General features: G+C 43.9%; 10 protein-coding genes, 3 long non-coding RNA genes and 1 pseudogene across 27 annotated transcripts in view; 10 read left to right on the top strand and 4 right to left on the bottom strand.

The window, feature by feature from the left end:
* LOC118363836 (uncharacterized) overlaps positions 1 to 3,534 on the top strand; it is a 5,087-nt gene extending 1,553 nt beyond the window's left edge. The window contains exon 3 of the long non-coding RNA XR_004821477.2: positions 2,651 to 3,534. This is a non-coding gene — a long non-coding RNA (uncharacterized LOC118363836). The remainder of the gene's footprint in view (positions 1 to 2,650) is intronic.
* An 18,945-nt stretch (positions 3,535 to 22,479) lies between these two features.
* Positions 22,480 to 25,459, top strand: LOC118363834 (helix-loop-helix protein 2-like). The gene is made up of 2 exons (XM_035745101.2): positions 22,480 to 23,086; positions 23,838 to 25,459. Exon 2 carries the CDS (start codon positions 23,866 to 23,868, stop codon positions 24,247 to 24,249), a length of 384 nt encoding a protein of 127 aa, XP_035600994.1. The 5' UTR covers positions 22,480 to 23,086; positions 23,838 to 23,865; the 3' UTR covers positions 24,250 to 25,459.
* Positions 25,460 to 34,138: 8,679 nt separating this feature from the next.
* Positions 34,139 to 76,882, top strand: LOC118363833 (vang-like protein 1). Of its 3 annotated transcripts, XM_052488676.1 has the most exons (9): positions 34,139 to 34,455; positions 44,168 to 44,442; positions 51,453 to 51,561; positions 60,862 to 61,332; positions 61,689 to 61,864; positions 68,896 to 69,029; positions 71,127 to 71,274; positions 73,311 to 73,545; positions 73,784 to 76,882. In XM_052488676.1, exons 2-9 carry the CDS (start codon positions 44,372 to 44,374, stop codon positions 74,042 to 74,044), a joined length of 1,605 nt encoding a protein of 534 aa, XP_052344636.1. In that variant the 5' UTR covers positions 34,139 to 34,455; positions 44,168 to 44,371; the 3' UTR covers positions 74,045 to 76,882. The 3 variants fall into 3 exon arrangements, with proteins under 3 accessions (XP_052344636.1, XP_052344634.1, XP_052344635.1); XM_052488674.1 differs by lacking the exons at positions 34,139 to 34,455; positions 44,168 to 44,442; positions 51,453 to 51,561 and adding an exon at positions 69,163 to 69,201 and having other exon boundaries at positions 60,398 to 61,332; positions 68,896 to 69,056; XM_052488675.1 differs by lacking the exons at positions 34,139 to 34,455; positions 44,168 to 44,442; positions 51,453 to 51,561 and having other exon boundaries at positions 60,820 to 61,332; positions 68,896 to 69,056.
* A 5,561-nt stretch (positions 76,883 to 82,443) lies between these two features.
* LOC118363832 (calsequestrin-2-like) lies at positions 82,444 to 90,790 on the bottom strand. Its single transcript, XM_035745091.2, has 11 exons — positions 90,150 to 90,790; positions 86,957 to 87,041; positions 86,617 to 86,717; positions 85,452 to 85,560; positions 84,747 to 84,820; positions 84,499 to 84,629; positions 84,117 to 84,162; positions 83,961 to 84,015; positions 83,527 to 83,627; positions 83,333 to 83,407; positions 82,444 to 83,166 (listed from the first exon to the last, which is right to left on the bottom strand). The coding sequence occupies exons 1-11, from the start codon at positions 90,384 to 90,386 to the stop codon at positions 82,945 to 82,947; spliced, it is 1,236 nt and encodes a 411-aa protein (XP_035600984.2). The 5' UTR covers positions 90,387 to 90,790; the 3' UTR covers positions 82,444 to 82,944.
* A 1,700-nt stretch (positions 90,791 to 92,490) lies between these two features.
* Positions 92,491 to 97,961, top strand: poglut1 (protein O-glucosyltransferase 1). The gene is made up of 10 exons (XM_035745089.2): positions 92,491 to 92,649; positions 93,615 to 93,711; positions 93,856 to 93,999; positions 94,228 to 94,363; positions 94,543 to 94,664; positions 94,763 to 94,922; positions 95,050 to 95,108; positions 95,574 to 95,741; positions 95,886 to 95,942; positions 96,090 to 97,961. Exons 1-10 carry the CDS (start codon positions 92,574 to 92,576, stop codon positions 96,244 to 96,246), a joined length of 1,176 nt encoding a protein of 391 aa, XP_035600982.1. The 5' UTR covers positions 92,491 to 92,573; the 3' UTR covers positions 96,247 to 97,961.
* A 33-nt stretch (positions 97,962 to 97,994) lies between these two features.
* On the top strand, positions 97,995 to 105,347 carry LOC118363829 (complex I assembly factor TIMMDC1, mitochondrial-like). 3 transcript variants are annotated; one of them, XM_035745086.1, is made up of 8 exons: positions 97,995 to 98,084; positions 98,743 to 99,040; positions 99,303 to 99,468; positions 100,779 to 100,867; positions 100,997 to 101,064; positions 103,472 to 103,550; positions 104,724 to 104,834; positions 104,919 to 105,347. In XM_035745086.1, the coding sequence occupies exons 2-8, from the start codon at positions 98,772 to 98,774 to the stop codon at positions 105,067 to 105,069; spliced, it is 933 nt and encodes a 310-aa protein (XP_035600979.1). In that variant the 5' UTR covers positions 97,995 to 98,084; positions 98,743 to 98,771; the 3' UTR covers positions 105,070 to 105,347. The 3 variants fall into 3 exon arrangements, with proteins under 3 accessions (XP_035600979.1, XP_035600981.1, XP_035600978.1); XM_035745088.2 differs by having other exon boundaries at positions 98,014 to 98,124; positions 100,779 to 100,816; XM_035745085.2 differs by having other exon boundaries at positions 98,014 to 98,124.
* Positions 105,348 to 114,980: 9,633 nt separating this feature from the next.
* On the top strand, positions 114,981 to 181,764 carry LOC118363828 (ATP-binding cassette sub-family C member 4-like). Of its 5 annotated transcripts, none has more exons than XM_035745080.2 (29): positions 114,981 to 115,222; positions 144,512 to 144,622; positions 145,349 to 145,469; positions 145,638 to 145,862; positions 145,950 to 146,039; positions 146,535 to 146,698; positions 147,177 to 147,302; positions 159,624 to 159,873; positions 159,987 to 160,094; positions 162,601 to 162,690; positions 165,006 to 165,197; positions 165,318 to 165,412; positions 165,521 to 165,607; positions 167,556 to 167,652; positions 167,868 to 168,068; positions 168,207 to 168,344; positions 168,537 to 168,574; positions 168,667 to 168,773; positions 168,940 to 169,086; positions 171,467 to 171,546; positions 171,671 to 171,821; positions 171,923 to 172,189; positions 173,919 to 174,019; positions 174,394 to 174,741; positions 177,916 to 178,005; positions 178,131 to 178,303; positions 178,505 to 178,610; positions 179,111 to 179,245; positions 179,498 to 181,764. In XM_035745080.2, the coding sequence occupies exons 1-29, from the start codon at positions 115,125 to 115,127 to the stop codon at positions 179,549 to 179,551; spliced, it is 3,990 nt and encodes a 1,329-aa protein (XP_035600973.2). In that variant the 5' UTR covers positions 114,981 to 115,124; the 3' UTR covers positions 179,552 to 181,764. The 5 variants fall into 5 exon arrangements, with proteins under 5 accessions (XP_035600973.2, XP_035600975.2, XP_035600977.2 ...); XM_035745082.2 differs by having other exon boundaries at positions 114,982 to 115,222; positions 171,959 to 172,189; XM_035745084.2 differs by lacking the exon at positions 114,981 to 115,222 and adding an exon at positions 138,656 to 138,756.
* Positions 125,649 to 134,810, bottom strand: LOC118363910 (ATP-binding cassette sub-family C member 4-like; annotated as a pseudogene).
* Positions 181,765 to 182,214: 450 nt separating the features above from the next.
* LOC118363827 (ATP-binding cassette sub-family C member 4-like) lies at positions 182,215 to 214,567 on the bottom strand. The gene is made up of 30 exons (XM_035745079.2): positions 214,321 to 214,567; positions 212,459 to 212,569; positions 210,736 to 210,856; positions 210,363 to 210,587; positions 209,659 to 209,748; positions 207,230 to 207,393; positions 200,774 to 200,899; positions 198,358 to 198,607; positions 197,479 to 197,586; positions 196,726 to 196,815; positions 196,143 to 196,334; positions 194,016 to 194,110; positions 193,821 to 193,907; positions 191,525 to 191,621; positions 191,076 to 191,285; positions 190,255 to 190,392; positions 190,093 to 190,130; positions 189,882 to 189,988; positions 189,591 to 189,737; positions 189,338 to 189,417; positions 189,074 to 189,224; positions 188,881 to 189,000; positions 188,622 to 188,732; positions 188,369 to 188,469; positions 187,098 to 187,445; positions 186,869 to 186,958; positions 186,571 to 186,743; positions 185,889 to 185,994; positions 184,103 to 184,237; positions 182,215 to 183,913 (listed from the first exon to the last, which is right to left on the bottom strand). Exons 1-30 carry the CDS (start codon positions 214,392 to 214,394, stop codon positions 183,827 to 183,829), a joined length of 3,972 nt encoding a protein of 1,323 aa, XP_035600972.2. The 5' UTR covers positions 214,395 to 214,567; the 3' UTR covers positions 182,215 to 183,826.
* Positions 214,568 to 246,686: 32,119 nt separating this feature from the next.
* LOC127913754 (uncharacterized) lies at positions 246,687 to 247,197 on the top strand. The gene is made up of 3 exons (XR_008086644.1): positions 246,687 to 246,729; positions 246,956 to 247,029; positions 247,142 to 247,197. It is a non-coding gene; the product is annotated as an uncharacterized LOC127913754 (long non-coding RNA).
* A 1,329-nt stretch (positions 247,198 to 248,526) lies between these two features.
* LOC118363181 (claudin-10-like) lies at positions 248,527 to 250,641 on the top strand. The gene is made up of 5 exons (XM_052487024.1): positions 248,527 to 248,820; positions 249,357 to 249,518; positions 249,602 to 249,683; positions 249,815 to 249,913; positions 250,485 to 250,641. Exons 1-5 carry the CDS (start codon positions 248,601 to 248,603, stop codon positions 250,639 to 250,641), a joined length of 720 nt encoding a protein of 239 aa, XP_052342984.1. The 5' UTR covers positions 248,527 to 248,600.
* Positions 250,642 to 253,460: 2,819 nt separating this feature from the next.
* LOC127906036 (claudin-10-like) lies at positions 253,461 to 255,869 on the top strand. Its single transcript, XM_052488673.1, has 5 exons — positions 253,461 to 253,959; positions 254,264 to 254,425; positions 254,532 to 254,613; positions 254,754 to 254,864; positions 254,970 to 255,869. The coding sequence occupies exons 1-5, from the start codon at positions 253,728 to 253,730 to the stop codon at positions 255,367 to 255,369; spliced, it is 987 nt and encodes a 328-aa protein (XP_052344633.1). The 5' UTR covers positions 253,461 to 253,727; the 3' UTR covers positions 255,370 to 255,869.
* Positions 255,870 to 258,196: 2,327 nt separating this feature from the next.
* LOC118363826 (uncharacterized) lies at positions 258,197 to 260,345 on the top strand. Its single transcript, XR_004821476.2, has 3 exons — positions 258,197 to 258,624; positions 259,759 to 259,798; positions 259,908 to 260,345. It is a non-coding gene; the product is annotated as an uncharacterized LOC118363826 (long non-coding RNA).
* Positions 260,346 to 260,487: 142 nt separating this feature from the next.
* Positions 260,488 to 278,579, bottom strand: LOC118363825 (cilium assembly protein DZIP1-like). 7 transcript variants are annotated; one of them, XM_035745073.2, is made up of 19 exons: positions 278,209 to 278,579; positions 277,352 to 277,510; positions 276,427 to 277,029; positions 274,516 to 274,600; positions 274,032 to 274,168; positions 273,783 to 273,929; positions 273,525 to 273,650; positions 273,376 to 273,438; positions 273,101 to 273,229; positions 272,776 to 272,824; positions 272,556 to 272,606; positions 272,270 to 272,329; positions 271,720 to 271,877; positions 271,292 to 271,496; positions 263,727 to 263,880; positions 263,150 to 263,547; positions 261,420 to 261,547; positions 261,113 to 261,275; positions 260,488 to 261,021 (listed from the first exon to the last, which is right to left on the bottom strand). In XM_035745073.2, the coding sequence occupies exons 2-19, from the start codon at positions 277,364 to 277,366 to the stop codon at positions 260,942 to 260,944; spliced, it is 2,751 nt and encodes a 916-aa protein (XP_035600966.1). In that variant the 5' UTR covers positions 277,367 to 277,510; positions 278,209 to 278,579; the 3' UTR covers positions 260,488 to 260,941. The 7 variants fall into 7 exon arrangements, with proteins under 7 accessions (XP_035600966.1, XP_052344629.1, XP_052344628.1 ...); XM_052488669.1 differs by having other exon boundaries at positions 274,516 to 274,555; XM_052488668.1 differs by having other exon boundaries at positions 276,427 to 276,996.
* Between the last annotated feature and the right edge of the window lie 9,779 nt (positions 278,580 to 288,358).

Here is a 288,358-nt window from a genome sequence, read left to right as displayed (position 1 = left end):
GGACAGCTGATTAATCTGTGGGTTTGCACATCTGAAGAATTTCTGCACAAACTGTCAGCTCATCTGCGTACTCGTCGTCCTCATCAGGGTCTTGACCTGACTGCAGTTCGATGTCTTAACTGACTTCAGTGGGCACATGCTCACCTTCGATGGCCACTGGCTCGCTGGATAATTGTGCTCTTTACGGATGAATACTGGTTTCAACCGGGCAGATGGCAGACAGCGTGTATGGTGTCGTATGGGCGAGGGGTTTGCTGACGTCAACGTTGTAAACAGAGTAGTGGTGGTGGGGTTAGGGTATGGGCAGGTATAGGCTACGGACAACGAACACAATTGCATTTTATCGACGGCAATTTGAATAAACAGAGATATCGTGACGAAATTCGGTGGCCCATTGCCAGGCCATTCATCCACCGCCATCACCTCATGTTTCAGCATAACAATGCACGGCCCCATGTTATATGAATCTGTACACAATTCCTGGAAGCTGAAAATGTCCCAGTTCTTCCATGGCCTGCATACTCACCAGACATGTCACCCATTGAGCATGCTTGGGGATGCTCTGGATTAACGTGTACAACAGCGTCGATCCACAGATTTCCCTCTTGGAAATTGTTGCATGTTACATTTATATTTTTGTTCAGTGGAGGTGTTTCAGGGTGCTGCTGGATTCATGCAGTCTCTGGGCCTGCTGTGGTGGCTAACACTGGTCCTAACACTGGGTCGGCTGTGGTGGCTAACACTGGTCCTAACACTGGGTCGGCTGTGGTGGCTAACACTGGTCCTAACACTGGGTCTGCTGTGGTGGCTAACTTCTGTTCCTAACACTGGTCCTAACATCGGGTCGGCTGTGGTGGCTAACACTGGTCCTAACACTGGTTTGGCTGTGGTGGCTAACACTGGTCCTAACACTGGGTCTGCTGTGCTTCTACACCTGCATTGCTTGCTGTTTGGGGTTTTAGGCTGGGTTTCTGTACAGCACTTTGAGATATCAGCTGATGTACGAAGGGCTATATAAATAAATTTGATTTTGATTTGATTTGCTGTGGTGGCTAACTGCTGTTCCTAACACTGGGCCTGCTGTGGTGGCTAACTGCTGTTCCTAACACTGGGCCTGCTGTGGTGGCTAACTGCTGTTCCTAAAACTGGCCTGCTGTGGTGGCTAACTGCTGTTCCTAACACTGGGACTGCTGTGGTGGCTAACTACTGTTCCTAACACTGGGCCTGCTGTGGTGGCTAACTACTGGTCCTAACACTGGGCCGGCTGTGGTGGCTAACTGCTGGTCCTAACACTGGGCCTGCTGTGGTGGCTAACTGCTGTTCCTAAAACTGGGCCTGCTGTGGTTTTAACTGCTGTTCCTAACACTGGGCCTGCTGTGGTGGCTAACTACTCTAACACTGGGCCTGTTATGGTGGCTAACTACTGTTGCTAACACTGGGCCTGCTGTGGTGGCTAACTACTGTTCCTAACACTGGACCTGCTGTGGTGGCTACCTATGGTTCCTAACACTGGGCCTGCTGTGGTGGCTAACTACTCTAACACTAGGCCTGCTGTGGTAGCTACCTAAGGTTCCTAACACTGGGCCTGCTGTGGTGGCTACCTATGGTTCCTAACACTGGGCCTGCTGTGGTGGCTAACTACTCTAACACTGGGTCTGCTGTGGTGGCTAACTACTGTTCCTAACACTGGGCCGGCTGTGGTGGCTAACTACTGTTCCTAACACTGGGCCGGCTGTGGTGGCTAACTACTGTTCCTAACACTGTGCCTGCTGTGGTGGCTAACTACTCTAACACTGGGCCTGCTGTGGTGGCTACCTACTCTAACACTGGGCCTGCTGTGGTGGCTACCTACTCTAACACTGGGCCTGCTGTGGTGGCTAACTACTCTAACACTGGGCCTGCTGTGGTGGCTAACTACTCTAACACTGGGCCGGCTGTGGTGGTTAAATACGGTTCCTAACACTGGGCCTGCTGTGGTGGCTAACTACTCTAACACTGGGCCTGCTGTGGTGGCTAACTACTGTTCCTAACACTGGGCCTGCTGTGGTGGCTAACTACTGTAACACTGGGCCTGCTGTGGAGGTTAACTACTCTAACACTGGGCCGGCTGTGGTGGCGAACTACTGTCCCTAACACTGGGCCAGCTGTGGTGGCGAACTACTGTTCCTAACACTGGGCCAGCTGTGGTGGCTAACTACTGTTCCTAACACTGGGCCAGCTGTGGTGGCGAACTACTGTTCCTAACACTGGGCCAGCTGTGGTGGCTAACTACTGTTCCTAACACTGGGCCAGCTGTGGTGGCTAACTACTGTTCCTAACACTGGGCCAGCTGTGGTGGCTAACTACTGTTCCTAACACTGGGCCTGCTGTGGTGGCTAACTACTGTAACACTGGGCCTGCTGTGGAGGTTAACTACTCTAACACTGGGCCGGCTGTGGTGGCGAACTACTGTCCCTAACACTGGGCCAGCTGTGGTGGCTAACTACTGTTCCTAACACTGGGTCTACTGGTTTGGGTCCATGGTCCGCTAAGGTTCTAGCTGGCCTGATGCTGAGGCAGGTCTCCCAGTCATGCATCACAGTATCTATCCTTCTCATCCTCTTTATTATGATCAGCGTTTAATCCTGTCTTGTGTTTGTTCTGTTGCTAGGCTCCCTCCTGGGGGACCCAAGAATATGACTCATCATGAAGAAGATAACCAGCACTTGTTTGAACTGTGAAACACTGAGGTGTAGTTTATGCACCGATGCGTCTGGGAGTAAACATATTACCTATCAACTTGGATATGATACGTTTTCTTATGCATGCTCTCTGACATAAAGGCTGTCAGGAAGATATGACACCCATGTTATATTATAAACTCAGATTAAATAGGTAGGCCTACCATCACATCTTAACACTATGTACTGTAACTAACTATCTTTGTCCATCTGCGACAGTACCAGTTGATCTTTGTGTCCTCTGCTAGCTGAGTGCCCTCCACACCAAACCACTGTTGAGACCATTCATTCCTCTGCTTCCTCTTTAGCCTCAGATGCTAACAGCTATTTCCTCTCTGAGATCCAGCATTCTCTGTCCGACACTCCTTTACGGAGCGACGCACACGTGGTGAATCGTCTCCCTAGACACAGATGGGTCCTCAGACGTCCGTGTTTTTGAATGTCACACCGAGTCCTGGAGGCTCCCTGCCTGGCCCGCCTGGGCCCGTCTGACTGATTATTACTATCGTTGGTCTGTCAGCATCAATGGGAAATGATATTGGCCCACAGTCGTATCAGACCTCGCATGTTATTGATACGACTGTTAAACTCCACAGCCCAGCTGCCCGCCCGCCTCCTACCAGGGTGCAATTAAATCTACATGCCTCTCGCTTCTGTTTGTGTGACAGAGAGTAATGGGACCAATAGTTAACGGTAACTAAAAATAATGTGATGCATCATGCCTTATATTACAAACACACACCACAGCGTCACATATGGGTTATTACCAAATGTGATCTATTTAATTCTAGTCTTGTCAGGTTTTCCCAGCATACAGGGCGACTGAATCGTAGCTAAATAATTAAGGAAATAACATTATTCGTTGAGTACCAGAGATGGACAAAAAGAAAGTCATATTCCACATTATATCTTATTATTTTGCATCTCTCGATATCAGTTCATGAATATGGTAATAGTCTTGTTCTCTCCAGTGGGACTATCGTCTTTCAAAGGTGCGGATCCGGTTCTGTCACTAGATTCGATTAATTCCTCCATTACCACTCCTCATTTTGTGTACCCCCCTCTTTTAACACTTTCAGGGGTATGATATTAGGGGAACAATCGCAGGAACAAAACGAGCTGGAACCACCAAGAAGGGAACAGATGGCACATAATTGCCTCGTGGAGGAAGCCAGGGAGTCAATTTTTACTGGTCTCAGGGGAGTTGCAGTTGCAAAAAGTGCAGGTGCATTTGTTTTGATCAGATATGGCCTAGAGGAATCATCTGAGAAATATTCATCACACGCACATTAGAGGGAGAATTTAACAAAGCGCGTCATTGGTGAGACCAGGATGCGACCGTGTGCTTTCATTAGGCCAACGAGGTAAACACAGGGAAAGGGAGGGAGCCTATGCCTGCCTGCTTGGCACATTCAACTACAACAGATGCAGCAGGAATTAATGCAGCACCAAAGTGTTGGAACATCAAGATTAAATAATGGAAATATAACACAGTTCATTTTTTGCTTCTTGTCAATATAATTGTAGAAAATGTATGAAACTGAAAAAGGCAACTTGTTTCCACAATAACTGCCTCATTACCAATACATATTGGTAACATTCATCTCACAAAGCAAATATGAAATTATAGAAACATTGAAACAAGTTTACACCGAAACTAGTTAGCTACTTTTTCAAGGTCAGAAGGTCAGACAACATTTGCTCTATGACCAAATCTATAAAAAGGCAATTACCATGTGTTTTGTATCCGTTAATACTTGATCATTTACTTGGTAAAAAAGCTTGTGAATCTACAATTTTATGATGGTCTGAGTGGAATGCTGTCAAGTGGGACCCAGCAAGGATTCAGAACGAGCTTTCTGATGAGCAATAGGCCCGCTCCTTTATAATCCCAAACTCTGCTCTGCCTTGCGATATCAAACTAATAAATTACAGCCTGTCTCCCACATAACTCACTGATAAATAAAAAAGGGTCCGCTTTAGTGTGCAGCTGTGACCCAGGGTTACCTAGCAACAGGTCATGCCCAGACGAAATGCACAAGGTGGAGATACACCTCTGAGGATCCGGGGGGGAGGGAGGGAGCGGTGGAGAGATGGATGGAAAGGAGGCCTCATCCTCACTCTCTATGACCCTTGACAGATAGAAAACGCACTCAGAGGAAACGGGTTTTGATTGACAGGGATATTTAGAGACACTGGAGCTCTGGTTTTCCATTCCATGTGTTCTTCAAACCGCCGGCATATGAAACCTGCATGTCGCGTGGACTAGTGTATATTTCAGCTGAGGTATGAATAAATTAGGATTTTCACAAACAGATCTTAGCAGCAGAACTCGATGGAATGCAATGACATCAACCTGACAGTGTCGGCTACAGCATACAGCTGATGGTAACTCTATCTGACCGAGTCAGAGATTGAGCAGTAGCGCCAGGCCTGCGTATGCCAGAACACTGTTGTACGGAAACGAAAGGCACTGTGTGCAGTCAGTGTTTTCTCAACAGTCTCCTGTGTCACACTCCCTCAAGGGGGCTATGCAGCTGTGTGAGGTTAGCACACGGTCCAGTTAGGCCCACACTCACTGGGGGAAGACAAACACACATTGTTTTGTCTCTAAATGAACTGTGTGGATATATGTTTACGTGGCATGTTGTGTGTTCTACTGAGAGTATACAGCAGCAGTGTGTATCATGTCATCATTAGACAGAGGGTTGAACATATGAAAGGTCGTAAGACATGTGGGTTTCATCATACATGAAACAACCCTTATACAATGGCCAGGGTTTAGTATCTTGCCTCAAAGGCCACATTGGTAATTGGCTGAATCTGCAGTAGCCTACAGTACAGTAGATCAGGGTAGTTTGTAGGTAAGGCATGGGGGCCAGAGGAGCATATATTCATATAAATGTGGCTCTAGTGGGGGTTTGTCGAAAGAGGCTCACCTCGCAGTAATGCACAGGACAGCCATGTTAATGCACAGCTAGTGAACATGACAGACGTCATCCGAGGTTAGAGTTGAATAAATGGGCATCCATCAAGGATGCTAACAACTCTGATTAAAAATACATAATCTGGAACTGGCCCCCTGATGGTGGAGAACGGTTCCGGGCGTAATTACGGCGGGGAGCGCTTACGATCAAAGGCAGAGTCACACCTGCTTGCCTTTCAAATTCTGTTTCCCTGATTACATTTTCATATTTCATTAACGTCAAATTGATAAATGGGAGCTGATGGGGGGGATACCTGTTTACCCACAATCACAATCACTATCATGATCGCATGACCCCATGACCCTCCCCCGCCACACCTCTCTCTCTCTCTCTCTTTCTCTCTCTCTCATCATCCTATCCCCTCCAGGGGTGTAAGTGTGTGGCACAAAGCAGCGAGAGAAACTTCCCCAGCTTCCACTAACGGCTTTGCATCCAGCACTCACTCAATTTACACCTCTCTCCCTACCCTGTCGGCGCCACCCACCCAGGTTCCCCTGGCGACAGCACCGTGCCAACAGCCACCTCCCCTCAGAAGGGGCGAGGTGGGAGGGGGTTGAGGCTCCACAGGAAGCTGCAGAAACACACTGGGTCTTGTGAAGCTTGTGTCACGTCAGTGGAGCTAGAACTGAGGCTCGCAGCACATGTCTACGAGGTAAAAACCTGCAAACTCACATGGGCCAATACAGTACCACTGCTCCACCTAAGAGGGAGAGAAATCTGACAGGGCTTTGAAATGATGTCCTCCTACTGTATGTAACACTCTGCCTGTTTAAACATCTTGACAGGATTAAAGCGGAGTTCAACTGCTTTGCAGGGCCAGTTAATTGAAGCGGATTAGCTTTTTAATAAAGCGAGCAGTGTTAGCAGCTGACAAATGGATGGGGTTGACACACAGGGGAAAATGCATTTAATGGCATCAGGTATGTGCTGCTTTGCTGCTACTGGCTCTCATCGCATTACAGCTTTTTTCTTTCCGCCTTTTCATTTACGCTTACCTGAGTCAGTTAAGGTGTTTCCCCCTCCTGGGTTTTAATTATGGGTCACGTGGTGCCTAACAGGGGGGAGGAGGAGGAGGGGTAGAGTGGAGCAAGTCTGCTTGTCAGGTGATCTCATGCACTCTGAAAAATGTGGAAAATACACTGGATATTTTTTTTTTAAGTCACATTCATTTTCCATCCGTAGACTGTAGCTGCATATCCGTATTGATTCTGAATTGGGGATGTAACAACAATGGGTGCATGGCAGACAACTACAAACCAAAAAGTCACAGACCGTCAGAGAACAACAATGCAATGTGAATTATTTTGAGTGATGTGTCGTCAGCGGACCATCACATAGACGCCCTATGGGAATTGTCTATTTGAAATCTCGCCCAACGGCAGACCGTCCGGTTCTATAGGACATTCCTCATATCAGGAGACAATTAGAGACTTTCATTTTCCCCTAATATCAATCACACAGCTCATGAATAAAAACAATTAACTCTTCATAATTCATAGAATTGCAATCGCCCTTTGCTCGCCCCGTTTTGTAACCGCTGATGCCTCTTGGGTATATCCTCTCATCACTGTGGCAGGGGCCACCACCACCACCCCACCACCATAGTCAATGGGCCAAAATGGGGGAGGCAGGGGCAGGGCCTTGTTTCAGAGTTAGAATCAGTCCTCTGGACACGTGTCACTCTTCATTAGAGAGGCGGAGGAGAGTGACGCCCTTGGGTAAGGATGGACCGTAGCGATGGAGAAGGGCCAAGGGGTGGATGGGATGGAGGAAGGACAGGGAGGGATGAGGAAGGGGGAGGTGGGAAGAGTGGCAGCTGTGGAACAATGACAGAATCTGTGTCCGAGGCCCCCCCAGGCCAAACACCAGCTCCCCACTGCTGCGAACTGATCTCTCGCCTCTAGAACAAGACGAGAGAGAGAGAGAGAGAGAGAGAGAGAGAGAGAGAGAGAGAGAGAGAGAGAGACAAATAGAGTGGTCTCGCCCACTGAATATGCCCTGGTTTAAAAAGACCCACACACTGCCATGCTCAATGCAAACTATGAAATGGAACTACTTACTCAATGGCATAAACCATATAATCTCTGTCTGGTTTGACTTGAACCTAGAGTCATTCAGCTACAGCACAGGCACAGCAACTTGGAGAATGTCAAGCATTAATCTTTCATGACAGCCATTCATTTCACCACTTTGATTGACTTATTATTAATTCATTCAGATTTACAATGTTGATTTACATGGCAGTGAAATTATATTTGCTCATAGATTACTGAGTTGGGGACTGGCATGTTTCTACAGTATGATCATTTACTGTTAACAGCAGTGTTTGACTTGGACAGGAGCTCACCGGAGATTAGCACCGGCACCTGAAACGTTCTACTGCTTGAGCTCCTGTTCCTCTTATAGAATATTAGCTCAACAGTATTGTGGAGCTCCTGCACCTAAATATAAACAGTACCTTCAATCAGTATTGGCACCTGTTTCAGACCAAGCCAAGCACCGGTAAACAGTTCCCATCCATTCTTCAAATTATCATTTTATGTCATTCTTATCCATCATAAACAATCACATCATACACATACTCATCAGTATAGATCAATTATATTCTAGATAAATCATATTCTAGATCAATCATGAACTTATCAAGATTCATTTGAGAAAGTCCCGAATGTCACCAAGAGCACATGGAATTGCCTCGTCTCAGCACAGATAACAGTGGATGTGACAAGTGGATCCAACAGAAACCACTGGCTCATGCCACACGTACGGGACCCACCCTCGCCTTATTAGCCAGGTCAGACATAATCACTGATAGGCAAGGCAAGGCCAGTTAATTATGGGTGGCAGATGGCAGTGAGGCCTTCCTTTAGGGGTAATGTCCATGTGTGAACCTCCAATGAAGAATAAACTGAACCCTTTTGTTTGGGGTGCAGCATGTGGCGGCCCCCTAATGTTAAAAGAGAGTGGAAATGTGGACAGAACTCAAGATTAATAAGGGGGAATGGGGCATTAAATTAGTGTAATGTAACTGTGTGTGTCTATGTGCGTGTGTGTGTCTGTGTGTGTGTGCGTGATGTGTGTGTGCTCACTTGTGAATGAGTGTATGGGTCTCTCATCTAGAATCACCAGAATTATTATTTAGTTTTTAAAAAAATAAACACACAGTGCTCCATAGTTACCCCCTACATCATATAGCGGTTGCTGTTTCTGAACATCAACACACAGCAGCTACAACCCACCATTCACCAGCATGGCAATAGGATTAGATGTAATCGAAATTGGATCGCGGCGCAGGAACGTTTTTTTGGTGGCACAGTAGGATACAGTAGATTGCATCTTTCCTTTTGGGGCAAATGAAGAAAGCAGATCTGAACAAAGTGTGCTGATATTGTATCCTGAACAGCTTGTAAATCTCCTGTCCCAAATGAGTGCAATATAGTGGTGCCAACCTGGGACTGACGTGTCGCTGGAGAAGAGACAGGCTGGTGAAGTTAGTTGATGGAGAGAGAGGCAGGAGGCGATGGGGACTGAACGAGATGTTTGTGATATACTACGTTATTATTTTGTCTGCACATCCAGATGGTGTGGAGTTATGAATAGGTGGGATGCACATTAGTTATATATTCGGCTTTGTGTGTGTTCGGGGGGGGGGGTGTGTGTGTGTTGTGTGTGTGTGTGTGTGTGTGTGTGTGTGTGTGTGTGTGTGTGTGTGTGTGTGTGTGTGTGTGTGTGTGTGTGTGTGTGTGTGTGTACACCCCCAAGCAGTGTACGCACACAAGTCTCCTACGGCCATCACCAGTATAGCCAGTGCCTGACATATGCACGGTCTTCCCAGCTCAGCACGGCCCATCTGATACACCCCTCTGGTTTATTGATCCTCTTCATTGCGGGAGAACGAGAGGCAGACAGCATCCTCCCGGCTGAGCCAGACCAGCCATAATCATGATCTAATGTCCTGCTTCTCTGCTCAATAGCTGATCTCTGTATGATGGTATAAATCTGATGCTAACCTCATGATTGTCTTTATTGTGTGACTGTTTTCATATCATGTTGTATTGACGCTGTCCACAGCCCGCGGATATTCAATACATAAATGCTTTATGTCCTTTTTGGCACATTTACGCTGGTGATGTGGAATAGAAGGAATGGTCAGTAGTCATTGTTCTCAATATGTTATGTGTTACACTGACACACACACATTCTTATTACGGGATCGCTCATTCTGTTCTTTACCATACAGCAATGTTCCCTGTACTTCAGAACCAGGACCTTGGACAGCACCCTGCCTGTTCTCATTCAACAGCCCCCTCAGTCAGCGATGACTTTGACTGCCCACATTGTCCCTGCCTCAGTGTGTGTGTGTGTGTGTGTGTGTGTGTGTGTGTGTGTGTGTGTGTGTGTGTGTGTGTGTGTGTGTGTGTGTGTGTGTGTGTGTGTGTGTGTGTGTGTGTGTGTGCATGCACATTCATGTGTGTGTGTGTGTTTTGGAGTGTTTGTGTGGGCTCCTTGCACATTCCCTCTCTCTCCCCACCCATAACCCTCGTAGCCATGGCAACTATAACGATCGATTCAACGCCATTTGATGCCAAACCTTTCAAATTTAAAAGATAAATAATTGTAGATGTTGATGACTGATGTGCAATGTCTCCCTATAAATATAAATAGCAGATAAATAAGAGATAGTGGTCGCTGAAAGAAGTGCTGTTAGTTGAGTAGAATTTTGTTCATTTAGTCACTGGGAGTGACTTGATTTCCATTGTTGACAATGGAGAAAATAACCAGGAGACAAACATGGCATGGATAACATCAACTGGAGAAAATAACCAACAGCATGCCTGTGAAACATATTATTGGAGAGAGACACACTCTGGCTCCTTCAGACACACACACACACACACACACACACACACACACACACACACACACACACACACACACACACACACACACACACACACACACACACACACACACACACACACACACACACACACACACACAGATTCTCAGTCACAGGGCCTGTGGGGATTGGGCCTGAGAGAGGGGATATGTCACTTCTATTTTAGTCAAGCAGACAAGAACTTGCATATATCTTCCTAGTCTGTGTTCAAGATTCAGGCTGTGACATTTTACCATGTTTCTGTATTTCAACTAAGAATGTTTGGTTCTCTTGTTATTTGCAATGAGTTACAATAACAACGTTTGTATATTTGTTTGTGCGGGACTTGACGACACACAAACACACACCACAGAAGACGTAAAGTGGAAAAGGAGTGGACAGAAAGAGGAAGGAGAGAAAGAAAGGATGAATGGAGAGAAAGATTATTAGAGGAAAACAGATGGCTCCCAATCACTGTGGTCCTTAGGGACATAGAGGAACAACTCTCCACACCTCAGGCTTACGAGCTGGGTGGGGTACTTAAACATATGTGTATGTGTGTGTATGTGTGTGTGTGTAACGGGATTGAACTCCAAATCCTTCATTTCCACTCGCTGCCTGTCATCTGTGTGTGTGTGTGTGTGTGTGTGTGTGTGTGTGTGTGTGTGTGTGTGTGTGTGTGTGTGTGTGTGTGTGTGTGTGTGTGTGTGTGTGTGTGTGTGTGTGTGTGTGTGTGTGTGTAAGACTACTGCTTCAAAGCAATACTGTAAGGGGTTTGTAAGATCTACAATGGTTGTCATATACTCACAGAGGTTTGTCATTTGACGTTATTCGACGTCAAATGACGTCAAATACTGTAGTTCAATGTCTCTTAACAAAAACTCACACATTTGTAAAAATGCTGCCTTTGACATCATGACATCATGGCTGGTTGTGCTAAGGGGGTAACAGCTATAAAATTAGCTTTCAAGATACACTCAGACACATCACACTTTCACACACAGATAATGTGTGCATGTGCAGCCATATGAACACGCACACACACACAGGTCGCACACCCACACACACACACACAGAAACACACACACACACTCACACACAGATGACAGGCAGCGAGTGGAAATGAAGGATTTGGAGTTCAATCCCGTTACATTATGCAGCAGATGGCGTCCAGGCCGAGCCCGGCCAGGCCTCTCCCAGGGATACACCCAGGAGAGAAGGGAGGATATGGGGAGGAGAGGTGGGTGGGGGTTATGTGAAGAGGGGTGAGGGACAAAGCTGCTCTCTCTCTCTTTAATGCACACATCTATTTATTTTCCTCTCTCTGTGCTTCTCTCTGTTCTCTGGGTTAGTGTATGGGACAGTGCACCCAGGCATTTGTCCCTGGCTCCATGCTCAGGCATACACACCACTGCAACGACCACCACAGCCCTCTCCTCTGCTATGTTCTGTCCTCCACCTCGCTCTGCCTCTGCACTCCACCCCCCGTCTTCCAGCCCAGCTGGGTCTGCACCTGAGCTCAGCCACAAAGGGCTCCGACCCTGACTGACCTGGCTTTGAGAGGAGGAACGAAGAAAGGTGAGAACTGGAAAAGGAGAGAGAGGAGAAAGAGAGAGAGAGGAGAGGGAAGGAGAGGCAGAGTGCAAGAGAAAGGAAGAGAGAAAGGAAAGAGAAAGAGGAGAGGGAGAGGGGGAAAGAGGGAGAGAGAGAGCAGGATAGAAGGAGTGAGGCCATTGTAATCATGACACTGTAATGGCTAATGGTTTTCACACTACGTTGTTATATTTATGGTCATTCCCGCTTGGCGGTTGATTAGCTCAGTGTCGCTTATTATTGGGCTCGCCATTCAACACACACACACACACACACACACACACACACACACACACATACACACACACAGTGGCCTGTAATGCCCCCGGATTTTGCCCAAGGCACTTTTTGTTTTGTATTTTTGAATTAATTGAGCTGGCACTCAAGTGTTGGGCCAGATGTCACTGTGACCTGTGGGGATTATTAGAAATCTGTTTCCCAGATCATTTATGTGGACCAGTTCAAGGAACGCTCAGATCTGGACACATCTTTGACTGTGACACTCAAGAAGTTTCAGCAAAAACAGAGAAAACTGATTGCTAATGTAGAGAATCATGGTCTTCTTCCCAAAATGAACTTCATCTACACACCCCGAATATCACCATGTGGTACATTCTGTCTGGTCTCCAATGACCATCATGGATGCCCAGGGGTCACTTGGGGCCCTGCAATCTTCCTGGTTGTGCCAAAAGCACTGTGCACCTTGGCAGGACTCAGAGCCTAATGAACTCATCAGCCAGCTGGAGGGGCTTGGATGGGCTTGGAGGGGCTTGGAGGGGGAAGGTTTAGAGAGGAGCAGAGGAGGGACTTGGAAGGGGACGGTTTAGAGAGTAGCACAGGAGGGACATGGAAGGGGAAGGTTTAGAGAGGAGCACAGGAGGGACTTGGAAGGGGAAGGTTTAGAGAGGAGCACAGGAGGGACTTGGAAGGGGAAGGTTTAGAGAGGAGCACAGGAGGGACTTGGAAGGGGAAGGTTTAGAGAGGAGCACAGGAGGGACTTGGAAGGGGAAGGTTTAGAGAGGAGCACATGGGAAGGCCTGGGTGCTGTGTGCCACAACCACAAGAGATGACAGGCCAAGAATGAGGTATGGAGATGGAAGGATGGAATGGAAAAGAAGAAGGCACATTGGAGAAGTGAAAGTTGGGAGGAAAGGATGGACGTAGATGGAGGAAGTACATATTGGTCTACTGCAGATGTAGAGGAGAGAGGTGGAAAAAGGAGAGAGGAATTATACAAAGAGAACCAGAGACAGAGTTAAAGAGCGAGAGAGAGAGAGAGAGAGAGAGAGAGAGAGAGAGAGAGAGAGAGAGAGAGAGAGAGAGAGAGAGAGAGAGAGGGGGCAAAATTGAGAATGACGAGACTAGATAAGAGGAAGAGAGGAGAAGAAGATGTTAACACGGGCTACGGCTTTCTGAGAAATCTGACAAGAAGTATTGAAAATTGTAAGTGGGGAACCATGCTGGGCCATTTGGTGACTAATGGGGCTTTTTCAAGTCTCTACTCTTATGTCACCCTGCCTAGTTACGAAAGCTGAAAATAACTCATCTCTTCTCTTTAGTTTATCCAACAGGTTATATACACATATTCAACATAAAAACACTCTTTTCCTTGTCGGTCTTTAATTCTCTAATAAAACTTCAATCTCCATATTTCCCCTGTGTACGTATCTGTGTATACAGTGCCTTCAGAAAGTATTCAGACCCCTTGACTTATTCCACATTTTGTTGTGTTACAGCCTGAATTCAAAATGGATTCAATCTATTTTTTTCTCACCCATCTACACACAATACGCCACAATGACAAAGTGAAAAAATGTTTTAAGAAATCTTGTATAGATAATGAAATGCAGAAATATCTCATTTACCAAAGTATCCACACCCCTGAGTCAACACCTTGTAGAAGCGCCTTTGGCGGCTATTACAGTTGGGTGTCTTTCTGGGTAAGTATTTAAGAGCTTTGTACACCTGGATGTACAGTATTAGCTCATGATAAAAAAGTCAAACTATGACAATATGATTGTTGGTCATTGCTAGACAGCCATTTTTAGGTCTTGCCATAGATTTTCAAGACGATTTAAGTCTAAACTGTAACTTGGCCACTCAGGAGCATTCAATGTAATCCTGATAAGCAACTCCAGTGTATATTTGGCCTTGTGTTTTAGGTTATTGTCCTGCTGAAAGGTTATTTTGTCTCCCAGTGTCTGTTGGAAAGCAGACTGAAAAAGGTTTTCCTCTAGGATTTAGCCTGTGCTTACAGGTGTATTCTGTTTATTTCAAAATAATTAAAGACCTCGTCCCTGCCCATGACAAGCATAACCGTAACATGATGCAGCCACCACCGTGCTTGAAAATATGAAGAGTTTTTGCAAAAAGTGAATTGCTTTGCCAATTATTTTTGCAGTATTACTGGTGCCTTGTTGTAAAGGATGCATGCCTTGGAATATTTTTGATTCTGTACAGGTTTCCTTCTTTTCACTCTGTCATGTAGGTTAGTATTGTGGAGTAACTACAATGTTGTTGATCCATCCTCAGTTTTCCCATATCACAACCATCTAACTCTGTAACTATTTTAAAATCCCCATTGGCCTGATGGTGAAATCCCTGAGCAGTTTCCTTCCTCTTCGGCAACTGAGTTAGTAAGGACGCCTGTATCTTTGCAGTGACTGGGTGTATTGATACACCATCCATAGCCTAATTAATAACTTCACCATGCTCAAAGAGCTATTCAGTGTCTGCTTTTTTTATTTTACACATCTACCAATCAGTGCTCTTCTTTGCAAGGCATTGAAAAAGCCTCCCTGGTCTTTAAGGTTGAATATGTGCTAGAAGTTCACTACTCGATTGAGGGACCTTACAGATAATTGTATGTGTGGGATAAAGAGGTGAGGTAGTCATTCAGAAATCATGTCATTGAACATGGAATAAGTCCATGCAACTTATTATGCGATTTGTAAAGCCAATGATTAACTCCTGAACATAACTAAGCTTGCCATAACAAAGGAGTTGAATGCTTATTGACTCAAAACATTTCAGCTTTAAATGTTTTATTCATTTAAAAAATGTTCCACAAAAATACCACTTTGATATTATGGGGTGTTGTGTGTAGATCAGTGGCACAAAATCTCATCCTATTTTAAATTCAGGCTGTAACACAACAAAATGTGGGAAAATGTAAAGGGGTGTGAATACTTTCTGAAGACACTGTATGTGTGTATATGTGTGTATATGTGTGTATATGTGTGTATCCATGAGAAGACCTTTGTGTCCATATGTGTCTCCATGCCTCTGTACGGCGTGCCGGCGTCCTGCTGGGAACACCAGATGGTGCAGAGGTCTGCCATGGCGATGGCCACATTCTCACATGGGAGCCCTGGCTCCGGCTCCCACACCTCCTGTTCAACACAGTTCGCCCCCCTCCAACAGACTTCCCCACAGCCAGAGTCCACCCTGCTGACGCTACACAGCTACGCTACACAGCACCAAGAGCATGACACACAGCAACACAAGGACAGCTCCTTAATGGGCTCACTGTGCCAACGGTTCCCTCCGTTCCCATCTGACATGTGTGCTTTGGTGTTTGTGTGGGTAGATGCAAACACAGTGCCATTGAGTTATTCCCCTGGAAATGATGGCGACTATACCTTTTCTTTTCAATCCACCTTGGAGGTCCTTGTTGGGAGCAACACAAATATTTTGTGATTAGAGGATAGTTTTGCCGACTTGCATTAAAGGGAAAATCCACTCAAAAATGATATTTTGGTATTGTTTTGCATTTTGCATCACCGTGACGGTGGCCGGCGACGCTTTGATTCTTGAAAGTCCAATATCTTGATAACTTGACTGCTGACATGCAAAACATTTAGGGACTGTATCAACAGTGGACTACTGAAAAAACAAACATAAGATTTGACCTTTGACATGTGACAATCAACAAAATAACAGAAAGTTGACATCAATCTAAACACAAAACAGCTTCTGTCTAGACAGGTCTTGAAGTTGAGTGACACACTGACTGATGGCCAACTGGCCCAGACAGACTGGACTGAGCTGAGGGTTGGTCACAATGTCCTCTGTCTCTATCTGCAGAGAGTGTCCTCCCAAACAGCCCCCTGTGGCACCACATCTCCTGAGACAACACAACCCCATAAACCTCCTGACAAAGTGACTAATCCCTCCCATTTCCCCGCTTGCTCCGTCTCACTGGGCCCAGGAACATCGCCGGGAAGGGTCTGTGCGCGCGCGCGTGTGTGTGTGTGTGTGTGTGTGTGTGTGTGTGTGTGTGTGTGTGTGTGTGTGTGTGTGTGTGTGTGTGTGTGAGTGCGTGCGTGCGTGCGTGCGTGCGTGCGTGCGTGCGTGCGTGCGTGTGTGTGTGTGTGTGTGTGTGTGTGTGTGTGTGTGTGTGTGTGTGTGTGTGTGTAAAACTACTGCTTCAAAGCAATACTGTAAGAGGTTTGTGTGTCTTCCGACAGGTTTGGACAGGAGAATGGGTGTCAGAAGAGATTGAGAGAGGGCTGAGAATGGGACTTATTCAAGAGGGTAAATTTCTATCGGTCACAGGACGTTCCGATGGTAATGTACAGTATTGTGTACAACAGACATCACCTTTCTACATTACAGTATATTACCTTTCTTTCTGTAATGTTCTAATAGATGAAGAATACATCACTGAAGATTATTTTGAGGATAAACCAGTCATCTTCCCAAGTCAGTACATCATCTGTGCATTAATTGCCACATCCTTGGGGCAGCCTGTATCTGTGGCTTGGACAGGGGCCTAGGTGGTCCAAGGGGTCCGGGGACCACAGACCGCCACGCTGGTCTTTGGAGCAATTACAGCGGCTCACTGCACTGTCAGACTGTCAGACTGCCTCTGTCCCCTACCCCCTGACATGTCTCCTATAGCCCCCCGACCCCTCGCCATACATATCCCCCGCTGCAACTCTCTCTGTGTCACATCTCCTGTCTATCATCCCCTCCACACACACACACACACACACACACACACACACACACACACACACACACACACACACACACACACACACACACACACACACGTGTGCAGACACACACACTATACTGGCCCTGTTAACATAGATCTGTTCCTCCTGGCACTGTAGCCAATGCCCGTGTGTGTGTGTGTGTGTGTGTGTGTGTGTGTGTGTGTGTGTGTGTGTGTGTGTGTGTGTGTGTGTGTGTGTGTGTGTGTGTGTGTGTGTGTGTGTGTGTGTGTGTGTGTGTGTGTGTGTGTGTGTGTGTGTGTGTGTGTGTGCGTGTGTGTGTGTGTGTGTGGCTCCGGGCCACAGCGAGTCAGCCGTGGTCCCCTCATCCTTTTAATCACCTCGTTAGGCGCAGTCAGTCACAACACTCTCTGGTCACCGGCTCTCTTCAGGACCCCTGGCCTCCTGACCCAGTCCTGGTGGTACCACTGGAGGAGAGGAGGAGATGAGAGCAGCAGAGGAGAGGAGAGGAGGAGAGGAGGAGAGTAGGAGAGGGGAGGAGGAGATGAGAGGAGCAGAGGTGAGGAGAGGAGGAGAGGGGAGGAGAGTAGGAGAGGGGAGGAGGAGAAGAGAAGAAAAGAGAAGATGAGGAGGAGTGTGAGACAGGATCTATTATCTTCAACCAGCAACACAGAGAGAGTCTGGTCAGACTGGCACTGCCTGGTAATGCCCACAGGCCCCCTTAAACCAATAACTGGGACCCTGCCTGGCCTTGCAGCTCTAGGCATGACTGTTCTGTACGATGTCCACTCACTGATAACTGTTATCTGTTGTATCAGCCCCTCCATCCTGTATGATGTCCACTCACTGATAACTGTTATCTGTTGTATCAGCTCCTCCATCCTGTATGATGTCCACTCACTGATAACTGTTATCTGTTGTATCAGCCCCTCCATCCTGTATGATGTCCACTCACTGATAACTGTTATCTGTTGTATCAGCTCCTCCATCCTGTATGACGTCCACTCACTGATAACTGTTATCTGTTGTATCAGCCCCTCCATCCTGTATGATGTCCACTCACTGATAACTGTTATCTGTTGTATCAGCCCCTCCATCCTGTATGACGTCCACTCACTGATAACTGTTATCTGTTGTATCAGCCCCTCCATCCTGTATGATGTCCACTCACTGATAACTGTTATCTGTTGTATCAGCCCCTCCATCCTGTATGATGTCCACTCACTGATAACTGTTATCTGTTGTATCAGCCCCTCCATCCTGTATGATGTCCACTCACTGATAACTGTTATCTGTTGTATCAGCCCCTCCATCCTGTATGATGTCCACTCACTGATAACTGTTATCTGTTGTATCAGCCCCTCCATCCTGTATGATGTCCACTCACTGATAACTGTTATCTGTTGTATCAGCCCCTCCATCCTGTATGACGTCCACTCACTGATAACTGTTATCTGTTGTATCAGCCCCTCCATCCTGTATGATGTCCACTCACTGATAACTGTTATCTGTTGTATCAGCCCCTCCATCCTGTATGACGTCCACTCACTGATAACTGTTATCTGTTGTATCAGCCCCTCCATCCTGTATGATGTCCACTCACTGATAACTGTTATCTGTTGTATCAGCCCCTCCATCCTGTATGATGTCCACTCACTGATAACTGTTATCTGTTGTATCAGCCCCTCCATCCTGTATGACGTCCACTCACTGATAACTGTTATCTGTTGTATCAGCCCCTCCATCCTGTATGATGTCCACTCACTGATAACTGTTATCTGTTGTATCAGCCCCTCCATCCTGTATGATGTCCACTCACTGATAACTGTTATCTGTTGTATCAGCCCCTCCATCCTGTATGACGTCCACTCACTGATAACTGTTATCTGTTGTATCAGCCCCTCCATCCTGTATGACGTCCACTCACTGATAACTGTTATCTGTTGTATCAGCCCCTCCATCCTGTATGATGTCCACTCACTGATAACTGTTATCTGTTGTATCAGCCCCTCCATCCTGTATGATGTCCACTCACTGATAACTGTTATCTGTTGTATCAGCTCCTCCATCCTGTATGATGTCCACTCACTGATAACTGTTATCTGTTGTATCAGCCCCTCCATCCTGTATGATGTCCACTCACTGATAACTGTTATCTGTTGTATCAGCCCCTCCATCCTGTATGATGTCCACTCACTGATAACTGTTATCTGTTGTATCAGCTCCTCCATCCTGTATGATGTCCACTCACTGATAACTGTTATCTGTTGTATCAGCTCCTCCACCCTGTATGATGTCCACTCACTGATAACTGTTATCTGTTGTATCAGCTCCTCCATCCTGTATGATGTCCACTCACTGATAACTGTTATCTGTTGTATCAGCCCCTCCACCCTGTATGATGTCCACTCACTGATAACTGTTATCTGTTGTATCAGCTCCTCCATCCTGTATGACGTCCACTCACTGATAACTTTTATCTGTTGTATCAGCCCCTCCATCCTGTATGATGTCCACTCACTGATAACTGTTATCTGTTGTATCAGCCCCTCCATCCTGTATGATGTCCACTCACTGATAACTGTTATCTGTTGTATCAGCTCCTCCATCCTGTATGACGTCCACTCACTGATAACTGTTATCTGTTGTATCAACCCCTCCATCCTGTATGACGTCCACTCACTGATAACTGTTATCTGTTGTATCAGCTCCTCCATCCTGTATGATGTCCACTCACTGATAACTGTTATCTGTTGTATCAGCTCCTCCATCCTGTATGACGTCCACTCACTGATAACTGTTATCTGTTGTATCAGCCCCTCCATCCTGTATGATGTCCACTCACTGATAACTGTTATCTGTTGTATCAGCTCCTCCATCCTGTATGATGTCCACTCACTGATAACTGTTATCTGTTGTATCAGCCCCTCCATCCTGTATGCGTCCACTCACTGATAACTGTTATCTGTTGTATCAGCCCCTCCATCCTGTATGACGTCCACTCACTGATAACTGTTATCTGTTGTATCAGCTCCTCCATCCTGTATGATGTCCACTCACTGATAACTGTTATCTGTTGTATCAGCCCCTCCATCCTGTATGATGTCCACTCACTGATAACTGTTATCTGTTGTATCAGCCCCTCCATCCTGTATGACGTCCACTCACTGATAACTGTTATCTGTTGTATCAGCCCCTCCATCCTGTATGATGTCCACTCACTGATAACTGTTATCTGTTGTATCAGCCCCTCCATCCTGTATGATGTCCACTCACTGATAACTGTTATCTGTTGTATCAGCCCCTCCATCCTGTATGATGTCCACTCACTGATAACTGTTATCTGTTGTATCAGCCCCTCCATCCTGTATGATGTCCACTCACTGATAACTGTTATCTGTTGTATCAGCCCCTCCATCCTGTATGACGTCCACTCACTGATAACTGTTATCTGTTGTATCAGCCCCTCCATCCTGTATGACGTCCACTCACTGATAACTGTTATCTGTTGTATCAGCCCCTCCATCCTGTATGATGTCCACTCACTGATAACTGTTATCTGTTGTATCAGCCCCTCCATCCTGTATGACGTCCACTCACTGATAACTGTTATCTGTTGTATCAGCCCCTCCATCCTGTATGATGTCCACTCACTGATAACTGTTATCTGTTGTATCAGCTCCTCCATCCTGTATGACGTCCACTCACTGATAACTGTTATCTGTTGTATCAGCCCCTCCATCCTGTATGATGTCCACTCACTGATAACTGTTATCTGTTGTATCAGCTCCTCCATCCTGTATGACGTCCACTCACTGATAACTGTTATCTGTTGTATCAGCCCCTCCATCCTGTATGATGTCCACTCACTGATAACTGTTATCTGTTGTATCAGCCCCTCCATCCTGTATGCGTCCACTCACTGATAACTGTTATCTGTTGTATCAGCCCCTCCATCCTGTATGACGTCCACTCACTGATAACTGTTATCTGTTGTATCAGCTCCTCCATCCTGTATGATGTCCACTCACTGATAACTGTTATCTGTTGTATCAGCCCCTCCATCCTGTATGACGTCCACTCACTGATAACTGTTATCTGTTGTATCAGCCCCTCCATCCTGTATGATGTCCACTCACTGATAACTGTTATCTGTTGTATCAGCCCCTCCATCCTGTATGATGTCCACTCACTGATAACTGTTATCTGTTGTATCAGCCCCTCCATCCTGTATGATGTCCACTCACTGATAACTGTTATCTGTTGTATCAGCCCCTCCATCCTGTATGATGTCCACTCACTGATAACTGTTATCTGTTGTATCAGCCCCTCCATCCTGTATGATGTCCACTCACTGATAACTGTTATCTGTTGTATCAGCCCCTCCATCCTCTGATCCTATTGACACAAGAGATGATGTGAGGTAATCTTCACTGTGACAGTGTATTGATCCCTTCTATAGTGTGACTTCACTTGTGTTGATTTTGTAGGTGGTCATCAGTGGGTTTTATTCTGGCAGGCAGTCATCCTCTTATAACTGATTGTTTGACAACTGTGTTTGACTATTGATCATTTTCTTTTCTATAATAATCATGTCAAAATACATTTAACCAAAACCAAAAACGAAAAGAACAAGAGCAGGATACGCTGTAGATCTAGTATGTCCATATGCCTCGGTCTGATGTGGAAGGGAAACTGTAGACCATTCCATCTGCCGACACCAGGGGGGCGATGTTAGAATCTGGGTTCTATGTCTATGATTGGAATAGAGGTGGCCCTGTCTTTCATAGTAGAACAGTCTAATGGTCAGAAATCGGACTTGAGTTGTCGAAATAAAAACCGAGTTGGAAATATGGACCAAATAGCAAAAATTTGATTTTATGAATTCATGTTAGACTTCTAATGAAGAATCTCTTGCTCTGAACGTCACGTTTTTTTTGGCATGTTTCAACCTCAATGTATTATAATGATTTAAGGCCTTATAGTAGTTTCAGTCTCGAAGTGAACTAACTGGCCTAATACATCACATTTTATAATGTGAACCAACCTAACTGGTTGTTTCAATAAAATAGTTATTTTTTCGTTGATTTGCTTATATATTAATTTAATTAAAAATAGGCCGATTTTTCTTTTTTATTAATCTGGAGGGGAAAAAAATCTAAATGTTTAAAGTCCTTATTATCCATTATCGTACTCATCTCTGGTTCCTCTTTGCCCACTATCCCCAGAGGGACTACTGGAGGGCTGAGGGGCGTGAGTAGAGAGAGGGAGGTGAGAGGGAGTGGGCGGTGTTAGACAATACCATTCCTCAAATATATTCCATCCCTCCGTTTCTCAAGTAAGCCTTTATTAGTTGGGATCGTTTGGATCTTATCTCTCATATAAGCCGCGTGCTGGACCCGATAACGTTCGGAACACACAGAAGTGGAAAGGAAGGGATTATCTTTCGGCTTTTCAATGCACTGACTGTTGGCACACCGTGCACAAGGGCCTTTCTTATCACGGTCATCTCCATCAAGAAGAACGGACAAATATCTGCACTTTCAGCGAGATCTTATCGACACAATAATCTATTGTTTCCAGCTGGGTGTTCACAAGGCACAAGATTTTTTATCTTCAGAAATATTTACCACATAAATCGTTACCTATACTATCAACTATACTATCATCTTCCCAACGAAGTGATATACCACAACTTGAAATTAGATGGTTCTGAGATAAACAACATTTTATGTTTGATTCGACTGTTCAAAATCTCAAAAAGTAAAAAGCTATTCATTGCATAAGGCTGTCAACAGTAGGCTATAATTCCTGTAATGAATTGGACTAAATAAGATGGTTTGTGAAAAATCCCAAAGGGAAGCACAGAGTTAATTTGGAGTTGGAGTTTACTCCAACAGCTATCAAGAATCATCAGACAGTTGTGTCTCTCAACTGTTTGTCAAGGTAAGTGTCCAATTAACGAGTGGGCCTAAGAAAAAAGAAAATATATATATGAGGTACTGCCCGTTTCTTTATTAGACCTGTATTACAGATTTACAACAAAATACACAGCTCGTATTTATCCATTGCATTGTTGATACAACAACATTTTGTGTGGCCCAATTCAATGTACAGCAGATGTCAACAATTGTATCCTTCTTTCGTTGTTGGTCCATCCTGTCAAGTCATACTGCTCGAAGCCAAGCAGATGTGTTCATCTCACTGTGACAGATGGACGACTTGGAATATGGAATATGTTCATTTGAATAGCATGGTTTCTCTCAATATTTACCACAATTTGCTTTAATATTCTGAAAAATGCTATGTTTGCTGCAAAACAAATCATAAGAACTGACACATAAGTGAAAAGAAAATGGCCTATATTTAATATTTAATGCTCTATAACAAAAATCATTGTATAATAAATTATGCATTGGAAAAAAATAGAAGTACAAAAACCTATTACAATTTACAGTGTTCCCATCACTGTCTGTTGCTTTTGCAATTTCCATTAAGACTATCACATTTCTAAGTCTTTGGCACTTGATCTCAAATTATCTATTTTATGATTATGGTCTGCCTATCATCTACCCCCTGTGACAGGTCATAACAAGACATCTATGCAAAAACTACTCCCAATCATAATATTGAACGAAAAAGTATTATTGCGTTCACAACATTATACTTAATAAATCAATAATATCTCTCTCTCCAGCTCTTTTTGGATACGAACTGAAAAACATATGAAAAGACTGAAAATGATGCTGAGTCCAGACCAAGCTGATTCCGACCTCGGATGGGGACAATCCGACGCAGAGTCGGTGCTCAACGACCTCAAGGTCGGGTGCCTGTCCGACGAACCGATAGAGGGGGAGGGGAAGACGAGGTCGCTGGCACAACCGACCCTCAGCAGGGAGGAGAAGAGACGGAGGAGACGTGCTACGGCCAAGTACCGCTCGGCCCACGCCACGCGCGAGAGGATCCGCGTGGAAGCGTTCAATGTGGCCTTCGCTGAACTGAGAAAGTTGCTGCCAACCCTTCCCCCTGACAAGAAACTCTCCAAGATCGAGATCCTCAGACTTGCAATATGCTATATCTCCTATCTCAATCACGTTCTGGATGTCTAGTTGAAATTAGTGAGTTACATTTTCAAATGGGAGAATTGGACAAGGAGAATGGAGGGACCAGAAAGAAATATGGGTGACATGTCACTTATGAAATCGGGGATACATGAAAGTTGCCAGAAAGTACAAAAAAGAAAGGGGAGGAAGGGGGGGGGGGAGTCTGCAGCCTACAGCCTACTTATCCATGATTTTGAAGAAAATGCCTGTTTGGTATTGCGTTTTGGTAAAGCTGGGTAACCCAGATGAACGAAAGAATGGATGTAAACGGAATGATATAGCTGCTTTATAGACATAGCATAGTTGATGTTTCCATAAAGGAGAACAAGTTCAAATGCATTAATGCATTAGTGCCACTTATGACGCGTACAAATGTGACCTTCTTCATTGTTATTTAAGTTTATGGAATTATTTATTTAAATGTGTTAATATTGAAGGTTCTCTTATTTATTTATGTTTATAATAGACTAACGTATTTTATATAAATGTCCATTATTTGTATCATTGTATACATGTATATTTGAAGCTGTGATGATGAACTTCGAAAATGATGTTGTTGCTCTTCAAATGGCACTTTCTGTTTTTGTATTATACGTTTTTTTTTTATTGAATTAGTACGTTAAGTGTAATATACTTTTATTCATGTAATGTCTATTGTCTATCAGGCAACGATAAGCACTTAATCATGTTGGGTTAAGTAAACTCATAAAACGTCAAAAACTTCGTTTAGTTCCCTTAAGTGTAAAGGGGAAGGAAGTTAATCAAAACTGAACAATACACTGAAAACGAATTAGCCCACTAAAGAAAAACATCCACGAAATTTGAATTCGACTAACCGGATATAAAAAGCAAAAATCTAATCGAATGACATCGTTTGTGTTGATATCACTTTACAATTCAGAGGCAAACCTCTTTTGCTGTGACCAAAAATCATTTCAAAATATTCTGATTTCTATTAAATGTTTTTATTTCCTTAAAAGCTCGAGGTGTTTATTTATCTATCTGTCTCTGCTTTGTATCTCAAAAAACATAATAAGTAATTTTATAGCGAAGAAAAACATATCTTCTATCCAAAGATTTTTTGTCTCTTCAGGGTTGTGTACTTGTTGCTTTATGCAGATATTTTGTAGTAGAGTTATTGTGACAGCTGATTTTTAATGAACGCATTTTTTATATTTTCCGGTGGTGTTTTTTGATTAAAAAAGGGAAAGAAATACATGGTATTGAGGCTTTTCTGTTTTAATTGACATTTTATTGAGACTAAAACTGAGAATAATTACTTGGGAGTCTCCTTTCCAAAAATAGTCACACAATGTTGAAAATTAGTCGGCCAGTTGCTCAGGGGGGAAAATCCCTTGCATAATGATTGGAGTAATATGAATGAAATGCAGTGGCCTTGATAAAAAAAAATGATTTCAATATTTAAACAGCAGCTGTCATCCTGGAGGAAAAGCTCGATGGTAGCCGAGCCTATTACACTTCCGAAATTATCTTGATTGACAGGCCTCTATATCCCCCAATGATAGGCATATACAGTATTAATAAATGACGTCGGTGTGAGCCTATATCCCGCTGCTTTGAAACTGTTTACACACACACGATGTAGGTAGTGGTCAAGCAAGCAAAGAGAGCATATAGCCTATATGTGATTTTTTTCTCTCCTGTGCATGTATTCTGTGCTGCTCTGTGCTCCTCGCTAGCTCCTGGCTGAAAGGCGCTCTCCCCAGAGAGGGGGCAGGTGTTACTCCAGACGAGCCAAGACAACCAAATTACTGGCCGTCTGGCACCTCCCGTGGGAAAGAGAGAGGGAGAGGGGATGGAGGAGAGATGGAAATTTATGAGCGAGCAAGCACATTCATGTAATATTGCCAAATATGAGCAAAGATTTGTATTTATTTCTGATGTATTGCCATCAATTCTGCTAAGGATTGTGGTCTAATAATGTAGGCCAATGCATTAGCTTAAGGTAGTGCAATTGCATTATTTAGGTTAGGTCAGGCGCAACATTTGCACATGGTGTTTTTGCGCTTAAATCGGATAATATGCACTAAACAAACGAATAAAGGAATATACAAAAGTAAATAAATATCTGTGATATGAACATTAAATATGTATGTCGACAAACCCTAGGCGATTTGTACGAGAATAATTCGTTGAGGTGAGCGGGGGTATCTCTTTGGTCAATATTATTAACAGTGATCGGGTGAAAACGAATGGAGAATTTTGTGCAAGTCACTGGGCACCTTACATCATTTTGATGCTATATGATTTACTTGCATTATGAACACCTTTAAGATTAGAGATGTTTTCTGCCTTCAGAAGATGATTAATTCACAATAAACTAAAGCAGAGAAATTACATGTAGGCCTAGCCCTTATTCATTACCTCAATTCTATTACATAACATTTAACCACCCACTGGACCGACGTCCACTTCAGCCTTGTGAGGAACATGTCCAGACGCTCAAGCGCTTCCTAAATGCTCTGCCTAAACGCGAATACCACTAGCACGCTGAACAGTTTCGGAAACATTTTAAACAAAACTTTTATGTAAGCGAGAAATAATTTTCAATTACAAAATATACACTTCCTGTATGCAGTTTAGGAAAGTTGCACCCGACCGCACTTCCAGCCCTCCAATTTCTGCTTCAAATGTCTGCAAAGGAGCATAAATGGGGAGGAAGTTTCCTACCTTGGCTGGGGGCTGTGCAAACTTTCTAAACTGCTTATTTGAAATATTCTTTCTCCCTGATGTGAAAGTTATGTATTGCAAGCGAGAATTATTACTGTTTCTTAACGTTAAAACAGAGCGTTGGGATTGAAGTTCATTGATCCAGCTGTGGTCCATACGTTCAATTGAGAACTCATAGGTATACCCCCTCTGATTGTGTCATGTTCTGATTTATTGTTCACATTTATTGCATATTTTACAGAGTTCCAATACATATGAAGTGTATTCCATAAGCATTTTCCTCTGATGGTAAGAACATTATCCTTTCTCCTCTCACTTGTGTTAACACTTCCTGGTTACCTTTGCACCATGTGACCAGTGACCCCATAACCCCAATGTGAGAATGCCCCTAGTGTACAAAACAAGTTAAAAAAACAACAACATCCCTGTACAGAAAACATTTACACATCACATGAAATGAGCACATAAGAAGGACAAAATGGCTCCTACAACACCATGGCAGACTCATTAATAACCTGCATAGGCTCATTCATGAATGGTTGGAGGCATCTCCATATTGGTTTAGAGCAGGTGTGTCACGTGTACTGATGACCCATAAACCCTATGATCTCTCTCTCAGGGCATCTATGGAACCAAGGGAAATGTCAAAGGGAAGATCTCAATTCCATACCTCCTAACGTCCTCTCTCATCTCCTTCTGGAAGACCTTCTCCTCCAATGGCTTTTGAGAAGGAGACGAGGAAAGAGGAGAAAGGATGCCAGGAGTAAATCTTCCCAAAGGCCCTTTACATGGGCAACTTGACGTAAAGCACCACACTGTATACTGGGATCGTGGACCTTTGAGACAGAGAAATAAAACAGCTTGGTCCCTTCCCATCATGCCTCACTTCCTCCTCCAACATCTCCTCTTCTTCCTCCTCTTCTTCTTCTTCCTCCCCCTCATCCACGTCCTTGTCACTATCCTCAGGTGGCTGCTGTAATAAGGGGTGGTGGGGCCTTGCTTCGTATCTCTTTATCTGGGGAGAAGTGAGGGAAATGGGTTTTTGTCATGTCCAAGGTCTCTCCTAGTCTTGTAATCAGAAAGGCTCTATACTTGCAGAAAGATGTCCTTGGAATACAGTATGTCTGTCTGTCAGTCAGTCAAAGCTTCTTATGCACTGGCCCTTTATCATTTCTCTAATTGCTTTCTCCTACATTTGACCTCACATAAACCAGCCTTCCTTGGATTACTAATTCAATTGCTGGTAGACTATTAAACAGTTCCTTGAATGAATCCCTCTTGTTGTTTCTTTAGCAACATTAACATTCTCTAAATGGTATTTAATTCAACATACCGTGTTCAATTTGGATTGGCTGGCCCTTGTACAATGGAGAGTATTTCATACTATACATGCTTTAGATTGCCTGCCATAGTCTCCCAACAGAGATATTTCACATGGTGAATATATTCTCTTCAACCCCAGATAGTAAACCAACCAGCTTCATTCTGGCCAACCTTCGCCTTAAGACTCCTGCTCAAGCATATTAAGTAGACAGTCCATCTGTACTTGCATTAACTGTAAGACCGATTGTGTTCCCTTCCCCATCCCAAAAGGTTCTGTTGCACCGCCATCGGTCCCCTTCAATTTATTCTTTACAAACTCATGAGAGGGGAGAACCCAACAGGCAGGCAGACAGACAGCCACGGCCCAAACCGCTGTGGGCAGTGAACAGACTGCGAGTGTGACCGGTGCATATGTGTTTGTGTGTGAGAAAGAGCCCTATTGCTTCCCCCTTTTCACCGTGGATTATGTCATGGCGGAGGCCAACAAGTGACCATATGTCAGGAAGTGTGCAGACGGCCTGGGATGACTATGACCATTATCAACATTTGGCCGTCCTCTCCCGTTCATCATTCAGGTAGACTCCTTTAAAGCCTGGAGTAGGAGACACACACATTCTTTCCTTCTAAGGGCCTTGATAGCTTTGTGTGAATTTGCTAGGGACAAAACAAATATGACAACAAACAGCCAGCCATATGTTCCCTGTGTGAGGAATAGAGGAACAGCATTTGAGGGTTTTGTACCTCTGTTTTGAATCCTTTACCTTTTTTCTCTCCACTCTGGATATTGTAACAATTATCAATGTTCAAGGCACCCCCCCCCCTCCACTCCTGCTTCCTCCTCTCCTCTTCTCGACCATCCCCATCGGCGGTGTGTGTTGTGAAGTGTGTGTGGGTCCTTTTAAGCAGCGAGCAGCACACAGCAGGACAAAGGCAGGTCCATGTGTTGAAATGCGACCCACGGGATGGGACGCATTATCCCTGCGCACTTCACCAGCAGGGTCCCAGGGCTCGAGCTGGCTCGTGGCCCTTTGTCTCCAAACAGATGGAAACGGGCAGAGAGGCGAAGAGGAGAGGAGGAGGAGAGACACGGGAAGAGATGAATGGAAACGGGGAGGGTGAAAAAAAAGCGAGTCAGTCTGTTCTCATTAACTCTGGGTATTGAAGGCGTCGCGGACCTCACAATGCGTCAGCAGCCCTGGATAGTCCCGCTGTCATTCAGACTCACGCTCCTACCATCTGTACAGTGGACATGTCATAAGGTGTGTGTGCAATGCATACATTATCCAATACTACACGTCCCAATCTGGCACGTTAATATGCCACATTCATGAGCTTTGAATTTGTTTACGATTTGTTTTCCAATTGTTGTGTATTTGATGTTTCCAGCTTTAAAAGGAGAAACAATACTTTGATTATTTCTGACCACTAATAAAGCTTTTTCAGTCCTGGTAGTGCATCTGAGGCATTTGAAATAGAAATGTGAAATGTTCAATCTAAAATGACATGGAGGATCGAAAAACGAGAAAAAAAACGAGAAAAGCATAGATGTATCTCATTATACTTTTTCTTGCTCTTGCCCGCACACATGCCCAGACCAATAAAAAAGGAGCACAACCATTTTTCACATTTTGATGGTTCAGCAGGCAAACTAAATTCAAAATACGCAAATACAAAATAATTTGTCAAAAACACACTGAATGAAATTGCAGTGAGAATATCTCATTTAGGTAAAAGACGATTTGTAGAATCCAAGTCAGCCCAAATAACATCCTTGTTGATGTGTGTTCGTGTGTGTGTGTGTGTGTGTGTGTGTGTGTGGTCTCATAAACTGCATCTCTTTTCACTTCGTCTTCCTTTTACATGCTTTAATTTCTCTTTTTTCTTTTTAACAAAATCCCTAAACTCATAAACTGTGTGTCTTCGGGGAGGGATCCATCCATCTTCTGGACACTAAATTTAATGATCTCATGGGCCCACCTTGCATGCTCAATAGAGACCATCTGCACGCGACGCTTACCTTCATGAATAAAAGCAAAATCTGATATTGGGTGCTGTGACTCACACCACACGCGTGCCTAGTTAAATGCGAGAGCTTGCCTCGCACACCCATAGAACTGTCTAATCAGATTCACTGCTTTCACTCAAAATGATTGATTGGTGAGGGGACGGGTCTCTTTTGTCAACTTGTGCTGTCCTATTTAATGAAGTAATGCTTACTTGAGAACATCAAGAAAATGTTGTTTGCAAACTTGCAATGATAATAAATAGCCAATATAGCTTGGTTGTACTGTTAGCCAGTGTTTCGAATTAGCTGAAGATGGTCTGTAGGATTATGTTTTTAAATTCAAAAACATTGCAAAATATGACACAAAAATATGTTCATTATCAGTGTAAAACTACATGTTATTTATCCATTCTTGTCAGCATAAAACGAAAACATTATCTCAAACCCCAATATATTTGAAAAACAACAACATAACGTGGTCTCGGTATCCCAATGGCAATTCACAAAAGCACAACAGCTTGTGCAGCGCTGCACGTTATACTGTAATGAAACTGTACTACTCTTATATGGCCAGAGCGGGGCGCACTAACCTTAAAATCAGAGAAAACCCCATGCTCAATTTAATGTTCTGTTATAATGAGGTGTCCAGGCTATTGACCAAACATGTCATATAGTCTCAGGGATTGACCTTAAACTAATATGCGGCAGGTAGCCTAGTGGTTACGATCTTTGGTCCAATAACTGAAAGGTCGCTGGTTTAAATCCCAGAACCAACTAGGTGAAAAATCTGTCTGTATTCTTGAGCAGGGCACTTAACCATGATTTCTCCTGTAAATTGCTCTGGATAAGACTGTCTGCTAAATGATGTAACTGTGTGATGAGTGAGTTTTAGGAGCATCCTGGTAGTCTTATGCCGCCTTGTTGTCACCTCATGTTTCTGTCAACATACAGGTAAATAACCCTGATGATCCACTTTTATCAACCTCACCATTCATTGAACCTTAGAATGAGATTATGTACTTGTTAGTTCAACCTCCTTTCCCCAGCCTCTGTGTTTGCATGGCCCTCAGTGGGGAGGGACAGAAATGAAGGGTCAGGGGGTCATGTCCTGGTCATGACCTTTATTCTCTGCTGAGGGGAGGAGGTATTTTTGGAGGTGGGGGGCTGAAGAGGCCAAAATACACATGCTGTCATCACATGATGTCATCTCCCTGCTCAGCAGCTTTGTTGTGTTAGATTTTTTAAAAATATTTGTAGTATAAATGAATAATACACTAAACCCGTTTGGAACAGTTCCTAGTATTTCCTGTTCCACGCATCTGGGTGGGGGAGAGGTGAAATAATTGAGAATCGATTGGTCTTCAGAGCAGACTCCTTGCCAATGAGGTGCTCTGAGGGTATTTTGCAGACTGACACATCATTGACATCATCTGACCTCGACTGGCATAGAGGCTCTGGAGGTCTGAGGGGGAAAAAAACAACACATTATTTACATTCCACCTTTAAGAGCCAGCGCTAAGGCGTCACTGAGCTCTTTGTTGTCTTTGACTGACTGCACCATGTGTCAAGGTTCTGTATTTATTTTCTTAGTCAACCTTGTGTTCTGTTTTGTTGTGTTCTTGAACGTAGCTCTGTCTTTCATTTTTGTTCATTGATTTCACCTGTGTTAGTTACTCACCTGGTCTCATCAGCTCCTTATTTAGTTCAGTTCATTCTGTTTGTACCTTTGTGAGGTATTGTTCATTTTGACTCTACTAAGCCTTTTCCTAGCTTGTTTGTGAGAACCAGTTATAGCCTTCAGTCCTAGTTTTGATTCACCTGCCTGTTTGCCTACCTGTGTATGACCATTGCCTGCCTGTGACCACGATTCCTGCCTTCTGCGAAGGCGAAATAAACATGTTGCGCACTGCTCGTGAATCTACAACTTGAGTATTCATTACACCCTACAATATCTCTCTAAGGTCCGATGGACTGCACTGATAAAACATGATGCTAATCTCTCATCTGCTTTGTTCATGTTGCAATGAGATAAACCATGATGGTACTCAAGCAAGAGGATGGCACTTTATATTAGAGGATACATTTCATTATTCTAGAATCTATATAATGGGATAAGCCTGGTGAATGCACCGCCCACAACCACAGGGCTCTCCAGAGGGTAGCGCTGTCTGCACAACGCATCCCCGGGGGCAAACTACCTGCCCTCCAGGACACCTACAGCATCCTATGTCCCAGGAAGGCCAAAAAGATAATTGAGGACAACATCCACCCGAGCCACTGCCTGTTCACCCCACTACCATCCAGAAGGCGAGGTCATTACAGGTGCATCAAAGCAGGGACTGAGAGACTGAAAAACAGTTTCTAATCTCAAGGCCATCAGACTGTGAAACAGCCATCACTAGCACAGAGAGGCTGCTGCCTACTTACAGACTTGAAATCATTGGCCACTTTAATAAATGGAACACTAGTCACTTTAATAATGCCACTTTAATGTTTACATATCTTGCATTACTCATCTCATATTTATATACTGTCTTCTATACTATCTACAAACTAAATTGCACAACTATGCCGCTCTGTCATTGCTCATCCATATATTTATATATTCTTATTCCATTCATTTACTTACATTTGTGAGTATTAGCTATCTGTTGTGGAATTGTTAGATGTCACTTTTTAGATATTGCTGCACTGTCGGAACTAGACAGCACAAGCATTTCGCTACACTGGCAATTAATATCTGCTAACCATGTGAATGTGACCAATAAAATTTGATTTGAATGTTCATATTCAGATTAATAAATTAGAGTTAGGCTAAGTGCATATATGAGTTAAAAGCAGTGGCGGTTCTAGTTTGCATGAATCTCTGGGCCAACCCCCCCCTTCAGCGCCCCCCATAAAAATAAGCACCATTCTGCACTAACTGTCATTTTTATTCAGACATTTGGAACAACACAAATGAATAATCAAAACATTTTAAACTATATAAATATATATACAAAAATAAGACTCATAAATATAAAAAAAGTAAACAAAGACAAATAGAAACATATTGCGGTATATAAATACAAGTAAAAAATATAATTTAATTATTAAACTATTACCCATTTGCGAACAAAAAAACACAAATAAAACTAAATTGCACAAATCCTATATCACACAAATAAAATAACACACTTATAAAGAAGAGAACCTGATTATTACACTATTGCACTTTAAACAAGAAACACACAAACTAAATTGCACAACTAATTGCAGTACTGTACAAAGTTAGAGGTGGGCTATCTGATAGATCCCCCCGCTCCCCCTACTTCGGGCTTCCAGTGGGGAGACCTGAGGTCAACATACCACCGCCACCACACCAGCTCATACTTCTGAGTGGGAGACCTTCCCATGCAGTAGCCTGCCAAGCTCACAAACTAGAATCAAGACGCCCACTCCGACAAGGATAATTGACCCACAGTCCCAGGCCGTGACATGAAATCATTGACCGGACGTGCAAATGTGCGATATAAAACCGATCGCGCAAATGTCACCATTCGGAATATTTATTTATTATTATTTTTGTGCGGGCGCCCCAAGCCCGGAAAGATGCCGTCAATGCCTAAATCCACTACTTCTTATAAGAATAGATTGCATTTAATGTGCACCTCACTGAAAACATCCACCAAACCAAACCCTAAGCTATTTGCACTCTCCTGTCACTTTTCCCACTTCAGCCACTTGTGACAAATCCACCTAACACTGTCACTTTTCCCACTTCAGCCACTTGTGACAAATCCACCTAACAGAGCCGAGCTGCGGGTGTTCCTGACACTCACTGAAGGTTTGAAATGTGGATGTGAACTGGACTCTGACTCAGAAATTAATTGCAAACACCTGTAGCCTACTTGTCAGACAAGTAAATACGATTTTGCTAAGTCATTTGGTGCTGCGGTTTTATCCTATTTGACTATATTTGCATTGTACAGCCTACTGTAATCACTTGACAGTTCACAGCCATCACCATTCCCCCCTAGCGCACCATTGTCGCACTACACATTTTCCTTTCTCTCATCATGTAAGTGCTGCCCCCTTGTACAACGGCGTGAACCCGGGCTGGTTCCCGACTGTACCGTGTGCTTGAAGGGAGAAATATGCAATTTACATTTCTGGATGAAATCTCTTCTTGGAATGGTTTACCTCCAGTGAAGGTGAGTAGCCCTGCGCGAAACAGTCACAATTCCAACGTCTGCATCCTACGTTGAGGAGTTGTTCGTGTATTTTAGGAGTGCGATTGAGCCCGATGTAAATTGGGAGTTTGGTTGGCTTGTTCCTGCTTGATGTAAGCTACACTACTAATTATTTTTATTCGGTGGAAATGTGTTATTATTTTTTTTACAGGTAGGCAGGCCTACATTGTATTACAACAGTACAACCTACGAGTAACCGTTTGTCTTTTCTAATACGCTACATGAGCTGTAGGCTACATGTGGAGAGAAAATGTGATTTAGAATTCCCTCAATCTAAAGGACTGCAGTCAGCCAACGTAGGGTGTAAAGTTAACCCTTGAAAGTCATGTAAAGCAGGAGTTAATGTTTTCTAAAGCGTTACGCCTAGAATGACAACAATCGCTTGTTTTTCAATTCAATTGATTCAATAATAACATAACTCAAAAGTCTCAAACACACTTTCAGACTTAACTTTGAACCACTTTCTGCACACGGTTGACCGAATTCGTTTGTAGTTCAGTCTGGCCACCTTGTTACCATCAGCGACAGCGTTGCGCCTCCAAAAACAATGTTGCACAATGGCTCATTGATATCATTCACGCTCGTGCAGACAGTTTCATATCATAGACAGTTCTCCTTAAACATTAGCTTGCTCCTTAGTGTTTGTGAATATGTTGGTTGTTGAACCAACTGTCTGGGAAGGGCTCGGGAGGCCTTGCAGAGACCAGGGAGTTTCCTACGGAAGTCTGCCATTTGGGTTTACAGGTAGGATCGGGTAGAGAAACAGCTGTATAGCTCTACTACAGTCTGAATATGCTGTTGTATGAAAATGACAGTCCAATCCGAAAACGAGCACTTTGCATTTTGTTAAGAGTACGAAATAAATTGGTAGAATTCCCATGATTTGCCTTCACCACATGCTTGGTGTTAGCCAGGCTGTAGTGAAGGTGTAACAACAATGTAATGTAAAGTGCTACCTGAACCTTCTGGACTGTCTGTGTTTTGTATTCTGAATGTAGTCTGGCCATTTTAAGAACTTCTCGCCAATGAGGTAGGATTTTGTTGAAACATTGTTCAAGACAGTGTTGTATAAATGGATTCATAATAATCCAACATTTCATTTGGGCCTTCTAAAACTATGTGGGCCTTCTAAAACTATGTGGGCCTTCTAAAACTATGTGGGCCTTCTAAAACTATGTGGGCCTTCTAAAACTATGTGGGCCTTCTAAAACTATGTGGGCCTTCTAAAACTATGCGGGCCTTCTAAAACTATGCGGGCCTTCTAAAACTATGCGGGCCTTCTAAAACTATGCGGGCCTTCTAAAACTATGCGGGCCTTCTAAAACTATGCGGGCCTTCTAAAACTATGCGGGCCTTCTAAAACTATGCGGGCCTTCTAAAACTATGCGGGCCTTCTAAAACTATGCGGGCCTTCTAAAACTATGCGGGCCTTCTAAAACTATGCGGGCCTTCTAAAACTATGCGGGCCTTCTAAAACTATGCGGGCCTTCTAAAACTATGCGGGCCTTCTAAACTATGCGGGCCTTCTAAACTATGTTACATAGTAGTGCCATTGAGTGTCACCCAGACCTGAAAATCCCAAAACATACAATAGACCGGTATGGTAATTCAGCTGAACAGACCATGACAAACCACAGTAGATGGTATATCTGTGTTGAATAAACAAACCCAAACATTTTCTCAGTGTTTAATCATTTGCAGACTGTGCGAATAAGATGTAGCTAACCTACCTAAATTCTCTAGATGTTCAGATGGAGTTGACTCCAATATACAGCTCTATTGAGACTCCACGGCTGTAAGCATTGTACAGACTAGCAGTCTCGACTCCCCCACCCCTAGTTGCAGTAAGAACCAGGATGGTTGGTTGGTGGTAGTGCTTAGGAAACGCTGAACAATGAAACTCCCTTTGTGTTGTGAAACATGACTGACTTGTCTCAGACAAGAGAAACACACTCACTTGTGAAGACTGATATATCTTCGTGTCTGACCATGAATTCCATGAATATCTTTTATCTGTACACCGAGCCTAACATCAGAGGAGTGTGATTTATTGGTCGTTTCCTTGTGGGATTTGAACAAGTCATTCTCCTGCAGCGCTCTCTATTCTGGTAGGCTAAATGGTTTCTGTTTGTGCGTCTCTTCACGTCAGCAAAGAGAATATTTGAAAGCCGATGACATGATAACTGTCAGAAGCTCCTCGTGTGAGTGACAGCGGGTGAGTGATCGTCAACATGGATGGGGAGGGATGCTGCCCCTGTGAGAGCTTTAGGTGTAGCATTGTGGTCTTTGTGTCGGCGATCAAGAGAGATGTGATGGCAAACCAGGTGGAAGGAGTCGTCACCAATCAAGTGCCTCAGCTCAGCTACAGAAGTACAGAGAGACAGAGCTGCATCCTGGAAAAAGTCCAAGAGGACATCTTTTGCCGTAATCTTAGATAATGTGCAACATTCAAAGTACACAGAACAGCAAGAAGGGGGTTCTTCATCTTATCTTATTTTAATCCATTAATCCAGTATGTTTGGAAGCCAAAGTGCTGCAACACGGACTGTAACACTGCCGCAACATTACAGTAACAGGCTACATCTTGGAAACTAGGTATTTATTACACAGTGCCTCCTCCTGTTTTTGAGTTTATCATTTTGAATAGAGAAATCACAGCTTAATTATTATGCTCCTCATGTACTATGAGAGCTGTCTCTCTTGGCTCTAAGGCTGTGTTTAGACAGGCAGCCCAATTAGGATATTTTTTTACCAGACTAATTGGTATTTTGACCAATCGCATCAGTTCGTTTCACATGAGATCTTTTTCAGAGCTGGTCTGATTGGTCGAAAGACCAATTAGTGAAAAAAAAAGATCAGAATAGAGCAGCCTGTCTAAACTCCGCCTTAATAACCTGTGGTGTCTGCCTCTCTTGTGGTGTCTGCCTCTCTTGTGGTGTCTGCCTCTCTTGTGGTGTCTGCCTCTCTTGTGGTGTCTGCCTCTCTTGTGGTGTCTGCCTCTCTTGTGGGTCCCAAATGGCACCCTCTTCCCTTTATAGTGCAATACTTTTGACCAGGGCACATATGATGCTGTATTCCCTATATAGCCCACTACGTTTGACCAGAGCCGTATGTGTCCTTGTCAAAGGTAGTGCACTATAAAGGGAATAGGGTTTAATTTTTTGCGATTTGTTTCTCTGCATCTCTGACACTAATGAATGGCCGGGGGAGAGGGGGACATTCTGGAATGTTGATGCAATTAATGGGTTCATATGCTCCATAGACAGCATCTCGATGACCATGTGATTCCAAAGAACACATTTAGTCGCTGACTCGTGTTTCTTCCCTCGGTCGACTCCCCTCCTCCGGCGTCTCAGATGAATCACGTTGTTACCTTTTTTTAACTGAATAAGTCTCTCCCGTGTTCAGCTCGTCTTTCGTTACGCTTGTGTTCGCTTGTAGTTAATAGAGTCCAAGTAGATTTTTACAGTGAGAAGTATGAGGGGGATGTGTGTGTACCGGTATGCATATGTACATGCATACTCAATGAATATTGTTTCATGTGGGAAAAACACAAACAGGACAGGAAGGGCGTGGCCTCGTTGGGAGCTGCTTGGACAAATGTCAGTGTTGTTTCCTCTCTGTGTCTCAGCTAAAAGGTCTTAGTTCCTCACATTCGCACCACCACAACAGAGCTGTTTGCCTCTGATACGTATGGCCTAGCTGGAATACCAGGCCAGTGCAACGACTGTCCTATTCACTCTGTCAGAGGAGATGGGTTAGAGACTATCTTTGGCTAATGAAGGTCGGACATATCATTGGCTGGTAATGATGATGAGCTTTTAATAGGCCCTTTGCTTATGTTGTGGTGAGGTGTGGGAGGGGCTCTGTCAGGCACACCGCACAGCTGTACTTCCTGGTCACAGGCTAGCAGGAGACGGCTTCAGTCAGGGCTCCCCTTTGTTCCTGAATACCTTCCCCGGTTGGCAGAGCTTTGTGCTTAGACTCGGTCACTAGAGAGAATTAAGCTGTCTTTTTGGGAAAGTACAGTAGTCTAGTTTCTCTTCCTCAGTTTGGGAGAGAGTCCCATCTCCTATTAAAGGCTGTGAGTAGTGAAGGATCTGTAAATTAGGCTGTCATATACAGTGGGATTAGATTACTGTCTTTGGCGCCGGAAGCTTGGTTGGAATTACAAGACCAATCTGTGGACTCGCTGTCGCTGTGGAAACCATGAATGAACAAACTACCTTTTACCGTAAGGATGAAAAAGGCAATAAAAATGTTAGTTTTTTTTCTCACAAAGAATGTCACCGTTCCTGCGTTGTTCTGTTGTCGTTTTGTTTGCTCTGTTATCACCAGACCGTTACGACAGCCTGCTCTGGAGGAGGAAGGTTGTGTCGGGGGGGGGGGCGGCCTTGAGGGTCTGTCTGGGTTTGGATTTGGTTAGCAGGCACTTGATGCGGCTTTGTTAGTGAGCTGACTGGTTAGATGGTCGTTTTCTTGTTTCTTTGCTCTGATGGTGTGCTGCCACATGTTTGTCATCTTGTGCGTTTCACTCGTGGGTATTTACACTCCCGCAGTTCCTCAAGCATGAATCCCAGAGTCACACCTGTGTGTGTGTGTGTGTGTTTCTCTACCTTGCAGATCAGTCCTCATGCCTCTGTCTCCCGGCTCTCTGAGGGTGTGGTCCTTCATAGTGAGAGGATGTTTATCCAGTGTAAACAGGAAGAGAGCGGCTGAATGGAGGAAGATTAACAAGGAGGCTCTCATTGGCAGGCAAACGCCAGCTAGTCCCGCCGTAGACCAAATCAGAGGCAGGAAAACGCTGCTGGCTTCGGCTGCCGCGGATAACCTGACTTCCCTAAGTAGTGTGTGTGTGTGGGGGGTGGCACAGCGTCTTCAGCTTTAGTGCTGCACGGCCACTGGCACCACTCTAAGTAAAGACCAGGGACCAGATGAGTGTTTCCCCTTATAGATCTGTTGAAGACAGCCCTTAAAGCTGCCTTCAGTCACCAACATCTTCAATTGAAACCCAGTTTGGCCAAATTTGTTGACAAAGCAGCTTAGCTGGGCTGTTGAGCAGGTGGTGACTGGCAAGGTGATTGTGGTATTCTCTCTCTGACCCCCATCCTGGCAGGGACCTCAACCCCATCTTTTTCACCCTGTTAATCCCTTTCATCCCTCATTCTTAAAAGGATTAGCACAGGAGATGGAAATGCCTCTGTGATGCTCTCTGCAGAACCAGCCTTATTTGCTCTGTCTGGGCTCTGTCTGGGCTCTGTCTGGGCTCTGTCTGGGCTCTGTCTGGGCTCTGTCTGGGCTCTGTCTGGGCTCTGTCTGGGCTCCTGTAGCAGTACCTTTACCCTGGTTGGAGTGTCTATAGTCTGTTTGTAGTCCTCAACCCAGGCCCTCTGCCTTACTGTCTGCAGCCCTGCCTCACTCTGGCCAGAGTGTCTGTAGCCCTGCCTCACTCTGGCCAGAGTGTCTGTAGCCCTGCCTCACTCTGGCCAGAGTGTCTGTAGCCCTGCCTCACTCTGGCCAGAGTGTCTGTAGCCCTGCCTCACTCTGGCCAGAGTGTCTGTAGCCCTGCCTCACTCTGGCCAGAGTGTCTGTAGCCCTGCCTCACTCTGGCCAGAGTGTCTGTAGCCCTGCCTCACTCTGGCCTTAGCCCTGTCTGTAGCCCTGCCTCACTCTGGCCAGAGTGTCTGGCCCTGCCTCACTCTGGCCAGAGTGTCTGTAGCCCTGCCTCACCTGGCCTCACTGTCTGGCCAGAGTGTCTGTAGCCCTGCCTCACTCTGGCCAGAGTGTCTGGCCTCACTCTGGCCAGAGTGTCTGTAGCCCTGCCTCACTCTGGCCAGAGTGTCTGTAGCCCTGCCTCACTCTGGCCTTACTGTCTGTAGCCCTGCCTCACTCTGGCCAGAGTGTCTGTAGCCCTGCCTCACTCTGGCCAGAGTGTCTGTAGCCCTGCCTCACTCTGGCCAGAGTGTCTGTAGCCCTGCCTCACTCTGGCCAGAGTGTCTGTAGCCCTGCCTCACTCTGGCCAGAGTGTCTGTAGCCCTGCCTCACTCTGGCCAGAGTGTCTGTAGCCCTGCCTCACTCTGGCCAGAGTGTCTGTAGCCCTGCCTCACTCTGGCCAGAGTGTCTGTAGCCCTGCCTCACTCTGGCCAGAGTGTCTGTAGCCCTGCCTCACTCTGGCCAGAGTGTCTGTAGCCCTGCCTCACTCTGGCCAGAGTGTCTAGCCCTGCCTCACCAATCACATCAAATATTTCAGTGCTGATCTGATTGGTCAATTAGTGAACAAAAGATCAGAATTGTGCTACCTGTCTAAAAGCAGCACCAAAACTATTTTGATTGCTGGACTGGCACATGGACTGAGCTGGCAGCTGGCTCTTCTGTAGAATAAAACAGCCTTAGAGAGGTTTGTCATCATGTTGTTCAGTATTCCCTCCGATGATTCAGACGTATAAAAGCGTGTCAACAAGAGTGCTGTCAAAATATCCAGACTTTGTTTGATAGAACTAGCTTTCTCAATCCCCATGTGCAAACACACACACACTATATGGGTCACTGTTTACATTCACCCCAAGTTTTCCTTTCTAAGTGGCAGATAAGATGGCACGGGGCAGTATCTTGGATGAGCAGTTCTTTTCAGTGAAACGACTGGAACAAATGTGGTTATGAAAACAGAGAGAGTGCCCCAAGGGAGAGTTCGAGCCCCGCTCTACTTCCCAAGGCTTCAGTTGTGACTGCTGCGGTAGTTAATCAACATGTTTAATGTGTGCAGAAGTGAGCTTTGCTTGTGTAACCGGCTAGCTAGTTAGCGGGGTGTGTGCTAATAGCGTTTCAATCGGTGACGTCACTAGCTCTGAGACCTTGAAGTAGTTGTTTCCTTTGCTCTTCAAGGGCCGTGGCCATAGGTAACGGAGCCATAGGTAACGATGCTTTGTGGGAGGCAGTTGTCGGTGTGTGCAGAGCGTCCCTGGTTCGGGCCCAGGTAGGGGCGAGGAGAGGAACGGAAGCAAAACTGTTACACTTGTGATAGTCCAAAAGTGTTTGAATGAGCACGCATACTGCTAACTCCAAACACGTCAGGACAGCAGGATGTGACTGTGGAGGCGACGGGAGAGTGGTGACTGTGGAGGCGACGGGAGAGTGGTGACTGTGGAGGCGACGGGAGAGTGGTGACTGTGGAGGAGACGGAGAGTGGTGACTGTGGAGGCGACGGGAGAGTGGTGACTGTGGAGGAGACGGGAGAGTGGTGACTGTGGAGGAGACGGGAGAGTGGTGACTGTGGAGGAGACGGGAGAGTGGTGACTGTGGAGGAGACGGGAGAGTGGTGACTGTGGAGGAGACGGGAGAGTGGTGACTGTGGAGCGACGGGAGTGGTGACTGTGGGGAGAGTGGTGACTGTGGAGGAGACGGAGAGTGGTGACTGTGGAGGAGACGGGAGAGTGGTGACTGTGGAGGAGACGGGAGAGTGGTGACTGTGGAGGAGACGGGAGAGTGGTGACTGTGGAGGGGACGGGAGAGTGGTGACTGGAGGAGACGGGAGAGTGGTGACTGTGGAGGAGACGGGAGAGTGGTGACTGTGGAGGAGACGGGAGAGTGGTGACTGTGGAGGAGACGGGAGAGTGGTGACTGGAGCACTCTAGTTAATTTTCACAACAGATATGGGTCAGTTAGAGTGGATTTCCTCTGCTGCAAGGGGTCATGGGAGTTGGCATGCTTTAAGTGTACACTCCAGTGAGTGTGCTCGTTTCTGGGATACGCTTGTAAATTCAACAATGTTCACTTTAACCTCTCTCCTTCAGCTCCTTGTTTACATTGAAGGTTTCACTAGGGATTTTGGCCCAATACAAGCCAGCTGTATACAAGAGGAGGGCAGCTCATTATAATGTCCGGAATGGAACAAATGGAATGGAATCAAACACCTGGAAACCATGTTTTTGATACGATTCCACTGATTCCGCTCCAATCGCTAGCACCAGCCTGTCCGCCCCAATTAATGTGCCACCAGCCTCCTGTGCTGTATACATTATTTATCACCTGTGTTACAATACAACATCTGTTATCACTTTGTCAACGGTCCTTTCTGAAATGCTACATTTTCATTGAATTAGTCTTTAAATGTGATTGGATGGTTCTAGGTCAAAAATGGAATCCTTAGTGTTGTACGATGAATGATGCTGGCGCTGTTGAGAAGTGTACGTTGCAAGCTTGGCTTATCAGCTCTTCTGCCATATTATTGCATTGATGCGTGTGACTTTATGTAGCGTGCTCCGTTCCCCTTCCTGTCCCGTTACCTCCAGCTGTTAAGAGGCTCTCTGTCTACCTCCTTGATGGTTTACCTGTCGTGTGTGTGTGTGTGTGCGTGCGTACGCCTGTCCCCAGCTCTCCCTGCTCACATGGCTCTCTCTGTTTCCCCAGGCGTTGTTACTCAGCCATGTGCCTAATCGTAATCCCTGTTGTTTCACTACGTCTGTTTCTGCCCTTTTCACTTCTGTTCCCTCTTCCCTTCGGTCATTTAAGAACAACTGTTACATCATATCCTCCTGTACATGTAGTCAAATCAAGGGCACCCAATAAACGCTCTTATCAGACCTGCGTCTCCTAGTGGATGCTGTAAAGTCTTCAGCCGGGTCTAGGAGTAGAACTAATGGTATGGAATTAGTGGGGAGTTTAAAAAAAAAAAAAGAAGAAAATTCTCCCTTTGATATTGAAATCCGCTTGATGTTTAAGTTACGGCTCTCCTCTGCATCCACACAGCCTTTAGCATTTTTCTGGGAGATTGATCCTCTTGGGAAAGAATGTTTCCAAGATTAGAGACCAAAACACAGAATATAGGCCTAAAGCTAAATTGGATATTTTACGGTATCTGTTTGTGTGTTGTTGGCTGGTTGTCTCAATTCCCCTCTGAAAGCTTCTTGGTTTAATAATGTAATAACCAAACACTGTTTTACCTGGAGCACTTTGTCTGTGTGATGATGTCACGCTAGTGGAAGGCTGGGAGAGAGGGGTGAGACCGGGGTCGGCGAGGGAAATGGGTTTGTTGCTCTGCATCCGACCATTGTTTTGTTGAAGCTCCAGACGTAGACCTGCATGCTCTGCACAACATTCCAATTCAATCTCTCTTCTCATAGGCCAGTCTGTCTGTGGAAAGGTCTATTTGTTGAGGGAGGGATTCATAGCTAGGTCTGCTGCTGTTCTGTTGTTTGTGGGTGTGCTTAGTGCTTACACTCTCTGTGAACTACTGTAGGTTTGGGTTGTCAAGGAGGTTAGAAGTAAGAAGAGCCTTTCACAATGTACCTTTTATATTAGAATCAACAGAAACTAGTCCAATGGTTTCAAATCTGTCCTGTGTCAAGCTTCGATTGGTGTGTGTGTGTGTGTGTGTGTGCGATCCCTCCCACACAACCTTCATTAAAATAATGATTTCCCCATCCTGCCTAATGGGAATGTCAAATGCTGCTTTAGTGAAGCGGTTGTGTTTTTCTCATATTTATCTCCTGGAATGTTAATTCCAGAGAAAAAGGCGAAGTGGAAGCTATGTGCAGAGATCCCAGCTGTCCAGATCCATCTGCAACACACATTCTTGTCTTTCAGTATCAACTGGGCTATAGCAGACCACCACTTCTGTCCTCTGTCCATCTGTCCGTCCTCTGACCAGACCTGGCTGTCTCTGTCTCCTCCCCAGGTTGATGTTTCCTAGTCGGGAATCCCCAGGGTTGCTTTCAAGATTGACACCCGACAGCTTGCGGCCTCTGCCAATCTCCTGAGCGAGCTCCGCCTGCCACCGGACAAGACTGCCCACAAGCTCCCGCTGCGTCTGCCTGCGGCAAAGCCCAGCAACCTCCGCGAGGCCCTTGGCCAGTCGCCCGGGAGGAAGGACCTCGTCGCCATGGACACGGAGTCCACCTACTCAGGGTACTCGTACTACTCTGGTCGCTCCCGGGGATCCCACAGACATGGGTAAGAGGACGTTATGCACGTTCATACCATCTCTAGTTTGAAGGATAGACGGTGACGAAACCTCTAATAAATTGCTCTCTCTTCCTCGCCTCCTTTTCTACCCTGTTCTCTCTTTCCTCTCTTTCTCTCCTTCATTCCACTTGGTCTCTATCCCCTCTTTCCCCTCCCTCCATCTGTCCACCACAGGGCAGTGTGGGGTTATTTGTCTGTCATTAGTGGAATAGCAGTGTCTGACAGGCTCAGGAAGGGAGAGGGGGACAGGTGCTGAAGAGGCCTGACTGATGGCTCAGCTGATACAGAGGGCCACAAGCAAGGGGCTCCTGTTCCACACAGCCCCTCCTTTATCCAGCCAGCACATCCCTCTCTCTTTCTCCCTCTTCCTTCCCTCTCTCTCTCTCTCTCTGGGACCAGTTATCCAGGGTGAAAGGATCCCTCTACGACTGAATCTGGTGGGACCCCCTGAAACATCTGGTGTGCTTTCTATCTCTCTCTCTCTCTCTTTTTCTATCTGTCTATGCTCTATTCTCTCCTGCGTCAGACCCCACTCAGCTTCAGTCAGTCGCCGATCCCTCGCTCGCAAGCCCCAGACGTGTTGAAAAGCCAGCAGCTGCCCTCGTTAATCTCCACTTGACCTCCTCCCTCGCTCCCTCTCCAGTGATGTCACCACCACTCCCATGGGATAGATTTGGGCAGGCGTATCACTGGATGGAGAGGCCTCTCCGCTCTCCTGCTCCAGCTCTCCTCTCACGTTCTCCCGGGGGGAAATTTGACCGTGTCGTCTGAAGCTAGGCAACGAAAACTGGGGACACTTGTAAATTAAAGTGGGTTTGGAGGTGGGTGAGTGGAACTCACTTTCCCACCCACTCTTCCTGTATCTGTAACTCTGAAGAGAGTGACTGTGTCCTGAAGGTCACCCTATTCCCTCTCTTCCTGTATCTGTAACTCTGAAGAGAGTGACTGTGTCCTAAAGATCACCCTATTCCCTATATAGTGCACTGTGTTTCTGGCCAGGACCCCCAGGGCCCACAGGGCTTTGGTCAAAAGTAGAGCAGTAGTTAAGGTTTAGTGTGCCGTTTGGGATGCAGGAAGTGAGTGGTGGCAAATTGGAGAGGCTGTACAGGGCCTCCTTGCCAAACTCCTTTCCACTCGCTCCTCTCTCTCCTCTCCCACTATGCTAAGGCCACTGGCTGGCCTCTAATTCAATAGACAAAAGAGACACGCTTGGCTTTGAAAACCCCCTGTCTCATCTGAAGTATAATCCTTTTACTCTGACGGGTGCCATGCATGAAGAGGCTTTGGATTGCCATTGCCTAATTACATCTGTGCCAGACTTGGATGGACACACACACATACACACATACACACATACACACATACACACATACACACATACATACATACATGTAAACAGCTGTGTGCCTCTCTGAGATCCCATGTCTGGCCTTGGTACACAACGAGTGCTAAAAAGATACCAGAGAATGAACTTCCAAGATATTGGCTCAAGCTGCGTGATCCTGTACCGTGTCAAACGTCTCTCCCACTGACTCTGGATCGCTGCCTCGCGCTGCTGTTTTTGTGGTGTCGTCTCTCTAGCGCGATTTATACACAGGGAACCCAGTCAGTCCCCATTGTAAGCCACTGAGCCTCTGTAGACAGTGGCGCTTGGTCTTTTTAAGGACACCAGAGTAGTTTGCTACCTACTGACGATTCTCCCAGACCAAGATCGCCTGCCTTTCTGCATCCGCCGCAACGGTGGCGTTGAGTGACGTCAGTAACTTCTGAGGCTTCTTTCTCTTCTCCAGAGAGGGGCTCTTCTTCTGTGTCTGTGGAGCGTGCCAATGATCATTGACTAGTGAGTCTCACATTGGTAGGCAGTCATGTGGAAAATTGGCTCTTTTTGATTGGTAGGACTCCAATTATATGGCGGCACACTCGATTAACACGTTGTAATTTATTCAATTCACTATCTCATGCCAAAATTTTAATCCCTTTGCTGCTTGGGGTGTTATGGTTCCCCGAACTGTTCCCCTTTCTGAGGCAGGCCACATTTTAGGGAGACACCCTATTTCTGGAACTTTCTTATTAGAGTTGATGCTAATGGGAAAATCCAAGTGGAGTGAAAATACCCCCTTACCCACATGTTGCTTTTGAACATTCCAACTGAAACGTCTACAGAGCAGATCAAGGAGAGGCACCCACCTTGCCTGATTAATGCTATAGTGGAGACACTGGTACATGTCATACATTGTGTACCCTGTCACCTGATAGTGGAGCTAATCCTAGCCAACAGTCTGGCCTCACCACGGCCCCTATCACACACTGCTCCCTGGGCCCCTCTCTCTCTGGCTCAACACTGTGTGGAGAAATGTCATTGAGCAATGCTGCCGCCATGGATTCTCCCCGTCACTATGAGGGATGGGCAAATGAATGCGCTATGTCCAGGCTTGAAGCTATAGAGACCTTGGCTGTGTTGATTTAGGGTTGAGTAAATGACCTTTGTTAGTTTAATGTTGTCTATCCGCCACAGCCACACCTTTGCCTGTTCACCCCCCTTCCTTGTTACAGTTACACAGAGTGAGCAGAGCTGCCAGTGTCATTGAGTACAGCCACTCTCTCAAGGTGAAGTGAAAACGGCCTCTCTCTCTCCCTGTAATATGATTATTCTGAGAGTGTGGTTATGTATTTGGCTCCTCGTCATCCTCCCGTTAGCTGACACTGGCAGTGAGTACCGAGCTTCTTGGGCTCTGAGCTCCGCCTTGACACGGTGCCTGTTTTACACAGGTGTGTGTGTGTGTGTGTGTGTGTGTGTGTGTGTTGTGTGTGTGTGTGTGTGTGGTTTGACTGGCCAGCCATGCGGAAAGCGAGCAAATTCATCCACAGACAGACTCTTGGCGGAGGAGGTGCAAATCGGCTTTGTTTCCCACAGCCCTCTGTGTCAGTGAGAGGGGGTGCACAGACAGTGTCAGACTTAGCTGTGGGTGTTGCGGTGGAAATCGCTCCCAGGTTTGGCGCTGCCATAGGTTGCCAGGCTTCCATCCTCCATCTAAAAGCCACATCTGCTTTAGGAAGCCATGCTGGAAGTCAAATTCCTTTTTTAATCAAATGATACCAGAGGAGGGCTGTAGAATAGCAATGAGGCTGGCTGGCGTTGTGTGCTAATGATGCAGGAGGAGGATGAGAGGAGGAAGAGTTGCACATTGATTTGCCCACAAGCTACTTTCTGCTTTCCTGAAGTCTGTTTCTGAAAGGCAGGCTGGGATATAAAAAGGGTGCTTGAGACTCTCTCCTTCATCATCCGTCCTCCCATTGATTTTAAACAATCACACCAGTCATAAGCAGCTGCCTCCAGACGTACCCGTGTATGAGTCATCCAATCTTTACATCGACTCCCGGATAAACGGCTTAACTGAGCCTAACCCGATGTGACTTACAACCCCTATTGGATGGAGGGGTACACCACAAATGAGTATCAATGAGTAAGCCAGCTAACTTTGATAAACAACCAGAAATAGCTAGTTATTTTCTTGTTCATGGAGCTAAACTTAGATATGAGTTTTTGGTTGTCGAGTTAAGTAGACCACGCCCATTTCAAGCTTATCTTTCCCTAAAAATGTATTTCCATCATATTTAAGCAAGTTAGCAGGCTAACTCCTTGATCCTGCTTTGTAGTACAACCCTCTACCCAACCCTGGCCTGTGCAGCAGTACAGTACCCTCTCTCCTCACCAGCTATCTCCCAATAGGGCTCCAGCTATCTCCCAATAGGGCTCCAGCTATCTCCCAATAGGGCTCCTCCAGTTACTAATCACCATCACTGTCAGTGTGAATGATGATCATGCTGCTCGCTGGACTAATTGTAGCACTAGTAATGATATCCATAATTTATTTAAGGATTACTTCGATCTCCGCCTCCTTCTAGATTCAATGTATTAGTTCTGAATGTCTCTTCGTGCCTCTCCTGTTATTTCTGGAGTACCATGCAGTGCTTGAAGTAATGTAATGTCAATGTCCTCTCTGGGAGTCCCCAGTGAAAATGAATGGTGGAGAATGCCAATCCACTATGACTGACTCTTCAGATTTCCCAGCCCCAGGGAAGAAATATGTTTATTAAGAATTCTAATCCTGTTCCAATTTATCTTTGCATGTTGCATTATTCTATTTTTATGATATTGTTCATCTGAGTTTGTGGAAGCTGGCTGCGGTCATTTTCAATAGGAAACCGTGTCCTGGTCAAAAAGGGAAAAACCCAGAATAGAGGCAGGAAACCGATGTGTTCACCTCTCTATCACAACACATTGGCTTCTATAGAGGTCCATTACTTCCATAGCAGCCAATCACACCGATTCCCCCGATGAGCCTAACGTCAGGATATCCTGATGGGCCGTCCGATCAGCGTTGATCCTTCAACCACTTTTACCTATGCTGTGAATGCTTCAGGGGCTCTCTGAAGTGTGACTTATCTATTTAGTTGAACCTGATTGCTGTTTTGATTGCTTTAGGTCCATCAATAATGGATCTATGAGATCAATAGTGTCTATGTCATTGAATATCCACATTGCAAGCTTAAGAAAAGTGCATAGTGCTCTTTCATGTCCTGGCATCCAGCTCTCACAACCAAATCCATGCCTATGTTCCGTAACAGATGGGTAAAATGTGCCAGTAACACCCATTGAACCATTTTGTTGGTGGCATTTATCCTAATGCATAAGGAATGCATATCTACAGTGCTACGCACCAAAAAAGTGAATCTGATATGACCACGTGAGGTATTCTAAAGGATTTGAACCTCCCTAAACAAGGCATACTGGGACACGCCAGGGTCCTATGCCAGCACTCTGAGACTGAGGTGGCCACGTTACTGCCTGCAGTGAAAGAAAGATCCAGGAAAAGCCACCCCATTTAGAGGAAATGTCATTTGTTACACTCGATACATCCATTTTATGGTCTTCACAAAAGACTCCTTACACGGAGATGCGCTCAGAGGACAAGAAATGAACATTTAGGGTCAAAAGAAAAATGGCAGCAATATCTTGGAACTGTGCTTGGTCTTCATCATAGCTAGAGGTTTGCCTGTGTTTTAAATCATGATTTCCCATAAGTTGTTTATGGATGTCCCTGGATGGCACTCCGGTTGTAATTCAGCCCATGTTGTCTAGCATTTGCAATTTCTGGATTATTTAATAAAGACGTACAACACGTTTTCATTCTGCAACTTGTTTGTTTCCCCCATAATAAATTAAAATAAATAAATTAGATCAGACCGAGCCTGTCCTGTTATCTCATCACTAGCCTGTTTCTCTCTCTCGCTCCTCATCTCTCTTCTATTCTCACGCTGTCCCTCTGTAACAGACCGGAAAGTACTGTATCTAGCTACTGTACAGTACCATGGCTATCCCTCCTAACAGACCAGACCATGAGTATCTAGCTACAGTACAGTACCATGGCTGAGGGCAATTGGAAATAGAATGGGATTGACGAGATCAGATTAGTGGAGGCTGGGAGAGTGATGAGCCTCCTCAGTGTCCGGGGTAGTAGAGCCATGATGGAGCTGCAGTGGGCATAGTGCCATGTGTTGTACTGTATATGGCTGGATGGAGAAACCCTGTCTGTCACTCACTCCCACACAGGATCTGGGGAGGTGAAGAGGGTCAGTGCCGGGGTCGGATCCACTAATGGCCCTCGCGGGGCAGAGGAAGTGAGGCGAGTAGAGGCGAGTTCACAGCGGTTTGGTTGGTAGTTGGGTCATGAGGGAGGCAAGGAATGGAATAAAGAATGCTTTGCCACCTTTAGACTCATCAGCAGGTAAAGGCCTGGTCCCCTAGTCCTCTACTTCCCTTGTCCCCTAGTCTCCCACTGCTGGCTGCCTCAGCAGGGTTGGTCCTGGTCGATCCCTGTCTGGGAGACCAGATGCTGCTGGAAGTGGTGTTGGAGGGCCAGTAGGAGGTACTCTTTTCTCTGGTCAAAAAATGTTTTATCCCAATAACACAGGGCAGTGATTGTGGACATTGCCCTGTGTAGGGTGCTGTCTTTCGGATGGGACGTTAAACGGGTGTCCTGACTCTCTGCGGTTACTAAATATCCCATGGCTCTTATTGTAAGAGTAGGGGTGTTAACCCCAGTGTCCTGGCTAAATTCCCAATCTGGCCCTCAAACCATCATGGCTACCTAATCATTGCCAATTTCCTATTTGCTCCTTCATCACCCCGTCCTCTAACTATTCCCCAGGTCGTTGCTGTAAATGAGAATGTGTTCTCAGTCAATTTACCTGGTAAAATAAGGGTTACATTTAAATTAATGGTCCTCTATTCCCCTGGTCCTCTATTCTCCTGGTCCCCTAGTCCTCTATTCTCCTGGTCCCCTAGTCCTCTATTCCCCTGGTCCCCAAGTCCTCTATTCCCCTGGTCCCCAAGTCCTCTATTCCCCTGGTCCCCAAGTCATCTATTCCCCTGGTCCCCAAGTCCTCTATTCCCCTGGTCCCCAAGTCCTCTATTCCCCTGGTCCCCAAGTCCTCTATTCCCCTGGTCCTCTATTCCCCTTGTCCCCTGGTCCTCTATTCCCCTTGTCCCCTGGTCCTCTATTCCCCTTGTCCCCTGGTCCTCTATTCCCCTTGTCCCCTGGTCCTCTATTCCCCTTGTCCCCTGGTCCTCTATTCCCCTTGTCCCCTGGTCCCCTAGTCCTCTTCTCTGACTCAAAAAGCGTCTTGAGTTTTCAGCTAAGCCCCTGCATACGTTCACTGTGAGAGAATACTAATTAAAGACATTCTAAGTAAAAGCCAGCAGGATTATGTAGACTCCTATAACCCTGTTGTTGCTGATGCTATGGAAGAAAGAGGGAGAGAATGAGAATCAGAGGGAAATAACATGAGGCTCGTACTGGAAATCCCGCCTGTGGCAGTCCGTTGCTATTCGCCACGCCGACATGCACTCTTCCTATCCTCTCCTCTGGTCTGCTGGTTGTCATGGTAACCACGTACCCGTCGACTCACCCGGTGTACCTGTCGTTGTTTCTCAGGGAGCGCAGCCGCGACCACCACAAGTCACGCAGCAAGGATGGCAGCCGCTCGGAGAAGTCTGTCACCATCAACGCACCGCCAGCAGAACCGCTGCTGGGAGACTCGTCTGTACTGGGGAGGAGGAGGAGGTGCCCACCAGCCCACACAGCCCACACAGCCCACACAGCCCACACAGCCCACACAGCCCAGACAGCCCACACAGCCCACACAGCCCACACAGCCCACACAGCCCGGACAGCCCACACAGCCCAGACAGGCAACAAACCACATTGCTAGAAACCCTCCAAATATGATTTTTTTTCCCTCACATGACAACTCCTTAACTTTTAAATTTCTATATTCCTATGTTTTATTGATTTGTATTTATTGTGCAATGCCTCATTATGATGGTAATTTAATCAGAAAGGCAGGGGGGGGGGGGAAGAAGCAGAAGAAGAGCAGTAGCCAATACTAGCTAACCTGTAGCAACCATCCCATATCTATCTTGACTTGAGTAGCCTAGAGAAGCTAGCTAAGCTAATTGAGGCCACATGATGCACTTTCCCCCCCCAACCCCATTCAGATAAAACAACAGGCTACCTGTTGGTAGTTCGTTGTAGCCGACTACTTCACATTTGGCTAGCTTTTACTTACCTTAATTTTATTCCGTCTTGCATTGCATTAGTGAAAGGCATAAACAAACAAGCTACATACGTGAAGGCTACCGGTCTTTTTATGGGTCGCACCATAAACCACATTGAAAAGTTTGTTTTATGAAATAGTCATTAGACAACAACAATGTCACATCACATGGATATTTTAATTTAGAAAGCTTTTTTTCAGTGTAAAATAGGCCTATAATCATTTGTTGCCTGCTGAAATGAATACCCATATTCAAGTGTTTGATTACTAACATCCGTTCGGGTATTTTCGTATATAGTAACCGTGCACATCCCAAGTACAGACATTCACATGTGGCCGGCTGCACAACGTCTTAACGATGCGTTGGACCGTCATTTTGACTTTGGAGGCATATTTCCTGACATACTCACATGCTTTTCATCTTGTGGAATTGATTAGTGTGTGTGTCTGGGGTTTGGCTGTAGCGCTGTGTATGTGTGAGTATTTTCTGTGTTTTGACACTGTGTGTGTGTGTGTGTGTGTGTGTGTGTGTGTGTGTGGTGTCTTTGACACGGTGTGTGAGCCCAGATGCAGGGGCTTGTGTTTGTCAGGAGGATGCCAGCCCTCAGCAAGCTGTGGCCCTCTCTTACTCTGCTATAACCAGCCCTCCAGAATTAATTGTTTTTGTCAGGGTGCTTGTGTGTGTGTGCGTTTCGGGTTGTTTGCTGTTGAGCTTGTCAGGGAAAACTTGTTGTGTGACACTGAGTAAATACATCATACTGTAAGCTATACTTTGTTTGTCACTGTGCGTTTGGGTACAGCATTTGAATTGGCAAATCAGGTCGTTGGTCTCAGTATGCTCATTCTTTTTCTCATTTTGTCTTGCCAGTTTTATGATGGTGCAGTTCTTGGTGATTCTGCAGTGATGTTTGAACAGAGCTGTCTGCTACTATATTGAACGGCTACCATTGAGGGAACCAGTCCAAAGCTCCAGCCTCCAGGCTATGCTAGTGCGCTAATGCTCAACACTCTCCAGTCAAGAGAACAGTAGCGGTCCCTATTCGTCTCGACTACTCATGTGTATGTATGATACATTATATCAATGTTGTAACGGTAGACCGTAGATGTGGAATGGGGACTCCTGAAGTACTCGTCTCTGGCATAACAGAGTTGTGCAGCTGTGAGTTGTGCAGCTGAGGAATGCACTCTAGGTCCTCACTGCTCTACCATTATGTGAAGTGGCACCCAGGAGAAACATTATATATTTATATATGTAAATAAAAGCCAGGAAGCATTCTTTGAGAATGAACAACCCTCCACCTCCCACCTCTCCTGCTGACACAGACAGCTGTTTGAAAAGAGAAAGTGGAGCTAACTTTATTTATAGTTCACGGGATGTCAATGAAATCAGAGGCCTTATAGAACCCAACAATTAGACATTGTGTTTGTGTGCGCCTCTGTGTGTGACTCATTCCAGGCCTCCAGCTCAAAGCTTGTTTGTGTCATGTAGGCTAATTCTGGTTTGTAAAGGCATATTACACAGGTTGCTGCACATGTTCACGTCTGTGTGATGATCGTGTACTACCTAACCTCGGCATTGAAGTGAATAAGAATCTGGCTTAAAGAAGTGGGACATTTTTTTTTTCCCGGCTGCCAAATGGTCAGCGTGTCATTTACTGCAGGCGAAATCCAAAAGGGGGGCAGATGTAGTCCCTGCCAGTCCCTCAGAATGGAGGCAGTGCCAACGGGACATCAAACCAAACCCTGCCAGGCTCTGATCCCCCAGCCCCATAACAAGCACCTCACTACTGTACCTCCCCACCCCTGTCTACCCCCCCTCCTCTCCCTCCAGCTTAATTCTGCCCAATTACAGCAGCGCCTGTCCTCTCAGATGGTTAGGTAAAGAGGTACCAACACGACTACACTGTATTTCTAGGCGGAGTGCAGTTACTTCTGTGTTGGGGAAGTATGTGGCACAGTAGTAGCGATGTCGGGACCTTGGATGTGGCGCAGGGCTTGTTCTCATGTCTTCCCCCACCCCCATGTTGAGCCTCTGCTTCTCCACTAGTTGAGGTCTCTCTAACAAAATGAGTCCATGTTTCTGTGTTTTTGCTGTTCTTGCAAGTTCCTTGCTCTGCCACGGTTGTCCTGGGGTTGAGGCGAGTTCTAGGTCTATGCAGGAGACAAGTGGTCGAAGAAGGCGCTTCTTCACACAGGAAGTGAGTTACTGTGTCCACTCCAGTCCTTTCTCGAGATCTGCGTTTTACTTGAATCTGTAGAGTATCTATGAATCTTTTTTTTTTTTTTAATTATGACATCTCCATCTTTTAGTAACAAGGCATCTTCTAGCGGTGGTGTGACTGGTTGTTTTGTCATCCTCCATAGAGGCTGCTATAAGCCTGCAATCCAATGTCTATGAACAGTTAATCCGTACAAAGACTGTCGTCGTCACCGTGTGTTCATTGGCTGGCCCGGGCCGCCCAGGTCCCTCGTCAGGCCCTTCGCCATTGGCCGCAAGTCGTGACGCTGTCACCGTAATGCTCAGTGGCTCAGAAGGAATGGACGGAGAGTGGTTTTCACTGGAGCAGGCAAGGATGAGCGGAGAGAGACAGAGCGGGAGAGAATGAGAGAAGTTGCCCCAGGGAAGTGAAGGAATAGAAAAATAGCGTTTAAAGATGGGATGGGGGGGCAGGCAGGAGCCCTCTGAGCCTAATTGGTTTGTTATTTTGTTTGCTGTCTCTATGAGGGACACAGCTGCTTGTTTAATGTACCCCCCCCTTCATCTTCCACTGGCCCTTTCACCCCCACCCACCCATATCTTGCTGCTAGTAGGACATCCCATGTGATGTCTCTCTGTGTGTGTGTGTGTGTGTGTTGCTTTTCATAGCCTGTACATTAAACCCAGAGACACACAGCCCATACAGTAGAATCTCTCTCGGGGCGTGATGGGGTGATAGAGATCTAGTGGTGAGGCTGCAGCAGGGTAGCGGTGGAGGCAGAGAGGTTGTCTCAGTGTGGAGAGATGCACTAGCTGGATCTTCATGGCCAAGCTTCTCCCTGTCCTGGCCGGGCGACGCTGTTACAGGTAAATGTTTGCCGTTTCGACATGAGCTCTCGGCTCTCTGCTTTGATGGAGACTATGGAGGTGATGATGGGGATGGAGGAGATGGCGGTGGAGACCTCCAAGGAAGAGGACGACTCCAGCGCTCCACCTGGGGACACTCCTGCTCTCAGCCCAGGGCCATGCACAGAGTCAGGCCAGGTAAGACACAGTAACAACGGACTGTGTGTTGGATGGCCAATGGCTGTAACATTTCCTTCGATCCAAGTGGATGTTAAAGGTCTGGATACAAGGAGTTGACATGAATGCAACTGGCAAGCCATTCGTGTTCAAGTAGCGTGCGTGCATTTGTTAAATACACTGAGAGACAGTGGTTTTGGTGTAGCTGTTGTGGTCTGTGAGACCACTGTTTTTAGAAGTGATTTCAAAATGGCCGGGGGGGTTTTTTTGGAGGGAGGAATCTGCTCTGTGATGACGACACTGGAATCTTATGGTCCTTTTATATGACGTTCAAAATGAGCTGCATCTCACGATGTGATAGGAGGGTTAGAGGACAAGTGTTTCGTTTAAATAGAACTCCTATTTAACCCTACTGACTCTTTCTGGCAGTCTGAACTCCAACGTTGTTCCTGGCTGTTCCACCTATTTCCTCCATGTTAGTGCTTCTGCCCACCTTCCCTGCCTCTCTGTCTTGACATGTAATCGGCAGCTTTGTTTGCTTTGCGTTGCTTGTCATGGCTGCGGTTGGAGCTGGATGTGAACGTCTTCCAGGAATGCCCCCTGTGCGCTGCTATATTTACACACAGAGACACCGCTCGTCTCCCAGGAGTCTGTGCTTATGCTCAGTCTCTGAGCAAAAGGTGTTGTATTTCACTTAATTTATACGTGGAGAAAGATTCTCACCGATGACATGTTAGACACACACACACACACACACACACACACACACACACACACACACACTGAATGGTTGGCGACATTAATATTTCTACACTTTGGTTTGACAATCGATCGCTTCCAGATTTGTCTCTATCCCTTCTTTGATAATAGAACGAACGGCGTCCTGAGTGGCAACGTTTGAAAGGGAAGTGGGGACACCTACTCAGTTGCACAACTGAATGCAATCAACCTGAAATGTCTTCCACATTTAACCCAACCCCTCTGAATCAGAGAGGCTTACTTAACCTCTTGCTCCTACCTGACACGCAGGCGTCCCATCTAGACATCTGGAAATGCAAATGCGCTACGCTAAATGCTAATAGTACTAGTTAAAACTCAAACGTTCATTAAAATACACATGCAGGGTATTGAATTAAAGCTACACTCGTTGTGAATCCAGGCAACAAGTCCGATTTTTAAAATGCTTTTCGGCGAAAGCATGAGAAGCTATTATCTGATAGCATGTAACACCCCAAAAGACCCGCAGGGGACGTAAACAAAATAATTAGCATAGTCGTCGCTACACAAACCGCACAAATAAAATATAAAACATTCATTACCTTTGACCATCTTCTTTGTTGGCACTCCTAGATGTCCCATAATCACTATTGGGTCTTTTTTTCGATTAAATCGGTCCATATATAGCCTAGATATCGATCTATGAAGACTGTGTGATAAACTGAAAGAAATAGCGTCTTGTAACGTCATTTTTTTAAATTAAAAAAGTAGACGATAAACTTTCACAAAACACTTTGAAATACTTTTGTAATGCAACTTTAGGTATTAGTACACGTTAATAAGAGATCAAATTGATCACGAGGCGATGTATATTCTATATGGGGTACGTCTGGAAATAATGTCCGGGTAAATCTCAACCAAAATATCCGGTCGGAGACCTGAACAAATGGCTTGTCTCTTCTTCGTTTGACCAAGAAACAAAGCCTAGGCAAATGACAAGACTGGTGACATCGTGTGGAAGCTGTAGGTATTGCAACCTCAGCCCCATTTAATGTGGTTCGCCTTTAACAATTGGTTGATGTGGCGGATGGATATATTTTTCCATTTTCAGTGATTAGATTTTCATGCGCTTTTCGATGAAACGCACGTTCTGTTATAGTCACAGCCGTGATTTAACCAGTTTTATAAACGTCCGAGTGTTTTCTATCCACACATACTAATCATATGCATATACTATATTCCTGGCATGAGCAGCAGGGTGCTGAAATGTTGCGCGATTTTTAACAGAATGTTCGAAAAAGTAGGGGGTAGGAGTAACAGGTTAATCGACGTCCATGTCATCGGCGCCCGGGGAGCAGGTGTTGTTAGGGGGGGGTTTAACTGCCTTGCTCAAGGTGAGAACGGCAGATTTATTTCACCTTGCCCGATCGGGGATTCGAACCAGCGACGTTTAGGTTATTGGCCCGTCACTCTTAACTGCTAGGCTGCCTAGCGTGTGTTAGATTGTGTAGATGTCTTATTGCTGAATATGTTTGGCCAGTTCTACCCAGTTTCTCAGCACTCAGAATATTAGTGTTTTTATGCACCTCTCTCTCTTTGTTTCTCTCTCTGTCTGTCTGTTTCTGTCGGTCCCTCCCTCCGAATCCCTCGGTCTGTTCAGATTTCACAGTTCTCGTTGCCATTGGGATGTCAGTTTTGCTCACGCCCCTCTATCCTGTGTCCTCTCCTTTCAATGGCTACCCTGTCCCCTCCCATCTCCTCTCCCCTCTCTTTCTGAATGCGTATCAGCGTGTGGGAGAGAACATGTCAAATTGGATGTTTCAATGGCTATTCAGCTGACTTTTCACTGTATAACCCCTCCCCCACCACCATATAGGTGTTGGTGAATCACCACAGGTTTCTGATTAGGGTGGATGTTGTGGATAGGCCTGACAGGTGTGTGTGTGTGTGTGTGTGTGTGTGTGTGTGTGTGTGTGTAAGGGGGGGAGGGGGTGGCACAGGGAAACCCCAGGCTGGCAAGGGCCCAAACTTCCCCATCTAAAATCTCCAAACTCTCTATCTTAAACCAGCGCTGGTTGGTACGGGCCAACCAATGGAAAACCCTTAATGGATTGTTTCTCTAGATCACTTCATCAAAATGAGATTTAAAATGGGGTTTTCATTCTCTATTTGGAATCATTCCATTCATGGAAGTCCTCTCTCTCTCTCTCTCTCTCTCTCTCTCTCTCTCTCTCTCTCTCTCTGTTTTGAGGAATCCATTGCCACTCCATGGTGAGAGCATGAAACAAAGGATTTCTTCAACATCCTTTAGTGTTAATGAGGGCTCTCTTACACTCACACACACACTCTCTCCCCCCTCTTTCCTCTCCTCTCTCCCTTTCCCCTACTCTCACACACTCACACATAGTTGAGAGCTGCATCAATTCCCTTGCCTCTCCTCCTCCTCCACCCGCTCCCTCACTCATTACTGTGGCAGGTTTGGGTTTTGTAGGTCAGGTACTGAACCTGTTGTGTTCTCTGTGGACACACTGCTCTTCCTGGTTCAGTGGGCAGGTGGAGACTAGAGGATCTCAGTGCTCTGGCTATGGGCTGTGGTGGTAGAGTCAAGGTGCTGATGCTCAACACCACCTGGAAACTACACAATGGGGTCAGCTGACTCCTATAACAGAAGCACAGCATGGAACTGTTGAAATGGCACTGAAATATGTTCCAGTGTTGAATGGTGCAGTTCAAGCCAGCCACGTGACCTGAACATTCAATCAGATGTGGATGTTTGTTTTCCACCTAAATGTGCAGTTGCATAACAACTGCCAATGTCTTGACCCTGTGTCCTCTTCACCCCAAAGGTCATACAGCAGCGCCACACTGTGATTTACAGCCCCCCCATTGGTCCATTATAAGGATTATTCTCTGGAGGCCAGGCTGACTAGACTAATGGCTATTTACGACCGTTAGGTTGTGTTATCGGCCAGGATTGTATCAGGAATGTTATCCGTTAGGTGGGTCAGTTTTACTGTTTCAGATAAGAACCTGGACATTTTGACTGTGTGTCGTCAAACCCTCCCTTGGACTGCTTGAATTGGCAGAAAGTAATGATATGGGAGGATTCATTACTAAAAAGATGGATGCACAGCTTGGAATTCAGCCTGTAGGAACGGAGGAGCGACAGAGGTGTAGTTTCTATTGTGTACACATCACCAACAAACGAACATGGTCCAAGCACACCAAGACAGTCGTGAGGAGGGCACGACAAAACCTTCTCCCCTCAGGAGACAGAAAAGATTTGGCATGGATCCTCAGATACTCAAAAGTTTCCACAGCTGCACCATCGAGAGCATCCTGACAGGTTGCATCACTGCCTGGTATGGCAACTGCCCGGCCTCTGACCGCAAGGCACTACAGAGGGTAGTGCGTACGGCCCAGTACATTACTGGGGCCAAGCTTCCTGACATCCAGGACCTCTATACCAGAAAAGGCCAAAGAATTGCCAGATTCCAGCCACCCCAGTCATAGACTGTTCTCTCTGCTACTGCACGGCAAGCGGTACAGGAGCACCAAGTCTAGATCCAAGAGGCTTCTACCCCCAAGCCATAAGACTCCTGAACATCTAATCAAATGGCTAACCAGACTATTTGCATTGTCACCCCCCCTATTTCATGCTGCTGCTACTCTGTTATTATTTATGCATAGTCACTTTAATAACTCTACCTACATGTACATATTACCTCGACTAACCGGTGCCCCGGGACATTGATTCTGTACCGGTACCCCCTGTATATAGCCTCGTTATTGTTATTTTATTGCTGCTATTTAATTTGTTGTTACTTTTTATTTGATTTTTTTGTTGGTATTTTTCTTAACTGCATTGTTGATTTAAGTAAGCATAATTGTTGATTTATTTATATTTATTTTATATGCCTCACTTGGTTCTCTCTGACTTCATTCAAATCTGAGCTCCTTTGAAGTTGAACACAGTGTGATAACCATGGTGGGTTGTCTGTAAGTGGCTTGGGATTGGGACATCAAATACAATTCTAATGTATTGAACCCACAACAGCAACATTCAACTAAATGTAGTTTGTCTCTGGACACTGCAGTAGGAGCTGGCCTGATTACAGTGGGATATTAACTGTGGATGCTGCATCTTTCTGACTGGGATAAAGCTTGGCCTTCTATTGTTCTGCCTGACCATGTGACAGAGACACCCCCCCCCCACTGTGCAGTCCCCTATCTCAGATGGATGGTAAATGCATCCTATATGAATTCCCTTTTTCTCCCTTCCGTGCTATTTTTAGCTGCCTGCTGATTTCAAATTGGAGTCCTCTGCTGAGGAAATCAAATCGGGCTCCATCTGTTGTCGTTGGGGAATGAGGGAAAGAGCATTTAGACAGACCAGAGACTGTCTGTCCAGTCTCCCCGTTGGTTTCTATTGGGCAGCCCTCCCTGGCAGCTCAGTTAGCAGGCTACACTGTGGGCATGTGTTGGTACAGTGTTATAAAGGCTCTTATCTGTGTTGTTTTTAGTAGCTCTCGCCAGTCACAAATGACCTTTATTATCTGTGGTTGCCAGAAAACACAGATGTCAGCGCCTCGCCTCGCGTACCCCAGTTTGCAGTCACTCCATTCGCTGTTTTCTTTTTCCATTTCCTGTCTTTCTCTCTCTCGTTCTGTAACTCTTTGTTTGCTCTTCCTCCCCTCCCTGGTTGACTTTTGAACGGAAATGAGCACCGCTTTTAAGCTCTCTATAGAAATGAGCCTAGAGTAGAAAATTCCGTCCTGACTTGCCAGATTCATAACTTTTCCTGACACTAATAAATTTGACTCTAGTAGCAACATGCTCATATGCTACAGTATTTAACACTGACTCCTCTCTCTCCCCCCCAATCCCAGGATGACAACTGGGGTGAGACCACCACGGCCGTCACGGGGACGTCGGAACACAGCCTGTCCCAAGAGGACATTGTCCGGATCACCAAGGACCTGGAGGACAGCGTGGGCCTGGACTGCCGGCGCTACTTTAGCCTGACCCTGGCTGTGGTTCTGGGCCTGCTGGTCTTCCTCACTCCCCTGGCCTTCCTGGCTCTCCCCCACCTCCTCTGGCCTGACAAGCTCCTGGTGTGCGGCACGGCCTGCGAGGGCCTCTTTATTTCCGTGGCGTTTAAATTGTTGATACTGCTGTTGGCCGTTTGGGCGCTGTTCTTCCGGGCTCCGCGCGCCGGCCTGCCCCGGGTGTTTGTGTTCAGAGCGCTGCTGGCCGTGCTGGTGCTGCTGTTCGTCGTGTCCTACTGGCTGTTCTACGGCGTGAGGATACTGGACTCACAGGTACAGCAGGCAGAGAGCGAGACTCACAATCAGTGTTTGTAACGCGTCTAATTACTGGCCACCACATCTGCCTCTTCAAGTGTTCCGTTTGTACGTCATTGCTTTCATCTGTGTCAATCTCTTGTCATGACTGTGTGTACCACAGGAGGTTGGTGGCACCTTAATTGGGGAGGACGGGCTCGTGGAAATGGCTGGAGCGGAATAAGTGTATTGTTATATAACACGTGGTTTCTATGTGTTTGCCATTCGCTCCGTTTGCCATTATTATGAGCCGTCCTCTCTCAGCGGCCTCCACTGGTGTGTACCTATGTAGTGTGTTGACACTAGCACATGCTGGGTTGTCTTGTTGTTCCCAGGATGAGAACTACCAGGGCATCGTGCAGTACGCTGTGTCTCTAGTGGACGCTCTGCTCTTCATCCACTACCTGGCCATCGTTCTGCTGGAGCTCAGGCAGCTGCAGCCCGCCTTCTCTGTCTGCGTCACGCGCTCCACCGACGGAGAGACACGCCACTACAACCTGGGCCAGCTCAGGTGAGACGCGGAGGGAGATTGAGAGGGGGCAGGGGAAGGGAGAAACGGAAAGGGGGAGGATGCGAGAGGAGAAAAGTCCTTGAAAGTAAGACGGGACAATTCAGTGGGTAGAGCAGGCGTGAGGAGAAAGAAAGAGAGCAGAGAAAAGCCAGCAAGTAAGAAGTGTGAGTAAGAATCTCGTGTGTGTGTGTGTGTGTGTGAGAGTAATAAAAGTAATAAGCCAGAGAGAACAGCTCAGGCTAGGAGAACCTGGTCTGTAATGACTTTGTCCTTTTGATGTGCCGTCTGACTGTACCAGGAAGAGGTTTTACCTCATGACGAGTTGCTGAAAGATCTAGTAAGACTGTCGAAAGGCATCATAATTGTATACATGGTCATTTCACAGTCCATGGCGTGCTCTCTCTCTCTCTCGCTCTCTCATATCCCCTTTTGTGAGGGCCTCAAACATATGCTGGTATTATGCTGGGGCCCTCTGGTTCACCTTTGTCTACCTCAGTACAGTGGCAGATGATGGACATGTAAAGTGCTTTAGCCTCTGCTTCACTAGTGTTGTTAGAGGCTGCCCTGGGGCTGTTGTCGCTCATAAAGCGCCTTCCTATTTTCCTCAGCTGGCCGACGCAGCAGCACTCTCCCTGTCTGTATGCGCTTGTAAACAAGCAGCTAATTAGTGCTCCCTACAGGCCACACTGAGCATCTGGTCAGAGAAGATTCATACCATACACACTCATAATACACACACACACACACACATATTCTCAGGTTCAAGGGGAGACTGGGTGTGTTTCCAGACATTTTCCCAGGCCTGTTCTCCATTCCCAGGCAACCGGGGAGGACATTCCTCTGTGCAGGCAGGCTGTCTGTGTATGTGTCTGGCAGGCAGACTGTCTGGTCTGGAGGCTTGTTCTTCTGTCTGGCTCTGACCTGGCCATTCTTTGATGCCAATCTCAGGCCTGAGGAAGTGCTCAAGATCCTAACACCAACATTACCAGAGATTCACCTCTGCAAGAATCCTTCTATTCTCCTCATTCTGTCCCTTATCTCCAGTGTGGCCTAACATAACAAGTCGCTACTTATGGTAGAGAAGAGCCACAGGCAACCGAGGCACAGTGAGGCTCATATCTAGGCCAGTGTTTGGGCTTTATTTGTTTGTCTCCTCTCTCTACTGTAGTTTAATAATTGATCAAAGTACTGAGCACCGGAGAGCCTGACTGCTCAAAGTGCTGACTTCATCACAATGGGTGAATGTAGTTTTGTTAAAACTTTAGGAGGTTGGTTTAGTAGTTTGTACTTGTTTTGTGCAAATGCACAATTGTGTGTGTCTGACGAAACGTCTTCATACAGTATGTATAGATTAATGTGGCGTACAAAGTGGTTTGGGTTTTCCTGTGTGTCAACCCAGGAGTATTATAGCTTTAAGTGTATTTAAAACTTGACAAAGTTGTTTTTCAGTGTGCCTTTGTTTTGGAGATGTCAGAATGTGTCTGTCTGTGTACCATACCAGTGGTGTGTCTGTGTACCATACCAGCGGTGTGTCTGTGTACCATACCAGCGGTGTGTCTGTGTACCATACCAGCGGTGTGTCTGTGTACCATACCAGCGGTGTGTCTGTGTACCATACCAGCGGTGTGTCTGTGTACCATACCAGCGGTGTGTCTGTGTACCATACCAGCGGTGTGTGTCTGTGTACCATACCAGCGGTGTGTGTCTGTGTACCATACCAGCGGTGTGTCTCTGTCTGTCTGTGTACCATACCAGCGGTCTGTCTGTGTACCATACCAGTGGTGTCTGTCTGTCTGTGTACCATACCAGCGGTGTGTCTGTGTACCATACCAGCGGTGTGTCTGTGTACCATACCAGCGGTGTGTCTGTGTACCATACCAGCGGTGTGTCTGTGTACCATACCAGCGGTGTGTCTGTCTGTGTACCATACCAGCGGTGTGTCTGTCTGTGTACCATACCAGCGGTGTGTCTGTCTGTGTACCATACCAGCGGTGTGTCTGTGTACCATACCAGCGGTGTGTCTGTGTACCATACCAGCGGTGTGTCTGTGTACCATACCAGCGGTGTGTCTGTGTACCATACCAGTGGTGTGTCTGTGTACCATACCAGTGGTGTGTCTGTGTACCATACCAGTGGTGTGTCTGTGTACCATACCAGTGGTGTGTCTGTGTACCATACCAGTGGTGTGTCTGTGTACCATACCAGTGGTGTGTCTGTGTACCATACCAGTGGTGTGTCTGTGTACCATACCAGTGGTGTGTCTGTGTACCATACCAGTGGTCTGTCTGTGTACCATACCAGTGGTCTGTCTGTGTACCATACCAGTGGTCTGTCTGTGTACCATACCAGTGGTCTGTCTGTGTACCATACCAGTGGTCTGTCTGTGTACCATACCAGTGGTCTGTCTGTGTACCATACCAGCGGTGTGTCTGTGTACCATACCAGCGGTGTGTCTGTGTACCATACCAGCGGTGTCTGTGTACCATACCAGCGGTGTGTCTGTGTACCATACCAGCGGTGTGTCTGTGTACCATACCAGCGGTGTGTCTGTGTACCATACCAGTGGTGTGTCTGTGTACCATACCAGCGGTGTGTCTGTGTACCATACCAGCGGTGTGTCTGTGTACCATACCAGCGGTGTGTCTGTGTACCATACCAGCGGTGTGTCTGTGTACCATACCAGCGGTGTGTCTGTGTACCATACCAGCGGTGTGTCTGTGTACCATACCAGCGGTGTGTCTGTGTACCATACCAGTGTGTGTCTGTGTACCATACCAGCGGTGTGTCTGTGTACCATACCAGCGGTGTGTCTGTGTACCATACCAGCGGTGTGTCTGTGTACCATACCAGCGGTGTGTCTGTGTACCATACCAGCGGTGTGTCTGTGTACCATACCAGCGGTGTGTCTGTGTACCATACCAGCGGTGTGTCTGTGTACCATACCAGCGGTGTCTCTGTCTGTCTGTGTACCATACCAGTGGTGTCTGTGTACCCTACCAGTGGTGTCTGTCTGTGTACCCTACCAGTGGTGTCTGTCTGTCTGTCTGTCTGTGTACCATACCAGTGGTGTCTGTGTACCCTACCAGTGGTGTCTGTCTGTGTACCCTACCAGTGGTGTCTGTCTGTCTGTCTGTCTGTGTACCATACCAGTGGTGTCTGTGTACCCTACCAGTGGTGTCTGTCTGTGTACCCTACCAGTGGTGTCTGTCTGTCTGTCTGTCTGTGTACCATACCAGCGGTGTGTCTCTGTCTGTCTGTGTACCATACCAGCGGTCTGTCTGTGTACCATACCAGTGGTGTCTGTCTGTCTGTGTACCATACCAGCAATATGTTTTTACATCCATGTATTTGACATCGTATTTGTGGGTTTGTGAACCCATCTGCCTCCTCCATATGTTCACATTCACTAACACTCTTCATCCTGCTGTGGTTGTTTTCTCTGTATCAGTCTTATGGGATATCCAGCACCGCTCTGAGATGAATCCCAGGCTGTAATCCCTCTATACGGGACACATAGCTGCTGCTAACCTCTACAATACACCCTGTAGTGGTAAAGCTGATTTATAACATACAGTGGGGCAAAAAAGTATTTAGTCAGCCACCAATTGTGCAAGTTCTCCCACTTAAAAAGATGAGAGAGGCCTGTAATTTTCATCATAGGTACACTTCAACTATGACAGACAAAATGAGGAAAAAAATCCAGAAAATCACATTGTAGGATTTTATATGAATCTATTTGCAAATAATGGTGGAAAATAAGTATTCTGTAGCTCAGTTGGTAGAGCATGACAACAAATTCAAGGTATTGGAGTGGCCATCACAAAGCCCTGACCTTAATCCTTTAGAAAATGTGTGGGCAGAACTGAAAAAGTGTGTGTGAGCACGGAGGCCTACAAACCTGACTCAGTTACACAAGCTCTGTCAGGAGGAATGGGCCAAAATTCACCCAACTTATTGTGGGAAGCTTGTGGAAGGCTACCCGAAACGTTTGACCCAAGGTAAACAATTGAAAGGCAATGCTACCAAATACCAATCGAGTGTATGTAAACTTCTGACCCAAATATATATATATATATGAGGGAGAGTGTATATATCCATAATGTCCTGTCACTTAACCTGACATTTCCCCTGCGTCAGCACTAGGTGTGTAAAGTTGCATACCTCCCCCTCCATGTCACTGCTGTTAGGACGTCCCATGTGATGACTATTTCTTTCTCTGTCTCCTCACTCTCTCTCTCCTACTTACTCTTCCATGTGGAACGGTACACAGCAGTAGACCTTTCTCATGGTGTAGTATCAATAGGGGAATAAGGAGGAGGAGAGGTTAGTAGAGAGGACTGTGTCTGTCTACAGAGGGGGACAGTAGCCTCAGTGTGCTTCCTGGTTTCCCCGGGGGGAAATAGGAAGCACGTGGTACTCACTCCCTCCCGGACTCAGTCTGCAAAAGTTAAGTTAGCACCCTGCTCTTCTTAACAAATGACACGAGACACGGGGAGGAGGAGAGGGGAAGGGAGGAGAAGGGGTGGAGAGAAAGATGTAAAGGGAGAGAGAGCCCTTTGAATTGAATAGCTTTGAGACAGGATGCAGTGTTAAATAAGAGGAGGCGGGTGATAGTGTTTCTAGAGCGAGGGAACTGTAGACTAGTCAGTTGAGCTGTGAGGAATGACCCTGTACTGCTGTAGGCCTGTGAAAAGCTGCTTGCATCTGCTGCTGCTCTCAGTAGGCCGAATGCAGTTACAACGCAGAGGAACTGGGGTCTGACTGTGTCTCAGCAGCGTACTAACAGGGCTTGATTGGATCAGAAGGCTCCAATAAGCTACAGCAGAAAATTATCCCTGGCATTTCTAGATCAAAACCCTAACGGTCAACCTGGACCTGTGTAAAGGCACGTAAACAAAATGGATATTGTGTAGCTGGCGAATCAGCACTGGTACATTGATCACTTGACGACATGTCTGCATTGCCAATGGCTTAGAGATGGGTTCAGGCCATACTCAGTTGTTACGTAATGAATTGCTGAAGCACAAGAATAGAACGCATATAAAAAGTCTCAACTGGTGAAATATTGCTGTCTTTGAGAGGTAAGAAGTGGCATGTTGTGCCGGGACATGGCGTCGATGCTGCAGCAGCAATAGGAAGTCGTCTCTCTCTCTACCGCAGCAGCGCTGTGAGGTTCTGTTCTGTTCTGTGTTTATTTGCAGAGCCTAGGCAGCAGGGATATGGCCCTGTGTTCAGGGGGGCGGGTAATGATAATATAATGGTTCAAAGTAAGTCTCTCTCACACACACACACACACACGCACACACACATTTTTTCAGGACCCTGTCTTTCAAAGATAATTTGTAAAAATCCAAGTAACTTCACAGATCTTCATTTGTAAAGGGTTTAAACACGGTGTCCCATGCTTGTTCGATGAACCATAAACAATTAATGAACATGCACCTGTGGAATGGTCATTAAGACACTAACAGCTTACAGACAATTAAGTTATGAATCACAGTTAGGACACTAAAGAGGCTTTTCTACTGACTGAAAAACACCAAAAGAAAGATGCCCAGGTTCCCTGCTCATCTGCGTGAACGTGCCTCAGGCATGCAGCAAGGAGGCATGAGGACTGCAGATATGGCTAGGGCAATAAATTGCTATGTCCGTACTGTGAGACGCCTAAGACGGCGCTACAGGGAGACAGGACGGACAGCTGATCGTCCTCACAGTGGCAGACCATGTGTAACAACACCTGCACAGGATCTGTACATCCGACCATCACACCTGCGGGACAGGTACAGGATGGCAACAACAACTGCCCGAGTTACACCAGGAACGCACAATCCCTCCATCAGAGTTCAAACTGTCCACCATCGGCTGAGAGAGGCTGGACTGAGGGCTTGTAGGCCTGTTGTAAAGGCAGGTCCTCACCAGACATCACCGGCAGCAACATCACCTATGGGCACAAACCCACTGTCGCTGGACAAGACAGGACTGGCAAAACGTGCTCTTCACTGACTAGGCACGGTTTTGTATCACCAGGGGTGGTGGTTGGATTTGCGTTTATCGTCTAAGGAATGAGCGTTACACCGAGACCTGTACTCTGGAGCGGGATCGATTTGGAGGTGGAGGGTCCGTCATGGTCTGGGGCGTTGTGTCACAGCATCATCAGACTGAGCTTGTTGTCATTGCAGGCAATCTCAACGCTGTGCGTTTACAGGGAAGACATCCTCCTCCCTCATGTGGTACCCTTCCTGCAGGCTCATCCTGACATGACCCTCCAGCATGACAATGCCACCAGCCATACTGCTCGTTCTGTGTGTGATTTCCTGCAAGACAGGAATGTCCGTGTTCTGCCATGGCCGTCGAGGAGCCTGGATCTCAATCCAATTGCGCACATCTGGGACCTGTTGGATCGGAGGGTGAGGGCTAGGGCCATTCCCCACCAGAAATGTCTGGGAACTTGCAGGTGCCTTGGTGGAAGAGTGGGGTAACATCTAACAGCAAATCTGGCGCGGTTCATTAGGAGGAGATGCACTGCAGTACTTAATGCAGCTGCTGGCAACACCAAATACTGACTGTTACTTTTGATTTTGATCCCCCCTTTGTTCAGGGACACATTATTCCATTTCTGTTAGTCACATGTGTGTGGAACTTGTTCAGTTTATGTCTCAGTTGTTGAATCTTGTTATATTTATACACATTTTTACACATGTTACGTTTGCTGAAAATAAACGCAGTTGACAGTGAGAGGACGTTTATTTTTTGCTGAGTTTATATAGATGTGTTTGTGTCACCCCCATCTTCTCCCCTCAGTGTCAGACCTTGCAGCGTCTGGTTTTCCTGTTTTTATCGATTGTGTATATTTTTTTCACGGTTTATTTAACTGAGATATGCATTATTAATTTTATGTTATTGATATTTGTTTTTATAGTTGTGGAATTTATTAGCTGATTATTAGCTTAATTATTAAAAAAACAACTTCTATGTCCAGGTTCCAAGTAAATCTCAAATTCTCCTTATTCTTTGTCTGTGTGTGTGCGCAGTATTCAGCGGGCAGCATTGGCCATCATAGAGAACTACTACAGAGACTTCTCTGTCCACAACCCGGCCCTGCTCACCGCCTCGAAGTCCCGGGCCGCTAAGCACCTGGCCGGCCTCAAGGTGTATAATGTGGATGGTGAGTTCCCCACAACCCCTGCTACCGGTAAGTGCGTGGAGACTCCTTGGGTTTATCTATACATGTTCTCTTATCTGTCCTTTGGGCTTGATGTTTGACTCTCTCCTCTCCTCGGTTTCTCTCTAACACCCAGAGGCCTTTAAAGCCAAACTGAAAGCTTATCTTTTGGACAGTAAGTTCAGTAGTTCTATAGAATAACTCTCTCACTAAAACCCTGCATCTCTGAGCACTGGCTGGACTCACTGACGAACCCGCCTCTCTCTCACTGGAGCTGCACACCAAACCAATCCCCTTGTACACCACTTTAATCGGCATGCCTCATTGGTTTAGAGACACCGCTGTGAAATGATTTAACTCACTTGTGTAGGCCACACCCAAAGCATGTGATGTCACTTTCGACGTTGACCTAGTGGCTACTTATCGCTGCATCTATTTACTAATGTTATACATTTTCACTTTGAGCTGAACATCTGCTTTGACTGTTTCTGATATGGAATAATAATTTTTTGAATTTGTAAAGTCAGCTCTGGGCAAGAGTGAAATCTAGTAGGATATCTGGAGAGAGGGAAACTAAATAAATGTGTTTGTTTGAACATGTTTAGTTTTGAAGTGAAGATGCATCATGACTACTTCATGAGTACTCACAGGAAATCTTCTGTGTTTCCCAAAAGTGTACCCCACCTCCACCCCCCCCACCCCCTTGTTCTCTCGCTCATTTTTTTTTTTCTCTCTCTCTGGCTCTCTTCCTCCCTCTGGCTCTTTCTCTCTTCCTCCCTCTGGCTCTTTCTCTCTTCCTCCCTCTGGCTCTTGCTCTCTTCCTCCCTCTATTCTATCTCTGCCTTCCTCCTCTCCATAATCCCTCCCTCTACCCTCCAGTAGCGCTCAGAGATGAGACAGCCAGCAGTGTTAAATCAATAGCTATACTGCCCACTCTGTCACTCTCCTCTCGTTCTCCTCATTGAGGAGCTGGTCCCTGGGGAGTGTCATCACAGTAACTGCAGCAGGGACAGTAACATGGGGAAGTCTGGGAGAGAGACTGTCCTCCCTCCATTATCCATGACCAAGGTCCATCACCTAACCACTAAGCATGGTAGAGGCTGTTAGAACACACACTTCAGATGAGTTGGCAGGAGACATGGCTTTGCTGAAATGAGTCATGATACTCATAGACAGCCACCCTTAATTCCCAATGTTTAGCTTTTCAGTACTATATGTTATACTGAAATGCACATGTACAGACCCCTAGGGCTCTCTCCTTTATATCAAGTACTATATGTTATACTGAAATGCACATCTACAGACCCCCAGAGCTCTCTCCTTTATATCAAGTACTATATGTTATACTGAAATGCACATGTACAGACCCCCAGGGCTCTCTCCTTTATATCAAGCAAGAGGTGTTCTTTTGATCACCAGGTAATTCTTCTTCATGGTATTAACCCCCCAACAAAAACTCTCTCTTTCGGGTTGGTAAATTGACAGGTTCATGACCTGACTGGCTGTGCAAACATGGCTGCCGTTTCTCAGACTGGAGAAATAGGGCCTGGATATATAATGTAATTCTCCCGTCCCGAACTCCCAGCCTACCCTACATTAATACTGCAGCAGCCCCCTCTCTTAGCCCCTATTAAACATGAGCCGTCGCTCTCTTGCATATTAACACTCTCATAATGACATGCGCCTGACATTCAACTTTTGAAGTTGTCCTGGGAAGTCTATTAAGACGGACACTCAGCACCGCCCAAAGACACAGAGAGGCAGAGTAGCAGAGAACCCGGAATAACTGAATGTTAAACAGTGGATGCGTGGGTGTGGTGGTTGAACTTGGAACATGCTTTTTCAACTATACAGATTTTTGTTGATGACTACAGTGTTCCATCCTTTATGATTTTAGGTTTTTACTACTGTTCAAAGATGCAAAGAAGTGTTTTTTAAATATTTTTTTTGTAGAAGTGTCTATATGTCTTACGCTGAGTATAGGGTATGTTTGTTAGTGTGTGAGATATCTTGACACTCTGACTTTGCAAGATTCTATATCAATGAAAATAATGAACACCTGTATTAAGTTTAACATCCCTCTGTTGTCTGCCTCCCTAGGCCCTGGGAACAACGCAGCGACCGGATTGGCCCACTCCCAGTCTCGGGCTATGATTGCCGCTGCCGCCCGCCGCCGAGACACCAATCACAACGAGCTGTACTACGAGGAGGCGGAGCACGAGAGACACGTCCGTAAACGCAAGGCCCGGTGAGAGACAGGTTTGGGGGCTTTTTTCGGCTGTTTGACAAATGAATGGAAGGACATATGGGGATTGTTTTTGTACTTATTGTGTAGGAAAGGAGCCATTTGGATACGGATACTAAAGTACGTCTCCTCTCTTTGGTTTGATATTAGATTACATTTACATTTGAATCACTAAACAGACTCTCTTATCCAGAGCAACTTGTAATTCGTGCATTCATCTTAAGATAGCTGGTGGAGAGACAGTTGTAGTAAGAAGGTTTACCCTAAATAAAGTACCAGTAAAAAGGTTGGACACACCTACTCATTCAATGGGTTTTTCCTTTATTTGTACTATTTTCTACATTGTATAATAGTAGTGAAGACATCTAAACTATGAAATAACACACATGGAATAAACAAAAACAAATAAATAAACAAATAAACATTTATTCTAGGTTCTTCAAAGTAGCAACCTATGCCTTGATGACAGCTTTGCACACTCTTGGCATTCTCTCAACCATCTTCAGCGGGAATGCTTTTCGAACAGTCTTGAAGGAGTTCCCACATATGCTGAGCACTTGTTGATTTTCCTTCACTCTGCGGTCCAACTCATCCCAAACCATCTCAATTAGGTTGAGGTCAGGTGATTGTGGAGTCCAGGTCATCTGATGCAGCACTCTATCACTCTCCTTCTTGATCAAATAGTCCTTACACAGCCTGGAGGTGTGTTGGGTCATTGTCCTGTTGAAAACAAATTATAGTCCCACTAAGCGCAAACCAGATGGGATTGCATATCGCTGCAGAATGCTGTGGTAGCCATGCTGGTTAAGTGTGCCTTGAATTCTAAATAAATCACAGACAGTGTCACCAGCAAAGCACCATCACAACACCACCTCCATGCTTTATGGTCGGAACCACACATGCGGAGTTCACCTACACTGCGTTTCACAAAGACACAGCGGTTTGAACCAAAAATCTCAAATTTGGACTCATCAGACCAAAGGACAGATTTCCACCGGTCTAATATCTATTGCTCGTGTTTCTTGACCCAAGCAAGTCTCATCTTCTTATTGGTGTCCTTTAGTAGTGGTTTCTTTGCAGCAATTTGACCACGAAGGCCTGTTCACGCAGTCTCCTCTGAACAGTGGATGTTGAGAAGCATCTGTTACTTGAACTCTGTGAAGCATTTATTTGGGCTACAATTTCTGAGGCTTGTAACTTTATAATGAACTTATCTTCTGCAGCAGAGGTAACTCTGGGTCTTCCTTTCCTGTGGCGGTCCTCATGAGAGCCAGTTTTATTGTAGCGCTTGATGGTTTTTGCGACTGCATGTGATGAAACTTTCAAAGTTCTTGACATTTTCCAGATTGACTGACCTTCATGTCTGCAAGTAATGATGGACTGCCGTTTCTCTTTGCTTATTGGAGTCGTTCTTGTCATAATATGGACTCGGCCTTTTACCAAATAGGGCTTTCTTCTATATACCACCCCTACCATGTCACAACACAACTGATTGGATCTAACACATTAAGAAGGAAAGAAATTCCACAAATGAACTTCCAACAAGAAACACCTGTTAATTGAAATGCATTCCAGGTACCTCATGAAGCTGGTTGAGAGAATGCCAAGAGTGTGCAAAGCTGTCAATAAGGCGACGGGTTGCTACTTTGAAGAATCTAAAATATATTTTGATTTGTTTAACACTTTTTTTGGTTACTACATGATTCCATGTGTTATTTCATAGTTTTGATGTCTTTACTATTATTCTACAATGTTGAAAATAGTCTAAATAAATAAAAACCCTTGAATGAGTAGGTGTGTCCAAACTTTAGACTGGTACTGTAGTTATCAGCTAATTCGGTGCTGGTAGGAAAAGACATGTGCAGGTATTTTTTTAATTTCTATATTATTTTTTATTTATTACTCCTATGCCATGTAAAGCCTTTTTAGATGTTTCCAAAGCCACGGTAGTAGAAGTAAACACTCCATCATATGTGCTGAACAACCACATTGTGCTGAACAACCACATTGTGATGAACAACCACATTGTGCCCTCCTAGACTGGTGGTGGCGGTAGAGGAGGCCTTCACACACATCAAGCGCATGCAGGAGGAGGAGCAGAAGAAAGCCCCCGGGGACGTGATGGACCCCCGCGAGGCCGCCCAGGCCATCTTCCCCTCCATGGCCCGCTCCCTGCAGAAGTACCTTCGCACCACCAGGCAGCAGCACTGCCACAGCATGGAAAGCATCCAGCAGCACCTGGCCTTCTGCATCACCAACAACATGACTCCCAAGGTGACCAAGTGTTCTCATCAGTGGAGGCTGGTAGGAGGAGAAATCGGAGGACGAGCGGATTGTAGTGGCTGGAATGGAATAGTTTGGTATTCCATTCCAGCCATTACAATGAGCCCATCCACCAACTTAAGGTGACATCACCCACTGGTTTTGACCAACTCCTTTGAGTGGCACCTTACTTGTATAGTAGTAACAAATAATGATGTTATCAGGAAAGTGCTAACTCCTCTCCTCATAGGCCTTCCTGGAGAGTTACCTGAACCCCGGGCCCACCCTGCAGTACGGCCGCGAACGCTGGCTGGCCCGGCAGTGGACTCTGGTCAGCGAGGCGTCGGTCACCAGCGGCCTCAAGGAGGGCGCCATCTTCCTCCTCAAGTGCATAGACTTCAGCCTGGTGGTGACTACCAAAAGGATCCCCTACATCCAGCTTTCAGAGGAGTTCATCGACCCCAAGTCGCACAAGTTCGTCCTGCGGCTACAGTCAGAGACCTCTGTGTAGAACTGGATAACTGTTTTTACCACCACACACCTTTTTTTTTGTTTTCAAAATGGTTTTATTTTAGGTTTGCGGTTTTATTTGAGGATTTTTTTTTTATATATTATATATGAATATATATTACACACACGTTGGAAAATATTGTCCTTTTTATCTATGGTTTACCTGGTTTGAGTTAATATAAAAAAAGATATATACACCGGTGATGAATTTGACTTGTCTTGCATGCACACACACACAGAAGATTGAACTGAACTCTGTGGAGATGGATCTATAGATGAACAATGTGTGCAGCACACAACTGCAGATGTGTCAATGTCTATGAACACCGTTGTTCCACCTCTGAAAGACTGATGCAGAGCTCAAGACGAGGAATTGTTTTGATTCCATGGCTCAAGACGGGGACATCTCACCGAGGAGTCAAATGACACTACTGTTGCTATGGACATTGCTTCATTCCCTCTCAGCTAAACCACTACAGATGGTGAACTGACACTATTTAACTTCTGGACAAAATGTATCTTTTAACACAAACCGTCTCAGGCCTGTCTGCTGTTCTGAAACTATAGCTACTTAATTTACTTTTCTTTTGCGTTACATGCACATGTTCTCTACATCTGTATATTGATTATGTATAAACACATTGTGATATAATGTTGTTTAAGTCTGTGTACTGGGTCAATCTCCATCCCATTTCCTTATATCCCGATCTGTGGATGTACAGAGTAAGACATGAATATCAGTAGCCTTCGTTGTTAATCAAAACCCTTGTTTTAGCTGTTTATAGGTGATTTGTTAAATATATATTCAAATTCAATGCCAATTTATATGATTAACCCCAAGGCTGAAGACCTTAAATCTCCAAGGGATCTTGCTAAAATATTTTTAGGCCTCCAAGTGTGTACTGTAGTACGGCTTATGCGTACAGCAGCACGTTCCCAGGTGCAATGTCGCAATACAACAGCATGTTATACTGCAGTACATCTCGTCCACAAGCCAGCTCTCTCCCTCTCTGTAAGGAAAGGTTATCCTGTACTATGTTATGTTATAAGTACTGCTGTCAACATGGGGGCTCAGAATGGTCCATCCATATCCCAAATGAACAGATACCAATATACACTCATGGCTGGTTTGTAAAGCAGAGCTCTTCAAATGTTTAAAACCCATAGTCACCCATATTAGGAATCCGCTAGGATCCTGATTGCTGATGAAACTCAATAATTCCAGCTTCTGTAATGGATTTTGGAGATGTGCTGCTGTCTCGTTCCACTTTTCAATTTTAAATGGGACGTTCACACCTCCCAGCTTAGTCATATTTTGATAATGAGTCCATTTAGGACTTTATATTTTCTGAAACTTGACAGCTACTTTTTTTTATAAAGAAACACATTCATGCCCCGCATATCTCTTCTCAGGGTTCAGGCTTTCACATCTATCACACTTACTTTGCATGATAGAGCACTCCGTGAGAGAAAATGCACAGATACAACTAATGTATGACACTGATTTGGACCACAGCCTCAATCTGCCTGTGTACCTTGTACACGGTACGCAGAACTCTATTGTGCAGCTATTACCATTTAAGGTCTAAGCGGTTAATTAAGCTAATCGCCTCTTGAGATGGTGAGTACGGTACTAGGGGGTGAAGAGGAGCCTCCCTTGTAACTCACCCGTCTGGTTAGTCTTCTATTACAATGTCATCAAGCGAGATATCATGTTGAGCTGTGAATCTGGGGACCTGATAGCTTTGAGGATGAACATAAAAATCCCTAATGACATCAGAATCCTATATTCTCCCCGAATGAATATGGGTAGCAGATTGAGATCCATCCAGGATGAGTTGTTTCAGAGGTGATCAGGATCCTATCTACGTAAAACCTCATAAATCCCCATGTAGAATGGACTTCTGGCTTGTTGAGGTCCTCCACGGTATTACAGCTCTGCGTGTCATTCCTATTTTTAAAAAACTGCCCGTCAGCGCCACCTGGCAGACAAACCAGAAGATGTCAGACTTTGGTCTGGCAAGAGGTTACTGTTGATGGGTGCCGACACATTTTCACACATTCACAAACAAACGCATGATACCCGTGTCCAGTTATAGACAACCCATTTTGAACGATTAGCATGTGGCTCATAAAAGCCACTTGGAAATGCAACTCTCTTTGTTTTCTCGTCATGAAAACAAACATATTTTTATACTTATAGCACGGAGTCTTTTGTACCCATAATTGATGGACTTTGTATGAACCCCAACTCCTGTGACTGTGCCTCTTGTCATTACACTGTATGTATTTATGTAGCTAAGCGTGTGCATATGCCCTTATCACATGCTCAGCCTTCCCTGTATTGACTGCAGGTTGACGTTTATTGGGATTAGTCTTGCCTTGGAGGCAGAACTGAGCGATTTCCACTAGATGTGCCAGCGGAAAAGTCCAAATTTGCAGTATGGCAAAAATTCATGAAAACAAAAATGTGCTTTTTGCTCTTAATTAAAGGTTAGTGTTCGCGGTGTGGTTACGAGCAGGACTTTGTGGCTGTGCCAGGTTGTGACCACTCTGTAGAGCTGCCTCCAGTACACGAGTCTTCCCAATAAATGCTAACCTGCGTATTGACCTCTGTCATGTTTTGCTGGCCTGGTCACAGATCTGTTTGTGCTGTTACTGCCAGGTTCTGCTAACCTGGCAGTAACTGATCTGCGACCAGGCTAAAGGTTAGCCAGGTTGCACCCATACTGTAGAACTCTGCTTGTTACTGACCTGACATCGCATTGTAACCAATGTGTCAATTTCACTATACAACAGGCATTTGTGTAAAATAAACATTTGTATGAACATTCGGTAACTGGCTCTAAGAAAGACATTTTCAAGCATTCCATTGAAATTATATTTTTTGAGGACCATACAACTGTATCCTAAGCATATCTGTGGTCCTGTGGTGGTTATAAGTAACACATTGAGTGCCATTGGTACTAAGAAATCACTTGCATTGACTGTCACCCAGGCATAGAAAGTGAAATGACCATGACTTGTTGCCTCTTCTGTGAAGGCTCAATGAGGAGCTGTCAGTGTGTGTAATTGTCTAGACTCGAGTTCCACTACTTTATAAATGAATACAGTGCAGCCAGACTAACCACAAGTACCACAGCGTGTTGTTATGACCTATTAACATGTCAAAACCCAATTTTAAACATTCTGCTCTGTCATCGCCTATTAACAGTTTGATCCTGCTATATGAGCCAAATGTCAGCTTTTTGGCTTATTTTGGGGCTGGCTGGTTGTTGTCATGGTGCCCATAGTAATTGGCTTGCTGTCAGGCTCTCAGTGGGGCGCCACACAGCCTTGTGGGTAAATGAATGTGTGCAGCGGCGACGCACGCAAACCTCATCCCCCGAAAACTAGCTGCGGGCCCACCTGTCACTACTCATCTATCACCGGTTTAATCCTCGTTTCTCCTTCGCTCTCCAGAAGAGCCACAGAAATACATTGTTAGAGTGTGGAGAGGAAATGAGAAGCATTTGCATCTAAATGGAATGTTTTTTTTTCTCATACTTTCCCTCGTTTGGTTTTGTAATGACTTGGTGATGTGTGCTGGCCTGGCTGTGTGCAGACCGACTGAAGCAGAGGGGAGAGATCAGTGGTGTTTTGTTCTCACAGCCTGCTCTGAGTCGGGCCTTTTGGGCTTTGGGCTCTGCTGAACGAGATCAGTTCTGGGTATGGCAGATCTATAGTACTACCCTGTGCTCACAGAGTCTGACAAAGCTCTCCTGACCAAGGAGCTTGACTCTGAAACACATCAGGAATACGTACCGAAAGGTCCAATGCATCTGTTATTATCACAATATCAAATCATTTCTGGGTAACAATTAAGTACCTTACTTTGATTGTTTTCAATTTAAATGGTCTGAAAGAAACAAAAATAGCTTCTTAGCAAAGGGCAATTTCTCAAGCAAGAATTTAGCTGGGACTGTCTGGGAGTAGTCTGAGAGGGGAGGGGAAAACGGAAAATGAGCTGTTATTGGCAGAGGTTGGAAACTCTTTCTTATTGGTCTCTTAAATAAGAATTTAGCTTTTTCACAACCAAATCTGTTTTTTTTTAATGTAAATTCCATGTTATCGAAGGGTCCAGACACTCTTTTGCGATTTCACTTGTTTTTGAGAAACGTACACCAAGCAGCGATTCACTTCCTCATTGCGCTATGGGGCTCTGAAAAAACATGAACAAATATTTGGGTGTTTTTGGAGCATTTGTTGCAGGGTTTTTTAGAGGCCCCACACTGCACAACGAAGATGAGGAAGTGAATCGTTGCTTGGGGTAAGTTTCTGAAAAAAACTAGTGAAATCACCCAAAACAATCTGAAACATTACAATGACATGAATTGAGATTTGGTTGTTAAAAGGCCAACCTCTTCTTTAACTATATAATTTACCGCATCCCACCAAAACAGGCTGAAATTTCAATTTGTCTTTTCAAGTAGCGCTTACACTAAAATAGCATCATTTTCACAATTTCATGGTATTATTCCAACCTCAACGTGTGGAAATATATAATAAAGACAGGAAATCACATTTTTTAATGCACTGGGCTTTTAAATGTGCACTAATAGTGGCAGGTGCATATACAGTGCCTTTGGAAAGTATTCAGACCCCTTGACTTTTTCCACATCTTGTTACATTACAGCCTTATTCTAAAATTGATTAAATTGTGAGAAAGCAAGAACAGGTTAAGACATTTTTGCTAATTTCTTAAAAATAAAAAAAACTTGTCAGATTTACATAAGTATTCAAACCTTTTACTCAGTACTTGGCTTAAGCACCTTTGGCAGCAATTACAGCCTCAAGTCTTTTTGGGTATGACGCTACAAGCTTGGCACGCCTGTATTTGTGGAGTTTTTCCCATTCTCTGCAGATCCTCTCAAGCTCTGTCAGGTTGGATGGGGAGCGTTGCTGCACAGCTATTTTCAGGTCTCTCTAGAGATGTTTGATCGGGTTCAAGTCTGGGCTCTGACTAGGCCACTCAAGGACATTCAGAGACTTGTCCCGAAGCCACTCCTGCGTTGCCTTGGCTGTGTGCTTAGGGTCACTGTCCTGTTGGAAGGTGAACCTTTTCCCCAAATCTGAGGTCCTGAGCGCTCTGGAGCAGGTTTTCATCAAGGATCTCTGCACTTTGCTCCGTTCATCTTTGCCTCGATCCTGACTAGTCTCCCTGTCCCTGCCGCTGAAAAACATCCCCACAGCATGATGCTACGTTCCTCCAGACGTGACGCTTGGCGTTCTCCCATCTCCACAGAGGAACTCTAGAGCTCTGTCAAAGTGACCATCAGGTTCTTGGTTACCTCCCTGACCAAGGCCCTTCTCCCATGTTTGCTCAGTTTGGCTGAGTGGCCAGCTCTAGGAAGATTCTTGGCGGTTCCAAACATCTTCCATTTAAAAATGATGGAGGCCACTGTGTTCTTGGGGACCTTCAATGCTGCATAAATGTGTTGGTACCCTTTCCCAGAACTGTGCCTTGACACAATCCTGTCTCAGAGCTCTGCGGACAATTTCTTCGACCTCATGGCTTGGTTTTTGCTCTGACATGCACTGTCAACAGGGGTGTGCTTTTCCAAATCATGTCCAATCAATTGAATTTGCCCCAGGTGGACTCCAATCAAGTTGTAGAAACATCTCAAGGATGATCAATAGAAATAGGATGCACCTGAGCTCAATTTCGAATCTCATAGCAAATGGGCTGAATACTAATGTAAATAAGCTATTTCTTATGCAGGTGCTTCTACACCTGCAGGTGCTTTCTGTTTGGGGTTTTAGGCTGAGTTTCTGTACCGCACTTTGTGACATCAGCTGATTTAAGAAGGGCTTTATAAATACATTTGAATGAAATTTGCTAAAATATCTAAAAACCTGTTTTCGCTTTGTCATTATGGGGTATTTTGTGTAGTTTGTTGAGGAATTGGTTTTATTTAATCCATTTTAGAATAAGGCTGTAACGTAACTGAATCTGAGTATTTTCCGAAGGCACTGTAACTCATGAGTGGCGCAGCGGTCTATGGCACTGCATCTAAGGCACTGCATCTAAGGCACTGTAACTCCTGAGTGACGCAGCGGTCTAAGGCACTGCATCTAAGGCACTGTAACTCCTGAGTGGTGCAGCGGTCTAAGGCACTGCATCTAAGGCACTGTAACTCCTGAGTGGTGCAGCGGTCTAAGGCACTGCATCTAAGGCACTGTAACTCCTGAGTGGTGCAGCGGTCTAAGGCACTGCATCTAAGGCACTGCATCTAAGGCACTGCATCAGTGCAAGAGGCATCACTATAGTCCCTGGTACAAATCCAGGCTGTGTCACATCTGGTTGTGATTTGGAGTCCCATAGGGCGGTGCACAATTGGCCCAGTGTCGTCCGGGTTTGACTGGGGTAGGTCGTCATGTAAATAAGAAATTGTTTTTAACTGACTTGCCTGGTTAAATAAATGTTTTTAAAATAAATAAATACTAAGGTCAGATCTCACACTGCCAGCCAGAGTCCTGACCAGCATCCTCTCTGGCTATACACTTCTCTCTATAAATTATTCAAACCGTTCTGAATAATGCAACATCGTTAGTCCTTCAAATGCAGGGTGGGAAGCACAGGCAGCACACCCTGCAACCGCACGCAATTTTAACATCACACACACACACACACACACACACACACACACACACACACACACACACACACACACACACACACACACACACACACACACACACACACACACACACACACACACACACACACACACACACACTCTGGGTGAATCGGTGTTACTGGGTATAAATGAATAATGAGAGATTCACTTAAAATCACCTCCCTCCAGCTACTCATATGCTGTGGTATGCAGACGGTATGTTTGGATTATGGCAAAATACATAAACATGCCATGCTATGGCTGAAGGGATGTGGTGGAGGAGCTAAGAGGCTGTATCCTTAGGCGATAGGACAGATCACTGCATGTTCTCACTGCCCCATGGGAACCGGGGAGTGAAAACACTTAAGACCAGAATGAGTGTGTGAATTATGGTTGTGGCCCCCAGTGAGGGTCTCCAGGGCCTTCAGTTTTATTGATACCCGTGTCATGACAAAACGTGATGATGTTCAACATGAATAATGGCTGAAGTAAACGCAAAGAGCGGCTGGCATGTAGTTCATTGGTTGGGTTATTCAGTGTCCGGCACAAGCTCCATGGAAGACTGGGACTAAGGAAGGATTTGGTCGAGAAGGGATACAGCTTTTATTAAAATTGACTTTTTGTAGCTGGTATAGGAGAACTTACACAGCAGGTTAGGAGAATTAATGTAGCAGGTTAGAAGAATAAGGTTAATGTTAGGAAAGTTATTATTATTTTTTTTACATTTTAATGTTAGCTATAATCCCTTCTAGACATGACCCTAAGAAAGAGGATAAGAGTAGGTAATGAATGAGGCCCAGGATAGAGATTACCTCTATCAGCTCAACAATGTGGCCATAAGAGCGAGGTTATTGCAGGTGCAAATCAAAGAAAAAGAGACGATTGATTGAGGGGGAGAGTTAAGGAGCCTCTGTAATGATAGAGGTCTGAAGCTCTCTCTCTCTCTCTCTCTCTCACACACACACACACACACACACACACACACACACACACACACACACACACACACACACACACACACACACACACACACACACACACACACACACACACTACCCAGTTGTCAAAATTGAGTAAAAGTAAAGATACCTTAATAGAAAATGACTCAAGTAAAAGTGAAAATCGCCCAGTAAAAGTCTAAAAGTATTTGTTTTTAAATATAATAATAATAATAATAATTTTTAATTCCTTATATTAAGCAAACCAAACGGCACCATTTTCTTATTTTTTGAATTTACGGATAGCCAGGGGCACATTCCAACACTCAGACATCCTTTACAAATGAAACATGTGTGTTTTGTGAGTCCGCCAGATCAGAGACAGTAGGGATGACCAGGGATGTTGTCTTTTGATAAGTGCCTGAATTGGACCATTTTCTTCTCCTGCTAATCATTCAAAATGTTATGAGTACTTTTGGGTGTCATGGAAAACGTAAAAACTACATTATTCTGTTTAGGAATGAAGTGAAGTAAAAGTTGTCAAAAATATAAATAGTGAAGTAAAGTACATATACCTCAAAAAACAACTTAAGTAGTACTTTAAAGTATTTTTACTTAAGCATTTTGGGAGGAGCTATAAGAGGACGGACTCATTTTTATGGCTGGAATGGAATAAATGGAACGGAGTCAAACGTGGTTTCTGTATGTTTGATACCATTTCATTAATTCCATTCCAGCAATTACAATGAGTCCGTCCTCTTATAGCTCCTCCCACCAGCCTCCACCGGTACACACACATCACACGCATACACACACCCAAAACCTTTAGGTTACATTACATTTATTCATACAGTATCACATAGTTATACAATCAAGTATTTATGGAATCAAGACAACACAACCTGGTCTCATAAGAACCTTTACCTTTACAATCCTCCGCCATAAAGAAGCTTTAGCTTTTATTTAGAAAATGTAAAAAGTAATTATATGATGTACTGATGTTGCAGGTTATTTCACAGTCTAATTAAGTATTTACTTGCTATGGTCTGAGAAATTGCATGGTAACAATTTGTTATTTTAGTGCTTCTAGTACAAAGAACTGAACACTACAGATAACTACCTGGTATCAAGCAGTAAAGGCTATTCGTGCACTTATTTAAATACATCCCAAAGAAACCAAGCGTTTACTATTAGATCATTCTCATGCAACTATCATTTCACCCTACAATTTCCATGAAAATACAAGATAAAATACCAGACTGTTCAATAAAACATAACCCATGAAATCTCTGCTGGACTGCAGGTTAGCCACTGTCATCATGGTCATCATAGTCTCCATGGTCCTCGTGATCGCCACCATGGTGCCTATCCTCCCGGTCAACTCCGTCATAATCATAATCATCCTTCACATCATCGTCATCCTCAGTGTTGACCTTCCCAGACAGCACGTCTTCTATCCAGTCCTCCAGTTCCTCAGCTGTGGGCAGGTCTTCATCGTTGGACATGTCCAACCAGACACTGTCCGCCTGCCACAGTGGGGGTCAAAGTTCAACCACAATCATCCAATTGAATTTAGTCTTCGGCTCAAGATGTCATACAGATTCTATTGTAACGAGATGTCCAGAGGTGTTATCTTATTACGTTGAACCAACAGGTGGAACACAACTTAAGTTAAAGGAGAGTTCAACTTACGTCTGTCACGTTCACAACTCCAATCTGAGGCTTAAACAGGTTCACCTTGAAGGTCTTCTCCCAGTATGTGGTCAGCTGGATCGGGGAGACAGACACAAACCATTGGTGCAGTTTATGAAGCTGAACAATCACACCAGATGAAATAAGTCATCATATACAGTATGATGGTGTGTGTGTGGGGTCAGAGGTCATACCAGTGGGAAGTCATCAGGGTCAATCCACACTATACTGAGCTCAGGGTTGTTGGTGTTGTCTCTGGCCACGTCTTTCAGGATCTCCAGGAACTCATAACCATCTGGAGAAATCACAGATGGACAGCTTAGAGATATTTGTACGCACCCATTTGTGTGTCTATCTATGTACTGTGTTAAATATGGGATCCGCATTAGGGGAAACAGCGCCACTGTCCCGCCCCCAGCACCTTTGTTATCGCTTTTGTTTCGTGGACAAAATGGAGGAGAGGTGTGTCGTGAACATTGGACTACATGTTCTTCTGTTCTGTTTCGTGGGGGGGACGTGTCTGTTGTTTTCAGGAACTTCTTTGTTGTTGTCACATCCCAAACGGACGTTGCAGTTTCACCATTTAAGGATTCCAGCTTTAAAAATGAGAAAATAAAGATCAACAAACCAGGGTCTTCCTCCTCAGCAAAGGCTACGATGTGGATCCCATCCAAGTCATCCTCCTGGGAAAGAGACGTTGAATTTGTAAAGGGAACACATATAACACCACCAGTATAATTCCCTTTTCTCAGGGAGAGGTACAGTAACACTGTAGGTAACTCACCCACGTCTCAAACATGTCCTCTGCACGCAACTTTCTCAGAGTCGCCCTGCGGAAGACAGACCGCAGCCACACAACTTTTCAAGAATATCCAACAGTAAACTGGGTCATCCATATGAGATCAGGACTAATAACAGGGACGATATGAAAAATGACTGGATTCTAATGATCTGCACCAACGGGAGAAGTTAGAACCACAGAACTCAAGGGTCGCACACACCACATTGAATGATCTCCTGTTCATCCATCGATCGTTCAGTGAAGTCTGACTGACAACGTTTTCACGTGTTTCTACATGTAAAATCGGTTTGCACAGGGTTCATTCTCGGCATGCAAACGCTATTGGTGTGTTCGAGCCTTGAAATGAAATATTTTTTCGGGTTACCTTTTGTGTTGGTGGACAAACTCCACTATCTCCATCTCTGAGAGTTGCCTGCCAGGGAGGATGGCTGGTTCCTCCATGAAGGGCTCATAGAAGTTCACCTCGTTCATCTTCAGAGAAAGGTGCTTCGCCGTCTGCATCACAACACACATACTTAGCCATCACTGATGTTGTGGCGAAACTGACCTCGATACTGTCTACACGCACACAGGTTTGACTTGATTCAGGTTTGTGGACTGTACTGTACTTACAGCTTTGTCGAATGTGGCGAAGAACTTGATGTAGGGCTGAAACCGCTCTGAGGCCTCCTGGAACGCCTTGTAGTCTGATAGAATGGAAGAAGAGGAAGAGAGAGAGAAATAAACAGATTACAGTTTGGCAGGATTGCATTCAAAACTCATCTTCCTTCAGAAAACTATGTGATCAGGAAAACAAGGGTTGACATTCAATTTCAATTTCCCAGCGTAATCTCTCTCCCTCCTCCTCCTCCTCAGTAACAGAACCATTTTACATCCAGCTTCTGAGGCGCCAGGTTATCCTCTCAATAAGCCCCAAGGTCACGGCCGTAGGACCTACAATCTTCTCTCCGAAATAGGATTTTTCCTAATAGAAGCTGCATCATGCCTCTGTCAAATATGAGATTTTATCTTCCCTTCTCTCGTGTCTGGGTTTCTTCTTTGGAGCAGCACTGTCTATAATTGCTCTCGACCTAGTAGACAGAGAACTAGAAACTATTAAAAGCCTCTCAGGAGGCAAGAAGGAGTGTAGATCAGCCCAGAGCAAAGTGTCTTTTTTAGCATCTGGCTTAACGGCTATTTGCCTCGATTAGGTCCTATGTGGAGTAGTGAGCTTCTGGGGAGTAAAGGGCAGGAACAACAGTTGTTCACACAATTCACTTGTTTGACTCGTGTGTACAGGCCATCCCATAATGCATGCTTAGGCATACACAGACTCACATGAGTCCTCTCCCTTGAAGTAACCAATGAGGCGTATGTCTTCCTCCATCCTCTCAAAGGCTCTCAGTTCCATCGGGTTACTGATGAGCTCCACTGGGTCCTCCAACACCTAGGGGGCAGAGGAGCACAACAGCATGGCCATTCATTAACACAGTGGGAGAGAGTGGGCTGTGATGAGTGAGTTGCCTTTAATAACAGAAAAGTTGCCACTTATATTTGGCAAAAAGCATTGTTTGTACCATACACGAGCAATACAAGTTTATTCCTTGCATTCATCTTTTATTAATTCATCATGTTTGCTCTCTACTCCCTTCAAACTCTACACCAACAGCTATATTTACCAGTTACAACATTCCTTCAAACACTAACTCTGTTTTTCCCCCCAGGAAAGACAAGGGGGAGAGGACTTACAGTCTTCTCCCGCTGAGCCTTGCATTACATTGCAGCATTTACATATCATCTAACAAGGCAGAGGCTGTTCATTTTGTATAACATGATGAGCTAAGAAGTCTTCTCCCACTGTGGTTATATCCCTCTTACAGTGGAGGAAGAGACACGTCCCTCTTCCCTCTCTCTTCCGCCTTCCTCTTACCTCTCTCTCCCATGTCCCAGCTCCCTCTTCCCTCTCTTCCCTCTCTCCTACCTCCCTCTTCCCTCTCTCTCCTCCCTCCCTCTTCCCTCTCTCCCACCTCCCTCTTCCCTCTCTCTCCTCCCTCTTCCTTCTCTCTCCTACCTCCCTCCCTCTTCCCTCTCTCCCCTACCTCCCTCTTCCCTCTCTATCCTACCTCCCTCTTCCCTCTCTCTCCTACCTCCCTCTTCCCTCTCTCTCCTCCCTCCCTCTTCCCTCTCTCCTCCCTCCCTCTTCCCTCTCTCCTACCTCCCTCTTCCCTCTCTCTCCTACCTCCATCTTCCCTCTCTATCCTCCCTCCCTCTTCCTTCTCTCTCCTACCTCCCTCTTCCTTCTCTCTCCTACCTCCCTCTTCCCTCTCTCTCCTCCCTCCCTCTTCCCTCTCTCTCCTACCTCCCTCTTTCCTCTCTCTCCTCCCTCCCTCTTCCCTCTCTCTCCTACCTCCCTCTTCCCTCTCTCCTCCCTCCCTCTTCCCTCTCTCTCCTCCCTCTTCCCTCTCTCCTACCTCCCTCTTTCCTCCCCTTTGATCCTACTCACATCCAGCAGGAATTCCACCAGGGTGTCTGCTGAGAATTCCCCGTCAAACTCGATCACACGGTCGTCCTTGAAGATGTACAGACTGCCCTCCTCCTCCAAACCTGAGGGTCCAGAGGAAAGGAGGATTCAGGAAGCATTGGTGACTGAGTGCCAACTGGAAAACAGGCCTTGACAAATACTTATTTTGTAGAGCTTATGGCATTTGGATATTTTTGATGTAAAGGAATAGTTCAGAAGCCTTGTTTCCATATTCGTGTTTTGTGACCAGGTTTGTCTGACCATGTGACCTGACCAGGAAACACACTGGGACCTACAGTATATATGACAAATTACAACGTACCCAGTTTCTTGGAAACTTTGGCGTCCTTCTGGGAGTCGACCATCCCAAAGCCAATGTCCTTGTCCTCCAGGACCTGTGCAGTCAGCTGCGGATTTACCAAAACACAACATTTGTCATCAGCCAACTTGGTATTTCAACAATGTAGCAACAATGTGTTGTTTGGGGTGTTGTAGGCACTTATTTCCTTAGTATCCACCTCAATTATTAGAAAAATGCAGCATTGTATTAGTCCAGTGTGGGAAATAGAAATATATAACCTGCTTTCAAACTCAACTTCCTCTCTCCCTGATGCTTGGAATTTGGGCTAGCAACAGCAGCCAGTGCTGTCTTTGTCTACACAGCTTTGATCACCAGGGTTCTAGAGGAGAGCACCCTGTGGACTGACTGTGGGAGAAACTCCTTTGTAAGTGTCAGCACTGTTTACTGTTCAGAGAACACTTCCTCAGAGAGGAACAAAGGCCTCCAAACTCCCACTGCACTGCAGAGGGCTAAAGTGGAGTTTGACTGAGGTTTTGTTGTGACTGGGGTGGGTACTTCTAACTTTCTGAAAAACAGATGTTTGCAAATAGTTAGGCTAGTGTTTAGTATGCATCTATACTGTCACAAGAAGCAATGGAGCCTCTTTCATTAGCTAGTTCATGTATTCTGAGCCAATGAAGTAGTTACAGTGCATTCGGAAAGTATTCAGACCCCTTGTCTTTGTCCACATTTTGTTAGGTTACTGCTTTATTCTAAAACGGATTAAATCGTTTTTTCCCCTCAACAATCTACACACAATGCCCCATAATGGCAAAGCAAAAACAGGTTTAGACATTTTTGCAAATGTATAAAAAAAACAACTGAATTATCACATTTACATAAGTATTCAGACCCTTTACTCAGTACTTTGTTGAAGCACCTTCAGCCTTGAGTCTTCTTGGGTATGAAGCAAAAGCTTGGCACACCTGTATTTGGGGAGTTTTTCCCATTCTTCTCTGCAGATCCTCTCAAGCTTTGTCAGGTTGGATGAGGAGTGTCGCTGCACAACTATTTTCAAGTATCTCCAGAGATGTTAGATTAGGTTCAAGATCGGGCTCTGGCTGGGCCACTTAAGGACATTCAGAGACCAAGCCATTCCTGTGTTGTCTTGGCTGTGTGCTTAGGATCGTTGTTCTGTTGGAAGGTGAACCTTCGCCCCCAGTCTGAGGTCCTGAGCGCTCTGGAGCAGGTTTTCATCAAGGATCTCTGTATTTTGCTCCGTTCATCTTTCCCTCGATCCTGACTAGTCTCCCAGTCTCTGCCTCTGAAAAACACCCCCACAGCATGATGCTGCCACCACCACGCTTCACCGTACGGATGGTGACAGATTTCCTCCAGATGTTACGCTTGGCATTCAGACCAAAGAATTCAATCTTGGTTTCATCAGACCAGAGAATCTCTCTCCGCTGTGTTCTTGAGGACCTTCAATGCTGCTGTTTTTGGTACCCTTCCCAAGATCTGTGCCTCGAAAATAATACTGTCTTGGTTTTTGCTCTGACATGCACTGTCAACTGTGGGACCAAATATGGGACCTTGTGTGCCTTTCCAAATCATGTCCAATCAATTGAATTTTCCACAGATGGACTCCAACCAAGTTGTAGAAACATCTCAAGGACGACCAATTGAAACAGGATGCACCTGAGCTCAAGTTCGAGTCTCATAGCAAAGGGTCTGAAAACGTATGTAAATAAGGTGTTTCTGTTTTATATTTTTCATAAATAAGCAAAAATTTCTAAAAACCTGTTTTCACATTGTCATTATGGGGTATTGTGTGTAGATTGAATTTTTTTTCATTTAATCCATTTCAGAATAAGGCTGTAATGTAACGAAAGTGGAAAAACTCCAGGGGTCTGAATAATTTCCGAATGCACTGTATAAATTATAATCATAAGCTGACCTAGAAACAGTCCTGGGAATATACATAATCATCACGTTCTGATGGTATGATATTGCTCTGTTCTACAAGAGAAACCAGGTAATGCTCTCTCTGAAACTACCCATCAACCTTTGACAAATGACAGCAATATAACCTGTAGAGTTCACTCTTTAGGTCAGGGGTGTCAAACTCATTCCACGGAGGGCCGAGTGTCTAAGGGTTTTCGTTTTTTCCTTTCAATTAAGACCTAGACAACCAGGTGAGGGGAGTTCCTTACTAATTAGTGACCTTAATTCATCAATCGGGTACAAGGGTGGAGCGAAAACTCGCAGACACTCGGCCCTCCGTGGAATGACTTTGACACGTTTATCAAGTATGGAAAAGGGAAATAAGATATTATTCTAGTTTTAGTCTGTTCTTTCTCATGACATGTTGTAACAGATAAGCTTCAGTGTCAGAGACAGAAAGGTATGTGTGGTTGAGGTGCTATTTGGCTTAAACATTTGGCTTTGACTGATCTCTGACATCAAATCTTTGTGTTACGAAGGCTTCTCAAATGGTCATATATCTGCTGTCCAGGCACAGAACTTATTTCTCTTGTCCACACCGTGTCCAGAAATCCTCATTTAAAATGTCCTGGTGGCGCATAAAGATGTCAACTCTATTTATGATGTCACCGGAGTTGAAGTGACAGACGGTTAACTTCAGCGAGGGAAGCCATGTAAATCAACCAGCTTGAATGTGATGGAAAGACGATGCTGACCTTGGGAACAAACAGGTGCTTTTACAAAGACGTATCTAAGGAACTAGGATGTGTAATATATCTGCCGTGTCAATTATCAAATTAAATGTATAAATTCACTGTGGTTACCATTAAGCTCTACATGTCGCCATCCTCATCTGTTAAAATGACCTTTTGTCTGTGCTCTACACATTTTGTCTTGGGGTCGAATAATAATCCCATAATTCTATTCACAACCTTATTGACCTTGCTTACCAGGAAACATCTACTATCCGGGATCCTTGGAATGTCTGTACCCTAAACCCTAACCTTAACCATTACCATAACCATAACCCTTACCCTTACCTAACCCGAACCCTAATCTTAACCCTTACCTTAACCATTTTAAATGTCAACTTCAATGGGGGGGTAGGGACATCCCAAGGATCCCTGATAACACTGACCCTCAGACAAGGAATGTTGGCACCTGTTGGCTGACCTATAGCATCTGAACATCCCTGCACTACCTTCCCCCCTCTCTCCTCCACTCTCACCTCATCTCCTCTTCCCCCTCTTACCTCCAGCACAAGCTCAGTCATCTGAAGCTGCTTCTGCCTGCCTTTGTGAGCCGGCTGCGGTTCATGGTAGAGTAGGCACAGCATGTCAAACCTCTTCAGAGCCTTCTTGTAGTTGCGTTCGTTGATGTGCAGAACGCGGTCCTTCCCGTCAAAGCTGGGGAACTCCAGTCCCTGCTCTGCAGTGCACAGAGAGGTCAGGTACAGACAGGGCAACAGAGACAACCAGAAGAGCTGCATCTTTCTTAGAGGGAAATGTCCACTAATGGACAATGAGTAGGAACTGGAAGAAGCAGCAGAAACTATACAGAACTATAACCCTTGAGACTTCAATGGATAGTAGCCAGTACTAGCCACCAATTTGCACCAGTAAAAGAAACAGAAAAATAAAGTTTTGAAAATAACAAGCAAGAGTAGAATTGTTGTTCGCCCTAAAGTCTCCAGCTCTGGTTGTATTATTTCACTCTCTCTTTCTCTCTCCCTTCCTCACTCTCTCTAGTTCTCTTTCTGGATCTCTCTCTCTTTTCCTTCTTCGTTCTCTCTCTTTCCTTCTCTCTCTCTCTCTTTCTCTTTCTTGACTGCCTCACACTGTAGTTAAAAAAATAAGTCCCCAAAAGTGAATCCAGGGAGCTTTGGCAGAGTGGAAAGCTCACAATAAAATAGCAAGTGACCCCCTCTCTATTGCACTTTTGGGGCCTTTTTATGAGGCCAGTTGTTTCTGGGATTAAAATAACTGTTGGGCTGCGGAAAATAGGACGGATAGATAGATAGGAGAACCCCATGGGGGTTTCCACTGTCTCTCTATCAGCGCCTGACATGATGAAACATCTCTCTAGCTGTCGGGGGAATGGCCAAGGAGTAGGGATGTGGGGCAGAGGAGAGAAGTGGATCTGGAGTGAGAGGGTTCACCATTATTTTTGGAAGGAGTGTGTTTTCAGTAATGTGAAGTGCTGTTACAGCATGCATGTTATCCTTATACAGTAGGGTGTTTATAGAATAATAGGTATAAAGCCTGATCTACAATGTGAAGGAAATGTAATCATTGCCCTCACACAAGCCACTGTTTGTGCTAAGGAAGCCACAGTGTGTTTAGCTAACATTACGATCCTTGTACTTCGTGTCATATGCCAAATGGAAAGGAGTGGAATGATATCTTAACAGACTGGTACCCAGACTAACAGTGTGTTTCCATGGTGCAGATGAGCATAATGAATACTGATTTGTTCATTGTGTAATGTAGCTCCAAGGCTGGGTAGAGAGGGACAAAATAACACTTACAATGCCATTGAAGACACGAGAGAAAAGTTTACAAATGTAATATGTCTGTGTCCTATATTTGTCAGGGGGACTAACAGCATTGAACGAGGGTGTGTGCATAACTGTGATTGAATGCGTTTTGTGTTTGATCAAATTCAAATCTAATGAGCAGCAGATTGAGGCCTCTTTCCATTGAAACAAAAAGAAGCAATGTACAGAACCAACCTGGACTAAGTTAGCTTGCAAGTAGAACCAACTGGTTGCATGTAACATAGGAAAAATAAATCTGTTTTTCCGCCATGTAGTATGATATGTTAAATTTCTTATGGTATGTATTCATTTGTGGATGTCCATCATCCATTTCATATGATATGTTCCGAATTGCAATTCATACAATATGTTACGAATGTGCAAAACGTATGACATGTTACGAATCCCAATTTGTTGTAAGCTATGTGGCTAATGCTAATGTTAGCTATGTGGCTAACGTTAGCTAGGCTAGGGGTTAGGGTTAGGAGTTAGGTTAAAGGGTTATAGTTAGGGTTAGCTAACATGATAAGTTGTTGCAAAGTAGCTAAAAAGTAGTAAGTATTTGCAAAGTTGCTAATTAGCTAAAATGCAAAGTTATCCATGATGAGATTAGACAAATAATTTAACAACCAGGAAATGGAGGAGCGATTTCTGCATAGTGCTTCTTTAAAGATGCACTATACAGAAATCGCTCTGCCATTACTTGGTTGCTAAAATTATAATTGTTTGCCTAATTTCAGTTTATGTAACATAGTCATTGTTTAGAGAATCATTGTACCATCTACATCGCTGTGAAATATATGTTCCATAACCAAAAATATTGTATTTACAGCTGTTTGAAACTGGTGTACAAAACCGAAAGTAAAAGATGGAAAAACTAAACTAAAGATTTGGTCAGGTCTCCCAAGAAATTACATATTGTAGCTTTAAGTAACCTGTTTAATGTAACTATACCAAACATAACATATTATACTAATTTGGGGGTCTCGGATTTACGTTTACTATGTTACACACAAAATGCGCAAACGGTCCCAATATTACGGTAAAGGTACGTCCATACCTGTAATTACGGTAAGGGTTTTCAGACCAAACTCGAGGCTGACCAAGCATCATTCGTCGCTAACTGTCTAAGCGAAGAAAATGAAGCTGCCGTGGCTCTTGATCCCTCTTCTAACTTTACAGTTTTGTGGAGTTGATTTCGGCGTGGCCGAATCAGGTAACAATAAAGATATGGAATATGTACATTTTTGCAGGTCTGTGCTGGACAAATTGCATGACCGAATTATTCTCAGGAGTTCCCATTCATTTTAGCTAGCTAGCCCAGTTAACGTTAGCTAACAAACTAAGTTAGCTTGCAAGTAGAACCAACTGGTTGCATGCGAAATATATTTTTTGGGGCAGAAATCTTAATACAATATTGGATACAGAGTTTTCCCAAGGCACCCCTTTTAAAGAAGGAATTTTATTTAACTGTGGCTCAAGTTGTTACTTTGGTTAAGGTTAGTTAATGTAATGCAACAGGTCTGTCAGAGTTGTAGTAACGTTAGGGTCTGATTATCTGACATTTAACCTTTCCAAGCCTGGTCTCATAGATTAGATGTAACATAGTAAATGTAAATCTGACATACTAAATTAGTAAAATACAGTATGTTACGTTTGGTATGGTTACATAAGACCGAAGGTCACTTAAAGTAAAAAGGAAAGGAGTGTGGTAGTTGCGTGTTCTAATCTATTCATGGTCAATTTTAGCTAATTAATTAGCAACTTTGCAACTACTTTTTTAGCTACTTTGTAACTACTTAAAATGTTAGTTGACGCTAACTCTTAACCGTAACTCTAACCTCTAGTTGAAGTTAACCACCTAGCTAATGTTAGCTACCTAGGTAATGTTAGCAACAACTAATTGGAATACGTAACATATCATATGAATTGCAATTCGTAATCTGAGTGTCTCATATTTATGTACAGAAGAATAGTAAATGCTGAGACCAGGTTTCCTTTCCTGACCTCAGTCTCTTCTAAATACTAGTGTGCAGCTTGCTTATCCCATATGTACAACCCAATGCAGTGTAAGTATCCTTTGCCACGGGCTTTCAGTGTGTAAGCAATCATGCACACTGATCTGTATTTCAGTAGTCCAGGAAGTGCATGCTCTTTGCCTAACAAGCTCTGTTTTATTAGGTAATGGTGGCAGGTGGCAGATATACCTTGAAAAGATCACCAAAGCCACGCAACTTTACAAGCCTTGCAGCCCATACAACTGCAGTTGCCATCTCAGGTAATACATGCAGGAGAACCGATGTTGCTCCCTATGAGAACAGTATTGCTATACAAAAGGGTTTCAGCTTTTTAACAAAAAGCCGTTGGTTGCCTTTTAAGAGCAGATCCTTCATTCTCTCTCCATTGTCCTCAATCCATCCAGTGTCTTGAATGATGACCTACGACCCTTCAGAGAGGGAGTGTCTGAGGAGCTCATGGCGGACACGCTTCGTCGTGGTGTGGGCACCCATTACCAAATCATTAATGGTAAACTGTATCGGGAACAGAACTGTATGTTCCCAGCCAGGTGAGGAAACAAAACATTACAATTAGTCTGTGAAACACATTTGAGTTTGTGTGCAAGTGTTTCTCATCAAGCTTAGAAATCAGACCCTGGTTTTGTATGATAAATGTGGTCCATTAATTAGTGGTCGATCATTTAGTAACATTTATTATCTTTAGGCCTACATCAGTAGCGAGCTAGTTAATATGATAGTCATCATGTCTCAGCTGTCTGTCTCTCTGATTGGTTTAGGTGTAGTGGGGTGGAGCACTTCATCCTGCAGGTGATTGACAAGTTGCCAGACGTGGAGATGGTGGTGAACGTGCGGGACTACCCTCAGGTGCCAGGCTGGGTGCAGCCTATCCTGCCTGTCCTGTCTTTCAGTAAGGTCAGCTCTGCAACCATGCATGTCCTCATCACACGCACACAAAAGTGTTGCTTGTTTATGTTATTTTAGACATGTTTTTACTTTTGTAAATGTATATATATTTGTTGGAAGTAGTGAAAGAGAGTTGTCCAATGTGATGGCATTTGTGTGTGTAAAATGAAAGTGTTGTGTGCATTTAGACTGCTGACTACCAGGACATCATGTATCCTGCCTGGACGTTTTGGGAGGGGGGCCCGGCGGTATGGCCCATATATCCCACTGGACTAGGACGATGGGACCTTATGAGGGATGACCTTAAAAAGTAGGTTTGACCTCCTTGTGGTGAAAGGAAACATTTGTATTTTATTTATACTACATGATCATTTTCCATGTTATTCACAATCACTCTGTTTGTGTTAGATCGGCAGCACAGTGGCCTTGGAAGAGGAAAGAGTCCAGAGGATTCTTCAGAGGATCCAGGACGAGTCCTGAGAGGGACCCCCTTGTCCTTCTGTCCAGAGAGGCTCCAGACCTGGTGGATGCCGAGTACACAAAGAACCAGGCCTGGAAGTCTGAGAAGGTCCGTCTGGAACTACCAATGCAAATGTCTGTGTGACAGTGGCTTGAATGCCTTGAGAGCAGTGCTATGTTTTTCAACCGCAATATCAACAACTGTTCAATAGCCTCTTCTTTTTTTAATTTATTAGGACACACTAGGGAGACCACCAGCTCAGGAGATTCCCCTGGTGGAGCACTGTCAATACAAGTAAGAACAAGATATTATGGTGGAATTGCATTGCTCTTGGTTTTGTTTACAATGTTTTACATCAAGTGCATAGATGTGGCTTCACTCTGACACTTTCCAGGTCAGCCTCGATAAAATTAGACTAATTTAAAAAAATAAAAATGTTTTTAGCTTCAGAGATTTTTAGATTGACTGAGAGAACATGGACCTTGTTTTCATGAGTTGAGAGGGAAACTTCCATTACCTGTTTCAAAGGTCTGTTAATGAACCCTGGTTATTTATTCTTAAACATTCAGCTATGGAATAAAACACTACAGGTGTGCATTGTCAGCATCAGTTACGTTTGCAGGGCTCCAAATCATAAACTCACCATTGTGGCCACACCTGTTGCAGACTACCAAGGATAGGGTAACTCTTTCCTTACCCTGTACACAGTGTGATTTCCACCACAATTCCTACCTCATCATCTGACCTCTAACCCCTCAGGTACCTGTTCAACTTCCGGGGAGTGGCGGCCAGCTTCCGCCTCAAGCACCTGTTCCTGTGTGGCTCTCTGGTCTTCCATGTAGGGGAGGAGTGGCTGGAGTTCTTCTATCCCCAGCTGCTGCCCTGGGTACACTACATCCCTGTCAAACAGGACCTCTCTGACCTCAGGTGACCTGTCTGGCTTGGCTGTGTATCATAACTGTTCAACTGTTAACCTGCTCCATGGTTAGTAAAGTGGAATATGTGGTTTGTCTAATGTCTGAATGTTCTCTGTTATATCTATAGTGATGTCCCCCTTTTCTGTCTTTCCAGGGAACTGCTACAGTTTGTGAAAGAAAACGATGACATCGCTCAAGAGATTGCCGTTAGGTAACAAGCTGGGTTGTGAACTAGAAAAAATGGCTTTAGACTGGTTACATTACCTGTCTGATTTCTCACAGCTTGTACAGTATCATGCTAAATAATCAGACTATTGATATTGTTGACTTATGTTAGTTGACCAACCTCTGCCTCCAGGGGTCAGCGGTTCATCCTGGACCACCTGAGGATGGAGGACGTGTCGTGTTACTGGGAGAGACTCCTCACTGAGTTCGGTGGGCTGCTCAAGTACAAACTCCAGAGGAAGACTAACTACAATCAGGTCATCCACAAGCATGGGAGGACAGAACTGTGACCGAGCCATGGGGGGGGTCACTATATGGACTATATGAAGGCAGCTCCAGTCAATAGATAGTGGCAGATCACACTGCTAATTAATGTCCCTAATGCTGGTCTTAGAATTAGGAATTGCTGTTCTTCACATTTATGCTGTGGTCTCCCCATAGATTCTTCATAGGGTTAGATGTAATGGAGTACCCTTTTAAAGTATCGTGTTATAGAAGATTTAGGAGATGAAGAAAGCAGCTATTTGGGATTTAAATTACCATTGGGATTAGCACACAGAAAGAGTAGGATACTGTATATATTGGTTCTCACACAGTTTACGGTTTGTATTTAGCAGACCTGGGTTCAAATACTGTTTAGGGTATTATAATTACTTTCAAATATATTTGGAAGTAATTATTTAGATATTTTTTATTTGAAAAGACAAGTATTTGGAAATACACTTGGAAATTATTTGAAAACACTCAAATACAATCTCATGCATTTAGCCCAGGCATTCAATTTTTTGATGTTGAAATTAGTATTTGAAAGGGAAAGGGGATTATATAGTCAGTTGTACAACTGAATGCATTCAACTGAAATGTGTTTAATGCATTTAACCCAAACTCTCTGAAAATACAGTACTTTCAAATAATTCCAATAAAAGCAGTTGATTCGGGCCACATTTTTGTAAAATACTTTATTTTCTCTGTATTTCCGTAACAAATGATCAAATACACATGTATTTGAACCCAGGCCTGGTATTTAGTCTTTCTATGCTCAAAATATCGGCGACTTTATCCTCGAAAGGAACTTAGGGTAGAGGATTTATAAAGAGCTTGATAGCGTTTGCTATTAGGCAACATCATTTCTCTCACTTCATGCTGAAATTGTGTGAAAAATCAATGAAATTGGTGGATTCTGGGAAATTACACCTAAAAGGCCATTTTCCATCTGCTTTCCCTTACTGCCCTCTAGTGTGTGACCGAAGCCCTGTATGCTGCTCAGGAGTTGATACTTACATCTTCCATTTTATTTCCAGTGGTCCATTCAACTACAAACACAACCAAAACACTCCTCACCTCAGTGTTGCCTCTGTTTAAGAATAACAATACACTACCATTGCCATATACTGTAGAGATACAATGAAGCTTGAAACACTACATATTAAGCATTAAATAACTACACTCAACACCAAGTGCCAATAGAATGTGATTCATTAATGTAGAATGACATGTCAAACCCACTGTCACTACACTACTTTACTTGGACCTGCCTTGGAAATGATGAGTATGAGCCACAATGGTACTGAAATTTTGAATATGTTCAAGTATTCCCATTGTAGAATGTATGTGTTAGTTCTCTGATTCTACAGCTGTGGCATACATGTATGTATGGTACTTTGCACTGTGTATTGTCTTGACCAAAGAGTACGAGGTGCAGTGCCAAACTATGTTCAGCTTGTGTTCAAAACATATGATGTGATCTTCATGCTTAGTCAGAGTATTGTATGCACAGAGATTGTACTGTCATGGGCAGGTTGATTCACCTGCAGAATTGGTGGAATAGTTTTGGTTTATCTGTTGGGCTTTAATTATTAGTAATTGATGCTAATTTTTTGGATTGAAACACAATGACTATGATATGATGCAATAACAGCCTTTTGTCAATGTTTTGTTTCCTTACATTTTTATATCGAATGTATCATTTTTAACTCCGTAATAAACCATTCAAATCTCAAGTAAATTCACAATGGTCTCCAATGAATGTGTATGTTTGGTCCTCCACCTGAAGGGGGTGCTCTCCAACCAAATAGGTTTAATTTACTAGCTAGCAGTTCAGGGGTGTACCGGTGGAAATCAGAAGCAGGTAGGAAAGACAAACTACAAGGACATTTCAGAATAAATTGGTAAATACTCAGTAAACAACTTAACCGTTCAAACGTAGTCTGCGATATAACTATGCTTAGCTACGTTAGACAAAATAAGTCTGTGCTTCACAAAGCACGGAACTGCTGAATAAATTCGCGTTCACAGCTAACGTTAGCTAGCATGATGAATCCCCTTAGCTCTTTGCGTCTTCGCATGGAACAAGATGCTTTGAGTACGTGAAGTTATGGTAAAGACATGTACCGTCTTTGGTAACCGTGTCACCTCACCTGCTCCACTTGAATGCAAACGTAACATATCTATTGTCGTTCATACGATAGCTACATAAGTGGTCATCTTTACCTTGGGTGTTGTTGACCTATATGTCATAACAGCTGATTGTAGCTAGCCTGATAATTTCCAGCCGGTGTAGACCGTATTTATCAATGTTCCAGCAATGTTAAAGTTAATGTACAGTAGGTATTCTATTGTACACACTAATGACTATGTAATGTCAGATGCGGTATTAAAACAGCTGTTGCACTGTTTGTGTTTTGTCCATTTTCTCTCGATTCCTCTGCCCAAGGGGCATTTTATTTAGCAGAAGGATTAGCTGTCACATAAGTGTAACATCCTAGCTCCTGGCCATGTGTTCTCAGATCCAGCTCCCATTGCTGGTGAAGCGTTCATGATGCATCCTCCTGAACGGCCTGGTGCGTCCCCAGCCCCATGTCAGCAGGCAGCCTCTGCCCCCCAGGGCACCCTCTGCACCAGACCACTGGGAGGTCTCCTCCAGCTAGCCATGCCCTCCCTGGGCCGCCTCCTCCCCAGGGTCCATGCAGCTGACAGTGTGGCGCCTGCCCCGGTACAGATCCCCTCCCCCCTGCCCAGCCTCGTGGGCAAGCCAGAGTTCCCAGACACTGGATGGGACCGCATCAAGGATCTCTTCGACAGGGAGTAAGTTATGACCATGACACCTCTCTTCTATTGTCTGTGGCTTAGCTGAGTAAACCCATCACCATCAGGGAGCACTCCCCATTGCCTACCTGTGCAGCAGATGAGTTTTCTAGCCTGCACTTAGTTTAGAAGGTTCCAGTTAGTTTAGAAGGTTCCAGACTTCTAGTGTAGCATTGCCATCACTTGCCTTACAGGGCTTCATACATTGGCTGCTCTGTTTGATTTTAAAGCTTGTTTATACACCCCTTCCCTGTGCTCCCAGTGAAATGCAGAAGTATCCTGAGGAGCTCTCCAGCGTGGTGAAGAGTACCTTAGCTGCCGCCTTGGCCGGCATGATCTACGGAGGGCTGCCCGCCGCCCGGCACGCCAGGGAGAGGTACATCCAGCTCCACCAGGCTGAGATATACCACAGCCGGGTGGAAGCTGTGGTGAGTGTCTGCGGTTGTGAATTAACAGCAGGCCATTAGATACAGTGGGGAGAACAAGTATTTGATAAACTGGCTGTGTGTTTCGGGTTGTTGTCATGCTAGAAGACCCAGCCACGACCCATCTTCAATGCCCTTACTGAGGGAAGGAGGTTGTTGGCCAAGATCTTACGATACATGGCTCCATCCATCCTCCCCTCAATACGGTGCAGTCGTCCTGTCCCCTTTGCAGAGAATGTTTCCACCTCCATGCTTCACGGTTGGGATGGTGTTATTGGGGTTGTACTCATCCTTCTTCTTCCTCCTAACACGGCGAGTGGAGTTTAGACCAAAAAGCTCTATTTTTGTCTCATCAGACCACATGATCTTCTCCCATTCCTCCTCTGGATCATCCAGATGGTCATTGGCAAACTTCAGTCGAGCCTGGACATGCGTCGTCTTGAGCAGGGGGACCTTGCGTGCGCTGCAGGATTTTAATCCATGAAGGCGTAGTGTGTTACTAATGGTTTTCTTTGAGACTGTGGTCTCAGCTCTCTTCAGGTCATTGACCTGGTCCTGCCGTGTAGTTCTGGGCAGATCCCTCACCTTCCTCATGATCATTGAGGCCCCACGAGGTGAGATCTTGCATGGAGCCCCAGACCGAGGGTGATTGACCGTCATCTTGAACTTCTTCCATTTTCTAATAATTGTGCCAACAGCTGTTGCCTTCTCATCAAGCTGCTTGCCTATTGTCCTGTAGCCCATCCCAGCCTTGTGCAGGTCTACAATTTTATTCCCGATGTCCTTACACATCTCTCTGGTCTTGGCCATTGTGGAGAGGTTGGAGTCTGTTTGATTGAGTATGTGGACAGGTGTCTTTTATACAGGTAACGAGTTCAAACAGGTGCAGTTAATACAGGTAATGAGTGGAGAACAGGAGGGATTCTTAAAGAAAAACTAACAGGTCTGTGAGAGCTGGAATTCTTACTGGTTGGTAGGTGATCAAATACTTATTTCATGCAATAAAATGCAAATTAATTACTTAAAAATCAAACAATGTGATTTTCTGGATTTTTGTTTTAGATTCCGTCTCTCACAGTTGAAGTGAACCTATAATAAAAAATTACAGACCTCTATATGCTTTGTAAGTAGGAAAACCTGCATAATCGGCAGTGTATCAAATACTTGTTCTCCCCACTGTACATGCAATACGATGTCAGTGCTTTTGTATACATTTTCCCAAGTGCAGCAAAAGCACATTGTCTGTCTGTCAATAAAAAAAAATGTTTGTCTTGTGTTGATGGAGGCTTTGTGTTGTCGTTGTTCTCCCCCAGCGTTCTGCCCATAACGCAGCCATTCGGGGCTTTGTGAGGTATGGCTGGAGGTGGAGCTGGAGAGTGGCAGCCTTTGTCACATTATTCAAGTAAACAATGTCTACATGACTATTCAGTATGGGACTCTTTCCTTTGTGGCCACTATATTAGTTTGTTCTCCTGTGTTGAGTGATATTAGTTGATTATCTCGCTCTCTCTCTCTGTGTGTGTTCTGTCAGCACTGTGAGCACAGGCCTGTCTGTGTACAGAGATAAGTATACCCTCAGCCACTACGCAGCAGCAGGAGGTGAGTTACTTCAACACCCAAATGGAGAGGATACCTCAATGTATTATACACACCCACACTTATTCAACTACTTCACAGTAATAATTTGTAAGACATACAGTGCCTAAGGAAAGTATTCAGACCCCTTGACTTTTTCCACATTTTAAGTTACAGCCTTATTCTAAAGAGTATTACTTTTTTTCCTACACACAATAACCTATAATGACAAAGCGAAAACAGAAATATCACATTTACATAAGTATTCAGACCCTTTACTCAGTACTTTGTTGAAGCACTTTTGGCAGCAATTACAGCCTTGAGTCTTCTTGGGTATGATGCTACAAACTTGGCACACCTGTATTTGGGGAGTTTCTCCCATTTTTCTCTGCAGATCCTCTCAAGCTCTGTCAGGTTGGATGGGGAGCGTCACTGCACAGCTATTTTCAGGTCTCTCCAGAGATGTTTGATCGGGTTCAAGTCCAGGCCACTCAAGGACATTCAGAGACTTGTCCCAAAGCCACTCCTGCGTTGTCTTGGCTGTGTGTTTAGGGTTGTTGTCCTGTTGGAAGTTGAACCTTTGCCCCAGTCCGAGGTCCTGAGCGTTCTGGAGCAGGTTTTCATCAAGGATCTCTCTGTACTTTGCTCCATTCATCTTTGCCTCGATCCTGACTTGTCTCCAGTCCCTGCCGCTGAAAAACATCCCCACAGCATGATGCTCGCAAACTCCAAATGGGCTGTCATGTGCCTTTAACTGAGGAGTGGCTTCCATCTGGCCACTCTACCATAAAGGCCTGAATGCTGCAGAGATGGTTGTCCTTCTGGAAGGTTCTCCCATCTCCACAGAGGAACTATGGAGCTCTGTCAAAGTGACCATTGGGTTCTTGATCACCTCCCTGACTAAGGCGCTTCTCCCCCGATTGCTCAGTTTGGCCAGGAGGCCAGCTCTCGGAAGAGTCTTGGTGGTTCCAAACTTCTTCCATTTAAGAATGATGGAGGCCAATGCTGAAGAAATGTTTTGGTACCCTTCCCCAGATCTGTGCCTCGACACAATCCTGTCTTGGGGCTCTACGGACATTTTATTTTGACCTCATGGCTGGGTTTTTGCACGGTCAACTGTGGGACCTTATATAGACAGGCGTGTGCCTTTCCAAATCACAATCCTGTCTCTGAGCTCTACGGAATTAAAATTGATTGAATAGATTTTTTTTGTCCCCCATTTTAGAAATTTCAGCTAATTTGTTGAAAATGAAAAACATCTAATTTACATACATATTCACACCCCGTTGCTATGACACTTCAAATTGAGCTCAGGTGCATCCCATTTCCTTTGATCATCCTTGAGATGTTATTACAACTTGATTGGAGTCCACCTGTGGCCAATTCAATTGTTTGGACATGATTTAGAAAGAAACACACCTGTCTATATAAGGTCCCACAGTTGACCGTGCTTGTCAGAGCAGAATCTATACCATGAAGTCCAAGGAACTGTCTGTAGATCTCCGAGAGATAATTGTGATCAGGCCTATATCTGGTGGAAGGGTATAAAACCATTTCTAGAGTGTTGAAAATGTCCAAGAGCACAGTGGTCTCCATTGGGAAATCTGGGTTTTATGGGAGAGTGGCCAGACAGAAGGCACTCCTGAGAAAAAGTCAGATGAAAGCATGCTTGGAGTTGGCAGAAGGCCATGTGAAAGACTGAGCATAAGGCAAAAGATTATGTGGTCTGATGAGACAGAAAATTAACTCTTTGACCTGAATGCAATACGTTATATCTGGAGCTCATCACCCATCTAGGGACTTGGGAGACTGGTAAGGCTAGAGGGAACAATGAATGGAGACATACCTGCAAATCCTGCTTCAATGCAAACAACCTTAGACTGGGGCAAAGATTTATGTTCCAACAGGACAATGACCCCACGCATACAGCCAAAGCAACGCTAGAATGGCTTCAGAACAAGACTGAAAGTCCTTGAGTGGCCCAGACTTGAATCCCATTGAAAATCTGTGGAAATACACCGCCGCTCCCCATCTCACTTAGCTTGAAAACATCTGCAAGGAAGAATGGGAGAAAATTCCCAAATTCAGATGTACAAAGCTTATACAGACATACCCAACGCGACTCATAGCTGTAATCGCCACCAATGGTGCTTCTACAAAGTATTGGCTCAAGGGTGTAAATACTTATGTAAATGAGTCATTTCAGTATTTCATTTAATACATTTGCTAATTTCTAAAAACATATTTTCACTTTGTCATTATGGGGCATTGTGTGTAGATGGGTGAGAGATTTTATTTTATTTGGAATTCAGGCTGTAACACAACAAAATGTTGAATAAGTCAAGGGGTATGAATACTTTCTGAGGGCACAGTAAGTGTGATTATTGTAAATGTGTGTGTATGACATTCCTGCCTGTGTGGGTTTGAGCAGCTGTGACAGGAGGCCTATTCAGGCTGAACCTGGGTCTCGGGGGACTGGTGGCAGGCACGGCCATAGGAGCAACCATGGGGTGAGATATGAGGGTTTTAAGTGGCAAAATAACGGGCTAGTTTTGAACAAATTGGTTAGTGTTGACAGTGGGGAAGAGGTATGAGGAGTAGTTTGAGGGAGCCAGATAGTCTGGGCTTGCCCTGCAGTATGGTACAATGTGAACTATGAAGCCTGAAGGATGTCAGAAGTATGTCTCTGGCTGCCAGCTGCGCCCCCTCCCTGCAACCCCTCTGCTTCCCAGCTGCACCCTTTCCTCCTCTCCCAACCCTCCAGCCCCCCTCCCTCCCCCTAGCCATGCGTTGGGTGCCAGAGGGACTCATGTGCGTTGCAGAGGGCTGTGTTTTGGGCAGAAGAGCAGGGACAGAGGCCAAGGCAGCAGCTGCCCATCTATTTTTACCACCCCATTGTTACGCCAGCTTTTCATCTCCATCCAGCTCCCTCTATCGCTGCTGCACTAGTCCCTTCTGTCCTCTCCTCTTCACCTGTCTTCTCCCTCCTTTTCCTCTCCTGTCTGTCTTCCCCCTTCCATGTCTGTCACATAGTCTTTGATTTGTATGTATATCTAATGTGTCAGTGAAGGTTTTTAGAGTAGTAATGGACTGGGTGTATGTGATCCAACATTCAAGCCATGTTGCTGTGTCTCCAGAGCGAAGCAGAGCGCTGTCCATGTCTGCATCATTGCCCAGCCACCTGGACCGTGTGTTTGATGTGTGCAAACAGCCCCGGGTGCACCCACAGCCGCAGCCAGGTGCAGGGGAGTGGGGAGGGAGAAATGAAAGCAGGCAGCTAATCAGATAACACATCACGCTCCAAATGTCTGCCCCTACCTCCCTCATAGTCCTGACACATGGACGAGGTGATAGGGGCGGGCCGGGTTACTAAGTGAGTGACAGCCACCACAGCTCTTCATGCTAAGCTATGTTTAGGGGGGTTGGAATGAGAGCTGTAGTCGATAACGGGAACCTGGATAGATGAAACCCTGATTGATACTCAGGAGTGAAACAATTAAATGCTCAGAGAGGCAGCAACATGGCGTCCAGCTCTGAAGTTGGCCAAACTCTCTGTATTGTATAACAGTCTGAGGGTTATTGAGAGTACGTGACGGCCACAGTGACATAATTTAATGTGACGCAGAACATTGACATGTTGGAATGAAGGTGATGTCAGCTCGGCTCATGTCATCTCTTGTCAGGGTGCCGGCAGGAGCTCTGATCATCGCCATGCAGGGATTGGCGGGAGAAACGGTCCGGGAGAGGAGGAGGAGGGAGCGCAGAGAGCTTTATGAACTAAAACTGGCAGAATGGTACATTCCATGGGCATCAAAACACACACACACACTTTTGATTTTTACTCCTAGTATTCACTCACTTTTTCCTACACCCTCAAGGAGTGCCCGTTTGCAGTTGACGGATGACCTGATTGGTGATTTGAGCAGCAGTGGGCGGATCCAGGATGTAGACCAGGACATACAGAAGATCCAGGAGCTGCTCAGTTTACCACGGAACGAGGGCGTGGCCCAGGACTCTGACAGCCATTGACAGCAGCTGAAATACTCTAACTGATACCAATCATAGCCATCCTCACAGACAGACAATGGTGGGTGAGACTTTCCTCACCTCTGAGGACATACTGTTTTCTTTTGATGTCGACTACTCTATTCTATGTTCTGTTGAATACAAAAGAGGACCTACTTATTTGCTCAACAAAATATGTATTGATGCTGAATTATGATTTATACTGTAAATGTGATTACTTTGTCTGGAACTTTTAAATGATTTCCAACATATTTAATATAAATGGCAATAATGACACAGTATCTTCAAGTCTGAAATTCACTGAATTAGTCATGATGTGTGCAAAGTACACGAGGCTGAGAGCCAGTGGGTTTGAAGAACTCTGAGGAAAAGCACTACATTTTAGTCATTTAGCAGACGCTCTTACCCAGAGCAACTTACAGGAGCAATTAGGGTTGTGTCTTGCTCAAGCGCACATCAGATTTTTCACTTCGTCAACTCGGGATTCAAACTAGTGACCTTTCGGTTACTGTCCCAATGCTCTGAACCGCTAGGCTGCCTGCTGCCCAGTGTGTAGGTTAAGACACAGTCACATTGCCATTATGTTCAGATAATTGATCAAGCAACCGACTGCTAGGCAATTCCATGGTAATGATGCTGAGACTTTGATTTTTCACTTTAAAATGTATGCCAAACAAAAACCAATGATTGTAAAGTGAAACCATAAAACTCTATGCACAAGGACGACTTTTAACAATTTCCATTGAACATTTTACAAAAACATTTATTTGAAGAACAGTGCAAATGCAAAGTTTGGTAACAGAAGGACGGTTTGTGCTGTTTGTGCCATCATTCTGTTACCAAACTTTGCATCTACACTGTTCAAGTAAATGCGTTTTTGTAAAAAAATATATAAACATTTAGAATTGAAAAATCGGAGTCTCAGCATTCTGTTACCATGGAATTGACCTGCTTTGTTCTTTCTTAATGACAGTGGGGCGTGTCTAGAAACATGAACATGTAATTACAATCTGTGTGTGTTTCCATGTCTGTTTGTAGGCCTGTAAATGTTGGCCCCTGGGCTTGTCAGCAGCAACTAGGTCAAACAGCCTCTGCCCCTGCTGTAAACAAGATGTGGCACACTAACAGCTGGGGCTCGGAACTCGACTCAGATTGACAACAAATAGCCAGGAGATTGGAAAGAGAGACAAGTTGTTAGTTAACAACACAGCTAACATTCTAATTCTACTTTAAAGGTTTGGTCAGTGATGATCGGTTACAGCCATGTGGTTTAGTGTGTCATTAAGTTATGATTGTGTAATTCAATTCAGTAATCATCTGAATGAATTACATTTCATGTCCTATCAGAGGGAGTCTGCTCAGATCAACAAGTGACGTAAGTGTTATTATGCAAATTAGTATTTGTTCAAATGTAATGCAATAGTGTCTCCTTTTGTTCCAGGGAGCTATTACTAAAGAAATTCATTCCTCTTCACCTCCCAGCTGAAGGCTAGCCTACAGTTAAAATGTAAATAATTTGATTAGAATGGCATTAGGAATGTATGGAATTTATTTTTAGGGCACTGGGCGGCATGTTTTAGACTAAACAATGACACGCTTTTAAAACATACAGTTGAAGTCGGAAGTTTACATACACTTAGGTTGGAGTCATTAAAACTGTTTTTTCAACCACTCCACAAATTTCTTGTCAACATACTATAGTTTTGGCAAGTCGGTTAGGACATCTACTTTGTGCATGACACAAGTAATTTTTCCAATAATTGTTTACAGAGAGATTATTTCACTTACAATTCACTGTATCACAATTCCAGTGGGTCAAAAGTTTACATACACTAAGTTGACTGTGCCTTTAAACAGCTTCGAAAATTCATGAAAATTATGTCATGGCTTTAGAAGCTTCTGATAGGATCATTTACATAATTTGAGTCAATTGGAGGTGTACCTGTGGATGAATTTCAAGGCATACCTTCAAACTCAGTGCCTCTTTGCTTGACATCATGGGAAAATGAAAAGAAATCAGCCAAGACCGCAGAAAAACAATTGTAGACCTCCACAAGTCTGGTTCATCCTTGGGAGAAATTTCCAAACGCCTGAAGGTACCATGTTCATCTGTACAAACAATAGTACTCAAGTTTAAACACCATGGGACCACGCAGCCATCATACCGCTCGGGAAGGAGACGTGTTCTGTTTCCTAGAAATGAATGTACTTTGGTGCGAAAAGTGCAAATCAATCCCAGAACAACAGCAAAGGACCTTGTAAAGATGCTGGGGGAAACGGGTACAAAAGGATCTATATCCACAGTAAAACGAGACCTACTTACTTTTTGGAGAAATGTCCTCTGGTCTGATGAAACAAAAATAGACCATAATGACCATCGTTATGTTTGGAGGAAAAAGGGGGAGGCTTGCAAGCCAAAGAACACCATCCCAACCGTGAAGCGTGGGGGTGCTTTGCTGCAGGAGGGACTGGTGCACTTCACAAGATGGCATCATGAGATAGGAAAATTGTAGATATATTGAAGCAACATCTCAAGACATCAGTTAAGAAGTTAAAGCTTGGTCGCAAATGGGTCTTCCAAATGGACAATGACACCAAGCATACTTCAAAAGTTGTGGCAAAATGGCTTCAGAACACCAACGTCAAGATATTAGAGTGGCCATCACAAAGCCCTGACTTCAATCCTATAGAAAATTTGTGGGCGGAACTGAAAAAGCATGTGGAGAAAGGAGCCCTACAAACCTGACTCAGTTACACCAGCTCTGTCAGGAGGAATGGGACAAAATTCACCCAACTTATTGTGGGAAGCTTGTGAAATATCAGAAACTGAGTTTAAATGTATTTGGCTAAGATGTATGTAAACTTCCGACTTCAACTGTCTTTTACTGCTGCAAAATATTTTGATGCTGTACATTGCATAGATAGTATAACATTTCTACGCCTACAGTGTGTGTGTATGTAAAGCTGTCAAAGCTAATGGGATTTCCGTATAGAGCAGGCCCACTGCACCCGAAATAACATTAGAAAGGTAGGTGTCTTTTGAAAAGCAACCTCAAGAGGTTACGTGAGAAATGCAAATGAAAACCGACCAATTTGGTGCAGTTGACAACCTCACCACCACTGTCAGTTACTTGTCTCACTGCATCAGTGTTGACCTCACCATGTGTCCGCTAACAACGTTGGGTTACGGATGTAGCCAAGCGATTTATGGGAACTTCTTCTCGCGATGTGATTGAGATGCTTAATATCAAAGATGTTTAAGTGATAATGCCGGCTAAGGGGACATTCTCACTTGTATACTAACATATTCAAATAATGATAAACATTTTCATTAAAAGCGTCCAATTTATTCGTACTATTTCATCCTTCCACAAGATATAGTCCCAACACAAATCTAGGGTTGCTAGAGACACCCAGTCGTTCGTTCTTTTTGTTCTGTATGTATAGACGCAACCCAGTCGTTTGTTCTAAATGTTCAATTGCAATACTGACTGGCAACGTTATTATCCCTTGCTGTCGGAGAAGAATGTTAAACTTTTCCTTCGTGACAGTTTTGAAGTCAACAACGTTCTTCTTTCCCCGTTGAGGCTTTTCTCTAGTCTAGGTCATTCAATGCAGTATCCTCCAAATCTGCATGCGTTAGTATTATTGCTATCTCTTTTTCCCATTCATCCATAGTAGTGCCGTCGAAAAGATCAAAATACATGTTCCACTCATCCGTTTTAGTTTTCGCAACAAAGTTCGATTTAGCCAGTCAACTGAAAAAAAGGTTTGTATGTTGCTATGACAACCAACTAAATTTGCTGTCAGTGTTCTGACATTCATTTTATATGGGACAGTAGAGATCGCAATTAAATATTTAAACAATATTGAAAAGGTCGGAGAGCAAATATACAAATCTCTGCTGTTGAAAACCAAATGCTAATATAAAATAAATTAGGAGATAATGTCTAGATGTTTATTTTTTTTTATAGTGGAGATCAAATGTATACATTTCCTGGCAGGGTTGATGAGCCAGTGGATTGAGCAGTGAGATGGGACAGTGGATTGAGCAGTGAGATGGGACAGAGTAAATAGGCATTTCAACGTCATGGATTTTGCGAAATAGACACAGGCTGGAAAGCAGTTTTAACCAATCAGCATTCAGGATTAGAACCACCCGTTATATAATTACATTCACTCCACACCCTTACTGTACCCACTTAACCTGTCATTATAAAATGCGGTATGACGTGACATACTGTCTATTACTTAACCCCACAAAGGTGGAGGAACGACATGAAAGTTTAGCGACCCATTACTCTAATCTGAGAACCAAGGTTACATCCAAAACGTTCTCTTTCATAACATGTCACCAAACAACCCATGGGAGAGGCCCACCATTTTACTTAGTCTAGAGGAGTCCCTGGGACATCCTCCTATCCACCACAGGATGCAGCAAAAATATAATTACCCAACAGGGTAACACAGAATTTCAACTGTGATATACAACCGTATACACAAGCAAGCTGAAAGCTAGAACTTAAAACATGAGGCTTTTCAACTGGGTGCAATAGCACCAAGAGTGGAAGGTCACTGTTTAGGACATCCATCTCACTGATGGTTGATAAGTATGTATGTACGTACAAGGTTCACGGTACGCTTACTTTTCTGGGTTGAGCGAGTGTGCCGTGTCCAGATTTACAGCCCTCACGGATGGTGTGGACATAACATTGAGTGTGATGTACCTTATGAAAGTCATGGGTGTTGCCCTACATGTAAAAGCACAGATAGAGTCCAGAGAGAACCCTCTGAAAAGGATGGGTAGAAAGTGGATATAATTCTCCAACACGCTTGGCTTAAACAATAGCCAATAGAAAGGCAGTCTTGACTGAGAGCTTACATACACTATATATACAAAAGTATGTGGACATCCCTTCAGATTAGTGGTTTCGGCTATTTCAGCCACACCCGTTGCTGACGGGTGTATAAAATCAAGCACAAAGCCATGCGATCTCCATAGACAAACATTGGCATTAGAATGGTCTTTACTGAAGCGCTCAGTGACTTTCAACGTGGCATCATCATAAGATGCCACCTTTCCAACAAGTCAGTTCACACATTTCTACCCTGCTAGAGCTGCCCCTGTCAACTGTAAGTGCTGTTATTGTGAAGTGGAAATGTCTAGAAGCAACAATGGCTCAGCTGCAAAATGGTAGGCCACACAAGCTGACAGAACAGGACCGCCGAGTGCTGAAGTGCGTAAAAATCAGTTTCATGAAATGGGTTTCCATGGCCGAGCAGCCGCACACAAGCCTAAGATCACCACGCCCGATGCCAAACTTCGGCTGGAGTGGTGTAAAGCTTGCCACTATTGGACACTGGAGCAGTGGAAACGCGGTCTCTGGAGTGATGAATCACGCTTCACGATCTGCATTTACATTACATTTAAGTCATTTAGCAGACGCTCTTATCCAGAGCGACTTACAAATTGGTGCATTCACCTTATGACATCCAGTGGAACAGCCACTTTACAATAGTGCATCTAAATCTTTTAAGGGGGGGGGTGAGAAGGATTACTTTATCCTATCCTAGGTATTCCTTAAAGAGAAGGGGTTTCAGGTCTGACGGGTACATCTAGGCTTGGCGGATCCAAGGAGAACGCTACCTGCCCCAATACATAGTGCCAACTGTAAAGTTTGGTGTTGGCGGAATAATGATCTGGGGCTGTTTTTCATGGTTGGGGCAAGGCCCCTTAGTTCCAGTGAAGGGAAATCCTAACGTTACAGCATACAATGACATTCTAAGCGATCCCGTGCATCCATCTTTGTGGCAACAGTTGGGGAAGGCCCTTTCCTGTTTCTGCTTGACAATCCCCCCGTGCACAAAGCGAGATCCATACAGAAATTGTTTGTCAAGATCGGTTTGGAAGAACTTCACTGCCCTGTACAAAACCCTGACCTTAACTCCATTGAACACCTTTGGGATCAATTGGAACACTGACTGTGAGCCAGGCCTAATCGTCCAACATCAGTGCCTGACCTCACTAATGCTCTTGTGGCTGAATGGAAGCAAGTCCCTGCAGTAATGTTCCAGCATCTAGTGGAAAGTCTTCCCAGATCAGTATTATATATTATAGCAGCAAAGGGGGAAGCAACTCCATATTAATGCCCATGATTTTGGAATGAGATGTTCAACCAGCAGGTGTCCACATACTTTTGGTCATGTAGTGTAGCTCAAGTGAAGACAGGTGCTCAAATTGTGGGCTCATTTGTGATCGTAGGACAACATCTAATGCCCATGAGGGTATTGAAGGAGCATCGGAGAGCCGTAGCCCGTGGGCACCTTATAATGAATTGTAATTCTAGACTGCCCATGATGCACCCGCAATCTGGCCATGACCCATACAGATGGCTGCAATATACACTTTTAATGTATACTGAACAAAAATTTAAACACAACATGCAACAATTTCAACGATTTTACTGAGTTCATATGAGGAAATCAGTCAAGTAAAATACATCAATTAGGCCCTAATCTATGGATTTCACATGACTGGCCAGGGGTGCAGCCATGGGTGGGCCTGGGAGGGCAAAGGCCTACCCACAGGGAAGCCAGGCCCAGCCAATCAGAATGAGTTTTTCCCCACAAAAGGGATTTATTACAGACATAAATACTCCTCAGTTTCAACAAGCTGGATGTAGAGTTCCTGGCTGGCATGGTTGCATGTGGTCTGCGGTTGTAAGGACGATTCGACAAACTGCAAAGTTCTCTAAAACAACGTTGGAGGTGGTTTATGGTAGATAAATTAAAATAAAGCTCTGGTGGACATTCCTACAGTCAGCATGCCAGTTGCATGCTCCCTCAACATTTGAGACATCTGTGGCATTGTGTTGTGTGACAAAACTGCACATTTAAAAGTGAAATGTTATTGTCCCCAGTACATGGTACACCTGTGCAATGATCATGCTGTTTTTTTTAACCTTTATTTAACTAGGCAAGTCAGTTAAGAACAAATTCTTATTTTCAATGACGGCCTAGGAACAGTGGGTTAACTGCCTGTTCAGGGGGAGAACGACAGATTTGTACCTTGTCAGCTCGGGGATTTGAACTTGCAACCTTCCGGTTGCCCAACGCTCTAACCATTAGGCTACCCTGCCACCCCCGTCAGGTGGGTGGATTATCTTGGCAAAGGAGAAATGCTCAATAACAGGGATGCAAAAGAATTTGTGCACAAAATGTGAGATAAATAAGCTTTTTGTGCGTATGGAACATTTCTGGCACCTTTTATTTCTGCTCATGAAACATGGGATCAACGCTTCAGTATAGATGGGGACTTCCCTACAGACATAAGCTACTGGAGAAAGTCAAATTACAGAAAAGATTCCACTTGTAGGTATACAGCGTAGAGGATGCCCTGGCTGCCTGAATTGTATCAATTACCAAGGAGGGCAACTCTGCAGCTACAAGGCAGTCACTTCCAGGGGCCACACCCACAACTTCAGTATGCTGGGTTAGAGTGCCAAAGCTTGCCGTTCGCTTGTGACAGGAGGTCCTTTCGAAGAGGGAAATCTCATGGTTGGGAGGTTGTCAGCTGTGCAAGGTCTGAAAACCAGGGATGCTGTGGCCAATGTGGATCAACTAGTAGAACTGACGTGTTCTCGAGGCTGCTTCCTCAGGTCTTGAGGAAGATCAAAGGAATTGGTGGCAACAAATACAGCATCCCACCATATCCTCCAGTCATAAGGATAAGGGCCTCCACTAGAGAGAAGGTATGCTGCCTGATTCTCCACCACCGGCAGGTGTATTGCTCTGAGGGATGTAAGGTGTCTGTTTGCCCAAAGCAGTAGCTCCCTTGCTATCTGCAGCAGTGCCATAGACCTCAGTCCACCTTGGTGGTTGATGTGTGCAACCACTGTTAAGTCCGTATCAGTACATGTTGTCCTGTAGTACTGGGAGGAAGTGCCGGAGTACAAGGTGAACCGCATTGAGCTCCAGTACGTAGATGTGAGCTGTTGTCCATGGTACTGACCATACACCCAGGACTAGTTCAAGGCTGCTCCTCATCCCTGTGTTCAAAGTCACCCGGTTGTAAACTGCCTAGGTGTGACGACCCTCCCACTCTGTCTGCCGTATTCTCTCTTTGTTCTTGTTTCCTTATTAGGATGCCGGTGGGCGGAGTTGGGAGGGTCGTCAGCTACATGGGAAACACCTGGGCCAGGTGTCTCCCAGGATAAATAGACCTCTTCCACATTCATGGAGGAGACTCTCTCCATGCAGACACCTTTTGTAGATTGTGTTGTGGTTCTTGGTGGCCTTTTGTTTGTTTGCTTTGGCACCTTTCATCACCCTGCATTATCACATTCATGCATGCAAAACACTTACACTACTGATTACTGATTACACACACCATTGTATATTATACTTAGTTGCTTTAGTTAATAAATACATATTTTGCTACTCCTTATCTTCACGTTGTCTCCCTTTGTTACGGGCTTTGAGCCGGTTCGTGACACTAGGAGAACTCCACTGGGAGTTTGAAGTGCTAGGCGCCACCATTGCATTGCTCTTCAGCAACTCATTGAAATGGTCAGCTTTTTGTGTTTTGTCTCTTCTGAGACATAGATAGTGTCTGTTGTACCAGCGCTGTATTGGTCACATGTGGAGCAAGCCCAACTGTACAACATGGACTGCAGCCGCCAGGAGGCCTAGGAGCCTCTGGCTCTCTAGTGCTGTCACCTGTTTTCGCAGTTTGAATGTTGAAAGGCAATTTGGCAACGACACCACTCTTTCTGGAAAGAGTGTTGCTCACATGATTTGAGTGTACAGTGTCAAGCCCAGGAAGTGCACACACTGAGTGGGGACCAGATAACTCTTTTCCAAGTTAATTGTTCGTTCCAACTCAGAGGTGATGTGAGACCATGGATGTGTGTGCCAAAGCTTGGCTTTGTGACCCTGCACATATTATCCAATCGTCTAAGTACTTCAGGACCCTGACTCCTGCTTGGCGAAAAGGGGCTAGCACTGCGCTTATGCACTTTGTGAGAATGCGAGGCGCGAGTGAAGGGCCAAAGGGTAGAATGAAAACTGAAAACACATTTCGAAGGCAAATCTCAGGTATTTTCTGTGTGCAGGTAGAATGGGGATATGAAAGTATGTGTCTTTCAGGTCCACTTTGGTGAACCAATCACCTGGTTTTACTGACTGAAGGATGGTTTTGATTGGCAGCATTTTGAAGGGAAATGCTGAAAGATGATGACTCAGACACCGTAGGTCCAGGATCTGCCCTTTTTTGCCACCAGAAAATAGATTTGAGTAGAACCTGCAGTTTTGTTGCTCTGATTTTACCTCTTCGATTGCATGCTACTCCAGGAGGAAATGCATTTCTGAGCAGTGTTTGCTTTTCAGCAGGGTTGCGAGCTGTTGTTTTCAAGACACTCCTGAAGTGTAGGGTCACTGACAAAATTGTAGTGCATAACACCAATTTGTTGGGTGTTGACTCTTTTCAGCTGGAAAAGTGGTGCTCAAGGAAATGGTGTTGTGCTAGGAAATCTGTCCCACCAAGGGCGAGGCTCAGTGTGCTGCTTCTTGGGCGATGCTGCGCTCCACCTCGTCTGTAGGGCTGAGAGTGTCTTCCTCCCCTCCTGAGCAGGTACAGCATGAGTCTGAGCCTGGTTTCTTGGCATCCCAGTTGGAGCATTCTAGGCTTTGGAATTGAGGCGCTGAAGCTCCATTTTGCTTCCTTGTCTTCTTCAGACACTTGGGGGTGGGCCGCTGCTGGGCATGTAACAAAAAGTCACATCAGTGGAGGCTGCTGAGGGGAAGATAATAATGGCTGGAACGGAGCAAATGGAATGGCATCAAACCATATGTTTGATGTATTTGAAACATTACCCTTTTCCGCTCCAACCATTACCACGAACACGTCCTCCCCAATTCAGGTGGCGCCAACCTTCTGTGAGTTACATGACCTACAGCATGGTCAAGGAAGTTAACGTTTCCGTCATTTAACTATAACTAAACAAATTAATGGTGAATTCGACTGGATACGGTAGACTCCTCCTACTTTTTATTTACACATGTTGGCGTGGTGTCATTGCACAATGGAACAACTGAAGAAAGAAGTTAAATGTAATCCATCAACAACAGCCAATTTCTTTTCATGGATGTTTTTCTGGTAAGTATACAACTTTGTTTACAGTTAACACTCTGTAGCTCGATCTTTTGAAAGTAGCCTGGCTATTACGGGTGCGTTCGTAATTTCGCTCTGGCTGTCGTTTGAGTGTACCAGAGCTCAAAATAACGAACGCCCGACACCGGTTAACTATGGCAGGTGTCATTAAACGCCAAAAAAAGCGTGATTAAATTGTTGCCATCAGCACAGTTAGTCACCAATGACCTGGGTAACATAAAAACAGCCTAACTAGCTCTGCTAGGGCGAGTAAAATGGCCAGACGTCTCCGCTCATTTGAAGTAGCTGTAATGTAGTGAACGTTATGCCACATTCCAGTCCGTGTATGCTCCATGTTTTACAGTTGCCAGACAGTAGTGATATGTCATGTGAACTATGTAATGCCAGCATACTTCGGAGTAAAGTTAAACTGAAGTATACGAACGCCCCGACATATAAACAACTGTGGATGTTACAATTGGCGACGAGTGAAACGCACAAGAGACGAATGAAATTTACAAGGCGAACTACGTGCCTATGTGAGTAAACGAAGATCGCAAAAACAGACTAGCCAACGTTGGAATCAGCTAGCTAACATCGTACATGGTTACAATACAATACCATGATGTACACACGGAACCCAGCTCAATCGGCTCGAGGTGGAAACTATTTTCTAGTGGCATTAGACGGCGCGGATGGCACACAGAAAAGGGCATTTACTGTTACGCTATGCAGGGTCGGATGTGTACGATATATTTGACACACTGCAAGATACCGGAGCAGCTGATGACTATAATACAGCTGTAGCCAAGCTCAGTGCATATCTCTGTCCAAAAATCAACACAGAATATGAAACCTACGTTTTCAGACAAGCAAGACCAAATTAAAACGCTATGCACTACTCCCTTCACAGAACAGTGCAAACTGTCTCTAACCAGAATAGAAAGAGTGGGAAGCCACGATGTACAACTGATCAAGAGGACAAGTACATTAGAGTGTCTAGTTTGAGAAACAGACGCCTCACAAGTCCTCCACTGGCAGAGTCGCCTCTTCACTGTTGAATTAGAGACGGGTGTTTTGCCGGTACTATTTAATGAAGCTGACGTACAATAATCCCTTTCAGAGTTTTGGCAGTTTCATCTCAACAACAAAAATAACGTACACCAAATGGCCTTTGAGGAGTGCTACCCGAACAAACATAACACCGTTTTTTAAATATACTAATTCAGGGAAAACGGAAAGAGGTATTCTGCTCGTTTTTCAAGTTAAATCTCAATTACTCCTCAATTGAATTTACGTCACATTTGATAGCTAATGTAATGGGTTATTTAGCCAGCGCAAGTCTAGACATCAATAGCTGTATTATGTCTACAACGGTTAATACGTTTCAGTCAGCCAGGTGTATCTCTATAGCATGGGCATATCTCTGGGTTTGATGTGGACATTGCCCATGCATGCACCTTATCAAAATATGACTTATTCAATATTGCACCATACCGTTCTCTGGGCTTTGTCTGCAATCATAACCAGGTGTGTGTATGTGTGTGTGTGTGTGTATATCTCACACACACAGTGCCCTACATTAATATTGGCTTTGCCATTTATGCTCTTAGTCTTTCATTCAAAATATCACAAAAACCTAACCTTTTAATTAAAGTTAATAAATTAATTATGTTTTTCTCACGTTTGACAATTATTGGCAGCCCTACATTCAATACTTTGTGCAACCTCCTTTGCCAAGATAACAGCCGAGTCTTCTCCTATAATGTGTAATGAAGTTGAAGAACACATGGCAAGGGATCTGAGACCATTCCTCCATACAGAATCTCTTCAGATTCTGAGGTCCACCCTTGTGGGCTCTTCTCTTCAGCTCATCCCACAGGTGTTCTATTGGGTTTAGGTCAGGGGACTGGGATGGCCATGGCAGAACCTTGATTCTGTGGTCAGTGAACCATTGTTGTGTTGATTTTGAGATGTGCTTTGGATCGTTGTCCTGCTGGAAGATTCGACCACGGCCCAGTTTAAGCTTTCTAGCTGAGGCAGTCAGGTACTTAATGGAGTCCATGATACTATGTATTAGAGGTCAACCGATTAATCGGCATGGCCAATTAATTAGGGCCAATTTCAAGTTTTCATAACAATCGGTAATTGACGTTTTTGGAGGCCGATTATGGCCGATTACGTTGCATTCCACGAGGAAGCTGCGTGGCAGGCTGACCACTTGTTATGCGAGTGCAGCAAGGAGCCAAGGTAAGTTGCTAGCTAACGTTAAACTTATCTTATAAAAACAATCAATCTTTACTAGCGGTCGACCGATTAATCGGGATGGCCGATTTCAAATTTTCATAACGCTCGGAAATCGGTATTTTTGGACACCGACAATCATAATCACTAGTTAACTACACATGGTTGATGATATTACTAGTTTATTTTGCGTGTCCTGTGTTGCATATAATCTGACTGAGAATACAAGTATCTAACGGAGCAGTGGTAGGCAGCCTCAGGCTCATAAGCATTAATTCAAACAGCACTTTCGTGGGTTTTGCCAGCAGCTCTTCGTTGTGTCAAGCATTGCTCTGTTTATGACTTCAAGCCTATCAACTCCCGAGATGAGGCTGGTGTAACCGAAGTGAAATGGCTAGCTAGTTAGCGCACACTAATAGCGTTTCAAACGTCACTCGCTCTGAGACTTGGAGTGGTTGTTCCCCTTTCTCTGCATGGTTAACGCTGCTTCGAGGGTGGCTGTTGTTGTTGTGTTCCTGGTTCGAGTCCAGAGAGGAGTGAGGAGAGGGACGGAAGCTATACTGTTACACTGGCAATACTAAAGTCCCTATAAGAACATCCAATAGCAAAAGGTTAATGAAATACAAATGGTATAGAGGGAAATAGTCATAATTCCTATAATAACTACAACCTAAAACTTCTTACCTGGGAATATTGAAGACTCATGTTAAAAGGAACAACCAGCTTTCATATGTTCTCATGTTCTGAGTAAGGAACTTAAACGTTAGCTTGCTTACATGGCACATATTGCACTTTTACTTCTCCAACACACTTTGTTTTTGCATTATTTAAACCAAATTGAACATTATTTACTTGAGGCTAAATTGATTTTATTGATGTATTATATTAAGTTAAAATAAGTTCATTCAGTATTGTTGTAATTGTCATTAAAAAAATGTATATATATTTTTTAAAATCGTCCGATTAATCGATATCGGTATCGGCGTTGAAAAATCAGTCGGTCGACCTCTAATCTTCACATAATCACTAGTTAGCTACACATGGTTGATGATATTACTAGGTTAATTAGCTTGTCCTGCGATGCATATAATCAGTGCGGTGCCTGTTCATTTATCATCGAATCACAGCCTACTTTGCCAAACGGGAGATGATGTAACAAAAGCGCATTCGCGAAAAAAGAACAATTGTGATTTTTCAACACTGATACCGATCTTTCTTTTTAAAATTTTTTTGTTGTTGAATTTTTACCCCTTTTTTCTCCCCAATTTCGTGGTATCCAATTGTTGTAGTAGCTACTATCTTGTCTCATCGCTACAACTCCCGTAGGGCTCGGGAGAGACGAAGGTTGAAAGTCATGCGTCCTCCGATCCACAACCCAACCAGCCGTACTGCTTCTTAACACAGCGCTCATCCAACCCGGAAGCCAGCCACACCAATGTGTCGGAGGGTACACCGTGCACCTGGCAACCTTGGTTAGCGCGCACTGCGCCCGGCCCGCCACAGGAGTCGCTGGTGCGCGATGAGACAAGGACATCCCTACCGACCAAGCCCTCCCTAACCCGGACGACGTTAGGCCAATTGTGCGTCGCCCCACGGACCTCCCGGTCGCGGCCGGTTACGACAGAGCCTGGGCGCGAACCCAGGGGATAACGATCTTTCTGTCTACGCCAATCCCACCTCTGGTGATTGTTTCCTACTTTTTTTCTTTTTTCTCATCTAACCATTGAAAGTTCCAGTAACATTTGGCAATTTGTAGGCGCTTGAGTTTGTTTGATGACTTCAAAGGCTTTTTTATTGCAACCCTCCCAAACAACTCTACTTTCTGACCTCAAGACCCAACTAACGTCTGCAATTCTCCAGCTGTGATCCGTGGAGATTTTTTTTGGCCTCAAACCATCTTCCTCACTGTGCGTGGGGTCAATATAGACACATGTCCTCTTCCAGGCTGATTGTTTAACATCTCCAGTTGATTTAAACTTCATAATTATTGCCCTGATAGTGGAAATTGGCATTTTCAACCGTTGAGCTATTTTTCTTATAGCCATTTCCTGATTTGTGCAGCTCAAAAGCCTTTTGTTGCCCATCATTACTGTATTCTCGGGTCTTTCCCATAGTGATGGAGGACTATGGGAACTTGGCCTAATCACTCAGGTGAACTTAAAAACGTAAAATATGAATGGGAATTTTCTTCAGTTAGAACTGAAGAACTTCTAGGGGTGCCAATAATTGTGGCACATGTTCCGGAGAAAAATGTTTATTTACTTCAACATTTTTTTTCAAATACTTTACTTAAATTGAAGGTTTGATTTTTGTGAATATTTTGAATGAAAGACCAAGAGGATAAATAGCAAAGCCATTTTTTTTCCATTGCCCGTTTTGCTCATATTTACCAAGGATGCCAATATTAGTGGAGGGCATTGTACCAGGAGTAATGAAACACAGAATAATAATAATAGATGTTTGGTGAATGAATTATGACCACGAGTCTGCCACTAAACATGAGAAATGTAAATATTATATATATTATTTTTTATCAGTCAATCTTGCCAAAACATGTTCTGCAGGAGGGGTTAATAGGAATTTAAAGTAATTTGACGTGATTTAAATGAATCGGGTCATTAACCTTTTATTTAACTAGGCAGGTCAGTTAAGAACAAATTCTTATTTAACAATGACGTCCTACCCTCCCCTAACCCGGGTAATGAACATATATATGGCCTTTGAAATGAACACGGGAGAAGTTAAACGTAGGCCAAGTCTGGCATAAACTTATTCCCATACTTTACAATAACTCTGTTGCAGTGGTCTCCATATAGGCTATTCCCTCCATCGCCACACTTCCGGCCGGTTTAAGCTCTCGTGATCTCCATGCCTCTTCGGGAAGAGCACCCCTCAGCCTCAGAAGATGACCTTCTGGAGGTATGCAGTCAGTCATTATACCCTAATGTAGCTCTATTTGCCTACTAACCAAATAAAGTGCAGAGATGCGTGCAACTCGTCATTCCAACATATTGGAACATTTACTTCAGTCAGTCATTATGTCGTCCATTTAGTAATTTGCCATTCATTCGGTGATCTGTCCTTTGCAATAGGAACGAAATCAAAGAGAATAGAACAGTCTTATCCATATGTTTATAGAAATCCATGTGTATTCAAATTATCCAAAGTTCTTTAGCCTATCTAATAAGTAAATGTTTAATTTAGGCCTATCCAAATAAAAAAAATAGGTGTTCAACTTGTAGGCATTGCAATTCAGGCTATAATTTTGGGTACTGGTATCTTACGGAATAATTTGAGTACTCTTTGTGTTTTGTAACAGTTTTTATTATAGGGCTCCTTTTAAAAAGGTGCCACATTACTGACAAAAGTTTGTACGCATAAAAAAGATCTGTAACCAAGTAAAGGGAGATGTAAAAATGGAATGTTAATTCATAGTTGTAACATAGGGATTGTAACATAGGGATTGTACGTTTACAGATCTATTTTAACGTTTGTGTTTCCCGCATGGCTTTTTTTACGATCCTAACAATTAACATATGGATTTTCTTACCATCCTAACGATAGTAAGAACGTTAAACCTTTTGTTAAAAACGTTAAACGTACGTTAAACCTTTTGGCAGGTATCTGACTTCATAGGTGTGTTCCACAATGAGTGCAAGAGGAGTGGGACTCACCTTCCACCGAGTTGCATTATTTTCCAGAGAATGAATAGAGCCCCGAGTTGAATGCTCTGCACCAGAGTTTACTCAGGCAAAAAGCAAGTTTAGAATGTAAATGAAGGTATCACAGCGCCTGTTCTGTATATATGTTTATATTAATAATATGTTTGTTGTCGCTTGGTGTCTTTCTTATATAACTTATTTAGTTTATATATTTAATATCTTATGGTGTTCTTGTCTATTACTGTTCTGTACTTTGTCATGTATTTGTACATTTTATGTGGATCCCAGGAAGAGTAGCTGTGGCATGTGCAGTAGCTAAACTTCTATACCATTGCTATAATTTAACACATTTGCCGCTAGAAATATGTTCAACATCCACTTAAGTAGATAGCTATAGTAGTTGCCTTGGAAGTAGATAGCTATAGTAGTTGCCTTGGTAACCAAACAGACCTGCTAGTTCAGTTAACCCAAACCATCATATATACAAAAGTATGTGGACACCCCTTCAAATGAGTGGATTTGGCTATTTCAGTCACACCCGTTGCTGACAGGTATATAAAATCAAGCACACAGCCATGCTGTCTCCATAGACAAACATTGGAGAGCTCAGTGACTTTCAACGTGGCACTGTCATAGGATGCCACCTTTCCAACAAGTCAGTTCGTCAATGTGGTAGGCCACACAAGCTCTCAGAACGGAACCACCGAGTGCTGAAGTGCGTAACGTCCAAACTGGAAGCAAGGTCAGCACAAGTCAATGATTACCATGCGAAAGGCCAAGTTGTGTATTTGACTATCATTAAATGTGACGACTGTATATTATCAAATCAATTCTCTGTAATTTAATTACGTGATGCCACTTTAATTAACTAGGAATTTGGGGCACCACGGACAAATGTTTATAGTGTATTAATTTCCCTACTATAACTCTTCAGATTTTTTCACATCTTATCAAAAGTCTCTTATTAAGGAATTTTACTTCATCAGTCTCATTACTGAATGTCGCAACCCTTGGATATCTGCACGAATCCTAGCATAGAATCATGAATCAGCGATATACAAATTGGCTTAATTATTTATTTACTAACTTAATTAATCACAGAATTACATAAACACACACACAATAGGTAATATATTGGTTACTACATGATACAAAGAAAGTCCCTAGCGGACAACCGATATGACGGCTTGGTAGACAAAGGGGTGGGGCAGTTCAAGAGCGGGAAACAGAGTGGGTTCACGACATACCTAGAAATTGCTAATACTTTGAACATGAACACCTGCTCATTGGAAAATAAATAGCAATTTACATATTTACGAGTGTCTACCTTTGTTGTCCCTCTCTGCGATTTTCTGGTCCATCTGCTGGATAGTCGGTCGACATGGCGCCTCTGGTTTGTCCTCCTGAGATCAAAGTCATAGGTTGTTAGAATGGATACTTCAGAGTACCATTCAGAAATGATCTTAGAACGAATGCGTTTACCAGACTAAAGTATTTAAACAGCTACAGTCTGAATAATTGTTCTTTCATTTGTAGATGTCTTTCAAGGTGGGGATGATATCCATGTTTCCTGTCTTGTCCTTTGGTAGAGTTGTAGTTCTTAACCGTTTCAGCATGAGGCGTCAGCTCCATGTTTTCTAGTCTTCTTAACTGTTCGAGATGTCCGGCTTACCGTGGGTCTCTTTGGCACAGTTGCCAATCATTTCAACATGTAGCTACCGCTTCATGTTTTCCTGATCTAATGTACATTTTGTCAAGTGGTTTTATACTCACTGAAGAAGGGGGCGTTCCATGACGCCGAAATAAATGGCTGTACTCACGGGGACGTGTCCACTGACTAGTTAAACTTTATTTTAAAAACCCACACTCTCATTTAGAGGGCTGAAACATCACATTTCATCTTTTCACAAATAGTTTCATATGTAATCATATACGTTTCACAACATTTAGATGTAAACCCCATAATGGAGAAGTGTACACAACCAAAGACACAGTAATGTGTGTTTCCTGTCCTTCATGAGATCACCACATGAAACACACCCCACATAACTGTCCCTTAAGTGTCCACGGACCACTCCCTTTTGACAAGGAGAATGTCTTTGTTCTCCATAGGCTCTCTCCCACCATACTGAGAGTTTCTACCAGGAATTTGTGACTGTTGTAAAACCTTGTGTGAGAAGGGGGAGCCACGATGTACAGCCAAAAGGGCCACGTCCTGACACATTGTTTTTAAGAGTGTTTAATCATGATTTCTGCTGACAGACACAATAGGCTACATTGATTAATGTGTAGAATTGCAGGAAATTACATTTTCAAACCTAAATTTCTCTCTCTACAGTCAAGAAGTGGGCAACTAAAAAGTTTTGCTGCAAGGTGTGGGGTTGGAGGGGGGGAACCAAATCTAGCTTAGGGCCCCCAGAAAGCTAGAGCTGGCCCTGACCATGTCAAATTGTCTAGCAAACTAATAAAATATGTCAATATGTCTAGTTAGCCATCTAGTTCATACCCTGAAAGTTAGCTTGTGTCCAAATTCTGTTTGATTTACTTGCCATCTATAGTGGTGATGACAGAAGTCTGACTGACAACTTTACCATTACGAGGACTTACCGATGTCAAGCGTATTCCAAAAGCCTAACCTCTGTTGAAGCAAGCAAGCTGAAGTGCCTTCAGAAAGTATTCACAATCCAGGACTTTTTCCACATTTTGTTGTGTTACAGCCTGAATACAAAATGTATTAAATGGAGACTTTGTGTCACTGGCCTGCACACAATACTCCATAATATCGAAGTGGGATGTATGGTTTCAGAATGTTTACAAATTAATTAAAAAATGTCTTGAGTAAATAAGTATTCAACCCCTTTGTTATGCCACGCCTAAACAGGTTAAGAAGAAAAAATGTCACCTAATACTTATTGGACTTACTCTGTGTGCAGTAATGTTTTACATGATTATTGAATGACTGCCTCATCTCGGTACCCCACACTTACAATAATCTTGAGGTCCCTCAATCAAGTAGTGAATTTCAAGCACAGATTCAACCGCAAAGACCAGGGAGGTTTTCCAATGCGTCGCAAAGAAGGGTACCTATTGGTAGATAGGTTAAGAAAAAGCAGACATTGAATATCCCTTTGAGCATGGTAAAGTTATTCATTTCACTTTGGATCGTGTATCAATAGACCCAGTCACTACAAAGATACAGGCGTCCTTCCTAACTCAGTTGCCGGAGAGGAAGGAAACCCCTCAGGGATTTCACCATGAGGCAATGGTGATTTTAAAACCATTAGAGTTCATGGCTGTGGTATGAGAACTGAGGATGGATCAACATTGTATTTACTCCACAATACTAACCCAAATGACAGAGTGAAAAGGAAGTCTGTACAGAATAAAATATTCCAAATCATGTATTTTGTTTTCAACAAGGCACTAAAGTAACACTTTCTAAAATGTAGCAAAGAAATTAACTTTATGTCCTGAATACAATTACGTTTTGGGCAAATCCAACAACACATCACTGAGTACCACTATTCATATGTTCAAGCATGGTGGTGACTGCATCATGTTATGGGTATACTTGTTATCGGCAAGGAACAGAGCTAAGCACAGGAAAAATCGTATAGGAAAACCTGGTTCAGTCTCCTTGCCAACTGACATTGGGGAAACAAATTCACCTTTCAGCAGGTCAATAACTTAAAACACAAGGCAAAACATACACTGGAGTTGCTTACCAAGACGACATTGAATGTTCGAGTGGCTTAGTTACAGTTTTGACTTAAATTGGCTTGGAAATATATGGGATGTCTTGAAAATGGCTGTCTAACAATGATCAACAACCATCTTCACAGAGCTTGAAGAATCTGAAACAGAATAATGTGCAAATATTGTGGAAAAAGTCAAGTGGTCTGAATACTTTCCGAATGCACTGTACTGGGCGCTATAATGAAATAGAATGCCTTTCAAACCAATCAGAAACTAGTATTCAACAATGCCATGGTGTAATTGTAAACAAAACACCAAATACCTTACTGAATCAGCCTTATTAAATGTTTTAATTATTCTTCAGGAAGATGAAGTTCCTGTGATATTTCCCCTAAATGCTAAAATATTGATGTCATTTTCAGGAGAGTAACTAAGCTATTTACTGTGTGTTCTGTAATCATTACAGAACATACTGAGCAATCGGGGGAGAAGGGCCTTGGTCAGGGAGGTAACCAAGAACCTGATGGTCACTCTGCCAGAACTCTAGAGTTCCTCTGTGGAAATGGGAGAACCTTCCAGAAGGACAACAATCTCTGGTGGAGTTCTGCAATCAGGCCTCTATGGTAGTGGCCAGACGGAAGCCACTCCTCAGTAAAAGCCACATGACAGCCCTCTTGGAGTTTGCCAAAAGGCACCTAAAAACTCTCAGACCATGAGAAACAAGGTTCTCTGGTCTGATGAAACCAAGATTGAACTCTTTGGCCTGAATGCCAAGCGTCACGCCTGGAGAACCTGGCACCATCCCTACGGTGAAGCATTGTGGTAGCAGCATCATGCTGTGGGGGTGTTTTTCAGTGGCAGGGATTGGGAGACTAGTCAGGATTCTTGATGAAAACCTGTTCCAGAGCTCTCAGGACCTCAGACTGGAGGCGAACGTTCACCTTCCAACAGGACAACGACCCTGAGCACACAGCCAAGACAACGGCAGGAGTGGCTTTGGGACAAGTCACTGAATGTCCTTGAGTGGCCCAGACTTGAACCCCATCGAACATCACTGAAGAGAGCTGAAAATAGCTGTGCAGCAACGCTCCCCATTCAACCTGACAGAGCTTGAGAGGATCTACAGAGAAGAATGGGAAAAACTCTCCAAAGGCAGGTGTGCCACTCTTGTAGCGTCATACCCAAGACTCAAGGCTGTGATTGCTGCCAAAGGTGCTTCAAGAAAGTATTGCATACAGGGTACTTGTGTAAATGTGATAATTCTGGTTTATATACATTTTCAAAAAATTCAAAAAACCTGTTTTTGCTCTGTGATTGTGTGTAGATTGAGGAGATGGAGATTCATCAATTTTAGAATAATGCGTAACAAAATATGGAAAAAGTCAAGTGGTCTGAATACTTTCCGAAGGGGATACATTTTTATAAGTTGAACTTAAAGGGTAGTGTAGCACTAAAAGCACTCCCTCTATGCAGAATGTAAATGTCTATGGTTCAACTCTCTTCAGATAGGCTTTAGAAAGACCAGTTCAACTAATTAACAAGAATAGCAAATATCTTTTTATATTTATTTAACTTGGCAAGTCAGTTAAGAACAAATTCTTATTTTCAATGATGGCCTGGATAACTGCCTTGTTCAAGGGCAGAATAACAGATTTTTACCTGGTCAGCTCGGGGATTCGATCTTGCAACCTTTCGGTTACTATTCCAATGCTCTAACCACTAGGTTACCTGCTGCCCCAAATGTGAATCAGCTTTCAGATAATTACTTGAAGGTGGTGTGTGTGTTATAGTCTTTGCATGGTAGGATTTTGTTTTATCCAAACAAAATCACACCTGATTCAACTAATCAAGTCTTGATTGAAGTCTTTGAGTTCAATCAGGGTTTTGTTCTAACCATTGGTTAGAACAAAAGCCTAAGTGTACATTATCTGTGGATACAATTGGACATCCCCCTGTTATGAGTGCTACTTTCATTTGTTAAGTTGATTTAACTAGGCAAGTCAGTTATGAACAAATTGTTATTTACATTGACGGCCTAGGAACAGTGGGTTAACTGCCTTGTTCAGGGGCAGAACAACAGATTTTTACGCTGTCAGCTTGGGGATTCGATTGTGCAACCTTTCGGTTACTAGTCCAACGCTCTGACCACTACGCTACCTGCCTAGTCCTGTGACTTTCCTCACAAAAACATATCACCATGCCAACGTGGAAATTAGATGATTTTACAATTGTATAACCATGTTCGATGAGGGGCTTTATTCAATCCGTATGGCCGAAGTTCCACGCTATAGCGCGATTGAAATTGAAAGGCCATGTTCCCGCGTTCGTGTATTCCAGGTAAACGCCACATCAGCTTAATCAGAAATGACCTTTACATTTCAATCATACTATACTGGGGATCTTCTGCGCTACAGATTGAATCTAGCCTTTAAATCACTCAGAAATAGAAGCGATATTCATTCATGTAAACTCATCTGACAAGACCTGACGATGAGGATCAATGTGAATATAAAAAGGCACATAGTCAATTACAAGCTAGAAAAGTATTTGCAACATTGTTGCCTGAGAAATTGCCCTTTTGACTAAATATTTAGTGGGATTCATATTCAAACTACCTGAGTATTGAGTTTCAGAAGACATTCGCAAACCCTATTTGGTACATTGATGCAGTGGCTACAGCAGATACAGTAAATATATTTGAAGCTGCTAGTGCAAATAAGTTGTAAAAAAAAGTTACATTTGACATGAGATTGATTTGGTATGGCTAAATAACTTTGAAGTTCACACTTTGAATACACATTACTACATTTAAGATATGAATTATGCAAAAACAGATTAATCATAATCTAGAACTGCTGCAAAAAAAAATGAAAAACGTATCAGCTCAACTACATGACGTAGTTCACACTTTCAATCAGAGAATAGGCCACGCAAGTGAATCTAAGGAAAGAGTCCTCAAATTTTAGTCCTTGTAAATTGTATACACAAGTCGTCTGGCAAAAAAATACTTGTCAGTCAAGTCACAATTATACAATCAATTGCCATGGGTCTCAATGGTTATTTCTTTCAATTTATTGATTGGTTATTGAATGTTCGTTTAAATGATAAATAAAAACTAAATAAGGGACAGTTAGCGTTTCCCAACTTTTTTAGCTTGGGGAAAAATCCCTACAACTGCGTCAGTGGACTTAACTCAACTCATCCTGTGGCACACTGGACCAAGCCGTTCCACCGCTTTGCAGATTCCTGTCCAAATGGAGTTTCCAACATGTAGTTTTTGCTGGGTGATAAGGATTGGACATTATAAATGAAAACCAGTGTATTTAAGGAAAAAACTACATTGGAATACTGAAGAGTAGTTGGACGTATCCAGTTGGACGTGTTGGGTGATCATTGTGACTGGAGCGCTCTCACCAGAATGCGATCGCTGTCTATGATGGTGTTGAGGCAGTGGGCGATGGTGAGCACGGTGCATTCCCTGAAATTGTCTCGTATCGTCTTCTGGATCAGCTCGTCTGTACTACAGAGCCAAGACAGACAGGTGAGGACACGCAAAGCTGGGAGGAAGAAACACTCACACATTTGTCTACTAGTAGATGCCTCCCAGTCTTATGTTGCATTCATAACCAAGTGGGAAGTTGGTCATTACCAGCTGGATGCATTCACAGGCTTTCTTATTGAGAAAAGACAAGTGGCTTATTGACAACAGGCTGCATCAAACTAAAATTACAGCTATCATGCCTGTAAACAAATTAGTGTTCGAAAACCATATTACTAAATTGCTTTTTATATAAAAAAAAATGTTTTTACTGTTTCATTTAACTGCCAAAATGCTGTTATTGAGAATTTCCTTAGTAGGTGACGTCAGAGGTCAGCATGTGAGAGAAGTCGGAGCTCAGGGATGATGGACAAATTTCCCCACTAGTAATTACCAGTTGGAGGGGCCTTCAAGTGGATTTTTCCCAGTCATAAGTGGTAAATACCACCTTCCCACGTGGCTATGAACGCAGCATTAAAGCATGTCAGCTGCTCAGCTCTAAAGGACAGACGGGAGGGTCCTCCTTGGCAACGTGTGTGAGAGAGGAAGCTCTTTACCTGGGGTCCACGTTGGCCGTGGCCTCGTCGATGATGAGGATGCGGTTCTTCCTCAGGACGGCTCGGGCCAGACAGACCAGCTGCCTCTGACCCACACTGAAGTTGGAGCCCGACTCATCCAGAACCGTCTCCATCTTATTGGGCAGCTCCTCCACCACAGACTTCAGCTGGACCTGGAGAGAAAACAGTTACTGGAGTAAGACCCTGATGCCACCAAAAGCCCATTAACCTGTATGTAAATGTGTGCGAGTATATCTCATTACTGTATCAATAGGAGTCTGAGGCGCAGTACCTCTTGGAGAGCGTTCCACAGGTCCTCGTCTGTGTGCTGGCTGAAAGGGTCTAGGTTCTTCCTCATGGTGCCTGTGAAAAGCACTGGGTCTTGCAGAACAGAGGGGCCACAAGCAGAAACATGTATTAAACTCTAACAGAGCCATATCTGAACTAGAAGCCTTTCCTTTACTACATTCAGAAGGACTAAGGGACAGAGCAGCCACAGAAGACCCACCAACAGTAGCTACCTGAGGTATGATGGACATCTTCTGGCGCAGGTCATGAAGGCCGGTCTCGGAGGTCAGAACTCCATCGATGTAGATCCTGCCCTCTGCCTCTGCCAGGCGGAAGAGCGGCGATAGCAGGGAGCTTATCCCCGCACCCGTCCTGCCCACGATGCCAACCTTCTCTTTGGGCCTGAACATGGCCTTCATGTCCTTCAGGACCACAGGTCCGTCTGAGCTGTAGGAGAAGCTGACCCGGTCAAAGGTGTTGAGGCCTTGGCTTGGCCACTCAGGAGGAGGACACTTCTGGGTTTCCCAGGGTGCTTCACTCTCCAGCTCTGTGTACTCCACCACCCTCTCCACTGACGTCATCTGAGGACAGTGAATAAAGCACCATGTCAAACAGCCCTGGCTTTTGTACTAGCATGGCTTCTCTAAGCAGCCCAGTACAGCATTGGGGGTGAGCTCACTACCATCCAGGAAGGGAAGGCCAAGAAAATCATTAAAGATTCCAGCCACCCAAGCAATAGACTGTTCTGTCTGCTTCTGCACAGTAAGCGGTACCAGTGCATCAAGTCTGGACAGCAACAGGCTCCTGAACAGCTTCTATCCACAAGCCATAATAGTTCTAAATAGCTAAAGAAAATGGCTACACGGACTATTCGAGGTACCCTTGTATTTAATTTAGTCTCTATGCTCACTTACAGGACCCTAGACACTACATTTGCACACACACAAATACATATCATCATATTAGCTAATGCTACTCTGTTTTTCATACATCCTAATGCCTAGTCACCTTACCCCTATACATATCACCTCTACCACTCCAGTATCCCTGCACATTGTAAATATGGTGCTGGAACCAACTGACCCTGTATATAGCATGCATACTTAATTTCTAGTGTTCTTATTTCTCATGTTTTTGTTCTGTTATTTTTAGTACTACATTAATTACTGCATTGTTGGGTTTAGAGCTTGCAAGAAAGGCATTCCACTGTACTTGTGCAATACGTTAACTGTGGAACTAAAAGCACAATAGAGAGCGGCATTAAGAAGCTTCAGAAAACCCTCAGGCTGGATTCTTGAAAGAGCTGTTATGGACGAACATTCTATCCTGGCATGAATACCAGCATGAAAGGCCAAATAGACCAGGAGGCAGTTTCAGAGTCACCACTAATAGTTCTGAGAACTGGGTTACACATCTCAATCAACATATTTACAGACTAAGTTCTCTGGTGAGTTTGTAAAACACCTTGTGAAGATGCAGGGCCAACATGTGTCGTGGCTCACCTGAATGAAGTCCACAAAGGTCCAAGGTAAGGCCGTGTCCAGTTGGCCGATGTCCTTAGAGAAGCGGTTGAGGACTCTTCCTGGGACACAGAGGAGACAACACCAGGAATTTAAAGACTTTTCTTTCTTTGTCTACAGATATATTATGTCTGACCTCAAGTAAACACAAATACAGCATCCCTCAACACAAAACTGTGGCAACAGAAAAACTCTTTCCCTATATGTTCCAGTTTGTGCATGGCTTATGGCTCACCAATTGGGTTAATGTCAAAGAAGCGTACAGGCGTCCGGAGGATAGAGTTGAACATGCGGTTGTGCAGAGACTGAGCAGCTTTCACCAGCACATTGAACATCAACAGACTCCTGGCAAAGCCAAAGATGAGAGTTGCTCCAGTCAAACATGAAAACACAGATTTCCCATTTTAGGATGTTACATTTTGTAACACAGACAGACACAAAGGTTATGGAGGAAGAAAGAGCCTGCATGACTGTTAAAGGAATTGGATTCCTATATGTGTATTAACCAATTCAATTAATACACTCAGCCCATTTCTAAGAATTTGTAAGATACGTATTTGCATAAAATGGACAGAGACCCGTCTCAAAGTCAATCAACAGCATTTATTATCGAGAGTACTGATCATGGTACAATTTACAACCGGTTATAAACTAAAAATGACGTCATAGGTTTTAAACGGTCCCTCCTCCACTCCGATATAATGGCAGTATATAGTTCACAAGCCTTCCCACATCGTCCACCACCTGTTAGATCATTTACTACCAGCCCAAGGTCTCCCTGTGTAGAGATAAGATGTCCCGTAAGGAACACAGCTTTTTAGCCAGTCTGACCAGAACTTAATTTGTTTCTACCAAGGAACAGACAGTCTTTGTTCTAATTCTTGATTATAATTACACACATTATATTCAGTACTATGATTATAAGATTCATACATCCATACAGTAACATAATAGTATTCTGTTTAGTCATAGTTCTGATTGAAATGTATACATAATTTAGTCATTATTGATAAAAATCCCTTAATAATGACACTATTCTAGGAGAAGCAAAACCATTTCCAGAGTAGGGTTTCCACGGTGTCTCACCTGCGTAAATGCCGAGGTAGAAATCCAGGTTCAGCTCTTCAGTGACGTTGACACCATTTCGGACGGTCACCGTGCCTTTAAGGTTGAGCTTCTCCTGCTCTCCTGCTCTGTCTCACAGAGGAGACAATGAACAGCATGAAAGGGTAACATGACAGTTGCATGACTGGAAATGAACAGTGAAATTAAAACGTCTTACCAATATGCCAGCCACCAGTCCTGTAGAATGTATGCTGCCTGCACACAACAACATATGTTAGTAGACCTATATCATTTAATGAAGTCGTCATCACATTGAGTTTCTTCCACACGCACTACTACTTCTGTTTTTGACCATGTAGTGGGGTTATGATGTCATTACCTGAGCTAGGAACTGGAGTAATACAACTCCTATCAACACCAGGATGTTGGCGCCTGCCTTCAGGTACTTGACATAGAGGCCGACGCCGATGGTCCCCTCCGAGCGGCTCTCCTCGACTACTGTCTGGACAGGCTCTGCCTGCATTACACAAACATCATAGGATTTAATGGGGGCTATTCATTAAAGCCACTGCAAATAAAATGATGCATGATAACTGTGCAAAGTGAGTCATTCTGTGCACTCTGTGTAGGAGAAACTCTGCAGAGGTTCAAGCACGAGGGACGTTGAGAATTTACACAACCCCTGTGTTGGTGAATCTGAGCATGTCAACAAGATACAAATGAACTTTTTTTAAGGGAAGTATGACTTTGCTGTGGCAAAAAAATATATTATGTGTTACTAAAGAATTTCAGTTAATTATTATAGCTACTGCCTTGGGCCAAATCAGTGTAATTGTGTAAATGCTGAATCTCTATGGCAAGACATCATTCACCCAAGTGTTGTCAGAATCTTGTCAGTGCTGTCTGAGATATTGCTTGTGACAGAATTTGCTGTGTCTGGCAAACTTCTACTAAAAGTTTGTACGCACTGCCTTCTTGTGGACAAAAAGAGCAAACACAGGTAACTTTCTTCACTCACTGCTTTGCTACAAAGTATAATCAGGGACACAGGGTGAAAATGCTCCTAGCGACTGTATCTAAGGGATGAACCGGAAGTGGGGGGGGGCACAGGAAACTGTTCAGTTCCATCTTTAACAGAGCGTATGGAGGAGGTGTGAGAGACCACTGAATTCTGCGAGAGGGTGCAGTGAGCGGCTTTCAGTCTCTGCTCCTGGGGCTCGTGGCCCCTCTTCCCTCTTCAGCAGGGAGGTGATGTCGACCCCAGAGTGCTGGAGTTCAATGTACGACCCCCATTTCACCATGTGACCCTGAAACTGACACACTAAAGTCACACCTCACCAAACATCTGGAGTTTGCATGTAATGTATACAGTTGAAGTCGGAAGTTTACATACACTTTAGCCAAATACATTTAAACTCACTTTTTCACAATTCCTGACATTTAATCCTAGTAAAAATGCCCCGTTTTAGTTCAGTTAGGATCACCACCTAATTTTAAGAATATGAAATGTCAGAATAATAGTAGAGACAGTGATTTATTTGAGCTTTTATTTATTTCATCACATTGCCAGTGGGTCAGAAGTTTACATACACTCAATTAGTATTTGGTAGCATTGCCTTTAAATTGTTTAACTTGGGTCAAACGTTTCGGGTAGCCTTCTACAAGCTTCCCACAATAAGTTGGGTGAATTTTGTCCCATTCCTCCTGACAGAGCTGGTGTAACTGAGTCAGGTTTGTAGGCCCGCTTGCTCGCACACGCTTTTTCAGTTCTGCCCACACAATTTCTATAGGATTACGGTCAGGGTTTTGTGATGGCCACTCCAATACCTTGACTTTGTTGTCCTTAAGCCATTTTGCCACAACTTTGGAAGTGTGCTTGGGGTCATTGTCCAATTGAAAGACCCACCTACGACCAAGCTTTAACTTCCTGACTGATGTCTTGAGATGTTGCTTCAATATATCCACATAATTTTCCTACCTCATGATGCCATCTATTTTGTGATAAGCACCAGTCCCTCCTGCAGCAAAGCGCACCCACAACATGATGCTCCCACCCTCATGCTTCGCGGTTGGGATGGTATTCTTCAGCTTGAAAGCCTCCCACTTTTTCCTCCAAACATAACGGTGGTCATACAGTACTATTTTTGTTTCATCAGACCAGAGGACATTTCTCCAAAAAGTATGAAATTTGTCCCCATTTGCAGTTGCAAACCGTAGTCTTACTTTTTTATAGTGGTTTTGGAGCAGTGGCTTCTTCCTTGCTGAACGGCCTTTCAGCTTATGTTGATATAGGACTCATTTTACTGTGGATATAGATACTTTTGTACCTGTTTCCTCCAGCATCTTCACAAGGTCCTTTGCTGTTTTTCTGGGATTGATTTACACTTTTCGCACCAAAATATGTTAATCTCTAGGAGACAGAACGCGTCTGCTTCCTGAGCGGTATTACAGCTGCGTGGTCCCATGGTGTTTATACTTGCGTACTATTGTTTGTACAGATGAACGTGGTACCTTCAGGTGTTTGGAAATTGCTCCCAAGGATGAACCAGAGTTGTGGAGGTTGTTTTTTGGAGGTGCGGTCTTGGCTGATTTTCTTTTGATTTTCCCATAATGTCAAGCAAAGAGGCACTGTAAATTTCACAGTCAACTTATTGCATGTAAACTTCTGACACACTGGAATTGTGATACAATGAATTATAAGTGAAATCATTTGTCTGTAAACAAATGTTGGAAAAATGACTTGTGTCATGCACACAGTAGATGTCCTAACCAACCTGCCAAAACTATAGTTTTTTAACAAGAAATTTGTGGAGTGGTTGAAAAACAAGTTTTAATGACTCCAACCTAAGTGTATGTAATCTTCCGACTTCAAATGTAAGTCTGTCTTTGTCTGTGTGCATTTATACAGGTGTTCCCATGTGTGTTTACATCAACTTTGTTTACACTAAAACCTCAGTGTAATACATGGTAACACATACCTCCCCCTGCTTGCAGTGCGGGTCCTGCATTAACGTAAGCGCACATGGTAGTGCATGTGTGCTCCTATGTAGTCTTAAAGTGTGTATGTGGTATTTGGGTTCTTGGTCACCTCCCTGACCAAGGCCCTTCTCCCCAGATCTGTGCCTTGACACAATCTTGTCTCGGCGCTCTACGGACAATTCCTTCGACCTCATGCCTTGGTTTTTGCTCTGACGGTGCATCTGTGGAACCTTATATAGACCGGTGTGTGCCTTTCCAAATCATGTCCAATCAATTGAATTTACCACAGCTGCACTCCAATCGAGTTGTAGAAACATCTCAAGGATGATCAATGGAAAGAGGATGCACCTGAGCTCAATTTCGAGTCTCATAGCAAAGGGTCTGAATACTTATGTAAATAAGGTATTTCTGTTTTTTATTTGTTTGACATTTTAAACAATTTCTAAAAAAACTGTCTTCGCTTTGTCATTATGGGGTATTATGTGTATATTGCTGAGGGAAACAAATGATTTAATACATTTTAGAATAAGTCTGTTATTTAACAAAATGTGGAAAAAGTCAAGAGGTCTGAATACTTTCTGAAGTCACTGTATAGGCATAAGGCTGAGACAATAAGACACAGTGGCAGAATAAATTCCATCACACCTTTTGTTTCGTCACAAAACCGGAGAGCAACATCTGTCCGGTGAAGTCCATAAAGCATATTGCATGTAACAAACAGTTACATGACCTACACAGCATGGTCAAGCAAGTTTAATGTTTCTGAAATTTTAGGACTACTAAACAACTATTGATTTAGAACCACAAAGAGTTACCGCTAGTTGAAAAGAAAATAGGAGCTGCCTCCACTATTCCAGCACCATTTCAACTTCAACATTTCAGCATCATCAAATCACCTATGCTTTGTTGAATACAATGTAAGCTAAGTATGATGTTGCTGTCAATAGTACTGGTTTGTTTGTGTGTGTGTGTGTGTGTGTGTGTGTGTGTGTGTGTGTGTGTGTGTGTGTGTGTGTGTGTGTGCGTGCGCGCATGCGCGCAAGTACAAAAAAACATGTTGACTCACCCTACTTGTAGAGAAACGGCAATGCCATCTCTTTCATTTGGCCGAAATGGTCTATGACTAGGCTACCTGGCTAAAATGCTTGCTGGAGTATGAAAAACCAGCCACGTCGTGGAAACCGATGTCTCGCTTCCGGACAGGCTGAACACCTTCTCCCGTTGCTTTAAGGATAATACAGTACAGTTTTTTTTTTTTATTATCTTTTACCAGATCTAATGTGTTATATTCTCCTATATTCATTTCACATCTCCACAAACTTCAAAGCAATTTCCTTCCAAGTGGTATCAAGAAAATGCATATCCTTGCTTCAGGTCCTGAGCTAGAGGCAGTTAGATTTGGGTATGTCATTTTAGGCTAGTCAAGGATCATATCACCTCCACTTTACCTGCAACCCTAGACCCACTTCATTTTGCTTACCGCCCCAATAGATCCACAGACGATGCAATCGCCACCAAATCACACTGCCCTGCCCCATCTGGACAAGAGGCATACATACCTATGTAAGAATGCTGTTCATTGACTATAGCTCAGTATTCGAGACCATATTACCCTCCAAGCTCATTATCAAGCTCGAGGCCCTGGGTCTCAACCCCACTTTGTGCAACTGGGTCCTGGACCTCCTGACGGGTCTCCCCCAGGTGGTGAAGGTAGGAAACAACACCACCTCTTCACTGATTCTCAACACTGGGGCCCAACAAGGGTGCATGCTCAGCCCCCTCCTATTCACCCATGACTATGTGGCCAAGCACGCCTCCAACTCAATCATCAAGTTTGCAGACGACACAACAGTAGTAGGCTTAATTACTAACATCGATGAGACAGCCTACAGGGAGGAGGTGAGGGTTCTGGGATTGTGGTGCCAGGAAAATAACCTCTCACTCATCATCAACAAAACTAAGGAGATGATCGTGGATGTCAGAAAACAGCAGAGTGAGCACCCCCCTATCCACATCGATGGGACCACAATGGAGAAGGTGGAAAGCTTCAAGTTCCTCGGCGTACACATCACTGACAAACTGAAATGGTCCACCCAGACAGTGTAGTGAAGAAGGAGTGTCTCTTGAAGTGTCTCTTCAACCCCAGGAGGCTAAAGAAATGTGTCTTAACACCTAAGACGCTCACAAACTTTTACAGATGCACAATTGAGAGCATCCTGTCGGGCTGTATCACCGCCCACAACCGCAAAGCTCTCCAGAGGGTGGTGAGGTCTGCCCAACGCATTTACCGGGGGCAAACTTCCTGGACACCTACATCACCCGATGCCATAGGAAGGCCAAAAAGTTCATCAAGGACATCAATCACCTGAGCCACTGCCTGTTCACCCCGCTATCATCCAGAAGGCGAGGTCAGTACAGGTACATCAAAGCTGGGACCGAGAGACTGCAAAACAGCTTCTATCTCAAGGCCATCAGACTGCTAAACAGCCATCACTAGCACATCAGAGGCTGCTGCCTATAGACATAGATTAGGAATCACTGGCCACTGTAAGGATATGAAACACTAGCCATTTTAATAATGTCTCCATGTCTTTCATTACTCATCTCATATGTTTGAACTGTACTCTATACTATTCTACGGTATCTTAGTCACTTTAATTGTGTGTAAATATTGCATCGCCCATCTCATATGTATATACTGTACTCTATACTATGCCACCCATCTCATATGTATATACTGTACTCTATACTATGCCACCCATCTCATATGTATATACTGTACTCTATACTATGCCACCCATCTCATATGTATATACTGTACTCTATACTATGCCACCCATCTCATATGTATATACTGTACTCTATACTATGCCACCCATTTCATATGTATATACTGTACTCTATACTATGCCACCCATCTCATATGTATATACTGTACTCTATACTATGCCACCCATCTCATATGTATATACTGTACTCTATACTATGCCACCCATCTCATATGTATATACTGTACTCTATACTATGCCACTGTATCTTAGTCCAATGCCACTCTGACATACACTACCATTCAACATTTTGGGGTCACTTAGAAATGTCATTGTTTTTGAGAGAAAATCTTTTTTTTTTTGTCCATTAAAATAACACCAAATTGCTCAGAAATAGAGTAAAAACATTGTTAATGTTGTAAACGACTATTATAGCTGGAAATGGCTGATTTTGAAATGGATTCAGTTTTTAGCTGTGCTGACATACTTGCAAAAGGGTTTCATAATGATCAATTAGTCTTTTAAAATGATCAACTTGTATTAGCTTATTCAACGGACCATTGGGACACAGAAGTGATGGTTGCTGATAATGGGCCTCTATACGCCTATGTTTATGGGATATCTACAATCAGCCATTTCCAGCTACAACAGTCATTTACAACATTAACAATGTCTACACTGTATTTCTGATCAATTTGATGTTATTTTAATGGACAAAAATTATTGTTTTCTTTCATAAACTTTTGAATGGTAGTGTATATGTATATATATTCTTAATCCATTCCTTACTTAAATGTATGTGTATTTTGGGTATATGTTGTCGGAGCTAGAAGCACAAGAATTTCGCTACACCCGCAACAACATCGGCTAAACACGTGCATGTGACCAATACATTTGATTTAGATGTTTTATTATACCTCAGTGGGATAACGAGCACACAGGGTTGCCATGTCTGCTGTTTTTGAACACATTGGGGTACTTTAAAAAAATATGTCGCGGGTGAAAATGTATTGGCATTTGGGCTGCTTCTAAATTGCACGCGGCCGCCACGGCAATTTCATACAAATATATATTTCACCGTGACCTGCTGCTGCTGACTATCAGGCAGTGAGGCAGCCTGTTTTTGAGTGAGTGAGAGTGGTGGGGAATGACGGAGGAGTGTCTGTGTGTGTGTTGAGACAGCTGAGTGAGAGGTGTGAAAGGAGACAGAGCAGTACGTGCAGGTAGGCTGTTTAGATTGTCATTATTATTTCCAACCCATTTCCAATTTCCAAAACATATTAACACGCTAGAACTGATGCGCATCAAGAAATAACGGTGACAAGGCACGATCAATTCCCTCAGAGGTGGTTTAAACTGCATTCTAATGTCAACTTTACTTATGGTAAACCAGATAAGCCAAGTGTCGCAGCGGTCTAAGGGCACTGCATCTCAGTGCAAGAGGCTTCACTACAGTCCCTGGTTCGAATCCAGGCTGTATCACACCCGGCCCGGATTGGAAGTCCCATTAAGGAGGTGCACAATTAGCCCAGCGCCGACAAGGTGTGGCTGGGGTAGGCCATCATTGTAAATAAGAATTGGTTCTTAACTGACTTGCCTAGTTAAATAAAGGTTACATGTAAAAAATAAAATAAAAATGATCAAGGGAAGGGTTTTACACGTGCTCAGTTCTTGGATCTCAAGCGCTGCGCCAGTTGCAATTTGAAATGGAAGTTAAGGAACTACCTCGTGTTTTTCTGTTATGAGGAAAAGTCCAGAATGAAACTGACATTAAATGAGGAGAATTATACATTTGCATCTGTTGGCCATCAATTAGGCTATTTATTTATATGCATATTTAGGCTAGTCTACCATTTTATACAATACATATGTGGAAAGTATTATATCTGAAGTCGTTGCAAATTTGTGCCACTTGTATAGCCTACCTGGAGCTGGCAAACGGTTTACTAAATAGCCTATAACTTCAGTTTGTTGTTGTAACCTTGTGTTGTTATGCAAATAGTAATGGCCATGTTTAGTTCAGGAAATGGGAAGTGATCAATTATGATTATGGTCACAGCTCTATTGCAATTGCTGACATACACTTTATTTTGGGACAATCTCTTGTTTCATGTAGTGAATCTGCCATTCAATGCCGTTTGTATGAGCTAACAGCCCAAAATGATTTTGTGTCATATAATTTTGTAAGGCGATGCCTGCATCGAACTAACCAAACCATGACGAAGTTGGATTACAACAATAAACCCAGATTTTAGTCAGTAGGCCTAGACTATGCCTATTGAAATGATCTTGCAGATAGGCCATTTATAATGGTTTGCAGTCTTAACATCTGGCACATAATAAAGGCACATTCGTATTTTAAAGTTTAATAATGGCAAATTATATTTTATCTTGTGACATATTAAAATTAATTTATTAGTCACATTTTCTCGCAATAATTAGTCATGGAAAACCGAATTTTGCTTAGGTCATTAAAGTTAAATCGAGATTCCTTCTTAATTGGCTCAATAACGTTATGGAAAAATTGTTTATTGGTTAGATGTGGCAACTCTCTTGCTGCGAAAAAATAAATGTGGGCTAGTTTTCAGGCCTTGTGTGTGGGTTTTAAGTAATCATTATGCTGTAAATTCAGGAACACCTGGCAACCCTGGGCGCATATGCGCTCTCGATTTATCTGGTCAGGCAGACCGGTTGTAGTTTTTATGCCCGATATAACGAGCTGGTGGCGAAAACTTTGATTAAACTATTCAGGGACTGAAATAAGTAAATCAGATTACATAATTATATGTAAGGATAGGAAATCGAAATACAATTACAAAATCATCTGTAATTGTCAATGGTAAAACAAAGCTTAAGACGATGTTTGACAACCTTGAAAACAGAAAATTAATGTGAATTCGTCTGGACACGGTAGACTCCTCCTCACCGGTCTATTTATTTACACATTTTTGCATGGTGTCATAACACAACAATGGAACAACTGAAGAGAGATGTGCAATTTAATCCATTAACAACGGCCAATTTATTTTCACGGGTGTTTTTCTGGTAAGTATACAACGCTGTTTACAGTTAACACTGTAGCTCGATATTTTGAAAGTAGCCGATTAGTAAGGGATAATCAACAAGGGGCTGGCTATGCGTTCTATGGAAAAATAACGAGTGGAGTGGAACTGACCTTTCACGGAGTTGCATTATTTTCCAGAGAACACATAGAGCCCCGAGTTGAATGCTCTGCACCATTGGTTACTGCTTTACTCAGGCAAAAAGCAAGTTTAACTTAAAAAAAAAAACAGATACAAAAACGCAATGTATCACAGCGCCTCTCCTCTGTCTAAATATCTAATTTAACTACTGTATATATAAATATGTATATATGAATAGTGTGTAAATAGTGTTTTTGTTGTCCCTTGGTGTCTTTCCTATATATCACTTTTATTTAATTTTGGCGGGAATTTTTACATTGAACTTAATGTCATATCTTATGTTGTTGGTCTTGTTCTGTACTTTGTAACGTGTCTGTGCGTTTTATGTGAATCCCAGGAATAGTAGCTGCTGCATGTGCACTGAAGTAGCTAGCAAGTTTACCAGAAGCTAGTTCCAGTAGTTGCCTTGATAAGCAAAAAAACAGACTTGATAGTTTAGCTAACCAAACCATCAGTCCTAGCTTGCTGTTATGAAAATCAATAAAAGTTCACAATAAGTTACAGAGCATTTGATTTGCCTGCTAAAACCATTAACAACAGTCAAGGGATTGTTAAGTAAATGTTGATATTAACTATTTGATTGTAATACAGTATCATTAACCTCTTGAAGCAACCTGGTCTCAGAGCATCTTGTATGATTATGTATGTAAATCCTACAGTATACACTCCATTTAGTATGATATGTAACATTTCGTATGGATGTATTCATTTGTGGATGTGCATCGTCCTTTTCGTATGATATGTTATGAATTTGCAAACGTACAATATATTAGGAATTTGAAAAATGTATGATATGCTACGAATAGTTAGAACTACACATTTACAATTATTCCATGCCAAACAATTGTGCATGTTCAGCTCTATCATCAGAGTTATACAGCAAATAACTGCATGATGAGCAAACATAAATTGATCATGTAATTACAGATAAGTGAGGGTAGCCTCAAGATATCTCTCTATTGGCCACCATTAATTGTATTAATTGTATATTTGAGTGACATATACCATATACATAAAAGTGAACTATACCTGACAAGTGTTTTAGGTGAATTTCCGAATCATTTATGGGCTCTGCCTGTCGAGCAGTAGATGGTCCATTTGTGACCTAGCGGCTCGATTCGGTCTTATGTAGCAAAATTTGAAATTGTGTTTTTTAAATTGGATAGAAGTAAAGACTCAGAGCTAGAAAATTGTATATCACACACTACAGAGGATCAATGGAAAAGTAATTATGCTTTGAAAGTTGATTAACTTGTAACCCCACTTTTGAGAAGATGGTCCTTGAATGTTTTGGTACACCTACTGGAGAGCTCTTTAAAGGTTAAACATTTTGTTGATATTGATTCTTGACTTGAAGTTGGTAATTCGGTTTGATCATTTATTTACTTCTTCTTTCACTTCCAACTCTTTTTCTCCCAATTTCTCTCTGCAAACTCTTTATTGCACACAATCAATCCCAATATTTTGATTTCTTCCCTTACCTCTATATCCCAAGTAGTTTTCTTTTCAGGTTTTCCTGTCTATACTGCCTCTGATTTGGCCTGATTTAGCCTAGCGGCAGATACTTTCTCATAATGCCAAAAGTACTCTGACAATGTCAAATACCTTTTTGTGTGTGAACAAGAACAGTCACGTCGTCGGCGTATCCTAGACTCGACACTTTATCTTGATCTAATGATACACCCTTTTATCTTCTTTGATGTTTGTCAATAAGGGACTTATAGCCATACTGTATAGGGCTGAGCAAGGGCAACCTTGTTTAACTCCGCTCTTTATGATCACATCCTCTGTCAGATGGCCATTTACTGTTCACCTGGCATACAGTCTTGGCATACAGAGATTTCGCCTTGTTTATAAACCTTGTTGGGAATCCATAGGCTGCCATAGCGTTCCATAAGTCAAAAGTCTTCTTTTGATCAAGAGCCACTATGTCAAAACCGTGTTCACCTTCATTTGTTTTGCTCAGGATCTCTCGTAGGGTACATAAATTGTCCTACATTAGTCTACCCTTTTGTAAACAATCAATGTAAAGCTTCAAAATATCCCATGGATTGTCACTCCATGCATAGACCCACATCTATTACATTTGAGAGCGGTTACACTTCTCCAGCCCAATCCTTCAGTTTTTAAGTGGTGCGGCTGGCCGCAGACCCCAGATTATCCATTCAATGCTGCCTGATTATCCATTCAGTGTTTTCCGGGTCAGAAAACACCACAAAATCAGCAGAGCAAAGCAAGCAAACTGATCAGTCAAAAAGTTAACCTTCTATCCCATGAGCCATACTAGAATTCAGAGAATTTTGCACAGTGTTGTTGCACATTATGATGAACTGGTTGTTTTGAGTAAGATGAAGATTTGTGATTTGACACATCCAGATCTAAATGTGCCATTCCACACTGCTCAATGCTTCAGTCTAGAAGGAGGCAACCAGTTGCAATGCTCTTTCAAGCTGAAAAACAAGGTAACAGTTGTTAGGTTTCCATCCAATTCGCGATAGATTTCCATGTGAATATTCAAAAATCTTTATAAAACTATTTGCGCATTTTAGACCTGAGATGTTCCATCAAACAGACTTTTTGCGGATAAAAGGCTGTGTGTGAGGACAGTGCACATAACAATAACTTTTTCCTTTAAATTTCCATGTACTGAATGAAAAATACAAGTTAATTGGGTTTCCATCACATTTATCAACACTACTGATGGTTTTGTCACAACTGTTGTCATATGACAAATGTGCCCACTCTAGTCTTGGCACATGCGCTTTAACCAACAGCTTGCTGATGCAGTATGGATAGTCTACCTACATTATGAGATTATTCTGAATAACCAATATTATTTGTAGTTGTCCATCGGCAGCCAAGCATCGATCATCATGTCACCAGAATAAGACCCTCGATATTTATTGGAAAGGAGAATCACCTTGCACATTCACCACCCAGTTAAGTTCCTCATCATTTATTTAATCTGTAGTTGAATAAACTGCATGCTTTCCCGACTCGTAGTGGGAGGAACACACAACACATCATCGCATGACTCTACGTTTACTTCCATATGATGGTTATTATATCAATATTTGCCCATAAATACATTTTTTACCAACAAATGGATCCCACCATGCTCGAACTAAACGTGTTCTGTCGACATTTATACAATTGTGCCGGCGTGGTTTGTGGTACTGAGAAAGGGGTAAAGTTCACAGTGCTCCTTGCATTTAGATGTAAAAACATTGTTCTTGCATGCATATTGATCACGCAACAGTTACCACCTGTAATAGAATATTCTTTGTTCCATGCTAATTCCTATATCAGTGACACTGCTGAGGGAGAGTGGCTGAGGTCACGTAAAGTTTGCTTACACACTAAAACAAATGGGCTATTGGTTAACACTTGAACCCTGAAGCAGTCATTCGTAAAAAGATAAAGCTACTTATTTAAGGTACATTTAATTTGTTACTCTTCAACCAAGTTGTCGTAGGGCAGTGCCAACAAACAAGGCCAGTTGAATTCTTCCAAAAACCAGCCCCTTCTACTACATGTATATCCTAATAAATAAATAAAAACATAAAGCAGAACATTTAGTACAGTGCATTTTGACGTTGGGGTTCATGGATGAAATGTTGCTCATACACATCCACTTCCTATTTTGTGTTTTCTCTTTCCTCAATCTGTATTGGTTAATTATTGAGTTAGTTAATTGGCTATTGCATTGGTTAATTAATGCATTGGTTAATTAACCTGCTCTGTCTCTCTCTCCCTCCTTTTTCTTCTCTATCAGTTGGGTAACCCCTTTATTCAGTATTGGAAATAAGCGGAGGCTAGAGGAAGATGACATGTACCAAGTGCTTCCCGATGATGCTTCTCAGGGCCTGGGAGAGGAACTACAGAGGTATGACATACTGTGGCCCAGCTCTATTTTTCTCCCTAGGACCTAGCCCTACCCCTGGGCCTATCCCCTAACCTAGCCCTATCCCCTAGCCTAGCCCTATCCCCTAGCCTAGCCCTATCCCCTAGCCTTATCCACCAGCCCTATCCCCTTATCTTCTAGCCTAGCCCTATCCCCATCTCCCAGACCTATCCCCTAGCCTAGCCCTATCCCATAGGCCTATCCTTTAGCCATATCCCCTAGCCTAGCCCTATCCCCTAGCCTAGCCCTATCCCCTAGCCTTATCCACCAGCCCTATCCCCTTATCTTCTAGCCTAGCCCTATCCCCATCTCCCAGACCTATCCCCTAGCCTAGCCCTATCCCATAGGCCTATCCTTTAGCCATATCCCCTAGCCTAGCCCTATCCCCTAGCCTAGCCCTATAGCCTAGCCCTATCCCCTAGCCTAGCCCTATAGCTTAGCCCTATAGCCTAGCCCTATCCCCTAGCCTAGCCCTTTCCCTCTTCATTGTTTACATCCCTTCTTGTATTGTCAGACTTTTTTTGTTTTGTTTTCTGAGCGTTGATTGATGACTTTCCCTGGCTCCATTTGGAGTTTCATGCTAAACCACTGAACTTAGCACCATTGTGTATTTAGGCTCCAAATAGTCCCAGGTAGAGATGACAAAAATATGAATGGCCTGTGTTCTGTTTTCTGATCATAGTCTTAACAATGTGCTAATCTTTACAGACATTGGGATAAGGAGGTTCGAATGGCTGCCAAGGAACTGCGTATGCCCAAACTCACCAAAGCCATCGTGAAGTGCTATGGGAAACCCTACGCAGTGCTGGGGATCTTTAGTTTCACTGTAGTATGTAGAAATATAAGTTTGCCTGTTTTTTAAAATAACATTTGATCTATGTACCTACAGTACATGGTGAGTGGGTTATCTATCCATATATGTCAGCTTTTATAGTGTAAATAAGTGGATTTGAGTTCAGGTTGAAATCGCTCTACCTCTCTTTTGTTCCCCCAATAGGAGGTGGTTAAGGTGATCCAGCCAGTGTTCTTGGGAAAGCTGATCCAATACTTTGAGAAGTACGATCCTGATAATATGGATGCACTGTATGAGGCCTTTGGCTACGCTGCTGGTGTCTCTCTGTCCACCGTTGCGCTGACCGTCCTCCAAAGTCTCTACTTCTACCACGTCCTGAGGACAGGCATGAAGATACGAGTGGCCATGTGTCACATGATCTACAAGAAGGTCATTCTACGCTGCATACTTGCATACAGCATTAAACAAATTGAAATCGTTAAGAACAATTTACTAGTAAATTGAATTCCCCCATAGGCCCTGTGTCTCAGCAGTGCAGCGATGGGAAAAACAACCACAGGCCAAATAGTGAACCTGCTATCCAACGATGTCAACAGGTTTGATGAGGTAAAAGCAGGAAGTGCATGAAGACATGCGGTTACTTTGGATGAAATGGTTGAGCACATCATCACCCTTCATTCCATAGGTTTCTGAAGAGTATGGCTCTAGCTTATATAACAATTGACCCTTCGGCAAATGTACAGGAATGGAATGCACCAATATTTGAGCCGTCTTGTCATCCTGTCCTGGCAAATAAAGCACATAAGTTAAATCCACAGAGAGAACAAAGTCATGGATGAATGGAAAATGCAGATGGTTGCTTAGCACCAATGTTTACAATAGTCCGACGCTAAACTCAAACCAGACTGAACAAATATATATATATAACATGGGGAGCCCATGCAGCTTCTTCAGTGGTATGATGACAAGCGTGGCCTGTTGGCCACTGTATTAGGTCATGAATCCAGCTCGAAGGATCATATCATCTATGTTGTGCTAAATGCAACTACTTTGAAACAGTATGTAACAGCTACATTAACCAAGGATCACTGGTCTTTGTAGGTGACCACCAATCTGCACTACCTCTGGATAGCACCTCTGCAGGCTGTGGTGGTTATCATACTCCTGTGGTATGAGATTGGCCCGTCGTGCCTGGCAGGCGTGGCTGTCCTTTTGTTCCTTATGCCACTACAGACCATGTTTGGAAAGCTCTTCGGCTCCCTCAGGTGAATTACATATGTTCCATGACATGACTTGAATTTACAGTCAGAGTGGGGTCTTAGTAGAAGTTCACCTTATCTGTAGGGGGCAACATGTTTCAGTGAGTGTTTCCTATGCTTCAATGATTAGGTCATAAAGGTACCTTAGGTCAACCTATATTAATGATGTCCATGTTTTAGACCCCTTTTCAGTTTTGACTGTAAAGATTACCTCTTGGAACACTTCAAGCACATGTGAAGAAAAGTTAGCTTCGTGAACACTTGCTTGGGAAGTTGTTCACATGATCAACGACACAAGTGCTGGACGTAATAGTTTTGATTTGGCGCTATGAAACCCTAAAGCAATGCAGACTTCTCTGATTCTACGAAAGAGCGATCTTAATTGTAAACATTGCCATTGGTTCATTAATCTCAGGAAATATCAGACGTTTTAGTTCACAAGGAGATATGTCTGAACTGACTGAGGGAACTCCTTTCATTGCAGGAGTAAAACTGCTGTCCTCACAGACAGTAGAATACGCACCATGAATGAAGTGGTGTCAGGAATCAGGATCATCAAAATGTATGCCTGGGAAAAGCCCTTCTCAGCACTCGTCAATGAAGTCCGAAGGTAAAAACTACAGTAGTAACACGAAATGGTATATGTTTATTTCTATTAGCTAGATACACAAATGGTATGATAAACCAAGGTCCGTCCCCCAGCTAGATGGGATTGGTCCCTTTAACATTCACATTCCTTGTACAGTCCATTTTGTCTTGATGGTGGAGCCATGGTGCTTGAACCCCGCCATGGCTGTTTGCAGCTATATTTTTACATGAATTTCCCCAATGGGAGAATAAATATGTATTGATTTAAGTTGAAAATAACTTTTTGCATGTTTGCACCTGTAGTTTTCAAAAGGGAATATCGAAGACCAGAAAGTAAATGGGTCGTTCCACCAAATGAATACATTCTGTGTAGTGTAAGTTATTTCACCTAATTTTAACATTCTGTTATAAAGAGCATATGTTCAACTTAAAGGAGAAATCCACCCAAAACCCCTTGTTCCATTAATTTACAGTGTTAAATAACACTAATATGTGAGAACAATATTGTTTGTAAACTAATGTTATAACTTGACTTGTTCCAGCTCAAGTCAACTACAAAATCCACAATGCAATGCTCTCTCTATGGGCTGGCTAGCTAGCTAGCTAGATAGCACATGTTGCTATACACAGTAATATAAAGACAATATCAGCATGTAAAGTAGCTAATTAGCTGTAAAATCACCTAAACAAACTGCACTATCAATTTAGAAGTCTACAATATCACCATGTTCAACCTTTTTTTTAATTTTTTTATTTTTTTTTATTTCACCTTTATTTAACCAGGTAGGCTAGTTGAGAACAAGTTCTCATTTGCAACTGCGACCTGGCCAAGATAAAGCATAGCAGTGTGAACAGACAACACAGAGTTACACATGGAGTAAACAATTTAGCAAGTCAATAACACAGTAGAAAAAAATGGGCAGTCTATATACAATGTGTGCAAAAGGCATGAGGAGGTAGGCGAATAATACAATTTTGCAGATTAACACTGGTGATAAATGATCAGATGGGCATGTACAGGTAGAGATATTGGTGTGCAAAAGAGCAGAAAAGTAAATAAATAAAAACAGTATAAAAACAGTATGGGAATGAGGTAGGTGAAAAGGGTGAGCTATTTACCAATAGACTATGTACAGCTGCAAGCTGCTCGGATAGCTGATGTTTGAAGTTGGTGAGGGAGATAAAAGTCTCCAACTTCAGCGATTTTTGCAATTCGTTCCAGTCACAGGCAGCAGAGTACTGGAACGAAAGGCGGCCAAATGAGGTGTTGGCTTTAGGGATGATCAGTGAGATACACCTGCTGGAGCGCGTGCTACGGATGGGTGTTGCCATCGTGACCAGTGAACTGAGATAAGGCGGAGCTTTACCTAGCATGGACTTGTAGATGACCTGGAGCCAGTGGGTCTGGCGACGAATATGTAGTGAGGGCCAGCCGACTAGAGCATACAAGTCGCAGTGGTGGGTGGTATAAGGTGCTTTAGTGACAAAACGGATGGCACTGTGATAGACTGCATCCAGTTTGCTGAGTAGAGTGTTGGAAGCCATTTTGTAGATGACATCGCCGAAGTCGAGGATCGGTAGGATAGTCAGTTTTACTAGGGTAAGCTTGGCAGCGTGAGTGAAGGAGGCTTTGTTGCGGAATAGAAAGCCGACTCTGGATTTGATTTTTGATTGGAGATGTTTGATGTGAGTCTGGAAGGAGAGTTTGCAGTCTAGCCAGACACCTAGGTACTTATAGATGTCCACATATTCAAGGTTGGAACCATCCAGGGTGGTGATGCTAGTCGGGCATGCGGGTGCAGGCAGCGATCGGTTGAAAAGCATGCATTTGGTTTTACTCGCGTTTAGGAGCAGTTGGAGGCCACGGAAGGAGTGCTGTATGGCATTGAAGCTCGTTTGGAGGTTGGATAGCACAGTGTCCAATGACGGGCCGAAAGTATATAGAATGGTGTAGATTGATATAGAAACCTGTAGATTGATGTGCCTCACAGAATGGTCTTAACATTCGCAACGGCAGATACCTTTGAGGATATGGAAAATGTTGCCCATGCTACATCAAGGAGCGCTTATGGAGCCAGATACCTGCCAATAGGTTGAACATGCGTATCATTAGGATCGTAAGAAAATCCATACGTAAATTGTTAGGATCATAACACGGAAACCAAACCGGCTGCGCACGTGCGCCATCGTGCATAAATGTATTTTGTCCCCCTACACCAAACGCGATCACGACACGCAGGTTAAAATATCAAAACAAACTCTGAACCAATGACATTAATTTGGGGACAGGTCAAAAAGCATTAAACATGTATGGCAATTTAGCTAGTTATCTTGCACTTGCTAGCTAATTTGTTCTATTTAGCTAGCTTGCTGTTGCTGGCTAATTTGTCCTGGGATATAAACATTGAGTTGTTATTTTATGAAATGCACAAGGTCCTCTACTCCGACAATTAATCCACACATAAAACGGCCAACCAAATCGTTTCCAGTCATCTCTCCTCCTTCCAGGCTTTTTAATCTTTGAACTTATATGGTGATTGGTATCTACACTTTCATAGTATTACCACGACAACCGGCAAAACATTTCATCTTTCAATCACCCACGTGGGTATAGCCAATAAGGAGATGGCACGTGGGTACCTGCTTCTATAAACCAATGCGGAGATGGGAGAGGCAGGACTTGCAGCGCGATCTGCATCAGAAATAGGAATGACTTCTATTTTAGCCTTGGCAACGCAGACGCGAGCAGTGTGGGTGCAATTTCTACATTTATTTTGCGATGCTCGCGCACACGACGTGTCCGGTCTGGTCAGCATGTAAGAAAGGCCATGCGTGAAACATGAACGTAAACGTGAGATTTCATCTGTGAACATACAAACACCATGTTATGATTACGGACCAACATTTTAGACTTGAACAAATCTTGTTGCAAGTCAGACGCACAATAATACCTTTCAGAGGTTTGGCAGTTTCATCTCACCAACAGAAAAAACGTACACTAAACTGCCTGTGAGGAGAGCAACCCGAACAAGCAAAACACAGTATAAAAAAAACATACGTCGGGGAACCAGGAAGAGGTATCCTCCACATTTTCAAGTTAAGTCTCCATTCCCTATTACTCAGTTGAGTTTACTTCACATTTGATAGCTAATGTAATGCATTTGTTTGAAGGAAATAAGTACAAAAGTATCTATATCCACAGTAAAACGAGTCCTATATCGACATAACCTGAAAGGCCGCTCAGCAAGGAAGAAGCCACTGCTCCAAAACCACCATATTTTTTATTTTATCTTTATTTAACCAGGCAAGTCAGTTAAGAACACATTCTTATTTTCAATGACGGCCTGGGAACAGTGGGTTAACTGCCTGAACGACAGATTTGTACCTTGTCAGCTCGGGGGTTTGAACTCACAACCTTCCGGTTACTAGTCCAACACTCTAACCACTAGGCTACGCTGCCGCCGCCCCATAAAAGCCAGACTACGCTTTACAACTACACATGGGGACAAAGATTGTACTTTTTGGAGAAATGTCTGATGAAACAAAAATAGAACTGTTTGGCCATAGTGACCATCGTTATGTTTGGAGGAAAAGCCGAAGAACACCATCCCAGCCGTGAAGCACGGGGGTGGAAGCATCACGTTGTGGGGGTGCTTTGGTGCAGGAGGGACTGATGCACTTCACAAAATAGATGGCATCATGAGGTAGGAAAATGATGTGGATATATTAAAGCAACATCTCAAGACATCAGTCAGGAAGTTAAAGCTTGGTCGCAAATAGGTCTTCCAATTGGACAATGACCCCAAGCATACTTCCAAAGTGGAGGCAAAAGGGCTGAAGGACAACAAAGTCAAGGTATTGAAGTGGCCATCACAAAGCCCTGACCTTAATCCTATAGAAAATGTGTGGGCAGAACTGAAAAAGCGTTCTGCCCACACACCCCTTATTTTTGGCACTAAACAGTCTCCATATATACTTCCATTCATTTTTTTCTACTGGCCCCAACATGTACGTGTTTGTGAGATTCTCATCTTCTCAGGAGTCATATTCATTTGTATGCCAAACCGTTCAGATGCTTCAGACGATTTTGTGAGAAGACAGATTTTCGGGATGTCTCATGGCCCGACATACACCGCTTTATCTCTGTCACCTTTTACCGCAGATGCGGAAGTGCGTCATAGGCAGATTGAGACACATCCAATGATATGTCTTGCTTAAATTGACCGATTTGTATGGGTATTTTTGTGCTGATTAGATTCCAGCAGGGGCGCAGACATCGACCTTCGGGGTTTTAAAGAGCATTTCAATCGGGAAAGGGGGATACCTAATCAGAGGGTTGCGGGGGGCTGCCTTAATCGACATCCACGTCTTCAGCACCCAGGGAACAGTGAGTTAACTGCCTTGCTCAGGGGCAAAATGACAGAATTTTACCTTGGCAACTCGGGGATTCGATCCAGCAACCTTCTGGTTACTGGCCCAATGCTCTAACCACTAGGCTACCTGCAATCGAGTACAGACGTAACATGACAACAGAGACAGAATGTCATAAGGAATTTTATTGAATAGTTTGCGGCCGGTAATTATGCTGTATTGGAAAGTATCATATGGAATGTTTCTGGATGAAATGAGACATCTGTGTGTATGTCTACCCAGCCACACATTCCATAAGCGATATGGATGGTTAATATGAAAAGGATTTCTGCATAAATTAGTCATATAATTTGATCTGAATCTTAGTCACACCAATAGACAAACATAGTGTGCTTAAACTAATAACACACATTATTGTATTTTTCTTGTCTATATTGAATACATCATTTAAACATACTTTTTCCAACCTAAACTGTGTATGTTAACCCCTAGGCTAATGACCTTTCCAAAAGCTAATTGGAGTCAGGAGTCCAGGAGAACTGATTGCTGGGGCTGATATCAAGCAAACGGAAGACATTTTGTTTATGATGAGATTATATAAAAATGGCAAGAGTTAAAGGCAGCAGTAGGTCTATTGAGCTCATAAAGCATTGATGACATATTTGAGTCGCTGATGAATGAATTGATCAAATGACCAATGTTGCAAAGCTTCACTTGAGCAAGGTTACTTAAAATCACATATGAATGACTAGCTTACAGACCACGATTGCTGAGATGGATTGTCGATGAGGCCATTCAACAAGTTAGTTATCTTGAGTTCAGCGTAGTAAAGTCCACTCCTATGCAGCCAAGTAGCTCTGAACAGTACTCAGGCTATGTAGATCAGTGGATGGGAATTCTCATACCCGGCAGGCTACGATCATGGATGACACACCCGTGTTATTTAGTGTTCCATACATTGAGCCACTACCAACAGCATAGAAGCACCATTTTCCCTGTAGAGGATAGCTCAATTGCATGTTGTTTAGAAAACGTTGTTGTTTGATATTTCCTACCTTGACAGCAGAGGGGGCACTTGATAATTGTAATGGCCGTTACTGCAGCACCTTAGTTCCAAGTCCACTCCTATCCAAATCATATAGCTGTGAACAGCACGGCAGCAATCAGCCTGTGTAGACCAGTTTACGGGAGTGCTCACGGCCGCCCGGGCACAACCATGAAAGACGTGCCGATGTTATGGCGTTCCATACAGTCTAATAGACTTAATAGAGAGGAGAGAGCAATAGCAAGGGAAGAGGAAACAGCACAACATGTTAAGGGGAAAGAGTAGGCCCGTGGTCTATACACCAGAAACCATACATAATGCCTACACTGCGCTAGATCAACATGACATGATCAGATTGGCATAGCCCTATGATGAGTGAACAAGATTGCCACCCGTATGCATGTCATTGAGTGTCTATCCTGTATATATGACAATAACATTTGATTTGATTGATTTGTACAGGCATGATATCTGCTACAAGGAAGACTACGCTATAATGACTCTGCATTGCGTGCAGAACTTAAGAATGAAGTGACAATGAGTAACAATGAATATCGTCAGATAATAGGCTAAGCATGGATTATACTTGCGAGCCACTACCAGCAGCATATAGCCAATGTGACCTTGTCCACGCGGTGGATATATCTCTGTGTACTTCCTGAAAAAGAAAGTTTGACACAAGACAACATATTAGGCACGTTCATATTGCACCTTAGCCCTGGGCTAAGGGAGATTTTAGTAAACGTGCATTTACAATGATCCATCCAGATCTTATAGCCAGTCATAGCTGTGGGAACTAGGGGTGCTGAGGGTGTAAAGTAGGCTACAGTGATACTTTAGTGACAAGCGTCGGCTGGGCAAGTAGCCTGTAGGTATCCCTGCAAATTGAAATACAGTGGACAATGATGACCCGTCCGAGTATTCGGGGTCCACCCCTTGCATCGATTTCCACAAATAATTACACTTGTTGAATAGCCTACAGTTACCAGCTCAGAAACCAGGAATTCAAAAATATGCCATGGATAGTGAAATGATTTGATTGAAATGAGCAACAATTCCCACACAGAAATACCTGAGGTAGCCTACACGATTGCCATGAAGGCAAAGCATGACGGTGAAAATTACAGAGACGATGTGGATGAGTTGTCGAAGACTGTTGCTGTAAATCTAATACAACACGTTACTGAGTACCACTCTGTATTTTCAAGCATAGTGGTGGCTGCATCATGTTATGGTTATGCTTCTAATCATTAAGGACTGGGAAGTTTTTCAGGATAAAAAAGAAATGGAATGGAGCTGAGCACAAGCAAAATCCTAGAAGAAAACCGTGTTCAGTCTGCTTTCCACCAGACACTGGGACATGAATTACCTTTCAGCAAGACAGTAACCTAAAACACCAAAACACCAAAGGCCAAATCTACACTGGAGTTGCTTACCAATAAGACAGTGACCGAGCTACTGTTTCAAATTAAATCTACCTACAAATGGTTGTCTTGCAGTGATCAACAACAAATTTGAAAGATTTTGAAAAAAAAGTAAGAATAATAGGAAAAGTTGCAAAATCCAGGTGGGGAATGCTCTTAGAGACTTACTCAGAAAGACTCACAGCTGTAATTGCTGCCAACGGTGCTTCTACAAAGTATTTACCTATGTAAATGAGATATTTCTGTATTTGATTTTCAATAAATTAGCAAAAAATTCTAAAAACATGTTTTCACTTTGTCATTGTGGGCTATTGGCTATATTATGGCTGAGAAATAAAATCACTGTAATCCATTTTGTATTCAGGCTGTAACGCAACAGAATGTGGAGTCAAGTCAAGTGGTATGAATACTTTCTGAAGGCACATATGCGTGTGTGGTTTATAGCATTTGGCTGAGGGCCAGGCACCCCTAGCAGGGCCTCACAGAGGGAGCAAAGTCACATTAACTTCACCAGCTGCCAACAAACAGCTTTCAGTTACATCACAGGTCTGGTCCCCTGATCCCTCTCACCATGAACAGCCAACACTATCCAGCCACGAGACCTGGCTGTAGTCTTCTTTCTGCTTCTCTTTGGCCTTAACATGAGGAGAAGTTGCATGTTTTTGTCTCTGAATGTTACATTCTATGGTAGCTTTTAGTGGAAGGTCTGGGGCGTTTGTGGAATTCCCATTCCCAAAACATTCTACCTCCCATATTCCTGGCTGCAGCAAAGTGCACAAAAGCTGTAATAGTCATTCTGTAGTTCTTCTTCCATTTTTCTTTATCTGTGAAAAACCTTTGTTAAAATCTATTGATGCCTCCATGGGTCAGTCTAATGAACATTTAAAAAATCCCCATTAAAAGCTACCAGTTTAAGCTATAGATAACTGTTTTTTTACATGGGGAAATGGACAAACACGATTAGAAAAAATGAACAGCAATTTTAAAGGAAACGGTTGACTTGGTCTTTTAGCTAGTTAGGTATTTTTTGCAAAAGGGCCTATTTCACCCTTCTGGGGTGGAAAGTGGCAGAGGTACAGCGCTGTTTGTCAGACCATTAGACATCCCGAAAATCTGTCTTCTCATGAAAATGTCTGAAGCGTCTGAACGGTTGGGCCTGCTAACTAATATGTCCACTATATGGAAAGATGAGACTATTTTGCACTACAACCCCTATAAGCCCCACTGGAAGGAATGATGCCGGAGGAGATGGCTGCCGTTTTACGGGCTCCTAGCCAACTGTGCTATTTTTTTTTTTTTTTCGCATTATTTATTTTGGAACTTATTTTAAACATAATGTTGCTGCTTGTGGTGGTTATTTATGTATTATTAAGTGAGGAGAGGCATACTTATCACACAAGTCAAAGCTATACTTAATCAAAATCTGAATTCACTTATTAATAAGGGAGCAAGGTCACTACATGCACACAGAGTGAATGGAGTGAGAGCTCGAGTAATACAGAGAGGAAATGTTTTTTTTATAGAAACACAAAACTGTTTAGTCATGGTTGGTTCCACCCCTCCCTGGCGGATCAGGACATCATAAGTTACCTTGTTCTCTTATTGTGGCCAGGTGTATTGGGTCATGGTGGTCAAACAAGTGATAACGGCAGTTCCGTTTACTCACTTCTGGCACCACCTGGCCGGGTGGTGCCAGAATAACAACCTATCCCTCAACGTAACCAAGACCTAAGGAGATGAATGTGGACTACAGGAAAAGATGGACCCAGTTCGCCCTCATTCTCCTCGACCGGGCTGTAGTGGAGCAGGTTGAGAGCTTCAAGTTCACCGGTGTCCACATCACCAACAAACTAAAATGGTCCAAACACACCAAGACAGTCATGAAGAGGGCACAACAAAGCCTATTCCCCCTCAGGAAACTAAAAAGATTAGGCATGGGTCCTGAGATCTTCAAAAGGTTCTACATCAGCTGCAACATCGAGAGCATCCTGACTGGTTGCATTACTGCCTGGAACGGCAATTGCTCAGCTTCCGACCGCAAGGCACTACAGAGGGTAGTGCGTACGGTTCAGTACATCACTGCGGCTAAGCTGCTTGCCATCCAGGACCTCTACACCAGGCGGTGTCAGAGGAAGGCCCTAAAAATGGTCAATCTGACACAGCGGTTTCACTGTTCTCTCTACTACCACATGGCAAGCGGTATCGGAGTGCTAAGTCTAGGACAAAAAGATTTCTCAACAGTTTTTACCCCCAAGCCCTAAGACTCCAGAACAGGTAATCAAATGGCTGCCCAGACTTTTTGCATTGTGGTCCCCCCCAACCCCTCTTTTACGCTGCTGCTACTCTCTGTTTATCATATATGCACAGTCATTTTAACTATACATTCATGTACATATGTACATACTACCTCAATTGGCCCGACCAACCAGATGTCCCCCACATTGGCTAACTGGGCTATCTGCATTGTGTCCCGCCACCCGCCAACCCCTCTTTACGCTACTGCTACTCTCTGTTCATCATATATGCATAGTCACTTTAACCATATCTACATTACATACTACCTCAATCAGCCTGACTAACCGCTGCCTGTATGTAGCCTCACTACTGTTTTCACTGTCTTTTTACTGTTGTTTTTATTTCTTTACTTACCGTTCACCTAATACATTTTTTGCACTATTGATTAGAGCCTGTAAGTAAGCATTTGGCTGTAAGGTCTACACCGGTTGTATTTGGCGCACGTGACAAATAAACTTTGATTTGATTTGAAACCACTACTAAAGGACACCAATAATAAGAAGAGACATGCTTGTGCCAAGAAACACGATCAATGGACATTTAGACCGGTGGAAATTTGTCCTTTGGTCTGGAGTCCAAATTGGAGATTTTTGGTTCCAACCGTTTCAACTGTCTTAAAACTTCTTATGGCTGGGGGCAGTATTGAGTAGCTTGGATGAATAAGGTGCCCAGATAAACTGCCTGCTACTCAGTCCTATTTGGATAGAAAACACTCTGAAGCTTCTAAAACTGTTTGAATGATGTCTGTGAGTATAACAGAACTCATATGGCAGGCAAAAACCTGAGAAAAAATCCAACCAGGAAGTGGGAAATCTGAGGTTGGTCGTTTTTCAACTCATTCCCTATTGAAGATAGTGGGATATTGGTCATGTTGCACCTCCTAAGGCTTCCACTAGTCTTTAGAACCTTGTTTGATGCTTCTACTGTGAAGTGGGGCTGAATGAGAGGGGATTGAGTCAGGGGTCTGCCAGAATGCCTTGAGCTCGTGACGCTCGTTCACGTTAGAGCGAGCTCTGTTCCATCGCAATTCTACAGACAAAGGAATTCTCCGGTTGGAACATTATTGAAGATTTATGTTAAAAACATCCTAAAGATTGATTCTATACATTGTTTGACATGTTTCTACAGACTGTAACGGAACTTTTTGACATTTCGTCTGCTCCTAGTGAACGCGCTTCGTGAGTTTGGATTTGTTTACAAAACGCACTAACAAAGGTAGCTATTTGGACATAAATTATGGACAAATAGCGAACAAAACAAAAATGTATTGTGGAACTGGGATTCCTGGGAGTGCATGCTGATGAAGATCATCAAAGGTAAGTGAATATTTATAATGTTATTTCTGACTTCTGTTGACTGCACAATATGGCGAATATCTTTTTGGCTTGTTTGGTCTCTCAGCGCCGTACTCAGATTATTGCATGGTTTGCTTTTTCCGTAAAGCTTTTTTGAAATCTAACACAGTGGTTTCATTAAGGAGAAGTGTATCTAAAGTTCCATGTATAACACTTGTATTTTCGTCAACATTTATTATGAGTATTTCTGTAAATTGATGTGGCTCTCTGCAAAATCACTAGATGTTTTTGGAACTACTCAACAACGTGCCAATGTATATTGAGATTTTTTGATATAAATATGAACTTTATCGAACAAAACATACATGTATTGTGTAGCATGAAGTCCTATGAGTGTCATCTGATGAAGATCATCAAAGGTTAGTGATTAATTCTATCTCTATTTCAGATTTTTGTGACTCCTCTCTTTGGCTGGAAAAATGGCTGTGTTTTTCTGTGACTTGGCTCTGACCTAACATAATCGTTTGTGGTGCTTTTGCCGTAAAGCCTATTTGAAATTGGATATTGTGGTGGGATTAACAAGAAGTGTATCTTTAAAATGGTGTGAAATACTTCTATGTTTAAGGAATTCTAATTATGGGATTTCTGTTGTTTTGAATTTGGTGCCCTGCACTTACACTGGCTGTTGTCATATCGATCCTGTTTGCGGGATCTCAGCCCTAAGAAGTTTTTAATGAAAGCCTCCACTCCACTCTAGCTAGCTGGCTTGCTAAGTAACGTTACATCATGCGTTGGGATTCATTGTTTACTTAGCTAGCTATCTAGCTACATTTCTTAACAAAAGACTCATCTTAGTGTGCCAGAGCGCAGAATAACGCTCAACACCCGTTGAATATGTCCAGTGTCAGTAAACAATTGTTGCCAGCAGCACAGTTACCAATGCTCTAGATACCATGAAAAAAGCCTAACCAGCTCTGCTAGGGCGAGTAAAATGATCAGAGTGGGGTGTTCTTTCATTATGTGTCAGGAAGTAGCTAGAAAATGTTAGCCAGTTAGCTTGGGTGCTTGACTGTAGTTGTGAGGTCAGAGCTTTCGGAACAGTCCGACTTATTGGCCAGAGCGTCCAGTGTGCGATAGGGCGAGCAATATTCAGTGAGCTGTTCTCTCTCTCTTAGATGTCTGGAAGTAGCTGGCAATTTAGTACAGAATGGTTAGATCAACCTTTAAAGAGATGGGTGGGGCTAAGGCTTAAGAGGGTGTGAACAATGCTGAATGGGTGTAGATAAAGAAGGGCTCCCCAATAGTAGTACCAAAACATTGAAAGACGGTTTTCTCAAGTGAGTTTACAAGTTGATCAACTTTCAAAGCAGAATTACTTTCCCATTGTTTCCTCAAATGCAGTGTATCATATACCATTTTGTAGCTCTGAGTCTACTTTTATCTAATGTAAAAAAATAAAATACAAATTAAATGTTGCTACATAAGACCGAATCCAAGTGTTGAGTCACAAATCTCAAATATATTTTGATTTGTTTAACACTTTTTTGGTTACCATATGATTCCATATGTGTTATTTCATCGTTTTGATGTCTTCACTATTATTCTACAATGTAGAAAATAGTAAAAATAAAGAAAAACCCTTCAATGAGTAGGTGTTCTAAAACTTTTGACCGGTACTGTATATACCTAAAGGGGTACTAAAATTCAAAATCAAATAGCTAAATGATCCTTATGGTATGACCATCTTAAAACAATTCCATGTGTTAACTTAGTAGAACCTCCCCCAACGACTTAGGATTTTATAGGTTAAAGGAAAGATTTATAAAGACTCCATTGAATTTAACAGATGTGTAACAGAATGTTTTGTTTTATTGCATTATTATTGAAAGACTTCACTTTCATTCTTCCCTCAGGAAAGAGATCTCCAAGATCATGTCTAGCTCCGTCCTGCGAGGCCTAAACATGGCCTCCTTCTTTGCGGCCAGTAAGATCATTGTTTTCATCACCTTCGCCGTCTATGTCCTCCTGGGGAACACCATCTCAGCCAGCCGGGTGTTTGTGGCAGTGTCTCTATATGGTGCCATCAAGCTCACGGTGACCCTCTTCTTCCCACTGGCCATCGAGAAGGTGTTCGAGACCATCATCAGTATCCGCAGGATCAAGGTACTCTATAGATCATCTGGCACAAAATGGCTGCTGTGCCTCACCGAGGTGCAATGAGTTATTGTAGTTTAGTAAGGTTTGTTAGGCTGAATCATCTCTCTGTTGACCCACAGAATTTCCTTCTGTTGGATGAGATTGAGAGACCCAACATGAGATTCACCCTGGAGGAAAAGAAAGACACCTCTGTTGAGATCAAGGACTTAATTTGCTACTGGGACAAGGTGAATATTCTGGCAGGGTCAAATGTTTAATGTCCACATGTTTTATAAAATGTTTATTATTACATTGTTTTGGAATTTTACAATCTTCCTCCTCAATTTCGATCTTTGCCTCATCGCTGCAACCCCCCAACGGGCTCGGGAGGTGAAGTTTGAGTCGTGCGTCCTCCGAAACGTGACCCGCCTAACCGTACTTCTTAACACCCGCCCACTTAACCAGGAAGCCAGCAACACCAATGTGTCGGAGGAAACACCATTCAACTGACGACCAGGGTCAGCCTGCAGGCACCCGGGCCCACCACAAGAGTTGCTAGAGTGAGATGAGCCAAGTAAAGCCCCCAATCCTCCCCTAACCCAGACCACGCTGGGTTAATTGTGCGCCGCCCTATGGGACTACCGATCACGGCCGATTGTGATACAGCCCGGGCCTTAGACCACTGCGACACTCGGGAGGCCCAAATGTCCACATTTTGATATACAGTGCCTTCAGAAAGTATTCAGACCCCTTGACTTTGTTCACATTTTTTACGTTACAGCCTTATTCTTATTCTTTTTTTTTATCCTCAGCAATCTACCCACAATATCCCATAATGACAAAGTGAAAACAGGTTTTTAGAAATGTTTGCAAATGTATAAAAAAAATGAAAACAGGAAAACCTTATTTACATAATTATTCAGACCCTTTGCTATGAGACTTGAAATTGAGCTCAGGTCCATCCTGTTTCCATTGATCATCCTTGAGATGTTTTTACAACTTGATTGGTTCAATTGATTGGACATGATTTGTAAAGGCACACACCTGTCTATGTAAGGTCCCACAGTTGACAGTGCATGTCAGAGCAAAAACCAAGCCACGAGGTTGAAGGAATTGTGTGTTTAGTGCCAAGACAAGATTGTGTCGAGGCACAGATCTGGGGAAGGGTACCAAAAAATGTCTGCAGCATTGAAGGTCCCCAAGAATACAGTGGCCTCCATCATTCTTAAATGGAAGAAGTTTTGAACAACCAAGCCTCTTTGTAAAGCTGGCCACCTGGCCAAACTGAGCAATCAGGGGAGAAGGGCCTTGGTCAGGGAGCTGATCAAGAAACCGATGGTCACTCTGACAGAGCTCTAGAGTGCCTCTCTGGAGATGGGAGAACCTTCCAGAAGGACAACCATCTCTGCAGCACTCCACCATCCAGGCCATTATGGTAGAGTAGCCAGACAAAATTCACTCCTCAGTAAAAGGCACATGACATCCCACTTGGAATTTGCCAAAAAGCACCTAAGACTCAGACCATGAGGAACAAGATTCTTTGGTCTGATGAAACCAAGATTGAACACTTTGGCATGAATGCCAAGCATCACATCTGGAGGAAACCTGGCACCATCCTTACGGTGAACCTTCCAACAGGACAATGATCCTAAGCACACAGCCAAGACAATGCAGGATTGGCTTCGGGACAAGTCTTTGAATGTCTTTGAGTGGCCGAGCCAGAGCCCGAACTTCAACCTGATTTGAACACCCCTGGAGAGACCTGAAAATAGCTCCCAACACTCCAACAGCAACACTCCCCATCCAACCTGACAAAGTTAGTGAGGATCTGTAGAGAAGAATGTGAGAAACTCCCTAAATACAGGTGTGCCAAGCTTGTAGCCCAGGGGTGCAGCGGTCTAGTGGTTAGAGCGTTGGACTAGTAACCGGAAGGTTGTGAGTTCAAACCCCCGAGCTGACAAGGTACAAATCTGTCGTTCTGCCCCTGAACAGGCAGTTAACCCACTGTTCCCAGGCCGTCATTGAAAATAAGAATATGTTCTTAACTGACTTGCCTGGTTAAATAAAGGTAAAATTAAAAGGCACTGCATCTCAGTGCAAGAGTTGTCACTACTGTCCCTGGTTCGAATCCAGGCTGTATCACTTCTGGCTGTGATTGGGAATCCCATAGTCTGTCATTGTAAATAGTAATTTGTAATATCAGTTTTTAATTTTTTTTAATAAACTAGCAAACATTTCCAAAAAACGGTTTTTGCTTTGTCATTAAAGGGTATTGTGTGTAGATTGATGAGGGGGAAAAAACGATTTAAACAATGTTAAAATAAGGCAGAAAACTGTTATGTTTTAATTCTCAGAGTAAAAACTCCATGGACAATATTAAAGCTCAAACCAAGTTGATTCTTTCGAGTGTCAATACAGCTGCATTAGACAAAGACATTCACACAAGCACTGATATTTAACCTGTTCTCCTATGCTGAATCTCCTCCTACACATCTGAACAAACATTGCATCTTTATTGCTAGGCAGGAAACTAAGTGATACAGGCCATAAACTGGCACCCCTCAGGTCTCTATTACAACTAATGACTAATAACATTTAAAGTTCAGAATTCCAATCCTATCAAAACTAACAAAATGTGGGGGAAAGTCAAGGGTTCTGATTACTTTCCAAAGGCACTGTACAAAACAAGAAGACGCCTGTTCTGTGTGGTAACTTCATGTGTTGCTATGAAATGTCCCTCCCTTCTATCACCAGTGTCTGGATGCCCCGTCTCTCCAGAACCTGTCACTCACAGTGAAATCGGAGCAACTCGTTGTTGTCATTGGACCTGTGGGAGCTGGAAAGGTCAGAGGTCATGCATAGTTAGGACTGTTACTGTGACCATATTACCGCCACTCCGGCGGTCACGAGTCATGAAGGCAGTCAATATCCACGTTACCATTTAGTCACAGGAATTAGGCTTCTCCAAGCTCTGATGGTCATTAGTAGCCTACCAAACTTACTAACTGCCTGGTACTCAGCACTCTATTGTCCCTCTAATCACTCTGACATCAATGCAAATGTATTGAAAATGTAATCAAACACTTCATGAGAGCCCATGAGCTCAACATTTGTATAGGCTATGCAATTGCACATGAAAACAGAGTGGTGGCCTCTATTAAAAAGAGGAGGACCCCATCAGCTTTCTATAGGTAGGCTATATTTATTTCTCAACTTTCCTAATATTAAGCACATTGCTTCTCTTTACAACAGGAGTATAGTCTACCTGGCTGGCCAACAAAATGAACCACGGGAAAAGCGTCCTCCATTCACTATTTAAGTGCATAGATTACATTAATTTGTTTCCCCTGCCCCTGTTTTGAGATAGGTGCATGATAATGGTCCATTTTAAATCAAAACAAAATTTCACACATACATTACCAGTCAAAAGTTTGGACATACCTACTCATTCCAGGGTTTTTCTTTATTTTACATTGTAGAATAATAGTGAAGACATCAAAACTACGAAATAAAACATATGGAATCATGTAGTGACCAAAAAAGTGTTAAACAAATAAACAAATTTGAGATTCTTCAAAGTAGCTACCCTTTGCCTTGATGATAGTTTTAGTATATGTAAAGCCAGTGTTAAATAAAGAATAGTCTGATATGGGTGACAATATTACCCTATCACTTATATATTATCACTTTTTCTAATCATAGTTGCACACCTTATGTACACCGTATGTAGCCTTGCCCATAGGCCTATGAGTTTTGATAAGGTTTGTATCACAACTAAAGTGGACAAATAAAATTAAAATTAAACACATTAATTTGCTTTATAAGGGCTGTAGAGCCTAACTGGTATACATAAGCATCGCATGAGTTTCGAGTTTGGGTAAGAATTTTCACCATAAAAATGCACCTTAATAATAAAAGCACTTCTTTTGATAATGGTGTTTTCCCGCTAATGGAACATTCACGCTTCTAGCCTACTGCCGTGTGCGCATTGCTGCGCACATAATGTGAAGAAATAGCCAAAGAGTTCATCAACATTTTAAGCTAAACGTTCTGATCTGTTGCTTCAGCCTCATTGCGTAAAACAGGTTGATTGATTCTGGTGGTTGTAGAAGGGAATTATAATTATTATATTCAGCCCAATGGCACTGTGTCCACTGGCTGCAAAAGGCATGGATTTTTTTAGGGGACATTACGGCAACACGGGATGTAAGGGAATGCTGCCGGGAAATTCGAGGCATTATCAAGTGCTTGTCAAGTTGTGAATGAGAGTGATGAAGTGTGTACGGCCTGTGTAAAAAAACAAAACAAAGCAGGGCTCATGCCTTTCATGCAATGTTTTTCAAATCATCAGAGTCACATCATGCAGCCTTACAATGTATTCAAAATCAAAACATATAGTCCAACATTTGTAGAACAACTAAAGTGACATTAATAATTCTATATTAAGCATATAGGAGTACCTATCTTTGTTAACCACTCAACACGGAATAGCCGCATGTGCGCACTCCTTCAAATCGTTTGGAGAAAATATCCTTTCTATTTTATTCAGCTTTGTTCAATTGGATTCTTCATACTATAAAATAATGCCACAGAATTGTAATCAAATCTTGTCTGCTAAATGAACTAGTGTAGCCCACAGCCATATGGCATAACATAAGGATAACTCAGTGTGCCATTCTGAAATAGACTACATTTCTTCATATCATGTTTCTTTAGACCTGTCTAACATCTAATATCTAATATATGCCATTTAGCAGACGCTTTTATCCAAAGCGACTTACAGTCAGTCATGTGTGCATACATTCTATGTATGGGTGGTCCCGGGAATATTGAATCTATTGTGAGGGTGTAGACTATATTACATGGATTTATTGTGAGGGTGTAGACTATATTACATGGATTTATTAGACTTTTTAAAGTGTAGATGTTCCAAAGGTCTGCATCAGTGGCTTATACTGTAGGCTATGTGTTGAAGCCAGGAGATGCTAAATGTGTTTGCTAATTAACAGTCAATTCCCGTGAGACCGGCAGTTATTTGCTTGACCATCACCGGCTGATGACATTTTGTGACCGCCTCGGCCTAATGCACAGTACATGTAGTAAAATATGTAGTAAGCCATATCAGCCAGCTCACTTGTTTACCCTCCCATCTCCCACAGTCCTCCCTGCTCAGCGCTATCCTGGGGGAGCTGCCTCATGACAAGGGGGTGTTGAGGGTCAAAGGTCAGCTGACCTACGCCTCCCAGCAGCCCTGGGTGTTCCCTGGAACCATCCGCAGCAACATCTTGTTTGGCAAAGAGCTCCATCCTCAGAAGTATGAGAAGGTCCTGAGAGCCTGCGCCCTCAAGAGGGTAAGACACACTGAATGGAGCTCTCATGGTATTTATTCTAGGAGCGTTGCAGTGGTTGTAATGGCTTTGTGTTCAATGACTGTTAACCCCTGTTGTCGCTGTTATCACTTCTGTGTTTAGGACATGGAGCTGCTGCCAGACGGGGACCTGACATTGATAGGGGACAGAGGAGCAACCCTCAGTGGGGGACAGAAAGCTAGAGTGAACCTGGCCCGGTAAGACCACAGCTCCACTCCATACCAGAGTAGAAATGAGTTGAGGTACATTATATAGATGTGATAAATATCCTTCAGTCTCTATCTGAAAGCCTTGTTGTGTCTCAGGGCTGTGTACCAGGATGCTGATATCTACCTGCTGGACGACCCTCTAAGTGCTGTGGATGCTGAGGTCGGGAGACACCTGTTTGAACAGTGAGTGAACCACAGTTTCAGCTGAACAGGTTGTAATTTTTTAACCTTTATTTTACTGGACTTGTCCCATTGAGATAAATAATTACTTTACAAGAGACAAAATAACAGCTCAAAGTTTGACCCATTTACAACATAAAACAACCCACTACAGTTTAAAAATATACATTTACACATTGAGCAGCAAGATGATTTGGGGAGGTGTGGTGCAACTATGAAATGATGACCTCTTCCTAAAACTCAGCAAAAAAAGAAGTGTCCCTTTGAGGACCCTGTGTTTCAAAAGAGAATTCTTAAAAATCTAAATAACTTCACAGATCTTCATTGTAAAGGGTTTAAACACTGTTTCCCATGCTTGTTCAGTGAACCATAAACAATTAATGAACATGCACCTGTGGAACGGTCGTTAAGACACTAACAGCTTACAGACGGTAGGCAATTAAGGTCACAGTTATGACAAGTTAGGACACTAAAGAGGCCTTTCTACTGACTCTGAAAACACCAAAAGAAAGATGCCCAGGGTCCCTGCTCATCTGCGTGAACGTGCCTTAGGCATGCTGCAAGGAGGCATGAGGACTGTAGATGTGGCCAGAGCAATAAATAGCAACGTCCGTACTGTGAGACGCCTAAGACAGCGCTACAGGGAGACAGGACGGACAGCTGATCATCTTCGCAGTGGCAGACTACGTGTAACAACACCTGCACCTCAAACATCACACCTGCGGGACAGGTACAGGATGGCAACAACTGCCCGAGTTACACCAGGAATGCACAATCCCTCCATCAGTGCTCAGACTGTCCTCAATAGGCTGAGAGACGCTGGACTGAGGGCTTGTAGGCCTGTTGTAAGGCAGGTCCTCACCAGCAACAACATCGCCTAAAGGCACAAATCCACCGTCGCTGGATCAAACAGGACTGGAAAACAGTGCTCTTCACTGACAAGTCGCAGTTGTCTCACCAGGTGTGATGGTCGGATTTGCATTTATCGTTGAAGGAATGAGCGTTACACCGAGGCCTGTACTCTGGAGCGGGATAGACTTGGAGGTGGAGGGTCCGTCATTTTCTGGGGCGGTGTGGCACAGCATCATCGGACTGAGCTTGTTGTCATTGCAGGCAATCTCAAACGCTGTGCGTTACAGGGAAGACATTCTCCTCCCTCATGTGGTACCATTCCTGCAGGCTCATCCTGACATGACCCTCCAGCATGACAATGCCACCAGTTAGTTCTGGGAGTGATTTCCTCCAAGAAAGGAATGTCAGTGTTCTGCCATGGCCAGCGAAGAGCCTGGATCTCAATCCTATTGAGCACATCTGGGACCTGTTAGATCGGAGGACCATTCCTCCCAGAAATGTCTGGGAACTTGCAGGTGCCTTGGTGGAAGAGTGTGTTAACATCTTACCACAAGAACTGGAATATCTGGTGCAGTCCATGAGGAGGAGATGCACTGCAGTACTTAATGAAGCTGGTGGCCACACTAGATACTGACTGTTACTTTTGATTCTCCCTTTGTTCAGGGACACATTACTCCAGTTCTGTTGGTCACATGTCTGTGGAACTTGTTCAGGTTATGTCTGTTGTTCAATCTTGTTATGTTCATACAAATATTTAAACATGTTAAGTTTGCTGAAAATAAACGCAGTTGACAGTGAGGACGTTTCTTTTGGTCACATGATTCATTTTGCATATGGTTTTCTAGAAATAAAGGGTGGCTCAACTTACCCCACTATCCTTTAGTACAACTGAACTACATTCTTCCCAGACTCAGATTAGGTCTACTTACTGGCTGCTTCTTTAGGGCAGGAATGTTTTTTTGTATGGCATTTACAAGTAAAAGGATGTTCAGGGTCATGTGCATTCTCGGCAGTTAGAACAGGCCTTAGGCCTTCACCAGCAGGGTGAAACTGCTCTTAAAGTGTCCGTCTGTCTCTCTCCATGTGTCTGTGTGTCCAGGTGTATCTGTGGTATTCTGAAGAATAAGCCCCGCATCCTGGTCACCCACCAGTTGCAGTACCTCCAAGCAGCCAACCAGATCCTCGTCCTCAAGGAGGTGTGTTCCTGGCAGGGTTTAACATTCTACTCATGCTTTGTAACCTACATATGACCACCGGTGCATTTCTGCTTACCTTTAACTTGGTTGAGCACATGTCTGTCAATCTTTAGGAAATGAATAGTTCACCCAAAGGCATATGCATTTACATATGAATACAGACTCCAGAAGTCAGGCAGGGCGTTGACGTGTGTGTGTGTGTGTGTGTGTGTCAGGGTCACGTGGTAGCGAGGGGGACATACTCCGAGCTGCAGCACTCTGGGGTTGACTTCACCTCCCTGCTGAAGAGGGATGAGGAGGAGGAGCCACAAACCAACAACAATCACTCAGTGGTCAAACACGCCTTTTCCCAGAACTCAATATCCTCCCACACCTCCTCCATGCACTCTGTTAAAGATGGAGCTGACCAGCTTCCGGTGGGTCCAAACCCCACTCACTTCCTTTTCAAGCCCTTAGATACAGTCACTAGGAGGATTTTCATTCTGAAGACTCCCTGATTGTTCGTCCCTTAGTTAACAGGGTATTATCTATTATCTGTCCATGTCTCCTCCCAGGAGGAGCTTGTCCAGACAGTAGCAGAGGAGAGCCGATCGGAGGGCAACATCGGCGCCAGCCTATACTTCAAGTACTTAAACGCAGGAGCCAGCATCCTGGTTATGCTGGGCACAGTCCTCCTCAGTCTCATCGCGGAGGTATTAACGCGTCCAAAATGTCAGGCAATGAATAGCCATATGTCACCATTCTACCTCATAGCATCTACAGTAAATACAAGCATTTTGACTTCTGATAGATGTGTGCAAAATCGAACTCTGAACACATCAGTGCATTGGAACCAATGACATTGCAATGGTCGAACCAACTATAATGTAATTTGTCACCCACAGGTAGCGTATGTTCTTCAGGATTGGTGGCTGGCTTATTGGTAAGAAGCATCTATCGTTACGGTAGTTATTTGTTTCACAGTTCAGTTGGACTATAGTGAACATTCAAATAACAATGCTGTTTGATTGACAGGGCAGGAGAGCAGGAGAAACTCAATATTAACAGCACTATGATTGTCCAAAATGGCCTCAACATCACTCAAGAATTGGACCTCCGTTTCTACGTGGGTATTTATGCAGGTATACAGAGGAAGAGCATTCCTAAATATACTGTATATAAATATACTGTACATTTCCTTCTCCCTTTAAGGAATATTTTGCAAGTAAGTATGAGGTTGTCCCCTTCCCTGGGATGAAGCTTGGGAAAAGCGTGTAATGACTGACAAGTCACCTTCTCTGTGTTCAGGTTTGACTCTGGCCTCAGTCATCTTTGGCTTTGCCAGGAGTCTGGTGATGTTCAATGTGCTGGTGAAAGCTGCTCAGTCTCTGCACAACCGCATGTTCAACTCTATCCTCCGGACACCTGTACGCTTCTTTGACATTAACCCAATTGGTGAGAAACCCCCCTGTGAAATAGAAACGGTTTGTGTTGTCTTGTTCTTGTTGAGTACAATACAATTACTTGGAATTGATTCCTGACCTCAAAATGCTTTGAAACCGGTTAGGGTGAGATGGGTTGAAGGGTTAAATGTTCTCTTCCCACTGGGAACAGATATAATTTCAACATCTAGTTGAGATTTACATTTGGTGTAAAGTGTATATACAGTTGAAGTCTGAAGTTTACATACACCTTAGCCAAATACATTTAAACTCACTTTTTCACAATTCCTGACATTTAATCCAAGTAAAAATGTTCCTGTCTTACGTCAGTTAGGATCACCAATTTATTTTAAGAATGTGACATTTTAGAATAATAGGAGAGAGAAAGATTTATTTATTTCATCACATTCCCAGTGGGTCAGAAGTATACATACACTCCATTAGTATTTGGTAGCATTGCCTTTAAATTGTTTAACTTTGGTCAAATGTTTCGGATAGCCTTCCACAAGCTTCCCACAACAAGTTCGGTGAATTTTGGCCCGTTCCTCCTGAGCTGGTGTAACTGAGTCAGGTTTGTAGGTTCGCACACACTTTTTCAGTTCTGCCCACACATTTTCTATGGGATTGAGGTCAGGGCGTTGTCATGGCCACTCCAATACCTCGACTTTGTTGTCCTGAAGCTGTTTTGCAACAACTTTGTAAGTATGCTTGGGGTCATTGTCCATTTGGAGAACCCATTTGCGACCAAGCTTTAACTTCCTGACTGATGTCTTGAGATGTTGCTTCAATAGATCCACAATTTTCCTACCTCATGATTCCATCTATTTTGTGAAGTGTACCAGTCCCTCCTGCAGCAAAGCACCCCCACAACATGCTCCCACCCCCGTGCTTCACGGTTGGGATTGTGTTCTTTGGCTTGCACGCCTCACCCTTTTTCCTCCAAACACGATGGTCATTAATGGCCAAACAGTTTTGTGTTTCATCAGACCAGAGGACATTTCTCCAAAAAGTACAATCTTTGTCCCCATGTGCCGTTGCAAACCATATCCTTTTTTATGGCTTCTTCATTGCTGAGCAGCCTTTCATGTTATGTCGATATAGGACATGTTTTACTGTGGATGTAGATACTTTTGTACCGGTTTTCTCCAGCATCTTATCAAGTTCCTTTGCTGTTGTTCTGGGACTGATTTGCACTTTTCGCACCACAGTACGTTCATCTCTAGGAGACAGAAGGCATCTCCTTCCTGAGCGGTATGACGACTGCGTGGTCCCATGGTGTTTATACTTGCGTACTATTGTTTGTACAGATGAACATGGTACCTTCAGGCGTTTGGAAATTGCTCCCTAGGATGAACCAGACTTGGAGGTCTACAATTCTTTTTCTGAGGTCTTTGCTAATTTCTTTTAATTTTCCCATGATGTCAAGCAAAGAGGCACTGAGTTTGAAGGTAAACCTTGAAATATATCCACAGGTAACCTCCAATTGAGTCAATTAGCCTATCAGAAGCTTCTAAAGCCATGACATCATTCTGGAATATTCCAAGCTGTTTAAAGGCACAGTCAATTTGGTGTATGTAAACTTCGGACCCACTGGAATTGTGATACATAAGTGAAATAGTTTGTCTGTAAACAATTGTGAAAATTACTTGTGTCATGCACAAAGTAGATGTCCTAACCAACTTGCCAAAACTATAGTTTGTTAACAAGAAACTTGTGGAGTGGTTGAAAAACTAGTTTTAATGACTCCAACCTCATTGTCTGTACATAAATATATATTTCAGTCATTGGATTTAGGTTAAAAGTTGGATGAAAAAAATACCAAATTCCCTTACGTTTGTTAGGAATTGAAAACTGGTCAAGTTGTAGACAAATGCTTGATGCAAAATACAAGGCGAACAACTTCTTTATTTAAAGGTTTAATAGACAAACATATGCACATGGAAAGACCGAAACATTCCTTTAAGTTTGCAGCAAAGCTCTCCCCCTCCAGAGGAGAGGGAGGAACTAAATACTCTTGCCTTACCTGTTCGCTGTTTCATCCTTCCGTGTGTGGTGCCAAAGCATTAAATCAAGGCTAAGACCTTGGGGTTGAATAGCCTATACAATTTAAAACGTCTTAATGGCTTAATCAACCAGTACACCCATGGTCGATTTTATGGCTCAGGGTCCCAGATACCAGTAACTAAGACCTGATTTATGGTGACCTCTGGCCTTACATAGAGATTCAATAGGGAATAGTCATCCAAATATAGCATTCTTAGCACGTTGATGACTTTTTAAAAATCCAATCAGTTTTCCACGTTGATCAATCATCACCACATTGAATTTGTTTTGTTGAAATGACATGGGAAACGGCATTGATTCAACCAGTTTTTCATCCTGTTCTACCACAGGAAGAATTCTCAACAGGTTCTCTAAGGACATTGGCCAGCTGGACTCCATGCTACCTATTACCTTTGTTGACTTCAGTCAGGTAAGTGAGTTTATAGCCCTAGAGGGGAACACCTATGTATTTTGGCAGGCGGAAAGATTTCCCAATCCAGTGTCTATAAATCTTTTCTTCTCATGTCTCCTGGGGCGTATCCGATTTTCCACAGTTGATCCTGCAGAATATTGGCGTGCTGGCAGTGGCAGCGGCAGTCATGCCCTGGATCCTCATTCCTGTCGTTCCTCTACTTATCATATTCCTGTTTCTGAGGCGCTACTTCCTGCAGACGTCACGGGACGTCAAACGCCTGGAGTCCACCAGTGAGTGACAGGACTGACTGGGACAGTGAGGGGAGGCAAGGGACAAATGATAATTGTACATTTGCTCTATTAATGTGTATGATTTCTTTTTGTGTCTGCAGGCGTGTGTGAGTTTATGTATTTCCTGTGTTCTGCAGCTCGGAGTCCCGTCTTCTCCCACCTGTCCTCGTCCCTCCAAGGTCTGTGGACGATCCGAGCTTTCAGAGCCGAGGAGAGATTCCAGAACACCTTTGACACTTATCAGGATCTGCACTCAGAGTCCTGGTTCCTGTTCCTGGTCACTTCTCGCTGGTTCGCTCTCCGACTGGATGGAATCTGCGCGGCCTTTGTCACTGTCACCGCCTTTGGCTGCCTATTCCTCAGAGATGGTAAGAGGTTGAATTATTATTGCTTAAATGTCACACCGTATGTAGTGCACTTTTGACCAGTGCCTTAACCTCTCTAGGATAGGGGACGCTTGCGTCCCACTTGGCCAAAAGCCAGGGAAAATGCAGCGCGGCAAAATCAAATAAAATGATATAAAAATCGAACTTTCATTAAATCAAACATGTAAGATACTAAATTAAAGCTACACGCGATGTGAATCCAGCCAACATGTCAGATTTTAAAAACGCTTTTCGGCGAAAGCATAAGAAGCTATTATCTGATGATAGCACAACGGTAAACAAAGAGTAGCATATTTCAACCCTGCTAGGCGCTACACAAAACGCAGAAATAAAATATAAAACATGCCTTACCTTTGACGAGCTTCTCTTGTTGGCACTCCAATATGTCCCATAAACATCACAATTGGTCCTTTTGTTCAATTAATTCCGTCCATATTTCCAACATGTCCATTTATTTGACGTGTTTGATCCAGAAAAAAAACAGCTTCCAATTTGCGCAACGTCACCACAAAATATCTCAGAAGTTAACTGTAAACTTTGCCAAAACATTTCAAACTATTTTTGTAATACAACTTTAGGTATTTTTAAACGTCAATAATCGATAAAATTGAAGACGGGATGATCTGTGTTCAATACAGGAAGAAAACAAACTGAAGCTAGCTTTCAGGTCACGCGTCTCTAACTAACAGTACACTTAAAGTGACCCTCGTTCAAGATGGCCGTACTTCTTCATTACACAAAGGAATAACCTCAACCAATTTCTAAACACTGTTGACATCCAGTGGAAGCGATAGGAACTGCAAGAAGGTCCCTCGGAAATCTGGATTCCCAATGAAAACACATTGAAAAGAGAGTGACCTCAAAAAAAAAATCTGAATGGTTTGTCCTCGGGGTTTCACCTGCTAAATAAGTTCTGTTATACACAGACATGATTCAAACAGTTTTAGAAACTTCAGAGTGTTTTCTATCCAAATCTACTAATAATGTATATATTATCGGGATGAGTAGCAGGCAGTTGAATTTGGGCATGCATTTCATCCGGACGTGAAAATATTGCCCCCTGTCACCAAGAAGTTAAGGCTACAGAGCAATAGTCAGTCATTCAGACAGGTTACCATGGCATTCTTTGGCACAGGGACTATGGTGGTCTGATTGAAATGTAGGTATAACAGACTAGGTCAGGGAGAGGTTGAAAATATAATTGAAGACACTTGCCAGCTGGTCAGCATAAGCTCTTGAGTACACATGGTAATCCATCTGGTCCTGCGACCTTGTGAATATTAACCTGATTAAAGTTCTTACTCACGTCAGCTACGGAGGACGTGATCATACAGTCGTCTGGAACAGCTAGTGCTCTCATGCATGATTGTGTTGCTAGTCTCAAAGCGAGCATTTAGCTCATCTGGTAGGCTTACGTCTCTGGGCAGCTCGGTTTCCCTTTGTAATCCGTGATCGTTTGCAAGCCCTGCCACATCCGACGGGTGCCAGAGGATTCGATCTTAGTGCTGTATTGACGCTTTGCCTGTTTTATGGCTCGTCTGAGCTCGTAGTGGGATTTCTTATTAGCGTCCGGATTTGTGTCCGTCTCCTTGAAAGCGGCAGCTCTAGCCTTTAACTCATTGCGGATGTTGCCTGTAATCCATGGCTTCTGGTTAATGACATGCTATGTAGCCAATTAATTGAGTAAATGTTCTTATCTGTCCTAAATCAGGGCTGGAGGCAGGAGCTGTGGGTTTGGTGTTGTCCTACGCTGTCACCCTTCTTGGGAGCTTCCAATGGACCATTCGTCAGAGTGCAGAGATGGAGAACATGGTAAGATCACATTAAAGTCCTAACTCTGGTATTGTCCATCCCTCAGCTCCCCAGGGCCTTTTACAATATATGAAGGATTTTACCTGGGAATGAATATCCACAGAGAAATTAATCAAACCCAGAGATCTGCAGAAATAAGATTAATTGGAATCAAAGTATTTTAATTGCATCCTGTAATTCAGGAATGTTTAGCTGAAACAGCTCACTTAAGAAAACAGGGTGAGGATTATTGAAGTTCTGTAAAGTTTTATAATTTAAAAGCCATACTATCATAAGACCAAGGTTAACCAAGCTCCCAGTCTCAGAGTGGGCCGGTCGACGAGATTAGAACCAGGTTTGTTTAATTAGTATGGTAATTTATTCACCGTCCTCAGATGACATCAGTAGAGAGGGTGGTGGAGTACACAGAGCTGGAGAGTGAAGCACCCTGGGAAACCCAGAAACATCCTCCTCCCGAGTGGCCAAGCCAAGGCCTCATCACCTTTGACCGGGTCAGCTTCTCCTACAGCTCAGACGGACCTGTGGTCCTGAAGGACATGAAGGCCATGTTCAGGCCCAAAGAGAAGGTTGGCATCGTGGGCAGGACAGGTGCGGGGAAAAGCTCCCTGGTATCGGTGCTCTTCCGCCTGGCAGAGCCAGAGGGCAGGATCTACATTGATGGAGTTCTGACCTCCGAGATCGGCCTTCATGACCTGCGCCAGAAGATGTCCATCATACCTCAGGTACGGTGCGCATTCGGGAAAGTATTCCGACCCCTTTACTTTTTCCCCATTTTGTTACGTTACAGCCTTATTCTAAAATGGATTAACCTCTTGATTCTAGCCATCCCGGATCCGGGATCGTGAATACAGCCTCAAGCTCATTACCATAACGCAACGTTAACTATTCATGAAAATTGCAAATGAAATGAAATAAATATGCTAGCTCTCAAGCTTAGCCTTTTGTTAACAACACTGTCCTCAGATTTTCAAAATATGCTTTTCAACCATAGCAAAACAAGCATTTGTGTAACAGTATTGATAGCTAGCGTAGCATTTAGCGTTAGCATTCAACGGGCAACATTTTCACAAAAACAAGAAAACCATTCAAATAAAATCATTTACCTTTGAAGAACTTCAGATGTTTTCAATGATGAGACTCTCAGTTAGATAGCAAATGTTCAGTTTTTCCAAAAAGATTATTTGTTTAGGACAAATCGCTCCGTTTTGTTCATCATGTTTAGCTACGAAAAAAACCTGTATCCAGGAGTGTAATTATCCCGCAAGCTCATTAGCATAACACAACGTTAACTATTCATGAAAATCGCAAATGAAAATAAATATATTAGCTCTCAAGCTTAGCCTTTTGTTAACAACACTGTCATCTCAGATTTTCAAAATATGCTTTTCAACCATACCAAAACAAGCATTTGTGTAACAGTATTGATAGCTAGCGTAGCATTTAACGTTAGCATTCAGCAGGCAACATTTTCACAAAAACAAGAAAAGCATTCAAATAAAATCATTTACCTTTGAAGAACTTCGGATGTTTTCAATGAGGAGACTCTCAGTTAGATAGCAAATGTTCCGTTTTTCCTGAAAGATTATTTGTGTAGGAGAAATCGCTCCGTTTTGTTCGTCACGTTTTGGCTACCAAAAAAAAAAAAAAAAATTCAGTCATCAAAACGCCAAACTTTTTTCCAAATTAACTCCATAATATCGACTGAAACATGGTAAACGTTGTTTAGAATCAATCCTCAAGGTGTTTTTCACATATCTCTTCGATGATATATCGTTCGTGGAAGTCTCCTCTCTCCTCTGAATCACATGGCTGAATGCATGCAGTTGAAGATTACGCACCAATTTCGACAAAGGACACCGGGCGGACACCTGGTAAATGTAGTCTCTTATGGCCAATCTTCCAATGATATGCCTACAAACACGTCACAATGCTGCAGACACCTTGGGGAAACGGCAGAACGTGTAGGCTCGTTTAGGGCGCATTCACAGCCATATAAGGAGACAATGGAAAACGTCGCCTCAAAAATGTTGCTCATTTCCTGTTTGAAGTTTCATCTTGGTTTCGCCTGTAGCATCAGTTCTGTGGCACTCACAGATAATATATTTGCAGTTTTGGAAACGTCAGTGTTTTCTTTCCAAAGCTGTCAATTATATGCATAGTCGAGCATCTTTTCGTGACAAAATATCTTGTTTAAAATGGGAACATTTTTTTTATCCATAAATTAAAAGAGCGCCCCCTATATCCAAGAAGTTAAATCGTTTTTTCCCCTCAATCTACACACAATACCCTATAATGAAGCAAAAACAGTTTGACATTTTTGCAAATGTATTAAAAATAAAAAACTGAAATATGACATATGCATAAGTATTCAGACCCTTTACTCAGTACTTTGAAGCACCTTTGGCAGCGATTACAGCCGCAAGTCTTATTGGGTATGATGCTACAAGCTTGGCACAACTGTATTTTGGGAGTTTCTCCTATTCTTCTCTGCAGATGCTCTCAAGCTCTGTCAGGTTGGATGGGGAGCGTTGCTGCACAGCTATTTCCAGGTCTCTCCAGAGATGTTAGATCTGGTTCATGTCCGGGGTCTGGCTGGGCCACTCAAGGACATTGAGACTTGTCCTGAAAACACTCCTGCACTGTCTTGGCTGTGTGCTAAGGGTCATTGTCCTGTTGGAAGGTGAACCTTTGCCCTGGTCTGCGGTCCTGAGCGCTCTGGAACAGGTTTTCATCAAGGATCGCTCTGTGCTTTGCTCCATTCATCTTTCCCTTGATCCTGACTAGTCTCCCAGTCCCTTTTAGGTGTCTCTTGGCAAACTTCAAGTCGGCGTTCATGTGTCTTTAACTGAGGAGTGGCTTCCGTCTTGCCACTCTACCATAAAGGCCTGATTGGTGGAGTGCTGCAAGGATTGGCCTTATGTAAGGTTCTCCCATCTCCACAGAGGAACTCTGGAGCTCTGTCAAAATGACCATCTGGTTCTTGGTCACCTCCCTGACCAAAGTCCCGACTGCTCAATTTGGCCAGGCGGCCAGTTCTAGGAAGAGTCTTGGTGGTTCCAAACTCCTTAATTTCAGAATGGATGCCACTGTATTCTTGGGGACCTTCATTGCTGCATAAATGTTTTGGTACCCTTCCCCAGATCTGTGCCTCAACATAATCCTAATGGACAATTCCTTCTTCCTCATAGCTTGGTTTTAGCTCTGACTTGCACCGTCAACTGTAGGACCTCAGGTGTTTGCCGTTCCAAATAATTTCCAATCATTTGAATTTACCACATTTGGACTCCAATTAAGTTGTAGGTACATGTCAAGGATGGTAAATGGAAACAGGATGCACCAGAGCTCAATTTCGAGTCTGATAGCAAAGGGTCTGAATAATATACAGTACCAGTCAAAAGTTTGGACAGACCGACTCATTCCAGTGTTTTTATTTATTTGTAGTATTTTCTACATCGAAGAGAAACTTTGAAATAACACATTTGGATTCATGTAGTAACCAAAGAAGTTGATAAACAAATCAAAATGTTATATTTTATATTCTTCTAAGAAGCCACCCTTTGCCTTGATGACAATGTACAATGTAGAAAATGTGGTGTCTGAACTTGACTGGTACTGTATATCACTTTTGTTTACAAAACTAAACTCGTTTTCGCTTTGTCATTATGGGTATTGTGTGCAGATGGATGACGAAAACAATTTATTTAATCAATTTTAGATTAAGACTGTAACGCAACAAAATGTGGAAAAATTCAAGGGGTCTGAATACTTTCCAAATGCACTATAGCTACTGTGGGAGGATATTCTGTGGTTGCTCTGTCCCTTAGTCCTTCTCTTTTCAGATATGGCTCTGTTAGAGCTTATTACATTTTTCTGTTTGTGGCCCCTCTGTTCTGCAGGACCCAGTGCTTTTCACCGGCACCATGAGGAAGAACCTGGACCCTTTCCACCAGCACACAGACGAAGACCTGTGGAACGCTCTCCAAGAGGTACTGCTCCTCAGTCTCCCATTGATGCAGATACAGTAACGGGATATACTCACACACATTTACATACAGGTTAATGGGCTTTTGGTGGCATCTGGGTCTTATTCCAGTAACTGTTTCCTCTCCAGGTCCAGCTGAAGTCTGTTGTGGAGGAGCTGCCCAATAAGATGGAGACGGTTCTGGCCGAGTCGGGCTCCAACTTCAGTGTGGGTCAGAGGCAGCTGGTCTGTCTGGCCCGAGCCGTCCTGAGGAAGAACCGCATCATCATCATTGACGAGGCCACGGCCAACGTGGACCCCAGGTACAGAGCTGCCTCTCTCTCACTCACTCACACACACACACACACACACACACACACGACTGTCTGTCCTTTAGAGCTAATCAGCAGAGGCAGCTGATGTGCTTTACGACTGAGAGGCATCTACTAGTCAAGCAAAGCGTGATGGTGTTTCTATATCTTGGTTGAGTCTCTTTCCTGATTAACTGTGTCCTGGATCTGTAGAACAGACGAGCTGATCCAGAAGACAATACGAGACAAATTCAGGGAATGCACCGTGCTCACAATCGCCCACCGCCTCAACACCATCATCGACAGCGACCGCATTCTGGTGAGAGCTCTTACCTTCAAGTAGACCAATCTGTCTCAAACACAAGATAAAAAAACGGGGGGGGGGGGGCATCCCCCTGAAGAAAAAAAAAGTGTGTTGGGGAACTCAGTCTGGCTTTAAACTTACTCATGAAGGTTGTAATAGTAGAATGCAATTTTGAAATTGGGTAATGCATCAGAAGTTTTCCTCGTTGTGTCAGTCATTGCAGACCTTACAGAGCTATTTATAACTTGCCAGAAATGTCCAGATCAACTAGGCCATGTCAGCTAACATTTTTGTTTGAGTTTTAAAATGGCAAAATGTATAGAATTGCAGGAAATAAGCTTTAAACCTGCTAAATGTTCTCTCCGGCAACAAGAGAGGTGTGAACAGAACAGAAAAAGACAGGGGGCACGGGATGTTTCCCAATGCTGGAAAGGGGCCTGAGTGAAACTGCTTGGGAACCCCATAGAATTTCAGTCCAGCCAGGTTGACTTACTGACCGTTGACCCTGCCTTCAGGTGCTAGGCGCTGGTATGATCCAGGAGTTTGACGAGCCGTACGTCCTGCTTCAGAACCAGGAAAGTGCCCTCTACAGGACAGTCCAGCAGATGGGCAAGGCTGAGGCAGCTTCCTTGCTGGAATCAGCCAAACAGGTGAACACTGACACTGCATCCCAACCCAGCACACACATTCTCTCAACCTAACTTGATGTCTTTAGTTTAATCAATACACTAACAATTTATTCAAAAGAGTTTGGCCAGAAAATCTGTATAATTTGTTACATTTTATTCCATCATTGCCATGGCTAATGACTTGACTGGTATATTACACTTTTGGTGAATTCTGATGGCCCAACTGAAAATGTCTACCAAGTCACTGACACAGTTCACAATATTTTCATTCAGGCGTATATGAACAACGGCAACAGCCATGGTCCAAAAATGGCCAATGGCCTTTGAGACGGTTGCGTGACGGTGCAGGGCTTGACGAGCAGAAAGAGATATCACATATCTGCCCAATTTATATATTTGTTCCACTAATTGATATTTTAACCAATCACATCACCCTGGCTGTGTAAACACTGCCAGAGTCATTTTAAAATGGTAAGTTGTTGTTGGTAATTACTTGTTTGCTTGCAAAATCAGGAAAGATTTATGGAACTGACTATTTAATACGCAGTGCTTTATCAGCTTTTTTTTATTTAAGTAAGGAAACAAAATGTGTTTCCTTAGACACTTTGATGTGTGTTCCATCTTTAATACTACTTTCATTGACAAATCATAAGAATAGTGTTACAACAATGGAAGTAGCATTGCATTTTCATACTTTGTGCCTCAATCTTTTACTATTTGAACTGCTGCTACTCCTATTGATTTATTCTACTGCACAGTATCCTGACATGCTGCACTGTTTATGCAATCACTTTACTGGGCAATGGAACTAATTGGCGTGTGTATTCATATACTATACGTGCAATAGAAAATTACATTTCACCATTGTACGCACATGAAAAGTCATGCTGTCATTATGCTATAAGGGATTCAGGGATTTTCATGAGGATTAACTTGACCAAAGTGAGTAACCCATATATGTCTCACGTTGTTTGCATGAGTGAAAGCTGTGTGATGGTTGTAAGGACAATCTAGATCATTTACGGGCAGGAATACCTACCCGTCAATGTGAAAATGCATTGAACTTTAAACTTATCTGGAACTTTGACTTATTCCCTAATGGGGCAGTATAGAGAGACCTTGACCTTGGAATCTAAAGTATACATTTTTTTAAAGCTATTGGTTTTGCAGTGGATGTAAAATTAAATTGTTTTCCCAAAGGTGTTCTTATGTTTATATGTACCTATAGCAACAGTACCTCTTTTTCAAGTTTCAGATATGGATGTTCTTTCCACAGTGAAGTTTGTATTAAAATTAAGGTTACATTTCAAACAAACGTATTTAAAAGTCTTCTCTCTTATGTCAGGTCTTCAAATCAAACATGTAGTTGCTTTTCTTTGAGTTAGTTAATACTAATTAGTATTGACTAAAGAAAAGGGACCAAAATGATAACTCCTCAATTTTACACCATCGTTTCACAAGCTGGTTTTGTAAGCCTCTTCCCACAATTATTTCCCTTTACACTATCCACCTTTAGATAAACCAAATATATACAGGTTTGTCAAGTATATCAAGTATTTAAATGCATTATCCGTGACATTCTTCAGTGAATACTTTGTGAAATTCCTTTGTGATAATCATGATTATCTGAAGAGAACCTTGTGCAATGTGAGTAGGGGGATGCATTATATAAAAGGCCAAGTAGGCTGTGTTTAGACAGGCAGCCTGATTCTGATATTTTTCTCCACTAAATGGTCTTTTGAACAATCGCATCAGATCTTTTTCAGACCCGAAAAAAAATATCCAAATTGGGCTGCCTGTCTAAACACAGCGGTAGAGTTTCTTATCCAATCTTGTTCTGAGGACGAATGTGAATGGTTGGATGAAAGTTCAATGGTCAGTGGGCGGGGCTTGCAAGAGGCCTGACTGCCATTAGGTACCGAGATGAGATTGTCAGACCCCTTGTGAGACCATATGCTGGTGCGGTTGGCCCTGGATTCCTCCTAATGCAAGACAATGCTAAACCTCATGTGGCTGGAGTGTGTCAGCAGTTCCTGCAAGAGGAAGGCATTGATGCTATGGACTGGCCCGCCCGTTCCCCAGACCTGAATCCAATTGAGCACATCTGGGACATCATGTCTCGCTCCATCCAACGCCACGTTGCACCACAGACTGTCCAGGAGTTGGCGGATGCTTTAGTCCAGGTCTGGGAGGACATCCCTCAGGAGACCATCCACCACCTCATCAGGAGCATGCCCAGGCGTTGTAGGGAGGTCATACAGGCACGTGGAGGCCACACACACTACTGAGCCTCATTTTGACTTGTTTTAAAGTTGGATCAGCCTGTAATGTGGTTTTCCACTTTAATTTTGAGTGTGACTCCAAATCCAGACCTCCATGGGTTGATACACTTGATTTCCATTGATAATTTGTGTGATTTTGTTGTCAGCACATTCAACTATGTAAAGAAAAAAGTATTCAATAGGAATATTTCATTCAGATCTAGGATGTGTTATTTTAGTGTTCCCTTTACTTTTTTTGAGCAGTGTACCTTCCAACATTCCTCACATTTCTAACGGACTCAAGAGCTTTAAATATGTGAAACAACCAGTGTGGTGGTCTCCCCGGTGGCACCGTGGACTCGGTACAGGGATCAGGTCACCGGATCTAATCTTGTTGATGCCAGAGGTTCTAACCCAACCCTTATTCCTGAACTTAAATAATCACCTTTGTTTCCACCCTTGACAGAACAACATCTAATAAGGAAAACCACATGTATCAGTCCTGTGACTTTCCTTACAAACATGGTCCTTCTGTAGCTCAGTTGGTAGAGCATGGCGCTTGTAACGCCAGGGTAGTGGGTTCGATTCCCGGGACCACCCATACGTAGAATGTATGCACACATGACAGTCGCTTTGGATAAAAGCGTCTGCTAAATGGCATATATTATTATTATATTATATATTATGTCAACAGTTGCAATAGTGAAATGAGCCGATTTAAAAATGGTATAAAACAAATTGATTAGGGGCTTTATTTAATCCGTATGGCGTTAGTTCCATACTATAGCGCAATGGCCTTTCAATTTTCCAGCGTGCGTGGGGACTCTATTCAATGTAAACACCACATCAGCTTAAATCAGAAATGACCTTTACATTTCAATCATACTATACTGGGGATCTTCTGCGCTACAGATTGAATCTAGCCTTTAAATCACTCAGAAATAGAAGTGATATTCATTCATGTAAACTCATCTGACAAGACCTGACGATGAGGATCAATGTGAATATAAAAAGGCACATAGTCCATTACAAGCTAGAAAAGCTCCCGTATACACCATTTCAAGTCCCAGTGCAGCCAAAAGTGATTTTCCTAGGTTAGGTTGCCAGTTCGAATCCGGCGCACAATTTGTTTTTCAACCTTACCCAACATGCCTCACTAATCACATTTCTAATCTACATGACTAACCATTTCTTAACCCAGTGCAGTCAAACATGATTTTCCTGTGTTTCATATACCTCTCCACACTATTGGAGTAATACTATGAAATTATGAAAATGATGATGCCCTTGTAGTGTAAGAGCTGTTTGAAAAGACAGGCTGAAATGTCAGGCAATTTTGGGATAGATTTTGGCCTTCCATGGTGACATCGCCATGCGGTAAATGAGTTAATAGACCAATAAGAAGAATAACCTCTCTGCCAATAAGCCAATTGTCAGTTTTCCCCTCCCAGACAGTATTTGCAACATTGTTGCCTAGGAAATTGCCCTTTTGACTAAATATTTAGTGGGATTCATATTCAAACTACCTGAGTATTGAGTTTCAGAAGACATTCGCAAACCCTATTTGGTACATTGATGCAGTGGCTACAGCAGATACAGTAAATATATTTGGAGCTGCTGGTGCGAATAAGTTGTCTATAAAAAAAAAATGTTTCCATCACTGGTATGCAACAACAAAAAATGACACTTTATATGAGATTGATTTGGTATGGCTAAATAACTTATGTTTTTACTTTGAATACAAATTATATTTATAATAAATATGATTTATATAGAAATTATTAAAATAAAACTGCTCCAAAAAATGAAAGTACTAAACTACATTACGTAGTATTTACTTTCAAATCGGATATTAATTGGCCACATATGAATCTAAGGAAAGAGTCCTCAAACGTTGGCCCTTAAATTGTATACGCAAGTCGTTCTCAAATCAGTCAAGTCGCGATTATACAATCAATTGTCATGGGTCTCGATGATTATTACTTTTAAATCGATTGATTGGCTACTTACTGCATGTTCATATAAAGATAAATAAAATAAATAAATAAGGGACAGTTAACATTTAGTGTTATCCCACCACATACTTTCCCAACTTTTTTTTAGCTTGGGGGGGAAAAAAAATCCCTACAACTGCATACGTGGATTTAACTCAACTCAGCCCCAACTGGACCAAACCGTTGCGATTCCTGTCCAAATGGAGTTTCCAACATGTAGTTTTTGCTGGGTGATAAGGCACTGTTGATCTCTGTAGACTGGAGAATGCCATGGGACTGCAGTGCCAGCCGACTCCGAGCAGCAGTACAACAGGCTTTAAACAATAGTCAAAGCCTCCTCTAGGTTCTTACAGGGCCGTCTCAAAGATGACCAAGTTGCCGTCTGCGCCGACCCCGCCGTTGGTCGTACTGGGACGACTCCGGCTATTGTATGCCTGAATCAAGATGAGACAACCGGTGTTAGTGTATGCCAACCCGAAACACCAGAGGTATGTGGTGGACGCACAAGAACACAACTCCCACACATCTGTGTGGTAGTATGTCACTTTGAACATTTCTAAGCTATTTCACTGGCAGAGAACAGAGTGGGAGAGTAAAGAAGAAATGCTCTGTGTGCTACTTACCTGTTTAGCTGACTGCAGGAGGGCAACGGCCTCCTGCCTGCCTGTCTGCTGGACCATCTTGAAGAAAATACCATCGTGGTTCTGAAGTAGGGTGTGGGGCTCGTCGTATGCGTGGATCTGACCCGCGTCTAGAACCTGTGAACAGAGTCAAGTTATATAGTAAGTAATCTATGGTGTATCATTAGGGATACAAAAAGGACCTGACAAGCCCTTGGAGGACACGCGCACAACCGTTCAAAAAGGTTTGGGGTCACTTAGAAATGTCCTTGTTTTTGTCCATTAAAATAACATCAATTTGATCAGACATTTAAATGTTGTAAAGGACTATTGTAGCTGGAAAGGGCTGATTTTTAATGGAATATCTACGTAGGTGTACAGAGGCCCATTTTCAGCAACCATCACTCCTGTGTTCCAATGGCACGTTGTGTTAGCTAATCCAAGTTTATCATTTTAAAAGGTTAATTGATCATTATAAAAAACATTTTGCAATTATGTTAGCACAGCTGAAAGCTGTTCTGATTAAAGAAGCAATAAAACTGACCTTCTTTAGATTAGTTGAGTATCTGGAGCATCAGCATTTGTGGGTTCGATTACAGGCTCAAAATGGCCAGAAACAAACACTTTCTTCTGAAACTCAGACTATTCTTGTTCTGAGAAATGAAGGCTAATTAATCCATGCGAGAAATTGCCAAAAAACGTAAGATCTCATACAACGCTGTGTCTCCTTTCACAGAACAGCCCAACCTGGCTCTAACCAGAATAGAAAGAGGGGAGGCCCCGATGTACAACTGAACAAGAGTACAAGTACATTAGAGTGTCTAGTATGAGAAACAGACGCCTCACAAGTCATCCACTGGCAGCTTCATTAAATAGTACCCGCAAAACACCAGTTCCAACGTCAACAGTAAAAAGTTGACTCCGGGATGCTTGCCTTCTTGTCAGAGTTCCTCTGTCCAGTGTGTGTTCTTTAGCCCATCTTAATTTTTTCTTTTTATTGGCCAGTCTGAGATATGGCTTTTTATTTACAACATGCAGGAGTCGCCTCTTCACTGTTGACGTTGAGACTGGTGTTTTGTGGGTACTATTTAATAAAGCTGCCAGTTGAGGCCTTGAGGGGTCCGTGTTTCAAACTAGACACTAATGTACTTGTACATCGGGGCCTCCCACTCCTCTTTCTATTCTGGTTAGAGCCAGTTTGCACTGTTCTGTGAACAGAGTAATACACGCTGTTGTATAAGATCTTCAGTTTCTTAGCAATTTCTCACATGGATTAGCCTCAGAACAAGAATAGACATGAGTTTCAGAAGAAAGTGTTTATTTCTGGCCATTTTGAGCCTGGTAATCAAACACACAAATCCAGATACTCAACTAGTCTAAAGGCCAGTTTATTGCTTCTTTAGTCAGGACAACAGTTTTCAGCTGTGCTAACATACTTGCAAAAGGGCTTTCTAAATGATCAATTAACCTTCTAAAATGATAAACTTGGATTAGCTAACAACATGCCATTGGAACACAGGAGTGATGGTTTGGGCCACTGTAAGCCTACGTAGATTTTCCATTGAAAGAAATCTGCCGGTTCCAGCTACAAAAGACATTTACAACATTAACAATGTCTACACTGTATTTTTCTGATCAATTTGATGGACCAATTCTTTTTTGCTTTTCTTTCAATAATTTCTAAATGACCCCCAAACTTTTGAACGGTACTGTATATAAAACAAAAAATACTGTAGAGTAGACAGGTACCCAGTTGGGTGATCATTGTGTAACTGTGGAGTGCTCTCACCAGAATGCGGTCGCTGTCGATGATGGTGTTGAGGCGGTGGGCGATTGTGAGCACGGTGCATTCCCTGAATTTCTCTCGTATTGTCTTCTGGATCAGCTCGTCTGTTCTACAGAGCCAGGACAGACAGATGAGGACACACTCAGCTAGGAGGAAGAAACGCTCACTTTCCTCTACTACTTGATAACTCCCAGTCTTGTGTTGCATTCATAACCAAGTGGGAAGTTGGTAATTACCAGCTGGATGCAGTCAACTAATTGAGAAAAGACGAGTGGCTAATTGACCATAGGCTGCATCAAACTAAAATTACAGCCATCATGCCTGTAAACAAATTAGTGTTCGAAAACCATATTAGTAAGTTGCTTTTTATTTATTTATTAAAGTATGGTTTTACTGTTTAATTTAACTGCCAAAAATGCTGCTTTTATCGAGAATTTCCTTACTAGGGGATGTCAGAGGTCAGCATGTGAGAAAAATCAGAGCTCGGGAATGATAGACAAATTTCCCCACTAGTAATTACCAGTTGGAGGGGCCTTCAAGTGGATTTTTCCCAGTCATAAGTGGTAAATACCACCTTCCCACGTGGCTATGAACGCAGCATTAAAGCATGTCAGCTTCTCAGCTCTAAAGGACAGACGGGAGGGTCCTCCTTGGCAACGTGTGTGAGAGAGAGGAAGCTCTTTACCTGGGGTCCACGTTGGCCGTGGCCTCGTCGATGATGAGGATGCGGTTCTTCCTCAGGACGGCTCGGGCCAGACAGACCAGCTGCCTCTGACCCACACTGAAGTTGGAGCCCGACTCAGCCAGAACCGTCTCCATCTTATTGGGCAGCTCCTCCACCACAGACTTCAGCTGGACCTGGAGAGAAACCAGTTACTGGAGTAAGACCCCGATGCCACCAAAAGCCCATTAACCTGTATGTAAATGTGTGAGAGTATATCTCAAAACTGTATCTGCATCAATAGGAGTCTGAGGAGCAGTACCTCTTGGAGAGCGTTCCACAGGTCCTCGTCTGTGTGCTGGCTGAAAGGGTCCAGGTTCTTCCTCATGGTGCCTGTGAAAAGCACTGGGTCCTGCAGAACAGAGGGGCCACAAGCAGAAACATGTATTAAACTCTAACAGAGCCAAATCTGAACTAGAAGCCTTTCCTTTACTACATTCAGAAGGACTAAGGGACAGAGCAGCCACAGAAGACCCACCAACAGTAGCTACCTGAGGTATGATGGACATCTTCTGGCGCAGGTCATGAAGGCCGATCTCTGAGGTCAGAACTCCATCGATGTAGATCCTGCCCTCTGGCTCTGCCAGGCGGAAGAGCGCCGATACCAGGGAGCTTTTCCCCGCACCCGTCCTGCCCACGATGCCAACCTTCTCTTTGGGCCTGAACATGGCCTTCATGTCCTTCAGGACCACAGGTCCGTCTGAGCTGTAGGAGAAGCTGACTCGGTCAAAGGTGATGAGGCCTTGGCTTGGCCACTCAGGAGGAGGACGCTTCTGGGTTTCCCAGGGTGCTTCACTCTCCAGCTCTGTGTACTCCACCACCCTCTCCACTGACGTCATCTGAGGACAGTGAATAAAGCACCATGTCAAACAGCCCTGGCTTTTGTACTAGCATGGCTTCTCTAAGCAGCCCAGTACAGCATTGGGGGTGAGCTCACTACCATCCAGGAAGGGAAGGCCAAGAAAATCATTAAAGATTCCAGCCACCCAAGCCATAGACTGTTCTGTCTGCTTCTGCACAGTAAGCGGTACCAGTGCATCAAGTCTGACAGCAACAGGCTCCTGAACAGCTTCTATCCACAAGCCATAATACTTCTAATAATTAACAAAATGGCTACATGGACTATTTGAGTTACCCTTGTATTAATTTAGTCTCTATGCTCACTCACAGGACTCTACACACTCAATTTGCACACACACACACACAATCGTCACATTAGCTACTGCTACCCCGTTTATCATACATCCTGATGCCTAGTTACCCCACCCATATCACCTCAGTACACCTGCACATTGTAAATATGGTACTGGAACTGACTCCGAATATAGCTTACTGACTTCTCATGTTCTTATTTCTATATCTCATGTTTAAGTTCTGTTATTTTTAGTACTACATTAATTACTGCATTGTTGGGTTTAGAGCTTGCAAGAAAGGCATTCCACTGTACTTGTGCAATACGTTAACTGTGGAACTAAAAGCACAATAGAGAGCGGCATTAAGAAGCTTCAGAAAACCCTCAGGCTGGATTCTTGAAAGAGCTGTTATGGACGAACATTCCATCCTGGCACGAATACCAGCATGAAAGGCCAAATAGACCAGGAGGCAATTTCAGAGTCACCACTAATAGTTCTGAGAACTGGGTTACACATCTCAATCAACATATTTACAGACTAAGTTCTCTGGTGAGTTTGTAAAGCATGTAGCATCTCTGAAGGGATTGATTGTAAATACAGGTGTTCCTCTACATATCTGGTTGTCTCACCATGTTCTCCACCTCAGCACTCTGCCGTACCCCCCACTGGAACATCCCCATGAGAGTCACAGCGTAGGACAACGCCAGGCCTACAGATCCAGCCTCCACCTCTAACAAGGCCAGAAGAGAAACAAACAGGACACTAGTTAGACCCAATGCTCAATCAATCATTTCTATTCTAGGTCTGGCAACAAGCTGTAGTTTTCATAGCCTCTTTCAGCTAACTGTAATTGTGTTGGCTCTGTGTGCCGTTGTATCTTACGGTCTCTGAGCAGAAGGCAGCCGAAGGCGGTGATGGTGACGAAGACGGCGCACATGCCATCCAGGCGGACGGCAAACCAGCGAGAGGTGACCAGGAACAGGAACCAGGATTCTGAGAAACGAGAGACAGTGATTCAGTTTTATTCCTATAGAACAGAGCGGAGACTGTTTGAGAATTATATTTAAGAACACGTATACATTCTACCCAATGTACTTGTACAAACAAAATGGAAGTAAGGCAGCATTGAAAGGAGAACCACCTGAGTGCAGATCCTGATAAGTGTCAAAGGTGTTCTGGAATCTCTCCTCGGCTCTGAAGGCCCGGATCGTCCACAGACCTTGGAGGGACGAGGACAGGTGGGAAAAGACTGGACTCCGAGCTGCAGAGAGACACATGATTACTGTCAGCACACACACACACAAAAAAGTTTTTAAAAAGCCACTGGCACTCACTGGTGGATTCCAGGCGCTTCACATCTCGTGACGTCTGCAGGAAGTAGCGTCTCAGGAACAGAAAGACGATGACAAGAGGAACCAATGGGATGAGGATCCAGGGGATGACGGAGGCTGCTACAGCGACCACACCGATGATCTGCAGGAATATCTACTCAGGAAAACAGGCCCAAAGAAATAACCAGAGGAGAGGGAAGAGGTTAACTGGTGATCGAATAGTAAACACCTTGTGAAGATGCAGGGCCAACATGTGTCGTGGCTCACCTGAATGAAGTCCACAAAGGTCCAAGGTAAGGCCGCGTCCAGTTGGCCGATGTCCTTAGAGAAGCGGTTGAGGACTCTTCCTGGGACACAGAGGAGACAACACCAGGAATTTAAAGACTTTTCTTTCTTTGTCTACAGATATATTATGTCTGACCTCAAGTAAACACAAATACAGCATCTCTCAACACAAAACTGTGGCAACAGAAAAACTCTTTCCCTATATGTTCCAGTTTGTGCATGGCTTATGGCTCACCAATTGGGTTAATGTCAAAGAAGCGTACAGGCGTCCGGAGGATAGAGTTGAACATGCGGTTGTGCAGAGACTGAGCAGCTTTCACCAGCACATTGAACATCAACAGACTCCTGGCAAAGCCAAAGATGAGAGTTGCTCCAGTCAAACCTGAAAACACAGATTTCCCATTTTAGGATGTTACATTTTGTAACACAGACAGACACAAAGGTTATGGAGGAAGAAAGCACCTGCATGACACTATTCTAGGAGAAGCAAAACCATTTCCAGAGTAGGGTTTCCACGGTGTCTCACCTGCGTAAATGCTGAGGTAGAAATCCAGGTTCAGCTCTTCAGTGACGTTGACACCATTTTGGACGGTCACCGTGCCGTTAACGTTGAGCTTCTCCTGCTCTCCTGCCCTGTCAATCACAGAGGAGACAGAGCCGGTCCCAACACAGCATGTTAAAAGGGTAACATGACAGTTGCATGACTGGAAATGAACAGTGAAATTAAAACGTCTTACCAATATGCCAGCCACCAGTCCTGTAGAATGTATGCTGTCTGCACACAACAACATATGTTAGTAGACCTATATCATTTAATGAAGTCGTCATCACATTGAGTTTCTTCCACACACACTACTACTTCTGTTTTTGACCATGTAGTGGGGTTATGATGTCATTACCTGAGCTAGGAACTGGAGTAATACAACTCCTATCAACACCAGGATGTTGGCGCCTGCCTTCAGGTACTTGACATAGAGGCCGACGCCGATGGTCCCCTCCGAGCGGCTCTCCTCGACTACTGTCTGGACAGGCTCTGCCTGCATTACACAAACATCATAGGATTTATTGGGGGCTATTCATTAAAGCCACTGCAAATAAAATGAAATCTGTGCAACATAATGTTAAGTGAGTCATTCTGTGCACTCTGTGTAGGAGAACCTCTGCAGAGGTTCAAGCACGAGGGAAGTTGAGAACTTACACAACCCCTGTGTTGGTGAATCTGAGCATGTCAACAAGATACAAATGAACTTGTTTTTTTTTTAAGGAAAGTACAACATGTACTCTGCTGTGGCTTGCATAGCTTCTACTAAAATTACAAGGCAACAGTAAACACTTTGTCCCCGACGAATGATGTAGTGCCCACCCCCCTCCCTCTCGGGAAAATTGAGTTATAGCCTATGACTAAATAATTTCAGTCTATTATTATAGATACTGCCTTGGGCCAAATTGTGTAAATGCTGAATCTCGATGGCAAGACATCATTCACCCAAGTGTCGTCAAAATCGTGTCAGTGCTGTCTGAGATATAACGTATGATGGAATTTGCTGTGTCTGGCAAACTTCTACTAAAGGTTTGTACGCACTGCCTTCTTGTGGACAAAAAGAGCAAACACAGGTAACTTTTTCTTCACTCACTGCTTTGCTACAAAATATCATCAGGGACACAGAGTGAAAATGCTCCTGGCGACTGTATCAAAGGACTGGAAGTGGGCGGGACCCACCGGAAGCTGTTCAGTTCCATCTTTAACAGAACGTATGGAGGAGGTGTGGGAGACGACGGAATTCTGCGAGAGGGTGCGGCTGCGTGGGGAGCGGCTTTCAGTCTCCGCCCCTGGGGCTTGTGGTCCCTCCTCTTCCCTCTTCAGGAGGGAGGTGAAGTCGACCCCAGAGCGCTGGAGTTCGCTGTACGTCCCCCTTGCCACCATGTGACCCTGAAACAGACTCACGAAAGTCACACCCCACCAAACATTTTGAGTTTGTATGTAATGTATAAGTCTTGTCTGTGTGTAATTATACAGGTGTTCCTACATGTGTTTACAGTAACCCATGGTAACATCTCCCCCCTGCTTGCAGTGCAGGTCTTGCATTAACTTAAGCACAGGGTAGTGCATGCGTGCTCCTATGCAGTCTTAAAGCATGTGTAGAATGTTAAACCCTGCCAGGAACACACCTCCTTGAGGACGAGGATCTGGTTGGCTGCTTGGAGGTACTGCAACTGGTGGGTGACCAGGATGCGGGGCTTATTCTTCAGAATACCACAAATACACCTGGACATACAAACACATGGAGACAGTCTGAGATGACAGCAGACCTGCCAACCCTGTCCAACTTTTCAGAGTACCAGACTCATGTGGGCAAATTGGAGATTGGTCCTGTTTGATAGGTGACAATCACTTGGGCCAGCTCACAAGTATTGGCTTTTCAGACACGGATCCTAATCAACACTAAACAAAATTAACACATCGACAGAGACCTCAAACTGGTTTATAAGCGTGGAAGTAGGCTACTGCAAAGGGAATCTGAAAGCTGTTCGCTAGTTTTCTAAACTCCCGACTCCATTTAATGTCAAGATGTTAGTTTTTGATTATACTTTAAAAAAAATTGTGGCGTGGATCATAATTACAGTTAGGTTATGAGGTTGCGTGATCCGTTTAATATTACGTGGAAAATACAACTAATAGGGCCTTTCGGGTGGCGCAGTGGTCTAGGGCACTGCATCGCAGCGCTAGCTGTGCCACCAGAGACTCTATTCGTTGTCCGGGTTAGGGAGGGTTTGGCCGGTAGGGATATCCTTGTCTCACCGCGCACCAGCGACTCCTGTGGCGGGCCGGGCGCAGTGCGCACTAACCAGTGCTTCCTCCGACATATTGGTGCAGCTGGCTTCCGGGTTGGAGGCGCTCTGTGTTAAGAAGCAGTGCGGCATGGTTGGGTTGTTTTTCGGAGGACGCATGGCTTTCGACCTTCGTCTCTCCTGAGCCCGTACGGGAGTTGTAGCGATGAGACAAGATAGTAATTACTAACAATTGGATACCACAAAATTGGGGAGAAAAAGGGGGTAAAAAAATAAAAATACAACTAATGGGACGCATAATTAAATGTATCACTCGCACAAATGAGACCAGTTATTTTTCGTATTTGAGTTTAAATTTCTCACTAACAAATGCGAGTGAACTGCTGGCACTTCAGAGCCCACTGAATGTCCATCTTATGTTCGCTAACGTTAGCTTGAAACAATGTGTTTACGTTTCCACAACACAGGGAGTCGAAAAGGGGATTTGTCCATGTGTTTACGTACAGCTGACAGTTGGCAAACTCAGCATCACAACAAACAGGAGGGGCTACGTCTAATAATTATGTATTGCAGCTGTGTTGCAGCCCGAGAATCGGGACGTTAGATTTACTCATTGGATTTATTTTTTATGAAAAATTAAATAAAATACAATTCAGTCCATTCATTTCTGCATACTTTTAACCGGGATCTCGTGCCTGTGTACACGGGCAGAATTGCATTGTTGGTATGTAAAATGCGTGCATTTTTTGGAGTCTGTGACAACATCCACACCAAAAACACAGATTTGCTCTTTCAACGGCGAGAACACGTTTCAATAGCGTTATAGCTTTTTGTAAAAGTGAGCCCTGCACAGTAAACGTGCAGCCCACTGCTCATCACTGCCCTGCTGGTTCCATTATAATATAATATATAATATAATAATAATATAATAATAATATAATAATAATAATATGAATAAAAATTGTATTATGAACACTTTCAGGGGACCATGTCATGTGACAGGAAGAGGTAGAGTAGGGCCCTTGTTGCCATTGTGTGCCTGAGAGTGGCAGCAGCACCACTCCTTTTCCTGCCTTCCAGAGGCTAGGGCTGCTTTGCTGGAGACCTCAGCGAGGTAGGAATAGAGCACTCCAGGCTTTCCGCTACTCTGCCAGATAAATCAACAAAGGACTGGGGGACAGGAGCAGGAACAGAATGCTTCATAACGCCCCAGAACAATAGTGAAAGTACCATACATATTCCAGTTTATGCTTCAGTAAGTCAGTAGTTCATCCACTGTATTACATACTTCAGTAAGAGAGAAACACTTTGCTCATGATCAATGAGGTAATTTCCTTGCTTAGCCAATGTTTAGACTTGGTGAGCTACCCTGTGGCAATCCCCGTGATCCCTTATAAAAGGACAAGGAGAGTCCTGCTGCTGCAAAAATGGATGAGCTCGCACAGACATCAATTCAACATTGGTTCAACGTCATTTCATTGAAATGACGTGGAAACAACCAGTGTGTGCCCAGCCAGTTGTGTTTTCTATTGTTTTGCTGTTTTACAGTCATGTTGAGACGGTGTACTGAGAGCAAAGTCCTATCAGTGGATTATTCTATTGCATCACTCTATTCAGTTGTAAAAAAAAAATAAAAATAAAAAAACGTGTTTAGCTGAAACTGTGGTTCACTCACTGTTCAAACAGGTGTCTCCCGACCTCAGCATCCACAGCACTTAGAGGGTCGTCCAGCAGGTAGATATCAGCATCCTGGTACACAGCCCTGAGACACAACAAGGCTTTCAGATAGAGACTGGAGGATATTCATCACATCTATAGAATGTACCTCAACTCATTTCTACTCTGGTATGGAGTGGAGCTGTGGTCTTACCGGGCAAGGTTCACTCTAGCTTTCTGTCCCCCACTGAGGGTTGCTCCTCTGTCCCCTATCAATGTCAGGTCCCCGTCTGGCAGCAGCTCCATGTCCTAAACACAGAAGGGACAACCGAGACGACAGGGGTTAACAGGACCCACAACCATCAGAATCTCACATTGTGTTCAATAGGACAGAGGGGACAGAGCGTGTATGTGTCCAATAGGACAGAGCGTGTATGTGTCCAATAGGACAGAGCGTGTATGTGTCCAATAGGACAGAGCGTGTATGTGTCCAATAGGACAGAGCGTGTATGTGTCCAATAGGACAGAGCGTGTATGTGTCCAATAGGACAGAGCGTGTATGTGTCCAATAGGACAGAGCGTGTATGTGTTCAATAGGACAGAGGGGACAGAGCGTGTATGTGTTCAATAGGACAGAGGGGACAGAGCGTGTATGTGTCCAATAGGACAGAGGGGACAGAGCGTGTATGTGTTCAATAGGACAGAGGGGACAGAGCGTGTATGTGTCCAGGATATGGGGGACAGAGCGTGTATGTGTCCAATAGGACAGAGCGTGTATGTGTCCAATAGGACAGAGCGTGTATGTGTCAATAGGACAGAGCGTGTATGTGGACAGAGCGTGTATGTGTTCAATAGGACAGAGGGGACAGAGCGTGTATGTGTTCAATAGGACAGAGGGGACAGAGCGTGTATGTGTCCAATAGGACAGAGGGGACAGAGCTTGTATGTGTTCAATAGGACAGAGGGGACAGAGCGTGTATGTGTAGGACATGTGTTCAATAGGACAGAGGGGACAGAGCGTGTATGTGTTCAATAGGACAGAGATGTGGGACAGGGCGTGTATGTGTTCAATAGGACAGAGGGGACAGAGCGTGTATGTGTTCAATAGGACAGAGGGGACAGAGCGTGTATGTGTTCAATAGGACAGAGGGGACAGAGCGTGTATGTGTTCAATAGGATAGAGGGGACAGAGCGTGTATGTGTTCAATAGGATAGAGGGGACAGAGCTTGTATGTGTTCAATAGGATAGAGGGGACAGAGCGTGTATGTGTTCAATAGGATAGAGGGGACAGAGCGTGTATGTGTTCAATAGGATAGAGGGGACAGAGCTTGTATGTGTTTAGGACAGAGCGTGTATGTGTTCAATAGGATAGAGGGGACAGAGCGTGTATGTGTTCAATAGGATAGAGGGGACAGAGCGTGTATGTGTTCAATAGGACAGAGGGGACAGAGCGTGTATGTGTTCAATAGGATAGAGGGGACAGAGCGTGTATGTGTTCAATAGGATAGAGGGGACAGAGCGTGTATGTGTTCAATAGGATAGAGGGGACAGAGCTTGTATGTGTTCAATAGGACAGAGGGGACAGAGCGTGTATGTGTTCAATAGGACAGAGGGGACAGAGCGTGTATGTGTTCAATAGGACAGAGGGGACAGAGCGTGTATGTGTTCAATAGGACAGAGGGGTCAGAGCGTGTATGTGTTCAATAGGACAGAGGGGACAGAGCGTGTATGTGTTCAATAGGACAGAGGGGACAGAGCGTGTATGTGTTCAATAGGACAGAGGGGACAGAGCGTGTATGTGTTCAATAGGACAGAGGGGACAGAGCTTGTATGTGTTCAATAGGACAGAGGGGACAGAGCGTGTATGTGTTCAATAGGACAGAGGGGACAGAGCGTTTATGTGTTCAATAGGACAGAGGGGACAGAGCGTGTATGTGTTCAATAGGACAGAGGGGACAGAGCGTGTATGTGTTCAATAGGACAGAGGGGACAGAGCGTGTATGTGTTCAATAGGACAGAGGGGACAGAGCGTGTATGTGTTCAATAGGATAGAGGGGACAGAGCGTGTATGTGTTCAATAGGACAGAGGGGACAGAGCGTGTATGTGTTCAATAGGACAGAGGGGACAGAGCGTGTATGTGTTCAATAGGACAGAGCTTGTATGTGTTCATGTACGAGTGTTGGCAGCTCTGATGAAAGGTGTACCACCTAGAGCCCAAGGTGTTGGTGCTCTTTGCAGTCAAAAGTTCAAGAGATCCAACATTCACAATGGAGCTTCACCAATCCTTGCATTTAGCAATCTCCCAGCATTAAATGAGAGCTCCATTCAGTGTGTCTTACCCTCTTGAGGGCGCAGGCTCTCAGGACCTTCTCATACTTCTGAGGATGGAGCTCTTTGCCAAACAAGATGTTGCTGCGGATGGTTCCAGGGAACACCCAGGGCTGCTGGGAGGCGTAGGTCAGCTGACCTTTGACCTTCAACACCCCCTTGTCGTGAGGCAGCTCCCCCAGGATGGAGCTGAGCAGAGAGGACTGTGGGAAATGTGAAGGGGGAACAGGTGAGCTTGATAAGAAGAACATACACTGAGTGTACAAAACATTAGGAACACCTTCCAATATTGAGTTGGATTGAACAAGTGACATCAATAAGGCATCATAGCATTGACCTGAATTCACCTGGCCAGTCTGTCATGGAAAGAGCAGGAATTCATAATGTTTTGTACACTCAAGTGTACACAAAGGCAGGCACTATGTCACAGTAAGAGGAGAAAACCTCAATGTTTACACATCCTGCAAAACCGGTATCTGATTCACATTGTAGCTAAATAAATATTCCAGTTGGCTTACTTCCCCGCTACGTTGGCGGTCCTCATACAGTGATGCAATAGGCTGCCACACCAAGCTAAGAAACATGACCTCTGACCTTTCCAGCCCCCACAGGACCAATGACAGCGACGAGCTGCTCTGACTTTACTGTGAGTGACAGGTTCTGGAGAGATGGGGCGTCCTGACTCTGTACAGAGCGAGAGAGGGGTCATTTCAGGTTACACTTTATTATAAAAGAGTGAGCACCAAAATGCATAAATACACAAATGCTAACCTGCCTTGTTATTCTAATGGTGAGAGGTTAGCATGTCTTGGGGGGGGGGTATGAGCTACCTTTCTCACAAATCAGTCAGGACTATCCGTAATCATGGTAGCATCCACATTAATGTAGAAGTGTTTAGAAACAAGTGACATTATTTACCATTCATTTCTATTGGGCACAAAATAATTTTAAACAACCAAAACAAACAGCAAATGCATCCAAAATGTTTGTAGACTCACAATTTTAATACACAAGTGAATGTGTTTATAAACACTTTTGGTCCCCTAAAATGGGAGGACTATGGACAAAAAGTGTTGTAATTTCTAAGCGGTTCACCCGATATGGATGAAAATACCCTGAAATTAAAGCTGACAGTCTGTACTTTAACGTCAGTCATTGTATAATTTCAAATCCAAAGTGCTGGATTAGAGAGCAAAAACAATAAAATTGTCTCCGTCTCAATACTTTGAGCTCACTGTACACACACACACACAAGTAGCATCAAGCTGTAATAAAGGTGTTTGTGATAGCAGTAAACAGTACTGTAGGTTTATCTAAGAGTCTGGGTGGCAGTAGTTGACCATTCACCTTGTCCCAGTAGCAAATCAGGTCCTGGATTTCCACAGAGGGCTCTTGCTTCTCCTCCTGGAGAAATCCATGGTTGCTTTTCACAATCTCATCCAACAGGAGAAAAGTCTGAGTGGAAACAATAGTTCACCAAGAGTTCAACAGTGATATACAGCCATGTCTCCGTATGTTAGCAAAACTGCCACATCGAGATGGACCCGAGACTTTGTTTACAATCGTGTTGGATCGAGATGACACATTCAGCAACTTCAGGATCTTGACTGCAATGATGCCTGTTACCTGGCTTTGAACAATCAGATGTCACACAGTAATGAAAAGCCTGGCTGTGGCTCAGATAAGTCCCATGGTGATTTTACAGTCGCTGATCATAAAGCATGATAATGTGACATGATTACATAACGAGTCTTAGGGGATCAGGCAGAGCTGGGCCTTGTGTTTCACATTGGCATCCAGGCAACTGTCAGGACAGCTCATCTAAAATTAACTAAAAAGGAACCCAGCGCAGAGACGACACCTGCACTGTCGGAAGCCAACACGTGCAGAAGACTAGCCTTGCACAACTTCAGGAGAGCTCTGGTATTGCATGGTTCACACATCAAGAGATAATACATATCTGTCAACAGAGAATGCATAAAGTAAATGCACAATAACCAGAGCAACTGGGCAAGAATGGGATTCATATCCGCAGCAGCGCTTAGATCTGCATTTCACATGGGATTATTTTTTAAGGGACGATGTGTCATAGCATCTCTACCTTGGATTAACTGATACAGATACTGTGTGCTTCCCAGGAAAACATTACCATATGATACCACAAATAAACACCAAAACTCCTTTGGAGAATGCAACCATTTAAGAAGTTCACATGTATTGTAATACCTTGATCCTACGGACGCTGATGCGCGTCTCAGACAGTTTCTCTACAGCCGAGGGGAAGAAGAGGGTGACGGTGAGGCGGACGGCACTGTACAAAGACACGGTCACAAACACCCGGCTGGCTGAGATGGTGTTCCCCAGGAGGACGTAGACGGTGAAGGTGATGAAGACTATGATCTTACTGGCCGCAAAGAAGGAGGCCATGTTGAGGCCTCGCAGGTAGGAGCTCGACATGATCTTGGAGATCTCTTTCCTGGGGAGGGGGGGGAGGCATTCCGTAACAAAAACAAACCCAGAAAGTCGATGTGCACCACAGAGTACTATCGTATTCCCATAGCGGATGCTTCCTAATTGTTAACAAGTGCAAGTCAACATAAACAAATTGCAAGGACAGACACCCCAGCTCATAAAGCTGTTCCAACTATTTTAAATGGTTTGTTGCACTGCTGTCTAACAAATATTAGACAGCAGGGTTCTTGATCCAGGAGGGGATTTATCGTCTCTGCTGTAACCAAGAAGCTTGATCTTGCAGGCAAGCCACTTAGCTAGCAAGTTAGCAAACCAAATACATAGCTGGATCCCTGAGTTGGAGCGAATTAAAAGTTAAACGTATAGCTAGCTGTAAGATATTTAGCTGACAAACAGTTGTGAATTTCAAGCGTAACTTGAACTTCACCTCTTGCGCTGGACAACAGTCGTCACGGAAGCTTCCGTTAACTCTGTGTGCTCTTTGTAAAACATACTGTAATGAAACAGCAGGGAGCAGGTCTCGAACTCTCGACCTTCGAGCCCGAGGTCCGGCGCGCTCTCGACTGTGGCGCAAAAGCATGCTCGTGCGGCAGGGTCGATTTCCGTGCTTATAAACCCAGGGTCGTAACAATACCATGATTGGCTCAATCAGCTGCTTTGGGGAAGTGCTTCATAATGAAAAACACAAAACAGGCGAAATGAAGAACACGATCTGCTTTATCTATTAACCTGGTGCACAAGACGACTGCAGGATGACTGCACTCAGTGTCCAGTTTAATTAGGTACACCACCCTGTTCACAAAAATGGTTAGCTTCTACAGACAGTAATTCACGTGGCCATGGCTTGCTATATAAAGCAGGCAGACCGGCATCCAGTTACTGTTCGATTGAACGTTAGAATGGGCAAAGCAAGTGATCCAAGAGACTCTGAGCGTGGTATGATCGCCGGTGCCAGGCGTGCCGATTCCAGTATCTCAGAAACCGGCAGTGACTAGGGTTACCGAGAATGGTGCGACTGTCAAAAAAACATCCAGTCCGCGGTAGTCCTATGAGCAAAAACAGCTAGTTGATGAGAATGAGAATGGAATGGTAAGAATCATGCAAGCTAACAGGGGGCCACAAACAGGCGAATAACGGCGCATTACAACAGCGATGTGCAGAACGGCATCTCGGAACACACAACTTGTCGGTCCTTGACACAGATGGGTTATTGCAGCAGGCGACCACACCGGGGTTCCACTCCTATCAGCTTAAAAAAAAATAAGTGGCTCCAATGGGCACACTATCACCAACACTAGATAATTGAGGAGTGGAAAAACATTGCCTGGTCCAATGGTAGAGAAAGGATTTGGTGTAAACAGCATGCGTCCATTGCCCCATCCTGCCTGGTGTCAACGGTACAGGCTGGTGGCGGTGTTGAAATGGTGTGGGGAATGTGTTCCTGGCACACGTTAAGTCTTTTACTAATTGAGCAAAGTTTCCAATCTCCGAAGAATTTGGACTGTTCTGGAAAAGGGGGGTCTGACCCAGTAGTAGATGGGTGTACCTAATAAAATGGCCACTGAGTGAAATAAATATAAGTATTGAAAAATCATACCGTGGGTATTTCAAAATAACCACGTATAACCCTTTTCATTAGGCTTGGGTGGTAATTACTAGGATTTTAGTCGATTTGACTGACATCTGTATGTTTGTATAACTTATACATTTGTGTCAGTGTTACTTTGGCACAAAGTACTAGATAAGATTATCTAGACAATACATTGAGTCTATCTAAAATGTCTGGACAAACCCTCAGAAGAGACAATGTAGTTCGTGTGTTTGACAGTTTCCTTAATAAACGTTGTTACATCATCATAAGAAGCTATTGTTGGTGTCGATTCTTCATGACAGAAAAATTACAGGAAGAGAAAGGTCTTTGGTTAAAACACACCATGGGACTTTCACTCGCGTCAGCAATCCTAACAGAACAACCAGCTGAAATGAATCATGGGTGATAACATAATTCTTGAAATAACACATTTCACAATCTGTAATGGGCTTTGGACAATAGCGCTTGTTAAGCCTTATTACAAGAACAATATCTACAAATCTAACACTATCTCAATATTGAGTTTGTTCTGTGCAGTGGGATCTGTGCAAAAGCTTCAACGTTATACTTTTTTTTTACCTTCTGACTTCATTGACCAGTGCTGAGAAGGGCTTCTCCCAGGCATACATTTTGATGATCCTGATTCCAGACACCACTTCATTCATTGTGCGTATCCTATAGTCTGTCAAGGCTGCTGTTTTACTCCTGCAAGGAAAGGACAGTCATATATTAGGTCTGGGTTCCTCAACCCTCAACCCCCCCCCCCAGCGATTTTATTTTTAGAAATCTGTTCCAAAGTATTCCCAAGCATAATAGGAAGATACATATGATTGTATACAAATGTAAGTAAGGTTTGAAATTACTATGATTTAGTCAAATATATCTGTTTGGGCTTCCTGCAGCCAATTTGCAGTCCACAAATTTAATTTGTTTTCCAGCCCCCTGAACATCTGGTCAAGAAAAAAAAAAATCCTCCCGCAGCTGAATCTAGTTGATGATCCCTGCATTAGGTTAAAAAAGACCAATATATATATATATATTTTTTTTTCTTAGACAATCCTGGTTTATTGACAAGACAGCCAATTGTGCCCTCACATGGTCCACGCTAGGGTTAGGCCCTCACATGGTCCACGCTAGGGTTAGGCCCTCACATGGTCCACGCTAGGGTTAGGCCCTCACATGGTCCACGCTAGGGTTAGGCCCTCACATGGTGCCGTGTCTCCCGCGTGCTAGCGTAGCAACGACTACCCCGCTGGACCCTATGATCACTTGGCTACATAGCTGATGCTTGCTGGACTGTTCATTTATCACGGTACTCCACTTTGTTTACCTTTTTTTTATCTGTTGGCCCTAGCCCCGAACTCAGGCCCTGTGTGTAGTTAACCGACCCTCTCTGCCCATTCATCGCCATTTTACCTGTTGTTGTCTTAGCTGATTAGCTGTTGTCTTACCTGTTGTCTTAGCTAGCTCTCCCAATCAACACCTGTGATTGCTTTATGCCTCGCTTTATGTCTCTCTCAAATGTCAATATGCCTTGTATACTGTTGTTTAGGATAGTTATCATTGTTTTATTTCAAATCAAAACAAATGTATTTATATAGCCCTTCGTACATGAGCTGATATCTCAAAGTGCTGTACAGAAACCCAGCCTAAAACCCCAAACAGCAAGCAATGCAGGTGTAGAAGCACGGTATCAGGTATTTTACTGCAGAGCCCCTAGTCCCACTGCACATGCCTCAGATACCTTCTTTGTCCCACCTCCCACACATGCGGTGACCTCACCCAGTATAACCAGCATGTCCAGAGATGCAACCTCTTATCACTCAACTCAGTGCCTGGGCTTATCTCCACTGTACCCACACACCACCATACCTGTCTGCACATTATGCCCAGAATCTATTCTACCACACCCAGAAATCTGCTCCTTTTATTCTCTGTCCGCAACACACTAGATGACCAGTTTTGCTAGCCTTTAGCCGTACCCTCTTCCTACTCCTCCTCTGTTCCTTAGGTAATGTGGAGGCTAACCCAGGCCCTACGTGTCCCCAGGCACTCTCATTTGTTGACTTCTGTAATTGAAAAAGCCTTGGTTTCATGCATGTTAACATCAGAAGCCTTCCTAAGTTTGTTTTACTCACGGCTTTAGCACACTCCGCTAAACCTGATGTCCTTGCCGTGTCTGAATCCTGGCTTAGGGAGGCCACCAAAAATTCTGAGATTTCATTACCCAACTACAACATTTTCCATCAAGATAGAACTGCCAAAGGGGGAGGAGTTGCAATCTACTGCAGAGATAGCTTGCAAAGTTCTGTCATACTTTCCAGGTCTATGTCCAAACAGTTTGAGCTTCTAACTTTAAAAATGAATCTCTCCAGAGATAAGTCTCACTGTTGCCGCCTGTTATAGACCCCCCTCAGCTCCCAGCTGTGCCCTGGACACCATGTGTGAATTGATTGCACCCCATCTATCTTCATCCTGACCAACTTGCCCTACAAAGGGATCTCAGTGATCATTGCCTGCATCCACTATGGGTCCACGGTCAAACGACCACCCCTCATCACTGTCAAACGCTCCCTAAAACACTTCTGCGAGCAGGCCTTTCTAATCGACCTGGCTCGGGTATCCTAGAAGGATATTGACCTCATCCCGTCAGTCAAGGATGCCTGGCCATTCTTTAAAAGTAATTTCCTCACCATCTTAAATAAGCATGCCCCTTTCGAAAAATGTAGAACTAAGAATAGCCCTTGGTTCCCTCCAGACCTGACTGCCCTTGACTAGCACAAAAACATCCTTTGGTGGACTGCAATAGCGTTGAATAGTCCCCGCGATATGCAAATGTTCAGGGAAGTCAGGAACCAATACACACAGTCAGTTAGGAAAGCAAAGGCTAGCTTTTTCAAACAGAAATGTGCATCCTGTAGTTCTGACTCCAAAAAGTGTTGGGACACTAAAGTCCATGGAGAACAAGAGCACCTCCTCCCAGCTGCCCACTGCACTGAGGCTAGGTAACACGGTCACCACCGATAAATCCATGATAACATTTCAATAAGCATTTCTCTACGGCTGGCCATGCTTTCCTCCTGGCTAACACAACCCTGGCCATCAGCTCCGCACCCCCCGCAGCTACTTGCCCGAGCCTCCCCAGCTTCTCCTTCACCCAAATCCAGATAGCATATGTTCTGAAAGAGCTGCGAAACCTGGACCCGTACAAATCAGCTGGGCTAGACAATCTGGACCCTCTCTTTCTAAAATGATCCACTGCCATTGTTGCAACCCCTATTACCAGTCTGTTCAACCGCTCTTTCGTATCGTCCGAGATCCCTAAAGATAGGAAAGCTGCCGCGGTCATCCCCCTCTTCAAGGGGGAGACACTCCAGACCCAAACTGTTATAGACCTATATCCATCCTGCCCTGCCTTTCTACAGTCTTCGAAGGCCAAGTTAATAAACAGATCACTGACCATTTCAAATCCCACCGTACCTTCTCCGCTGTGCAATCTGGTTTCCGAGCTGGTCATGGGTGCACCTCAGCCACGCTCAAGGTACTAAACGATATCATAACAGCCATCGATAAAAGACAGTACTGCGCAGCCATCTTCAACCTGGCCAAGGCTTTCGACTGTCAATCAGCGTATTCTTATCGGCAGACTCAATAGCCTTGGTTTCTCAAATGACTGCCTCGCCTGGTTCACCAACTACTTCGCAGACAGAGTTCAGTGTGTCAAATCGGAGGGCCTGTTGTACAGGCCTCTGGCAGTCTCTATGGGGGTACCACATGGTTGAATTCTCAGGCCAACTCTTTTCTCTGTATATATCAACGATGTCGCTCTTGCTGCGGGGGATTCCCCGATCCACCTCTACGCAGACGACACCATTCTGTATACATCTGGTCCTTCTTTGGACACTGTGTTAACAAACCTCCAAACGAGCTTCAATGCCATTACAACACTCCTTCCGTGGCCTCCGACTGCTCTTAAAAGCTAGTAAAACCAAATGCATGCTTTTCAACCGTTCGCTGCCCGCACCCGCCCACCCGACTAGCATCACTACTCTGGACGGTTCTGACCTAGAATACGTGGACAACTACGAATACCTAGGTGTCTTGCTAGACTGTAAACTCTCCTTCCAGAAATCTCCAACCCAAAAATCTCATCTAGAAATCGGCTTTCTATTTCACAACAAAGCCTCCTTCACTGGCGCCGCCAAACTTACCCTAATAAAAACGGACTATCTTACCGATCCTCGATGATGTCATCTACAAAATAGCTTCCAATACTCTACTCAGCAAATTGGATGTAGTCTATCACAGTGCCATCCGTTTTGTCACCCACCACTGTGACTTGTATGCTCTAGTCGGCTGGCCCTTGCTACATATTCGTTGCCAGACCCACTGGCTCCAGGTCATCTATAAGTGCCAGCAGCATACCACCCTGCATACCACTGCTGTCTTGCTTCTGAAGCTAAGCAGGTTTGGTCCTGGTCAGTCCCTGGATGGGAGACCAGATGCTGCTGGAGGGCCAGTAGGAGGCACTCTTTCCTCTGGTCATAAAAAATATCCCACTGCCCTGTGTAGAGTGCCGTCTTTCAGATGGGCCGTTAACCTCTTAAGACTAGGCCTCAATACTGCCCCCTTTGGAGGAAGTGCGTGCCCATAGTAAACTGAAAATATTTTTTCCCAAAATTGATAATATATGCATATAATAATTATTATTGAATAGAAAACTCTAAAGTTTCTAAAACCGTTTAAATTATGTCTGTATGTAAAGCAGATTTCTCAGGGTAGCCTTTCTCCCAAACTCTCTCTTGTCAAGAGAAAAGTTGGGTCAACTTTGACGTCATCGCCCCCACCCTTCCCAGGCAGCTACCGATCTGTGAACAGTATGTATGTGTTCAGCGCGATGCCTGCTTTCAAATGGCGCGTTCATTGTGAGAATCCCGCGAGCCCTCGTCGTTTGGCGGGCGAAAATGTTAGTGTCACTCTCAAATACATGCACTCTATTGCGCGCAGCCGATTTGGGGCAAGTTCTTTTCCAAGTAACAGCAATTGAAGGCGGTTTGTCTGTTCGCGCTGATCATTGTTTTACATGTTAAAAACATCATAAAGCTCGATTCTGCACATAGTTTGACCAGTTTAGTCGACATATAGTATGTAAATTTGAAGTTTTGATGCGCAAGAGTGCGGGACCAGAAGTCATTTTGGGTGCATTTCAGCTGAAGCTGTTAGCATATGCTAATACAGAGACACACAACGTGAAACCAAATGATGTATTGGGTAAGTATGACTCCTTCTAAGTCTTCTGATCGAAGAACATCAAAGGTAAGGGAATATTTATGTGGTTATTTTGGGTTTCTGTGGACTCCAAACGTAGATGAGACATACTGCTAATATCTGAGCGCCGTCTCATTGTATAGCCTGTAACGTTAAAAATAAATGTAATACAGCGGTTGCATTAAGAAGAAGTGTATCTTTGTAACTATATGAAGAACATGTATATTTAGTCATGTTTATTGCTTGTTATCTGACGTTATCTGTCGGAGCTATCATCATTTCTCCGGACATTTGAGTAGCATTTTTTGAAATGTCGTCATTGTAAACATAGATTTATGGATATAAATGGCATATTATTGAAAAAAAAATGTATCGTGTAACATGTACTATTACTGTCATCTGATGAAGATTTTCAAAAGGTTAGTGAATGATTTATTTTTTAATCCTGCTTTTATAATTTTATATTTTCTGGGACAAAATGGCTGCCTCTCGTCTTTTGTTTCGGTGGTGGTCTAATATAAATATGTGCTATGTTTTCGCCGTAAAACATTTTAGAAATCTGAGTTGCTGGGTAGATGAACAAGGTGTTTATCTTTCATTTGAGCTATTGGACTTGTTAATGTGTGGAGGTTAAATATTTCTAAGAATATTTTTTTGCATTTTGCGTTATGGTAATGAGCTTGAGCCGTAGTCACGATACCGGATCCGGGATGGGTCGCCGCAAGAAGTTAAACGGTTGTCCTGACTCTGAGGTCATTAAAGATCCCATGGCACTTATCGTACGATTAGGGATGTTAACCCCGGTGTCCTGACCAAATTACCAATCTGACCCTCAAACCATCACGGTCACCTAATAATCCCGTTTACAATTGGCTCATTCATCCCCCTCCTCTCCCCTGTAACTATTCCCCAGGCCGTTGCTGTAAATGAGAACGTGTTCTCAGTCAACTTACTTGGTAAAATAACAGATAAATGAAGAAAAAAAGTTTATGCTAGGTAAAGCTCTGCCTTCTTAGCTCACTGGTCACGATAACAATACCCACACGCTCCAGCAGGTATAGCTCACTGGTCATCCCCAAAGCTAACACCTCCTTTGGCCACCTTTCCTTCCAGTTCTCTGCTGCCAGTGACTGGAATTAATTGCAAAAATCGCTGAAGCTAGAGACTTACATTTCCCTCACTAACTTTAAACAGCAGCTAACCGATCACTGCACATAGCCCTACCTCATCCCCCATATTGTTTTTATTTACTTTGCTGCTCTTTTGCACACTAGTATCACTACTTGCACACCATCATCTGCTCATCTAGCACTCGTGTTAATCTGCTAAATTGTAATTACTTTGCTACTATGGCTTTTTTATTACCTCACCTCATTTAATTTGCACACACTGTATATAGACTTTTTCTATTGTGTTATTGACTGTACGCTTGTTTATTCCATGTGTAATGTGTTGTTGTTTCTGTTGCACTGCTTTGCTTTATCTTGGCCAGGTCGCAGTTGTAAATGAGAAATTGTTCTCAACTAGCTTACCTGGTTAAATAACGGTGAAATAAAAAAAAAGTTCAACACTAGGGTTAGGATTATGTTCTCATATGGTCTATTCTAGGGATAATCATTACACATCATAAAAGCAGGCCAAAGATCAGTTTGTAAAGCAATTGGTATGTTCATTGGGTTTCATATTGGGCAAGAAAAGGCACTCACTGACCTCCCTGCGTATTTTGAAAAATCTTAAGCTCAGACTCCTATCTACATTGTGTGTTACCTGAACTTGGAGAAGAGCCTTCCAAACATAGTCTGCGTTGGCATAAGGATGACGAGGACGGCCATGCCTGCGAGGCATGATGGGCCGATCTCCACCCACAGCAGCCCCAGGACGGCCGCCGCCTGGAGAGGCCCTACCCACAGGAAGTGCAGGAAAATAGTTACCTGTAACCAAGAGGGATCATGTGTTGGAACTCATAGGGTGAGTGTTTCTAAACAAGAACAAGATTTTGGGAGGTTATGGTACATCAGTTGTCTCAAATTCCCTCCAGCAGGCCACCACAAGTGACGTATGGGCCTGATGTGGCCCACAAGCCATGAGTTGTAGACCCGTGTTCTTGACCCGTGTTACATCTATAACATGGCTGCTTCATCTACACTGTAGATTGATGCTACAGTCACTGAATGCAACTGTGCACGTTCCATTCAGCCATGTTCGAAACAGTAATATGTAGCAGCACCTTTCCTAGACTTTGAATCATTGACCACAATATGCAATAAAACAGCAGGGTGGAGTAGGGCAGTGTTTCCCAACAGTGGTCCTCGAGTACCCCTGACAGTACACAGTTTCATTGTAGCCCTGGACAAACGCACCTCATTCAACTCATTGAGGACTTCATGATTAGTTGACAAGTTTAATCAGGTGCACTTGCACAGTGTTACAATAAAAGTGTGTACTGTTGGGGGTACTGGAGGACCAGAATTGGGAAACACTGGAGTAACAAGTCAAAATTTGTCTGCCAGGTGCCCGGAGAAGCCTGTGACTCTAACATTTATCAAAATGCACAGTACTGTACTTTAAAAACTCAAGTGTTACTTTGACTGGCACCATGCAGGTTAATAACTCAGTCGGCCTTGTGCGACTTCCAGGGTTGAAGTAACACAGCTGATATTGGATTGGGTCTGTCTGTCTGCACAGTGGAGCAAAAGGTCTTAACTTCTTGCGGCGACCCATCCCGGATCCGGTATCGTGACTACGGCTCAAGCTCATTACCATAACGCAAAATGCAAAAAAATATTCTTAGAAATATTTAACCTCCACACATTAACAAGTCCAATAGCTCAAATGAAAGATAAACACCTTGTTCATCTACCCAGCAAGTCAGATTTCTAAAATGTTTTACGGCGAAAACATAGCACATATTTATATTAGACCACCACCGAAACAAAAGACGAGAGGCAGCCATTTTGTCCCAGAAAATATAAAATTATAAAAGCAGGATTAAAAAATAAATCATTCACTAACCTTTTGAAAATCTTCATCAGATGACAGTAATAGTACATGTTACACGATACATTTTTTTTTCAATAATATGCCATTTATATCCATAAATCTCTGTTTACAATGACGACATTTCAAAAAATGCTACTCAAATGTCCGGAGAAATGATGATAGCTCCGACAGATAACGTCAGATAACAAGCAATAAACATGACTAAATATACATGTTCTACATATAGTTACAAAGATACACTTCTTCTTAATGCAACCGCTGTATTACATTTATTTTTAACGTTACAGGCTATACAATGAGACGGCGCTCAGATATTAGCAGTATGTCTCCTCTACGTTTGGAGTCCACAGAAACCCAAAATAACCACATAAATATTCCCTTACCTTTGATGTTCTTCGATCAGAAGACGTAGAAGGAGTCATACTTACCCAATACATCGTTTGGTTTCACGTTGTGTGTCTCTGTATTAGCATATGCTAACAGCTTCAGCTGAAATGCACCCAAAATGACTTCTGGTCCCGCACTCTTGCGCATCAAAACTTCAAATTTACATATTATATGTCGACTAAACTGGTCAAACTATGTGCAGAATCGAGCTTTATGATGTTTTTAACATGTAAAACAATGATCAGCGCGAACAGACAAACCGCCTTCAATTGCTGTTACTTGGAAAAGAACGTGCCCCAAATCGGCCGCGCGCAATAGAGTGCATGTATTTGAGAGTGACACTAACATTTTCGCCCGCCAAACGACGAGGGCTCGCGGGATTCTCACAATGAACGCGCCGCAGGCATCGCGCTGAACACATACATACTGTTCCCAGATCGGTAGCTGTCTGGGAAGGGTGGGGGCGATGACGTCAAAGTTGACCCAACTTTTCTCTTGACAAGAGAGAGTTTGGGAGAAAGGCTGCCCTGAGAGCTCTGCTTTACATACAGACATAATTTAAACGGTTTTAGAAACTTTAGAGTGTTTTCTATTCAATAATAATTATTATATGCATATATTAGCAATTTTGGGAAAAAATATTTTCAGTTTACTATGGGCACGCACTTCCTCCAAAGGGGGCAGTATTGAGGCCTAGTCTTAAGAGGTTAAAATATAGGTTCATTTGCAACAGCTTTTTCTACTGTTGCTAGTACACTAAGTGAGCAATATGCAAAGTGACAAAACAAAATGCATTACAGGGTTCATACCTCATCAAACTTGTTGACATCGTTGGATAGCAGGTTCACTATTTGGCCTGTGGTTGTTTTTCCCATCGCTGCACTGCTGAGACACAGGGCCTATGGGGTGACATATACATTACCAACTTAATTATTGCAAACTCAATAAATAACCAGGTCATTTGTCACAATACGAAGAAGAAAATACCTACATGTCAGTTTGGAAAAGGCAGTCATACCCTAGAGCAGGGTTTCCCAGCCCTCTCCTCAGGGACCACTAGTTGTTTCACATTTTGTATGTAGCCCTAAACTGGCACACCAGATTGAATTACTCTTTAAATCATCAACCCCTTGACTAATTGAATCAGGTGTGCAAGCTAAGGTTTAAAAAAGTGAAACGTATGGGTTGGGAAATACTGCCCTAGAGCAGGGGTGTCAAACTCAAACCAAGGAGGGCCAAGTGTCTGCAGGTTTTTCCTTTCAATTAAGACCTAGACAACCAGGTGAGGGGAGTTCCTTACTAATCAGTGACCATAATTAATCAATGAAGTACAAGGGTGGAGCGAAAACCCGCAGATACTTGGCCCTCTGGAATGAGTTTGACATGTGCCCTAGAGGGAGGGTGGCTCATCCTTTAGTCTGCCAAGTTCAAGTTCAGGACATCAGATACAACCTTGAAAAAAACAGGTAAAAAAATAAAAAAAGGTCTGTAGGCATGTGTCTCTTATACTGACCTTCTTGTAGATCATGTGACACATGGCTACTCGCATTTTCATGCCGGTCCTCTGGACATGGAAGAAGTAAAGGTGATGCGTGACGGCCAAGATCAGGGTGGACAGACAGACACCAGCAGCGTAGCCAAAGGCCTCATACAGTGCGTCCATGTTATCAGGATCGTACTTCTCAAAGTATTGGATCAGCTTTCCCAAGAACACTGGCTGGATCACCTTAATCACCTCCTATTGGGGGAACAAGAGAAGAGGTAGAGAATACAGAGGATATGAGGTGAATCCACAGCTTGATATATAAAACATGGCTAAGATATCATGAATTCCCTAGCAGGGTACCAGTAAGTCTTACACAGGTCGTGTTTTTTCTTCTACATACCTCAATAAGAGTAAAGATCCCCAACACTGCATAGGGTTTCCAGTAGCACTTGATCAGGACTTTGGTGAGTTTGGGAGGCCTGAGATCTTTGGCAGCCTTCTGCACCTCATGGTCCCAAAGACTGTGGAGAGATGGCTTTCATTTTACTTTGGGAGAATCTCAATTGCAATGACTTGATTTCTCTCGTCCTCGCCAATGAGTTTTGAGGAGGCGAGGACCGACGACGCAAGGTATCCCTATAGGTACCTGGATGTTCAACTCTGCATTGCATCATGTGGTGATACAATTACCCTTAAAGGGGCAATCTAGGATTGGTACATCCATTTCTTTACATTTAATTGAATGATTATATAGCCATTGATTTGTGAGCTTAGTTCAACTGTCTTAATCCATCACAACACAAAATAAGCTTGTTTTACTCCACTGTGTCTAAACAATGTCATTGTAAGCAAACACTATACATCTTCAAACCATGGTTAAAACTATAATTCCGACCTCGTGGATGGTCAGTGTTTGCATCCATTGCTCTGTCTGAATCTTAGAGTATGAATGTGTAACTCAAAGAAACTCACTGAAGGTTCATAATATAAAACGATATCAGATCAGTCTTGAATGTCCTAATTACACACCAATGTGTCGCCAGATCACACATGGGACACCTTTAAATAGTTCTGAAGTAACTACATTGATTCGTCATTTTAAAATATATCGAGGTAGTTTTCCCTGCAAAAACAATATTTTAAAATAGTTTATATTACTCAAACCACCTGCGGGCCGAAATGGACCCCCTGCAATGTTTGACACCCCTGTTTAGTTAAAGACTACGGATTGATCAGCATGACCACATTTAACACACGTAGGATATGTTATTTACATGCGTGTACCTCCCTTTAGTATGATACGCTACGTTGCGAATAGAATAATGGTCCGGTTACTTAAGACAGAAACAAAAGTAGGTCAGGGAGCATGGGTCTGTCCAGCAACTCAAAGGTTGCATGTTTTAGGCACGTCGGGGACAACTGTAGCATTTTAGCCAACCCTTCCCCTAACCTCAACTTAAATTCTCCATACCTGCTAAGCAAATACTCCTAACCTGCTGCTTTAGCCACTAACGTTAGCCACAAATACTAACAACGCAACAAGAAGCCCGGCCCCAGAGAAAGATGTATAATACTATACGTCCTCCAAGATGCTTGATACAGTCAGTCATCCAATATGTATGATGTGGTACAATAGTTCTTACATTTTGTAAGGTAACCTATACTAAATGGAGGGAGTCAAGTGTACATTCCAAATCCTACAAATCTCCCTGAGGCCAGGTTGGATAGGTCAATATTCACAATGCTGAAACAGTTCGTTTATTTTTTTCCCTCATTTACAGGAGGGTATGCATGCTTCCTTTTATTGAGTCATTTTATAACTGTCCTTGAAAGCAGACAGGACAGGCAGCATGTACAATATTAACAAGGACATGTTAAATGCTGCAACTCCTTTCCACCCATTTATCAAAGGATAAACAGCCAAAAGGATATGGCTTTCATGATATGCTTGGTGTATAGTAGTGGTAGGATAAACATCCTCAGGTGGGCGATAGGCAACTGGTTTGAAGGCAATTCCGCTATTACGTTTCATTTAAGGTGATGTTTGGGCTTAATTAACCACAATTCATCAGGCCACTTCTGTCTTGGTTCAAAATTATACGTTTATTATACGTTTGCCATACCTCTGTAGCTCTTCTCCCAGTTTTTCAGACCCATCCTCCGGAAGCACTTTGTACATGTCATCCTCCTCTAGCCTTCGTTTGTATCCAATGCGGAACAAAGGATTTAGCCAGCTAATGAAAAGGGGAAGAGAGAATATATGGAAAAGGGGAAGAAAACAGAGCTAGAGATGAAGAGAAGTGTTTAATACATATAGTGTTACATTCAGGATGAGCAGGGCAATGCATGCACTAGACCAGGGGTTCCCAAACTCCTTCCTGGGGCCCCCCATGGGTGCATGTTTTGTTTCCAGTTTTTTTTCTTCCTAGCACTACACAGCTGATTCAAATAATAAAATCTTGATGATGAGTTAGTTATTTTAATCACTGTGTAATGATAGGGGGGAAAACGAAATGTGCACTCCGGGAGGCTCCAGGGCCGAGTTTGGGAAACATCCTAAACTTTTTCACTCATGCTCCCCTTTCATCTAGGGCTGGGAATTTACCAGGGACCTCACGATGTAATATTATCCTGATTCTTACGTGTCGATATGATATGCATTGTGATTCAATGCTGCAATTTTTTTATTGTGATTCAATGTCCCAAACATATTGCTCACCATATGTCTGCTGCAGAGGGACATGAGAGAGCTATGAGAACACGAGTTTTGATCTGTCATGGAAATAAAAAAGTGGTGAAATGAATTGACTCCCTATTTAAAAAGAAGATAGAGAACATGCTATGAAGGGGAAAAAAATACTGGAGATATGGTACAGCTACAGCAAACTAGCACAAAAATAATGTTGGGATAGTCAAAACGATAGCTACATAATCAGGATATTATTTTTGATCTATCGTTTTTCCCCGATCACTACTTTCATAATCACCTGGACATTTCTGACAAGTTATAAATAGCTCTAAGGTCTGCAATGACAAGAGGGAAAACTGCTGATGCACTACCCAATTTCGAAATTGCACCTTGTGCATTATACTACTACAACTTCTTCTTACAGTTTTGGTTATTCCTCATCTCCCACTACCTCTTCAAGACCCCACTGCAGACCCCTCGCGGCCCCCAGTTTGGGAACCACTGCAGTAGACGATCGACTCTATTTGTGACATAGGCCTACTGGTAGCATTTCTTTGTAAAAAAACATTTATTGCAAATGCTTGAGTACCCAACTGTGTGCTCTGTGCATGTCAAATGTACAAATTGTCAGCAAATGCCGTAGCAAACTTTTTTTTAAATACCTACTCCAGTCTTCTTTTGAGCTAATTTGCACTGAAAAAAAAAGAGATTTTGCTCAAAAGATTTTGTTTTACCCATTTGTACATTACTGTCTTTATACGTGGGGTGGGGTATTGTTTTTCAACTGGAAAAGTGAACAACAAAAATTGCTGGAGCGCGGCTTTAATGTAAATAAAAGGCACAGATTGTCTCATTCAATTCAAAATGAGGCATTCATCCTTTCCCTTCTCGCAGAGGTTTACCTCTGAGTGTATCCGAAACAAACAAGGTGGGGATTAATAGTCTAGTTTGCGCAAACAATATTCTTGGTTCATAAATTACTGGAATCTTATTTGGCACCATACATAATCCAAGACTATGAATCAACCGGAAATTGTGATTTCACAGTGGGGGAAACCATGGAATTACATTGGTTTATTACACAAAGTGCGTTTTACCCGACTAGTGCTTTTTAAGTTATAAGTGTTCATTATCACGTTATACCCAATTTAATTAAACAGCTAAATCGTTTAACCTCTCAAACTAAAATTGACTGAAGATCTTTCGAATAGCCGAACAGTAAAAACTATAACGACTATCTGTAGAGCCCAGCTCAGCTTCATTTCAATAACCCGGCAGCGAAGGTTGCTGACTTACCAGAAGAATACCTGGGAGAAAAGATTAGCTGTTGCCGATGGATTCGTCTTCGCATCTTTTTTTACCGGTTCCATATTTCCCTGCTGGCACTATTCAAAGATTTAGCCAACGTCCACCACGTGTGCGGTCGCCACCTCCACTCCTCAAAACTGTAACTTTATTTTCTGTTGTGTAACATAGTTGCACGCACATGGTACTAAATTACAAGACAGACAGCCAATAGAAAATGTGATAATTATGTAAAGCCAATCACTGATCTCGAGTCGGAATTGTGCTGTGGCACGACATGCGCTAGCTAGCGCCAAACAGGGTCGTCCCTAGTTACCAAAGTCATAATCCCCGCCTATTTCTAAAATGTATCTTCTTAATTCTTATTTTTGTAACCTTAACCACACTGGTAACCTTATGTCTAACCTTAAATTAAGATCAAAAAGTACATTTAGGTTTTCATGAATTTTTACGAAAAAGCCCGTTTTTATTTTGTGGCTGTGGTAACTAGTGGAAACCAGGGAGCCGTGGAAGCATAGTAATTGGTGACAGTCAATAGCTGAGACTGAGGTCTCATTCAGTAATGTCCAAAATGTGATTGCATAGTACTTGCATGCTACATCCTTTCTAGGGGTAGAGCCAAGTTGACTCTAAGGGCAACTTCTACCTGGAGCTAACTTCGAGTTCATGAACCTCCTGGTTCAATTGAAGGCATTGGTTTGTTGAGAACATGAACTCTACAAAGATACTGCTGCAATTTATTGAATTCTCCATGTGTTCTATATTAAAGGGCACTTCATTTAATATAACAGGCTATTAAAATTCAATATTGGTGCACCATTTCTACTTAAAATGTCAAAGGAAAGGCACTATTTCTGTGGAACGACCCTCTAACAAATATGAGAGCTTCAGTCTTGAGAGTTTAAGCAAATCAACATCAAACATATCACTGTGTAAGTGTGTGAAGCCCCCCTATAACAGTTATGTACCATACCTATTTGTTATTTGGTTACAAACAAATATTAAAAACAATAGGGATCCTGCATCTTCGGTGCTAAGAACCCTATATAGGTGTGACACAAAACTAACTGTAAACCTGACTGTGTGTTCATGTTCCTGAATCCCAGCTAACAAAAACGTATCCTTAGAACATACGTAGCCTATCAGGTTCCAGGGATGTGATCTGGTTTCTCTCTCTAGCAGAATGGGTAGTAAACAGTGACACCATAACAACCATCTGTTATATATTAGTGCTGTGGCAAATATGTACTCAGTGAGGATCTAACCTTCAAGCAATTAATTTGAACCACATGTAACCACACAGAGAGCAACAACTTTTCAGCATGCACATACACTATTCTTGACACAAAGCATTTTTGAATGTAATTTTCAACAGCGAAAGCTAGTGTAGACCCACTGTAAGGCTCACTAAAGCATCGCTCTCTCTTTTCTCTCTCGCCTCTCTCTGTATAACCACATATATACCTGGCGCTAACATGCGTCCTTTTTCCTGATCTGGTTCACATTCTGATTGTACCCATATTTTCAGAAACGTGTCTACACATTGTATTCAAATGTGGCTCATATCTTTCCACTGTGTTCGCATTGTGACCAGATTTCCTGGTCCCTCCCTGTATGCAAATGTTTTGACAGCTACCCTTTCAAAATAATATGTGTTTATTTATTTGAAGACACATGTTGATGCCATAAGTCAATGGTCCCATTGGGCACACACTGGTTGAATCAATGTTGTTTCTACATCATTTCAATGAAATTACGTGGCAATAATAATATTTTAAATGGTTTCATTGTCCATATCTGTCTACACTTGTAAGATATCCAGACACAATGCGCTCCTGACTACTTTCAGAGGTGGTCAGGAAGATTGTTTACTTACAGAGGTGGTCAGGAAGATCAAATCACAATCAGATCACAATGCATCTTTTAATCGTCTACACCTGTCTGAAAATGTGTGCAAAATCAGAATGTGGACAAGATGAAAAGTGGAAAAGATAAATCAATAAAAGAGTGGATTGCAGGTCCTTCTTCAGGTAAAGGGCCTGGTGAGAGAGAACCCCCTTCCCCCCTCCTATCCTCCATCCCTGATCTGCCCTTTCACCACAGACAAAGGAGTGGCTCGGGGAGCTCTTGCAGGAGCAGACAAATCGTCTCCAAACTCTTTTTCTCTCTATCTTCTCTCTCTCTCTCTCTCCTTTTCTCTTTCTCTCTTTTCTCTTTCCCTAAATTCAATTCAAAGAGCTTTATTGGCATTGGAAACATGTTTACATGTTACGGCATGTTACATGTTACGGCAGGGTAGCCTAGGTAGCGTTGGACTAGTAACCGGAAGGTTGTTAGTTCAAACCCCCGAGCTGACATGGTACAAATCTGTCGTTCTGCCCCTGAACAGGCAGTTAACCCACTGTTCCCAGGCTGTCATTGAAAATAAGAATGTGTTCTTAACTGACTTGCCTGGTTAAATAAAGGTAAAATTAAATGAACATTTTTTTTAAAAAGCAAGTGGAATAGAAAATAAACAAAAGGGAAATAACAATCACAAATTATCAGTAAACATTACACTCACAAAGGTTTTACAATAATATAGACATTTCAAATGTTATATTATTGGCTGTTGTAACAATGTGACAATAGTTGAAGTATGAAAGGGGAAATACATAAACAGATAAATATTGTTTCTATTTACAGTGGTGTTTGTGTTCCACTGGTTGCCCTTTTCTTGTGGCAACAGGTCACATATCTTGCTGCTGTGGTGACACACTACGGAATTTCACATAATAGATATGGGAGTTTATCAATATTGGATTTGTTTTAAAATGATTTTTTTGTTTCTGTGCAATCTGAGGGAAATGTGTGTCTCTAATATGGTCATAAGGAGGTTAGGAAGTGCAGTTCGGTTTCCAGTTCATTTTGTGGCCAGTGGGCACATAGTCTGTCATCTCCTGAGAGCCAGGTCTGCCTTTGTCGGCCTTTCTCAATAGCAAGGCTATGCTCACTGAGTCTGTACATAATCAAAGCTTTAATTTTGGGTCAGTCACAGTGGTCAGGTCTTCTGCTACTGTGTACTGTCTGTTTAGGCTCAAATAACATTCCAGTTTGCTCAGTTTTTTTGTTGATTCTTTTCTAGGTTTCAAATAATTCTCTTTTTTTTCTCATGATTTGGTTGGGCCTAATTGTGTTGCTGTCTTGGGGCTATGTGGGGTCGGTTTGTACCAGCTGGCTGAGGGGACTTTTCTCCAGGTTCACCTCCCTGTGGGTGAGGGATTTGTTAAGGAAGGTTTGACAATTGCTTCTTTGTAGGTGATTGTACAATTTCATTTATTTTTTTCTGGATTTGAATACTTAGTGGGAATCGTTCTAATTCTGCTCAGCATTTCATTCAATTTAATTGTAAAATCTAGTGGGCTCTGGTAGTCTTTAATAGCTGATTCTAAGATTTGTAATTGATCATCTATATGTTTTCACTGTTTGTTCTTTGTTATAGGGCCAAAAAGATTGTGGAAGTGGTTTATCCATACATCTCCATTTTGGAAAGATAGCTCTTTATGTTGTCGTTTGTTTAGTGTGTTCCAATTTCCCTCAGAAGTGGTTAGATTCTATGGATTCTTCAATTACATTGATTTCTGACGTGTATTTCTGTACTGTTTTAGCGTTTAATCAAATCAAATTTTATTAGGCTAGAAGACCGGTGATGTCGACCACCGAACGCCGCCCGAACAAGGAGAGGAACCGACTTCGGCGGAAGTCGTGACTGTACCCCCCCCCTTGACACACGGCTCCAGCAGCGCGCCAACACCGGCCTCAGGGACGACCCGGAGGGCGAGGTGCAGGGCGATCCGGACGGAGACGGTGGAACTGCCGCAGCATTGAAGGGTCCAACACGTCCACCACTGGAACCTAGCATCTCTCCTCAGGACCGTACCCCTCCCACTCCATGAGGTATTGAAGGTCCCTCGCCCGACGCCTCGAATCCAGTATGGAGCGAACGGAATACACCGGGGCCCCCTCAATATCCAGAGGAGGCGGAGGAACCTCCCGCACCTCAGACTCCTGGAGTGGGCCAGCCACCACCGGCCTGAGGAGAGACACATGGAACGAGGGGTTAATACGGTAATCGGGGGGAAGCTGTAACCTGTAACTAACTTCGTTCAGTATCCTCAGGACTTTAAATGGCCCCACAAACCGTGGCCCCAGCTTCCGGCAGGGCAGGCGGAAGGGCAGGTTTTGGGTTGAGAGCCAGACCCCGGTGCAAACACCTCACTGCGGTGACGGTCTGCGCTGGAGTTCTGGCCAGCGCACTCTCGCACTCTCGCAACCACTCCGTGAGAGCCCTCCGTTGCCATGAAACAGTGGGGTCATGGCAAGCTAACCAGGGTAGGCCTAGCACCATGGGAAATGCAGGAGAGTCAATGAGGAAGAGACTGATTCTCTCCTTGTGACCCCCCCTGCATCACCATGCCCAGACGAGCGGTGGCCTCCCTAATCAACTCTGACCCTAATGGTCGACTGTCTAAGGCGTGAACTGGGAAGGGCATAGCCACTGGAACAATGGGGATCCCTAAACTATGGGCAAAGGATCTGTCTATAAAATTCCCAGCCACGCCTGAATCGACGAGCGCCTTTTGCTGGGAATGCGGGGATAACTCAGGAAAAGTAACATACAAAAACATGTGTGCAACAGAGGGCTCTGGGTGAGAATGGTGCTGTTATCCAGCCGAATGGACAGGTCCACCAGCTGGTCGAAGGTGAGGGTGGTGTCCCCGCAGGCCAACTCCCGACGGACGTCATTGCGCAACTGCAGCGATAGTGGTCGATCAGGGCCCATGTTGTTCCATCCCACGCCGGCGGCCAGGGTATGAAAGTCCATCACGAACTCCTGGGGGCTCCTCGTCCCATTCCTCAGATGGAAGAGACGTTCACCCGCCGCTCTACCCTTGGGCGGGTGGTCGAAGACTGCCCGGAAGCGGTGGGTGAAATCCTCGAAATGGTCCAGCACCACATATCCTTCTCCCCACACGGCGTTGGCCCACTCCAGGGCTTTCACCGAGGGGCACGAGATGAGGGCGGACACCTTCTCACGGCTCGAAGGAGCCGGGTGGACGGTTGCCAGGTAGAGATCCAGCTGCAACAGGAAACCCTGGCAGCGTGCAGCCGTCCCATCGTACTCCCGGGGAAGGGCGAGAGGAATCCCACAGGGACCGGGTGCAGAGGGGGTGAGTAGTGGAGACCCCGGTTGTGCTGGTGGAGGCGCTGGAAGAACTCCCTGTCTCTCCCAGCGGTCCATGGTTTAGACGACGTGGTCCATGGCGGTGCCGATATGGTGGAGAATCGCCGCGTGCTCCCGGACGTGCTCCTCGACCCCTATACCAGGGGCACCTACTCCTGCTGACTCCATATTCGGCTGTGAATTTCTGTAAGACGTGTGTGACTGGCTGCAGGGAAGTCAGGCGCAGGAGAGCAGAACTGGGTAATAACCGGAGCAGTTTAACATGCAAAAACCAACGGCACCCAGAACAACAAAATATGGGTACAAAATAACCCGTCGCGAACCAGTCAGAGTGTATTAGCACTATACAACAAACAATTTCACACACAGACATGGGGGTAAAGAGGGTTAAATACACGACAAGTAATGAGGGAATGTAAACCAGGTGTGTGGGGAAAACTAGACAAAACAAATGGAAAATGAAAGGTGGATCGGCAATGGCTAGAAGACCGGTGGCGTCGACCACCGAACTCCGCCAGAACAAGGAGAGGAACCGACTTCGGCGGAAGTCGTGACATTAAGTCGTACTTTAAAGTATTTTTACTTAAGTTCGTTACCACCACTGCCAGGAAGTTGTCTGAAAGGAATTGAATATGTTGTTGGCTAATTGTTTTCTGTTAAGTTTCTGTTAGCTTCACTATTTTCCTTCCATCTTTAGCATTTCTTAATAGTATGCAGTTTCTTCGGCTTTGATGCCTCATGATTGAGTATTGCTCTGTTCAAGAAGGCTGTGATTTTGCTGTGATCTGATAGAGGTGTCAGTGGGAGGACTGTGAACGCTCTGAGATACTCTGGGTTGAGGTCAGTGATGAACTAGTTTACACTACTGCTGCCATGGTAGGCGTACCTACCGTAAGAGTCCCCTCGAAGCCTACCGTTGACTACAGTATGTACAGACCCAGTGTGCGACAGAGCTGCAGGAGTTGTGACCCGTTTTTTGTTGGTTGTTTTGTCGTAGTTATGTCTAGGGGGGATATTGTGGAAGGAATGCTGTTTTACTGGAAGAAGGAGAGAAGGTGATACCCGCGACTGGCGAATTGCAGGCGCTGAAGCTCAGCGTGAAGACACAATCAAATGTTTTAAGACATTGTTTGGATGGCTGACCATTTGTGGGCTAACATAAGGGGTCAAACACAGGGGTTTTCTCCAGCGCAGGGCGTTCCCATGGAAGTCATGGGGTCACTGATGCCAGAAGAGGAATGAAATAGACAAAATGAATGTTACTGTATGAATGAAATTGTCATGTTTGCATTGTCTCAAGAGTTTATAAAGAGCTATGACTTATGATATATTTTATTGTACTGTAAATGCTATGGATTTATTGTTACAGGGAAGCTGTATTATTTTGTTCATTGGACAGGGATAGTTAAAAGAGGATGACACAGAGATGCGCTCCCATTTAAATTGCTTAGATTAGAATCTGGGTATGTGGTTCCTGTCTTTTGTTTTTACTAGCAAAGTGCAAAAAAATGCTAATTCAGGTTGGGGGTGAGTTTCTGCTTGAATTTGGTTAAAAGGGCAGTGAATTTGCTCATACTTTGAGAACGTGCTACCAAGCTCCTGTGTGTATCAGACACATTGTTTATTCTCTTTTTCTCAAACAGATTTAAGTCAAAATTGTAACTTGGCCACTCAGGAACATTCACTGTCTGCTGAAAAGGGAATTCATCACCCAATGTCTGGTGGAAAGCAGACTGAACCAGGTTTTCCTATAGGACTTTGTCTGGGCTTAGCTCCATTCCATTATTTTTTTATCAGGAAAAACTCCCCAGTCCTTAACGATTACAAGCATGCTCATAACATGATGCACTCACCACTATGCTTGAAAATATGAAGAGTGGTAATGTGTTGTATTAGATTCAAAGGACGTTGGTGGAACCTTAATTGGGGAGGACGGGCTCCTGGTAATGGCTGGAGCGAAATAATAAGAATTGTATCAAATACATGGTTTCCATGTGTTTGATGCCATTTCATTTCCTCCGTTCCAACCATTATTATGAGCCGTGCCTCAGCAGCATCCATTGGTTGGATTTGCCCCAAACACAACACTGTCTTCAGGACAAAAAGTTTATTGCTCTGCCAAATTTGTTATAGTATTACTTTAGTGTCTTGTTGCAAACAGAATGCATGTTTTGGAATACTTGTACCTTGTACAGGCTTCCTCCCTTTCCCTCTGTCATTTAGGTTAGTATTGTGGAAGTACTACAATGTTGTTGATCCAGCCTCAGTTTTCTCCTAACACAGCCATTCAACTCGGTAACTATTTTAAAGTCACAAATGGCCTCATGGTGAAATCCCTGAGCGGTTCCTTTTCTCTCCGGCAACTGAGTTAGGAAGGACGCCTGAATCTTTGTAGTGACTGGGTGTATTGACACACCATCCAAAATGTAATGAATAACTTCACTATGCTCAAAGGGATATTCAATATATGCTTCTTCTTTTTTTTACCCATCTACCAATAGGTGCTCTTCTTTGCGAGGCATTGGAAAACCTTCCTGGTTTCTGTGGTTGAATCTGTGTTTGAAAGTCCATGCAACTGATTATGTGACTTGTTAAGCAACATTTTTACTCCTGAAGTTATTCAGGCTTGCCATAACAAAGAGGTTGAATACTTATTGAATCAAAACCTTTGAGCTTTTCATTTGTAATTCATTTGTAAAAATGAATTTAATCCATTTAAATATAGGCTGTAATACAACAACATGTGGAAAAACTCAAGGGGTGTGAATACTTACTCAAGGCACTGTAGGTAGCACACAATAGGACATTTTTCTCTGTTGAGATTATTTCCTTATTTATTTCTAACCAGATGTAAAATGTTCCTGTTTTTATTATTTAATTGAGTGGGTTAGGTCTGCTCTATATCAAATTAGCATACTCCCTGAGTCTCTTCCCTGTTTCACACCAGGTCATTTGGTGGATGGGACTACCAGCTCTCTGTAACCTAGATGGAAACCAGTGGGTCCATTTCCTCTATATCATGTTTCTTGTAGGATGACAATGTCTGTATTTCCCGATTTCTTCGGTGAAGTCTGGGTTCCTGCTCCTTAGTCCAATGGCAGACCTTGTATAATCCAGGATGAAATAGTCAAAGCTTTGTGTTACATAGTGTCCAGTGTTGTTATTTGTGTGGTTTAGGCTCGGACCATTAGGTGTGAGCTGAGTATCTGGTGCATGCCTCTTAGGCTGCAGGATGGGGCTTGGGCGGGTGTATTAGTGGGGGTTGGGCCTGTTGCTCTGCATACAGCCTGTCTCTTTCTCTCTTTCTCATTATCTTCATTACAGCAAAGAACAGAGATAACACCCTCTGGGTGTGGTGCTTTGGCTGAAACTAAAAACAGCAGAGTCATGCTATCTTGCTGTAGCTTTTTAGCTCCTCTCTGGGGCCAGAGCTCAGGGAGAACAGCCAACAAGGGATTACACTGTTGCCCTGCTCAACCAACTCAGTAAAATTCATCAAGAAAGGATCAAGGCTTTCCCTTATTGAAACCTTGTGATACGATTAATCTTCTACATCAGCGTTTTTCCTTATCCCTTCTTCCGCTCTTCGTTTTCTCTTAAACTACTTGTAAGGCAAGTGGCCATAGTCAAAGGACTGGAAAAAGGAAATGTATGTCACCATAAATTGATCTGTGCGAAGTGTGGTGTACTTGGGATTATGTAAACGGAAAATACTAGAAAACATGATGCAATACACACTAAAACCAAATGGTTCTATATAGTACCCAATAAGAGTTATTTGTCTTGTCACCATTGTGGATCCCTTTTTGGTTTGAAGGTTCTATAAAGAACCATGCTCATATGGTTCTAAATGGAATCTGAATGGTGCTATAAAGAACCCTTTCCTACAGTTCTATAACGAACCATTAAAAAAAAAGGTTCTATATAGCACCAAAAAAAGGTTATTCTATGGTTACAACCCTTTTTGGGGCTATATAGAACCCTTTTTGTGGTTCTTTATTTTTGTTCCAAAGTATTCCCCCTTCGAATAGCCTCAATTCGTCAGGGCATGGGCTCTACAAGCTGGCCCATGTTGACTCCAATGCTTCCCACAGTTGTCAAATTGGCTGGATGTCCTTTGGGTGGTGAACCATTTTTGGTACATACAGGAAACGGTTGAGCGTGAAAAACCCAGCAGCGTTACAGTTCTTGACACATACGGGTACATCTGGCACCTACTACCATCCCTCGTTCAAAGGCACTTAAATCTTTTGTCTTGCCCATTCACCCTCTGAATGGCACACACACAATCCATACCTCAATTGTGCCAAGGCTTAAAAATCCTTCTTTAACCTGTCTCCTCCCCTTCATCTACACTGGTTGAAGTGGATATCAATCAGGGATCATAGCTTTCACCTGGTCAGTCTATGTCATGGAAAGAATAGGTGTGATTATGTTTTAACAAATGCTCTTATTCAGAGCGACTAGGGTAAAGTTCCTTGCTCAAGAGCACACCAACAGATTTTTCACCTAGTCAGCTCAGGGATTTGAACCAGTGACCAGTGGCCAACGTTCTTAACCGCTAGGCTACCTGCCGTCAAATATTATATCGGTTTGCGCTTCTTTTGGTCAATTTGCAGTCTGCAAAGTATTTATAATTATGTTCCGGGCCATCCGCTCATGAAAAAAATCAGCCCCTGTGGCTGAATCTAGCTGATGATCCTCCCCATAGGCTTTATTATTGAGTTAATTGACAAGTTGAATCAGGTGTGCTATGTCTGGAAAGGCTGGGGTCCCTGAGGAGAGAATTGAGAACCACTAAGTTGGCCAACAGTTCTCAGTTGACACAAGGCCTTACATGAGTCTTTCACAAGGCACAGCATTGGTCATGTATAAAGTGTAATGGCGTAACACAACAGATTGCATACACTGGAATGACACTCTCACTCACGATTGCACAAAAAGAGCTGTGAGCAAACCACGCCCCAATTTTTTTTTTCATGAGCCGTAACCTACATTTTAATGACCACTAAAAAAAGCGAATAACCCTTTTGTGAACTGTAAAGAACCATTGAATAGCTCAAAAGGTTCTTTGGGTCATTGTGGTTCCTCATAGAACCATCACCTTTCCCAAAGAACCTTAAAAAATAAAATGTGTTTGTGTGCAGGTGCAGGTAATTCCATTGAATTTTGAATGGAATAAGCAACCTCTCATATACAAGCTGGTACATGATTGTGTTAAGACATGGTAAAGTAAAATATATATTTATCTGAGGTTGTCACATTTTAACTCTTGGAGTCAAGAATGGACTTCGCTTCACAGCTCAATCACGTTGTCTGCCTAGTTACACATTCAGTCATTCTGTCATTGTTGTTACAGTTTCTTCCTAACAAAAACACATGGATAACCTACCCATGACCCCAGGATTTGGACCCACTATTTAGGGGTCAGAATGTGTGACCTCAATGGAAATTAACTGACCTTTGTAATGTCTAAAACAAAGTATACTAATGTTAGGAAAGTGAAGTGGCATTCTCTCAACTGTAGGATCACACTATTACAAAACAGATTATGTTCACCTTAGTTTTTATTTGACAACTGTGGTTTCCCAGCCACAAAAAAGGGAAATCTTTTTAAGAATGTATTTTTAGTCCTGAACTAAGCTTAATCTAACCCTATATGACCTTTACATGAAAGTCAATCACCAGGCGAAGAACCATGCCTGTGTTCATACGAGAAGGGTGACATATTGTTGTCTTGTCTAAGTCTCTTATGATGCTGTGCCATTGTCATGACAGCACATATTCTGCTTTATCATTGGAGCAGCCCTAGATCAAATCTCTTTGGCAACAGCTGCTCTGGCAACACACCCAGATGACATAAATACTATTGTCAGGGGTTTGTCAGGCCGCACACCACATCCTCACCTCACCTTGTTTATAGAGGCGCATATGGTCAACGCATAGCCGTCTGTAATAGTTTAGTGTAAATGGTTTTCTTGAGATTTCAGATGTAATTTATTATTCCATTTGACTGGCTCTAGTTACTGACACAAAGAGGGAAATTAGCCCACAATAGTGACTGTTCAGAGGAGCTAGTAACTCTCAAAACAGAAACTGCAGGCTGGCCCAGCCCTCGAAATGACTCTTAACCATTGTACTCAAGAGGTTTTATTTATTTTAGGGAGGCATGTAGCCTAGCGATTAGACTAGAGAGGTGAGCCAGCACCTGGAAAGTTGGAAGTTTGAGTCCTGGGCCTGACAGTAAAAATCTGGTGGGATGTGAGCTGGCAACCAGAAGGTTACTTGTATCAATATCATTGCCTCCTGTTGTGCCCTTGAGCAAGGCACTTAACCCCATACATCAACTGCTCCAGTGTGGCAGCCCCTTGCTCCAATCTCTTCCAGAGGGGTTGGGATAAAATCTTATCTTAAATGGTCTTTCTCAAGAATTCTGCCTTTTCTGTATATGTTCTTATCCACCCACACACCTCTGTGAAGTAGAGGTGTTGTGTTCACGTTCTGCAGGTCTGGTCATCTGATTGGACGTTCACTTTTAGAGTATGCTATTGGCCAACAACTCAAATAGGTCAGATGATTATAAAAGGGAATCAGATTCCTTGTATGTTTCTCTTGGTTCCTGCTCTCCTTCGGTGAGGTCAGAGTATGTGAGGGGAGTGGAGCTGGAGCATACAGAGGTGTCCACCTCTACCACAAAGGGACAAGTTGGATCAGGATGAACAAAAATGCATCCAGAGGTGAAACGTTCCTTGAGCAATGCCTGTCAGACTCAGTAGTCAAGCAAAAACAAATCTGAGACTTGTGGGTTATGACCATGGGAGGCGCTGCAACCGCACCAAAGTTGCGTATAAAACGCCCGAGGAACCAGGTTCAACATATCCCATAGAGTGTCATTGACCAATGCTTGAAAGACTGATGGCGAGTTCGATAATCCGAAGGGCATGACTAAATACTCATAGTGACCACTAGGGGTGTTAAAGCCAGTTTTCCACTCATCTCCCTCCCTGATTCTCACCAGATTGTAAGCGTTGCAGAGGTCCAGTTTGGTGAGGAATTGGGCCCCTTGGGCCAGCCCCAAGGCGGCAAACATCAGGGGTAGGGGGTAATGATTATTGATCATAATCCGGTTCAGCCCTCTGTAATCGATGCAAGGACGCAGGCCTCCATCCTTCTTACCCACGAAGAAGAAGCGAATGAAACCTGCCTCCAGCGACTCCCGGATGTAATTGTCCATGACTGCTGCTTCAGGAGTCGAGAGGGAGTACAGACGGCCCCGGGGAGGAGCCGTGGAGGAGTTCTATGGCACAGTTGTATGGACGATGGGGGGGCCTCTTACTGAAAGCCTCCCGGAAGTGGAAGTATTCGAGAGGGAGAGGGGAGAAGTCTTGGTCTTCAATGGATGCAGGAGGACACGGCAAAGCTCTTGGTGATCTCTTAGATATTTAGTCTGGCAGTCCCTACCCCAGTCTAGTAGGTGTCCCGTGGGCCAGGAGAATGGTGGTTTACGTAGCGCTAGCCAGGGGTACCCTAGGATAAGGGGGTTCTCGGGAGCAGTGATCAAAAGAAAACTAAGAGTCTCTGAGTGTTTCACCTCAACTTCCAGTAGAAGGGTCTTTGATATTTGGGAGAGTTTTTCTTGCTGCCTCCCCAGCAGTGCTCCTTGGTGAGTTACAACATTGTTGATCTGGGTGATCTCTGCTGGGTCCATGTTTGGGCAGAAGCTTGCTGTGCCGTGGTGAGGTTGGACCCAGGTGCGGAGAAGAGACCAGACGGGGAATTAGTGGTTAAGGATAAATGTAATACTTTATTGAGAAACGGTTGCCACAGGATAACAGTACAGTTGAAAAAAACAACAAACTCAACAAAAGTCTCATACTCACTCAGGAAACGAACGCACATGGTAAACAATTCAAGCTTCTGCAAAGGACAAAATAAAAAAAACCCACATCTCTTTTAACAGGGAAATCATAATGAGTAAATTGGACACACCTGCGTGTCGTTAATGCCTCTAGGACGGTCTCTGCCACTCTCTGGTGACAGGTGGAACCATGACAGAAGGCAAGACAAATCAAAGTGACATATTCATGTAAGAAATGGTCTTATATCAAACTGTTGGTTTAGACCTCTAGGAGACATGGTGCACGCACGGTGAATCCAATCCAATTCTTTTCTCAATAACAGAATATCAGTATCCCTCCTAGGAGTCTTAACATGCTCGATGCCAATGTATTTCAAAGAGCTGATGTTGTGACGAGCCTCCATGAAATGCGTAGCCACAGGGTTTCTCTGGTCAAGGGTCCTGATATTACTCATGTGTTCTGCTTGTCCTTGTTTTCAGAGCTCGTTTAGTTTTTCCTACATTAGCATAGACCCCCAAATACACTTGATCAGGTATATCCATTTTTTTTTGTGGAACATGTAATGATGCCCTTAATCTTAATGACCTTGCCCGTAATAGGGTGATTGAACATAGTGCATCTTATCGTAAAGTTACACTGGGTACATCCGCCATGTCTATAGTTACCGTCCGGCACATTGTCTATCTAGAAAAGTACTACATGGCACTGGTGGAAGATCACACCTCTCCACCATTGGACTGATGTTGGGGGCGTGTCTGAAGACTGCCCGCGGGGGTTCTTTAAACGTATTTTCCAGTCGTGGATCAGTGCTCAAGATGTACCCGTGTTTTTGAATGATGTGGTTGAACTGTTTACCAAGTGGGGAGTATTGAAGGAAGCGCTGAACGCGTTGGTCAGGTGCGCGGGGAGGTTTGGGCGTGAGGGTGTCATCAAGGGTCACGTTGCGTCATGCAGCCATTCTTCTGGGTAGCCCCGCAGTCTGAAACGCTCATCCAGATAGACGGCTTGTTCACTCTGTGTACTACCAATCCTGCGGATGCGACTGTATTGGCTAATGGGGAGGCTCTTTTTTAGGGGTGTGGTGTGGAAGCTGTCTCCGGGTAACAGTGAGTCGGCTTCCTGTATAGATCCGTGCTAAATCCACCCCCCCCCCCCTTAAACAAAATGGCAAGAAAACCTGTTTCATGCGCATCAAAGGCTAGGGTGCATTTCAAATGTTGACTGCTTGTATTGATGAAGGAGTGGAATCGATGAAGTTCCTCTGCTGTGCCCGGGAATGAAAAGAATACGTCCTCAATGAGGCCTTTCCAGAGTCTGATACGGCGCAAGAATGAATTGTTAGGGCTGAAAATCACATTCTTCTCAAACAACCCCACATGCAGAATAATTCGGGGCCATTTTTACTACCCATCGCAGTTCCCTTCTGTTGAATGAACATGTCATTGTCAAACATTAAAAAGTTCTTAGACAATCTGAGCAAATTGAACCATACGGTTAATGCTAGGGAGTGTGCCAGTGGGTCGTTGACTAAGAGAGTTTGCCATGGCTTCTAGGCCTCCCTGATGGAGGATGTTAGTATACAGGGATTCAACATCAAAGCAAGCCATAAGCATCTCCCCATTGATGTTGTGCATTGTCTTGAGGGTGTTAATCATGTCCATAGGATTGCGTACATTTGCAGAGTGGCACAGCACTGGGTTTTTAGAGAGAAATCTACAAAAGCAGAAATATTTTCAGTCAAGGAACCAATGGAGGCCACAATAGGTCTCCCTGGCGGCTTGTCCAATTGTTTGTGGATTTTTTGGTAAGGAATGAATAATGCTCCTGCTTAGATAGTCTACTTTCATGAACTCACATTCTTTTTGCATAACGTCTCGACTTTCCACAAGAGACTTCAGCTTGCAGTGAATCTCCTCTTTGAACAGTGGTGTGGGGTCAGTGGTGTGGGGTCAGTGGTGTGGGGTCAGTGGTGTGGGGTCACGTGGTGTGGGGTCAGTGGTGTGGGGTCACGTGGTGTGGTGTCAGTGGTGTGGGGTCACGTGGTGTGGGGTCAGTAGTCTGGGGTCACGTGGTGTGGGGTCAGTGGTGTGGGGTCAGTAAGGTGGGGTCACGTGGTGTGGGGTCAGTGGTGTGGGGTCAGTGGTGTGGGGTCACGTGGTGTGGGGTCAGTGGTGTGGGGTCAGTAGTGTGGGGTCACGTGGTGTGGGGTCAGTAGTGTGGGGTCAGTGGTGTGGGGTCAGTGGTGTGGGGTCACGTGGCAATTTCTGATAGAAAGTCATCACGGTTTAACAACACCACAGCTAATTAAGTGTATCATTTTAGCAAAGTATTTATAAAACCAAAAAATCTGATCTCTTAAAAGTTTCCTTAATTTTTCTTCTATTATCTGTACAATAGGCCATAGTTGATTTTGGGCTCTGTTTTCATTGGGTTATTTTACCTAAAAACCTTTATGCCTACCGATAGAATAGAAACTCTGGCAAGAGTGGCCAAAAGGGTGTTTAGCATCCCCAGTGGCTCTGCAAGCATGGTGAGAAGATATTCTCTGCTGCTGGCCTGCTCGCCAGGCACCATCGCATGAGCCTGAAGCCACAGACTCTGGCCAAACTGGTGTATCTAAATATCCATTCAAAGGCACTTTAGACTGAGTCTAATAGTATGTCACACTGACAAATGCTTCACAATGTATTTCTTTGTAGGCTATAGACTTGAAATAATTGAAATAATATAGCCTACATAATTCATTTCCGTTCCTTTTTAGAGTCCCTGTCGGTCTCCTGACGTATTTAGAGTGTTTATATACATGTTAAATATGACATAAAGTCTATTTGAAATGACGAGCACTTCTTACATTCACCTTTTCATGTTTATTATAATACTTTTCATTCAAATAATATGGATTGGTTTCAATACTTCAAAACCAAAGGGTAGGTCCACATAGTCACAAAAATAATACATTTTTGTTCCTTCTTCTTCTTGCCTGGCTCCTGACCTAATTAGAGTGTTTATATGCTGTGTAATATGATATGTAGCCTCAATGGTAGGTCCAGGTTGTCACAAAAATGGATGGCTACTGGTTAAATTGTGATTTTAATTAATGGAATGAATTTGGATTATATTTATATTTTTAGCGATTTTCTGATTGCTCAACTCTGCTCACATACTCTGGGTGAGGTATTCTCATTCACTCACACTCTCACACTCTCTCTCTCTGTCACACCCTGGTCAAAGTAATGTATGTTTGTCTTCAGTTATCCTCTACAGCGCTGCTGGAGTCTCCTGCCTGTTCAGCGCAGCCAGAGCTGCCAGCCTGCATGAAGCAGCCTGAGCTGTCAGTCTGCATGGAGCAGCCTGAGCTGTCAGTCTGCATGGAGCAGCCAGAGCTGCCAGTCTGCATAGAGCTGCCAGTCTGCATGGAGCTGCCAGTCTGCATGGAGCTGCCAGTCTGCATGGAGCAGCCAGAGCTGTCAGTCTGCATGGAGCAGCCAGAGCTGCCAGTCAGCATGGAGCAGCCAGAGCTGTCAGTCTGCATGGAGCAGCCACAGTTGCCAGTCTGCATGGAGCAGCCAGAGCTGTCAGTCTGCATGGAGCAGCCAGAGCTGCCAGTCTGCATAGAGCTGCCAGTCTGCATAGAGCAGCCAGAGCTGCCAGTCTGCATGGAGCTGCCAGTCTGCATAGAGCACCCAGAGCTGCCAGTCTGCATGGAGCAGCCAGAGCTGCCAGTCTGCATGGAGCAGCTTGATCAGCCAGGATCTGCCAGTCAGCTAGACTCTTCCAGATCTGCCAGTCAGCCAGACTCTTCCAGATCTGCCAGTCAGCCAGACTCTTCCAGATCTGCCAGTCAGCCAGACTCTTCCAGATCTGCCAGTCAGCCAGACTCTTCCAGATCTGCCTGTCAGCCAGACACTTCCAGATCCGCCAGTCAACCAGACTCTTCCAGATCCGCCAGCCAGCCAGGATCTGCCGGAGCCAACTACCTGCCTGAGCTTCCTCTCAGTGCTGAGCTTCCTCTCAGTGCCAAGCTTCCTCTCAGTGCCGAGCTTCCCCTCAGTGCCGAGCTTCCCCTCAGTGCCGAGCTTCCCCTCAGTGCCGAGCTTCCCCTCAGTGCCGAGCTTCCCCTCAGTCCCGAGCGTCCCCTCAGTCCCGAGCTGCCCCTCAGTCCCAAGCTGCCCCTCAGTCCAGTGGGGTTCTGGGTGAGGACTACTAGGCCATAGTCGGCGGCGATGGTGGACTATCCTAGGATGCGAGGGGGAGGAACTAAGACATTGATGGAGTGGGGTCCACATCCCGAGCCGGAGCCGCCACCATAGACAGACGCCCACCCGGACCCTCCCTATTGTTTTGATATGCGTCCGGGAGTCCGCACCTTAGGGGGCGGGGGTTCTGTCACGCCCTGGTCGAAGTAATGTATGTTTGTCTTCATTTATTTGGTCAGGCCAGGGTGTGACATGGGTTATTGTGGTGCGTTTTTGTCATGGGGTTTTTGTGGGGTGTCTAGCATAGTCTATGGCTGCCTGAGGCGGTTCTCAATCAGAGTCAGGTGATTATCATTGTCTCTGATTGGGAACCATATTTAGGCAGCCATATTCTTTGAGTGTTTCGTGGGTGATTGTTCCTGTCTCTGTGTTAGTTGTCACCAGGTAGGCTGTATAGGTTTTCACATTCCGTTTGTTGTTTTTGTATTGTTCGTGTTTTTTTCTTCATTAAAGATGTATCAAACTAACCACGCTGCATTTTGGTCCGACTCTCCTTCAACGGAAGCAAACCGTAACACTCTCTCTCACACACACACACACACACACACACACACACACACACACACACACACACACACACACACACACACACACACACACACACACACACACACACACACACACACACACACACAATCTACCCATAACCTGTTTCTCTGGACCCAATATTTAGGGGTCAGAAAGTGTGGCCTCAATGGAAATTCACTGACCTTTGTAATGTCTACAACACAGTATACTAATGGTAGGAAAGTGAAGTGACATTCTGTCATCCGTAGGATCACACTATTAAAAAACAGATTATGTTCACCTTGTTAAGCCTAAATACTATTATCAGGGGTTCTTAATGAGCCGCACACCACGTTCTCACCTCACCTTGTAAATAGAGCTGCACATGGTCAATGTAATAGTTTATTGTAAATGGTTTTCTTGAGAGACGGACTCACTCTTCCCAGGTTCTACTCACATCTACATTTCAGCTTTAATTCATTATTCTATTTGACTGGCTCTAGTTACTGACACAAAGAGGGAAATTAGCCCACAATAGTGACTGTTCAGAGGGAAATGCAGTGCCTTTAACTGAATTGCCCCCAACAACATTTCTCCTATTTACTGAGTCAACAACAATTGCTGTTCAAGAGTGCAATAGCAGTGGGATGAGTCATTCAAACAGGTTGCTACTGTAGCTATTCCATCAGGTCCTAGAATAAATAACTTTGTTATGTGATGTTCATTCTGATGTAAAACTGGATTTATAGCTTCTGGTCAATGTGTAACCAGCCACAGGAAAACACATCCACAATAACAGAACATTTATCTCTCTCCCTCTCTCACTCAATTCAATTTGCTTTATTGGCATGACGTAACAAGGTACATATCTCTTTATCTCTCTGTGGTATGATACAGCATTTTCTTTTACAGTAGGTCATTTCCATGTAAAAAGCCCCATGAGCACTAACATGTGAAGTTCACAGGAGCACATCAAAGTTGGTATCAAATTAAATTAAGGCATACACGTTTTCAAACATTTTCCATCCTATAATTTAGGAATAAGCAAAGGCTTTGATTTCTGGCCAAACATATGGAAAATGGGTCGTAGAAAACTAATATCAACATTGATATGAGGAGGGAGGAAAATGAAAGTTCACAGTAGTAACAAGGAAAGGTAGACCTTCCAATTAGTTATGTTTTTACTAATAACTTGGTTTAGGATTAATTAAGTGATTAAAAAGCATCATTCTATTACCAAATTGGTAACGCAATGCCCCAAAAATCTGTTACATAATGACTGCATGTCACGAGTCCGACCGAGGGTGTCTCCCCTTCCCGGGCGGTTGGCGCTCGGCGGTCGTCGTCACCGGCCTATTAGCTGCCACTGATTGTTTTTCCTCTCCCTCCTTGTATGTTTAGTGGTAGCACCTGTTCATGATTAAATCAGCTAATTAGTTTGTCTTTATTAGACAGCCGGCCCGCCTGGTTGTTGTGCGGGATTATTGCAGTGTAACCTTCGGCTCTGTTGTTAGAAGTACGTGTTAGTGCCTGGTCGTTACTTTTCCGTTGTACATTCTCATGGCCTGTGTTTGGGGCCGTTACTATTGTGAGCACCCTGGGATGCGTTGGCGCTATTAAAGACGCACAGCTTTGCACTCACTGTCTCCTGCGTTTGACTCCACACACCTACGACACCTGAAGTGTTACAGAATCCCGCACCTAAATAAAATCGAATGGAGTCAGCAGGAGCAGCAGCCAACCCTCTCCCATCGATGGAGGAACGGGTTCTCCACCACACCACCATTCTCCATCGGATCGGATCGCGATGGATCAAGTGATGGAGAGAATGGACCGATGGGAGAGGAGTGGTCTCTCTCTCCACCTTCGGCACCCCGACTCCGGACTCCCCATCACTCGACTCCAGCACCCTTCGTCTGACGCTACCGAGGGCTTATGATGGAGCGGCGGCGGGTTGCCAGGGGTTTCTGCTTCAGCTGGAGCTATACCTGGCCACCGTTAGACCCACTCCCTCAGGAGCGGAGAGGGTGAGTGTCCTCATCTCCTGCCTCACGGGTCGTGCTCTGAGTGGGCGAACGCAGTCTGGAATGGCCCAGACTCAGCGCGGGAGCACTACCCAGAGTTTTCCTGCCGCTTCGTGCCGTATTTGATCACCCTATAGACGGCCGAGCGGTGGGAGAACGACTTTTCCATCTCAGGCAGGAGAGGAGGAGCGCCCAGGATTACGCGCTGGAGTTCCGGACCTTGGCAGCCGGATCTGGGTGGAACGACAGGGCCCTTATGGACCACTACAGGTGTGGTCTCCGAGAGGACGTCCGCCGGGAGTTAGCGTGTCGGGACACCACTCTGTCACTGGATCAGCTGATTGACATGTCCATTCGACTGACAATCTGCTGGCTGCCCGCGGGCGTTCAGAGAGGGTCCTGTGCGTTCCACCACCCAGCCCCTCCGCTCCCATTCCGATGGAGTTGGGAGGGGCTGCGCCGAGGGGTACCGGAGGAGGAGGCCTTCCCTGCACCAACTGTGGTCGGAGAGGACACACGTCTGATCGGTGCTGGGGGTCCGTCTGGGAGTAGAGATGGCAGGCGGAACGCTTCTCGGTCACCCCAGGTGAGTCAGCATCAGACTCACCCAGAATCCCTTGTTGGCCATATGTTTGTCTTAATCTCTTTCCTTCACTTTTTTCCCTCTTCCCAGCATAGGGCGCTAGTCGATTCAGGCGCAGCTGGGAACTTTATGGATCGCGGACTCGCCCTTAAGTTAGGGGTTCCGCTGGTGCCGATAGATTCTCCTTTCCAAATGCACTCCCTAGATAGCCGGCCATTAGGGTCAGGGATGGTCGGGGAGACCACGGTCCCACTGGACATGGTGACGCAGGGGAATCATAGGGAGCGTATCAGTTTTTTTATTATTGATTCGCCTGCGTTTCCAGTGGTGCTGGGGACTCCCTGGCTGGCCCGGCACAATCCTAAAATTTCGTGGAGACAAGGGGTTCTCCAGGGGTGGTCAGAGGAGTGTTCTGGAAGGTGTTTGGGAGTTTCCATCGGTGCCACGTCGGTGGAGAGTCCAGACCAGGGTTCCACGGTGTGCATTCCCCGAGTATGCCGATTTGGCAATCGCTTTCAGTAAAGTGAAAGCGACTAAATTACCACCTTATCGACCGGGAAGGGATTGTACGATAGATCTCCAGGTAGACGCTGCGCTTCCCAAGAGTCATGTGTACCCGCTGTCCCAGGAGGAGACGTTGGCAATGGAGACATATGTCACGGAGTCGCTGGGACAGGGGTACATTCGGCCCTCCATTTCACCCGTCTCCTCGAGTTTCTTTTTTTTGTGAGGAAAAAGGAGGGAGGTTTGCGTCCGTGTATCGATTATAGAGGTCTAAACGCCATCACAGTGGGGTATAGTTACCCTCTACCTCTCATCGCTACGGCGGTGGAATCGTTCCACGGAGCGCAGTTCTTCACAAAACTGGATCTCAGGAGCGCGTATAGTCTGGTGCGTATTCGGAAGGGAGACGAGTGGAAAACCGCATTTAGTACTACATCCGGCCACTATGAGTACCTCGTCATGCCGTATGGGTTAAAGAATGCTCCAGCCGTTTTCCAATCCTTTGTAGACGAGATTCTCAGGGACCTGTGCGGTCAGGGGTGGTTGTTTATATCGATGACATTCTGATCTACTCGGCCACTCACACCGCGCATGTGTCTCTGGTGCGCAAAGTGCTTGGAAGACTGCTGGAGCATGACCTATACGTCAAGGCTGAGAAATGCGTGTTCTCTAAACGAGCCGTCTCTTTTCTGGGATATCGCATTTCCACCTCGGGGGTGGTGATGGAGGGTGAACGCATTAGGGCCGTGCGTAATTGGCCGACTCCAACCACGGTAAAGGAGGTGCAGCGGTTTTTGGGTTTTGCCAACTACTACCGGAGGTTTATCCGGGGTTTTGGCCAGATAGCGGCTCCCATTACCTCACTGCTGGGGGGGGCCCGGTGCGATTGCAGTGGTCAGCACAGGCGGACAGGGCATTCAACAAGTTGAAGGCGCTGTTCACTGAGGCGCCCGTGTTGGCGCATCCGGATCCCTCTCTAGCATTCATAGTGGAGGTGGACGCGTCCGAGGCTGGGGTGGGTGCCGTGCTATCACAGCGCTCGGGTACGCCACCAAAACTCCGCCCCTGCGCTTTCTTCTCAAGGAAGCTCAGCCCAGCGGAGCGTAACTATGATGTGGGGACCGGGAGTTGCTAGCGGTGGTTAGAGCTCTGAAGGTGTGGAGACACTGGCTTGAGGGGGCTAAGCACCCTTTTCTCATCTGGACCGACCACCAGAATCTGGAGTATATTCGGGCTGCAAGGAGACTTAACCCACGTCAGGCAAGGTGGGCCATATTCTTCACCCGGTTCCGGTTTACTTTGTCTTATAGACCGGGCTCCCAGAACGTGAAGGCTGACGCACTGTCCCGCCTTTACGACACCGAGGATGGGTCCACCGAACCTACTCCCATCCTTCCCGCCTCTAAGCTGGTAGCCCCAGTGGTATGGGAGGTGGACTCGGACATCGAGCGGGCGTTACGGGCTGAACCCGCGCCTCCTCAGTGTCCAGCGGGGCGAAGGTACGTGCCGCTTGATGTTCGGGACAAGCTGATTCGGTGGGCTCACGTCCTACCCTCCTCGGGTCACCCTGGGGTGACGAGGACAGTGGGGAGCCTTCAGGGGAGGTATTGGTGGCCTACGTTGGTTAAGGACGTTAAGGGTTATGTCTCCTCTTGCTCAGTGTGCGCTCAGAGTAAGGCTCCTAGGCACCTTCCTAGAGGGAAGCTACAACCCTCCCCGTTCCACAGCGGCCATGGTCACATCTGTCCATAGATTTCCTGACCGATCTTCCGCCGTCTCAGGGGAACACCGCGGTTCTAGTGATTGTGGATCGGTTTTCTAAGTCCTGCCGTCTCCTCCCGTTGCCCGGTATCCCTACAGCCCTGCAGACTGCGGAGGCATTATTTACCCATGTCTTTCGGCACTACGGGGTGCCGGAGGACATCGTTTCTGATCGGGGCCCCCAATTCACGCCTCGGTATGGAGAGCGTTCATGGAACGCTTGGGGGTCTCTGTCAGCCTGACCTCCGGTTATCACCCCGAGAGTAATGGGCAGGTGGAGAGATTGAACCAGGAGGTGGGTAGGTTTCTGCGGTCGTATTGCCAGGATCGGCCAGGGAGTGGGCACGATACATTCCCTGGGCTGAAATGGCTCAGAACTCACTACGCCACTCCTCTACTAACGTGTCCCCTTTTCAGTGTGTGTTGGGATACCAGCCGGTCCTGGCACCATGGCATCCGAGCCAGACCGAGGCTCCTGCGGTGGAGGAATGGGTACAGCGCTCCAAGGAGACCTGGAGGGCCGTCCAGGAGTCTCTACGACAAGCGAGTGGACGGCAGAAGAGGAGTGCTGACCGCCACCGCAGTGAGGCCCCGTGTTTGTACCGGGGACAGGGTCTTCTGACCCGAAACCTACCTCTCCGCTTGCCCTGCCGGAAGCTGGGTCCGCAGTGTGTAGGGCCCTTTAAAGTCCTGAGGAGAATAAACGAGGTGTGTTATCGATTACAACTCCCTTCCTATTATCGAATTAACCCCTCGTTTCATGTGTCTCTCCTCAGGCCGGTGGTAGCTGGTCCCCTGCAGGACAGTGAGGTACCGGAGGTCCCTCCCCCTCTGGACATCGAGGGACCCCGGCGTACACGATCCGGGCCATTCTGGACTCAAGACGCCGGGTGAGGGGCCTGCAGTACCTCGTGGACTGGGAGGGGTACGGTCCGGAGGAGAGGTGCTGGGTACCGGTGAGGGACATCTTGGATCCATCCATGTTGAGGGATTTCCATCGCCTCCATCCGGATCGCCCTTCGTCCTTACCTCGAGGCCGGTGTCGGCGCGCTGCGGGGGAGCCGCGCGTCAGGAGGGGGTACTGTCACGAGTCCGACCGAGGGTGTCTCCCCTTCCCGGGCGGTTGGTTTCAGGCCTATTAGCTGCCACTGATTGTTTTTCCTCTCCCCTCCTTGTATGTTTAGTGGTAGCACCTGTTCATGATTAAATCAGCTAATTAGTTTGTCTTTATTAGACAGCCGGCCCGCCTTGTTGTTGTGCGGGATTATTGCAGTGTAACCTTCGGCTCTGTTGTTAGAAGTACGTGTTAGTGCCTGGTCGTTACTTTTTCCGTTGTACATTCTCATGCCCTGTGTTTGGGGCCGTTACTATTGTGAGCACCCTGGGATGCGTTGGCGCTATTAAAGACGCACAGCTTTGCACTCACTGTCTCCTGCGTTTGACTCCACACACCTACGACACCTGAAGTGTTACACTGCAACTGAATTGTCTACAATGGAAATTCATAGTAGTCACAAACCACAGGTGGGTCACCTGCTACTGTTCTCCTTTCCATTGGCTGTTATGTTCAGCCACACCTCCCACGAGGCCCCTCTCTTTCCATTTACTATAACTAGCCCCTTCACCAACTGATCACTGACGGACACCGGACATCCATGGACGTTGAAAATAGTTTACATTTGGGCAGTCCAAATCTGAACCAATCATATATGTCAGTTTCACAAGTTTGGAAAGTGCAGTACAGTGGATTAAAGTAGAGTTTAATAGAGTACAGTACAGTAGCGCACACTACAGTAGAGTACAGTATAATCTACTCTACTGTACTTTACTGTAGGCCTACTAAACTCAGCAAAAAAAGAAACGTCCCTTTTTCAGGACCCTGTCTTTCAAAGACGATTAGTAAAAATCCAAATAACATCACAGATCTTCATTGTAAAGGGTTTTAAACACTGTTCAACATGCTAGTTCAATGAACCATAAACAATGAATGAACATTCACCTGTGGAACGGTTGTTAAGACACTAACAGCTTATAGACGGTAGGTAATTAAGGTCACAGTTATGAAAACATAGGACACTAAAGAGGACTCTCAACTGACTCTGAAAAACACCAAAAGAAAGATGCCCAGGGTCCCTGCTCATCTGCGTGAACATGCCTTAGGCATGCTGCAAGGAGGCATGAGGACTGCAGATGTGGCCAGGGCAACAAATTGCAATGTCCGTACTGTGAGATGCCTAAGACAGCGCTACAGGGAGACAGGATGGACAGCTGATTGTCCTCGCAGTGGAAGACCACGTGTAACAACACCTGCACAGGATCGGTACATCCAAACATCACACCTGCGAGACAGGTACAGGATGGCAACAACAACTGCCAGAGTTACACCAGGAACACACAATCCCTCCATCAGTGCTCAGACTGTCCGCAATAGGCTGAGAGAGGCTGGACTGAGGACTTGTAGGCCTGTTGTAAGGCAGGTCCTCACCAGAAATCACCGGCAACAACGTCACCTTTGGGCACGAACCCTCCGTCACTGGACCAGACAGGACTGGCAAAAAGTGCTCTTCACTGACGAGTTGCGGTTTTGTCTCAGGGATGATGGTCGGATTTGCGTTTATCATCGAAGGAATGAGCTTTACACCAAGGCCTGTACTCTGGAGTGGGATGGATTTGGAGGGTCCGTTATGGTCTGGGACGGTGTGTCACAGCATCATCGGACTGATCTTGTTGTCATTGCAGGCAATCTCAACGCTGTGTGTTAACAGGGAAGACATCCTCCTCCCTCATGTGGTACCCTTCCTGCAGGCTCATCCTGACATGACCCTCCAGCATGACAATGCCACCAGCCATACTGCTCGTTCTGTGCGTGATTTCCTGCAAGACTGGAATGTCAGTCTTCTGCCATGGCCAGAGAAGAGTCCGGATCTCAATTCAATTGAGCACGTCTGGGACCTGTTGGATCGGAGGGTGAGAGTAGGGCCGTTCCTACCAAAAATGTCTGGGAACTTTCAGGTGCCTTGGTGGAAGAGTGGGGTGACATCTCACAGCAAGAACTGGCAAATCTAGTGCAGTCCATGAGGAGGAGATGCACTGCAGTACTGAATGCAGCTGGTGGCCACACCAGATACTGACTGTTACTTTTGACCACCCTTTTGTTCAGGGACATATTATTCCATTTATGTTAGTCACATGTCTGTGGAACTTGTTCAGTTTATGTCTCAGTTGTTGAATCTTGTATTCATACTAATATTTATACAAAATAAAAATAAATGCAGTTGACAGTGAGAGGATGTTTCTTTTTTTGCTGAGTTTATATAGAATTATACTGTACTGTACTGGACTGTATTCTACTCCACTGTACTTTACTGTACTATACTGTGATGTCCAAATGTATGAATCATAGACATCTATGATTGTGTAACGTGTGCGCTGAGAGTCGGGAAGCAAGTTCAGGGAGTGAGTGTTTTAATGAATAAACGTAACACAAAACACAAACAACACACAGACATGACATTAGAAAAGAAACAATAACACCTGGGGAAGGAACCAAAGGGAGTGACATATATAGGGAAGGTCATCAGGGAAGTGATGGAGTCCAGGTGAGTCTGAAGACGCACAGATGCGCATAAAGATGGTGACAGGTGTGCACCATAACGAGCAGCCTGGTGACCTAGAGGCCGGAGGGGGAGCACAGGTGACAGATTGGTACAAATTTGGTCCGGTACAGCCCAACCAAATTTGGTCTTGTTTGGGGGCGGAGCTCATTAGAATAATAGCCAGTTTGTAGAATAACACCCAAACATGCAAAGGAAGATATGACTTTTTTCTACCTTTGTGTCTATTCAGGATACATCATCATGAAGAGAATGACATTCATAATTATGGATTTCTGTATAGTACAGATCAGGGACCCATGATGTCATTCTGTTACCATCATTATGTTACCGGGTGTTAATCCACTTCACCTACAGTAATTCAATAACAAAAAATGATTTTTTTCTAAACTTAATGTGTCTTGTCACAGCTGACACCCATTCTGCAGTCTGCAGACATCTTTGAATCGTTAACAGAGTTTTGGGAAAATGTGGTCACATAAAAAAACGGAGGGAGATTTTACCGTTATTCTGTTACCAAACTCTACATCTGCACTGGTCTTTGAGTAAATGTGTTTTTGTCAAATTTGATGTGGAAATTGTTCTCGTGTATTAGACTGAGTCTCAGAGTCATTCTGTTACTGTGGAATTGCCCCGTATCTATTCTTTCAGGTCCCTAAAATAAATACTTTAGTCTTTGATGGAAAACTAGCCACACACATCCATAATAACAGGAAACTAAGGACCATATGTGTGATATCTCTCTCTCTCTCTCTCTCGTGATCGCTCCTTGTTTCATTTCGAACAGCCAAACACCCCCTATCCACAGAAATGACCACTTCTGCAACAAAAATAAACAAACATGACAAGACATGTTGGCCTTTGCTGAAATATCAACTTCCACGTCATTTTCAACATACAGAAACAACTACTTTCCTTCCATCTGCACTGATGTGAAGGAAATAAAGCAGTGAATACTTGCCCTTTCACCAATCCTGTGTTTGTTTGATCTGGATATTTTCAGATAAAACAGAGAGAGGAAACGCCCTATTGAAGTTTTCGCGTCATGGCTCAGGACACGTGGTTGCATGAATATTTTATATTTTCTCTCCACTGGGTGGGGCTATGAGTCAACAGATAGGCCTACTGAATACCAGATAACTGCAACATTTACCGTTTTTTTACAATCACTTTGGCACTAATTTCAGAACCTTGGTGTCATTTTTCAAAACTCTAGACACAAAAACTCACAACCGATGATAAAAATTCACATTTTTCAAAACTAACACTTTTTCCAATTGCTTGGATACAATAGAGACATACAGATAAGATCATTTGTTCATTGAACTAAAATCGCCTGTTCAAAATGACACAACTTAACATCAAAGTATTACCATTTCAAAATGCAATTCACACATTACATCTGAGATGACTGTCTATTCATTTCATTACAATTATAGAACTATCAATTGATACAACTGCTCAAAATGATAAGAAACTGTTGCAGTCCTCTTAATGCATCATTTTATGAAAACTGACTAACAATATTCCATGTTTAGATCATGAAAGTTTCAGGATAACGAGATCCATTGACACCAATTACTGTGGAACATGAACCAATTGGACTACATTATCTATGGATGTAATATTTCATCCACATTCTTTATCAGACACTGTTTCTATGGTCCCATGTACCACTTTTCCAGAACATGTTTTCAGATTTGACATTACTGTACACTCACTTTATTAGGTACACCTATCTTGTACTTGGTAGGACCCCCTTTTGCAACACAGGCTGTCCAATGTTCAAAACATTGCATTGTGCATTCATATCTTTAAAGAAACAATACACTTGCAGAATCATTGGTGCAAATATCTAATTTTTCATGAAATGCCATAGTTTCACTGTGTAGTTGTTCGTTCTATCATGAAATATTGTAGTACAAAATATGTGACACATGTTTCATTATGGTACTACACGTAAATACATCACTGTAAAAGGACTAGTAAAGAGAATACTACAGACACAGTGGAATCATTGAACAAAATCTGAAATTTATTGATGAAATACAATAAAATCGCAACATAAGTTTCTTTGAATCAAAGCTAAAATAATTAGCTACAAAAAATTATAAAAATACAGTAAAACATCAACTGCAGTGTTCCTCACCTGGCTTACTGTAAAAAGCTTAACACAGGATTGATTACTGTATTTCTATATTTCCATCAACCCTGTCTTGTGGATTTGGCCGTAGGTTTTCATCCACATCACAATGGATGTTTTGATTAGCCAAGCATCTTGGGAAGAATCTTCGGGCGAATCCAGGCCTGACACTGGTCTGCCGTGATGTCATTGCATGTGTCATCCTTGGCCTGTAGAAGGGTGGCTTGTTCGTGAGGGTGCCTATCATATACCTTCCACCTCCACGCAGAGAAAAATTCCTCAATCGGGTTTTTAGGAAAGGAGAGTATGGGGGTAAGTACAGGGTGGTAAATTGTGGATGGGCCTGAAACCATGCTTGCACCATTTGAACTTGGTGGAACCTGACATTATAATAATATATGCCATTTAGCAGACGCTTTTATCCAAAGCGACTTACAGTCATGTGTGCATACATTCTACGTATGGGTGGTCCCGGGAATCGAACCCACTACCCTGGCGTTACAAGCGCCATGCTCTACCAACTGAGCTACAGAAGGACCATTATCCCACACAATGACATAGGTCATGCCATCAGCTCTACAGACCTGATTTAGCCCATCAAGGAATGTTACAATCGAACAGCGAATCATGTGGCTGCTTGCAACTCAATATATAGAGAGAGGGCTTTAGTTGTTGTTTGACCTAACATAAGAACGGGCTAGATGCGTAATCTAAGCAACTTTAACCCTGGTATGATTGTTGATGCCACACATGGTGATTCCAGAAACAGCTGCCTTCCTGGGATTTTTACACACTACAGACTCTAGAGTTTACAGAGAATGGTGCGATAAACAAAACACATTCAGTGAGCGGCAGATCTGTGGGCAAAAACACCTTGTTTAAACTTCTTAGGGCTGCAATCCCGTTAACGGGATCAAAATGACAACAGCCAGTGAAAGTGCAGGGCGCCAAATTCAAAACAACAGAAATTTCATAATTAAAATTCCTCAAACATACATGTATTTGATACCGTTTTAAAGGTAATCTTGTTGTTAATCCCACCACAGTGTCCGATTTCAAATATGCGTTTACATCGAAAGCACACCAAACGTTAGGTTACCACCAAGCCACAGAAAAAAACACAGCCATTTTTCCAGCTAAAGATAGGAGTCACAAAAAGCATAAATAGAGATAAAATGAATCACTAACCTTTGATGATCTTCATCAGATAACACTCAGGACTTCATGTTACACAATACATGTATGTCTTGTTTGATAAATTTCATATTTATATAAAAAAAATAGGAGTTTACATTGGCACTAGTTCCAAAAACATCCAGTGATTTTGCATAGCCACATCAATTTGACAGAAATACTAATTATAAACGTTGATGAAAATACAAGTGTTACACATAGAATTATAAATATACCTCTCCTTAATGCAACCGCTGTGTCAGATTTCAAAAAAGCTTTACAGAAAAAGCAATCCATGCAAAAATCTGAGAACGGCGCTCAGAATTGTTTTTAAAGTATCCACCATGTTGGATTCAACAGAAATCAGAAATAACATTATAAATATTCCCTTACCTTTGATGATCTCCATCAGAATGCACTCCCAGGAATCCTAGTTACACAATAAATGTTTGATTTGTTCGATAATGTCCATTATTTATGTCCAAGTAGCTACTTTTGTTAGGGCGTTTAGTACACAAATCCAAACGCTAGTGCAGGTCCAGCCGAACGTCAGACGAAAAGTTCAAAAAGTTATATTACAGGTCGTAGAAACATTTCAAACTAAGTATAGAATCAATCTTTAGGATGTTTTTATCATAAATCTTCAATAACGTTCCAACCGGAGAATTCCATTGTCTGTAGAAAAGCCATGGAATGCAGGTCGCTCTCATGTGAAATGCGCGTAACCAGGACCTGGCTCTATGCCAGACCACTGACTCAAAGAGCTCTCATCCGGCCCCACCTCACAGTAGAACCCTTATTTAAGTTTCTAAAGACTGTTGACATCCAGTGGAAGCCCTAGGAAGTGCAACATAACCAATACCCCACTGTGTATTCGATAGGGCTGAGTTCAAAAACTACAAACCTCAGATTTCCCACTTCCTGTTTGGATTTTTTTCTCAGGTTTTTGCCTGCCATACTTACAGACATCATTCAAACGGTTTTAGAAACTTCAGAATGTTTTCTATCCAATACTAATAATAATATGCATATATTAGCAACTGGGACTGAGGAGCAGGCCGTTTACTCTGGGAACCTCTGGGCACCTTATTCATCCAAGCTACTCAATACTGCCCCTGCAGCCATAAGAAGTTTTAATGAGAGAGGTCAGAGGAGAATGTCCAGACTCATTCAATCTAACAGAAAGGCCACAAATACTCAAATAACAGTTGTTTAAAACAGTGGTGTACAGAAGGGCATCTCTTAACGTACAACACCATGAATAATTCAGGCTGTTGTGGAGAACAAAGGGGGTCCTACCCATTACTAGATAGGTGTACCTAATAAAGTGAGTGTACAGTAATGTCAAATCTGAAAACATGGTCTGGAAAAGTGGTACATGAGACCACAGAAACAGTGTCTGATAAAGAATGATGATGAAATATTACATCCATAGATCATGTAGTCCAATTGGTTCATGTTAAATGGTAATTGGTGTCAATGGATCTCGTTATCCTGAAACTTTCATGATCTAAACATGGAATATTGTTCATCAGTTTCCATGAAACTATGCATTAAGAGTAATGCAACAGTTACTCATCATTTTGAGCAGTTGTATCAATTGATAGTTAGATCATTGTAATGAAATGAATAGACAGTCATCTCAGATGCAATGTGTGAATTGCATTTTGATATGGTAATACTTTGATGTTAAGTTGTGTCATTTTGAACAGGCAATTTTAGTTCAATGAACAAATGATCTTATCTTTATGTGTATTGTATCCAAGCAATTGGAAAAAGTGTTAGTTTTGAAAAATTTGCATTTTGATCATTGGTTTTGTGTCTAGAGTTTTGAAAAATGACATCAAGGTTCCCTAAATTAGTGCCAGAGTGATTGTAAAAAAAAACTGTAAGAGATGCCATTCTGCACACCACTGTTTTAAACAGCTGTTATTTGAGCATTTGTGGCTTTTCTGTTAGCTTGAGGGAGTCTGGACATTCTCCTCTGAACTCTCTCATAAACAAGGTGTTTTTGCCCACAGAAATGCAGCTCACTGAATGTGTTTTGTTTATCACACCATTCTCTGTAAACTCTAGAGACTGTAGTGTGTAAAAATCCCAGGAAGGCAGCTGTTTCTGAGATGCTGGAATCACCATGTGTGGCATCAACAATCATACCACGGTCAAAGTTGCTTAGATTACTCATCTTGCCTGTTCTAATGTTTGGTCGAACAACATCTAATAGTCTACATATTGAGTTGCAGGCAGCCACATGATTCGCTGTTCGAATGTAACCTCCTTGATGAGCTAAATCAGGTCTGTAGAGCTGATGGCATGACCTATGTCATTGTGTGGGATAATGTCAGGTTCCACCAAGCTCAAATGGTGCAACCATGGTTTCAGGCCCAACCACAATTTACCACCCTGTACTTACCCCCATACTCTCCTTTCCTAAAACCCGATTGAGGAATTTTTCTCCGCGTGGAGGGGGAAGGTATATGATAGGCACCGTCACGAACAAGCCACCCTTCTACAGGCCATGGATGACGCATGCAATGACATCACGGCAGACCAGTGTCAGGCTTGGCTTCGCCCGAAGATTCTTCCCAAGATGTTTGGCTGAAAACATACATTGTGATGTGGATGAGAACCTGTGGCCAAATCCACAAGACAGGGTTGAGGGAAATATAGAAGTACAGTAATCAAACCTGTATTTTGCATTTTACAGTAAGACAGGTGAGGAACACTGCAGTGATGTTTTACAGTAAGACAGGTGAGGAACACTGCAGTTGACGTTTTACAGTAAGACAGGTGAGGAACACTGCAGTGATGTTTTACAGTAAGACAGGTGAGGAACACTGCAGTTGACGTTTTACAGTAAGACAGGTGAGGAACACTGCAGTGATGTTTTACAGTAAGACAGGTGAGGAACACTGCAGTTGACGTTTTACAGTAAACCAGGTGAGGAACACTGCAGTTGACGTTTTACAGTAAGACAGGTGAGGAACACTGCAGTGATGTTTTACAGTAAGACAGGTGAGGAACACTGCAGTGATGTTTTACAGTAAGACAGGTGAGGAACACTGCAGTTGACGTTTTACAGTAAGACAGGTGAGGAACACTGCAGTGATGTTTTACTGTAAGACAGGTGAGGAACACTGCAGTGATGTTTTACAGTAAGATAGGTGAGGAACACTGCAGTGATGTTTTACAGTAAGACAGGTGAGGAACACTGCAGTTGATGTTTTACTGTAGTTTTTTCTTTTTTGTAGCTAATTATTTTTGCTTTGATTCACAGAAACCTATGTTGCGATTTTATTGTATTTCATCAATACATTTCAGATTTTGTTCAATAATTCCACTGTGTCTGTAGTATTCTCTCTATAAGTCATTTTACAGTGATGTATTTACGTGTAGTACCTTAATGAAACATGTATCACATATTTTGTACTACAATATTTAATGATTGAACGAACAACTACACAGTGAAACTATCGGTATCCTGTGTGTGGGTGATCTAAATGAATGTTCCTATGGTATTTCATTATAAATTAGTTATTTGAACCAATGATTCTGCAAGTGCAAGGTTTCTTTAAAGATATGAATGCACAATGCAATGTTTTGAACTTTGGACAGCCTGTCCTACAAGAGATGACCGTTTTGAGTTTTGTGTCTAGAGTTTTGAAAAATGACCAAAAGGTTCTGAAATTAGTGCCAACGTGATTGTAGAAAACTGTAAACACTTGTATGAAACATTTATAGCAGGAGATTTTATAATCAAATCAATGAATTGTATAATTTCAACCAGTATAATCGTAAGGAAACTATGTGACACTAACCTTTGCAACGAGTGAACAACGGTCTTCCTCTGTCTATCTACATGTTATTGTCAATTTTTCTGTCATACACATGTCAGTTTCTTAGCTCTGTTTCCTGTCCACTAACAAACCTTTCAAATCCTTTCAATTAGCCCCATCTCCAACTGATCCACTCACTGAACCCCCTCCTCGCACTCAAATGACTACTGTGGAGTGATGTGTGTATGTTTGTGTATGTGTGTATGTGGTGTATGTATGTGTGTGTGTGTGTGTGTGTGTGTGTGTGTGTGTGTGTGTGTGTGTGTGTGTGTGTGTGTGTGTGTGTGTGTGTGTGTGTGTGTGTGTGTGTGTGTGTGTGTGTGTGGGTGGGTATGTGTGTGAGAGAGAGAGAATGTGTCTGTGTGTGTGTGTGACTCTGTGTGTGACTGTGTGTGTGTGTCTCGGTGTGTGTGTCTCGGTGTGTGTGTCTCGGTGTGTGTGTGTGTGTGTGTGTGTGTGTGTGTGTGTGTGTGTGTGTGTGTGTGTGTGTGTGTGTGTGTGTGTGTGTGTGTGTGCGTGTGTCAGTGAGTGATGTGTATCCTTGGGATTGGTCCAGAGGTAGAAGTGCAGAGGCTTGAACACAGAGCCCTCCCTGTTGAGCATAAACCAGGCTACGACATCTTAACCACGGACACACTTCACCTCCTAACCATTCATCCTGGACTGACTCTGCTCTCCATCCACTATCTTCAGCTCCACAGACATACATTCTCATCTGCCGCAGTTGCTGTTAACCAGCTTACCTGACCCAGCTCTACAACAGACAGGACAGGACTATCCGAGGAGGATGAGCAACATGGCCACGGAGATCGTTGCCTTCATCCTGACCATATCTGGATGGATCCTGGTCTGCTCCACGTTGCCTACTGACTACTGGAAGGTGTCCTCCGTGGATGGGACAGTCATCACCACGGCGACCTTCTGGTCCAACCTGTGGAAGACCTGCGTCACGGATTCTACAGGAGTGTCCAACTGTAAAGATTTCCCCTCCATGCTGGCTCTGGATGGTCAGTCCAAACTTTAGCTGCTTGCTATTTTTGCTGTGATGTTGTATTGTCATTGTAATTGTATGTGATTGTGTGTATTTTTGTGTTTGCGTGTGTGTTTGTGTGTGTGCATATGTGTGTCTGTTTGTGACTGTAATGGAGTTTTGTGTGTGTGTGTGTGTGTGTGTGTGTGTGTGTGTGTGTGTGTGTGTGTGTGTGTGTGTGTGTGTGTGTGTGTGTGTGTGTGTGTGTGTGTGTGATTTCTTTGACCTAATCACAGATGAATGGCTGGCTTTGAAAAAAGTGGTATTTGGAATTTGATAACCCTATCGGTTTGTTGGCTTAAGCCCAAGAGCCTCTAAAAGATACACTACCAGAGGCCAGAGCAGCATTTGAACCGGGTGTTCAAGCTGCCATTTGAGGATACAATGCTTTTAAAATGGCAATGAGAGGAAAACTGAGAAAGTCAGAGCACTTTTACAAGTGTGAGATAACTCTGTGTTTGTCTCTTTATCTCTCTCTCTCCCTCACAACCACACACACCCACACCTACCCAGTGTATATCCAGGTGTGTCGGGGCCTGATGATTGCGTCTGTGTGCCTGGGGTTCTTTGGAGCCACCCTGGCCCTGATGGGAATGAAGTGTACCAGGATCGGAGGCTCAGAGAGCACCAAGGCCAGACTAACAGGCCTCGCAGGCCTTCACTTCATACTCAATGGTGAATATTCATTATATTGTGTGCTTGTTGAACTACTCCTTGCTATTTAGACCAGAGCTGAGTCCTCTCTGTTTTCTCTGCAGGGCTTTGCTCCTTGACTGCATGCTCTCTGTACGCACACAGGATCACATCCGAGTTCTTTGACCCACTCTTTTTTGCTCAAAAGTAAGTGTTCAGCTTAACTGTGCTACTTAATGTCCTACTGCACTGCATGTAGACAAATGAAATGCAGTGCGCACATGTATTTACTAACTGGTCATTGGTTTTGCCGGTTATGCCCGTACTCTCGTTGCCAGGTTTGAGCTGGGCGCAGCGCTCTTCATCGGCTGGGCTGGATCGGTGCTCTGCATTTCAGGAGGACTCATATTCTGCCTCTCCTTGTCAGAGGGCTTCAGGCAAGTTTGTACAATTTAATTAAACAATGGTCAATTACAGAAAAGTATTACTTTGACAGACGTGTGTCCCCCCCATTCCATTTACTCAGTGTGTTATGTAATCTGTAAGTACGGTACGTATCTCAACATCATGTTGACTGAGACACGGAAATGGAAAGTTATCTATAATAGAGTAGACGGACCGTAAAGCTTGTCATTCAGTAAGTCAATGAAGCAGTTTAATATGAACTGTAATGAAGTTGTTTAAGTACTGGCATATCCAGAGATCACTGTCAACATCTCGTCTCATAGTGACATCAGTATAAGGACATGCACTGTATGTTGATGACTGAATGTTTTCTTTGTGTATAGTGTCAACGTATTTATGTGAAAGTCACCTTGGGTGGGGGGCCTAGGGAACGAGTGCATAGGGTGGGATGAGGTAACAGGCTGCTTCAATAACTGTCACTACAATTGGCCTAGATCCGAGACTTCTGTCTTCTGAACTCAGACTTCTTTTTTTTTTTTACCATGGAAAGGGAATGAGGACACTGTATATCTCAAAGGAGTAACCCTTAGTGTTTTCCTCTAGTCGAGCAGAGTGCTCCTACAGTGGTGGTACGTCTATGGTAACCAAGCGTCACAAACCCGGCAAGTCTGCCGACAGTTTCTACAAATCGCCAGTTTCCACAGACCCCCGAGACCCAGCAGAACACTCAAGGCAGTTTGGAAAGAACGTCTATGTGTGACAACGGACGGACCACTGGCATATGGTCATATGAGGTGACCGTGGACTGTTTGACCCTTGGGCTAAGCTTGTTGAGGTCACATTTTCATACCTCTTCAACCAGAACCCCAATTCCTTATTGAGACGGATTCCTGTGTGATTACATTACCTAAGGATGTGATGCATGCTACCTGCTTTTATTTTCCTTGCTATCGCACTTCTTTCCAATGCACTGTACATAGAACATTGTTTTTGATATCTTCTCTGCCAAAGGAGAGTCCTTGCTGTCTCTGTGCCTCTGCTGTATAACTGACTTGAACAATGTCACCCCCTGTGGCACAAACAATGCTGGTGGAAATAACCCTTGAAATCAGCAAGAGGAAATAGATTGTTGGCTCCTCTCTAAAACCACATTAGGTAATAGGTCTCTTCTGTCAACGGGCAATAAACAAAAGAAATCAGATAAGCTTGTTTTCTTCACAGGGCAGGAAATTCGGTTTGGCTAGATCACAGTATGAACTCCCGGGTCACCTTGAAGGGACAAACGAACTGGTGCTCTTCCAAATCTATTGTTGCTCATTAGATATGCCTCAAGAACAAATATCAGGAATATGTGTCCGTTTGAGGTCATCGAAAGACATTACTCGATTGGTTCATTCCTGTACATCTCCCAATATGTTGTAAACAGTGGCAATGTCAATAAATGCTGTTTTTTTTGCATACAAGAAGGAATTCAGTGATCATTTTCTCTGAATGATCTGATGAAAGATAATTTTATTTTATTTATTTAACTAGGCAAGTCAGTTAAGAACAAATTCTTATTTTCAATGATGGCCTAGGAACAGTGGGTTAACTGCCTGTTCAGGGGCAGAACGACAGATTTGTACCTTGTCAGCTCGGGGATTCAAATTTGCAACCTTTCGGTTACTAGTCCAACGCTCTAACCACTAGGCTACGCTGCCGCCCCAATTAAGTATAAAGAAAAGGGGGATTGAATAAGTGGACTTTTTAATTTGGGGGTTTATCACTTTGACATGGACTTCTGTATGAGTGTCTCATGACAACTACCTCCGGAACTCAACTGTGGAGCCAATGCCCGTCTGTCGCATGCTGTCACTCTTTAGCAGACCACAAGTGAAGCCTAGATGAAGGAAGAGTCAATAGAGAGCATTGTGTGCTCTGAAGAACTGTCAAGTTCTTGTATTTTTGCAATATACCTCACACTGAAAGATGGCCTCCTACCAGCCACCGCAGACAGAAAGGGGATTCCGTTGTCTCGACTGATCACAGAGTTACCAATCAACAGCAGTCCTGCTTCAGGTGATCTTTGTTCAGACTCGGATATGGGAATCGGAAGTCCCCCCCCCCACACCGCCTGCCATCTATCTCCACCTTCTGATCAATGGAAACCTTAACCCTGTTCCGCGAATCCTTTTGGCCTTCTGAGCCGGGGGGACTCTCACCAGCTGGCATGGGGCTACAGCTGGCAGCCGCCCCGTGCTCCCTGCTCCAGTCCTGTGTATCCGTAAACAAGTGTCGGGTGTCCCGCAGCTCTGGTTGGTCAGAGGACCTACTCTGACAACGCTACTATGTTTGGATGATAGCCAGACATCTAGACAAAATCAATCATGGTGAGTGATTTCCCATTTTGATGTCCATATTTTTCAGAATGAATCAAGCGATGAATACGCCATATATATATATATTTTTTTTTACAGTTTTATTGTATGCAATAAGTCTAAGATTCCTAATTTGTATGGATTGAAGCATCAGAATGGCCACATGATTCACAAGCATCCATAATTCATGTTCATCCTGTCACATCAGATTCTACATTCAAACATGAAGGCCACCAGCAGAATCCTTGCGCCCCAACTGTGGTTGAGGCACAGTTTGAGGCACAGTTTGGTCGCCTTTCAACAAGACATCACCAGACCGTATGTCTACACTTTTATTTAGAGGACCGTAGAATCAAACTATTGACTGATAGAAATTCAAACAATGTTCTGTGTCTTCTGCATCTTTGGATGGAATCTTACTTAATATTTCTTCAATTCTCCTGGTAGGTAATTCTTGCAGCAGGTATTTGTGCTTTATAACCCATAATTAACGTGAGGCCCTGCCAGTGAACACAACCACTCTTTTGTTCATTCTCTCTTATTAGCCCTTGATTAATGAAAAGCATGAATTACCACCATATAGGTCCGTGCATCACAACAGTGGGTCCATTCCAATGTCCCATCTACTTTGCCAATAAGCCAAGGGACTCGGTACAAAGAAGACCCTTCTCATCTTCACTCACCACAAGAAAATCCATTCCCCATGCAACTAATACCATCAGAGAGAGCCGTGGATTTAAGCATAATTATATGAGGTCAAAGACGTTATGTTTTAATTATATAAGTGAAGCAGGCAGCACACCTAGCTAATAACCCACCGCACGCAGCCTGAGGCAATGTCAACGGACAATGGAAGCGCTTCAACGGACTCTGAAGTAGTAATTCCTCTGGTAATGAGTTCTTATTGAACTAGTTAAGGTCAGACCTGCACTGTATTTAAAATAATGATCATCTTGAGATGAGGTCAAGTTTTCCCCATAGCCTTTGGGCCATACTAGGTCATGTTTATGTATTTCGAATACATTTGATCAGAATTTGTCAAATAAATCAAAAACCCAAGGAATCAGCTTGGGACATAGAGCTGGATGTTTTTGAAACGTGAGATAAACGCTTAGGTCAACGTCTTTAGCATCCAAACAAGGTTCTGGGAACCTGAGCAGCAACAGACCCATATCCACCCTCATGCAATATGGGAAAAGTGACAACCGGGTAGAGCGACAAAATGACTGTCTCCTTAGTCGTACTGAGCCCTGCTAGCAGGTTGTATGACTGGGATGAGCAGGTTTCTTCTACAGCACAGCAGGAGACGCGGGCTCCACTGGACGGTGGCTCCACCAAGGAGACACACCATCGTATAGACGAGGGAAAAAGGAATCGCCAATAAGTCAGATCTCGAAAAAAGAAACGCAACAGAGACGGTCACAATAAGACAACTTGAGGGTTATCTAGATATAGAGCATATAGACTGACTCCACACCGGAGTATCAGGATGAAAATCCGCGTGATGCAGATCTGGGGCTTCCTGATGACAGTGATGGGCTGGATCTTTGTGGCATGCACCATGGCCATGGAGGGCTGGAAGGTCACGTCCATCGGGGGCATGGGCGGCTCGGCTGTCATCAAGGTGGCCTGGTACTGGTCTAACCTGTGGAAGGCCTGCTTCACCGACTCCACTTCTGTCACCAACTGCCAAGACTTCCCTGTGCTCTGGTCCGTGGACAGTAAGTACCGTAGAGACATGCATCATATATTGTGTTCTAATTCTATTTCTATGGTGGGCATGAAGTCGTATATCAACAAGAGGTACACATCTGAAGACAGCCTGTTAAGTTAATCCCCCAAATAAATAGGGCTTAAAACAAATTATGTTAATATGTGAGCATTACTGTGCTTTGTCTTTTAAGCAAGGCAGACAAACTTCTGTGAGTTTAGACTGTTTCAGTACAGTGACATTGGTTATTCCACTGTAAAGCCTACTGTAGTGTCAAATGTGACCGTGCGTTCGGTTGTGTTCTAATCAACCAGACCACATCCAGATTGTGAGGGGCCTGCTGATGGGTGCTCTGGCTGTGGGGATGCTGGGGTTCGTACTCAGTCTCATTGGGATGGAGTGCACCTTCCTCGGGGGCAAGGACAAGTCGAAGTATAGGAAGCTCTTCACTGGAGGAATCTTTCACATCATCAGCGGTAAACATATTCTTTCAGTTGACTTTTCTCTCTGTGAAAGCAACCTGGCAGATGCACACTGTAGCAGATTGAGAGTAGCTGACTGACTCACTTTCATCTTATGCAGGCTTTCTGGCTGCGTCGGGATATGCTGTCTACGCAAAATACGTCTCCGGGGAATACTTCAACCCCTATTTTGACGGATTAAAGTGAGTTGACTTGGATGCAGGTTTTTCCATCCAGTTTCAAGATAATATTAATTCTCTCTCTCTCTCTCTCTCTCTCTCTCTCTCTCTCTCTCTCTCTCTCTCTCTCTCTCTCTCTCACACACACACTAACACACACACAGGTTTGACCTGGGGACTCCTCTGTTTCTTGGCTGGGTGGGATCAGCTTTCCATATGACCGGGGGTTGGTTCTACTTGGTCTCTGTGTGCAAACTGCTCTGTGGGGATGAGAGGTGAGTACAAGCATAGCTATGCTCATCATGGAATAGTTATTCATTTACTCATAACACACTTGGCATTGATTTGTTCTTTCTCATTTTGTGTGTCATCTCTCCCAGCAAAACCATAATCATCCCTGAACTTCCCGAGGTTGAGAGCGACCAGGCCAAGTCCACCACACCACAGTCCCCAGTATCCCAGATCACCTCAAAGATCAAGGTTTCATCTGCATCTAAGATCTCTTCCAAAGCTGCACACTCAGATGTGTCTGCCATCTCCTCAAGGTCCGGTCAGTCCGGTCGCGCGTCCAAATCAGAGCGGTCTGGGCGGTCCTCAAACTCGGTGCAGTCCTCGAATTCTGGCGATGGGTCTTTGACGTCTGGTCGTTCATCGAGGTCGAGGTCTCGTGGGTCAGTGCACTCTGAGGTGAGCAGCGGCAGCAGTGCTACAGTGTCCTCTTTATCCAGTGGGTCAGGGAGGAGCGAGAGAGAACCGTTTATCAAAAACTCCTACATATGACCTGGTTCTGTTCAAGTATGTGTGATTTTGACCGGATTGAACTGAAGTAACAATTGTATATACTGTATATGATGATTAGGGCTGTCAGAGTTAATCCGTTAACTTTATGGAATTTTAGTGAACTCCTGTTTTGTAAATGGGGATTAATCTCATTGTCTGAAAGCTTTCAAAATACAGTGAGAATATTCAAAATACATCATTTACACAGCTAAAAAAACAAACTATTCAATGTCAAAACACGTTAACAATGAGGTTAAATTAAGTGTGTTTATCAATTTACCTGATTTGCTAACCGTTGCTTTGGACAACTCAATTTGAGCAAATTCTGAATTTGCGATGAATCACAACAAATCCTTTGATTAACTCGATTAAATGTTTGAATCGTATGACAGCCCAACGATGATCCAATTGTGAATCTGTATGTGGGGGAATGTCTCTGTATCTAAGGGCCTTTTATCCTGGGTGTGTTTCACTATCATTAAATAAAATGCTTCATCACATTCATTGTTTCATGTGTTGCTATTGATAATGTCATTCAAGCCTTTTCTGCCTTTCGACCAAGCTCTGTCTGAGTCCGTGTTGTTGTTCTTCTCCCTTTTCAAACGATTCAACTGTTGTCCAATCAAAATCAAGATATTTTAAAGTCTATAAATAATCCCCAACTCCTTTAGATGTTACTTTCCTAATATTGTCAGCACAGTCATACCTGCCAAAGCAGTCAGGGAGGCTGCCTGTAAACAGTCTCTGGTTTTGGTGTTGCCACTCTATTCTGCCCGGACACTGTTTCCTATTTAAACCAAGAGTGATATGCCGCACAGCTGACAGACCGATGCTCCAATCTTGTCCTCTTCTAAATTAATATGGAATACTTTTTAAACGATGCATTTTTGTGAATTCCGTGACTAGATTGGATAAAACCAATAACCTTGAAATAGCTCCATTAACTTACCCTCGGAGGTCCCTGTGAGCGATCCTCTCCACCTGTCCAGACAGAGGAATGTGGAGAAAGTTGGTTCAGATACTGGGCGTCGTGGTGTCCATGCTGAACTGGGTGTTTGTGGCCTGCACCCTGGCTATCGACTACTGGAGGGTGGCCCAGGTCAGGGGCCAGGGTGGGTCCTCAATCGTCAGTGTGACCTGGTTCTGGTGCAACCTGTGGAAGGACTGCTCTGAGGACTCTACCGCTGTGGTTAACTGTGTGGACTTTGGGGTTCTGAGGACGGTGAAATGTGGTTTGAGTACTAGAATCTCTCATCTCGTATCTGGTATCTCTGTGTGGAATAATCAGGAGTCTTACAGGTGCCTGTTAATATGAATCTTTCTCTAAATTGAACTTAATTAATTAAAGCATATTGGCAGGCTAACACACCTATGATACATACTGACTAATACAACGATACATGATATTTGCGATATATTTTATTTGGCTAAGCTGGTTCAATTCATTTTGTACATAATGTTACAGTAATTGATTAGCCTCCAAAGCAATGAGATCTGTCTGTGTTACACAGCGTACATCAAGGGAGTGAGAGGGCTTCTGATGATTGGTCTAGCCGTGGGGCTGGTGAGAACTGTGTTTTCCTTTGTTGGAATGGAGTGCCCTTACATTGGAGGAAACCAGAGAACCAATGACAAACTGCTATTAACAGCTGCCTCTCTCAGGACACATACCGTACAAATCACCTTAACTTAGAGGGTTTAAACTTCCTCATCTTGACTATGTTTTTCTTCTTTGTCATTGGTTCCTAATCCCTGACGCATCATCATGCAGGCGTCTCAGACATCAGCAGTTATTGTTAATAAACACAGTTGCAGCAGCCATTTTTACATGCCAAAGCAGACCCATCAAAACTAAGGCAATGTCGCAAATAGAACAATCTGAGGGAAGATGTTGGAATAACAAACCGTATGGGAATATCAAGCTGTTTCTTTCTACATTTTCCCCTACTCAGGTATGATATTGGATCTGCTCTTTGGCTTGGCCTAGTAGGATGCTTCCTCATCATATTAGGACCCATACTGCTCTCTGACACTATATTCACAGTAGCCCATTCAAACAGGTTAAATGTACAGTACAGTATAAGTATAAGCATACTACATGCCTGATTTACACACACCACCACATATGCATGCTTCTCTAAATGAATGGTGTACTTTCAGTCTACAATGCAATTTGCATAACGCTTGAGTGCATGTTTTCTGAATATATCTTAATACGCTAGCAGGGAATTGGCCCACTCCTCCAGATCTCCCATGGTGCCCCTCACCAGAGAATTTTTGAACGAGAGAAAACAGCCAATCAAAACAGTCACAGGAGCCAAAGGGATCCAACAAGTCCCACCTCTACAGTGATTGGTTGTGGTCGTGTGGCATGTTGCACTGGGATTGACGTTTTTTGTTGTTATGTAGCTGTTCCATGTGTATTGGCATGTTCTTTTTCATTTTAAAATGCTATTTTCATTATTGTGGCAAAACAAATTGTCCAATAAAGATCTACTTTAGGATACTGTCCTCAGCTCTACTCTATAGGCTATATTACATAGATCATTATCAGTTTGCCCAGAGAATATTGACATGAATCAATTACATGCACCAGTGTCTTGTGACCTTAGCTGGGAGGGAGCAGTTCATCCACTGTGATTTGAGATAAAGGGCTATGAGAGAAACCTAGTGTCAAACCCCCATACGAGGGGAGGGAGGAAACCAGTTTCATGAATCCCCATCCCTGACGCTATCTCCCCCTGGTTCGTGGGAAAAGAAGACGTTTGCTTACAGAGCAAAACCCTGTGAGATAAGCCAAACGTCCACAATGCTGGTTTGACTGGGAGGCATCAGTGACATAACAATGCAAGTGCCTGGCTGCACCTTGACTTCCACAGACCGAAGATCTCTGAGCAACTCTGGAACTTCACTCCAGCTTTGTTCACTCTACTCATCTCTCTGGTTAATCCTCTTCATAAACATAGCTTTTATTCCCTTGTAACCACTGCCAGGCTAGAGGAGAGCATCCTCCTTATTGACCATCATCATGAAGCATAGGACGGTGATGATGTACATGGAGATAGGCTGCTTTGTGTCTGGCTGGCTGGATTCTGGTGAGCTCCACCCTGGCTATAGAGTACTGGACCTGGTCTGAAGTGGGCAGCGTGGTGCTCACCACCAGCAACTACTCCTCTAACCTCTGGAAGGACTGTGTCTCAGACTCAACGGGGGTGTCCGACTGCAAATAGTACCCCTCCATGCTGGGACTACCAGGTATGTTCTGGACAGCTTGTCACAACTTGCATGGATGTGTGATTCTGTCTTAATATGGACACCTAACATCTGATGATACATGATGGGATATTGACTCTTACAACTTGGAGGGTTGTACTCAAGATCTTCAGTGCAGTTTGGTGCAGTTGATTGTCATTCAGCAGATGCTCTTATACGGTACTACATTACAGGCAGAGAATGGGGCAGGGCAGAAGTATGACTATAAATATCATGATCAACATTTTGCAGACGGAAGTAGCGACACCATAGAGTGGGATCCACAAACTCCAATATACACGGAGTACACAACACATTAAAAACACCCGATCTTTCCATGACATAGACTGACCAGGTGAATCCAGGTGAAAGCTATGATCCCTTATTGACGTCACTTGCCACTTCAATCGGTGTAGAGGAAGGGGAGGAGAAAGCTTAAAGGACTGTGGACTGTGTGTGTGTGCCATTCAGTGTTAATGGGCAAGGCAAAAGCCTTAAGTACCTTTGAATGGGGTATGGTAGTAGCTGCCAGGCACACCGGTTTGTGTCAAGAACTGCAACGCTGCTGGCTTTTTTTTGACATCCAGCCAACTTCACACAATTGTGGGAAGTATTGGAGCCAACATGGGCCAGCATCCCTGTGAAACACTTTTGACACATTTTTTAAAAACATTTCAGTCATTTAGCAGACACTCTTATCCAGAGCAACTTACAGTAGTGAATGCATACATTTTCATACTGGTCCTCCATGGGATTCAAACCAACAAGCCTGGCTTTGCAAATGCCATTGTAGAGTCCACACTCTGTAAAAAAAGGGGGTTGGTACAACTCAATATTAGGAACTTATTCCTAATGTTTTGTATACTCGGTGTATAATACATAATTGTGGTCCTGTACTTTGGCTTCCTGTTTAACTGAGTGTTCTACTCTGCATCAGTGTTCCTTTACTCAGTAAGGGCTCTGTCCATCTGTTCTGTAATTCTTGGGTTCTTAACTGGGTAGGCCATCATTATAAATAAGAATGTGTTCTTAACTGACTTGCCTAGTTCAATTTAAAAAAATGTGATATGATAATAATAGCTGTTTTCCTCCTATGATTTTCTGGCCTGATCCTGTACTCCTGGTGGGGTAACAAAGTAAGATCAGAGTCTGTGGATCCCAATTTCAAGGCACAGAAGTGAGTGGATATTTTTTCAATGATACTGCTGGAACACACTAGAACAACATTGGTTTCAAGTAGTTAAGTATACAGTATATGCATTAAAACAAATTCTCTTTGAAATTAGAGCAGCGGTTTTTATTGGCTGGGGAGGCTCGCTCTTGCTCATCACCGGTGGTTTCTTCTCTGGAAAGGAGGGTCTACGCTCAACGTAACACTTTCCACAATATTCCTGCTTCACTCGAAAGACAATAGATTGCATCAAAGGAATATTTTTTGTGTCGGATATATGTTCATCATCTCACAATTCTCTTGCTCCGTCTTCCAGTTGAAAGAAAAGGCCTCGCAGACTTAACTCCTATGCCACAGCTCGGACCAGACGCACATACATGATGCCAAACTCTTCCAGACTGACTCCAATGCCACAATTGGTCCAAGGGAGCAGAGGTGGCAGAAGGATCAGGACAACAAGGACCACTGGGGCGATTTAGTTTGAGCTGCAGTAGCTGCTGTACTGCAGGAAATACACTGCTTCATATCATTAGTCGTTAGTTACCATGAAAACATTGTGGGAACTGACTCAATTTGATTTGGTAACTGTCTCACCACCTACATCTTGTAGATACCTCATGTATGACTGTTTTACTAACATATAACTGTGTTCCTTTAGTGAACTGAATTGACATCAAGGAAATGTTTTCATTTGATTTAAAAAAAGGGTTTATTGCTTGTCTAGCGTGTATAAATATTTTATATACAAAAACATTTTTTTTTTCATAGGACATTCAAATGTCTTACAAATTTCATGTAAATTGTTTTGACACAAATCATACAAGTACCTCACATGGAGTGCAATATCACATTTCATAAAACCTCTAAGGTGACAATTCCCTGTAGCTAATATATAATCTGTATATAAAATAAAAACACTGAAAACTGCCACAAGGCAGATGGCTACCACTGTCATAGGTGTATATCTCAAGAGATACACTGTGTCCTGAACAGAGAGGATCCATTCATTAAGTCTCTTCTACATGCAACTGTAATTCTAACAGTATCGGTAAATCATGTAGAAGTATATTTGCCTTCCAAAGAATTCCTATGGGCGTCATACTGAGTTTTATCATTGTAGAACTGTAAACCCGTATAACCTCCATATGACTATATATCATCGTCACTCCAGTCGCTGACAGAGACCAGGCTGCTCTTCAGAGTGCTGCCGGTTCCTGCTTCATTCAAACCTGGGGAATGGATAAAACATCATCAGAGGCTGAAGATGAAGGGTAAAGGGACCTGAATGGAGCTGGGTCTGTGAGAGTGAGTGAGACTGACCTGTTTTCTGCCCCTTCCCGGTGGATGTTCCCCAGACACTGGTAGTGCTGTCTGATTCCAGGCTCTTCCTCACAGGGGCGGTGGGCTTGCCCACGGGGGCGGGTACCGATAGGTCATCCAACGAGGAGATATCCCAGTCATCCTCATCATCCTCGTTTGTATACTGAAACGCATAACAGTCCAGATTAACACGATTAGGATATGGGAACATTCTGACGTTGACAAATGTTCTGTTTGTTCTCTGTGTCTTATGTTACTCTGGGTTGATGATGACACTGCAGAGAGGAGACTACAGAGGATTTCTCACCTTGAGTTCCCGTACAACGTCTTTGTCTTTACTCTCTGGTAAGATGCTCACTCCCCCTAGTGGCTTCTTTGGTCCTCTGTCTGCAAGCTGCTTCTCCAGGCTCTTAGTCAAGTCCCTGACCAGGTTATCTGGAAAGACAAATATGGTCAGCACAACGCATAAAAACCTATGGGCAACACTTTTCAATAAACACACAACTAAAAGAAAAGGTGTGTTGTTATCTGATATTAGCACTTAACTTCTTTGGGACTGGGGGGCAGTATTGAGTAGTTTGGATGAATAAGGTGCCCAGAGTAAACTGCCTGCTACTCAGGCCCAGTTGCTAATATATGCATATTATTAGTAGATTTGGATAGAAAACACTGAAGTTTTTAAAACTGTTTGAATGATGTCTGTGAATATAACAGAACTCTTATGGCAGGCCATTTTTTTCCTCCAAAAATCCAACCAGGAAGTGGGATATCTGAGGTTTGTAGTTTTTCAAGTCATTGCCTATCGAATATACAGTGTCTATGGGGTCATATTGCACTTCCTAAGGCTTCCACTAGATGTCAACAGTCTTTAGAAACTTGCTTGATGCTTCTACTGTGAAGGAGGGGGAATGGGAGCTGAATGAGTCAGAGGTCTGCCAGAGTGGCAAGAGCTGATCACGCGTGCTCACGTGAGAGGTAGCTGCGTCCCATCGCATTTCTACAGACAAAGGAATTCTCCAGTTGGAACATTATTGAAGATTTATGTTAAAAAGACCATAAAGATTGATTCTATACTTCATTTGACATGTTTCTACGAACTGTAATATAACTTTTCTTCTGAACATTTGCCTGAACTTGCCCGCGCGCCATGAGTTTGAATTGTGTACTAAACGCCCAAACAAAAAGGAGGTATTTGGACATAAATGATGGACTTTATCGAACAGATCAAACATTTATTGTGGAACTGGGATTGCTGGGAGTGCATTCTGCTGAAGATTGTCAAAGGTAAGTGAATATTTATAATGCTATTTCTGACGTTGTTGACTCCACAACATGGCGGATATATGTATGGCTTGTTTTGTTGTCTGAGCGCTGTACTCAGATTATTGCATGGTGTGCTTTTTTGGTAAAGCTTTTTCGAAATCTGACACAGCGGTTGCATTAAGGAGAAGTGGATCTAAAATGCCATGCATAACACTTGTATCTTTTAGCAATGTTTATTATGAGTATTTTTATTATGTTTATTATCAGTAAATTGATGTGGCTCTCTGCGCCAATGTAAACTGAGATTTTTGGATATAAATATGAACTTTATCGAACAAAACATACATGTATTGTGTAACATGAAGTCCTATGAGTGTCATCTGATGAAGATTATCAAAGGTTAGTGATTAATTTGATCTCTATTTCTGCTTTTTGTGACTCCTCTCTTTGCCTGGAAAAATGGCTGTGTTTTTCTGTGAATAGGCACTCACCTAACATAATCGTTTGGTGTGCTTTCGTCGTAAAGCCTTTTTGAAATCGGACACTGTGGCTGGATTTACAACAAGTTTATCTTTAAAATGGTGTGAAATACTTGTATGTTTGAGAAATTTTAATTATGGGATTTCTGTTGTTTTGAATTTGGCGCCCTGCACTTTCACTGGCTGTTGTTGAGGTGGGACGCTACCGTCCCGAATATCCCAGAGGTTAAAGAAGTAAATCACACAAAGGAGTAAATCAGCCTCGTGGTGTAAAAACAACAAAAGTCCCTCTTACTGTTTGTAGTCTTCTGTACGTTCCCATTCTGGTCTTTGTAGTTCTGGAGCTGTTGTGGGTCGACCTCCTCCAACTCACTCCCCTCTGTCCACTCTCCCTCGCTCTCTACCACAGTGACTGCCGTTTTGGTCGTGTTGACAGCAGTGCTTCTGGGCTGCTGGGGTTTATATGGCTGAGCCTGGGTGGTAATGGGCTGGACCTGTTTGGGCTGGCTTGATCTGGCCTGGACCGGTTTGGACTGGGTGAGTTTGTGATGGGGGGTGGTCTTGGGTTGTGTTGGTTTGGGCTGGGAGGCTCTGTGATGAGGGACTCTCTGCTCCTGTCTGGGTTTCTGAGGTGGCTCCTCCTCCTCTTCCTCCTCTGATGATGACTCATCATCTGAGCTGAAGGGAGGGGTCCTACGAGAACAAAGGCAATGTCATAATTTGAAATGAACGTACAATCAATCACTCCCTTATAAGGTAATAAGAAACTGATACCGCATAAATGAAGCCAGTGGTGAGGTAGTCTCTTTAGACAGGGTGTCTATCTGGCATGCATTGAGACAAACAGCAGGAGATTCTGACTAGGTACGTACTTGGGAGTGGAGGTCTTGGGCAGGGTAGTGGTAAGGGTCCGGGGGGCAGGCTGGGGGGTCGTCTGCAGCTGTTTGGCAGGCACTGCTGGTGGTCCTGACATCACTTGGGTCACCTTGGAGGAAAGGCTGCTGGACAGCTGTCTGGCCTGGGTCACTGTAGGGAGGGACAGAACAATAACAATCAGCTGATTCGTTCGTTTGAGGACGTCTCGAGGCCTAAGTAGGTTAAACGGTGACGAACATGACTCCTGTTGCGAGCAGCTTAAGGCTTAAACTGTTACATTGATTAAGGGGGACTTGTTTAATGTCACCAGCAGCATGCTAGCAAACTATCACAAGAGAATGGAATAGACCCATGAGATGAAACAAGAACCCCTCAGCAAAAACCACATGAACATTCTTGAATGCATTAAAAGTTCTAAGTCCTCATACTCCCCACATGCTATAGACCACCAAGTGCTAACAGTCAGTATCTGGATAATATGTGTGAAATGCTTGACAATGTGGAAAAGAAACACGAGGTTTGGCTACATGCAAATGGCGGACAGAAGACAGGGTGGTGCGGCAGGTGCCGCTTCTCATTCGAATGCTGTAATTTTATCTAAACCATCAGGTGTACGCCGATCCCAGTTAAGTAACTCATGCAAAGAGTTAAAGCGCAATAATGTGTTTTATCTCCAGTACTCTGCCATGACTGTCAGTTATGTAGCTGCTCTACTGATAATCTCAGTGCGTCCTTGCTGGGATGACACAATCAGTCTACTACCGGAGAATATCAACACCAAACACAGTGGTTCACTGTTCCACGGGAGCGGACAGTACACAGCATACCATATTCTCAATAATGGCCAAGTCTACCTCGCTCCTTATTCTACTGAACAGCTTAGGCGTAACAAACACAAGTCCAACATTTATCGGAAACTGTTAAACTACCTGTTCACTACCCTCCTGCTCTCCGGGGATGTACAACTCAATCCTGGGCCCAATATCACCGAGCCAGTGATACGCACCGGAGTGGCGAGCGGTGGAAGGCCTCGTCCACTGGTCGTCGCCGCTGTGGAGGTGGGTGAGTGTTATGGTCCTATGGTTTCTCTCGACTCACCCGGCTCCAGGATAGATTTTGACTCTTCAAACATACCAGAGTCGCTATATGTGATCCCTGACTCTGCTTCTGGTACGCAAGCTATTTTAATTAGTTCCCCGCATCCAGTGCAGGCGGGAGGGATTGTTAATTGCGCTACCGAACTGCCCCTAATCAAAACTAAACAAAACGGCCTAAACCCAGCCGTCAGAAAACATCGAAATTTTAACTTTTTTCAATGTGTCAATCACTCTCGAGTCATCTGGGACCCACGAGCTAAGCCCAAGGGACTACTAGGGGGGCACTTGAACATTCGTAGTGTCATTCCAAAAAGTGATCAAATTCAACATCTACTCACAGACTCCAACCTTGACTTTCTCTGCCTCTCAGAGACATGGCTCCATAAACACTCTCCATATGCTGCTTTGATTGTGCCTGGCTACAATGTTTTCAGGAGAGACAGGATTGAAGGAAGAGGAGGGAGGGGGTGTGATGATTTACATTAAAGAACATATCCGATGTAAACAAATTGAGTGGTCATGTGATAATGAACTAGAATGTATTGGCCTGAATGTTACACTGTCTCCCCAAATGTCTTTTACCCTCATTGGAATGTATAGGCCACCTTCCACCAAAAGTGTGTTTTTTGATCAGTTTAATACCATGCTTAGGGAATGTGATTTTGGGAAAGAGGTCATCTTAATGGGAGATTTTAACATTAATTATGAAGACAAGTGTTGTAGGAAAACCCTCAAACGGATCACTAATACCTTTGACCTTACACAGCTAGTTAAAGGGCCAACCAGGGTGACTTGTTGCTCTAAAACACAGATTGATTTGGTGTTCAGTAATAAACCAGAGAGAGTGACTAAATCATTCAATATGGTTACTGGGCTGTCTGATCATAATCTGACACTTATAGCCAGAAAGCTGTCTAAGAGCAGGTTTAACCTCTCTACTGTTAGAAAGCCGGATCAACTCAGAATACATAAGAGTGAATTAAACTATTTTGAAAAAGCAATTAAGGGAATAAACTGGAATGATCTCTTGTCCTATACAGACGTGGAAGCTGATAGTCAGGTTTTTCTATCCACAATCCAGACTACAATAAATGGCTTCCTAAAGAAAATCAAATCCAAACCTGGCCAAAAGAGCACTCTTCCTTGGCTAAATGGAGAAATCTGGAAATTGATGAAAGAACGAGATTATGCTCTAAAAACAGCCCTAAAATCTAAATTAGAGCATGACAGACGTAGGTTTACCATGCTGAGAAATAAGGTGATAAAAGAAATCAGACAGGCCAAGGCAAACTTTTTTATTAACATAATTGGTGAAGCAAAGGGAAATTCTAAATTGATATGGGAGAATCTAAAAAAGTTAACAGGGAAAGACCATAGTAACACTGCAAAAAGACTAGAAATCATGGTGAATAACAATCTAACACAGGATGCAGTTGAAATAGCAACAGCCTTCAATTCCTACTTTATTGACTCTGTCAGGTTACTGACACAGAACCCCTCCACTGATTTCTTGGGCTCAGTGCTAGTGAATGACACTCAACCTGTCTTCATCATAAGGGAGGTTTCTGAGTCAAAGGTGAACAAGGTGATTAGCTCACTAAAGAACTCTAAAGCCAAAGATGTGTTTGGGATGGACTCTACCTTTCTTAAAAACTACAAAGAGTCACTCATTGGCCCCATTACTAAGGTCACCAACACATCTATTGGTCTCGGTGCGTTTCAAGGGTATGGAAGTCGGCCATAATAACGGCCATCTTTAAATCAGGCGACCCTGCTGACGTGAGTAACTACAGGCCCATTAGTATACTACCTGTGGTGTCAAAGGTTGTTGAAAAGTGTGTAGCAGAACAACTGATTGCCCACCTCAACAACAGCCCCTTCACATTACACTCCATGCAGTTTGGCTTCAGAGCGAAACACTCCACAGAAACGGCCAACTGCTTTCTTCTGAAAATGTGAAGTCCAAGATGGACAAAGGGGGTGCTGTTGGGGCTGTGTTTCTGGACCTAAGGAAGGCTTTTGATACTGTTAACCATGAGATTCTCATCACAAAATTGTCCAAGATCAACTTTTCCCCTGATGCCTTGAGATGGATGAAATCATACCTTGAAGGCAGAACTCAGTGTGTCAGAGTGAGCAATGAGCTGTCGCCCACTCGTAGCTATGATGTGGGCGTGCCCCAAGGGTCAATACTGGGGCCCCTCCTGTTCAGCCTGTACATTAATGATCTGCCTTCTGTATGTACTGGGTTTGAAGTTCAAATGTATGCAGATGATACAGTGATATATGTGCATGCAAAGAGCAAACAACAAGCTGCACAAGAACTCACTACTGTAATGGTCCAGGTTACAAAGTGGCTCTGTGACTCGTGTTTGCATCTCAATGTGAAAAAACTGTTTGCATGTTCTTCACAAAGAGGGCAACAGATGCTACTGAGCCAGATGTCTATGTGTCAGGGGAGAAGCTCCAGGTGGTATCCGATTTTAAGTACCTTGGCATCATACTTGATTCCAACCTCTCTTTTAAAAAGCATGTGAAAAAGGTCATTCAAATAACTAAATTCAATCTAGCTAATTTCCGATTTATACGAAATTGTTTGACTACAGAGGTAGCAAAACTGTACTTCAAATCTATGATACTCCCCACTTAACATACTGCTTGACTAGTTGGGCCCAAGCTTGCTGTACAACATTAAAACCTATTCAGTCTGTCTACAAACAGGCTCTCAAAGTGCTTGATAGGAAGCCCAATAGCCATCATCATTGTCACATCCTTAGAAAACATGAGCTCTTGAGTTGGGAAAATCTTGTGCAATACACCGACGCATGTCTTGTATTCAAGATCCTTAATGGCCTGGCTCCCCCTCCACTCAATATTTTTGTTAAACAGAAAACCCAGACATATGGCAGCAGATCCACAAGGTCTGCCATGAGAGGTGACTGTATAGTTCCCCTAAGGAAAAGCACCTTTAGTAAATCTGCATTCTCTGTGAGAGCTTCCCATGTCTGGAATACACTGCCATCAGACACACATAACTGCACCACATATCACACTTTCACAAAATGCTTGAAGACATGGCTAAAGGTCAATCAGATTTGTGAACATGGTCCCTAGCTGTGTGTTGCCGCTTTCCATGTTGTCTGTAGCTTGTGAGGTATGGAAACACTTTGTTGCTTTTATGAATTTTGTCTTGCTGCTTTTTGTTCTATGTTGCTCTGTCTGTATGCTATGTCTTGCTTGTCCTATGTTGCTATGTTGCTATGTCTATGGTGCTATTGTCTATATTGTAATTGTTTTTAATAACCTGCCCAGGGACTGCGGTTGAAAATTAGCCGGCTGTCTAAAACCGGCACTTTTACTGAAACGTTGATTAATGTGCACTGTCCCTGTAAAAATAAAATAAAACTAAACATCAACAGAGAAGTATATTTCCTGGGTGATTTAAAACATTGAATGGCTCACATCAAGCTGCTCACTCAAGAACAAACTTCAAACTGTAACCAGTGCCTGCAACCTGTTTCAGGTTGTCAGTCAACCTACCAGGGTAGTTACAAACAACATGGGAATGAAATCATCAACATGCTTTGATTACATCTTTACTAATGCTGCAGAATTGTGCTTTAAAGCAGTATCCAAATCCATTGGATGTAGTGATCTCAATATAATATCCATATCAAGGACAACCAAAGATCCAAAGGCTGGGCCTAATATAGTGTATAAGAGGTCATACAACAAGTTTTGTAGTGATTCATATGTTGATAATGTAGAGCATATTTGCTGGTCTGTGGTGTGTAATGAGGAGCAACCAGACGCTGCACTTAATAAAATGGCGTATTCCAGTTACTAATAAGCACGCACCCATTAAGAAAATTAATGTAAAAACGGTTAAATCCCCTTGGATTGATGAGGAATTGAAAAATTGTATGGTTGAGAGTAGATGTCGACCGATTATTGGAGGACCAAAATAGCCGATACCGATTAATCGGACAATTTTTATTCATTTATTTTTAATAATGACAATTACAACAATACTGAATGAACACTTATTTTAACTTAATATAATACATCAATAAAATAAATTTAGCCTCAAGTAAATAATGAAACATGTTAAATTTGGTTTAACTAATGCAAAAACAAAGTGTTGGAGAAGAAAGTGAAAGTGCAATATGTGCTATGTAAGAAAGCTAACGTTTCAGTTCCTTGCTCAGAACATGAGAACATATGAAAGCTGGTTGGTTCCTTTTAACATGAGTCTTCAATACTCCCAGGTAAGAAGTTTTAGGTTGTAGTTATTATAGGAATTATAGGACTATTTCCCTCTATACCATTTGTATTTCATTAACCTTTGACTATTGGATGTTCTTATAGGCAGTATAGCTTCCATCCCTCTCCTCACTCCTCCCTGGGCTCGAACCAGCAACACAACGACAACAGCCACCATCGAAGCAGTGTTACCCAATGCAGAGCAAGGGAAACAACCACTGCAAAGCTCAGAGCGAGTGACGTTTGAAATGCTATTAGCGCGCGCTAACTAGCTAGCCATTTCACTTCGGTTACACCAGCCTCATCTCGGGAGTTGATAGGCTTGAAGTCATAAACAGCGCAATACTTGATGCACAACGAAGAGCTGCTGGAAAAACGCACGAAAGTGCTGAATGAATGCTTACGCACCTGCTTCTCCCTACCACCGCTCAGTCAGATACTTAGATACTTGTAGGCTTGTATGCTCAGTCAGATTATATGCAATGCAGGACATGCTAGATAATATCTAGTAGTATCATCAACCATGTGTAGTTAACTAGTGATTATGATTTATTGTTTTTTATAAGATAAGTTTAATGCTAGCTAGCAACTTACCTTGGCTTACTGCATTCGCGTAACATGCAGTCTCCTTGTGGATTGCAACGAGAGAGAGGCAGGTCGTTATTGCGTTGGACTAGTTAACTGTAAGGTTGCAAGAGTTGGATCCCCCGAGCTGACAAGGTGAAAATCTGTCTTCTGCCCCTGAACAAGGGAGTTAACCCACCGTTCCTAGTCCGTCATTGAAAATAAGAATGTGTTCTTAACTGACTTGTCTAGTTAAATAATGGTATAAAAAAATATATTTCAAATATATATATATTTTTAAATTGGTGCCCAAAAATACCTGTTTAGGACCCTTACTTTTTTCAATCTTTACTAACGACATGCCACTGGCTTTGAGCAATGGCCAGTGTGTCTACGTATGCGGATGACTCAACACTATACACGTCAGCTACTACAGCGACTGAAATGACTGCAACACTTTACAAAGAGCAGCAGTTCGTTTTGGAATGGGTAGCAAGGAACAAGTTAGTCCTAAATATTTCCTAAACTAAAAGCATTGTATTTGTGACAAATCATTCACTAAACCCTAAACCTCAACTACATCTCGTAATAAATCATGTGGAAATTGAGCACATTGAGGTAACTAAACTGCTTGGAGTAACGTTGGACTGTAAACTGTCATGGTCAAAACATATTGAAACAACAGTAACTAAGATGGGGAGAAGCCTGTCCATAATAAAGCTCTGCTCTGCCTTCTTAACAACACAATCAATAAGGCAGGTCCTACAGGCACTGGTTTTGTCGCACCTGGACTACTGTTCAGTAGTGTGGTCAGGTGCCACAAAGAGGGACTTGGGAAAATTGCAGTTGCCTCAGAACAGGGCAGCACGGCTGGCCCTTAAAAGTACACGACCAAGGAAAATAATTGGATTAAGAAAAATAAATGTTTTTATTTCACTTTATCATTCATTTTAATTTTATTTTTATTTTTTCAAATGTAATATTTTTTTTAAGCCTGTCACATCTGTGAATGTGGAATGTGTTTTGTTGGTTGATTGAAAAACAATAACACTTTAAATTGAAAAAGAAAAAGTACACGGAGAGCTATAATTAATGACATGCATGTCAATCTCTCATGGCTCAAAGTGGAAGAGAGATTGACTGCATCATTACTTGTCTTTGTAAGAGGTGTTGACATGCTGAAGGTACCGACACCCATGCATACCCCACAAGACATGCCACTAGAGTTCTCTTCACAGTCCCCAAGTCCAGAACAGACTATGGGAGGCACACAGTACTACATAGAGCCATGACTACATGGAACTCTATTCCACATCAGGTGACTGATGCAAACAGTGGAATCAGATTTAAAAAGCAGGTAAAAATACACCTTATGGAACAGAGGGGACTGTGAAGTAACACAAACACAGGTAGACACATGCATACACACAAACGATAACATACACACTATACGCACACGTACATAGATTTTACATTGTAGATATGTGGTTAGGGTTAGTGTGTTGTGACTTCTGTAAAGATTGGATTGGAATGTTTTTTAACTTGTATAACGGCTTTAATTTTGCCCGAGGAATAGTAGCTAGCGGCTGCCTTGGCAGCAGTTAACGGGGATCCATAATAAATACAAATACATCTACCTTGAGTGGGTTGTTTTGGTTTGACCCGCTGCTCGGGGGCAGAGTCACTCTCCGTCCTCTTGTCCTTCAGTCTCAGACGCAGTGTGAGAGCCACATCCTCACGGTGACGCCAATAGTCCGGAATGTCCTTCGCCGTACTCTCTCTCTCCGAGCGCAACTTAGCCATGAGATCACTGTACTCGCTGCCTCCGAGTCCCCTCAGACCCTACAGAGTTGTGTAGATTAGAAAACGGAAGACGCTTAACTATCATAAGGATTATCTTTACTGGAGAAACAAATGATCCCTCAAGTCTATTAGCGAAGTCAATTTGTTGTATGTTTTTGATGGTGTATCTGTCAGGCTGACTCTTTCACGGCATAGATCTTCCACAGAGTGTGATTTTAAAGATGCCATTGTGTAATTGTACTCATGAAGGTACAGTACATACCGGTTTGACTCCCAGGGACTCAAGCTTCTCTAGGAGTGCTTGCTCCAGGGCGGGACGCAGCTCCCTCTTGATGTTGGGGTTCTTCCTCAGGACACTGGTCACAGAAGACGGCTGCTTCATTACAACAATTGGCTTCTTCTCAGACACGCTGGACGAGTCTATGACAAGCACCAGACAAGTACAGTACAGTTACACACATACACTTGATAACACACTCAAAATAACACTGACGCCTTTGTAGTTTCAGAGGACAGGCTGGGCAAGCATGAAAATGATTTGAGAGAGAGAGTGGTGCATATGAACTTCCTTTTCTTCCATTTACAAAGGACCTGTGCCATAGATAACTACAGCTAACAGCCACATGATTCTGGAGAGGGACGGGCAGAAGAGAACATCTTGCTGCCTTTTTGGGCCAACGTGGCTTTGACTGACTTGACTTCACAAATGCTCACTGACTACATGGCAGGCATCACAGACCGACTGACACGTCCGCGCAGAGAGCATGCATGGAGTAGACAGACAGACGCTGCTGCCGTCTAGACTGTGTTACCTTTGTCCTCCTCAGACAGCTCCTCTATAGGATCCAGTTTAGGAGCAGAGGGAGGCTGCTCTGATTGGACAACACAGGGGGTCAGAGGTCAGACAAGAGCGGGAATTAGGAGGAGGGAACTCAGGTAGATGGAACAATAACATTGATCTCTAATGGTGTCTTGTTGGGAGATCGCTGACAGAACAGTCTCGTTACATGCTAGCATACCTTTTCTCTGAGCAAAAGGATGCAGATGTCTGGATTGACTGAGCTACATATCGTTGGGAATCTCCTGCTAATAACTTACCCTTCACTACTCTCTTTGGTTTAGGCTCTGGCGCTGTGGCTGTTAAGATCACTGAAACATACAAAGTAGGAAGAATAGTCAGTAATAACAGGTTCTTTACAGAACTATAAACAGCTAATATCCAAGTTCAAGCTAACATCCAGATTCAAGCCAATATCCACATTTGACAAATTTAAACATAGTAATACAAAAAATAAAGTCAAAGAAAAAGTATGCATACCTGGAACTTCAACTACTTTAGTAGGTGGATTTGAGGACATATGCTTTATCTGTGAAATGAAGAAGTACAATAAGCTACATTTCTTAATTATATATATATTTTTAATGTTTTGTATTCAACCCCTGCTGTTGAACCCCAATGGCGTAATCTAATTTAATTTAACTTTTTAACATGCTTATGAAGTCAGAGTGGCCCTGACGACTAGACTATATGAGTGTGTGGAAACACCCGGCGCCATCAATCCAGGATTTCCTGTATGAGGGTCAAGTAGGCTCCCAGTTTCCCTGTGGCCGGGTCGCCAGGGGGTGGTGGTGAGTGAACTGACCTGCTCTCGCTGAGAGAGGATGATTAGATCCCGCTCCTGAAGCCGCTGGTCACTCTCCTCCTTCTGCCTCTGGCTCTGCTGCTGCCACTCCACCACAGACAACTCCAATCTGCTAAACTGATCCTGCCACTGAGAGGAGACATAGGACAGACGTAGACGTTAGAGATCCCACTGCGATGGCTGCCTCTTTCAAGGCTCTCCGCTGACCATTAACTATTCAACAGAACTCACAAGTAGTTCTGTTAACCAGTATTCTTCCTCAAAACTTAATATACCTGATTCTTCTCGCTCTCGTGGTTAGCCTTCATTTTTTCCATTTTGGATGTAAACCTTTCTTCCTGTAACAAAATAAATAGTTGATACATTTAAAAAAAAATCACAACTTGAAATATTTAAAGAGAAGAAGTACTGCTTAGCTGCTTACCAGTTTCTTGTGTTTCTGATCCATCTTCTGGACCACAATCTTGTTTTTTTCATCCATGTCTTGGTCAGTCTGCTGGGGAGCAGGACTGGGCCTCCTCTCAGGAGTGGTCATCTTGAGATCCACTTTCTGTACAGATCACATCAAATCATTCAAACAAAAACCTCCCTGACTTACAGAACCAAATCACCAACGCATCAGTTTGAATTGGACACGGAACCAGGAAAGTCAGTGCTTTGCCAAATGGACTAGTGGACTCACTTGTTGAAGAAGAGCGTTCCTGTTGTGAAGCATCTCTATCTCCCTCCGGAAACCGTCTCTCATCTCCTCTATCTTCATGTGTTCTTCTTCCTTCCATCTCTCTAGCTTTCTCATCAAATCCTGGTGCATGGACTGCTGGTCTCTTTCCTACAGATGAAAAGAGAAGGAAAATGGTCAAAAGCTCTAAATAAATATGCAAGTGCAAACTGATCAATGCCATTGAAACAAGCACGGTTCTTATTGTCCCACCTGAGAGGCTTTGGCCAAGAGGGCTTGTCTCTGTGACTCCAGCTCAGATGTGGTGTAACTCAGCTGCCCTTTCAGCCGACTGATCTCCTCCTCATCTGCAATGCTCTTCACTTTCCTCTGGTTGCCTGTCCTTAACTCTGAGAGAAACATTAACAGAGACAGACTAATGGAGAAGTTAGCCTAAGTAGTGTTTCAGGGCCGGGCTCAAAGATATACACCTCTCTCTTTCTGCTATTATTGCTAGACTCTGTGGGAGTGTGTGACATGTCTACTGCTGCTGCAAACTACAGTGGGATGTCATAGGAACTGGTTCTCCAGCATTGTAGACACACTGTGGTGCGCTTGGGGACACCCATACCAGTGGGACTCCCTATAGGAGACAGGGTAGTTGGCTGCAGTGAACCTTCTTACCTGACTGACGGTTACTTTCCCTACCGTTCTCTCTAAACTGACGATCAAACCTTTTAAAGTTCTCTTGACTTACGGCTGTCGTACTCGTCTGCATGGCGACGTTGCATATGATTCTGGAGAAAGGAGGAATTCATGAAGGCTTTATCACAATGTTGACACTAAAGGAAAAGAAAAGGAAACGGAATTATACATTGACAGTACATTCCCATGCAAAGACTGCAACGAAACATGTCTGAATACATGTTGCTTGCTACCTTCACTGATAGATCAAACGTAAGGCCAATTTTGTAATAGGCAACTTGGGCTGTGTGTAAAAAATTAACACATCTGAACCCAAAGCTCAAGCCGCGACTATACTATCCACCATTAAGCTTTAGAGACTGTTTCCTGGGAGACAGATCGACATAGCGACATTACCATCCACCAATAAGCTTCAGGGACTGTTTCCTGGGAGACAGATCTACATAGTGGGTGTGACGTGATTCACCCCATATGCCTGGCGTCACCTCGCTCCAGCTCACAGGGGAGGGGGAGTGACAGACGGGGCAGATTAAACGCCAGAGCAACCACATCACACGCCACATTTAACGCCCGACACCAACACAGCACGCATCTCTGCCTTCATTCAAACTGAACCGCACTGCCACCGATACCTTGTTGCCTCGCGTGCTGGTGCTTTACCATGCTGCAGGGCAAGTGGTGGTTTCTACAACAGAGACCCTTGTTGTTGTGTGCTGTAATTGCATTGCTGCTCTGGAATAACTTTGGAAATCGCCAGTGAAATTGAATTAGGTCTGGTCCTTGATCGAATCAAGGCGGTTGTGTGTCTGTTGGCATCCGTTTACCGTGTCTTGATGTGCGAGACAGTAATAAAAAAGCGGACTAAAACGTTCATTTTCTAGATTGCATTGACAACACACAGGCTGAAATAGGCAGGACGTTTCTTGAATGATACAAGTACTACAATTTATGCAAAATTCCTGCGAATTGCAGACAATTAGGCTAGATACTGTGTATCAGACACACTGTGCATTCTGTATATCTGTTGAAGTCCCTGTATCTGTAAATGTAGCTTGACGTAATACATTTGAGTACCTGTGTGAAACAATCAACACATCTAGGCCTATTTTTGGAAGCACAGTGGCCCATCAATAATTGAGCTGTACAGACGCCTCGGTTATCAACGTGCATGTTAGCCGGGCAGGGCACTCTCACCTAGCAACAATGCTCAGTCATATGAAACACTAGGTGTTGCCTTGGCAACTGCTGGGCCCTATTCAACAGCAATGCCCTTTAAAAATATAAGGATCCTTCTATTCTACATCTGTACAATAAATGCATACATTTCTGGTGTAACAAATAGAAGAACATCAAAACGACACGTTGACGCGAGACCAATGTCATTATGGAAACATGAATGAGGGTGGGGGAGGTGGTTCAGTCATTTTGGTTCCGTCTCTTGCCACCCTTTTGTAAGTGGATTAAAATAACTAGGTCTAATTATCACCAGCTGACACCATCTGCTCAGAGCACAATCCTATTGTTTAGGTCCCAAAACAAAGCTGATAACGATTACGTCTACCAATCCTTATAAAGTGGCCACATTACAGCTACGGGATGAGATGAACCTATTTCCAATACTATAGACTAACAGTAGACTTACTTAATTATGTAAAAATAATAACACAAGGAATAAATTCACATTGAGTAACAATAACTTGGCGATATACACAGGGTACCAGTACTGAGACAATGTGCATGGGTACGAGGTAACTGAGGTAGATATGTACGAAGATGAACCTCCTGTTAACATTCTCACTCCTCTGACAATGATTGAATTGAACAAAGCTAAAGCAGCTCTGAATATCACCTGGGGAACAATGGCTAAGACGGGGACCCAGGAGGAAGGGGGGACTAACTGTTGTACAATACAAATGGAAACCGACACCGAGAAGAAGCAGCAACGTGAGGAGGTGTTCAGTACCTTATGGCAATTGGTCATGTTGATCATAGCCTGCTGGTTGAGGGCAATGATTTTCTTCCTCTGCTTCAGCTCCGTCTTCAGTACCTTGGCCTGGTCCGACTGCTTCTGCTGCTGGGCCAGGAGCTGCTGGTGCTCGCGGGCCTGGGTCTGCAGCCTCTCCTCGGCTGCCCCCAGGCTCAGGGTCAAGTACTCCTGGGAGTGCAGCAGGTACTCCACTGTCAGCTGGGCCAGGCGGAAGAGCTTGAGCAGCGCTGGGTCCACGGGGCTCTGGCAGCGGACACAACGCTCCCCCTCCACGTTGCAGAAGGTCACCCCTGTGATGTGCTCCTGCAGGGTCTGGAAGTCCAGCTCGCTGGCCACCAGGTCCACGTCCACCGCGCTGATCCGGCGCCAGTCAACGCTCTCGCGCCGAGGCCGGAATTTGAAAGGCGGGATGGTGGTGGATGTGGAGGTAGACATGGCTGGTGGTGGTGGTGCTGGAGGACACCGGCCGCCGGAGGAGGGCTGGCTCAGGGGGGAGTTTAGGAGGGAGGGGATTCCAGCTGATGAGTGGGTCCCTTGGGTCTCTGGCTGGTATGGGTAATAGACGTTATTGTAAAATGGCTGAAAAAAACAAGACATTTATACTAGGTTATTGTTTTTTATTTTATTTGTGACAGACAACAACAAATAGATTATTGTGTGCTACAGATTAGAAATGCAGCATCTCAATCAAGGTCAGGGAGAAACAAACCTTCTGCAGGTATCACAGCAATACAACAGCAGCATGAACAGAGTATAGAATATGGAAGAAAAAAAGCAAAGATTCCACCTCTCAGCACATGAATGAACCATATGAGATGACACAAAAATTACATTCGCATTCGTATTCGATGGTAATCTACCCAATTCTTCCGATGTCAAATTGACGCCGTGTTGTCCTTACCATCGTGGATTTCATGAGCCTTTATGAGATCGAACACAGAGAACGAGTAATCGTTTCCTATTGGTGCACGCCCCCTTCAGCTGTCTGCCGCGACACCGAGGAAGGGCGTCCTCTCGATCACCATGGAGACAGAACAGTGCGTCCCACTTTACGGGCTCCCTGGGGAGACATATGTTATCAAAATATTGCACCTAATCAATCCTAAATGATTCCACAATGCACGCGACTGCAGCATCAACAGTATCCTCGCAAACTGGATGTATTCAATGTTTTGTGAAGCCACTCATGCCACTGACACTGCCGTAATAACATATGACCATTTTTTATTCATATTCTGTTTATTCTACCCACGTGATATCTGTCTGGCTAACATCTGCAAAAAAATTGGGACAAGTTGGGACAAGTTGAGCCCAACAAAAGAACAGAACGCATGTGGAGAAACAGTTTTAGGATTTTTTTTTTTTTACGTCAGTTAGCTACCTAGCTATAAATGTAACTAGGCTATATTAGTTAATAGCGTAGTAACTAGCTATTTAGCTAGCTAAGTAACGTTTATTTTGTAGACATGAACACAATAGCAACCAGTAAATTAGCTAGCTCACACGTCTGTATTTTCATAAACATCCCGAGCTAAGTAGCGGACTAAACTCCACTCTATGGTGAAGGAAGAGTGGAGTTTAGCCCGTTAGTTACTACCGTCGGCTCGCTAGCTAGCTAAATTGGCTAACGGACATTTAATTTAGTAGCAAACAAATTTATTGAACATGGACTTCATCGTACGTGCCTTTTGAGTGTGTCTCATAAAATAAATAACATTCTGATCGAACTCTTAAGTTTTAGTCAGAACTCAAACTTACCGTCCGCGACGTTTTTAAAGTCCATAAAAACTGTTTTTCCACGGGACTCGGGCTTTACTGAGATCTTCGGATGGAGTGAGACTTGAGAGACCGCGGTGACGTAGCAGCTGCTGCACACATTCCAAAAACTCTGCTCATCCCGTGTCCCCTCTCCAAAGAGGGGGAGGGGAATTCGGGAACTCAAACTGCTGAGATTTAGGAAAGGGGGCTTGACAAATGTGGGTGTTAGTCTGTTATTCCCTGAATACGCAATTGCATATACTATATACACATTTAGAGCCACAGTGCTTTTAACATTTAGTTGGCTGTTGGCCGTTACTTTTTTAGCCACCGTCGTTGTTTTTACAGGCAAGAAAAGCAACCGCGCAAAAAGGACAAGGCTGCTGCGCTCAAGGTGGTGTTCGTCCTTAAGCAGTTTTCAGTGGCTAAAAGACTCCCCCTTGTGGTGTAGATTATGAACTTCCCCACAGAGATGTGTGCCTTGTTCTGTCAGAAGATGTCAGTAGTAGGTCCTTTATAAAAATGCTTATGATTATGCATCACTGGCATGAGGCATTTTCAAGATAAGGCTGAGCAGTTAAGCCTAGTATTTCTGGCAAAACGTATTCCTATTTATTTTTATTATATTATAATACTTTTATCACATTTTCAAGACAAATTCTAGTTAATTTGGTCCTTTGGAATCACAGTCCAGATGTCTCATAATAAAATAATACAATTTTGAGATTATTAACATGAGTGCACTGTCAATGACTCAACAATACCCTACACACTATTAGCATGACACAGACAATAGGACATCTAACTCACTATTATCAAGGGGAAACATGTCAGCTGTTTTAGTTGAGGGCAGTCAAGCCAAACAGCTGTGGGGGCAGGGAGAGAACACAGAACCTCCTTGTTAAAAATGACAGAAAGACACTGGGGTGCATCGTGCCAGTCAGTACACACACACACACACACACACACACACACACACACACACACACACACACACACACACACACACACACACACACACACACACACACACACACACACACACACACACACACACACACACACACACACACACACACACACACACACACACACACACACACACACACACACACACACACACACACACATTACATTTATCATTTAACAAGGGAGTTTAGGTAGTAGGACAATCCTAAAACTCATACTTTACTTTCCATCTTGAGAGTGCCTTTCATATCACATCAGCTTAAAGGGGTGGTAGGTAGCCTAGTGGTTAGAGCGTTGAGCCAGTAACCAAAAGGTTGCTGTATCAAATCCCTGAGCTGACAAGGTAAAACAAATCTGTTGTTCTGCCCCTGAACAAGGAAGTTAACCCACTGTTCCCTGGTAGGCTGTCATTGTAAATAAGATGTAAATAAGAAAGTGTTATTAACTGACTTGCCTAGTTAAATAAAGGTACAAAATTTAAAAAGATAATCTAGTGCTGAACCTGCTGCTGTGGTAGACTGACAGTAGATGAGTAGTGGATGCTGGTCAGTCCCCAGGCTGTACCACTAGCAGCAGATAGAGGTCCTGATGAATAGTGGATTTAATTCAGACAGACAGGATAGCCCCAGATAGACTGACAGGATAGCCTTGGGCAGACAGACAGAGACTTTTCCCTCAGGGGTTTTTCCAGGAACAGGCAGGAAGCCCGTGCTGGTGTGGTGTGTCATCCCAATGAAGCATCCCACAGTTCAGCAAAAGGACAACATGTTGAAGATGATGTGTAGAGGTCCAAGTTTCACCCAAAGGCGTCTGACCACACGCCCATTAGATGCTTACTCCAAAGGTATTGGTGATGTCTGGAGACCTTTGGAAGGTGAAACCATCAGAGCCACTTCAGCAACTATCAAGCTGAGTGACAAGGACAATTGCAAGACAATTGAGTTGCTACACTGTCGTCGCTATGCATCTTATGCTCCACTTTTCTCCATATCTGGAGCCTAGTGAACGTGGTATAACAATTGTGCAGTATCTCATAGCTGAACGTTCTATACAAATGGTCCTTTTCCTTTCATCCAAGCCACTTTGTTGTCTATTTTTGACAGGCGAGCCGAGGAGTGTTTAGATACAGTGTAGCGAGGTGACTCGGCCTCGTAGGAAGGGAACATGAAAGGAAATAGCGACGAGGACAGAGGCAACCCATGGATCCTTTTATTGTCTACCCACAAACACGTGTTGCTAAGTTCACTGGGAACCGAGGACTCTGTGTTCACAGGTTGTGCGTGATTCGTTCCTGGAGCTAGGGGCGGAGAAGGCTCTAATAGTGTGAGAGAGAAGGAGATAGAAATAGAGAGATTACCAAGAATCTCAAAAGTAATAAGAGGTAAGAGTCAGGGAGAGATACCTGTATGCTGCATGTGGACTACAAGACCATGGTGCTTGCCTACGGAGCTGTGAGGGGAACGGCACCTCAGTACCTCCAGGCTCTGATCAGGCCCTACACCCAAACAAGGGCACTGCGTTCATCCACCTCTGGCCTGCTCGCCTCCCTACCACTGAGGAATTACAGTTCCCGCTCAGCCCAGTCAAAACTGTTCGCTGCTCTGGCCCCCCAATGGTGGAACAAACTCCCTCACGACGCCAGGACAGCGGAGTCAATCACCACCTTCCGGAGACACCTGAAACCCCACCTCTTTAAGGAATACCTAGGATAGGATAAAGTAATCCTTCTCACCCCCCCCCCCTTAAAAGATTTAGATGCACTATTGTAAAGTGGCTGTTCCACTGGATGTCATAAGGTGAATGCACCAATTTGTAAGTCGCTCTGGATAAGAGCGTCTGCTAAATGACTTAAATGTAAATGTAATGGACTAGGACTGTGCTTTAGTGCTCTAGTGCTTTAGTGCTGCTTCTTCTTCTATCCTTTCCCGGAAGGTGAAAGGTCTCCGTTGTTTTCACTCATCTCCAACCTGGTTCTATATCACTGGTCATCAAACCAAAGGTCAAATAGGGGGTGCTTATATTTGTCCTGTTTCACACAAATACAAATGTGTAACCTGTATACGTGTGTGGTGTGAATTGGAATTGTGATTTTGCATATCCCACTCCCCCTGAGAAATCCTCGGTGAGTGGGGGCCACCGTCAGGGATCAGCCATTATTGACAGCGACCCTGGATAAATTAATGCTAAGTGCCTTGATCAAGGGCAAATCAACAAAAAAAATAGAACCAGTGTGCTAGCCACTTTTCGGTTACTGGCCCAACGCTGGTCAGCAATAAGGAAGGGAAGATAGTTCCTAAGAGTCACAGCTTAAGAGTGTAGGTGGGCGCCAACATTCATGGAGGAACTGTGAGACATTAGCACTTCTCACCATCTTCCAAGATAGTGCTATGTGCAACACTGAATAGTATAATTTGTATGTTAGTGAGTAGCACTAGTTCTGATGATGGTTCTTTTTTTTTACATCAGTGCAATATGCATCTCAAGGTTGCTGCTTACAGCCCTGTGTTCACTAGTTGTAGATCTGGGCTGAAGGCATGTCGATAGGTCCCTGTGCTTTATGTCATGTGACATCACATCAAACTGTGTTTCACTCCCTTTGGCCTGGCTCCAGCACACAAAAAGGTCATCATCTCATTATAACACGTCCTTTGAAAGCAGTAGTCATTTCTAAATAGCTCCTCCCCACTTGTCTTCCCAGAATATTCAATTAGACAGCTTTTAATCAATGAAACATTAAAGAGCCATCAATCCGCTGAACAAGTCTTCTTGACTTGTGTGATGCAATGCTTTCAGACTTTCAGTCTCTCTATATAACTCACGGTGTAAAGTCTGTACAGTATCACTCTGGTGTTGGAAGTAGAGAGTTCACACAAACTGCAAGCATGGCAGGAGGGGAAGTGTTTGAGTACTAGCTGTCGCTATGCAATAGGGAGATGGGAAGTGGACATCACCATGTATTGACATAGATCATACTGTATATTGATGTACCTGGTTAGGAATGTTAGCAAATAAATAGGGTTACGGGCTCCACTTTCTACTCAATTGAAATACTCGAGTTCTCTATCTCAGTGTGCAGGTGGAGAGCATCAGTAGCTATCTTAATTTGATAGGTTGAAAGGTGTAGCGGTGTAGATCTGAAAGGGCGATATCCGACATGGTCCCTGGCAATTCTCCAGCCTGATTCTCTCCCAATTCAGAGAAGGGATCTCATTCCTGTCAAGCCAGGACAAGACAAGCACTTAACTTGACATTTAGAAAGGCTCAGAGATTTTCTCTAGAGGCCAGGGGGAAAAGAAAAGAAGAAGATGTTATCGCAGACATGTGTTTAAATGCCAAATGGGCTGGTAGCTCTGTGACCACGGAGATAGCAAAAACCTGTCCTCTGGCCTATTTGGAGTTCGCATATTAAGCTTTCTCTACACGTTCTCTGTTTTTTTTATCAAACATTATCTTCAGCGAAAGGTCATCATCCCAGAACAATCATCTTACGTAGCATATTAATGCTGCTCTAACCCTTTCAGATACTACTGTAATACAACCTGGTTGTTCTTTGCTTAGTGCGCCCAGGTACAACATCTACGTTGTGAGTGGCTACCTGGTTGATCCTGCCAGTAGCATATGCTTGTCTGAAAGATTAAGCCATGCAAGTCTAAGTACACACGGCCGGTACAGTGAAACTGCGAATGGCTCATTAAATCAGAGTTTGCTGCACTGAAAGTAAAGGGGCTGAATAATTTTGCACGCCCAATTTTTAAGTTTTTGATTTGTTAAAAAAGTTTGAAATATCCAATAAATGTTGTTCCACTTCATGATTGTGTCCCACTTGTTGTTGATTCTTCACAAAAAAATACAGTTTTATATCTTTATGTTTGAAGCCTGAAATGTGGCAAAAGGTTGCAAAGTTCAAGGGGGCCGAATACTTTCGCAAGGCACTGTAGTGCACTACATCCCTACCTACTGTAGGGAATAGGGTGCCATCAGGGACGTATCCTACATCTACTTCAGGTGTCCCTTTGAAGCAGTCATCTACGGATCCCGGTCAAAAGTAGTGCACTACATAGGAAATAGGGTGCCACTTGGGACGTATCCTACATCTACTTCAGGTGTCCTTTTGTAGCAGTCATGTTTTAAGACCTCTCTAGATATTCAACCACTGCTCTTGAATGATAGAGCACTAGCTGCATCATTCATTCATCGTTCCAACTGCTGCCTGTTGAAAGAATCATTACAATGTTATTTCAAATGGTGTTCCTTTACTTTGATATACAGTACCAGTCCAAAGTTTGGACACACCTACTCCTTCAAGAGTTTTTCTTAATTTTTACTATTTTCAACATTGTAGAAAACATCAAAACTATGAAATAACACATCTGGAATCATGTAGTAACCAAAAAAAGTGTAAAACAAATCCAAATATGTGTTAGATTTTCAATTTTTCAAAGTATGACAGCTTTGCACACTCTTGGCATTCTCTCAACCAGCCTCACCTGGAATGCATTTCCAACAGTCTTGAAGGAGTTTCCACATATGCTGAGCACTAGTTGCACTCTGTGGTCCAACTGTGGTCCAACTCATCCCCAACCATCTTGATTGGGTTGAGGTCTGGTGATTGTGGAGGCCAGGTCATCTGATGCAGTACTCCATCATTCTCCTCCTTGGTCAAATAGCCCTTATACAGCCTGGAGGTCTGTGGGGCCATTGTCATGTTGAAAAACAAATGACTGTCCCACTAAGCGCAAACTAGATGGGATGGCGTATCGCTGCAGAATGCTGTGGTAGCCATGCTGATTAAATGTGCCTTGAATTATAAATGAATCACTGACAGTGTCACCAGCAAAGCACACTCACACCATCACACCTCCTCCTCCATGCTTCACGGTGTTAACTACACACTTGGAGATCATCCGTTCACCTACTCTGCATCTCACAAAGACATGCGGTTGGAACCAAAAATCAAACATTTGGACTCAACAGACCAAAGGACAGATTTCTACCGGTCGAATGTACATTGCTTCTGTCTCCTGGCCCAGGCAAGTCTCTTCTTCTTATTGGTGTCCTTTAGTAGTGGTTTCTTTGCAGCAATTCGACCATGAAGGCCTGATTCACACAGTTGAACAGTTGATGTTGAGATGTGTCTGTTCCTTGAACTCTGTGAAGCATTTATTTGGGCTGCAATTTCTGAGGCTGGTAACTCTAATGAACTTATCCTCTGCAGCAGAGGTAACTCTGGGTCTTCCTTTCCTGTGGCGGAACTTTAAAAGTTCATGAAATGTTCAGATTGACTGACCTTCATGTCTTAAAGTAATGATGGACTGTTGTTTCTCTTTGCTTATTTGAGCTGTTCTTGCCATAATGTGGACTTTTCCAAATAGGGCTATCCTCTGTACAGCAACCCTACCTTTTCACAACACAACTGATTGGCTCAAACGCATTAAGAAGGAAAGAAATTCCACAATGAACTTCTAAGAAGGCATACCTGTTCATTGAAATTCATTCCAGGTGACTACCTCATGAAGCTGGTTGAGAGAATGCCAAGTGTACAAAGCTGTCATCAAGGCAGAGGGTGGCTACTTTGAAGAATCTCAAATATATTTTCATTTGTTTAACATTTCTGTTTACAACATGTTTCCATATGTGTTATTTCATAGTTTTGATGTCTTCACTGTTATTCTACAATGTAGAAAATAGTCAAATAAAGAAAACCCTGGAATGAGTAGGTGTGTCCAAACTTTTGACTGGTTCTGTAATTGGCTTCATTAATCGTTTTAAGGTCAACAAACATTTGTTTTGAGGTTTTGTTTCAGCTAATCCTACAATCTAGTCTACTAAGGGGTGTTGGGAACACAACATACTCTATTTTCTATTTCTGTCAGCTCTCACAATTGTTCATCCCAAATGGCACCATATTCCCATACAGTGCCCTATTCTTAACCAGAGCCCTATTGGCCCTGTTCAAAAGTAGTGCACTATATGGGGAATAGAGTGCTATTTGGGACACAACCCATGTCACTGTGGAACATGTCACTCAGGGAATGTACTATAAAATACTCCCTGTTGGCTGCCTTAAGGAATGTGCCAAGATGAGATTCACTATATTTACGGCCGGAGGGAGATGACTAATCCATGAGTATTTTTCTTACCATTTCTGCTCTGCTCACTGAATATTTTGAGGCTTTGATGTACAGTTGTCTAATGCACTTACCTAAGCAGCCCAGCATAACAAGCTTTCAAAGATTTCCCAGTGCAATTCTCCTAGTTTTGTGCAATGTGACTGCATTCTAATGTTAAGATATCCGTTTGAAGCCTCCTTGCTCCTCCTCTGGGGAAGGTGTTTTCAGTAGATAATGACTTTCTGTGATTCAGACTGGATCCACAGGCTGTTCACCTTGTTTTCTTACCCACGTTGCCCTGTTAAAAGTCCTGAATATCCACGCATATTACTGTATGAATTACACCATGATTCATTGACATTATTACACATACTGCTTTGGGAAAAACAACAGTAATAAGAGCTGTAATAACAGAAAATCCTTTTAGACAAATAGACATTTTGTTTTTATATACTGTATTTGGGATATGACTTTAACAACATATATAAATATTGTTGACTTTCTGTGAGATTTGAAGCACTATGGGATGATTTAATGTTGGCCCTAGTCTTTACTGGTGGAGTAATACATTGACTGGTGAGGGCGAGTCTGGTGCCAGGGTCTGTGTGGCACAGCTCCCACTTCCTCTTTGACTAAGGTGGCACCCTGGGTTAACTCAGCACGCACGCACGCACGCACGCACGCACGCACGCACGCACGCACACACACACACACACACACACACACACACACACACACACACACACACACACACACACACACACACACACACACACACACACACACACACACACACACACACACACACACACACACACACAGATCAAGGTATTTAGCCCTACCATTACCAAGAAAGGCCAGTGAGTGTAGTCTCTCCTCCTTGGCCAGCTCAACCGCTATCTCTCTCAGAATGACCTTCTTGATCCAAATCAGTCAGGTTTCAAGACTAGTCATTCAACTGAGACTGCTCTTCTCTGTATCACGGAGGCGCTCCGCACTGCTAAAGCTAACTCTCTCTCCTCTGCTCTCATCCTTCTAGACCTATCGGCTGCCTTCGATACTGTGAACCATCAGATCCTCCTCTCCACCCTCTCCGAGTTGGGCATCTCCGGCGCGGCCCACGCTTGGATTGCGTCCTACCTGACGGGTCGCTCCTACCAGGTGGCGTGGCGAGAATCTGTCTCCTCACCACGCTCTCTCACCACTGGTGTCCCCAGGGCTCTGTTCTAGGCCCTCTCTTATTCTCGCTATACACCAAGTCACTTGGCTCTGTCATAACCTCACATGGTCTCTCCTATCATTGCTATGCAGACGACACACAATTAATCTTCTCCTTTCCCCTTCTGATGACCAGGTGGCGAATCGCATCTCTGCATGTCTGGCAGACATATCAGTGTGGATGACGGATCACCACCTCAAGCTGAACCTCAGCAAGACGGAGCTCCTCTTCCTCCCGGGAAGGACTGCCCGTTCCATGATCTCGCCATCACGGTTGACAACTCCATTGTGTCCTCCTCCCAGAGCGCTAAGAACCTTGGCGTGATCCTGGACAACACCCTGTCGTTCTCAACTAACATCAAGGCGGTGTCCCGTTCCTGTAGGTTCATGCTCTACAACATCCGCAGAGTACGACCCTGCCTCACACAGGAAGCGGCGCAGGTCCTAATCCAGGCACTTGTCATCTCCCGTCTTGATTACTGCAACTCGCTGTTGGCTGGGCTCCCTGCCTGTGCCATTAAACCCCTACAACTCATCCAGAACGCCGCAGCCCGTCTGGTGTTCAACCTTCCCAAGTTCTCTCACGTCACCCCGCTCCTCCGCTCTCTCCACTGGCTTCCAGTTGAAGCTCGCATCCGCTACAAGACCATGGTGCTTGCCTACGGAGCTGTGAGGGGAACGGCACCTCAGTACCTCCAGGCTCTGATCAGGCCCTACACCCAAACAAGGGCACTGCGTTCATCCACCTCTGGCCTGCTCGCCTCCCTACCACTGAGGAAGTACAGTTCCCGCTCAGCCCAGTCAAAACTGTTCGCTGTTCTGGCCCCCCAATGGTGGAACAAACTCCCTCACGACGCCAGGACAGCGGAGTCAATCACCACCTTCCGGAGACACCTGAAACCCCACCTCTTCAAGGAATACCTAGGATAGGGTAAGTAATCCTTCTCACCCCCCCCCCTAAAAAGATTTAGATGCACTATTGTAAAGTGGCTGTTCCACTGGATGTCATAAGGTGTATGCACCAATTTGTAAGTCGCTCTGGATAAGAGCGTCTGCTAAATGACTTAAATGTAAATGTAATGTCTCTATCCTATTCTGCATCCCATGAATGTCCTTCCCTATAGATGGGTTAGCTGATCACTAGCTGATTGCTAGCTGATTGTTAGCTGATTGCTAGCTGATTGTTAGCTGATTGTTAGCTGATTGTTAGCTGATTGCAAGCTGATTGCTAGCCATCATGACAAGGAACTGCCATGCAGGGAATTGTAAGTGGCTCATTTCAGATGGTTTCAATTTGTTCTTCATTACCATGTCTTGTTTTGAGATGTTTTGACTGAGTTCATGTCAATTCAAACATGGAAAAATGTGTTAGCTAGCTAACCAACAACTGGAACGAACTAGTGCTCATTGTGAAAATGTATTTATGTTTTCAATAAACATATAGTTTACATGTTGTCAACAATCTAAGCCAACCCGGTCTGTTTTTTCCCCCATAGTTAGTTGCATATGCGTTGGTTTTGTTGCTAAACAACCAACCCGTCTATGCATCCATCCGATATACCAGACCTGGGTTCAAATACTATATGAAATCATTTCAAAGACCAAAACTGCAAACCCACCCATTTGGTACTCCATAGAGACTCAAGCAAACCCTTATATTTGAATGATTTAGTATAGTATTTGAACCCAGCTCTGCTATATACATCTATTGGAATCCTATGCTAATCCAAAAATAATTGTATGTATCCCGTTTCACCCATTACTGAGTCATCTATGGTTTGACTTGAGACCTTCTTTTTAATGCATCCATTACACAACTATAGTGTGATTTATAATAAACACTGACATCTTTC

This window comes from Oncorhynchus keta, chromosome 30 (assembly GCF_023373465.1).
Source record: "Oncorhynchus keta strain PuntledgeMale-10-30-2019 chromosome 30, Oket_V2, whole genome shotgun sequence".
Taxonomy (NCBI): Eukaryota; Metazoa; Chordata; class Actinopteri; order Salmoniformes; family Salmonidae; genus Oncorhynchus; species Oncorhynchus keta.
Note: the sequence above shows the minus strand (reverse complement) of the source record. Positions and strands in the feature narration are given on the sequence as shown.

Bases quoted from the DNA above. Each gene is read 5' to 3' on its own strand.
- LOC118363834 (XM_035745101.2), top strand. From the start codon at position 23,866: ATGAAAAGACTGAAAATGATGCTGAGTCCAGACCAAGCTGATTCCGAC.
- poglut1 (XM_035745089.2), top strand. From the start codon at position 92,574: ATGAAGCTGCCGTGGCTCTTGATCCCTCTTCTAACTTTACAGTTTTGT. The intron at 92,650-93,614 runs GTAACAATAAAG...CTGTTTTATTAG, and splicing joins TTTCGGCGTGGCCGAATCAG to GTAATGGTGGCAGGTGGCAG. The intron at 93,712-93,855 runs GTAATACATGCA...CAATCCATCCAG, and splicing joins AACTGCAGTTGCCATCTCAG to TGTCTTGAATGATGACCTAC.
- LOC118363833 (XM_052488676.1), top strand. From the start codon at position 44,372: ATGGACACGGAGTCCACCTACTCAGGGTACTCGTACTACTCTGGTCGC. The intron at 71,275-73,310 runs GTGAGAGACAGG...GTGCCCTCCTAG, and splicing joins GTCCGTAAACGCAAGGCCCG to ACTGGTGGTGGCGGTAGAGG. The intron at 73,546-73,783 runs GTGACCAAGTGT...CTCTCCTCATAG, and splicing joins CCAACAACATGACTCCCAAG to GCCTTCCTGGAGAGTTACCT.
- LOC118363832 (XM_035745091.2), bottom strand. From the start codon at position 90,386: ATGCAGCTCTTCTGGTTGTCTCTGTTGCCCTGTCTGTACCTGACCTCT. The intron at 84,821-85,451 runs GTGAGTCTGTGT...CCATTCTATCAG, and splicing joins CTTCAAGGGAGAGGACTCAT to ACTACAAGGCGTTCCAGGAG. The intron at 83,167-83,332 runs GTAAGTTGAACT...CCACTGTGGCAG, and splicing joins GAGTTGTGAACGTGACAGAC to GCGGACAGTGTCTGGTTGGA.
- LOC127906036 (XM_052488673.1), top strand. From the start codon at position 253,728: ATGAAAATCCGCGTGATGCAGATCTGGGGCTTCCTGATGACAGTGATG. The intron at 253,960-254,263 runs GTAAGTACCGTA...CTAATCAACCAG, and splicing joins TGTGCTCTGGTCCGTGGACA to ACCACATCCAGATTGTGAGG. The intron at 254,614-254,753 runs GTGAGTTGACTT...ACACACACACAG, and splicing joins CCCTATTTTGACGGATTAAA to GTTTGACCTGGGGACTCCTC.
- LOC118363827 (XM_035745079.2), bottom strand. From the start codon at position 214,394: ATGGAACCGGTAAAAAAAGATGCGAAGACGAATCCATCGGCAACAGCT. The intron at 212,570-214,320 runs GTAAGTCAGCAA...CCTTTTCATTAG, and splicing joins TTCTCCCAGGTATTCTTCTG to CTGGCTAAATCCTTTGTTCC. The intron at 190,393-191,075 runs GTGGGTCCCGCC...TGTGTAATGCAG, and splicing joins ATGGAACTGAACAGCTTCCG to GCAGAGCCTGTCCAGACAGT.
- LOC118363829 (XM_035745086.1), top strand. From the start codon at position 98,772: ATGATGCATCCTCCTGAACGGCCTGGTGCGTCCCCAGCCCCATGTCAG. The intron at 99,041-99,302 runs GTAAGTTATGAC...CTGTGCTCCCAG, and splicing joins AAGGATCTCTTCGACAGGGA to TGAAATGCAGAAGTATCCTG. The intron at 100,868-100,996 runs GTAAACAATGTC...GTGTTCTGTCAG, and splicing joins GCCTTTGTCACATTATTCAA to CACTGTGAGCACAGGCCTGT.
- LOC118363828 (XM_035745080.2), top strand. From the start codon at position 115,125: ATGTTGGCGTGGTGTCATTGCACAATGGAACAACTGAAGAAAGAAGTT. The intron at 165,198-165,317 runs GTAAGACACACT...TTCTGTGTTTAG, and splicing joins GAGCCTGCGCCCTCAAGAGG to GACATGGAGCTGCTGCCAGA. The intron at 167,653-167,867 runs GTGTGTTCCTGG...TGTGTGTGTCAG, and splicing joins AGATCCTCGTCCTCAAGGAG to GGTCACGTGGTAGCGAGGGG.
- LOC118363181 (XM_052487024.1), top strand. From the start codon at position 248,601: ATGAGCAACATGGCCACGGAGATCGTTGCCTTCATCCTGACCATATCT. The intron at 249,684-249,814 runs GTAAGTGTTCAG...TCTCGTTGCCAG, and splicing joins CCACTCTTTTTTGCTCAAAA to GTTTGAGCTGGGCGCAGCGC. The intron at 249,914-250,484 runs GCAAGTTTGTAC...GTTTTCCTCTAG, and splicing joins TCCTTGTCAGAGGGCTTCAG to TCGAGCAGAGTGCTCCTACA.
- LOC118363825 (XM_035745073.2), bottom strand. The intron at 273,651-273,782 runs GTGAGTCCACTA...TGATCTGTACAG, and splicing joins GGAACGCTCTTCTTCAACAA to AAAGTGGATCTCAAGATGAC. The intron at 273,439-273,524 runs GTAAGCAGCTAA...ATTTTGTTACAG, and splicing joins ATCAGAAACACAAGAAACTG to GAAGAAAGGTTTACATCCAA.